Here is a 288,358-nt window from a genome sequence, read left to right as displayed (position 1 = left end):
CAGGGATGGAGGTGAGGGCTGAGGCCCTCCTATGGCCTCCGACACCACACCATCAGCCTGCCAGCAACCTCTCCTGCCTCACACATCCCTCCAGCCACACTGGCCAGCTCCTTACTGTTCCTTCAACTCCCATCTCAGGGATCTGCACTTGCTCTTCCCTCCATGTGGAGAGCTCTCACCCCCATGTTTGCATGTTTGCTGTTCTGTGTTCTTCCCATTTCTGCTCCTGTATCACCCATGTGGAGAGATGTCCTTGGCAGTGCCCACTGTCCCCCATTCCCCATTCCTCGACCTGGCTCTATTTTTCTCATGAGGCACCCAGGCTGGGCACAATGTACCTAACATACTCAGTGTGTGTGTGTGTATGTGTGTGTGTGTGTGTGTTTTCCGGCACACCCAGTGGGAACTGTACGAGGCCTGTGCTGTTCCCATCGTATATTTTCTGTGAACTTGGCCTGAGCTTTAAACCTCTGTCTGCCCATTAGAATAATTATTTTCACGTTCTTGCCTACAGGAGCCTGACAAAGCCCAGATATCAGTTTGGAAGACCCGGAGTCCTGGGAAGGACCCTGCACGGACACAATACCCAAGCGTGCTCCAGCTGGTCTCAGATCCCATGTGGGAAGCAGAGCTGGGCCATAGGGGATGGCTCTTCCAGGTGGGTTTCAGGGCCAGGGGAGAGGATGCTGTCCTAGGTTCGCAGGCCCAGACAGGTGCGGGGTGGCATCTCGGAACATCCAGCGCCGAGGGCTTTGGCACCACGCCCCAGAAGCAGGCCATAAAGCCAGCGTGCAGAAAGACACACAGGAAGGCACACCCCCTCAACGCTTCATCCCAGGCCAGGTCTCTATCTTGCCATCTGAGCCAGATCCTGGGAGGGCCTCATTATTTCTGTCTTTGTTTGTGTTCTGACAGAAATATTTCATGTGGGAAAATCACATTTTCTATTCCCCTCAGTTGAACTTTTATTTGTTGAACACCCAGCTTCTCAGGGCCTTTCCGACAGTCACAGTCGGTCCAGCAGTCTTTAGAAGGGGTGGGAGTGGCTGCCACGGGGGATCCTGGGTGAACTTCCACGTTATCAACCTCAGAAATTACTCCAGAGCTCAGTTTCGTGCTATTACAGTCGTTACCCACCCACAAAAAGACTTCTAGAAACCAAACTCAGAATTCAAAAATATCTCATTACACATTGTTTATGGACCATCTTTATATTCTCTAAGACAAAGACAAAGAAACAGTAATTTTAAATATAGTACAAGATTTGCGTTGATGTAGCTTTCAATTTGGACATCATTATGTGCAGATGTCTCGGTTTCATAACACGCTCCGTCGTTTCCCATGAGCACCGCAGACAGGCCAGGTTGGTGTTTGCAGACATGACCAAAAAATGCAACAAAACTGTCCCATCACCCCCGGGGGAGCAACGAGATGCTACGGATGCTCCTGGCATGGTCCAGCAGCACACATGCCCCTGATCTGAAACAGAGCGTAAGTCATACGTTGACACTTTCACGGTCATTACAGTTTGGTAAGTCAACCTACTTACACCCCATCTGCAAACAGAAACAGCACACAGAAATCCATACTCAGAAAATAAAGAGTGAAGATCCTTAAAGTGACACTGGGGTTCTTCAGATTCTGGCCTGAAATTGCTTTTGTGGCCACATCTCTAACCACTGTCTGTTGCATATCCCACCCTGAATCTTACCAGAATGATCACTGTTGTTCCAAACGTCTGCACGCAGCCTCTGCCTCCATCAGCACTGAGAGGTTCTTCTCCTACCACTGTCCCCCCTCAGAAATCCCACCCTTTCAAACAAACCCTAACCACTGTCCTCTCACTCATTGTTTTCCTGTGCTTCTATGTGAACTTGGGAATAAGATTATCATATTCACCACATTGACTTAAAAAGGCTTGCATGCTAAAACCCCAGCTAAGGGGCCAGCTTCCTGAAATTAGGTATGACGCCACAGCCAATTATTTTTAAATTAATTGTGCTTATTCTTTATCCTCATCCTGTGTGCTGCGTACCACGGATGTCACTAAAGGTTGGGAGGTAAGGCCGGGCTTCTGGCTTCAAGGAGCCTACATTCTAACATAGAAGGTACATGAGAAAAAAGTCTAAAGCTGTGATAAAGCCTGCAAGTGAGGCAGAAAAATAACCATCCTCCACCTTCCAACCATAGGGAACCCTGAGCTACTTAGGAATCTGAGATGAATTTTCCAGACTGAGGGCTGTGAGAAGGTTGCAGGTAGAGGAAATGTGCGCACAGATGTTGAAGCAAAAGCAAAGATTCTGGATCCAAGCAGTAGACTAAACGCGAACCACGCGATGGATGTAGGAGGCAGACTTGTGCCATGTTGGAAAGAACTTAGATCTTATCCTGAAGGAAGCTGAGGACTTTGTAGAGTTTTAAGTGGATTAAATGTTTCTGTGACAATGGCATAGACAGACATCCCTCAGGAGGTTTTGAAAGGATCCGAGAGAGAAGGAACCCATGCCTGAGCTGAAGGGGGGAAGCAAGATAAATGTACGGGAACATGCACAGGATGTTCAAATGGTCAGGCTCGGTGCTGGGCCCAGGAGGAATCATATACGAGCTGACCCAAAGCTCGAATGAAAGAGGGCGAGGGCTCTACTGCTAGAATGGCAGCACAAGGAGCTCCATGAGAAATAACTGGAACTGTTGAAAATTGTTTTAAAAATAACTATTCAAAATCTCTGGAAAAGTCCCCAAAGGCACAGAGCAAATGGCAAAAGACTTACTTAAGGACCCTGCTAGATCCCAGTAGAAACAGTAAGATTCCATGATATGTCAGCCACATGTTGCTCCCTGTGCTCAGCATCATGGGAATACCACTTTGAGTCAGGGCAGCAGGAAGGTGGGGGTCTCTCTTCCCAGCTCCCAGCCATGGGCTACAGACCCCGGGGAGGAGCAGCCAAGCTCACACAAACACGCAGAAGATGAGGAGATGGAGAAATATAAAGACATAATGCTGGAAAACTTCTAATATTTGTTGGAAAATACTCATCTAAGCATCTAAGAAGTTCAAGAAATGCAAAATATTATAAATGCAATACACAGAGAACTTCACCCAGCCACATTATGGCAAAATAGTTGAGAACCAAGACAAAATCAGAAAAAGAAAAATGAGTCATTATGTACAAGGGATGTCAAAAAAGTTAACTGACCTCTCATGAAAAACTATGAAGTCCAGAAGCCAATCAGATCATATATTCAAAGTGCTGAAGGAAAGAAAAAAATGTCAACAAAAAAATCTTATATCCAGAAAATTTATCTTTTGAAACTGAAGAAGAAATAAAAAATATTCCTTCATAGAGAAGCAAAAACTAAGAGAATTATTGCTAGCAAATCCACTTAACAAGCGTTCTTTAATCTGAATGGAAGTAACCTCTGATGGTAATTTGATACACACACACACACACACACACACACACCAGTAAGGGAACTTATGTAAATATAAAAGATAAGATAAATTCATATTTCTTTTTTCTTGTTCTCTTATATGATTTAAATTTCAATTGTGTAATTGGCATTCTTGGTCCTGCAGCACATTGTGATACATTGAACCATAAGCACAAAGGAGGTGGGTGAGAACAAAATTGTAAGAAGTAAGGAAATGACACCAAAGGGTAACTTGTATCCATCAGAGTAAATGAAAAGGATAAATGAATAAATAACAAGGTTAATGTACCTAAACTGTAAATATACTTTCTTCTCTGCTTCCAGCTTCCACAAAAGACGCCAAATTATATAAAGTGATAAATAATTATAACAACGTGTCATTGGGCTCACAATATATAAATGTCATATGTATGACAATGATAGCACAAGAGAGGAGAAAAGAAAATAGAGCTATATATGAATAACATTTTTATTTCTTCTTGGCGTTAAGTTAGTAAAAATCTGAAGGTGATTCTGTTAAGTTAAAATGTAGGTGGTCAGCTCCAGAGCAACCACTAAGAAAATATGTAGAAATGTACTGAAAAATCATCAGAGGAATTAAAATGTAAAAGAGAAAACTTTCACTTAATGCAAACAACAGTATTAAAGGAATAGAGTATCAACCACAAAAATCCATGAGATAGAAAACAAAACTAAAATAGTAGACTGAAATCCAAGTACATCAGCAGTAACATCAAATGTGATGGAATTAAACAATCCAATCAAAAGCAAGGATTGTCAAGCTGGGCAAGGAAAAGAAGACCCAACTATATGCTGTCTACAGGGGACACATTTCAATTTCAAAGATACAAAATGATTGAATTAAAAGAATAGAAAAAAGATAGATCATCCAAAAGTGACCTTCATAGTGCAAGGGTGGTTTACTAATATCGGACAAAATGGACTACAAAACAAACAGAAAGTTCCTGGAGGTAAAAGGGGACACGTTGTAGAGATAAGAGGCTTATTCCACCAGCATGGTGTGAAAATACCAGGGCATGTGCACCTATGGCAGACAACCCATTGGCTTGATGAAGATATCCACAGCCTAACCTCCACAGCTTGGAAATGCTGCAGCTGATGCAGCAAGGGGACTTTGCAAGAGTGACTTATTTAGCAAACTGAGGATAGAGATCCACCAGATTTTCCAGGTGGATCCAATGCAATCTCAAGGCTCTTCATAAGTAACAGGCAGGAGATGGAGGCATGGAGAGAGATTGGAAGGAGGCATGCCATTGGTAATGACATGGATGGAGCGAGAAGGTGCTATGCTAGGAACAAGTCAGAGAAAGACAAATACCATGTGATCTCACTCATCTGTGGAATTTAAGAAACAAAACAAATGAACATGGGGCTAAAAAGAAAGAGGCAAACCATGAAACAGACTCTTAAAAATACAGAACAAACTGAGGGTTGATAGAGGGAGGTGGATGAGGTGAGGGGCTAGATGGCTGACAGGCATTAAGGAGGCACTTGTAATGAGCACTGAGTGTTGTATGTAAGTGATGAATCACTGAATTCTACTCCTGGAACCAATATTGCAGTCTATGAACTAACCAGAAATTAAAAACTTGTAACAACAAAATAAAATAAAATAAAATTTAAAAAAGTGAGATTTGAAAGAGTAATATGTAGAAAAGTCTCTTCTGAAACAAAGAACCCACATCAACTATGTTAATTTTAAAGTTCTAGATAAATTTTATAGTTGAGAAGTTAAAAAAAAAAAGGGAGGGGGCATGCCTGTGGATTTGAGGATGCATGTTTGTCCCATAAGGCAAGTAGTACAGGTGGCTTCTAAAAACTAGGAAATGCAACAAACTGATTCTCCCCTTCAGTGTGCAGAAAACACCAGCTTGCCCACAACTTCATTTTAGGACTTATGATCTCAGTAACTGTAAGATAATAAGTTTGTATTGTTTTAAAGCACTGAGTCTGTGGTAATTGTTAGAGCAGCGACGAGGGACTAGTACAGACTTTGATACCAGGAGTGGGGCACTACTGTAAGAAATACTGGAAAATGACGATGTGGCTTTGAAGTTGGGAAGTGGGAAGAGGATGGAAAATTTTTGTGGAATATTATAGAAAAAGCCTACATTGCTTGTAGTAGTCTGTTTGTGGGAGGATGTTAAAGGCTCTGTTGCCAAGGGCTTGGGAGTGGGAAATGTGGTAGAGGAAATCCATATCACGCTATGGAATAACTAAAATCTCATTAACAGACCATGGTGGAGATTCCGACATTCAAAGCATGGCTTAAAAGGAAATGAGGAGCATGTTGTTGGAAACTGGAAGAAGGGAAGATCTTACAAGATAGGGCAGAAACCCGAGCTGACCTGAGTCCTACAGTCCCAGGGGAAGTGATCTTGTAGGTGATAGACTTGGCTATTTGCCTGAGGATATTTCCAAGAAAATTGCAGAAGGTATGGCCTGGTTTTCTCTTGTTGTCTATAGTAAATGTGTGCATGTGTGTGCGTGTGTGTGTGTGTGTAATAGATTTCTGTTAAGCAGAAAGGAACCAGGATTTAATGATTTGGGAAATGTTTATTTAGCCATCCAGATTGCAATAGATTCTAAAATTTAGAATTTCATTCTTAGGAAAGTGGGCTCTGAAAGGAAGTCCAGAATGTGTCAGGACAACGTTTTGCTGGTGCCTCAAAGGTTGAAGATGATGACTGTTTGATCTCACAGAGAGCTCTTTGAAGAGATGAAGCATGTGATTAACAGGTCCCCTTGGCCATTTCAGCAGGAACTGAAAATAGAAATGGGGTTATTCTGAAAAGTTCTGCCAAGGAGCCTCTGTAAAACAGTGCATCTCTGTGACATCCAAAGGAGGTTCATAAGGTTCTTGACGATGTTACACCTTTGAAAAAACTGCAGGCCTGGCCCGAAGAGAGCAGAGGGACGATGGCTGGGAGAAGGTGCTCTGACATGCAGCATTCCTGTCATGAACAGAGCCAACAAAAGCACATGGCTGCAGCCCAGGGTATGTGGACTCCGAGCACCAGGAAAGCAGCAAGTTGAATTCTCACCTTGGACCTCCAGAGGAAGTGCAGTCCTGCTGGCCCTCTAATTTCAAGACTTCTGACCTGCAAAGCTAAGATGGTAAACTCACATTGCTTTAAGGTGCTAAGGATATTTTAACGTGTCATAGAAACACGAGAGACTGATAAAGCACCTACAACATTGCTCCCAAATACCTGTAGCAAGACCTGACAAACCTGAAGGCAGAAATAGACAACTCAACAGGAAGAGCTGAAAACTTCAGTGCTTTGCTTTCAGTATGGACAGAACTACAAGGCAAAAGTTTATGGAGCAAACAGAAGCCTTGACTAACACTGAAAGCCAACCAGATCTGACATATGTCCACCAAACACCAACCCCCCAATAGCAGACAGCACATTGTCCCCACGGGACACACTCCATGGGAGACCACACGCTAGCCCAGAGGACGGGAGCCATGTAGGGATAGAGTGGGAAACATTGATTTGGGGCAGAGCTTCTAAGATCCTTTTCATTTCCTAAATGACAAGAGTGATCTGAGCATGTTTTCTTATAATATTTGAGTTTATCCCTGACTCTTGAATAGCTCCTAAGCAAGAAATATGAAAGCAGCATCTTTCATGATTCATAAAAGCCCCTTTCAATCCCATCTGAGTTCATGTTAATGAGGTGACTTTTGGAAAGCCCCTAACGATGGGGCTGGCCACCAGGGGCAGCAGCTGCATGATTATAGGGTTGGAGTTTTCGGTTTCGCCTCTGATCTCTGTAGAAGGGAGACGGCTGGATGTCCATTTATCACCAATGACCACTGATTTAATCAGGTGTGGCTGTGTAATAAAAACCTGAACCAAATGGGTTCAGAGGACTCTCACATTGATGAACACACAAAAAAGCTCCACATGGAAGGTCCATACTCCACCCCCCCACCTTGTTCTATCTATTCATCTGTATTCTTAGTAAAATCCTTAACTGCTAAATGTAAGTACATATTTCCCTGAGTTCTATGAGTTGTTCCAGAAAATTATCAAGCCCAAAGAAGCATCATGGGACCCTCAGATTATAGCCAGTCAGTTGTAAGTACAAGTGACAACCTGGGACTGGCAAAGCATGTCTTAATCAGGGCAGGTTTGTGGGACTGAGCCCCTAAACAGTGGGGTCTGTCAATTCCATGCAATTATTGTCAGAACTGAGTTAAATGGTAGGACACTTAGTTGGTGTCCCCCCAGAACTGAAGAATTGCTTAAGGTAAAAAAAAGAATTTGGTGTCAGAAGTGCTGATATAAGTAGAAACAGATTTTTTTCCTTTTAACAAGGCTCAATAAGATTAAAAGAATTGAAATCACACAAAGAATGGTCTCCAACAAAAATTAATTGTATTATAGATTAATAACAAGAAAATTTGGAAATGGACAAATATGTGGAAATTACATATTTTTATAGGGGGGTAAGGAGGGGCAGAAAGAGAGGGAGAGAGAGAATCCTCAAGCAGACTTCCTGCTGATTGTGGAGCTCGATCTCAAGACCCTGAGATCATGACCTGAGTCGAAATCAAGAGTCAGATGCTTAACTGAGGGAGCCACTCAGATGCCCCTAAAACACATGCCTAATTAAGCATTGGGTCAAATTAAAAAAATCATAAGGGAAATTTTAAAATAAATAAAAATGAAGATCCAGTATAATAAAAGTTACCAGAACCAACAAAAATTATACACACAGGGAAATTAGTATTCTCTATTAGAAAAGAAGGAAGATCTCAAATCAATAACCTAAGCTTTCACCATAAGATAGAGCAAAGTAGAGCAAACTAAACCTAAAACATGCAGAGAAAGAAAATGACAAAAACTAAGTTGGAAATAAATGAAATAGAGAATACAAAAATCAGTGAAACCAAGTTTGTTCTTTGAAGAAATCAATACAATCGATAAACCTGTAGTGAGACTGACCAAGAAAATAAAAAAGACTTAAATTGCTAAAATCATGAACAAAAGGGAAACATACAACCACCCTGTACAAACAAAAAGAGTAACAAGGGAATGCAAAGAATATGTGACACAAATCACACAATTTAGATGAAATGCCAAACACCTATAGTGAAATCAAACTACTAAAGTTTATCCAAGAAGAAATGGAAAACCTGCATAATCCTATTACCAGCAAAGAGATTAAATAAGTAATAATATGTTTTAAAATTACCCACAAAGAAAAACTCAGGCCCAGACAGCTTCCCTGCTGAATTCTAAAAAAAAAACATTTAAACAAAAATTAATACCAATTCTTCACAAACTTCCCCCAAATTAGAGGAAGAACATTACTTAAGGCCAATATTATCCTGATAGCAAAGCCAGACAAAGACATTATGGCAAAAGAAGACTTTGTAGCATCTCATATGAATATGGATCATGAGATGGCTACTAGGAAGCCACATCTGGCAACATATATGAAGAATGATATATGGCAACCAGGTGGAATCTATTCCAGGAATGCAAACTTTGCCCAGCATCCCCCCAAAAATTAACGTACTACATTATACCAATAGAACAAGAAGCAGAACCCACAGGATCACTTTGATAGATGCAGAAAAATCATTTGATTAAATCCAACATTATCATAATTTTAAAAACATACACACTAAAAAGCCTGGAGATAGAAGGACACATCTGTGGTCTCATGAAGGTCACCCAGATGTCCCACAGCTAAAGCACATGCACAGTGAAAGTCTGGGTGCTTCCCCCTATGACCAGGAGTGAGACAAGGGTACTGGTACCTCACTTGGACCCAGTGTGTATCTGGGGTTCCCGTGATTAATGTTTTTGTGGCTGCTCAGGCCTGTGAAGATGGGCGGGGCGGGGGGGGCGGCGGCGGGAAGCAGGGACAGAGACAAAAGCTAAACAATGCACAGCTTCATTTTGTAGTGATGGCAATGCTCTAAAGTTGATTGTGGTGGTGATGGCCACACAATTCTGCAAATTTACTAGAAAGCATTAAATCGTCCACCTTGGGGCACCTGGGTGGCTCAGTTGGTCGGTGAAGCATCTGTCTTCGGCTCAGGTTGTGATTTCGAGGTCCTAGGACTGGGGTCCACATTGGGCTCCCTGCACAGCAAGAAGTCTGCTCCTCCCTCCACCACTCCCCCTGCTTGTGCTCTCTCTCTCACTCTATCAAATAAATAAAATCTTTAAAAAAAATCATCCACCTCAAAAGGGTGAATTGCACATGTGAATTCTATTGCAGAAAAACTAAAAAGTCCCCATGAATCCTCATGTTTCAATGATAGCTGGCTAGAGCTAACTCATCTAATACTATTGCCATAAAAAGGATGTAGTCAGAGCACTCAAAGAAACAGATGGTGGGCCGCAGCACTGCTAATTGATTCCTGATGTGGCACGTTTCTCTCTTTTCCTCGCAGTTTTATCTGTACTTCCTGAGCTCATGTCCCACCTAGATTACTGCACCCAGTGTTGTCTTGGCATTATGTCCTGCATGTGGTAGCCATTCAGTAATACTTGTTGGACAGAGGGATGGAGCAGGACGGTGTCTGCAGTACCCGCACAGCAACCACGGGCCCTGCCCGAGAGCCGGCCGCTCTGTGTCTCTTATCTAGCACCACATGATCACCCACCTGCTCCTGTCTTTACTCACCTCCTCTGCCTGTCTGACTCTCATCTCGACCTTGCACGTCATTCCTCCTGTGTCCCCATCCCGTGGTCTCTGCTTGCTGCCTTCTGTGAGCCTCTCCCCTGTGCTGATGCTTTCTTGGCATCTCTCACCCAAACTACCCAACACAGATGGATGGCTCTACCCTCCCACCTGCACACTGAGCATCTGTCATCAGGGCATGTCGTGAGCCACTGGGTAGCAGTGGCGAAGCAGCTGTGGTCAGGTAGGGGTCAAGCAGGAAGCACACTGATGGGTTGATCAGAAAAGCCTAGAAAAGTGTTCCAGTCCCACTGGTGACTCTGAGACAGAAACCTTGTCTGCAGCTGGCAGAAATCCTGTTAATACATTCAGGACAGACATGGGATGGACTCTAGGAGAAACACCACACTCCACTTGGAAGCACCAGCATCCCTGTGGGGTTCGTGTGTTCCACTAGCAAAGTAAAACCTATAAGTCTGGAAGGAGCTGCCTTTAAACATTCTAAATGCACCAATTAGCTTCTATTCCCCTGTGTTCTTGCGTGGCTGGGCCCCATCAATGAGCAGACTGGAAGCAGGCAAACGTCACGGGTCTAGCCTCTTGTTATTCATATCTTAACTAGAAACAGAAACTACTAGAAATCTTATGAAACAGATTCAAGATTTCTAATTTTCCACATTATCAGGCCTAAGAAATTCAGAGAAGATTTGGATCACATCCAATATTTCGAATGGTTGTCTGGGCCAAATATTTTTTGATGTTCATCCCAAAGTTAATATGAAGAGAATGTACAAGATAGTATTATGATATCTGAGGTCAAATATCGATGCTTTAAAATATAGACAGATATTCATGTAAATCATGTCTTCGGGGTATAATTTATATTTGATTTATATTAATATGGTTGACCTTTGAGCAACGTAAGAGTTAGGGACTCCAACCCCATGCAGTCAAAAATCTGAGTTTAACCTCTGACTCCCCAAAACCTAATCACTGATGGCCTACTGGTGACCAGAAGCCACAACAATAACATCAACAGTCAATTAGCACACATGTTGTGGGTCACGTGTATTATATACCGTATTCTTGCAATGAAGTAAGTGAGGGAAAAGAAAATGTTAGAAGAAAGTCATTAGGAAGAGCCAGCACCTTTATAGTAGTTCACTGTATTTATGGGGAAAAAAACACCTACAAATGGACCTGCAGAGTTCAAAGCTATCTGACGGTCAAGTACTCATCCTATAATTTGTAGGTTGTTAACCTACTAACTTGTTAAGAACTATTTTGGTGGGTCACATGGTATTTGTTTTGTTTTCACTTTTGTTTTAATAGACCCGAATTTAAAAGTAATGGCCCAATAGTTCATTTTTGCTTCTGTTTCTTTTGCAAAGGATACAGTCAGCAAAACTAAAAGACAACCTACAGAATGGGAGAAGATATTTGCAAATGACGTATCAGATAAAGGGCTAGTTTCCAAGATCTATAAAGAACTTATTAAACTCAACACCAAAGAAACAAACAATCCAATCATGAAATGGGCAAAAGACATGAACAGAAATCTCACAGAGGAAGACATAGACATGGCTAACATGCACATGAGAAAATGCTCTGCATCACTGGCCATCAGGGAAATACAAATCAAAACCACAATGAAATACCACCTCACACCAGTGAGAATGGGGAAAATTAACAAGGCAGGAAACCACAACTGTTGAAGAGGATGTGGAGAAAAGGGAACCCTCCTGCACTGTTGGTGGGAATGTGAACTGGTGCAGCCACTCTGGAAAACTGTGTGGACGTTCCTAAAAGAGTTAAAAATAGACCTGCCCTACGACCCAGCAATTGCACTGTTGGGGATTTACTCCAAAGATTCAGATGCAATGAAACGCCGGGACACCTGCACCCCGATGTTTCTAGCAGCAATGTCCACGATAGCCAGACTGTGGACGGAGCCTCGGTGTCCATCGAAAGATGAATGGATAAAGAAGATGTGGTTTATGTATACAATGGAATATTACTCAGCCATTAGAAATGACAAATACCCACCATTTGCTTCAACGTGGTTGGAACTGGAGGGTATTATGCTGAGTGAAATAAGTCAGTCGGAGAAGGACAAACATTATATGTTCTCATTCATTTGGGGAATATAAATAATAGTGAAAAAGAATAGAAGGGAAGGAAGAAGAAATGTGTGGGAAATATCAGAAAGGGAGACAGAACATGAAGACTCCTAACTCTGGGAAACAAACTAGGGGTGGTGGAAGGGGAGGAGGGCGGGGGGTGGGGGTGACTGGGTGACGGGCACTGAGGGGGGCACTTGACGGGATGAGCACTGGGTGTTATTCTGTATGTTGGTAAATTGAACACCAATAAAAAATAAATTTATTAAGAAAATAAATAAAAGTAATGGACCAACATTGTGATCTGTGTTTAGAATAATGAAACTTTAAGAACCAAATTAGAAGAACATGTTGTATGAAATCTTTCTTAATTGTCCTCTCTAAATGTGAAGGTTGAATTTCACCTTCTTCCTGGAGTGTGGAGCTGAGCATTCTCCAGGATAAAGCACTGGGATTTCCTGGCCTGCCAGGCCTCACGAGGAATCTTCAGCTCCATCCTTTCTGAGGGGTCTCATGGGCCAGCATGGTGAAGAGTCCTGGTGCCTCTCGAGCTCCCCTGTGCCTGGGAATGCTAAAACCCAGATTCCCAGTAAGTTGTACGGAGCAGATGCTCTGACTCTGTGTCTTACAATTCCCAGGAAAGGACGTCGGGGCCCACTACACTTCAAATAGCAAGGTCCTAGATTAAAAGGTACTTTCTGATCTGGGTTTGGTCCTGATTCTGCAAAAGGACATCCAGTGGGGTTGTCAACTCCAGTTATGCCATCTTCAAGGAGAGGTGTTTTAGGGCTTTGTTTCATGGGAAAGCACATCCACACATAGCAAAGCTTGCTCAGGCCACAGGCCCCTACCCACCATTGGCCAGACACCAGGAGCTTTCCAGATCGTCTAGTCTCTCTGGAGTTTGTGTTACTAGAAAACTGAAAATTATTCCCAAAAAGACTGGCTCTCAAGATGATTCTCTAGAATCGTCATGACAGTGGTGTGTGATATGTTCCTCAGAAGCTCAGAGGTGGGGAAGAAGGCCCTATGTTGGCGAGTGGACAACACAGGCAGGCATGCAGCCAAGTGAGAACATACAAAGCATAAGAAAAATAGAGAGCAGAGAGCAGGCTTTTTGCCCATGATGAGCACTCCCTACGCTACCGCTTCCGGTGCGGTGGTATCCGCCTTCACCATGGAAACCGACAATGATTCTGGCACATTTCCCGTCACGAATGCTGTGAAGACCCATTGGTTTTGAACAACACGAAGGTTCCACAGAGTCCCATAGTTGTCTGATCAAACCTACCTGCCCACGTATCACAACACCTGCAACACGTTCTCAGAGCCCACATTAACCATTAATCCATTAACTGCTTGTCACCAGATGATGCCATCAACTACAGCGTTTGTTTTCTGGAGGAGTTCAGCTGGTCAGATCAGGAACGAGGCCAAAATTCTTTTTGGAATAGGATGAACAAACAAAGTCAGAAGTCAGTAGCTTTCAGCATAAAATGCTTTTTCCTACCCACATTGAAAAGAGTTCATCCCCTGTAGAAACTCAGAGGGTACCTGTCTTTTAGGACATGTGTTTGCTTCTGACTCTAGGACATTCTTCCTTTTCTTATTCCACATTAGGAGGACGATGGGAAAACCACCACACACACACATTCTCTGGGCTTTTGCCACATAAGTAAAAGTCGTTATCCTTATGAAAATGTAGTCAAACCAGTACAAAGAAGAAAGTGTTACCCACCATTGCTGGGAGCTGGTGAGCTCCACCCCAAATTCCACCGTGCAGCTGCCACCCACGTGGTCAAGGACACCGATGTCAACTTTCATGGATGTAAGCATCCCAAGGACCTGGTCTCTGAGCTCTGAAAGGGTGATGAGGGCAGCCTCAGAAGATGTCCACCCTGAACACCCATCCGTCACCGGGAAATTTGCCCAAGCTAGCAGTCATCTGAAGCCCCTCACTGCCTTTGACCCCCACATAGAAGATAAAGTATCTGAAGACACAGACAGACCTAGATGCAAGAAGATGGATCTGATCTTTTCCAGGACATGTCTCTCTCCCTCCAGCGTGTCTGGGGTCTGTGTGTTAGACGGTGCTGCCGTGACCATGAGGGATATGGGCATGGGGAGGGGTGCAGAGGCTGGATCAAGTTCAAGAAGCTGCTCCCACACCAGTGACCCTGGAAAGAGATGCAGGTCTGGGCATCAGCCTCTGGAAGGGAGAAGACCCTCCCCTGTGTAGCCGGAAGCATGGGCCGCATTAGAAGATGCTGGCATTGGCGGTGCCACATGGATGCTAGGGGGCCCTGCGCCCCTCATCACTGACCAGAAACTGTGACTTGGATGCAGACAATCCTCTGAGGGTCTTCTGGGCTGCACTTCCCCATGTGGTAGGGAGCTTGTCCAATTGGACCAAGTCTGGTGCCTCAAAGCTTCAGTGTTCGCCCATCCAACATACCCTGGTAATGTCTAATGCCATCATCTATCACCTTTTAAATTTTATTTCACTGTTTCCAGATTGCATATGTACAATTCGACTGCTGTCTTTTTCCTTTCACAAAGGGGTCACTAGTCCCTTTTGACCTCCAGCTGGAAAGGCCTCTTCCCTACCCATGAGGGGTGGCCACCTAGGCCATGTGGGGAGTCCTCTCTGCTTTGTGTTTGCACTTTTCACGGCCTGTGAGGGTTAGCTGTCTTGCAACCCAATAAGGACAAATTTCCCTGGAGGACAGGACCTGAGCTACAGTCGCCCCAGTTAGAAAAATCCGTTCCACAGCGAGCAGAGCCCAGTGTGGCCTGGCTTCTCATCCCAGTACACGATCCACGGATGCAGGTGTCTTGCCCGAGATACGCGGTCCCAGAAGTGGCTGGTCCCAGACTCAGAAACAAGCCTTCTCTGTTGTACCAATTACCTCCCCGCTGCAGAGGCCACGGCCTGAGCCAAGCAGATGCTGCACCCTGGAGGAGCCTCGCTCGGGCATCGGACCTCGGGAAGGGGCTTGCTTACATGAAGGTTCCCCAGGGCTCTGTCTCAGGCTCTTACTCTTTATGTCGGCCCTAGAAAACCTACCTTAAAACAGGAAACTGTGGGTTTTGTACTTTAAGAATTAAGATCGGGGGGGACCTGGGCTGCTTAGTCGGTAAAGCTTCTGCCTTCAGCTCAGGTCATGATCTCAGGGTCCTGGAATCAAGTCCCACGTTGGGCTCCATGTTCAGCAGGGGAGTCTGCTTCTCCTTCTCCCTCTGCCACTCCTTCTGCTTGTGCTCTCTCTCTCTCTCTCTCTCAAATAAATAAATAAATACATCTTAAAAAGAGGAAAAGAATTAAGATCAGTCTCCCAGCTGCTGCACCAAGGACATATTGGGGCTTGGAACCCTCGTGAAGCTACAACCGGCTCAACCCAGGCGTCTGCGGGTGGGTCAGAAGGCAGCAGTCTGCGTCTCCTGGGAACAGTGTTTGCAGCTGGAGATGTGCCTATTCAAATAGTTATTTTATAAATAAAAGCATGTCTAAGGGCAAACGAAATTGCGGTTGATATATTTAATCCATCTTTTGGAGAAGCTGCAGGTAGCACTTGGTCCCGGTGGAGCGGCCGGCAGCTGCTTCTCCTGAAATCATCAGGGCAGAGCTCAAGGCAGGCATTCCTCGAACCCAAGTCCGTGAACCAGTGAACTGCACAGGTGCAGAGCTCTGGGTCTGCTCCAGCCACTTGCAGATGAAGGAAGCCGCACGAACCTGAACCCTGTCCCATCAGGCACCTGCAAGACCCGCACAGGTGCAGCCTCACCGAGGCGAGGGGGCAGGAGGAGGGAAGCACCTCCACCACTGTCCTCTGCATAGTTTTGATTTGCTCCCATCCTCTTGTGTCCTAGGTTCTCAATCCTCCCAAACTTTTTTCTCAGATGTAAGACTCTCTATTCTTAAAATAACAACTTCTGAGTGTGTTAGGAAAGAGCTTCCCGAGAGGCACTTCCACCTGGCGTGGTGAGCCCAGCCCGTCACATCTCCGGCATCTCCAGCACACGCCCCCCGACCCTGGAGCATCTCCCCGATGGAGCCTCCCGCCTGCACACAAAGCACAACCCATGTGTTTCCAGGCCTCTGCGCCTGGCTCATCACCACCGTTCTGGAAGTCATATTCCAGACGTTCGGGGCTCCTCCTCCACGAACAGTGGTAACAAAAGGATCTGAATCTGATTTTCATCTTAGAAACCACATAATCCTAAGTAGATTAAAATCCAAAGGAAAAAAGAAAATTTCCCCTTCATGTTGGTAAATCATGTACCCAGTTTTCGGAAAGGGTGTGGAGACCATGTGTGAAAACGTTGCGTGTTAACCTACTGTGTCGTATCGGGTTCTTCCTCGCTGGATAATTTATTCTAACTAAATATCAAGGAGTATTAAATAATTTTTAAAGCGTAAACAAAGTATCAGAAGTCTTCAGGAGAAAAATAAGCCTGAGAAACATCTTGGTGGGTGTCAGGGGCGATGAAACCACGCAGACATCCCAAAGGACACGTCGGAGTGAGTCACATGCACACCCAGGCTGTGATCTCTCCCCACCGAGCACCACCCCAACCTTCGGCACCCACCCGTGATTGTTGGGTACATAACGTGCTTTCAGAATTTATGACAATACCATTTACCTGTGTCTGAGGCCAAACGTGTGAACAAGTTGAGCACAAGGCCAACCTCGCCTGTGCGCTGAGGGCTTGGGGAGCTTGGTTGTCAAGTTCAAGATGCTGTAGCCCCTGGTCTCAGCTCCTTCCCGAACACGGAGCCGGAGCTGGGAGCCCGGTGGCGGGAGTCCACAGGTCCACAGGTCCACAGGGGCCCGGGAGCTTCCCACGGTCTCAGCCTCCCAGCAAATGAGCCATTTACCTGTGGACACCGTGTGAACATCCTGCAGGCCCTGCGCTGAGCACCCCAGGAGCACATGGTCCCGCGTGCCCCGCCCCATCCGAGAAACCCCATGACACGTCCCTCCAGCAGAGGGATATTTCCCCTATTTCCAAATAAATTTGCCGGATGAGGCCGCTGGCCACCGGCCTGGCAGTGGTGCCTCTCATTACCGGCTGCCCATTTCCGGATGTGGCTTCCGCTCCACGCTGACTTGGCGTGGCCTCCGCGGGCCAGGGAAGAACTCAATCCGACTGCTGCCCCTGGGCTTTGACCTTTAAATATCCGAGGAAAATGCATAATAAGTTAACAAAAACCGCATGTCGCTTTCCCCCGAGTGGCAGGTCTTTCTCCTGCCAGGCTGCTGCCCATGTCCTAAAGGGATTTAAATTTAACTCGTGGCAGATCCCACGGACCCAAGAATTATGGAGTGCAAGGAAAGAAGACAGGTTTTTGTCTTGATCTTTCATTGCCAATTATTCCCCTAATATGTGTCTCAATAGCTGCCACGTCTCTTCTGAATTCTGATGATCAAGAGTAATGAACTTTGTCTTGCAAAATGTCTTTTCAGCTAGTGGATCGCACTAAATCTCGTGCAAACTTGGAAAACACCTTAAAAGGAAGAGCAGAGTAAGAAATCTTCCCTCTCGGTGTTCCTGGAATTGGGAACCTTGCAAAAGCACGTCTGTGTGTGTTCAGTTTGAACTGTGTTTAGTTAAAACATCATACTCTCACTGCGTGTTATGAGCTTTTGTAATTTTTCCCAAATGTGTCCTAGGTGTAAATTGTCTTTCCAGTCAAGTCAGAGTCATTGGGATCAGAGCCATGTCCTCTGAGACTGGGAAGTGTCTCCCAGCGCCAGCACCATGCCAGACAGACCTCCCCAGCGGCCCTCTCTCCAAAGCCGTCCCCTCGTCCGGCCACCACCCAGACCATTGGCTCCACAGACCACAGTGCCCTGGCGCTTGCCACCAAACCTGCTGTGAGTTTATTCTGCAGTGAGTCAGTCAACAAACTCTGGTCTTGAAATCATTATTACACTTTCTCGCGTGGTTCTTGGCCTACTTTCCTCTAGGAGCATTTATATTTTAATAGAGGACATTTATCTTTTTTATGATTGTGATTATGAAATATGTAGCCAAGTTTGAATAATGAAGAGATGTATGAAAATTTGAATTACATTTCGCCTCAGCCCCTAAGATCCCCATAAGTGCACCTGTGTGTGTTGCTTAGACATTCATAGAACAGGTGAATGTTTTGTCCACATGCTGCTCTGTCTTCCTCCTCTTGGTAACAGGGTCAAATTTGAAAGAGCTCCCAGCCAGGGCCCAGGGTCGGTCAGCTGGTCCTCTCCCCACCACTACTCTGCCGTCCACCAGGAATCAGGAAAAAGAGCATGATGGCATTGAAGCCGGACCAGGAAGCACAGATAAGGAAGGGAGGAAAGGCCCATGGCCACACTGAGGCCTGTGGGATGAAGAAGAGGCTGCTGCCCGCCCTCCTTCAGACTAGAGAAGGCCACCAGGTGAACTCAGGGCACTTGCTAGGCAGGGAGGCCAGGATTCAGTTTGACTGGAGGACCCTCAGGCCCAGAACTTTTCCCCTGGCCCTGGTTCTTCATAAAAGCAGCTCTGTGGAGACAGTTGTCTGGGGTCCAGTTTCGGACTCGAAGAACCGTGGGGAGCAGGGGTGGGCCCCAGGAGCACCAGCAAAGGCAGGGAGAGCAAGAGGGGGGGCCCAGCACCAGCTCCCCCACAGCAGTGATCAAACCCACCCTGGTGGTCATTCTCCTGAGACCAGCTGCTCATGGGAAAGCGCTTGGTAAGAAACAGACCAGTGTTAGAACATGAAGAAACCTCATGATCCCCAAACATCTGAATGTAATGTGAGTAAAGAATAGCTACAATTTAATTATAGATACTTTTATATATACAGGTATTGAGAGTCTGCATAATCTGGTATTCCACTTTTTAAATTAGTATAACACTTTCTGTATACTTGAAGTATGAAGAATATAAAATGCACAATAATCCACCACATAAATGCTTTGTCATTTATTTAGCCATTTCTCAATCTGTTGTTACAAAAGGTGACCGTAAACCTTTTGGCAATTCGCTGATTTGTGGGACAAAAATATTTGCCTTTTAACGTTTCTTGAAACAGAAAAGTACATTAATTCCTATTTCTATCAGCAATGTGTAAGATGGCCCATGTTACCGTGACCTTGTAAATTCCTGGAATGCTGGACTATAAACATATATTGTGTATATTTATAAATATAAATTTACATGCTTAGAGATATAGATAAGAGATAGATTAGATAGATAGATAGATAGATAGATAGATAGATAGATAGATAGATAGAAGATAGACGGTGGACAGTCACTCACTTTCTTCTACCTACTACAAACATGATATCTATTTTCTTCATTTTACTTTAATCCTATTTGAGTCTTTATATTCATTGTATGTTACCTGTAAACAGTACATGTTGGGTTTTGCTTTTTTATCCAATCTTGTCATCTCTGTCTTTTTATTGTGATATAGAGGCCATTTATTTATATTTAGAGTGATTACTGGGATGATTAGCTTTGAGTCTATTATTTTTGCCATTTATTTTTTATTTGTTCTATCTGAACTTTGTTCTCATTTCTGCCTTTTTATACGTTATTCTGGAATATTTCTAATATTCATTGTAATCTCTCTTTTTTGACATATTAAGTATATAAAACACTGTTTTGGATGGAGTCCATTTAATTTTATTTTTTCTCTTTGTTGCTTGTACTTTTGTGGGTTTTTTTTTTGTTTTTTTATTTTAATAAGTTTATTTTTTATTGGTGTTCAATTTGTCAACATACAGAATAACACCCAGTGCTCATCCCGTTAAGTGCCCACCTCAGTGCCCGCCACCCAGTCACTCTCACCCCCCGCCCACCTCCCCTTCCACCACCCCTAGTTCATTTCCAAGAGTTAGGAGTCTTTCATGTTCTGTCTCCCTTTCTGATATTTCCCACTTATTTTTTTCTCCTTTCCCCTTTATTCCCTTTCACTATTTTTTTATATTCCCCAAATGAATGAGACCATATAATGTTTGTCCTTTTGATGTCATATCTAAGAAAGTGTCTCATCCAAGGTTGTAGAGAGACACTCTAAGTTTTTTCTAAGTTTTCTTCTAATAATGAATATTATTATTGACTTTTTAACTATTAAGTCTTCTTAAATCTATTTTTAAAATGTTTTGTAGGGTTCAATGTGTAAGTCTTGCATTTTTTGCTTAAATTTAATGTTATTTTATATGTAATTTTTTAATTTCATACTTTTTATTGCTACTGTATACAAATATATACTTATCTTATATCCTAACCCTGATGAATTCATTTATAATTTTAATTCTTACACTTGGGTGTCTGATCAACTCTGAGTTAACTTCATATGTGATGTGATGAAGAGCTTAACTTTGTTCACATGTGGGGGTACTCAGTTGTGCCAGCACTATTAGTGAAAAAGATGATTTTTCCCCATTGAACAGTCTTGACACTGTTGTTGGAAATCCATTTACCATGATATATTAGTTTATTTTTGGACTTTTTACTCCATTCTGTTGATCTATATGTCTATGTTTTTGGAGTATCATACTGTCTTGATTCTTGTAGCTTTATTTTAAGTTTTGGAATCAGGAAGCAAAAGTACTCTAAATTTGTTCTTTTAAAATATTGTTTTACTTTTCTGGATCTCTTTAGTTTCAATATCAAATTTAGGATCAGCTTTGTTGACTTCTGTGAATAATTAAAAAGGGCAGTTAGAATTTTGATAGGTATTGCATTGAATCTATAGATCAATTTGGAGAATGCTTTCTTTTTTTAAGATCTTATATATTTATTCATGACAGGTAGAGGCAGAGACACAGGTAGAGGAGAAGCAGGCTTTCTGTGGGGAGCCTGGTTCTGGACTCGATTCCAGGACCCTGGGAAGATGACCTGAGCCAAAGGCAGACACTAAACCATTGAGCCATTCAGGCATCCTGAGTGTTATCTTCTTAAATATATTAAGTCTTTGAATTCGTGAATATGGATTGACTTTTTAATTATTAAGTCTTTTAAAATCTATTTTTAAAATGTTTTGTAGGGTTCAATGTGCAAGTCTTGCATTTTTTGCTTACATTTAATGTTATTTTAAATGTAATTTTTTAATTTCATATATTTTATTGCTAGTGTATACAAATACATATCTATCTTGTATTCTAACCCTGATGAACTCATTTATCAGCTCTAATAGTGTGTGTGTGTGTGCATTTGTGTGTAGGATTTGCTATATACAAGATTATGTCATCTACAAATAAAGATAGTTTTACTTTTTCTCTTCCAATCTTGATGCCTTTCCTCCCCCTGCCTAATTGCCCTGGCTACAATCTCTAACATGAGGTTGAATTGAAGTAGGAAGAGAGGACATCTTTGATTGTTTCTGGTCTAAGAGGGAAAGCACAATTTTTCAACATCGAGTGTGATATAAGCTGTGGGTTTTTTGTAGATGCCCTTTATCAGGCTGAGAAAATTTCTTTCTAGTCCTAGCTTGCTGAACGCTTTGTTGTGAAGAGGTATAACATTTCATTAAGTACTTTACTGCATGTGTTGAGATAATTATGTGATTTTATTCCTTTATCCTATTAATATTGTGTATTATATTAATTTACTTTCAGATTTTAAGCCAACTTTTGTGTTCCTGGGATAGTGGGCGTTTAACTCTTTTTCACATAATGCTGTGTTTGGTTTTCTAGTATTTTGCTAAGAGTTTCATATTTATAAGAGTTATTGGCCTGTAGATTTCCTTTTTTGTGTGGTACCTCTGTCTCATTTGGGTAATCCTGGTCTCATAGAAAGATATTTGTTTTATTTTTCAGTAGGATTTTATAAAATATTGACATTTATTCTTGCAAATAATTTTGTAGATCTCACCACTAGAGTCAGTTAGTCTTGGCTTTTCTTTGTGGGAGATTTTCTCTCCATGTGTCTTTATCTGTTAAATCAATCTCTTTACTTGCTATAGATCTATATAGATTTTTTATTACTTCTTGAGTAATTCTTGGTAATTTGTGTTTGCTCTAATTTTTATTATTTCCTTCTTGTTGCTTGCTTTGGGTTTAGTTAGCTCTTTTTTCCTAGGGTCTTAAAGTGGAATTTTAGGGGGCTCCTGGGTGGCTCAATGGGTTAAGTATCTGCCTTTGGCTCAGGTCATGATTTCAGGCTCCTGGGATCTAGCCACACATCGGGCTCTCTAATTAGTGGGGTGTCTGCTTCTTCCTCTCCCTCTGTGCTCATACTCTCTCTCTCAAGTAAATAAATAAATAAAAATCTTTTTTTCTTCTCTACATATTCATTGGTTGCTTTTGAGACTTTCTCTTTTTTTCAGCAATTTTGAGAATTTTGATTATTATGTGCATTTGTGTAGGGTTTTTTTTCTTTTTTTTTTTCTTTTTTTTTTTTTTTTGCTTGGGATTTGTTGAGCTTCTTGGATATGAAGGTGTATAGTTTTCATTAAGCTGGGAAAATTTCAGACATTATTCACTTAAATATTTATCTGTCTCCACTCTCTCTTCTCTTTTGATGACTGCAATTACATTTATGCTCTTGCACCTGAAGTGCTCTTGCACCTGAAGTTGGCCTACCATTCACGTATGCTTTTCCCATTCTTATTTTGTATTCTTTTTTCTCCCTCTGAAGTTTCTTTTGGGTAGTTTCTGTTTCTAAATCTTTAAGTTGAACTTCAAGTTCACTTCAGGGTTTTTTAAATTTCCATGTCTAATAAGCCATTAATTTGATCTCATGTGTTTTTCGCTGCAGATATTGCATTTACCAATTCTTAAATTTTCAATCCATTTATGATAAAATCTCCTCAATGAGATAAAAGACATCTATGAAAATCCTACAATCTAACATTATTTATTATTAGTCCTGTTAAGGAATCATTTATATACAGCAAAATGAACTCTTTGGTGTATCATTCTATGTTTTGGCAAATGGCAGGTGCTCCCTGTGGTATTACCACCACCACAATCAAGAATTTAACAGTTCTAGCCCCCCTTCCAGCACCAGAGCATTGTTAGCTAATACATTTCATGATATAAATGTATTATTTATAAATAATAAATGCAAAGGCCTATGTAACGTTGATTATTTATCAATGTAATGTACCATAGTAACAAAAGGAGTAAAATATATATGATTGTGTACTAAAAGGCATTTAACAAATTTCAGTATTCATAAATAATGTTTTTTAAATATCAGCAAACACACATTTGACATATAGGAAAGCAATCTCAGTCTGATTTAGAGAATCATCAGAAACCTACAGCTCTCATTATACATCTATCGTAACAAATACATTACATACACCATCCCTTGTAATTATGAAATACTGAATATTTCTCTTAAGATCAGGAAGACAAGGATGTCCTTTCTCATCATTTTTATTCAACATTATTCTGAAAATTCTTTCCATTGAAATAAGGCAGTGAAAAAAATAAAAGCATAGATACGAGAAAAGAAGAAGAAAAATTTTATTTGAAGAAGGTAACACATTTTACCTTGATTTATAGAAAAAAATCAATGAAACACCTATTAGAATAAGACAATCACTAGGAAGCAAGATAAAATTTTATTTTTGTATATTGACAGTGAAATGATTGAAATATAAAATAAATTAATTCCATTTGCAATAGCATAAAACATGAATAATTAAATGAATTTTATAAAATACATTATAAAATTCTATATGTTGAGAATTTAAAATATTATTAAAAGAAATTAGAAGAGAACTAGATATATGGTCAGTTATACCATGGCCATAGGTTTTTAGACTCAATTTTGTTAGAATCTCAATTGTCCATAATTGATTTAATGCAACTCAGTCAAACCCTAATAGAGTCTTTTATAGAAATTATTGAGCTGATTCTCAAATTTATTTAGAAATTTGAAGGAGATAAAATAGTCAAAACAAACTTTAAAAAGAACAATGTTGGAGGAGCCACACCAGGTGATTTCAGGACTTGCTACAAAGTTGCTGCATTTAAGACATTGACCACTGAAGTTGGTCACAGGAAAAAAGGACCTTGTCAATAATTGTGTTTGATAAATGTGGAAAAAATTTAACTGTAACCCCTTTCTTAGAACCTTAGAAACATGAATTCAAGATAAGTCATAAAAACTAAAACTATAAGTTTCCCAAAGAAAACAGAGAAATATATTTTCATCATCAAATTGGAAAGGTTCCTTATAGTAGACACAAAAAAGCGTAAGAGGAAGAGTTGATGGATTGGTCCTCATGAAAATAACCAAATACTTCTGTGCATTAAGTGACGTGCTTAAGAAAATAATAGGGCAAGTGACAGACTGGAAGAGAATATTCACAAGGCACAGATCTGACAAAGGTCTTATATTTAGAATATACAATGTGCTTTATTACAAATAAATAATAAAAAGGCAAATAATCCTATTAAAATGGGCAAGAGCGCTGGACACTTCTTAAAGGAAGATACAAAGATTGCTGATAAATACTTGGAAACACTATTAACCACCAGGGAAATTCCAACTAAAACCACAATGAGATCCTATTTCACTAACTTCAGAATGGCTAAAAGTTAAAGCTGACCATATCAAATGTTAGCAAGGTTGTGGGACAACCAGAATTCGTCTACATTGCTGACAGAGGTATGAAATGGTTGAACCACTTTGGAAAACTGACAGAAATCTTACCCTTATGTTTTTGCCTGAGTAAAATAAAGATAAACATCCATAAAAGAACTTGCACAATATTTTTTATAATAACCCAAACCAGAAACAACTCAAACTTCAGTGGAATGGAGGAGTAAGTTGTGGTATATTCACACAATGGAACATGACTCAGCAATTTAAAAAAATAAACGAATTCACACAACAACCTATTTGAATCTCTAAAACATTGGATTGGAAGAAAGCAGAGGTAGGAGTTCGTACTGGCTATTTCCATTTGTATGAAGTTCAGGAGCAAAGAAATGTCGTCTACAATGATGGAAAGCAGAAGAGAGAATGACCCCAGAGGAAAGGAATAGGGATTTCCTGGGATGACTGGAAGGGTCTAGATCTTCACTGGAGTGGTGATTACACAGGCATATAGGTTTATCGAGTCACAAGCTTTGTACTTCATATTATGCAGATTTTATCTTGAAGTATAAGCTGGAGAAACATAATTGCCAGGACATTTCCCAGTTAAATTGGAGAAGCAATGCCTTCAAGGATCGGAAAGAAAATGTGATGGAAGAACACTAGGTGAAGAAAGATGTCCTATTAGAAAGGAAGAACAAAGTTCAAGATTTTCCAGGATAGTTTGGGAAACTTATTTTGTAGGAAAAAATAATACTGCAGTGATTCATGGCTTCAGTTTTAGAAATTTAGACATTACTGCCATATTGAAGCATTACAAGAAGAATGACATTTTATTAGAGACAAAATGTCCACTGTATGCAACTGACCACAGGAGCAACCATGTAATGCTGCCTGTGGCTTGACTTTTGACTGTTTTGTTGAAATGAAGTGCACGTCACATCTTATGAACAAATCCTAAGGTGTAAGGTTTTCCCATCACTATGTCATGTAACAGAATTATCCTACATAATCATATGAGCCACTTTACACACTCCAAGATGGGTTTTATGGTGTCTACTGTCTGATATCTGTGCCCTACTAGTTTCTGCATCTTTTTTACCCAAAACAAGGGTCCCACCAATTACATGGGATAATTTAATCTTGCTGTGCATTTATTTCTAATTTGTGCCCACTTTGCACAGCATTTTATTATGATTTATTTCTATCCAGTACTGTATTGGTTCAGTCCCTCTAGAGTTTGGCCTCACATTATAATTGAATCCTATTCTTTACATTTTTAATGAATGGCTTCCATCCTTCAGGGGATAGGTTCAATCCTCAGCCCCAGCCATGACTTGAACTATTTATTATCCACATCCTTCTGTTTAGATCTTCTTTGATACCAATCCCTGACTTAACTGGACCTTGGATGTTTCCTTTTATTTTTTATTTTTATTTTTTTTTATTTTTTATTTTTTGGATGTTTCCTTTTAGATGGTGGATACAGGTCCTCTCATGTCCTCACTTCACTTCCACACATGTACTGCAACTAGTTGAAATTTCCACCTCTGTTTCTTCCCAGGTGTGATTTCCCCAGCTTCTTCATAAATCTGGAAAATTAATCCCTGGCCTCATTGGGTCTGAGGCTTACCTGAATTATAACCATGTCACCCACATCCCAGTAGGTGGCGCGAAGAAATGTAGGAGAGGGCGGGGGATGAGGGGGTGGGGGTCTGATTTCCCAGCCACTGTCAAAGCCATCCTCAGATTCATGTGTGGATATTCAATAAGTGATACAAATGCGATGTTTCTACCAGAGACCCTTGATGTCCACCTCAATCCTGCCTTGTCCCAAGTCTTCCCCACACCAATAATTGACACCACCATTCTTCTGATAACACAAGTCAAAACATTAAGTTGAATTCTTTAACACCCTGTTTTCTTGATAACCGCATATCTCGTAACCAACTCAGTGTGTTCTGTAGGCTCACGTACAAACTATGCACCCCATTTCACCCCTTCTCACATATCTGTTATCCTGCCAGGCTACCATCATCTTTGAGCTGGCCTATTCTGACACTTCCTGATGTCCCTGCTGCTCTGACCACCCACAGTCAGCTCCAGCACAGCAGCCACATGGTCTCCAGAGAGCATAAGCTAGGTAAACCATTGTCTCATTTTAAAGATTCAAGTGATTCCTTCCCACAATCTTACTTAAACCCAGCCTCTTCACTTTGGCCCCAGGTTGCTTCACTTACTGCATTTCCCACTAGGACAGCTTTGGCTCTGCCGTAGCCATGGTGGTCCCCTTCCTGAGACTCTGAAAAAGGTGTGCTGCACGTCTCCACCACCCACCCTTGGCTCCTGCTCTTCTCTCTGCTGGGAATACTACTTCCCCAGATCTATGAATTGATTATCATCCCTCTCACACACACGATTAGGGCATGAGCTCTTTGAAGATGTGCTTGCTATAATTGCTCTCTAAGCTCTTCATAGCTCAACACTAGGTACCTAATGCATGTTTGATCAATCAATATTGATTAATATTGCAATTAATATTACTTAACATTTGTCAAGGAGAATACAAAGAGTCTGCACACACATGGACTCACCAAAGTGACTCTGGGCTGGTCTTTGAAACAGTTGGCATATTCACTGTTGCTGGAGATAATGCCTTGGTGAGGAGAGCAATGGGTGTAAGCCAATGTGGAAACACTCACTTTCCACTCTAGCAGTGAATACAGAGCATTCCCAGGGAGCTGCAAGCATCCTGTGGGTGCTAATGGCAGTTCTTTATTTTTTACAGACAATTGGAAATGAGTAGCAGCTGAGATTGCAGTCAGGCACACTACAGCTTAATGGCTATGAGGGCTGGAAACTGGAAGGTAGGGGTGCTGTGAGCTGAGCAGGGGAGGGTAGGGCAGGACACTCTCAGAGGGATGAGAGGCTTGTAGACCAAATCTTCCAACAGGCTTGTAGACCAAATACAGGTTTGATGCTCACTTGCAGATAGGTAGGATTATTTTTTTAAATTTAATTCTGCTACCTTTAAAAATAGAGGGGAGTAGAAAGAAGGAAGGAAGGAAGGAAGGAAGGAAGGAAGGAAGGAAGGAAGGAAGAAATGAAGGGAAAGAGAAAAATAAAGGGATACTTAACTTTTGACAGAAGAAAAGAACTTATAAATAATAAGCAGACTTTGTTTAAATGAAATTTATAAATGGAACAAAACTTAGATTTTTGTCTTTGAAAAAATGTCTGAATTGGTAGTTACAAAAACAAACAAAATGATAAGTATTTGTCTGGAGAAACCCACACCTGTAACTTCATAAACATGAAATATGAAGTGCTACACAGAGTTGTTCTTTTTTACTGATATGATGTGGAATCCAATTCTCTTAACTGAATTATTAAGATGTATCTTATACAAAACTGCAATTATCAGATAGTATCAATTCCAAGACAATTTCCAACTTTGACATTATAAGGAGTCACTGAATAAATCTTATATATTTGGTCTAAGATAAAAAAATAATGTAGATATTTACATTATTTATTCACGGAATTTGTAAAGCTGCTTAATAATCTCTAATAACAAACTTTATCCTTACCTTTTTTATGTCAAGATAGTTAAATTTTGAATTTGGATTTAAATAGTTGCTATGAATTATCACTAAATGAGTCTGATGACCTCTGAGAGATTAGAAGGAAGAATTGCTTTCATTGAAGAGTAAAGATTCAACAGATGCTGGTTTTTAATCTGATTCTTTAGTGTGGGAGTGGTGCCACTGTTGAGAGTAGGCAGCCATTTGGGAGGACGAAGGCACCGAGGGCTTGGTGTGTAGGTAATAGAAATGCAGAGTGTGTGCAGAAGGGCAGCCTGGACAGATCCCACGGAAAGTCCCTTTGTCGTGGAAGACCTTGCATTCTAAGTTAGACGTTTAGACTTTTTCTGGTAGGTGAAGCTCTTCAGAAGGTCTTCCCCAGCCTCTTTTCACCTGCCTGATGGCTACAGGCAGGACAGGACACAGAGGCCCTGGAACTGGAGGGACCCATCAGGGGACAAGTCGAGATGCCAAGTCACTGCATTATGAAAAGCTACCAGCAGCATGGGAACGTCCTTCACTGAACTTCTAATATATGGTTATCAACTGTTTTTCTTTTACACTGAAATGTTATCATGGGAGCTGCCACCACCCAAGCCAGCTACTATGACAAGCTGTCACCTCGTGCTCACAAGGTGGCTGCTTCAGCACCAGGTTTATGTGACAACAGACAGAAATGGACCTGACACCTGAGCCTTTCCTCTCAGAGACATCAGGTCACGTCTCATGGACAAAACTGGTTATGTGGCCACTACAGGCTGCAAGACATACTTTCACCTGGACATGCTGTCCCCAAATACATTCAGGGTTCTGTGAGACCTGCACCATGTCTGTAAGAAGGTTCTTCCAACAGAGGAATCCCCCCAGGGTATCTGTTAACATGCTTTCCCTTGTGCTCTCCTTCGGTCACCCTCTGTTCCCATGAGAGAAACACTGTGCTTGAACCCCATGGTGCTTTGAAGTCTATATAGATCACTAACAAGAGCTATCTTCCCTGTCTTGCACAATAAAGTGACTATTTTATGTGTTTCTGCCTCCCTAACTAGAGGCAGACCAATGTGAGGCCAGGGACCACATCATTTTCTCTCTCCACCCAACAACCAGTAAGTCCCTAGTGAATGAACAATGAGGAAAGGACAGATGAATAACTGGGTGAACGAGGTAGACAGACAGGGAACACAGAGATGGGAAGACTCTCTGTCCCAGCTGCAGGAGGGGGTCGGGGAAAGATGATTAAATGTGTACCCTGTGTAGCTGTTTTGATAGTCATAACTATCGAGACAGCTGCAAGACTAAGCAGCGCAGCAGAAGGAGTGGGCTTCCAGGACAAAGGAGGTGAGACACCACCATCCCCTTCACTGCTATTCTCCTGTCAGGGCTTGGACTACCCTCTGCAGATGCCACATGACCCCACGTCTCAGAGCCCAGCCCTGGCCCAGAGATGTCTGTACTATAGAGCTCAGCTCTGGTTCAGGAACCTTTTAGGTCCCCCGGCCATCACCAGGATGGGCCCAGCAGGAAACTGTCATGCAGACATGGAGCTCTATCAAGAGAACCAGGAAATGAATCCACCATCCTCTATCGACCTGACTGACAAAGATGAGAAGAACATGAACTATACCAAAGGAAAGACAGGAACAAAGCCACACTCCTGGCTAGAGGGCCAGGTTGAGGAAGACTGTCTAGAAAGCTCCATCGGAGTTGCCATTATCCTAAGCCCAGAACCTCTGCCAAGTTGTCCAACATGGTGGCCACTCATCACGTGTGGCTATTTAAATTTAACTGCAGGAAATTTCAATAAAAGCTTCAGATCCTCATTAGACACATTTGAGATGCTCAGTACATCTGCATGTGGAACATCTCCATCACCCCAACATGGTCTACTGAGTGTCCTGCCTCAGAGCATCAAGAATCAGAGGTAGTGCTTTTCCAGAACGTGTGGCTAATGTCCTAGTCAAGATAGGGAGACTCTTGCTGGCTGTTAGATTCCAGGGAGACCCCCGGGAGTTTCCTAGTTCTTCCAATGGGACACTCCTGGAGAGTACCTAACCCTTCTCTGGTTGACTCCATGTACAATGAATCAGCTCTTGCTAAATGCTCGATGTGGGGACAGCCACAGAACACCAAAGATGGCTGATTCTCATGAGCTACAACCCCAGGTTTGTGTCATAAAACACTAAGCTTCTTTTCTTTTAAATCTGAATTTAACATTCAGTTGAGTCACAATACCTCATGTGGCAGATAATTTCACCTCCTCACTTTCAAGTAAAAACTGCCCAGTCATTGGACTGTGAGTCATTTCCACTTAAACTTAGCTGATTCAGAGGCTGGCTCTGGTGTTCCTCCCAGGGTGGTGTCTGAGTGCCAAAGGGGTTTGTGTGTCTTCTGTGTTTGCAATGGGAAGAAATGTCTGGTCTGCTGCTCTCAGGGATCTCCACTGTCTGGCCTTTGGTCATCAGCCTCCATTTCTGCCAAAGCTACAAAACGTCCATGGTGCCTCTGCAGGCATGGGCACTGGTCCACCCAGGTCACATGGACCCCTCTGCTGTCCAGCAGCCCAACTCTTTCTCCCACTCCCCAGTCCCTCTTTGAGGGCAGGGAAAGTTTGGGGCTGTGAGTCCCTGTAGTAGAATCTGCTCAATCCCCTGGCTAGACCCCCCCTTGTGGCCACTTCTGTTCTGTGGCCTCCACTCTAAGGGGACAGGGACATCTGTTCAAAGGTTTGTTTCTTGCTATCACTTCATCCAAGGACAGAAGGGCAGGTCCCCTCAACCTTAACATCTCTGTCCCCAGCTAACCAGCTCCTGTCACCCTCCTCCAAACAAGAACTCAACTATTTGGAGTGTTAGGGGGCAGGGCCATCACATGGGACTCACACTGGTCTGTACCTGTCCTCACCACAGTCCTCATTCTCCCTTTTGGGAAAATTTCCATGCAACCTGTGAGAGCAGACTCATCTGGCTCCTCTTCTGTCCCCTTGTCAGCTTTTAGGACATGCGTGATGCTCAGCTTTATTCCTGAATTAACAGCTTGAGCCCAAAATGCAGGGCTCTTGCAAATTAAAATTGTTCCTAAACAATCTATAAACGCCTGTGTTGGAGCTCAAAAGTAAGAATTGGAGTCTGGGTTTTACACTTGATCTAGCCAAAAGGTCAAGAAACAGTGGAGTCTGAGTTTTAGAGTCTATGTTGCCTTCACATGATGAGACCTTACCAGGGGACTGTCCCTGAAAACAAGCATGGGCCATGGGTGAGTGAGCCATATAAGGTCCCCTCTCATGGGCTTGAGGCTGTATTTTATCACTGACCTCATTGGAAGCATATTTGTAAGATAATACTTATTCTTATAATCACATAGAATAATTCTGGCCTGTGGATTAAACTGCAATTTTTGTAACTCTCCTACACCAGGAGAGTCTCTGATGGCTTCTATCCCTGTCTGGAAATTCTAATAGTTGAGTGATCTGCTCTGCTTTTCTTTGGGAATTTCCTCAATTTAGATAGAAGAAATGTTTCATTGGGATTCAAGACACAACATAATTATGATGCAAAGTGATCTAACAAAGCAAATTATTATCAACACTTTAATATGAGTTTCAAATTCAAAATTCAAAAATAGTATTATTTTGCATTCTACCTTATTTTCCATGCTTTTACCCATCATTTTCTCTATGGAGTATCTGTTTGACCCTAAAAAAGTACAGACAGATCAGCACTGAATGTGAGAACCAAAAATGGACAGGTTTGTATATATCTGTAGCTACAAAGATAAAAATCTTCTGTTTTCTTTCATAATAAATTGTTATCAAATTCATAATCAATGTCTATCAGATATATCAGGCTAGTTGTTTGGCCATATGTGTTTATAGGTTTGGAAGTTCAAGATACTAACATATAAAAAACCCATCTTAGTTTTATTTAACATGGACAGTGATTACAAGGCTCAGATGACTTCTCAGAATTTTAAAATGAATAATATAAGTAAAATGTGTGAAATGTACTTATGCTGAGTTAGAAAACCAAGTGCCAAGAGTCACATATGCCTCGTCCCACACTGTCATGTGTCCTGGAAGTGGTATTGGGGATAATTGTACATATATTGGTTCTGGGCTGTGAGAAGAGAGAAAAATAAGTAACATAAGCGTTCTTTAATAACTACCTGTCATAAATTTCACAGTTTCTAAAAGAAACATAGCAATGCATAAACATTTCAAAATAGGGCTTTTTGTGTTTATTTCCAGCGCGATGCAAAATGTCAAGCAGAGACCTCGTCATGCTCTGTCCTCTGTGGTAGAGAGAAGCTACGGTCCACTGCAGATCAGTCTCAGCAGTAATTCTTGCCCTTCTCAAAATAAAATGAAATAAAATAAAATAAAAAACGAAATCCTTAGGTTTTCATACCGAATGGTAATCACAAAGACCTTATTCAGATGTTCTCATTAGTAACACTTAAAAAGGAAAAATATAATGATAAAAACATTGAGTATTCCGGAGTACACCTAGTTGCAATTTTTATTATTAAAATACCATTAAAAATATTATAAGTGCATGAGTGAATAAAATAACCAAATGCTCTCACTCTCCGTACCAATGAACAAATATTTTCCAGGCTGATGTGATTAGGACATCCTTGAACTGCATTCCGATAACAAAAATCATTTTATCTCTCTTCTCAGCCTGTATTTAGCAGATCCCAAATTACCTGTTCTTTCTTCTTCAGATGAGAGTAAATCTTGGCTTTAGCTTGTTTTGTTTCCTTTGGACTCACATGTGTTAGAAGTCAAACCATGCTCTTCTCAAACACGAGCTGGGGTGACGAGGGGACCCACGTGGGTAGATCTGCAGATGCTCCTGCAGCTCAGCATCTACTGAACAGAGCCGCTGCCAAGTAGAGACACAGTCAAACTCCATTTTACTCATGTGTCAACCTGGAAGATTCTCATCCAATTTCTCTTTAAATTTCCCTGCACATTTAATCTTTAGAGTGCTTTTCTCTTTTGTGATAAGTTTTGGGAATTTGGAAACGAGTTTCTTTTTTAAAAGATTTTATTTATTTGAGAGAGATACAGAAAGAGAGAGAGAGAGAACGAGCAGGGGGAGAGGCGGAGGGGGAGGGAGAAGCAGACTCCCCATTGAGCAGGGAGCCTGATGCCGGACTTGATTCCAGGACCCTGAGATCATGACCTGAGCCAAAGGCAGATGTGCAAATGATGGAGCCACCCAGGTGCCCCAGAAACTGGTTTCAAAGGTATAAAGAATGTGTGTTAAGAAAAGGCCTCTGATTACAAGGGGAAGCTCATTTCATGCAGTCAATGGCTCTACTCTGGGGATTTGTGTAGATTCAGATAGATGCGGGACTACACTTCTAAGTCACTTGCAATTTCACCACCGCTATCTGTGGTTCCTAAGAAATGAGGTTGTTTGTCTGCAGGACACCCTGTGTGACCAGAGACTGGGGTGGGGACCCCTCGGACCCTGTGGATGATGTACAGGTTTTCCAGGTTGCCACGTATCAGGCCACATTGTCCTCCCAGGATGCTAATAGGAGAACCTCAACTGAGAAATGCCATTTTTATCGAGCAAATTGTAGAATGAAGCAGTTGATGTTATAATGACTTTTAAATAAGCTTCCAAGGTCCCCTGGCTCTCAGGAGTAGAACAGACAATTTCTTCAGCCACCCTGCTTGTATTTAATTACTCACCTTACAATGTTTTCATTTGTTGGTCATCACCACAGACGATGAGCCAGAGCGGATAAAAAAAGAAGCAACCAAGTCGTTTATTTGCCTCAAAATCAAACCAAATATTTGTTTGAGGTTCCAAATATTTAGATAACTTGCCCACTAATTTTTATTTTACTTCATGTTTTGCACATCCTTTTCCAGAGCCACAATGCCCCTCGCTCCACTTTATTTGTTGGTTTAAATGTCTTCTGCAAAGGGAAACAGTCACAGATGGACTTTTTAAAATGAGAACACTGTTGTTCATTTGTGCCGAGTGAAAACACTTTATTTTTCTCACCTTTTCAAATATTTTTCTTAAGCCTCATTTTTAGCATTATAAGTAGGATGTGTCTACACATTTCTTTTTTTTTTTTTAGTTTATCCTGTTTGTAGATCACTGAATTTTTGAATCTGTAAAATATTGTCTTACACCATATTTGAGGAGGTTTTACAAGGGCATAGTTTGACTTCCAGTATATGTAAATAATCCACTAATTCAAATAATTACTCTCTGAGCACCAGACCCTCTCCCCTTCATCTGGGCATGCCAGGATGTTGGGTATTATCCCATGGGGTCCTGTGGCTCTGCCACTGTCTTTTCTCTCTGTTAACTCACACTGGGTAGTCGCCATGGGCCTATCTTCAAATTCATAGACTTTCCATCTTCGGCATTCCACTCACAAGCCTATCCAGGGGATTGTTTTATCTCTTCTACTGTAGGTTTCTGTTCCAAAATTTCTATTTGGTTATTTTTTCATAGTTTCTCCTTCTTTATGGATCCCACACTTTCTATTCAGTATCTACCCTGATCTCAAGGAGTGTAGTTATGGCAGGTAGTTGCCTTAAAATCTTATATAATTTCAACATCTGGGTCATCTTGGGATCAGCCCCTTTCGATGGTCTTTTTCCTTGAGTATTGGTTATCATTTTGTGATTCTTTGTATGTTGAATAAATTTGGGTTTTATCCTGGGTATTTTTAAATATTATGTCATAAAATTCTGGCTTCTGTTGAAATCCTCTGGAAAATGTTAAATCCTGTGGGGTTTTGTTTTATTTTTTTTTAATTTTTTTCAAGACTTATTTAGTTATGATAGAGAGAGAGAAAGGCAGAGACACAGGAGGAGGAAGAAGCAGGCTCCATGCTGGGAGCCCCACGCGGGACTCGATCCCAGGACTCCAGGATCGTGCCCCGGGCCAAAGGCAGGCGCCAAACTGCTGAGCCACCCAGGGATCCCCTGGGGTTTTGTTTTAACAGGCAATCAGTCCTGTTAGGATGGGACCACCTCACTTTTATGGGCAGAATTCCAGTTTCACCACCTGACCACCGAGAGTGGAAGTGTCCCGAGCGCTGGCCTCTCAGGGGTTTGTCTAAGATGTGGGCTATGGTCTATGTCATGGTTCTGTGCTCAAAGTTCCGTACTTTACTGTAGTTTGTGACCCTTTTATGCACATATGTCATTTAGAGGCCAGCCTAGGATTTGTGTCTATTCAGACATGGACTTGAGAGTCTCCCTGGTCAGGCTGTGTCCTCTGACACTGCTCTCAACTCTCACAAACCTCAGGGTCTCCCTTTGGGGTGGGAGCTTCTGTGCTCAACCACTTGGTGCAATGGAGGCAAGAGAAGAAACAATAAGGAATGGGGTTTTCCCCAGTCTTAGACTACTGGGCCCTCTTACCCAGTTTAATGGGCCTGGCCAGAAAGATAGGTTTTGTCGTAGGGTATTGGGTTCTCACGTTGTCACTGCTGCAGGGACCTGGGGCTTGAGCTGCCACGGGACAGGGCAATTTCCTTCTAGATTCTCAACCTCTTAGTCTCTTGAGCACACCACTCCTGGTCTTTGACAGGTAGATGGTAAATCTTGAGATTTTGCTCTTTGTGTCTGCATATTGCTCAGAACTAGGGCAGCTTTCACGCAAAGCTGGGACATAGAAAAGGAAACTCAACTGGTAGGGCTTCTTAAATGTGATTTCTCTCCATAATATAACTGCTATCATGAACTCTTGGAGCCCTTAGGTAGTTGTTTTTGTATTTTTTTAAAAACAAAATTAACTGAGTAAAATGTGTACATCTTCCTGGCTTTATTCAACAATTCATGAATTGGGCAGCATTCCATCTACCAAATGGAAAGATGCTCTGAAGAGTGATACACAATGAACATCTTTTATAGGCAGAAGGAGGCAGGAAAAGGATATTTGTAGCAAAGAGTGGATTGACTCAGGCAAGGTCATCTTCCTACAGGGCTAGAAGGGCTCTATGGGGCAGATGACTTCACAGTGCTGACAAGGTGAGGCCAGATGGACATTCCAGCAAGGGCTGAAACTGCAGTTAGGTGGGGTGTTAAGTCTTGGTTTGCTGATGTGGCACTTAACACCAGTGGCTCGATTTGGAGCCTAAGGTTTCTTTTTTAACAGTTTTAATTAGTGGGGTTTTGTTTTTTGTGTTTTGTTATGTTTTGATAATTAGTAGGAGAGGCAAGCTACAGGGAGCTTGCTCCCTGGGCAACACAGCAAGTATTTTTTTTTCCTCATATTTTAAACTTCTCATACTATATATATTATATAGATTATGATCTATAGCTAGGCTGTGGGAAGACACAGGAGAAGGAAGGGAGGAAGGAAGGAGGGAGGGAAGGAAGGAAAAAGAAAGAAAATGGAAGAAAGAAAGAAAAAGAAAGCCAACAAGCTAATGAACAAGGAAATCAAGAAAGAGGGAGGAAGGAGGGAGGGGTGAGGGAAGAAAAGTGTTTGACACTTTGGTGGATAAAGGAGACCTGGTAGCATGTTCTCTCTCCTCTACCTGGAGTAAAAAGGAAGAGAGTATTGTCACCCTGAATGAGGAAGTAAAAGCAAGCAAAATCTGAGCTTCTTCCTCTTGTATACAAATACAGATAAAAAGAAAGCCCCCTTGCGCCTATGAATTGGATTCCAGGACGTGTGGTCAGGATATACTGTCCTGCACCCTGACCCTGCTCCCCACCTAAAGAGCCCAGGCGGCCTGAGGCCCCATGTCCCCTCAGATTTTCAGTTTGCTTATTCATGGGAGGTTGGTGACAGGCTCCAGCCTCCTATCTGACCATGTGGTCGGGGGAATCCATTAGATGCCCTCTGACCTGCCACATGGGATATAAAGAGATGCACATACAAGATGTATGAACGGACAACATACGTTACCATCCATGTGTCACCAAGGATACAAAACTTTGAAAAAGAGACTTTCACCTGTGCGGTGCCACCAAGGCAGGGCCTGGGCTTGCTCTGATCTGGGTTTCCTCTCGTGACAATTACTACATTGACTTAATATTAACAAAGGGTTGTATAGCTTGTCACCTGAGCCACGGGTGACGGTGACGGTGACGGGTGACGGGTCCTCAGCATGCATGAGGTGCTTCTCTTTTCAGCCAAGATGGGTTATTGTCTCTCATTCCCATTTACGTTTAAAAAGAAGTGACTTTGAGAAATGCTACTAACAAAGCAGGCTGCCATAGAAGATGCCTCACTGTGCTCCTGTGCAGACCACAGGGAGCTCTGAATCAGGGAGCTGAAGGCAGCTTAGCTGCAGTCAGAAATCCAAGGAGAAAAGGCAAGGCTGTATTTAGTAAGCATTACCCAAATAAACATTAAAAGAGGTGGTTTGCAAAAATCTTTGCAGAAGTGATAACATGAGTCAGTAAAAAACAAAGAGCCATGACAGCTTCTATTTTGTGGCACCTATCCGGCATGGGAACAACCCCTGGGCTTGGTGTTTGTGAGTATTTCCAGGAGGCCCAGGACCAGCCCCGTCCAGGGCAGAGGAACAGACCCTGAGAGCATAAAGACAAGAACAAAACCTGAGGACAGGATAGACTTAAAGATCACAGCACATGCCTCTAGCCAATCTATAGCTCTCCCGAAGCGTTTGCTGAACACAAGAGTGATGTGTTTGTTTGGTCTGCTAAACTTGTTCAGTGCAGCTATGTCCACATGACAAAAATCAATTGATTCCACGAAATTGATCATTTCTATGAAAAAAATTAAAATCATGTAGAACAAATTGCCAGGTTTATTTATAACTACTTCTGTAATAAGGTAACCTGGGGTATATTAAAAAGTTGAGTGTGTATTTATTAAAAATCAGTTCTAATAGGCAGCACCTATCCAGAAGTGATTATTCGCACTCTTCTGTTGGGGTTGGGGGAGACTCTTCTAGAAACGGGTGGAAGCAAAGGAAAGAAAATAAGAAGTGGTGAAAGGGATTATAGGGGAAAGGAAGGAAAATGAGTGGGAAAAATTAGAGAGGGTGAAAAAACATGAGAAACTCCTAACTCTGGGAAAAGAACAAGGGGTAGTGGAAGGGGAGGTGGACGGGGTGACGGGGTGACTGGGTGATGGGCATGGAGGAGGGCACTTAATGGGATGAGCGCTGGCTGTCATACTATATGTTGGCAAATCAAATTTCAATTAAAAAAAAAAAAGAAGAAGAAAAGAAATGATCTACGGGCTGCAGCTAAAAGCTCAGTAGGTTTTTTTGTGATGGGTTGTCCTATATTTTGATTTTCTGACCTTGAGGCATTTACAGGAGTTGGTTTTGGTTGGCTTCCACAGGCCCCCAGGGCATCAGAGACACCTCAGTCCTCTGTCCTCCTTGTTTAATTATGCTAACATTTCAACCTTTTTATTTGTTTGCTTTTACAAAGTGCTTTTGGTCTATGCAATGGACTTACAGATTCACTGTGAATGCGTTTTATACAGATGTTGCTCATAAAATTCACAGGGAAGAGTCAACTGTGGTCAGCCTTTTACCCCAGAAAATGTGTCATTAACAATGATGTGTTTCTAGATCATCTTGATTCTAAGAATATTAAATAAAATAAATGTTGTTGGAGGATATTGCTTAGGATAATTACCATTTTTATGAGAGGCCATGGCTTGATGTGGTTCACTTATCATCACAGAACCCTACACAGATAGACCTTTCCAGATTTTGATTTTACATTCTGACTTCTGTTTTTAAAAGAACTGCCTTTTTTTTTTTTTTTTTTTAAGTAGGCTCCAGGAACAGCATGGAGCCCAACATGGGGCTTGAACTCATGACCCTGAGATCAAGACCTCAGCTGAGATAAAAAATTAGATGCTTAACAACTGAGCTACCCAGGTGTCCCAAAAGATCGCTTTGAAAAAAGAAAAACTAATAGTGATGATTTTACTGGATCATCCAGGTTCTCTGCCTCATGGAACAAAATATCTTCCCTGTATAAATTTAGTTTCTAGGAAAAAAATACTGTTTTGTTTAATTTGACATTTTGAAAGTGAATTAAAATGTTCTTATTCTTAGAAGACAAAAAGTATTTTCATAATTGCATAGAAAACTCAGAAATGCTAAACTGCCTGGCGGGGGTGGGAGTGCATGTTTAATTCTGTTATCAGAAAGCACGTGGGGTGCCTGGGTGGCTCAGTCAGTTGAGCGTTCCACTCTTGGCTTTGGCTCAGGTTGTGATCTCAGAGTTGTGGGATCCAGCCCTGCTTTGGGCTCTGTGCTCAGTGAGGAGTCTGCTTGAAATTCTCTCTCCTCCTCTCCCTCCCTCCTCCTCTTCTCTTCCTTTTATTTTCTCTCTCTCTCTCTCAAATAAATAAATAAACTAACAAACAAACAAAATCTTTATTTTTTTTATTTATTTTTTTAATAAATTTCTTTCTTTATTTATGATAGTCACAGAGAGACAGAGAGAGAGAGGCAGAGACACAGGCAGAGGGAGAAGCAGGCTCCCTGCACCGGGAGCCCGATGTGGGATTCGATCCCGGGTCTCCAGGATCGCGCCCTGGGCCAAAGGCAGGCGCCAAACCGATGCGCCACCCAGGGATCCCCAAACAAAATCTTTAAAAAATAAAAAAGCACATGGAACCCTTCCTTTCAGTGGACTGCTCAGATTTATCATTAAATGATTCCTTTTTTTTTTTTTTGAAGATTTTATTTATTCATAAGAGACACAGAGAGAGAGAGAGAGAGGCAGAGACACAGGCAGAGGGAGAAGCAGGCTCCATGCAGGGAGCCTGACGCAGGACTTGATCCCAGGTCTCCAGGATCACGCCCTGGGCCAAAGGCAGGCGCTAAATGGCTGAGTGGGGTATCCCCATAATTCTTTATATTGTTGTACTGATTGCCATTCTGTGGGTTCTCTTGACATTGATAGGAATCTTAAAAAAATATCCATCCCATTAATTGAAATTACTCAAAGCAGCCCATTTAAAGAGTATGAAATTTGAGGGATCCCTGGGTGGCACAGCGGTTTGGCGCCTGCCTTTGGCCCAGGGCGCGATCCTGGAGACCCGGGATCGAATCCCACGTCGGGCTCTCGGTGCATGGAGCCTGCTTCTGTCTCTGCCTCTCTCTCTCTCTCTCTCTCTCTGTGACTATCATAAATAAATTTAAAAAAAAAATAAAAAATAAAGAGTATGAAATTTGAATTCAATCTCTAAGTAGTATCTATGTTTTTATAAAGCAGCCACTTGAAAATCTGAGAGAAAAAGCATATTATTTGATTCAGGGAAGAATGAAAAGTGAGCAATAAGACTAAAGGAAGGTGGGAAGATGAGAAAACTGTGGGAAGATGAGAAAAATTGTGGGAAGAGAAGAAAAATTACAATTCTTTTCAGATCATATAAAAATCTGTTTAACATCTGTCAAAATAATACCAGCAACACAAACATTTCTTTTTGAAAAGTAAAAGGATTATAGTTTATAACAGATGACAAAAATTAGATAGATTAACATTAAGAAATATAGAATTCTAATTTGATTTACTAGCATGAGAGGCACACTTTACTGCTCAGAAAACTTTCCAGGCCACAGGTGTGTCTTGGGAACAGAAGTAGGAGGGAATGATGGTGAGGACCCCTGAGACACCTCCTGTGAGGGTCACGGGCCATGCAGCCCATACGACACTGGACAGATAGTTGTAGGGGAAGAGGGAACTTGTGTTATCTCAAGACCTGCCATGTGCCGATCATGTTAACAGACATTTCCACAATTAATTTTCACACTGAATCTTTGAGACAAAATGAAATTCAGAGACATTGAGTAACAAGCCCCCTTTCATACTTGTTAATAAATGAGCCAAGGACGAAGAATCACAATGAATATCTCAAATTCAAATTTGCTGACTTGAACACGTACATGATATTTCAATTGTTCTGTGGCAAAATAAAGCAAAGGAATGCTAAATTTTCTCAGTGTAAAAAATTTATTATTGATACTTAGAATCTACCCTTTCTTCTTTTTGGATTATCTTTCCCCCTTCAAAGGAAATAATGATAATAGATTACATTTCTTTATAATATTTAAGTGGTAAATAAGTAAAAATATGAAATGGAAACCATGTGTTGGTCTTCAAATTTATTAGGCAACTCTGAGTGCATGAGATCTCAGCTTCAAGGAGGTGCTACTGTCGGCCACGTCTTGTACTTCTGATATGAGGTATTTCTAACTAAGTTCTATGTCAGTTGGCAACATGCTTTTTCGTTCAATCAGAATGCAAATGTGATAGTTATTACTATATTCTGTGTATTTAAAAAAACTATACATGCCTACTTTTGTAGTATGATAATTAAACTGCCACCCCAAAACTATACTCTTGGAATATGAAATAATCTTCAAAAGTCTCTAGAGAAAGAGTTCAAAAACGTGGCATTGCCTTAAAACCACAATCATATTTTGCAGGAAAATATTTTTAGCTACAAAAAAATAATTACAACTTTCTTCTACTTTCTTGGTAGAACCATCTTCTCCACTTATAAAAATGTCAAGCAACCACTGAAATTCCTAATCAGAAGATCAAGATACTAAATCCAGCTTTTTAAAAAATAAGATAACTGAATCATTCAAAAATGGATTTTTTTTTCTTTCCTAAAAGACCATTTTGATAACTTTCTGAATCAGGATATTATTAGCTTTATAATCCTGACTTTTCACCATATTCCTTTCAAGTATGAGAAAAGTGCAGTCTTTCTTCACCGTGACAAAGCCCCTTTCTCCAGTCCCACCAGCGCCAGGGCAGGAGGGGTGACCGCCTGGCCCTGGTCATGGGAGCGGTGGCCCAGGCGCAGGCCAGCGCGGTGATCCTGGTGGCGCGCAGGGGACTGCAGTTCCCAGGCTCCACAGAGACGGTGCAGGGCTGCGTGGCTCTCTCTGCTACACCAGCAGGAAAACTAGTAAAGGCCCAGAGAGGAGAGAATCAGAGAAGCCCAGTAAAAGGGAATTTTAGGGTGATGTACATGGGGACTTCCCCTTGGGAACACAGTCGGCGACACTAATTCCCGGTCGGTACCTGCAGGGATGGCACGGCCTGGAAGGTGCCTGGGCCACGGGCAGGGGTCCCTGAGGGACACAGAGAGGGTCCAGGGGTCTGCTCGGCCGGGGTGGGAGGCTTGTCCTGATCCTTGAAACTCGCCAATCGTGGAAACTCCCACCTGCGGCAAAGCCACTGAGGTTTCCAAGGATACTCTCGGGCAACGTCTTGGTTTAAAAATGGAAAAACGAATTTAAATGTTCATTTTTTCCCCCAAACTCACTCATTTCCATTCGGCCACATCAATTTTGCTTTTGGTCTTCTATGGAATGTAGGTTGAACTGGAAAATATTTGTGGTTAAGGCGAATATGATTTTATTGGAATCATCAACAAGCGGCTCATGGGGAATGCTTCGGAGCTGTAAACGTTTAGAGGCCTTACCTCCCGGAGGCTTCGTCCTTCCTCCTCTCCCACCTCAGGTCCAGAGCTGGGGCTCTCCTCCCCGGGGGGTGACTTCTCTCTTCCTTCCGACCAGGCTCTGCTGCTCTAGACCACGTCACTGGGCAGACCTACATGCTGGCCCAGAGGCCGTAGCTGGGCTGATCTCCTACACGCAGGTCATTCCGCGCCCGCATAGAACCGTGAGTCCTTCGTCCGCAGCAGGGGACCCCAGCGCTGCTGTGTCCAGGTGCGCCCATGCCGGGCACACCCTCAGGTACAGGTGAGCCTGCGGGGACTGGCCTGGAGATGCTCTGCGAGATGAGAGGAAGCAGGAGTGAGAAGAGGAGGAGAGAGAGCCAGTGAAGGCGGGGGCACCAGGTTCTAGGTTCAACTCTTTCCTGACATTTCGAAAACCTCACCCCACAAGGCCTGACATGGGGCTTTATTACTGGGTGCAAAGCAGGGGAGGGGCTGAGCCTGACCTGGAGGATGGGGGTGACCCTGTGATGGACGGGAAGGGCCCCACTTGCCTGCTGTCCTCACCAGCTTGGCTGCTAATGGGTCCGTTACCTCTTGTTGCTCGCTCTGTGTGCGGTGGGGACCAGCCCTCCCAGGGGAGCCCCCAGGCCGCACCCTGCCTGGCTCGTGGGATCTGACTCTGGGCTGACAATGGAAGCTGTTGGGAGGGGCAGATGCAGCAGGAGTCTGGGCGTGTTCTGGGGGAGTCGTGTCCCCAGAAGGCACGCCAGAGCACTAACCCCAGCAACTGTTTGATCTTATTTGGAAGTAGGATCTTTGCAGATGTGGCCAAGTTCAGATGGGCTCATATAGACCCTAATCCAACATGACTGGTGCCCCTGTAGAAGGAGGAGATTAGAACCCCATACACGGCCCGGCTAGCTGCCTTCAGCCCCCAAGAGCAGCAGGCCGCAGGAAGGAGCCTTCCCAGGGGCTCAGAAAGGGGCATGACCTATGACCTGTTGACTACAGCCAGACCTTTGGCCTCCTGAGCGAACGTGAGAAAAGAGATTTTGGTTGTTTCAGATGACGGGGTTGTGGTTTTTTGTTTCTGCAGCCCCAGGACACTGGCACAGAGGACCAGAAAGAGGGGGAAGGTGATCCTGTGTTTCTCCTCTCCACTCACCCATAGAGCATCGTTTCCATGCTCTACACTCTAAGTCATCCCGTTAATGCTGTCACGACTCTCAAGTACGGAAGTCATGGGTGTTTTGTTGTACATATATTCATTAAAAAAATTTTTTTTAAGATTTTATATATTTATTCATGAGAGACACAGAGAGAGAGAGAGAGAGGCACAGACACAGGCAAAGGGAGAAGCAGGCTCCATGCAGGGAGCCCGATGTGGGACTCGATCCCAGGACTCCGGGACTACGCCCTAAGCCAAAGGCAGATGCTCAACCGCTGAGCCACCCAGGCTTCCCTAAAAAAAAAAAAAAATTAACATGCATAAAACAGTGGGTGTTTTATTTTCTTATGTGATTGAATAAAATCTTCTAAGAGCATCCAGGAGGTAAAAATAAATTGTTCTTCTAACATCGCTGTTTGTAATGTGTCATGTAATGTTCAACTGAGGGATTTGAGCAAACAACTAGGCCTGTTTACTGAACCAGTAGTTATTTTCTCTCACCTGTGGGATAACGGTTCTGTGGGGTCAACAGGCCCCCACGGCCCCCACCCCGTGGAGCAGGGAGTGAGGATGTCCCAGTGGACACCCTCAGGCCTCAAGGATACACATGAACCGGATCATTAGGGAACTGTTCCCTCGTGATGTGAACACTACAGTCTACACAGGTGTTTCCCATTGTTCAGCATTTATTTTAAGTTGTAAAATGCAGATTTTTGTCTTCAATGCTCCTCTACTCTCGGTGGTTCAGCAGTGGGCGGTCTGGTCTCCAGCTCAGACAGAGATCGGTAGGCAAATGTTCTCTTACCTGCCTCTTCTTTAAACCTATAAAATAGGAACTGTGAAATCTGTCTTCCTCATCTCAAGAGACATGTGAAAAATAGATACGGCCAGTTCACCGTCTTCCTCAAGCACCTGACACCTTCTGACACCATAGCGGAGTCCAGGTTTCCTCAGCGAGGACCAAGCAGAGACGGGAGCCGGGGCGGAGGCTGGACCAGTGCCTGCCTGGGGTCCCGGCCCCGAGGCCCCCGATGGGAGCAGGTGATTCTTCCTGGAGAGGGGGGAGGCAGAATATCCCCTGGGGCTGGACGTGGGGGGCGGCCTGACACGTCCCCTGCCCCAATCCCGGTTCCCGATGTCCAGTGCCACGCCCGGGTGCCCTGTATCTTCCCAGGTGGTCTCTCGCCTCCTTTTGGAACACGGATTTGTTTGCTAGTCTTCTTTTTTTCATATATATATATATATATATATATATATATATATATATATGTTAGTTTTTGAGATCGTCGTCAGACATTTGTGGTAGATTTGGCCACTTCTAGACTCCCGTCGAGGCTTTCCAGGGTGGTGTGGTTCCAGCCTTCCTGGGTGGGTGGGCACTGTGACCCGCAGGGCCTGGATGGCGGCTGGCTCCCGCAGAGCCCTGGTCCCTGACCTGTTGTGTGTGTATTAGCTTCGGCCTGTTTTCCGCCTTTTCAGCACATCAGGGGGGAGTGGGTCCCCATGTCCCCAGTACATCTTTCTGACCATTTTCTGCGTTGCTCCAACGACAGAGTCAACTTGCAGAGCCTCAGAGGCTGTGATCATAAAGAGACACAGGGGACAGCAAGGAGAGGTCAGGAGTCAAACGTTAGCCGCTAATCACTCAGGCAGAGAATCTCCCAATAAGCAGGTAACTGAAAATCTCCAGAGTTTGCTGAGTGGCGTGATTGAGGCGCCCCGAGATGGTGGGGCCGGAGAGAGAGAGCCCTGAGTGCCTCCTGCCGCTCATGGTCAGTGCCCCAAGGACCGTCCCAGAGCCCCGAGCACAGAGACATGGGGACCCACTCCCCCCTGAGGACCCTCCAGGAGCCCCAAGCACAGAGACACTGGGTTCCTGTGCCCCCAAGGACCATCCCAGAGCCCTGAGCACAGGGACACGGGGGCCCACTCCCCCCTGAGGACCATCCCAGAGCCCCGAGCAGAGGAACACAGGATCCCTGCACCCCTGAGGACTGTCCCAGAGCCTTGAGCACAGGGACATGGGGTCCCTGCACCCCTGAGACCCTCCTAGAGCCCCGAGCACAGGGACGCGGGTTCCCATGTGGTGCCGACACATCCGTGTGGCCCAGTGACAAGGTTCCCTGGCCCAGGAGGACCCTACTGGTAGCACAACCCTGAAGATGACCATAGGTGACTATGCGTTCTAAGTGTCATCCCTAATTACAGCTTTCAGGAGCAACGGGAGCTGAAGCAGCAGTAACCGTGCGGGGGGAGAGAGCGCTCAGCTGGCGCTGTGGCTCAGCCCACCTGTCCTGGGAGTGCGGCGCCACTCCCGGCTCTACTCCCCACACAGCACCCGCTGCTCCTTACAGCCCCCCCCGGGTGAAACTTGATGCCTGCTTTGTTGGTGACAGAGACAGAGAGAGACAAAGAGACAGAGATAGAGAGAGAGACAGAGACAGAGAGATAGAGAGGCAGACAGAGAGACAGAGAGAGGGAAAGAACAAGGATATCATAGCAACCAGAGTTATCATCACCGCTGTGCGGGGTTGAATGGCCGTGCACCATGCTAGTCGAGCCTATGCCGTGGAGCACACGTGTTTGTAGAGTCCCACCAACTGTGTCTGGCACGCTGCTAATCTCCTGTCCCCTCTGAGGCATGAGAACCTAGTCTCCATCTCCCTCTTCCTCCCTGCCTCTGAGCCAGGACCGCATCAGGCACCCTTTGGGCACCGAGCACCCTCCCTCCCCAAGGAGACCTGTCCTCAGGGTGCAGCAGGTGACAACCCCACTGGGGCTGCTCACTGCGGCCCCCACCACCTGCACAGCAGCCTTCCCATAGCGTCCTGCGCACTGTCCTCCCCACCTGTTCTGACCAGTGCAAATCGCCCTGCCAGACCCCGGGTCGGCCTCCCTGTGGCCCCTTCTGAGCACATTTAGGGTGCGTGGCCTATTGTAGTGGAAGCCTGGTCCGGTGCCCAGCACAACTATTCTCAGGTCAAATGAGGACATGCCACTTTTAGGTATATCCAAGTCACTCATGTGTGTCCTGGGAAAAGTCAGCCTGCTTCCACATGACAGGGTGATGATGGAAAGACCCTTCTCCTCCCAAGCCTTCGTTTCTCCATGTGGAGCTAGCCCTCCTGACCTTCCCAAGGTCACCTGGAGCCCCACATGGGTTCAGGGTCGCCCGGTGAGTAAGGAGGGGCCGGGCATGGAATGTCTTGCTGGTGTTTCTCTCTCCACAAGCGGGAACAGCCCAACTTGAGAGGAAGGTGCTGTTCGGAAGGCAGATGCTTCCTGTGTCACTTTGAATGGAGCAGAGGCGGGAACCCGGCTCCTCGTTCACCACGTGCCGGGCTCCAGCCTCCTTGCGCCCCCCGCGGCCCCCCAGTCTCGAGCCTGGACCCCAGGTGTGCGGGGTCTCCGCGTCAGGCACAAGCCGCAGCCGCTTTATTGACTCTAAACAAAAGGAGAAATATTAAGGGGGAGGAGACAAACGCTGACCAAAATGGATGTGTTTGCTTTTTCCATTTCAATCACATTGGGTTGAGAAAGAGCAATTATGGAAAACAGCAGGGAAACGAGCTTTTCTTGTAACTGTTCCCACGATTCGCCGAAACGCGTCCACCCCACACAGGAACCGGCGCTCCCCGCGGAGGCACAGAAGCTGCTGGAATCCCGGGTGGTCTGGGCGCTAGCCTCGCGGCCCCCAGCACTCTGAGAGTGGCTGCATGTGTGGCTGGGACCAGGACAATTTGGGGTTTATGTAGTGTGGTTTAATTCACAAAAGAAAATCCCTTTAATCAGGCAACAGGAATGCCGTCCTGCGCTGTGTGTGCACCGAGGACCCACTCCGATGAGCCTGGCGGAGTCCGTGGAGGGCTGGGGACCCCTCCCTGGGCCCCTTCTACAGACACAGCTCCATGGTGGCCACCACCCGGCCACACCTTTGCTGCAGGCCCTCCGCTGGGTGGGCACAGGCTTCTTGCAGGAACCACACCTGTGCAGGGTCCTGGGCCCACACCGACCCGACGGGCAACACGGGCCAGTGCCCCTCATGTGGGGGTCCAGGCCGTGCCCTCACCCCTCCTGAGGCTCATGGATGCAAGCAGGGGAGTGCTCTTGACTCTTGCCTGCCTGGGGGCAGCGCCGTGAGGCCGGGGCACCATCTTCACGGGGAAACAGGATGTTTGAGGCCTGACGCGCACGAAGCACCTGGTGTGTGCAGGCCCGCCGTGGACAGGAGGTGATGACAGGTGCCTCCCGAGGGCTTTATTGAGGTTGCTGATGCCAATTTTAAAACACTCACGGGGAATGGAAGGTTCTCCTGGCGGTCAGGGCTCAGACGCTTCTGCATCCCCATGCTGTGGACACACTGGCTCTCCAGGGGCACACGCAACTGCTTTACATCACAGGCAATGCTGCCCTGGTGGTCTCGGGATAGAGGGCTCCCCAGACACACCTGAGGGCTAACTCCAGGCATCATGAGGTGGGAAACACACGGTCCCACAAAACTTTGTGTCAATCTTAGGATGAAAGTTATCTCTACAAATGTCTTTGATTGCCAGAATATAGGCAATGCCCCACCTTTCTGGTAAGAGCCTGGGGACACGGTGACAGTGTGACAATGATGAAACAGCAGAGGGAAGGAAGGACTGACCTCAGACCTTAAAGTTGCCGCGTGTACTGAGGCGCCGTCTCGGTAAAGAGATGGTGGGCGAAGGTCTGGTCTCTTCAGCAGCGGGAGGGTCCAGAGGTGTTCCACAGGAGAGGTTCCCGAGTGGGCCACGCTGCTTCCATGTTCTTTAATCCGTCAGAGACGGGTTTAGGAAAAGATACTGGACATCCACACTAATTTGGTTAAGAAGCAGAATTGGTAATAGAGGAGCACCCCCACTTCCCGCTCTTTCCTTCATTGGTCTTGGTGATTGGATTCACTTTCTTGCTGGGCTGCCGGGGCGAGGGGAGGGCAGGCCGCACCCTGGGCTTGTGCCAACCTCGGTGGGTGCTCAAGCAGCCGCTGCAGGATGCACGCATTCCCTCTGGGGGTGCTGAGGCGTCCGTGCTCTCAACTGGCTGACTGGGGGGATCTCTTTGGGTCAAAGCAGGGCCCCCATAGAGGAGACCCAATGGTCATGTCGGCTTCTGCTTCCAGGGCTCCAGGGCGCTCCTGGTATGTGGTCAGTCCGTGTGGAGCATCCACCAACAAGAGCATGTAACTGGAGGTGGCGGGGGGGTGGCTCTTTGCTGTGCTCTTGCTCCTTCACTGACTATTTGTTGATGGGACAGAGGCTGGTCCTGGACCTGAAAGCCCATCACACCCCAAGGGGTCTGGAGGAGGGCTGAACGAAGAAGTCTCCTCAAAGGTGTGCAGGGCTGCATGGCGGGCTCGGGGGCGTCCCTGACGGAGAAGCAGCCTGGAGCCATGTCACGGGGTGAGGTGCTAGCACGGGTCATACCAGGACCCCAGATCTTAGGGCCCTGGGCTAAACCCAGGGAGGCAGGGAGCTGGAGCCCCTGGGGACACCCATCAGCCCACTGGGCCCCCCAAATGCCATACTGTTTAGCTTCAACCAGAAAGGAGCTGCTGATGTCCTGCTACTTCTTGCGAGCTCTCTCCTCCTTTCCTCGAGGTTTGCAGCTTCCCCTCATCTTTGCCCCCCTGAAGCAGTAAAATACCAGTCCGGTGCTCTTCAAAGCTTGGTGTACAGGGTTGCTAAAAGGCTCCCATTTCTGGGGAATCTTTAAATATCATAATTTTGTGTTGGTGCTAATCTAAAGCCAATTATTTTTGCTAACTTTAAAGACAAAGATTTTTTTTTCTGCAGTGGAAATTCGCAGCTAAAAATATCTTACAAGTGAAATCAGATGGTATTTGTCTTTTTCTGGCTGACTTCTTTCACTCAACATCATATCCTCCAGTTCCATCCACGTCATTGCCAATGGCAGGATTTTCTTCCCTCCGATGGCTAATACTCCATTGTATACATGTAGACCACCTCGTCTTTACCTATGCATCCATCGATGGACACTTGGGCCATGTCCATAGCTGGGCTATTGTAGATAATGCTGCTATAAACATCGGGGTGCGTGTACCCCTTTGAATTAGTATTTTTGTTTTCTTTGAGCTAAGTGGTGAAGGGGAGTGGGAGACACAGGCTTCCAGTAATGGCGTGAACACATCACAGGATGAGAGGCCGCTCATGGGGAATACAGCCAAGGACAACATAGCAGTGCCTCTGGGGACGGGGACGGCACCCTTGGGGTGAGCACAGCATAAGCTCTGAAATTGTCCAGTTCCTCTGTTGTACACCTGAAAGTAATGTAACATCTTGTATCAATGATACTCAAATAAAAAATTTAAAAATATGTATATTAACATAGACTATACTTCAGCTTCTTATGTGTTCTCAGGGGTCCTTGGAACATTTTTCCATAAAAGGTCTATACTTGTTCTGAATTTTAAAAACTTTGTCTGCTCTATTCCCAGAGACCTCATCCTCCTGGTCACTGTTTGGCACTCAGTTGTTTCAGAACTGTGGGATTGAGGTGAGGGTCACCGAGACCTGGTCACCCGCCAAAGGCCATGCAGCTGTACCCACGGGCACTTGTTGACATGGGGAGGTGGTGGTCTGGGAGCTTCCCGGGGTCACCACACAGAACCCAACAAACTGGACAGCTTCACGCAATAGAAGTGTCCTCTTGCAACTCCAGATGCTCAAAGCCCCAAATCCAGGTATGGAGGATACATGTCCTCTCTGAAAGCTCCAGGTGAAGACCCTTGTTGGCATCTTTCTGTGTCTGGTGTGCGGGCAATGACAGCGTTTCCTTGGCTTGTGGACGGGTCACTCCAGGTGCATGACCACTGTCATGCTTCCAGCCATCTTCCTCCATGCAAGTCTGTGTCCATGTCCAAATGTCCACTGCTCATGGGGACTCAGTCATAGTGCATGAGAGCCTACCCTAATGACCTCGTCTTACCTTGGTCACCTGTACAAAGACGTCACCCTGATAGGTCACATCCTGATGTTCTGGGGGTCAGGACCCCAACATACGAACGGAGGTCAGAGTTCATCCAACAAGCAACAATACTGTTCTACTTTCATGATGAAGCACTGAGCTCAGAGTGTCTGTGCAAGCATGCACTCCTCACCGGAGCCAGAGAACCCAGGAACTCTCTCTGTCCACACCTCTCAGCAGAGCAGCAATGGTACTACTACTCCTCACGGGAGGGAGGAGAATAGATGCAGGTGTTTTCCTCTCTTCAGAAAACAAGTGAATGGCAAGGGAGCTCCCAGGTAGGTACTTCTCTGGAATCATTTTGTCCCTTTAGGAGGACTCATGTGACAAACGAGGCTGGGGTCAGACTCCACACACCAATGTGCAGCAGCTGGTGCTCATTTGCTCTTCAGTGATCATTGAAATCAGTGTAGAAGGATAAAGAGAGTCTGAGTTTTGGTCATGGAAACTGTAAGAGGCACATCTCACCAGGGACGCTCTCAGGGCCAGCTCTGCCAGATGCGTGGCATGTGCACTTGTAGGGTATCAGGTGGGAGGGGCTGGAGCAGCTTCAGGACGCATGCATGTCTGCTTTCCAGCACCCAGCATCTCTGTCTCACAAGACACATGTTCTCATGCATCCTTCTCCTCCTGAAGTTAACCCGTGAATGTTTCACGCTGACGGGAAACCACGAAGTGGATGGGCGCACTGAGACAGCTAGTGGGCATCATGTGTGAATTCACACATTAGTCTGCTTACAGAGGATGCAGCTCTGCCTCATGGAGCTCACAACTCTGCTATCTGTATTCCCGTAGATCCCCATCCTCTAAAGGCCTATGGCATCTATACCACATACACCCCGTGGAGCTCATGGCTCCACTATCTGTATTCCCATAGACCCTGGCTCCACCTCATGGCTCCACTGGCAGGCAGCGGTAAAGAATTCTGAATACATAGCCCTCAATTCCAAACAGGTAGACCTTTATCTGTGAAAACAACCAGCTCAGTGATCAAGTCAGTTCATTCACATTCCATCCTCCTTCTCAGAAAAGAAAATTTGCTTGCCCTATTTGATTTGCTGAGTCTCCAGCCCCAACCCCTATCTAGGGTGGAAATGGCCTCCAGGGAAGGGCAGGCAGAGGCTCATCACTTCTGCTGAGTTTCTGCTCCACCTGTGGAGCTCTCCAAAGACAAGAGCAACATGATAGGTAATGAGTGTCTCGGCAACATGTTTAGTCGCCATCACCAGAATCTCACCAACAAGGTGAGGACTCTCACCACCAAGAGAATATCATGCACAGGTGCACCAGTGGTGTTCACTGGGCTCTATGGAGTCTTCCTTCTGGACCTCACATGCCTTGTCACTGATCAGAACCAGGTTCTGTAAGAAGAAGCACCACGTGACATCGGATATGCAACATTCCTGCAGTAGTTCCAAGAAGATGCCCCCATCTTTCCATCTTGTTCTCATTTCTCATCCACCACTGGAGTGACCTCTTCACTGCCTCCTGCACCTGCCATGCAGCCACCCAGGGACCCTAGCACAGGTGTCCTTCTGCCCACACACTTGGGGACCATCTGCCTCTCTCTTTCCTCCCCTGCGGTGAGCCCCTGAGGGCAGGCCATGCACCTGTAAGAGTTCAGGTGTCTGGAAGGAACGCAGGTGATAGTTGAAAATGATTGTTCTCTTCTGGGAAGTTTCTCAATGACTTTTCATTCCTGAAGAACAACCCTACCCCAACAGCACATCTGTCACTGGTGACCACAATGTTGTGTCCTGTGAGGAGGACACTAGGTTAGGGTGTTACTGTTACCATCAGGGTGAATCAGGACAGACTTTCCCTCCCAGGAGGGCCTTCGAGATGGGGACTAGGGCATGACTGCAGCCTTACAGCATCGGGGCTTGGACGCCATAACCACGCACTGTGACCCATGTGGGTCAGAATGACAGGGATTTGTTCTCCCACAGATGTGGAGGCCAGGGACCCAGACAAAGTGCCTGAAACTCTGTGTAGATTTCCTCCTCACCTTTCTAGCCTGAAGGTGCAGGCGATCCTGGTGTCGCTCGGCTTGTGGATGCGTCATGTCATCTCTGTCCCACTTTCCGCACAGGACTTGTACCATGTGTGCACCTGTGCCCGGACTCTCCACTCATAAGGACGTGGTCTTGTTAGACCAGGGCCATCCTAACAGTTTCACCTGAATTCAAGCACACCTGCAAAAATCCTATTAGCAAAGAGGGTCCCATTGCCAGGCTCTGGGAGCTGGCCTCCCGTGTGCCCTTTGGGAAGACACTGTTTCACCCACAGCCATGCCCTGATGGTCTTGCCTTTGGTGAAGATTTCAGGCAACAGCCCTGTCACTGTTTTCTCAGAGATTCTGAAAACCAAAATGAAGCAAAGAAAACCCCCCTAGAAGAAAGTCCATATTTTTCTGTGAATTTTTACCTTAAAAAACTAAAGAATCAGGGGATCCCTGGGTGGCTCAGTGATTTAGCTCCTGCCTTTGGCCCAGGACATGATCCTAGGGTCCCGGGATCGGGTCCTGCATCGGGCTCCCCGCAGGGAGCTTGCTTCTTCCTCTGCCTGTGTCTCTGCCTCTTTCTCTCTCTCTCTGTGTCTCTCATGAATAAATAAATAAAATCTTTAACAACAAAAAAAACCCTAAGGAATCATATGAAGCAGCTAAAATATCAGTTTCAGCATCAATTCCTGTGAAGTGATGTCATGAGTCCAAACTTCTGCACAGGAACCTATTATTTCTGAACTTGGACGCCATAAAAATCTAGGATTCAAGGAAACGTCCATCGATCACACAAAGGTGTGTGAGACTTTGCCACGAAGGTCCTTGTTTTATGAAATAATAAATTATTCACAAGCTCAACAAGAGGAACAGGCCACTTCATGATGGGACCGCTACAGGCCAGACCGTGCTGCCCGCAGTGTAATATCGCCTGGGGAGTAAAAGAGTCTGAGAGTGTAGATACGGAATAATCCCAATTATATAAATATATGTATAAGAAGCCTGAAAGAAAATACATCCAAATGTTAACAGTAGTTCTCTCTCTGGGTGGCAGAAATAAAAGTTATTTAGATTTCTTCTATATACTCTGTTGTATTTTCTTAATTCTCTACAGTAAATAGGAATTATATTTATATAGAACAAAAAGGCAGGAAGCATTATTTCAAAATAAATACAGGTTATTTTCTGACAGCCACAAAAAAAGGGGAGCCAATCAGTACAATTTTGGCTTCTGATGGCTCTTCATAACAAGCCCATTGTGAGAGCGCCCGAGGATTGGAAGGCTTCAAATCTGAGCCGAGCAAGGCACGTTGAGAAAAATCAGTGAAAAAGAAAAAAGAGCTCTGGGGCCATCTTGAAACACTTACCTTTTATGTTTTAAATGTTACTTGAGCAAAATGAGTCTGCGGGGGTGTGAGTGACAATGATGCATTATGTGGCAGATGTGATAATGCACGTCAACTGATCCATTTCCCCTGACTGTGTGTACTTCAGAAATAAACATTTTAATGCCATGTTGCCATAGGACCTACCTGCCTCTGGATGCCGCAGGCCGCATGTGTGCTTCCCCGTGTGGGCACAGAAGGCAGAGTGGCCGAGGCGACGTCCCCACGCTCCTCCAGGACACAGGCCAGCTCCTCCGGCCACTCCCCCTGCAGCCCCGTGGTGGCTCCAGGCCCCTCTCCTGAGGTCACAGTGGCAGGTCCCGTCCACTCAACCCCAGAACCTGAGTCCTCAGCCCGGGTCCTTCCCTCTTCCTGGCACTGGGGGGACCAGAAGTCCCTGGTCCCACCCATAGAAGCCCCTGTCCCTCTGATCCTAAGGGCAGCGCCTGCCTGTCCCTAGTCCTGCTCTGTCAATGCAGAGCTTGGGTAAGGAAACCTGACCATCCCTTCGAGGGCCCTCCCCATGACCCCCCGTCTCTCCACAGTGACTGCTCCTGCCGTCCACCCGGGGCCTTCCCCAGTCAACATGGAACACATTTCAGTTCCCTCATTCATTGCAAACTAAAGCTCTCGCCTTAAAATACCAGCCAGGCCCTGCTCCCCTCCTGCCTCCCTTCCCCAGGAGAACTTAGGGTGAGGACTGCAGCCTCCGCTTCCCACAGTCCCATATCCACCTTCCACCACCTCATCTCCATCCTCACGGGGGCATTGAAGCAAGGGGCCCCTGTCAGTCCCCTCACCGCGCTACCTCAGGTCCTTACCAACTTCCCCCCCAGTGGGTTCTCCTTGGCTCCCCACTCCATGGGTCCTCTCCGGCTCTCCCCCATGGGTCCTCCCAGCTCCCCCCATGGGTCCTCCCAAGCCCCCCTGTGGGTCCTCTCTGGCTCCCCCCATGGATCCTCCCCAGCTTCCCCCATGTGTCCTCCCTGGCTCCCCCCAGTGGTTGCCCCCCCACACCCTCCTCTCCCACAGGTCCTTCCCAGGGCCTCCTGCCGCAGCTGATTCCAGCAGCTCAAACAAGTCCACTCACCCCCCGAGACCTGACACTGAATCAGGGTGACAGGATTTCCGGGAGCTGTCCTCAGTACACACCCTGAGTCCCTAGGCTGAAAGCTCTCCGCACCATGCCCAGCACACAGCAAGTGCTACCTAAGTGCTCACTGTCGATCACCGTCACCAGCACTCTGCACCCAGATCCTGGAGCAGAGCCTGACAGCCCTAGAGGTGCCCTGTCCTGCCGTCCACACCAAGCTCAGCAACAGAACCCCCGCAAGACTTCTCCATGGGGCAAGCCTGTGGGAGCAGCCCCCACGCTCCCCCCAGGGCTTCCATGTCCCCCAGAGTCCTGGGCTCCTTCCCTGAGCTGAGAGAGTCCTCCCCACACAATTCCCAAGCAGTTATGGTTGTACGCTGGGGCTGGGGCTGTGGGAGCTTGGATTCTGTGGAGCCACGGGCAGGGGCCCCATCCCTCCTGCACCCCATGTCCCTCCCACATATATGTACACGCAGCTGCTGTCCCCACCGTTGGCCCTGGGACCTGCTCCGCCCTCCACCCCAAGCGGCTCTCCTATGTCCACACACCTCAAGTCTTCCTAGAGTTCAGGTGCCAGCTGCAGAGTCACCTCATCACAGAGGCCTTTCCTGACCACCTGAAATATCCACCCCCAGACCCATTGTCCTCGGTCCCCTGTCAGCCTACTTCCTATCACAGCACCGACATTTGCAGACATAGATTCATTTTTTTATTTTTTATTTATTTTTATAAATTTATTTTGTATTGCTGTTCAATTTGCCAACATATAGAATTGTTATTGTGCCCCCCTCAGTGCCCGTCACCCAGTCACCCCCACCCCCCGCCCACCTCCCCTTCTACCTCCCCTAGTTCATTTCCCAGAGTTAGGAGTCTCTCATGTTCTGTTTCCCTTTCTGATATTTCCCACTTATTTTTTTCTCCTTTCCCCTTTATTCCCTTTCACTATTTTTTATATTCCCCAAATGAATGAGACCGTATAATGTTTGTCCTTCTCCGATTGACTTACTTCACTCAGCATAATACCCTCCAGTTCCATCCACGTGGAAGCAAATGGTGGGTGTTTGTCGTTTCTAATGGCTGAGTAATATTCCATTGTATACATAAACCACATCTTCTTTATCCATTCATCTTTCGATGATCACCGAGGCTCCTTCCACAGTTTGGCTATCGTGGCCATTGCTGCTAGAAACATCAGGGTGCAGGTGTCCTGCTGTTTCACTGTATCTGTATCTTTGGGGTAAATCCCCAGCAGTGCAATTGCTGGGTCATAGGGAAGGTCTATTTTTAACTCTTTGAGGAACCTCCACACAGTTTTCCAGAGTGGCTGCACCAGGTCACATTCCCACCAACAGTGCAAGAGGGTTCCCCTTTCTCCACATCCTCTCCAACATTTGTGGTTTGACATGGATTCATTTGTAAGCCCATGTAGTCCTTGTCCCTTTCCTCTGTAAGGTCAACTCCCCGAGGTCAGAGAGGTCCAGGGCCTGTGCTGCTCCTCTCCAGCTCCTAGAGGTAAGCTTGGGCCTCAGGAGTGGGAGATGCTTGGGGGGAAGGAGGGACTGGAGCTGGTGAGAAGAGGGGAAGGGGGTGGGGAGCAGGGAGAGAGGAGGAAGGGCAGCAGGGAGGGAGCAGGGAGGCAGGAGGGAGGGAAGGGAGCAGGGAGAGAGGCTGGAGGGAGGAGGGAGGGGTACAGGGAGGGAGCAGGGAGAGGAGCAAGGAGGAGGGAGAGAAGAAGGGAAGGGAGCAGGGAGGAAGGAGGGGGGAGGGAAGGAAGGGAGCAGGGAGAGAGGAGGGAGGGAGGAGGAAAGGGCGCCTGGAGGGAGCAGGGGTGACCAAACAGGAAGACTGAACAGCGGGGAAGTGGGGCTCCTGGAGGCGCTGCAGACCTCGCTGCTGGGAGAAGCCCGGCTCCTGAGGGCCTGTGGCCTGGGGGCTCCCTCCAGAATCTGGGGAGACAGCCCTGCTTGCACCCCAGGCTTTCCCCCGGGACTGACCTGTCTCAGCCTTTCCTTCTTGTAAATCCTTGGGGACAGATACAAATGTGTGGCTCCCATGATGACACATGAGCCGTCCCTCCCGTTGGCATGAATATTGGATGGTCTGGGGTGTTGAGAGGAGTCCATCAATGCCTGCGAAGGACCGCAGCCACGACGTCCCCCTCAGCCCCACAGAGGTGCTCCTTATGGCGCCTGGGGAGCCTCTTGCCCACAGGCTGTTGGGTCCTGTGACTGGTGGACCCAGGGGATGCTGGGGTCAGGATGATGGGGAGCCCTCTGGGCCCAGCCTATCACCTCACAACATGGAAACCTTCATATCCGATCCCTTTTAGGCTGTGAACACACCCCTCTGGAAAGGGCTGTAAATACCAGTACACAATCCAGTTCTTTTAAAAACACAAATGAGTAAATCTCTGCTGTTTTGCGTTTCAGACTTGTATTCAGGATTTTCTAGGAGAAAGATGGTTTTCTGAGACCTTGGGTCCCAGAGTTGGGGTTTGAGGGGCCAGGGGGCAGGGTCTCTTTCTTTGCAAGAAGCCTGGCTCTGGTCTTAATCTACCAAAATATAATTGCCATTCAAACAGGTTTGCTATGGCCCTTGGTTTTATTTTTTTTTTTTTAAGAATTCATTTATTTATTAATGAGAGACACACAGAGAGAGGCAGAGACACAGGCAGAGGGAGAAGCAGGCTCCACGCAGGGAGCCTGATTTGGGACTCGATCCCGGGGCCTTCAGGACCACGCCCTGGGCCGAAGGCAGGCACTTAACCCTGAGCCACCTGGGCGTCCCCTGCCCTTGGTTTCGGAAGTAGGACTCCTCGAGCTCCCACAGCATTTCACGTGCCCGCCCCGTCCAGGCAGACCCCTCGGGGCCACACTCGCCTGACACCCTGGGTGCCTTCACAGAACTCAGTTTGCAGCAGGGACGTCACGGCAGAGACGCCTGAGGAGCACTGGGGCTGAGCACTGTTAAGGTCGTGTTCCATTCTGGGATTTGATCATTTTGGAGTCTGTGCCTTAGATACTTAGCATCCAGGATTTATCGTTTTCCAATCACAAGTGTCCACTGTGTCCCTTCCTCACCAAGCAGCCACGAGGGGCAGCAACATCAGTGCTCTGGTCTCTGCAGCAAGGAGGGCTCAGCTGCAGGACCAACACACCTGGCACCCGACGTCCCCACAGACACGCTGAGAGGACGGTCACCCGGCCTAAACCTCCAGGGAAGAAATCCGTGTTTCCCTTCAAAGAAACTGCTGATAGAAAATGCAACACTCCAGGTGGTCTTTGAGACTAAAAGGTGTACTTATTACTTTATTTTATTTTATTTTATTTTTTTTCCTTTGATAGTTTTTTTAATAATAAATTTATTTTTTATTGGTGTTCAATTTGCCAACCTACAGAATAACACCCAGTGCTCATCCCGTCAAGTGCCCCGCTCAGTGCCCATCACCCATTCACCCCCACCCTCCGCCCTCCTCCCCTTCTACCACCCCTAGTTCATTTCCCAGAGTTAGGAGTCTTTATGTTCTGTCTCCCTTTCTGATATTTCCTACCCATTTCTTCTCATTTTATTGTTTTTTATTTGAGTTCAATTTACCACTTTTAATGAAATGAGCTTAGAAATGCAAATTGCAGCGAGCCTAGAAACTACGGCTCCTGGACTGACCGACGCCCTTCAACGATGATGAGCACAAACTTCTCCTCCTGACAGTGCGGTGTTTGAGCACGGAGGACCTGAGTGTGGCGCTGCGGGCGGCCAGCGGGCGGGGCTGGGGACCGGACCCTGCGCCCCCTCCAGCCTCGGCACCTCTGCGGAGAGGCCTGACTTCTTTCTTTAATGTCAAAGGGTTCCAGGGATGTTGGGCAAAGCTCGTATTCAGCCTCCGACCTCTGGAGCGTCTGATATATTCAGGTCACTGTTGTTTTGTACGAGCCCTCTTTTTTAAGGTTTATTTTTATTCAAAATTTAAAATTATTAGAAACAATTTAATTGCTAGATTTAATATCTCATCTGAGCGAGTTTACTGAATTTCAGAGCAGTCTTTTCCAGCTTTCCCCCACAGTTTAGCCTTAAAGCACATTTGGCGCCTCTGGAGAGACATGAATTTTTCCTAGACAAGGTTTTTATGGTTTCATTTTGTAACATTTAACTACATGTTTGATGAAGAAACCACAAAACCTCATGAACCTATATGCAATAATGTCAGATGGAATCCACTGATTCTGTTCTAGGCTTCAGCGCTGCCAGATGACTCCAGTCAAAACCTTGCCAATTAAGACAAGAGCTACACTGGAGGCCAAATGAAGGGTTTGGAGGCCGCGCCAGCCCGTGTGGGGGCCGTGTAGCCACGTCCCGCGGCCTGAGCCCCACTCCCTGCTGCCGTGATGCCCCTTCTAGGAAGGCAGCCCACCCGGGGTCGCAGGCTGCATCGTGAGATTACAGAGAATTATCTTTAATAAATGTTCCGGGAAGTACGAAACCCAGCAAGGAGGACTTGCAGACCCAGCCAGAGAGCCCGCCACACTGACGCTGTCCGCCTGGAGACTCGGGCCCATTCTCGGCTGGCCCAGCTCCCTTAGAGGGGACGACAGACGGAGGGGCAGGTGGGGGACACAAGCACCCTGACGCTACGTCAAGATAGCTGGGCAAATGCTTTCCAAATGCTATAGGCTCACTGAAAAGCTCACCTCTGATTATTAAATCTCAGTTTGGCCAATCCTGTGAGGAAATGCAACTTGGATCACAATCTGGTCTCCACATGCTTCAGCCAGAAGGGTTTTGTGTGCACATCGCCTTCAAATTCCCAGCTCGGGCTTGGTCCGAAAACAGTGACCACCAGGACACTTTGGCGTTGCTGCTTTTGGGTCTATTTTCCCAGAGTGAGAAAAATGGGTTTGGACACAGATTCCCCGAGTTAGTAAGTAAGTAGATGTTTACACCGTGTGGGATCAGGACAACGTGTTCTAGTCACGGAGGCAGGGATGTGGCCTAATTAGGGAGGAGAAGCTCAACGAGTCCTATGTTTAGGTTAGGAATTTCGTCTCCTTGATGCGCCCCCACCCCGCTGCACCCCTGAAGCCCGGGAAGACTTCCCAAAGATCTCACACTCTGGCGAGACTCACGCTCAAGCTTTTCCCAGTGAGTGTGGGTCTGTCAGCTGGCTCTTTCTCCCTTAACTCAGAAATGAGCTCTTTGCACCCTTGAAATCTTGTTTCCCAGAGTTCTGTGGAGACCCTCCTGCTGGTCCTTCCATTCCTGCTCCAACCTCAAGTGAGGGAGGGAGAACCAGCTAGAACGTTCCCTTGACGTTGAGTAAAAAAATAGGTCACATTATGCGCCTTTCTCCTTAGCAGGCTAGAGTCAACCGATCCAGGTTTCGGGGAGTCAGAAGCACCGTGAACTTGCACCATGGGCTGGCACAGACTCCCACACACGATCGGGATGTTACTGTCAAACCACATGCAAAATTTAACTCATGTGGGGACGCCTGGATGGCTTCGTTGGTGACGCATCTGCCTTAGACTCAGGTCATGATACCGGGTCATGGGATTGAGTCCTGTGTGGGCCTCTCTGCTCAGTGGGGAGCCTGCTTCTGCCTTTGCCTCTGCCCTTCCCCCTGCTTGTGCTCAGTATCTGGTCTGGGCACATTTCTGGTTCACAGAACCATCTTCTCACTGTGTCCTCATGAGGAGAAAAGGGTGAGGAAACTCTCTGGGGTCCTATTTATTAAGAGCCCTGATCCCACTCATGAAGGCCCTATCTCATGACCTAACCACCCCCAAGAAGCCCCAGCTCTTAATACCATCATGTTGGGGTTAAGGTTTCAACATGTGGATCAGGACCCACACCCCGTTTCTCTCACCTTGTCACATGCATGTTTTCCTGGGGCTACAACCCCCAATCCAGGCTTCACAGTGACCAGTCACTGCATACACTGGTCCATCCTGTCAGCTGTGGCCTTTATTCCAGACCCTGCCTCATCATGCCATGTCATCTGCTCTCCACATTTTTCTTTCTGGTTCAGAACTGATCGCATTTCATTTTCTCGGAATGCCATTTATGCTTATGGTCCCAAAATGATATGACAGCCTGGTCTTGCTGACCTTTGTTCATCATAAATACTGTTTTTAGAGCTCTTCCGATGGCCCTTCTGATGGCCTTCCATGGACCGCCATTTCTTTCTTTCTCATCACAGAAATAACAAATCATAGCTACAGCTCCAGAGGGGTGCACAATAAATAAACAGGGGACCCCACTGAGTTACATTGGATGCTCAGTTAAGAATGCATTCTGCGATGGCATAAAATCATGGCTGCAGTAAGTGTCCTCACCAAACTTATAGCTGGGATGTTTTGATATTTTAATTTTAAATACTGAAAGATGTAGAATCAAAAAGTACATGGAACGTGTGCTCTAATTTTTACAAGTCAACATTTTAATAGCCACCATCAGAAGACCTTACGGGTTTTAACAGTTAAACTATAGTGGCACTCTTGCAGGTTCTATGAGCTACTTAATGGATTAAATTTTTAATATGAAATTTTGAATTTTATTTATTAAAAATGTAACGTTGACATGAGCCTACAGAGCAATCTTGGTTTCCACTGCAGGTGCACATTTGAATGTGCATTTTCCTCAGCCAAATCGTTTTCCTCAGCCAAATCGCTACCATGTCCTTGCACTCCAGGCTGAGCAGCCAACGTTCCTCTTTTCCTCACAATCACCCAGACCATTCCAGCATTTAGTGATGGAGTCAAAGGGGTGACAAACAGAAAGGAAATTTCCAGAAAAGTGCATAGCACAAAATCTTTTTATTTAAATTATTTCCTTATTTTGCTAAAATTATGCCATCGAAATGATCTACAACGATACAGAGATGTGTCTTGCCCAAAGTCATCGCCAAGAGGTAAGTGGAGAACATAGCATGGCTTCATCAAACCCAGAAATTCGTTCTGGAAAGAGGCAAGGCCTGTGGAACAGTCCCATGATTTTGTGCCGTGTTCCTCTGGATCTCCTTCCATCATGTTTTGCAATGATTTGAAGACCAGCCTAGAAGAAATGTTTCACGCAAGAAGGGACAGTGTTGGAGTGTCTTCTTCACCTGTCTGCTCTGTTTCCCCATAGGCCGCTTTCTGGGGAGCAAATGGGATCCTGTCTCCGGAGAAGGCAAAAGGACAGCCCCCCCCCGACCCCACCCCTAGGCCCTTGTGCTCAGGCGTCCTCAGAGGTGCAATCCCGCTTCTACCTCAGGGGCTAAACATATTTTATTTCTGAAATCCTTGCCCTGGAGGGTGTGAGAGGGTCAAAATCTGTGTCCTTGCTCCTGGAACTCAAGCTGGAGGCGGTTCTCCTCCACCTGGGGCAGGACCCTGTGAGCTGGCGCCCTCGCTGAGCCTGCATCCTCCGCCGGCCTGCAGGACGGTTGCAGAAATGTGTGAGCTGCTGAGAGAAGGCTCACAGCTGGTCGGAAGGTGCCAAGGAGCACCCGAGTGAGCACGTGTGCATTCATGTCCCCTCTGCACGTGGGACAGCATTTAAATGACAAACCCAGAACTCCCTCTACCTCTACCAAGTTCCATGTGCACACGCAGCCGAAGCAGATGTGAAAATCACAAAGATCTAATAAAAGCCCTCGATGAAACCACTGCTTCGTGTCTCAGAAAATAAAACAGCAGCTTCTAATAGAAACGCTGTTTCCATACTAATCTGTCAGAAAATCCTCGCCTGCAGCGAGTGGTGGAGCGTAGGAATGTAGGAGCAAAAAGCCTCATAAATCACTTGAGACGTGCTCACTCTGGCTGCGTCCGTGGAGAGTGCTTCCAGGTTTGGGCTGGGAGGTCCAGGGGCCCAGGTCAGACTGGGCGAGGGGGAGGAGGGCCCGCCTTGGAGGGGGCGCGTGGAGTGCGGGCGGTCCCCTCGAGGGAGTGGGGCGGGGGAGCCAGGGCTCAGGGGTGCAGCGGGGTGCCCAAGAGGTGCTCCCACACGCTGACCACTCATCACAGGCCAGCTCGGCGCTGCGCTAGAACAGCACAGGCCTCCAGGTGCCCACTGCTCACCAAGGAGGACCCCTGACCTCATGGAGTGAGGTTCCAAGAACCAGTACACGAACTTTTCTGAGCGTCCTACCTGGGCATCTCCAGCCTTCACAGACCGGGCAGGAGGAAGGGATGTGGCCCAGGCCATTCGGTGGGACTGGAAGCGTATTTTGGGAGGAATAAGACCAGTGGGCTCAACTTCTCGTTGCCAGACATGCCACTCTGTATCCCCAGGTAGGCGACACAGTGGGTGTCCCTTGCTGGGTCACAGTGGGGGAGGTCACTATGGGCCTGGAGCACCTGCACCCAAAACAGTTGAGAATTTATAAAACAAGATGATGTGTTAGCCCTTTTTTTTTTAATTTATTTTTTATTGGTGTTCGATTTGCCAACATACAGAATAACACCCAGTGCTCATCCCGTCAAGTGCCCACCTCAGTGCCCGTCACCCAGTCACCCCCACCCCCCGCCCACCTCCCCTTCGTTGTTAGCTCTCAAGTCCCTGTTTGCCCCTCGAGTTCATCTTTGCTGAGGCTGCAGGACAAGTCGGGTGAGGGGCTAGGCTCCACTCTGTGGTCAAAGGCAGAGCTGCCCAAATACCATCTGTTCATCAAGTAGGAGGGTCTTCCCAGAGGAAGAAGGTAAAAACGTCACCAAGTCCCAAGCTCAGTGTCCCCGTGCTGGTCAGCTTCCTCATGACTGCAGAGGAATTGGCACTCACATGTGCTGGAGGGGACGTCGAGGTCTGCAAGTGCTGGGGAGCCAGCCCGGGCCCAGCAGTGCGAGGAAGAGCCAGGCCCCCTGCCCAAGCCAGAGCGCTCCCACCTACAGTTCCCGCCCGGGCAACGTGGGCCGCCGCCGTGACAGGTCATTAACTGGCCCTGAAAACCCCCAGGACCTCTGCCTGATGCTACGTCCTGTGTGCAGGCGGGTTAGTTGGTTAACAGGCTCCTTTTAAAAACTAATTATGGTCAGAAGAAAGTAGTCCCTTCCCTAGCTGCAGCTCGGAAAGCCGAGGCAGGCGACAGGTTGCGTCATTGACTGTACCAGGGGGCCCCGCAGCCCAAGGGCCTGGAAAGAAGGGAAACCAGGGCAGGCCCTCCCCGGCCCAGCCCACCGGCCTGGAAGGTCGGGGGCCCCTCCACCTGCCTGCAGCAGCAGGTAAATGTCCATTACTTACAGCTTCTTACACTTTTTTCATACAAAATACAGAGAATCACAGCCACTCTCCAGGCGCGTCAAGATGCTCAGGGCGTCGGACAATTAGCTGAGTGTCCGTCAGCGGCGCGGCTGCAGGCCTGGGAGGGGCGTCACTGTTCTGCGGCTTGGGGCAGGCGGGTGCCCTGAAGCAGACCCGTCAGAGAGTGGCGGGGCTTCCTTCAGGGTCCTCCGCAAAATAGCACTTGATGGAGGGAATCGGTCTCTCCCTGCGAAACCTGAAGACAGCAGCACACACACAAGGGCGGCTGACGTCTGGGAAAGACGTGCAGCGTGGCGCCCGCCGGGTGCGGCCTGCTCGCCAAAGCAGGAGTCGCTGACGTCCCAGCTGTCAGGTCTGCCCAGGGTCACCTCAGACTTAGCAAGACGGCTTCCCCTAAAGCAGAGCAGTCCAAGAGGCCTACCCAATGCTGCCCGGGACCCCGAGAGTCACAGTCACACAGTAACCCACTTCACACCCCACCTCACACCCCACTTCATGCCCTCACCTCATTCCCCCCTCATCCCCCCACTCATATCCCCACCTCACACCTCACCTCACCCCCCACCTCATGCCCTCACCTCATACCCCCACCTCACACCTCACCTCAGCCCCTATCTCATGCTCTCACCTCATACACCCACCTCATACCCCCACCTCATCCCTCACCTCACCTCACCCCCCACCTCATGCCCTCACCTCATACCCCCACCTCACACCTCACCTCACCCCCCACTTCATGCCCTCACCTCATACCCCCACCTCACACCTCACCTCACCCCCCACCTCATGCCCTCACCTCATACCCCCACCTCATACCCCACCTCACACCTCACCTCAAACCCCACCTCATACCCCCACTTCACACCTCACTTCAAATCCCACATCACACCTCACCTCATACCTCACTTCAAACCCCACTTCATACCCTCACCTCACAACCCCACCTCATGCCCCAACTCAGACCCTCAATTAAAACCCCACTTTATACTCCCGACTCACACCCCCACCTCACACCCCCACTTCACGCCCCCACTTCACACCCACCACACACTCCCAGCTCATGCTCACAGCCCATTTTTTGTCTCTTCTTTTTCCTGGGTGTGTGTGGAGAATGCCTGCTGTGAAACACTTATCAGCCCCTCTGCTTGTACCACACGTCATGACCAGCCTTAGAAATGGTTACTTTTGTGTATGCCATGTGGAAACCCCCATGTGCTCATGGGGCTCACAGTGTGAGCAGCGTTGTGTAACTCCGGACTTTTAGGAGAGAGTTGGTATTGATTTTAAACTAAAGATAATTGCCTTATCCTTTATTACCACACCATTTTAGAAGTAAAAATAATTATCTCAAACCAAAATTATTATTTATTTATTTTAAGATTTTATTTATTATTAATGAGAAACAGAGAGAGAGAGAGAGAGAGAGAGAGAGAGAGGCAGAGACACAGACAGAGGGAGAAGCAGGCTCCATGCAGGGGCCCGACATGGGACTCAATCCCGGGTCTCCAGGATCACACTGAAGGCAGCACTAAACCTCTGAGCCACCTGGGCTGCCCTATTTTATCCTATTTTTAAATGGCCATTTTCATTGTGGATAAAAGAGCACTAAATGACCCCCAACTGATTGGCACAAGACACATTCACCATAGGAGTGAGGGTAGATGAGTAGGTGTGGCCTGCTGCTTTATCATTCCCGGGGGAGTTTCCATCCACTTGCAGTGGTGTCCACTTAGGAGGGAAGACACCCCACTGTAGGCCGCATTGCGCCCTGTCTGGCCAACACTGCCTTAGCTGGTGTGACACAGCAGAGGTCTGAAAGGCCCTTGTTCATGGGCTCCCTCTTCTTCCGCTGCCAGGAGAATGCATGCATGTTACCTGCTGGAAGATGAGACGTGGAGCAGGGCCAGCTTGCTCTACTCATCCTCGTAGGAGACGCCTTCCATCATCACATAGCCAGACATCCCAGATGTGTGAGCAGGCCCGCTGAGGCCACTGGAGCCACCCCACCAACCACCCATACACATGAGCCATGTTCTCTTTGGCAGATGTCACCAACTTGTGGTTGGTGCCCAGCTTTCTAGGGCCAACACATGGCTTACTCAGTGGATTCTGCAGAGGCTTCACTGCCAATGGAAGCCCAGTGCACTTGACCATTTTTAAAGACAATTCTGCCTTTTAAAAAAAATACTGCATGAAATAGGTATTCCCACTTCCTCTCATTTCTTTTACAGGCAGCTTAAAAATGATCGATTAACTTGCCACCTGATTTTTCTTCTCTCCATAGTACAATATAATTTTTCTTACTTTTATTCTATTGACTTCAATTGAAATTACTTTTTTTTTTTTTTTTTTGCCTTTTTTCTATCTTTTTCTCCACTGTTGGCTGGCTGGTGCTATTATCTGTTTCACGTGCCCTTGCCTACTTCCTGGGAGTTCCCACTCTCCATAGTTTCCTTCTCGGAACTCTGTGACAGCCTCCAGCTCAACTGAACCCTACTGCCTGCATCCATTCACTCTGATCTGTATTCTCAGAAAGAAAAAGTAAATAAACCTCATGCCCTACTGGAGCCTGCCTCTTTAGTGAGGAAAATAACATTCACACTAACGTGTACGTTCATAACAAACAGCAATTACAGCAGGAAATCTGAAGAAAGCCTGGAAAGACAGCGGATCCCATGTGAACATTGGGCTGCACAGTGTCCTCTAATCAGCACTGAAGAATGTGGAATGATATAAGCGAGTTGCTCACACCCTGCAAACCCAAGAGTGATGCTCTGCAGTCTGCACTGCACATAACAAACCAGTGGGGGCAGAAAGCCAACAGCCCGCTCCACGTCTGTGACAGCGGTCCCAAACGTCAGCCTGGTTTGGTGATTTCAGATGGACAACATTTATATGTGAGAACAGAGAACAAAAACCTGAAAATAAGGAAGCAACCAGCATGAATGCTAATCTTCCATGTACCCACTTCATCAAAACCCCTTTGGTTCTAACATAATAATAAGAGTTTTGGTTTTAAAATTTTCTCTCTTTAGGAGAAGCGTCATGTAGGATTTTCCCAATGGTTATCAATGGTATGTGTTGACTAATGTTTACTTTGGGAAGGCGATGAATAGTTTAACTGATGCAAAATATATTTGAGAGAAAAAAATTCTTTCAAAAATCAAATGAAAGATTGGAAAGCCACATAGAGTCAGGGTCATACCCACCTAGGTTATCACTGCTACACCCACTTCACATCTCAGACCCGTATGTATGCACACACATTCACACCTACAGAGGTCAGAAGTCTCCTTGGGTATTTTTAAATATTCGTGTTTAGCAGTAAACATTCATTATCTCTTAACATTTCACAATTTGGGAAGTTACCAGTGTTTTTACAAGTCAAAAAATTAGCTTGTTCATTCAGCATTGACTTAAGAACAGTTAGCTGCTTCTAGTGCTCCTAGTGAGTATCTTTACCAGTCTGGGAAAGAAATATGATAATTTTCAATAGGAAATATCTTAACTTTCAAAGGTATGCCCTCCACCTTCACTCCCTAGACTCACCCTCTAAAAGTAAGTAAGGATGTCAGCATCTTCAGCCAAAATTTAACACAAGAATAAGTGACTTGATATAGAATTGAGTTTGAACTCAAGAGTTGCTGTCTCTTATCACATAAAAAAAATGTTCTGCAATCCAAGTAATTAACCCACCAGTCTACTAAAATATATATTACAGTTTTATTACTTCTCAGAATCAATTTTAAAAGGTGATACAATTCACACACGGTGGAGCAGGCTGTGACCTGCCATGCAGGAGGAGGCTGTGTGGGCACACCACTGGCCATCTATGCTATTTTCGTTGGATTAATAGCAGCACAATTATGGTCCAGAATGGAATTATTCAGGGGACACCCAAAATTCCATGTCTGACAAATCATGCAGGGATCAGACCTCAGCATTTATGTGTCTTCTTAGGTTGTGGGCTTGTCTTATTTACTCATCCAGTGATAAGACAGCTTTGATGAGTAATTGTAAGCAAAATAGTTACATCAAGTAATAGAATTAATTGAAAATATGAACTAGTTCCACTACTGAAGTTTATTAATTCCCAAAAATATTCCTTAAAAATCTCTTTTATGCTTTGAAACTTATTAAATGGAATTGCATCTTCAAAATGAAGATGAGAATCTATATACCAAGTACTAACCAGTAAGGGATGCATAGTGTTTTCAGGACGATAACTGTGTTTTAATCTCTCATAACCTGATAATGTGAATCAGCTATGCATTCTCTAAGGAAACTCACACCAAGATCAAGAAATAACTATGTCTGACATCTCAGAAATGAATTTAGAACAAGAACTGAGAGATCAGGTAAGTGGGTCTGCTGAGCTCCAAAACCTGTATCTTTGGAATTTGAAGGAAACATTGATTTCTCATTGCTGGAGAAGTAATGAAAACGTAATGGAAGAAAAAAAAAGAGATAATTTTCATGTTCCAAAAATAAAATGAAACATGTTTTGACTTAGGGAGTTAGAAACCCAATGAGTCATAGAGCATAGAAAAATCTATGAAAAGATGTTGTTAACATAAAATAGAGAAAGGAGATATAAAACCTTCAGAGCTGGGATGAGTTAGAGTTCAGGTTCTATTAATATCAGTACTTGAAGTCAGGCCTCCTTTGGCTCCTTAAATGATTCCCTCTGCCTTTTTGAAGGAATAATATGTTTCCAAATCACCTCGTGACCCAACCTGGCCTAGTGGTACCGGTAGAGCACCGTCTGCTCTGAGCATGAGCCACCAGGACTTATCTTTTCCAACCAGGAAAGTATCAGACGCAGAGCAGATTACCTGCCAGCTACCCACCACCTCTGCTTACTGGCCAAGGGAGAAGTACCTGGAGGTGTTGACCTTCCTTCTTCGAGAAGCTGTCAGGACTACATTTCCCTGTGTAAGTCCCTGCTTTGAGTAGCTTTCCAACACTGATGCCTGAGTCTTTTCTATCCAGATCATACTTGGTACCCCAACATCTCAGACCATTGTGGTTGATGCTCCTTGAAGCTACTTCCCTCTTTCTCGTCCCTCTGCCCACCTCTGGAGTACATGGCATGTGGCTTCATTCTCGTGGCCACCGCGGTGTGACCTTCCTATGCCTGCATTTTCAATCACCTTTCACTGAGGACAGACTTCTTGGATGTATACACACACACACACACACACACACACACCACCCTAGGGAAACAAATTATTCCTTCTATCCTTCTAAATTTATGTATATAAAGAATATACCCACAGAGGAAAAAAAAATGTGTGTTTTTAAGCCAAGTCATGAGGCAAGCATTTTCATTCAGCCACACGATTTGAAATAAAAGTTATAGCTGAAGTTGTACATTCAAAATGCACCGAGTGTGAGTACAGATCTGAGCTAAACCAAACTGATTTTCCCTGGCCACAGCCTGCTGTGGGTTAGGCACCATCGGGGCCAGATGGGCTCCAGAGGCAGATGCCTGGGTCAAATGTGCACAGCACATCCACTGGCGGGCAGGGATCCTGAACTGACCCGACCCCTGGACACATGCCTGGATGCAGGTCCCCTCTTGAACAACTATATTATGGTTTTCATGGATTCAAAGAAAATGTAGATGTTTCTGAGCCTCGAGACTTGATTTCCCTGTTGTAAGGCCTGAAGAATGACTTATCACATCTAGAGCTCCTAAAATTTTGCTAGAACCAACCTGGATATTACCCAGGTGATGGGCCAGGGATAAACTAGATTCATCAGGTACGTATGAATTTATCTGTAACTTAACTGGTTATTGGCAATACACTTCTGAAAAAGACAGGCCCTGCCCTACGGAATTTGTCTTCTGGGAGACACAAATCTATGAACAGTACATCCAAAGAGTACAAGAAACGCTCTCATCCGAATAGGCAAGAATGGGATGGCAACATTGAGGGGGAGATACAAGGTTTGCCGGGAGGCCCTCGAACCAGGAGAACAGAGAGACGTCTCCCCTCCAGGTTTGGGGAGACCGATACCAATTGTACATTCGGCCGAGCCTCAGAGCATTTTAATATTGGAGAATTAAATCGGTAGCTATTGGGCCCTTCACATGTGGGCCCTGTACTCACGCGATCCTGATGAGAAAGCAAGCATCTGGAGCACCCCGGAACAGGGACCGCAGGACAGGGCAGGACCCAGTAAGCCTCTAGGTAGTTTGTAAGTTGGTTGGACCCTTGATTTTATTGTTACCATGGTTGTTGTTTGGGGAAGATGAGCAGGAAGTGGAGAACAATGTGAATTAAGCACCGACTGTATGCAGAGTTTCAGGCAAATGACCCAAGGATGCTACCAGGCAGGCGTTTGCATCCCCGTGTTCGTGGGGAAGCTGAGAGAGGAAATGGCACAATGTCCACAGTCCACAGTGACCAAAGGTGGGCTGGGTTTGGGGTGCAAGGTGCAAGCCCTCCGTCATCCTGCTCTGCCTCTGCCTCACCTTGCCACCTGCTAACTGGGCTCATGGGCCAGAAGGGTTTTGGAAAGTAGTAGGAAGCGCTGAGGTGAAAGAGTCATTGGAATCATTCCTCACACATGAAGGGTCGGTTTGTTTTCTCTCTATTCTAGCAAATAGAAGCTTCGGAGGTTCGATGCAGTGAACACCAGTATACGTCAGTATTAAGTTCCGATGAAGCAGTGGAGATGTCCATGTCAGTGGTCCCTGAGCCACCAGCACCTGGGCTGATGGCGCTGTCACCGATGTCAGCACCAACGTGGCACCTGCACCATCTTCTCCAGCAGGTCTGTTGCCTCTGCTCCCCCTGCGTCAGTGTGTAATCTTCTGCAAACTGCTCCCTAGGCCCGATCAGGGTGATGGACACCCTGGCCAGTGCTGAGGGTGACCGTGCAGCCCACAGTGAGGGAGGCATGTGGCGCCTCACGGCACTCCTGTCTGCAGGCTCTGCATCGGGGCTCAGCATCACTGCGTTGCTGGATGGAATCAGGGACAAGAGGAGAGAAGCACAGAGACGGCCAATGCTCCCTTGTGGGAGACAGAGTACGGGACTCATACCCCTGCCCCCTCTCCCCACCACCCCTCAGACTGGGTCCTGCCCCCAGAGGAAGTGGCTACTGACTTTCCATCCAGAGGTGAAGGTGGCAGCTTCCGGGTGACGTCTCTAGGTCGCAGGATTGGGGCTGGAGGTGGACAGTCTCTTACCCACATGGACCCCAGGGATCGAATTGTCCCCCCCCACCATGTGGGGTTGGGTTCCTGCCCACGGACCTGCCTCGTCATCGTTGCCAATGTACAGTCCACCCTTGGGGTGCCAGTGCCTTGCGCCGCAGCACCCTCCCAGGCCCTCCCAGCGCTCCTGCCCTCTGCGTGTGTGCGACTTAGATCCTAATACACTCCCTGACCTAAATATACAGGGGTGCAATATTATGATGTAGCAACTTCTTCCAGTCACTCTTTATGAATTGTTTGTTTTTCCCTCCGTGGAGGATAGAATTAGAGTTCTCATTACAAACTGAAAATTGATGGCATTTTCATTTCTCATGTAACATGAATTTTAAAACACGGCCTTAAATTGTTTTCAGTAGCGACGAAAACGAAGAAGCAAAAGCCCAGCGTACTTTGTGCGGGTCCCAGCAATCCCTACCCCGGCTCCCGACGGTGGCTTGGTCGCCAGACAGCTGCCACTCTGACTTCTCACCTTCTCCAGCCCCCCTGGGAGGGCCTCCGCGCCAGCCGCCAACCAGGGCGGGAGCACCAGGCCGCGCCGCTCGCTCTCCAGGCCGGCGGGCTCCAGCATGTGGTTCTCATTTGCAGGCTGAGAAGCAGCAGTGTTCTCGTGTAGCTCCAAATAAAGGCCCTCTCCCTGAAAACCAAGGAGCACAGTGAGAGGTGATGTCCTCAGCATCTCTGACAGCCAAGAGCAGCACAAAAAGGTGCATTCATTCAGGCTCGGCCCTGACAGGATGTCCAAGCGGGCTGTCTGCTCAGAGCAGCTCGCGCCACCTGGACTCCCACCAGCGCCTGCCCAGGAGAACGTTAGCACCCGGAGCCTCCAGAGTCAGATAAATAAACGCTTAGTGAAAGTCAAGTGCATTCAAATTCCTGGGAAATCTTCAAGCCCTAATTAGGCCTAATATTCCCCAAGTTGCCAGCGCCTATGGAAACCCTAAACCTGTCTCCATCTAGTAGTGTGTTCACTCCAGGAGCCTGGGAGGACCGTGCCTACCGGGGGCATAGGAATCGCTTCCCTGGATTGAACGGTAAGAGGTGACCAGGACTTAGAATGAACTAGCCACCGACTGGATATTTGGTGCTTTTGCTGTTTTTTTTTGTTTTTGTTTTTTTTTTAAATAATTGCATTTGGGAACAGAAAAGAAACATAGTCTTCTTCGTGGGATTTGCTTTGTTTTCTTCATGTCAGTCTGCTGAGCAAACGCACAGGTGAAACCAGATTCAGCTGCTCTGGGCCCTGGTCTCAGCGGGGACAGAGGTGCAGGGGCACCAGAGACAGGCCTGGGGTTCCCTGTGGACGAGCACAGTGGGGGCCTGTTGGGATCGTCCCTGCCCCCGAGAGCCCCTGACCCATAGCCCTACCTGGCAGTAGCTGGTCAGAGTCCCCTCCTGGGGTGGTGGTTCCGTTTCCTGTCAGGTCAGGGCTCTGATCCTCGGGACAGAGGAGGATGACCCAGTCGGTCCATGGAACATCACTTTGTCCCTCACATGCTGAAGGCAGGTTTGGGGAGTGTGATGACCTCTCCCAAACAAAAGGCCCATGTGGATGAGGCCTGAATTCTGGAGTGTGGACTCAGTGTGGCCAGACCGCTGCAGCCACCCAGGAACTATCTGTTATCCAGTTTCCTCAGGGTGCTCCAGGCTGGCAGGGTGAGGTCACTTCACCCTGATGCCATCAGGAGCTCAGCAGATACCCAAGGCAGACCCCGCAGGTGTCTTCAGAAATCCACGGCCAGACTTCCACAATAGAAACCATCAGGCTTTGTTTCATAAAAAGGGGAAGACGCTCCTAGTAATCGGGTAACCATGATAGTAAACACATCCATACTTCTTATAATGTTCTCATCCCCGTAGCACTATGCCCATCGCACGGTGACAGGGCCCACATCATTGATGAGACCTGATGTCACAGGTTAAGTCCATTGCTCAAAGTCACACAAGTGGTGAGTGATGGATCTCAGGTTTCAACTAGATAGAAGTATTAAAAATAAGCCTAAGAAACTATGTCCAAAAATTACAACTCAATGCAGTTACCAACTAAATCACGTGATGTCTCTAAGCGTCATCACCATCACTGGTGAGTGTCTGCCTAGGTCAACAAGGTGAGTGGACTCCTTCAAGGGGAAGAAGCCAAGCTGTATTTTAGGAAATCTTGTCATCAAATAAACACCAATGTTTATTTGGAAAAAGAAACCACACTTACAGTAAAACTGGAAATGATACAGTGGGGGATGGAGCTCTACATGGCCAGTGGAGCTCAACCCCTACATTGCCAGGAGCCCCTAGGACGAGGTGAGAAGAGATTGCCTGGAACAACAGACAAACGACACCAATAGGCGTCACTGGAGCAAGTCCAAGGGGCTCAGATGAGGTGGCGGGGGAGTAAATGTCTTTCCGCAACTGAAAGATTGAGTAAGTCGTGATGCACCATATTTCAAAATACCATGCTGTTACTTTTATGATTTTTAAATTTTGAAATAGTCACAGACTCGCAGACACACAAGACACAGAGGGCTCCCATGTATCCTCTGCCCAGATCCCTCCAATGGTGATGTCCCCCCCAAGTCAAGAGCACTAGAAACACCAGGGTGTTTAAATCAGCACAATACATTAATCTAGACTACAGTCTTTACCCGAATTTTCTAGGATTTGCAGGTATTCTTTTGTGTGTGCATGTATTTGTGTGTAATTCTGTAACAGTTTGTCACCTGTCTGGATTCATATTAACCCCGCCAGATCAAAATACAAGACTTCTCCACAGCAACAAGGAACACAGCTCATCTTTAGATGGGTTGTGTCTATATTTCAAACCACACAGACATCAAGGAGAACAGGTCTGACCCCACGGAGAAGGGAGGCAGCTGGAGGAGATTCGTAGGACAAGGAGAGAGGGGGAATGGAAGGAAGAAAGTAGGTGGTTGAGGAAGATCTTCCACTTCTTCATGCACCTGATATTATCTAACCTAAGATAAATATGTTTTGTTTTGTTATGTAAAAAAATTAAAGTTTTGCTAATAAGAAAAAAGTAAATAAAAATCAAAGCACTTACGGAACGGAACAACTTCCACACAGAATTTCCAACACCGTGGGTGGAAGGGCGGCATCAGACCTACCCACCCTGGGAGAACACACAGCAGCTCCTCCTGGAAGCAGAGTTGCTCTGCATGGGCATTTTCAACAGAAAGTCATCGTAGGTACTGAATGTTGTCTCTACTGGAATGTTCCAGAAAGGCAACCGATCCCAGGAGGAGACAAAGGCCACAGAGTTTGTCCACAGCACTGACACCTGAGGGAAGCTGGACTGCTCTGCAGACCAGAGCGGGCGTGTCCTGGTCCCAGGATGAGAGCCCCTCCTGCCGTGCTACTCCTGGAGTTTGCACCCCATGGTGTTCCCAGCTCCCCGGAAGTCGACCATCATTTTTGAGTTGTGAAAGCTGGCGCCTATCCTGCAGTGTTGAGGGGTTGCATGTTTTGTCTGACTGCATGGAAGCAGGTTTTCTTGCCATTTTGTTAGTTTTCTGACTTAGCCACTTACTATATTTTTGTCCTTCCATTAGTTAAGTAGCTGTTTGTAGATTTGTTCACACACAGTTTTTAATTTAACCATAAATCTTGCCTAACTGTTCTTCAAGGTCCCAGAATACTCTTTCTCTTTCCAAACCTGACCGAGTACACTCTAGGAAGATCCCAAGCTAGAATCCACCTGAAGAAGACACTGACTGCCTCACATGTTCTCTTCACCCAGGCATGTGAGCCTATGATGATTGCATTGTGAGCACTGAGGAGATACAGGAGACGTGATTTCATTTTTCAGAGGGAGGCAAGACCAATAGGCCTTGTTCAAGATAAAGTGATTAGTGGCAGAAATGAGACTGGGTAAACTTCTCCATACTGTATCGTCCTCTGCAATATTTTCTGCATATGGGCTTCAGGCTAGTCACAGAGGTTCAGTGAAAACATGTAGAGAAGAAAAATATATTTTAAAAACATAATTTTGGGGGACCCACAGAATGAAACCATTTTATGAATAATAAAGAATTTTACAACAAAGATGAGTATTATTTATTACACTTCATACTAATAAATGCAACCTCTACAGTAGGTCTTTTTTTTAAATTTTTATTTATTTATGATAGTCACACAGAGAGAGAGAGAGAGAGAGAGGCAGAGACACAAGGCAGAGGGAGATGCAGGCTCCATGCACAGGGAGCCCGACGTGGGATTCGATCCCGGGTCTCCAGGATCACGCCCTGGGCCAAAGACAGGCGCTAAACCGCTGCGCCACCCAGGGATCCCTACAGTAGGTCTTAATGCACTTGTAATGAAGTTCATTTGAAATTCTATCCAAAATGTCCCCAACTTTATCACCATTAACTCATCTTTTTAGTTACCTTTTACTTCTCAGCACTAAACTCCATTCTTTACCCTTTACCCGTGTGTGTATATATACACTTTGGGGGTGGGGATAGGTTTCAGGTGGAGGAGAGGGGCTGGTAGTGAGGAGAGAAGTTACAAGGAAATGAGGGGCCATGGAGAGGAAACATGAAATGCTGGAGCCACTCCACTCCTGAGATAAGTATTCCGCTGTCGAATTCTCTGAGCACAGCCGGGTGCATTCCACACTGCACCTGGACCCTGTGAAATGCAATCTGGAAGGAAAAAAGATATTCCTTTCTGAGCCCGTCTGGAGATCAGCTCAGAGCCCTTGGGCTCAAGGACAACACCTGCCACAGGCCCTTCGCAGGACAACGGGAGTAGTGGGAAGGTGTTTGTCATCAACAGGTAAGTTCCTACGAGACGTGCAAAGGCAATGTGTTGACACGGCACATTTCAGCCCCAGCTCTCACTAACTGCGCTAGCCACACGTGACATCCACTAATACGGGGAAGGATGGGGTCTTTGGGAATTATGCCTCTTTCTGATTGTTTGAACATTCAGCATACAGACAAAAATTTAGGAAGTGTGCTGACTGAATCTAACTAACACAACTTCATTAATACCCAATCCATCAAAAACTTTCTCCTTCTTTTCTTTATTTCAAAGTTTTTACAAGTCTGCTCACTAATTCTATGAATTTATATGGAGCACAGAGTTCTTAAGAAATGAAGAAAAAGCAAAATAATGGACGGAAAATGCATGTGTGCATTAAAAGAACTTTTGAGGTAAGTGGGCTAAAGACTAATAAATGGGTTAATAAGTGTTAATGTCTATCCAATCACTCATTCTTTGGAAGTAATTTTTAATAAATAACTTTCAAATGAAATTTTAAAAATAAAATGTATTTATTGTGACCAACAACAACCAAATAAAAGGCAAACAGAAAATGTTCTCTCATTGTTTGAGAAGCCAACTATGTGCTCCTGCCTTGTGCCTTGAATAGGCCTTATTATTGTTTTAATCAGAATATCTAATATTAAGTTATTATAGTTATAATTTACTGGTGCAAATGGTTGACATTTTCCCCTTTAAGAAAGAGTTTAAGAAGAATATCTCTAAAATCAGAGACAAAAGTGGTTAATGGTACTTTAAAATCACCATATATCTATATCTATATCCTGATTTTCTTGTCTGGTTGCAAAGATGTCTTAGTCTTTTAAAAATATACAAGAAAAGAAAACTCTCCCCTTCTCCCCTCAAGTCAACTTCTGTGTTCCTGAAAGATTTTTATTTAAATAAACAAACAAACAAACAAAAAAACAGAAAATAACTCTACATCTACCCTTGGGTAAAGAGATGAATCCATCGTGTGGAAGGAAGGCCACATGCCTAGCGCCCACCAGGCAGGGAAGTTAGATGAGCTCTACGCCCGTGGTTGTGACTTTCAGATATTGCACCAGACAAGTTCCCAATATGACAGCATATAAAAATATAAGCAAGGGCCTAGCCTCACTCCCAACTGAGGACCCCCCCCCCAACATGCACCTGCCGGGTCCCCCCTCGGGGCTGTGGGACCCAAAGCTCCAGAAACCATGGGTCCAGCAAGGACAATGACCAGGGTGGGGACTCAGGAATGGCTGTCCATCTGAAGGGGAAGGCAGCAGGTCCACAGGGGGTGGCAGGTGTCCGGAGCTGTGTGCCCGGGTCACCAGAGCAAGCCGACACGGCTGAGCGCTCAGGAAGGTGGAGCCACCTGCAGACACAGCGGTCCTCGGACCACCGATGTGAGGCTGGGTCGCATGGTGAGGGGGACAGGGAGAGTGACACATGTTCATGATGACATCATGGTGGTCCATGTAAAATCTGATGACCTTTTGTTCATTCAGAAGTTACAGAAATAAAAGGAATGATCTGGAAAGGTTTTTAAAACCATGCATGTTTAAAATCCTCAAAGAGGTCTGATAGAAAGAGCAGGAGGTCATGAGGTAGGGAAAACACATTAGTGTCTAGTCGATGATAACTCACTCAAAAAAGTACATATTTGCCCCAAGGCAGGGGGATAATAATGTCACCATCTCAGGAAGGAGGCCTTCTGCCCACCCCAAATACCTTCCCTTGGAGGAGGTTACATGAAGGCCTTGTGACATTAAAGAAACTGAATCCAGTGCTTGGAAAGAAAGCAGTGAAGAAAGAATTTTAAATACACACACTTGAGCAAGAAGAAACCCCAGGAGGAGGGAAAGAGGTCACAGGAGGATGTGGTTCTGAGCAAAGGGGTCATTGACTCTTCCTGACAAAATAACATCGTGTTTATGTTCCAAGTGAGGCTGGAGTCTGAGGCATCACGTGCAGGCAAAGTGGGAGGCATCCAGAGGCTGATGGAACTGTGCTCAGACCCTTTTCTGGAAAGACGTGGAGATACTGAGAGTTCAATGCTTGGCATTTGCAAGGAAATTCAATGTCCTAAACACATTTAAGTAGCCGTCAATGGGATGTGAACACAACCTGTGAACAAAGGGATAAGCAGATGGTCCGGAGAAATGGGACCACCGTTCCAACACAAGCCAGGATGATGAGGAAAGGAAGAAAGAAAAGAATATATAAAATGCAAAATAAAATGATTTTTTAAAAATATTTTATTTATTTATTCATGAGAGACACAGAGAGAGAGAGGTAGAGAGAGAGACAGAGACAGAGACAGAGACAGAGACACAGGCAGAGGGAGAAGCAGGCTCCATGCAGGGAGCCCAACATGGGACTCGATCCCGGGGTCTCCAGGATCAGGTACTGGGTTGAACGTGGCGCTAAACCGCTGAGCCACCAGGGCTGCCCAATAAAATGATTTTTATTGCAGCAGTAGCCACAATAAAGGTGAGTGGAGCTGTCTTAACCTCACACAACACAGAAAAAATTTGAATGGAAAAATTGAATGAAACTTTTATGGAATTTGAATGTAAAGTTCCAGCTTCACACTGCTCGTGAGAAAGAGTATTGAGGTAAGGAAACACAAAATAATTTGAAACCAAGCAGAAGGAAAGTTACAACAAAACTCTGATACGACGACAATCTTTGATAAAGGAAAATACACAGCAAAAATACTGAGTGGATAAAGAGGGTTTTATAGATTGAATCGTGTCCCTCTCCAAAAACCAGTTATAGGGGATCAGGGCCCAACCTAATCATTTCCGTAAGAACTTTATTTTCAAATAGTGAAACACATACAAATAATAGTAAAAAAAAAAATCCACATTATGAGGTACTGGAGTTAGGATTTCAATATACAGTTTTTGGGGAGGGACACGATTCAACCTATAAAACCCTATCTACTCAGTGGCTGCACCAGAGCAGGGGTAGACAAAGCCTTGGGTGAAAGGCAAACAAGAAATAAGCTCCTTAAATGCACTGCTTGCTGGGCAAGTCCTCGGGGGACAAGAGGGAGGACCCTGTCTCCGCACACGATGCTGCCTGTGCCACCAGCCAGGGACCGCGGTTCAGGCGCTCCTGTCAGCAGCCCCAGCCACCCACCCCAGACACACTACTCGGGGAGTGTCCACATGGGCCAGGCCCACGCCCCACAGGGACGCCGGGGACGGCGGTGTGTCCGCTCCTGTGCTGGGTTCCTGGGACAGCAGACCCTGCTAACATCATTCCAAGGTCCCGGAAGAAAGGAAGAAGCAGGATCTGTTCTGGACTAGAGGAAAGCAAGGGGGTCAGTACGTGGACAGGAAGGAGAAGGGAGAGAGAGGACCTCCTGGAACCACCGCAGAAAATGAATGGGGCCCGTGGGTGACATATGGTCTGACTGGTGTGTGCGTGTCCTTGTCTCAGCAACGAGGAGCAAGGATGCAGGTGTGTGGGACAGCACATCTGCAGCCTTCACTCAGGTGTGTGTGTGCAAAAGTGTATGTGTTGTGGTGTATACATGTTGTATGTGTGCTTCTGTGGCATATAAACACGTGTGTGCACATGTTTGTGCATGCATGAACACACCCATGAGTGCATTGTGTGTGTGTGTTATGTGTGTGCACGTGTGTGTAGGGGGAGGGCAATGAGCCAGATAAGACAAACATGGAAAAAAGTTAACAACGGAAGAGTGGAGCTAAAGCGTCTGGAGGGCTCTGTGTGCTAGTCTCTCAACATCCCTGTTAGAAATTATTTCAAAATTGGGACGCCCGGTGGCTCAGTGGTTGAGCATCTGCCTTCGGCCCAGGGTGTGATCCTGGAGACCCGGGATCGAGTCCCACGTCGGGCTCCCTGCATGGAGCCTGCTTCTCCTGCTGCCTGTGTCTCTGCCTTTCTCTGCCTCTCTCTCTCTCTCTCTCTCTCTCTCTGTCTCTCATGAACAAATAAATAAAATCTTTAAAAAAAAGAAATTATTTCAAAATAAAAAGTAAAATGCAAAATAAACACCAAAGTCAAAAGGAGAAAGAGAAAAACTGGGGAAAAAAGTCTTGGCAGTAGTGAACCCGTTGGAAATGAACCTTAGCGCAGCCGTGTCACGTGCTGGGAAGCTGGACGATGCTCCTGTGTCAATCGTGGGTTGAAGAAAAGATAACACAGCGAATTACAACGTACTTGCTGCCGAGGGGTGGAGAAACCACGAGCTGTCAAGATCAGCGCAAAGCCAGCGTGCAGTTGCTCCAGGGAGACGCGTGGCTGCCAGGCCCGCCGCGCGAGAGGGTGGACACAGCCCGAATGAGCTCAGCGTCCGTCCCCGGGCGTCAGACGACGGCACCCACCGTCTGGTTTACACCTCACGGCGTCGCATTCCCGTCCCTGAACCACAGATGGAACAGGTGGCACCCAGGGCTTGCTGTCATGGGGTGCTCTGTGCCCGAGGCCTCAGCCTGGGTGCCGACCTCCCCGCCGCTGCGGGTGGCGCTTCCCTCTGGCGCAGAGAGGCTGGCGTCCCGGTTACCCGCTCTCCGGCATGCGGCCATTCACCAGCTTCATCCTCCGCTTTTGTTGCTTTTATATGGATGCTCTAAGGATCCCTGGGTGGCTCAGCGGTTTAGCGCCGCCTTCAGCCCAGGGCCTGATCCTGGAGACCAGGGATCGAGTCCCACATCAGGCTCCCTGCAGGGAGCCTGCCTGTGTCTCTGCCTCTCTCTCTCTCTCTGTCTCTCATGAATAAATAAATAAAATCTTTATAAAAATTAAAAAAATAAATGGATGCTCTGTTTGCACCAGTTTTCTGACTTCCTTATTTTCATTTCATTGTTCTAACCAGGTTTTGTGAGCTGTGAAGCAGTGTTATGTAGGATTGTCATCGATTGGGAAAAAATACCTGTGCCTTGACAGAGGAAGGGCACCCGCTAAAAGTCGGTAGGTCTCAGTGGGCTGCACTAGCATGTCAGGGTGATGGAGAGGCTGCCCCGTGACACCGCGTTCCGTGGCTGTCAGCACCGCTCATCACCGCCTCTACGGTGACTTCTGTGGCTGGAAATAGGGAAAGTGGCATGAACACAGTGGCCATGTGCACCAAGGCCACCCGACCCCCTCTGTCCTGAGCAGTCACATTGGCGCATGGATAAGGTTGGAGGCTCCCTACACATTGCAGTGTTTGCACAGCCCATGTGGAGCCAAGGAGAGGCGGCCACTACTCTTCTCCCGAACTGTGGTCCCCACACTTCAGACAGGTTGGAGTCAGTGAGTCCTTGAACACATTTGCTTCATCAGTGTCTCTCTGCCCTTTTGTCTTTACATGCAAGACGGTTTTAAAGGAAAGTATGACTCATATGTTTCTAATTCTCTTATTCTTACTGAAACTTATCTAATGTTGCTTTGTAATGGTTATCTGATGTCTGAAAGTTTTTGAACTTTTAACTGTTTTCCCAAAGTCAGGGCCTTATGTTCAGAAAAACAATCAGCTCAAAACCCTGCATATTTCAACTCTGAACTCACGAGGTTCGAAATGACGTTTGTGTGTGAGTGAATGTTTATTCTCCACAAATAGCTGAGAATTCCATCATCGGATTCGTTTCCTGTGTGGCCCCGAGGGTGAGGAGCAAGGAGATGGTGAGGGAGGCGGAGGCTGCCAGCGGTGCGTGAAGCTGTGCGTCCGAGTCCATGTGGGAGGCCCCCCTGGGCCGGGAGCAGCGGTGACCAGGGCCCAGGCAGGCAGGCAGACACGGGGACGACGCGCGGGGGCCTGGCGGTGCTCCAGCTGCATGTCCCCAGGACCCAGCCCTCGCAAGTGTTCACATCGTGTTCGAGGGACAGACACCGCACTGATTTTCCAGAAGCAAGAGGCTAGGGTCGAGGCAAGGCAGGCGGGCGTTATGAAGAATGAGGGGCTCTTCTCTCTGTCCTCACCAGGGCGGCCATGCTACTGACCCCCAAGTGCAAGGGAAAGAAACACACAGAAATTGCATGTACCTCCTTTTCGATTGCCCATAAACTGGGATCCCCTGGAGATAACTGGGCTGAGGAGCAAAAATCGAGGTGATAAATCACATGTATGAAGGTGCCTCTCAGACAGAAGTGCTTTTTCTATTCCTTTTTTATCTCTTTGGCCAAAAAGGGATTTTTTGCTCCCCATAAACTCTGGTGAGTTTATTTCTCTGATCCCCAAAAGGAGTTCCTGTTAGAGCTCTGGGGTTAGTCTCCACGGCAAACTCTGTCCTTGGTGGTGTGTAGTCTGAGCCGCCGAGGAGCTCCGGAAGCCTCTGCAGACGTGGGGATAGCAGCGTGGAGACCCGGCGCTCTGGGCTGCAGTGCCCAGATTCACCTGGATGCCGGGACTTGGGGTTCAGTCCTGGTTGTCCCAGTGGTTGACTTCATGACCTTCGACAAATAAAGCAAACTTATAAGCCCTGAATCTCCTTGTTTGAAAAATGCAAACAATAGTACTTACTGAGCCCTGCTTTACTATTGAATTTGATGGGAGTACCTGGAAAAGGGTTGTAGACCCGAGAAGTCTGCAAAGCCAAATTAGATGTTGTTTCTGTCATTGCATGTATCCTTCCCACCTCTTCCCGGATCCCCCCTGCCTGCCCACCAATGGCGTCTCATTGAACAAGAAGTGGGAGTTTGTGTCAGGTGGCCTGGGGTCCCCTGGGTGCCCCATCAGGGCTGTCACTGGCAACATATGGCACAATGTTTGTGCTTCAAAGACACTTTTCCATTTATCTCTCACAGATTCCTTGAAAGGTTCAAGGCAAGATGGCAACAGGTGCTTATCAACTGCTGGGACAGTGCAGAGCTGTAGGCAGAGACCCTTTGTGTGAGATGCCCATGCCCACCACTGTCGCTGAGCCAACTGCCACTCAGCAGCCAGGTCCACACCACAGGCACTCCCCTAGAGATATCCCGAACTCCAGGGACAAGACACCCATGCCTCTCCCCTAGCAGAGTCACAAGTGCAAAGCCCCCCCTCACACGCACACACACCAGGATGTGCTCTGCACCTCACTCGGAACCTGCATGGAGATTGCACAGGACCACAGATCAATGAAGTCGACCAGAAGGTTCAATCCAGACAGTCTCAGGGCCTGGCCATAATTTCTGAGAAGTAATGCAAACCTAAATAAAGCCCTGGAATTTGACATTTCAGATGCAGTTTAGCTTCCAAGTGACAATTAAAATTCTTCTAACATGAATCAGTGTGAGGAGCGGGAGGTAGTGCATAGCCTTGTCTCAGCAGCAGAGGCTTTCTCTCCATGACACACGGCACCTGTTGTCAGCCGGATGGAGTCATTAGTGTTGATAGAGTATTTATAAGGGTTTATTTCACGTGTCCCAAGGCCCCACCCACCATGAATTCTGGACACCATTCAGTGCCTTCAAAGAACCTTTGCAGACACACCCAAGTCAAAGTTGGAAAGATGGGGGCCACTGGGTGAGGTTCTCACTTTATGGGGAGCTCCTGTGTGTTGCCCTGAGCGGGCGCCGACCAACCTGTCCTGCACTAGATGCAGATGCAGTGCGTGGCCAGCCGGGGCTGCAGGGTCTGCTTTGGGAATGACATAGTGTTCATAACTAAAACAATCATTGAGAACACGCCAGCCTGGGGCCTGTGTGTTTCCAACAGTGACATTCACATGTGAGTCCTGGGAAGCATTTGTGATTGATGGTGCACGTTAGAGTCATTAAGTCCTTTTGTCTTGAATGTCTGTGTTCAGCTAGAAGGAAAGCTTTGAAGCATTATCCCTAACATGTTGACATCATGCCCAGAGTGGACACATGTATGACCGTGTGCAACCTGTGTAAAGTATTTCTGCACTCAGAGCAATTTCTCTCTGCAATAGCCTTAAAGGGGGTTTGGAGGAAGAAAGTGTACCCCGCCCCCCAATTCAGACTTGTTTCCTTGAGGAGCATGCTCCCTTCCTGTTTTGCTCCTGCACCATCTCTGCTGCATGGTTGCTGAGATGCTCCCACCCTCAGCCCCACTGTAGTCGATGAGCTCGTCAGAGCCAAAGAAGGCCGTGAAGCCAAAATGATGGAAGTACTCAGCCAGGAGCGGCCCGGAGAATCATCCCCGACTGTGAGTGTACCGAGCATCAGCCGAGAGACATCAGCTCTGAATTTCAGTGGACAATGTCCAGAAGCCACCTGGCCGAAAGGGACGCACTTGGATATGACTTCAGTGCCTTTAGGGTCAGAGAGGTGTGCAAATGGCGAGTTTGAACACCATAGCTAAGACCAAGTGCCCCACGGCCTCTGGGGCGCCGCAAACCCATCACCAGCCAACATCTACGCTGCTCTCAGGATGCAGCCGTCGTGAGAGCGTCCGTCCAGAGCTTCATTACAGGAGCCTTCAGGGAGGGCCCTCTTATGAGGAGTTCAAAATAATTGTGCAAGTGTGAAAGCCTACAAGCGAGCTTCAGACCCTGGGCATCTGGGTTTCGATAAGGGATATAGGTTATGGGCAGCGCCATCGGGGAGGCCACGAGTCCTCTCTGGGTCTCCGTTTCCTCACTGGATGTACAGAAATTTGCTGTCTTCTGTAGCTGTGACGTCTGTGGTCCTGGCACCAGTACTGGAGACGTCCATGTGGTAGGTGTGGTTAACAGGAAGAAGCTGAACGAGTTAAATATAGAAGACAAAGTGGGTTTATGTGACAATGCCAATCTTTCTGGGGCCTTTCATATGATGTCAGTGACGTTGATGTGATGTTTATCTATTTTTCAGACAACATTCACAGTTAAATCATTGGACTGTGATAAAGTAGACGGCCCTCCGTAATGTGGGTGGGCCTCATCCAATCAGTTGAAGGCCTAAGAGAAAAGCCTGAGCCGCCTGGAGGTGGAGGGTGCTCTGCCGGCAGATAGCCTGCAGACTCTCTGCTCTTGCCCTGGATCTGCGGCTCTCGAATGTGCACGCACACCCTCCGGGTCCCGTTTCTCTGGAGAACGTGAAAACAGTGAGCAGGAAGCAGATGAAAACCTTCACTAAAGGGATGATTGCTGTGGTTCTCGGCCCAGAGGTGGCATTGCCCACCGTGCTTACGTCGCCCACAGGCCCTGGAAACACTGGGGTCAGAGCCTGGGCCCCCAGCTCAGCTCTCAGAGGACGCATCCCATACAACAAGTTTCTCTGCTCCCCACACCTGTCAGGTGTCAGCACTTCTCAACCTTCCCCTCATGATGCCTGCGGGAACGTGCAAGCGCACAGATGGTGCTGTAAACGCTGTGGGAAAAAGGATCCTCACTGTTCTGTTCACTTTTATGCCCGGTTCTGAGTGCCCTGAGCAGCCCTGGTACACAGCAGATGCCCCATGTAATACCGCTGGTTGAAGAGACGTGTGGGGCGTCACCCCAGCCGCCTTCAACTGCAGAAACAAGGACGCAGGTGCAGGTGATGCACTTGAGGACTGATCCCCGTAACCAGGTGGCAATGTGGGGAACGTGGCAAAGGCAAGGGAGGGAGGCCATGGCGTGTGCATTCTGAGCAATCCTGGGAAGTGCTCCTCAAAATTGCTGCACTTTGTGTTAAGAAAACCAGGCATTTATCCACCCAATCCTGCCCTTGAGGGCTTCAGGGTTACTCCAGAAGCCTCAGGTCCTGCCTCCGGTAGGTGGGGACGGTCCCATGGCAGAGAAGTACAGACGACCTGCGCTTGTGGGTGGAGCTGTGCGTGCTTGCGGGAACCAGCCCTGCTTGGCGACCTCAGCACCGGACCAAGGGGTCCCGGGACCCAGGCAGCTGTCCGCGGCCACTTCCCACTGCTCCCTGAGAGCCCATCTGCAGATGTGTCCACGGAAACTCCCTTCTTGGAAACATGGAATAACATGACACAAGCATAGAGGAGTCCCATGCAGCAGGGCAGGGGTGGAATCAGATTTGGAGCCAGATGTGGAATTTTCCCCACCTGTAAGTGAAGGTCCAGGGACGAGGGACTCTGGTGACAGGACAGTTGCTGTGCACCCTTGACAGGGTCTGAGGCCCTGAATATTGCTCCTCTCTGCTCCAAGCTGACAGTGTCCGGGGCACAGAGGGTTTCATGGCTCATGGATAACAGATGCCCGTCTCCCCCCCTATTCCCATGGGGACCTCTGCAGTTATTCTGTCCTTGAAATTCTGAACACACTCTTTTTTTTTTTTTTTAAGATTTATTTATTTGTTCTAGAGACAGAGAAAGAAGGAGAGAGAACATGGGTAGGAGGGGCAGAGAGAAAAGGAGAGAAAGAATCTCAAACACAGTCCGAGCTGAGCACGGAGGCGGGATGGACGTGAGGCTCCATTCCACGACCCTGAGATCATGATCTGACTCTGAATCAAGAATCAGATGCTCAAACAATTGAGCCACCCAGGTGCCCCCTGAACACACTCTTGTGATGAATACAGAATTTGACTTTACCTAACAACCCATCACACTTAACCACATTTATCCCAACTCTAGCTCAAGTATATGGCAGATCCAAGACGTTCTTTATGGGTAAACCCCAGAAAAACAGAAGAACAGATACAATTACTAATACACCCTTTAACTCACTAATTCCTTCTATCCATTGAAAAGAAACAAATTGTGGGGCACCTGGGTGACTCAGTGGTGGAGCGTCTGCCTTTGGCTCAGGGCGTAATCCTGGAGACCCAGGATCGAATCCCACATTGGGCTCCCTGCAGGGAGCCTACTTCTCCCTCTGCCTGTATCTCTGCCCCCCCCCCCTCTGTATCTCATAAATAAATAAATAAAATCTTTAAAAAAATAAAAGAATTGTAACCTTGACCCTTGCCATCTGATGGGAATCCCATTTCTCAGCTGTGTAGCTTCTGTAGAAGAAAGCTGGTGAAAATCTGAATATTTAAGCTTAGCTTTGTTTTTTGGCTTTTTCTTTTTTTTTTTTTACAATTCTTGTGCTATCCCTCCAACTTGAACGTTTCGATAAAACCTCAAGACAATAGGGAAGCCATTATTATTAGTTCACCTCTGGATCTTTAGTGGCACATGAGGTTTTAGGAGAGCATTTAAACATAAAAATAGACTTAAGAAAAATACACATTAAGGCTCATGTGATAATTCAAGCCGTATGCTCCACGTTGTACATGTATGATTGATGTTAACCAAAAACAAAGTTACATTTAAAACAATTACAGCTGTCAATGAGCACTCATTCCACATTTGCATGTTTTAAGGAATTCCAGGGCACAGAAATATGGAACTCATTGTCTTTTAACCATTTTCTCTTGTGATCCCATAATACTGGGCAGCTTTTGATAGAACCCTCCGGAGTACAGCGCTTTGGGATGGCTCGTACTAGCCTCAGCCTGATGTTCAATTGGTTGCCGTTGGTTAGAGGTATTTTGGAAACCCAATGGTATTACATTGAAGGAAATTTCTTAGAATAATAAGAATGTGAAACCCTGAGCCTGATTACTGTCTCCAGAGGGGAGAAAAGGAACACACTGTTAGGAATCCATAATGAGATGATACTCTTGCGATCTTCCCGTTTTACTAGGGACAGACGGTTCCACTCAACTCGACCCCGCAGTGACGGACATCCCCCACGCCAGATGCCTGGCTACACGCAGCCTGCTACGTGGAGAGCTTCTCTGAAGGTGGACCTTGACCTGCAGTTTAAGGCTGAGCAGCAGGGGAGGCAGCCAGGCTTGTGATCCTGGCCATGGGGCCTGGGAACTGAGGACACAGAGATGATGTGCACGCGGGGCCTCAGCATGGCTCGTGGATGCCCTGGGAGCAGGTGCTCCTGTCTTCTTGGAAACCCGGTCATTCTCACACTCTCTGCTTCCACCCAAACCCCTCCCGTGTGGCGATGCCCCCGTCTGTACACACTTCCAGGAGACGAGACCAGGTGGGACGCGCAGTATTCCTCAGGTTCAGAAAAACAGTAAATATAGTGATGCAACAGGAGTTTCACCAAGAGGCACGTTTCACTTTATTAGAAAATATGGATAAGTGACAACCGTTCAAACATAGTCCAGGAACTGGAAACATAGGAGGGACCCATGGGAAACGGGGATAGGGCAAGGCTGAGGGAGTGGCTTACACAAGAAAAATTCTTTCTTTCAGAAGAATTTTCTAATTAAGCACAAAAATCTTTTTAATCTTTGATTCTATGGTAGTCGTAAGGCCTGTGGTTGAGTGAAATGATGCATCAGCGCCTGTTGCATGAAGCCCAGGCCGAGTCGGCAGGTGCACCTCAGTGGCTGAGCCGGGGCGGGATGTGGAGACGGGAGGTCTGGGGGCCACTGGGTGGTGGGGCTGGAGAGTTCGCGAGGTGCCCGGTCCTCCTCCAAGGGGGGTCGCTAGCTGACACGGAGTGGTGTGTCCTCCGTCCTCCCCAGGGAAGGAGAGATGGAGGCTGGGCTGGGGTGGCCCTGGGGTCGCGGGAGGGAGCAGCCCTGGGGGAAGCCCTGGGTCAGGTGCAGCGAAGGGCAGAGAGAGGGCAGCACGGCCACGGCTCCCCTGCAGGCCTGACAGCGACTGCGGCCTTGGGATCCTGCCCCCAGTGCCCACAACCGTGTCTGTCCCCTGCCCTCTGCCCAAGGAGCTGAGACAGGCTCTCAGTGACGCCACTTCCCCCGAGGACTTCCTGTCAGACACACTGCACCCGAGTTCAGGTTCAGCAGCCTGGCCTTGCCGTGTGAGCCACGGAAGCCACAGGCCCCACGCGCGGTCTCAGTGTCCCCACGGCCGGCCGCACTGCAAGTTCACTGTGGTCTGAGAGCATCCGAAAGGCAGGTGCGCAGCAGGTGTGGGTACTAGCGCTGGTTTCAATGGCAGCAGAGGAATGACTGGGGCAAGGTCACACAAGGTCACAGACGCAGACCATGTGGTGGGGTAATCCTGGAGACCCAGGATCGAGAGAGCGTCAGCTGCATGGTCACCGGACTGCTCTGAGGCCTCTGCAAAGCCTCCAATGGTCTCTCTGTCATAAAACTGTGTTATACAGAAACTTCTGCTTCCATTTTAAGATTTTTTTTTTTTTTAGCTGTAACACACCAGAATCTTTCAACAACCACCAAAAAAAAAAAAAAAAGAAAAGAAAAGAAGCGAACACTTGGCTATTTCCTTCACCATGAATGGGTTTGCTAAGTAAGTGAGTAAAATGTGTTCTATCAGCCAAATCTTCAAAGGATCTATTGTTACAGGGAATAAAATAAAAAAATATTATGGAATTAAGTTTTGTTTAAAGTCTTAATACGTAAAACTTAACAAAGAGAAATTCATCTCTGCTGTGGTTCAGATTTCCTCATTCTGCTGAAATCTGCTATTAATTTGGATATGTACGTTGGTTTCCCCTTTAATTTTTCATCGATGTTACCTAGCTGCATGTGCATGTCATGGGGACGAGGAGCTGGTCTGTGATGCAGATGCTACATCCCCACAAAGGTCAGTGAGGGTTGGATGGACAAGTGGATGAGAAAAAGTCTCCAGGAATGACGGACACTGGCTCTCTCCACATGGTCACCCTGCACTGTCTGCGCAGGACCCTCTTAGCTCCTCTGGCCTCTCCAACATTCTTGCCTGTCCCTCGTGTCCATCAGGGCTGCCAGTGCAAACACATTCACTGCCTCCTCCACCTGGTATTCACTTTCTCACAGAATTTGACCCAAAGTCACCTGCCCTCCTTGTTCACCTATAACTTCTCCGGTCCTGACAAAATCACAACCAAATGCTCCATATGGAGAACCTGTCATGGACTCAACTGTGTCCCTTCAAAACCTATAGTGGAGACCCTGACTGAATGCTTAGTGCAGGGGACGGATAGAGGACAGGATCAGAGGTGGAGGGGCCAGAAGGGTCAGTGGAGGGAAGGGATTTGCATGCACAAAGTGTGTCACCCACTAAAAGAAGAGGAAAGGGCACATCCTCTCCAGCGAACCCTGGGGAAAGAGGGAGAGATGCAGGCCCGGAGATCTGTGTGATGGGGGGACCGTGGGGGGACCGTGGGGGGACCGTGGGGGGACTGTGCCTGCAGCCCCAAGGTGAGAGCTGACCGGCTGCAGGTGTGCAGGGTGGGGGCTGGGAGCTGGGGAGCAGAGGGGAATGTGAAAAGAGTGGCTGGTGGCCCATAAAAGACGTGGAGTCACCCTGGAGTCAATGAAGAGGCATAGTCGGGACAGAGCGTTCAGTGTTATACAACGACGGGACGGATCGGCACAATTATAGTCGTTCCCCAGCCATGCTCTGCCACACGGGTGGAAACGTGGAAGACCCCGGTACCTGGCTTCATTCCAGGTGGAGTCCTGACGAAGGCAGAGCGCTGTCGAGGAGCCCAGGACATTCGCAAAGAGGCGATTCTAAGGACGAGGCATAGAGGGGGGACCGTTAAGACCACAGTGGCTGAGGATGGGGTGAATCTGTAGATAGGTTCAGGGCACAGCAGGAGCGTTTCCAGGAACCCTGGACGTGGGGTGCATGGATCAGGATGGAGATGGGCAAGAGCCGCCTCCGCTATGCCTCAGGGAGGACGGACTCACCGTGGAACCGGGGTGGCTGGAGAGTGAAAGTGGGAACCAGGCGCTGAAACAGTGGAGGGAGGTGGGAGCCCAGGATGATGCAGGCACCACGCTGGGGGAGATGGTGTGGGGGTAGCCTGACGTGGGGTCCTCGGGAGTGTTCCTGCAAGGAGGAGGGTGGCGGCGGGGGGGGGGGGGCAGCTGTAAGAAGCAGGGGCTGGAAACTGCTTATCTGTAACCCAAGAGACAGATATACATGTTCTCATTTTCCAGGGGGTTCTGAAGTCCAGGGAGGATAAATACTTTTCCAAGCTCACAGACCACTAGAGCATTCCATGGGGTCACACCCTGCGCTCCCCAGATCAACTGCCCACCTGCAGGAAGGACTGCCCACAATTTTTACCATTTTCTCTTTGAAAATGGAATTGATCCCTGATTGGTTTTCAGCACATGTGAATGTGACCTGTGCCACATCGCTGTGTGAGGAGTGTTTCTGAAGAAAATTCTGTAACTGCAAAGAAGAAAGACAGGCCAGGAGCACAGCCAATATCCTTGGTACACACCTGGGAACATTGGCCTTAAGCCCTAGAGTGGTGGTGCCCGGAGGAGGTGCCCAGAGCTCCTGGAACTGGGGTCCGCCTCCCGATCAGCAGGCGGGGGTCTGTCTTTGATTGATTGAAAATGCACCCAATTTATAATCAAATAAGAATACCTTGGGCTCGCTGCCAGAGGATATTAATCTACGGGGCTTTTCTGCACCCTAAAGGTAGCCATCTGGGATCGCTAAAAGCTCCTCCTTTCGAAGTTCTATTTACATGAATGGTTTTGCTTTTAATCCTCAATGTGCATTTCATCAACAAGATGGGATACAGCCCTGTGCCCCGGTCTCCAAAGAAGCCGGCTCTGCAAAACATGGGTATATTTAGCATTTAACGGAAAGATAAGTTCTCCTACCTTTTTTTTTTTTTTCAAGCATGAAAGACCAAAGAACATGAAAAATAGCATGCCCGCTGCAAATTTATCAAATGGCATTTCTGTGTCAGAGTAAGCATATGAAAAATACAAAAACCAAAGGAAAAAGTTGATGTTAACTAAGAAGATAATGAAAATAAATTTGTGGGGAAGAAAATATATGGATTTGATTATGAAGGAGTTATTTATTTGATGTGAGAACTGAAATACAGACAATTCTTTGGTAAATCTAACTGTTTGAAATGGTGACCTAATCATGACCTAATTTAATGACATAATTGGTGTTTGCTAAAAGTGTGATGTCTGCTGTTAGAAGTGTATCCTTACAGACACATTTGGCCTGGGGATTCTCAGACTTAAAGGAAGAATGGATTCATAACAGGTCTTCCACATAAGGAATCCTCAACAGCCCTTGTGAGTCTCTAGCAAATTTTAGCTGAGCCCCAGAAACACATTGCAAGCAATGGAGACAAAAAGAGCAACTTCTAGAAATGCAAAAAAGGGTAAAATTGTTCAAAATTTGGTGAAAGAATGATCAAAGCGACTGACAAATGTGGAGAGCTGTTGTGAGTTCGGAATGACACTGTGGGACGTGAATCTGTGACACCGCGGCATGCCCAACGTGAATGGTGGTGAGGCAGGAAGACTTCCCCTACCCGCTCTCGCAGGGCTGCGACATTAGCTCCTCACTGAGAAGCTTCCCCATCAATGTGTCCAATTTTCTGTTATCACTATTTTCCTTTCTCTGCAATATATTCTGATAATCATAATAAATGACAGGTTATTTATTTCTAAATATTTCACTCAATAGATATACTTTCCAGGCAAATATATTTGGAAAAATAAAAAATAACTACACTAAATGTAGACAGACAGGGATGAAGTGGAGGACATAGTCTTATATTTCCTACTTAAAATGTTCATGGAATAACGGGGTCATCTTCAACCATCCAAATAGTTTTCCAGAGCTTCTTTCATGTGATTAGTATGTGCTTTGAGGAATGGTGAATGTCTGAGTACAGGCTCTGGGTGGAGGACCTGATGCAATGTAAGTGGCATGTTCAGGAAGGGCTCCATCGAGGGGCTGCAGCCTTCCTGGTTTGCTCCAGTTAAGTGGTGGCATGCAAGAACTGCCGTCCACTGCAGGTCTGAATGCTGCGACTGGGATGTTCTGCTTCTATTTTATTCCTCTTTCCTCAACTGGAGGAGTTCAGCGGAAGGCTCAGCGAGTACGTAGCCCAGCGTCAGAACATCTGGAAATCACTGTCAGCAGCTTTTGTTTAGATGCAACGTTGGCGGGAGTCACTCTTGTTGTGCACATGGCCCTCCAGCTTACACCTGCCTGGCTCTGATCAGAGCAGGACCAACAGCTCAGCTCAGAAATGCTGTTTCCTTAATTTTTTTTTTTATTCAAGTTTAATAACATACAGTGTCATATTACTTTCAGGCGTACAATACAGTGGTTCAGCAATTCTGTATATGATGCTGTGCTTGTCACCATACACGTCCTCCTAGTCCCCTCAGTGCTATTTCTTTCACCATTAAAAGAAAAACCCACTACCAAACCAAATCCCAAACCCATCTTAAAACACATTAAATTATTTATGGTATCTTACTTTTTAGAAATGTGTTTCTTTTATTATAACAAGGCTCAGTTAATAAAATTACTAACCAAATTAGAAAGACCATTCTCTTCGATGAAAAAGTAAAAGACTCACCATATTTTAAGTAATAAAAACTGAGGTCTTCTATTATAACACTCAGAGAATCATGAATATGTGCCTTTAAACTAAAACAGTCAGCGTCTTACCCCAAGGCACACTTACAAGATCCTTAGAAGCAATAAAAAGCCACCTTTCCTCTTAACTACGGTAGCCACAGTTAATTGAAAAGGCGATATAAAAACAGGCTGGTGAGGAATATAAAAATTCCATCTTTTTCAACAAAGAAACAATATATTCAGAGCATAATTTCCACTTTAATTCAAGGAAACAAAATATTTGTCCTGAAGTTAAAAAATTAATAACACGATGTATAAAACCTTTCTGCTAGGAAACACACATGAATTGAATTAAGTTGTCAACTTTATCAGTACTTAACCTCCAGATGTCCAGAGAAAAGAAGGTATTTATTTCGCATAAAATATATAAGATGGAATAAAAATTATTATGAGTGTACCATTAAATATCAGAGGGTGGCTGTGGCAAACATCGCTGCCTGCCAGTAACTGCTTTCCCCTCGGCTTTCTCAACAGAACTCCTGCTTTGTCCCTGGCGGCAAATGTGCAGCTAAAGCTAAAGCTAGGGATGTAGATGACATGTGTCGGCAGCAATGACATTTATTGGAAGCCTATTGGCTGGGCTCAGGGAAGCTGTGAGGTATAAAATGTGCCACATTCAGTGGGCACAACCCTTTGCCTGTCCCCCCACCCTCTGTCGTGTCTGGTGGCCTGTGCAAAGACGTGGGAACCCTCAGGCAATATACAGGAGCAAGCCTCACTCTCAAATGGCATCAACCTGGCCTATGTGCAGTCTGTTGGCTCGTGATGGGAGGAAACTGGCTCATATGCTTGGCTTTCTAGTCCCTGTTTTTTATAAATAAAGTCAGTTCCCAAACAAAAATTCCCATATTTCCATCCTGAGGGAATTTCTTTCTGTAGGAATGACCTGGCCTTTTTACCCTGATATGGGTTGTTCAGGGTTTCAGATTCAAGTTTCCCTGTTCTTGATACTTTCCTAAGGGGGGAGACTCAGAATCACTTGGTACAGAAGCGTCCCAACATGTAAGTTTAAGTTCATAATGCCATCATTTAAATGCCTGTTTTATACCAAACAGGTCACATTGTCGGTAAATGGTGATGCCTTCAGTTTTGTTTTTCCAGCATGTCTGTGCTCCTACTCTGCACACTGACATGCATTCCCTCCTGTATCTGCTCAGTTGCACCACTGAACGTTGAGCATTGCTAACAAGAGGTTCAGGAGACACTTGTGTGTAAGACTGCAGTCCAGGTGGCAGGTCTTCCCTACCATAAATAAGGTTTCATTCCCACACCCTGCCTTGGCCTCCTGGTGGGCAGCATGCCTCTTCCTGCCCTGTGATTTGTTCTGAGCCATGTGATGGGCTCTGGCCAGTAGACATGAGCAGACAGGTCATAAACTAAGGCTTGAATGTGATTGTGCTCATTGGGCTTATTGGATGTGGCTTCATCCACAGCCATGCAGGAACATGCCCCTGATGGCCTACTGGGCCACAGAGAGTGAGGGAATGGGGCACACCTGCATCTAGTGTTAGGCACGAAGGAGTGTCAAGCTGAGCCCAGACTAGACTGCCAACCCCAGCCAACACAAAGCAATATGAACAAGAATAAACAAGGGCTGTTCTAAGCCATGAATCTTAGAGTGGCTTATTGACAGCATTTTAGTAAAAGAAGGCTAAAATAACTTTTTAGAATGAAGAAATAACAAAACTGGCTAAATATCTAATTAGTCAAAAAGGCTTTTTACAGTTTTGATCCATGTAGTATTATATGATTAGGGAGAAAACCATCATCATCACCATCCCTATCGTTGCCATCACCATCATCACTATCATCACCATCACCATCATCACCATCGTCATCAGCATCACCACCATTGTCACCACCATCACCATCATCACCATAAGGCCCTGACTTTAGCGCCACATGCATTCTTACTTTCTGGGGCAGCTTTGTTGCTTGCTTGATGTCTCTGTCCCCTTGGCAGTTCATGATTATGTCAGTCATTTCTGTGCACTGATTCAAAAAAAGCTGATGACTTTCGCCTTGATAACTTTAAAACATGCCAGATATAACATTTATGGGCATGATTTGTGAGTTGCTCAGTATACTTCTAAAAAATCCCTAACTTGGAGGTTTTTTTTTTTTTTTTTTTAAATTTTTATTTATTTATGGTAGTCACAGAGAGAGAGAGAGAGAGAGAAAGAGAGGCAGAGACACAGGCAGAGGGAGAAGCAGACTCCATGCACCAGGAGCCCGACGTGGGATTCGATCCCGGGTCTCCAGGATCGCGCCCTGGGCCAAAGGCAGGCGCTAAACCGCTGCGCCACCCAGGGATCCCGGAGGTTTTTGACAAGGATGCAGGAGACCCTTTTTAAACATGAGCAGAGTCGGGGAGGGAGGCATCTATCACTGAAAATGACCTCACTAGGTATGTAAAGGAAAAGAGATTTCTGTTTTAGATTTGAAATCTTCACACTTTGCAGCAGGAACCATCTGCTCCAGGGCATGCACCCCGGCTCACTACCTTCCATGCCCACCTGTACTCTCCTGCTCACCCCTCCTTATTGGAGCTCTTTCAGCAACTTGAACCCTTCACCCTCTCCTCCCTGCTCTAGAACCCTGTCCAGGGCCCACTCCATCTATGAGCATTTCCCAAGGGCTGGGTTTCCCTTCTCCATTCCCGGTATGGTCTTTCCTGCACGACTGACTTGCTAAGATTGAGCTTTACAAAGATCACTCTTTTCTGAGTAGAGAGAAAACTGTGCAAGAGTGAAAATCTTAGAGAAGGCAGTAGAGAATTCTAAAGGAAGCATGAGTGCTTAAAAAGCGACAGCAACATCCCAACTAAAACGTTTGGGAGCCCAGCCTGGGACGGGACATTGGGACTGGAAAGAAAAGGAGAGCTGGCCTCAGGTTTCTAGTTTGGGGCTTAGTGAACAGCAATAGCTTTAATCAAAATAAGAACCTTCTTTGTTCCTTCTGTAGCCTGCCACAGCATCTGGCAGCATGAGGTGTATTCGGCAGCCCTCGCTCAGGTCTTCACAAGTGAGTGACTGCTTCCCGTGATGGGGCCAAACACTATATCCTTTGTGCCAGGCCCCGAGCAGGGCACAGTCCCACTTGCACGATCTTCACCCGGAGGTGCATTCCGCCAACCTCCCTGTTTTATGGAGCAGGAAACTAAAGCACAAAAATTTTAAGTAACTTGTCCAAACTCACAGCGCTGGAGGGGCAGAGCCAGGATTCATTCACTGCAGCCCAGAACTGCTGCCTTTGCCTCCTCGACCGAGACAGCGTTAGGATTCAGCAATTAGAGATGGCTGTTTGCCGGAAAGAAAACAGTAAGCAGGGTTTTTGATAGCATATTTTATTTGAATCTAAGAAAAAAAATGATTAAATTCGAAGTTCAGAAATATAAAGGGTTATCCAATAAATTTAGGATCTTAACTGTTTCTTAAACAATGATGACACACACTTAAGCTGGTTCTGTGGCTCCCAAGTTTCGGGTTTTACTTCCGTACAGTTTAAATAAGTAAGAAGCCTCATAAAATATCTTCATGCAGACGCACAGAGATCATTTTACATGACGTGTGTTGGGGGATTTGGGGCCGTGAAGATTGTTTTTCCAACCAAAAGTTGGAGCTGAAATAGCATCGCAACTTGGCCCACACAGCCCTCGGACCGTCCTCCAAATGGCTCCATCGAGCCAGGGGACGCTTGCTGGGGGCCGCTGGTTGTAGCTGCGGGCTGGTCCTGCTGCTCACGCTGTGGACATTCAGCTCCTGACCCTGCTCTCTCAAGTGCCACTCGGGTGAATTTCCTGAGGCCACCAGGAAAGAAGGAAGCTGGGGACCTGCAGGCACTTGTTCAGCATCTAGCACATGGCTGATTTGTGCTGGCTGAGCCTTCTCTAAGGAGCACACCCCAAATTTGTTCAGGTGGTGATTTAACGTTGCAATAGGCCCCAGAGTGGCCCAGGGTGGGATGGCTAGTGGACACGTGTAAGAGAAGACGCAGGGCAGACAAGCGCTGGCGGGGTCACGCTCTGACTAAATCTACTTCTCTGAACGATGGGCCTGTTTACGCTGCTTCTGGACAGCAGGGGCAATCCTCTAGTATTTACTGCGTGATTAATCCAAGCCTCAGGCAAAGCTCAAACAGAAGCTTAAAAGGAAAAGCAGCACACCAAAGAGAGGTTGAAAAAATGGTCTTTTCTACCAGGGCGCTACCTGGAATGATCAGATTGCTTTAGTGGTTGCGTGACTCATCGCATGAACGGGATCTCTGCACAGCAAAACTAAACAAACTAACACAAAATTCCAAGAAGCAAACAAACCCATGCACTTGTTAGCTGTATGATGAGGACAGCAGCAGGTTGCAAACTTCTAGGGAAGCTTCCGGCGTAGATTCAAAAATGCTGTGGGCACAGCCGATCTCAAAGGAAGCGAACGTGGCTTGACTAGGAGTGAGTGCCCGGGGCGGGGAGGAAGGCACAGGGCGGGGACCGCGTGCCTGAGGCTAAGATTTCTACTATGTCAACATGTGTAGGATAAAGAAATTAAGCTCAAAGCCATTCAAAATACATCTCCACCAAGTACAGATTTCCAAGGTCAAAAGAGGACACATACATTGTATGTGATTAGTTTTCTGAAACCAGCCCTTCCATTTCACAGATTAAAGCAGTCTGTTTAAATATCTCATTTCTACAAAGTGAATTTACATTTAAAGTACAAAGTGCAAATACTATGTGTTTGTTTTTGTTTTTAATTGCTTTTTGGTGAGGGAGTCTCCCACATGTCTAGGAACCGCCTGGGATGTGTGAGCCACTATCCTTGCTTCCTTGGCTGAAAAAAAGAAACGGAGACATCATTAGGAAAAGCATCATTGGACATCCCTCCTCATCTGTGAAGACTAAGGCTTGCCTTCTAGGGATGACATAGTCGACCTGTTGATACAGGGCAAAACCAATATATTTCTTTTTAATGCAAAAAGAAAGAGTGCTGGTTTGATATTTTTGGGCGTAAGGATCAATAAAAATACAATGCAAACATTAAATTCCAAACACTTCCCTCCCTCTCAGTGATTAGGAATATCAGAAAGACCTACTGGCTGAGAAACTTAACATTTGCTTTAAATATCTCGATTCAGTACATTAAATGTTCCATGCAGTCTCTTGTCACCTTGGATGTTATACAAGATAATTTTAATAATCTAACTTATGCTTCAAGTTTAATAAAGGCATCATTGATTTTTAATTTTTCTTCTCATCCTTTCCATTTATAAGTTTATCTCCCCAGGAAGAAATGCAACTTGAAAAGTTTATTTGCTAATTACAGGAATTCTGCACCCTGGCTGCCAGTTGAAAGCAATTTGGGATGAAAAGGAAAAGCAATCTACCATCTTCTAGATCTAATTTTCCAAGGGTACCAATTGATCAAGGGTACCGATATGAATTGATCCATGTATCTGCTTCATCATTTAAAATAATTAAACTTAAATACTTAGAAGGCTTCTGGGCTGGTTTTCCTCCTCACGATAAAAATACTAGTAGGTAGTTGGAAGAGAAAGGAGCGTATCTCCTGCTTGGAGCTAATGGGAAGTTCTGTTTTGATTTGTTGTGGTTAAAGATAAGCCATCAGCGGATTCCTCGGTTCTGGAAGCGTGTCAGAACTGTTGCAGGAGGGGCGCCTGGGTGGCTCAGTGGTTGAGCGTCTGCCTTTGGCTCAGGTCATGATCCCTGGTCCTGGGATCGGGTCTTGCATCAGGGAGCCTGCTTGGTGGGGAGCCTGGTTCTCTATCCCCCTCTGCTGCTCCCCTGCTCCTGTGCTCTCTGTCTCTCACTTCTATCAAATAAATACATAAAATCTTAAAAAAAAAAAAAAAAAAAAAAAACCTGTTGGAGGAGACGGGGCTGACATCCTAGCCCACATCCACATCGATGTGGGGGCATGGAGGCCCACCAGGGACGTGAGATATTCAGAAAGCTCCACTCGCTGTCTGATCCAGTACTGGCTCCGGTATCATCCCAACTCCCCTTTATCCAACATTTCCTGTCTGGTTATTCACATAGTGAAAGATTTTGGTGCTCGGTCCTATTGTTTATTCTTCAAAGAAACATCTATGGCCTTCAGTCATTTTATCATGTGCAAGCCACAGCTGGCCTTGGCCGGGGACTTAATCCAAGGGTCACAGTTTACATCAATGGCTGGGAAGTCAGTCCCTATTCGAACACCATAAAAAGAGCTGGAGAAGCTGCTCTGGCTCCGTTTTCTGGGAAAGAGCCGAAGAGGGAGGCTCGCATCTTGAGCAGAGTTTACTCGCGGTCGAGAGCAGTGCATGTGTGGCAGTTGTCACTACTGCAGGCACCTGACCTGCGCTAACGGCTTTCAGGCCAGCCCTGTTCTAAAGCATAAGTGATTTGTGGTAGGACTTAAGAAGCTAAAACCCTAAACACTCGCTAAACAAAGAAAACCATATCACATGGCTTTCCTAATGAAATGGTTTCAAGTTACATTGAAGGTGTGCACTGGAGGTCTCCACTTAAAACCCACAACAAATGCAGGGCTTGCCTTAGGAAATGTCAACCGACATCAAACAGGGAAGACCAAATAAATTACAAATTGGCGAGTGGTCATAAGGAGGGAGGATTTTGCCTTGGCTTTGAGGGAGGGAGAAATGCATCCACACCTGTTGATCCTCTGGAAAATATTCTAGACTTTGGACAGGTGTGCATGGGGTGCTGGGGAAAGCCAGCACAATTATCTGCTTTAATTGCACCTGCAGAGACACAGGAGTCAGAAACACAGAAATATGTTTGTAAACACACACAGGCGGGGAAACTGAAAATCCCTTTTGGAGCAGAAGATAGTCTCATTAAGATCCCCAGATGAAAAGAGAACATTCACCTGAATGCCCAGAGGGTCTCCTGTCCCTGCAATCTCCTTAACAGATGGTAAGAAATAAATTGCAAGACCCTGGATAATTGTTTGTAAAAAAAAAAAAAAAAAAAAAAAAAAATTCCACAAAACAACCAGTTTTGAATTTTTTCTAAAAATATCAAAAACGATTGAAATTTCAAAAAGAAAAAAAAGACAAAATCTTTAAGTTGATGACTTCACAAGTTGATGATTTTGATAGAATTTTGAGGCTATTTTTAGCCTCATGGGGGTATCTGTATGTTATGTTGCCTCTCCTGGATGGTTTCCTTTTTGGGAAGGCACTTTCCAAATCTACAGGACCCTAAGCTGTCAATGCCTATGATTAAACCGGTAAATCATTAATGCTAAAATACAGACGATAATACTCACCTGTCTATTAGAGGCGCTTTCAGCATTAGCTCTAGGGGCTAAGGGGGGAAAGAAAAAAGACATTATTAAAAACCAAATACTCTTTAACTCATGAAAGTTTCAATATAATTTTTCAGGAAAAGATCAAAATCACTCTAAGAAAGTGATTTACAAGAGAAAACTTGCAAACTTATTTATAAGAGAAAATGGGAATAGAGAGAAAGCACAGGTTATCTGTGGTGGCTTATAAATTCATGATGTACACACTTCCTCAAATTACAGATGCTCTAGTCCAAACATAGAAAAATGTTTCTAAACATTTTTTACCAAAGCTTGCAAAGCACAGTGGACTCACCCGAGACCTTTCCGACCCTGTGAAACTCTCCCAGGGGGTGCGAGGGCCTAGGCAGTGTGGAACACCAGATCTTTGACATCTCCTGGGTGTTTCATATTTAAATCATGAGAAACTAACATGTCCAGCTCAAAATAAGTTTTCTAAATCCTTGAGGGAAATGGAAGGTGGAGGGAGATGACTGAGATGCATAGTGGTTGCCCTGTGGCCTCACGGTAGGAGGCTCAGACCCGGCCCCACGGTCACCTCCCACGTCCCTCGGGCACTCCTGGGGTCCAGCTCCTTAGCACCTGCCTTCCTCCCTGGCTCCTAGGATGACCGTCCACCTTCCCAGCTTCCCTCCTTCCTCCCCTCTGGCTCCTCCCACCCTCCCGGCCCACTGAGAGGGCCACCCCAGCAAGGAGCCACAGGCAGCAACACCACAGATAGAAATACGAGACCACCAGAGAGAAGAGGACTGTTTCATAGCCACCTGCCTGGTGTGGCGTTCAGGGACAGTCAGGAGTGTTCACATCATAGGTACAACTGCTACTGACTGCTCCGGGCGACCCAGGAGAGGACAATCTGTCCGTCAGGCAGTGTGCCTGGAAGGGACCCCGCTAGCATGGCAATTTGTTTGAAAGAGATAATTTGGTCAAAAATGAGTATTTCTTAATTGGCGAGTTTCTGTGTAACGGTCATTTTGGAGAATAACGGGGGAATGACACAATGTTCTGTGAATGTTTTTTTTTCTGAGTTATTTAGAAACATTTCCTTTCTTGGTTTTAGCATTTCTCAATAGTTCAGTTAATTCATTTTCTTTTCTACTTTTTTTTTTTTTTTTGCAATAGTGAAAATTTAGATCAAACCTTCCAATAACACATCCTTGGTTATATTCCAATACTTTACAGGCAAAATCTTGTGTAATATCGTAAAATAAGTGTGATTAGAAAGTACATGTATGTAGACCCCATCTTGTAGTGAAACGTCTTAGTACATGCACGCAGGTGGGTATCCACACAGAAATATTTCAGGGAAGGGTACAGGCTCGGGTCTGATTATGACGGAGAAAAATGGCATTCTATCTGGTTTTTATTTAATTTCTGAGTTTTCTTTTGTGTGTGTGTTTTCTTTTTAAGAATAAAACATACATTGCTAAGTGGTGAGTAAAGATGAAGGCAACAAGAGACACTGGTAACAGTTTGCATATTTAGAGAGTCCAAACTAACCCTCGCCTGAATATTTTTTTTTTTTTTTTTTTTTTACTTTTCAAAAGCAATTTCAAGGTACACAAGGCAGGAGCAAGGAATGAATTGGAAATGAAAATAATAGTAGGAAAGAAGTTAAATTCCTCCAGGGAAATAAGAGTTGCTAAAGCAACTAATTATGAATCCAAATCCCCGATGCTCATTTTTGACCAAATTGCCACGTTTACCAAATTTTTGCTGGTTTTCTTTTTTTTTTTTTTTTTTTTTTTTGTTGGAGGAGGTTCATCAGCCATCTCCTTGGTTGTTAACATGCTAACATGACTGTAAACTTCAGATACATCCGCCTGCACAGAGCTACCCAGGAATTAAGCCCAGCCCTGCAGCAGTTGGGGTTTCTGGTGAAGGGTGATGGTGTCAAGGGAGCCCATCATCGTTGCTGTGGCACTCACGCCCCTCCTCTGGGCACAGGTGGGGTGCGCTCCCGCCCTGTCCCTGCGTGAGTCCGGTGCATGCAGACGCCCAGATCGCGCTCAGGATGCTGCACCGCCTAGAGCATCAGCCCCCCTGGGAACAGGTGGGTCCCTCGGCCCCTGGCGCCCCCACCCTCCTGGTGAACGCACGCTTCCCAGACGGAGCTTGTGCTCCGCATTGCCCCACATCAGGGGCAGAGCCAGCCTCCGGCCTGAGCCGCATGGTAACGGCCTGCAGCCCGCGGGGACCCGTGGGGACCCTCCAGGACCCCTGGGGCGGGGGAGATGCACTTGGGGGCCGCTGGCCACTCAGCACGGCCGTGCAGGGGTGGGGGGCAGCCTGGACGCCTGCAGCAGCGCACTGTTCCCTGCGGGGCCAGAGCCCACACAATCTCCACATCCCAGGTCCACTCCACCTCGGCGACCCGGGAAGGCGCTGAGTCCCCCCCGCCAAGGTCAGGATCTGTATTCCCCCCATTGTCCATGACACCTCCTGGGTAACTGAGGAGGTCACCCTGCCAGGAAGGGGCCTGTACTGTCCCGCCTGAACTCAGTCACTGGGGAGCCTCTTGGATGCTTTGCCAGCAGGGGACTTGCTGACCAGATGAGCTGGTCCCCAGAGACAGCAAACAACTCACCTGGGATCACACTTCCAGTTCTAAAGAAGCCCATCCAGAGCCCCTGTGCGGCTCTCACTCTCTGGGCCATGAGCCCCCCACCCTCATCACCCAGGGTGGGTACCAGACAACCAGCACCCCACTCTCATCACTGCCAGGGCAGGTACTAGACAACCAGCACCTCGCCCTCATCACCTCAGAGCAGGTACCAGACAATCAGTCCCCCACCCCCATCACCCCAAGGCAGGTAGACAAACAGCCCCCCTCCAGCAGTGTGAATTTGCCCAGTTGAGGCTCTTCTCTGGGCCGTCACACAGCTACAGTGCCTGTCAGGCTGCCACTTTCCCCGGCCGAGCAGGGTTTACCCGCTGGCTTCTTAGACGCCCGAGGGCCTGAGGTAGGACAGCATCCCCAGGGCTGGCCAGGGCACCCACTGGGTCTCCCCCAACATCCTGATGGCTGCACCCAGACATCCCTCCCACAGAGACCTCTGCTAGGCTCCTCAGCCCAAGCGCTGCGCTGCCTCCCTGGTCCAAGGGCCACACTTGGCACACAGTCACAGCCCCGGTGCGCCCTCCCCCTGCCTGCCAACTGTGAGACTCTGAGCCTGGCTCCATTCCCACCTGCACCCTGCAGGGTGAGCCAAGAGGGCAGCCCCGCGTCTTCGCCACTGGCCTCTGCTCCAGATTCTTCCAGGATGGCATGAGGTGCAAGCGTCACACACCCTGCACTCAAGGCTTCCAAACAAAGCCTAGTTTTTCTAAGACTAACTTCTCACAGAGACATTAGCAGGGACACAGATCCAGCCTGGACTCTGTGGAGCAGGATGGTGGCGAGTGACCATTGTGAAAAGAGCTGGGGACATAGGGACAAAGGAGAGACGGGAGCCACTGCTTCGGAAGCCGCCCCGAGGCCATCTGCACAGTCAAGTGCAGACCTGGGAGGGTCTCGCGGAGCACGAAGAACTCACTCCCTATCCTCTACCCTCAAGCCTGGTTTCTCCTTCAGAGGTGTTACCGACATCGGTAGTAGGAGAACAGAATCATGAAACACTGGTGACGCCTCTGCAAAGCCTCCCAGCACGTGCGCTGTGCCAATGGAGAAACCGAGTCCACCACGTGCATGCAGCCAGCGGGCTCCGGCTACTGTAGGTCTGTCTCCACGGCAGTCGGTGTGGTCGGCCGGGCCACCTTCACAGGACGTGCTCGGCGGGTGAAACAGCTAACAGGGTGTTTTCAACTATCGACGTAGCTGGTCTGGGTAACAGGAATTATGCAACTGCCGATGAGCTGGCCCGCACGTGTGGCTGGAGTCCACACACAGGGGCATAGAGTGACTCCCAGTGGTTTCCAGATTGGCATCAAACACATTTGGAACGTCGCCACCAAGGCCGGAGCCAGAGGGCGCGTCTTCACACAACGCTCAGCTTCGCCCCAGTTGACCAGCCTCTCCCTCTGACGGGCTACGGCTGGTCTGTTATTATTTCTACAGACAAACGCCCTACAGGTAAGAGGCCCCCTCAGACGGAAAGGACAAGCTACGCTTAAAGAAGCCAACGGAGCAGGTGTCAAGACCTGACGCATCACAAAGCACAAAACAACGAGAAAGGCTCTTACTAGGGTGCTTCTTTGCGTTTGCTTTACCTTCTTCTTTCGTCACCCCGAGGCAGCCCATCAGCTCTTGCACGGAGATGGATTTGTCGTTATTCACGTCACAGTATTCGACAAACTTCTTCACGCACTTTTTGGGCTTTGATTTTTTCCGAAGGAATCTCTTGAAGGGCTTAATCTCCTTTTTGCCAATGTCCCCGCTGGAGTTCTTATCGAGTAGCTTGAAGTACCAGTGGACCACCCTCTCCTCGAGGGTGTGGCTGGGGTCGGGTTCTGAGAGCCTGCAAGAGCACACAGGTCATCAGGCGCGGCCGGCCTCCCCCCGGGCCTCGCCCGTCTACGGAGGGCGCGCCGTGCACCCCGACTCTCCTAGAAGGGGTGCCCCGCTCATCACGCCTACAGCGTGGGTGCCCAAGCCTGTGCGTTTCGCCATTCCGCAGAGCAATTTTTAAACATAATTTAGAGAAGGGAATTTAGCAAGAATACTTCACGCTGGTTTCAGAACTGCGGATGACACCATGAGTTTATGCGTGCATATGACACACTCGGTGTTGGCCAAGTCTTTAAGGACGGAAGCCCCCTTGTCCCAGGTTCTGGGCTCCAAGGAGCAGGCAGGTCACCTTGGGGCCCCAAGAGTCTCAACTCCTATAAGTGGGATTCACCAACAATCCCATTTTATACCACAGGGTAATGAAAGATGCAAGTAAAGATACACTTAAAGAGGTAACTAGACCTCTTCCCTTGGATTAAAACAAAGTTTGATATTTTAAGATACAAATCACTAAAAACTCTCCCAGAAGATCTGGCTTTGTGCCACACCTGTGAAAATGTCCCAGATGTCAGAGCGTGCCTTCTCCCTAAGGGGAAGAGGACAAATACAGGGCGCGAGCCCCTACAGGCCCTTTTGCTCCACTGGCTGCCACTGTCTAGACTCTACCGGCTTGGAGGAGCCCATGTTCCTGGGTGTGAAGGAAGTAACTTAGGAAAAATGCTCATGGGTATCAGGGCATTGGGATACTACTGAGTATTTCCAGACTTTCAGGGGAGCTCTTCACACACCAGTTCATTTACTGCCTTCAATTCTACTTTTTCAGCTTAGAGCACTCTTTCCAAGAATGTGTCAACTTGAAATATAGGTCTTTTTTTTCTTTTTTTGCTTTCTTAAGCTTAATTTACTGCCCGATTATAACATTTTCTATTAGCATTGCCTTTCTTTTTCATTTGTTGAATCTTACTCCTAAGGAAAGAGACAGAGAGGGGAGCCCATCAGCTGAGGAGACCAGAAAGCTTTAGATCATCCAGAAGAGGCGAGATTATCAGGGCTTTGCAGGCAGGAGTGGGGAGCAAGGCCAGTGCTCAAGGAGATAAACACAGAAAGATTCTCCTCCCTCTGAGAAGGAAGAGATAAATTGCTGTGAATTCTCAGGAGGGTCCAGTCCTGTGAAGTCAGGTCCAGGCAGTGCTGGGAGCTCCCTCACATCTGCAGGTAGCTACAGAAGAGCTTTGGGGAACCATAGGGGCTCACCCCGAAGCCCAAGCCCACGCATGCAGAACACCTGCCATGTGTCCAAGGGGATCGCGTCCAGAGTCTCAGGGTCCCCCTTTGAGCAGTGTCAGCGTAAATAATGCCACTGTACACTTGGGTCTTAAGTTGGTAAGCCTTATGTTATGTGGGTTTTTCTATAGTAAATACATAGGGTATTGAAAACTTGAAATCCAACATTTTAATTCCAAGTATTAAAATTTACTTGATAGGAACACCTGGCTGGATTGGTGGATGAAGGTCTGCCTTTGGCTCAGGTCCTAATCCTGGGGTCCTGGGATTGAGTCCCACATCGGGCTCTCTACAGGGAGCCTGCTTCTCCCTCTGCCTGTGTCTCTGCCTCTTTCTGTGTCTCTCATGAATAAGTAAATAAAATCTTTTTTAAAAATAAAGTCTACTCAATAGCTCTGAAATGCAAACCCAAGGCTCAAAGCCATCAGAACCAAAGGCCCTGCCTCCTGCCTCCTGCCTCCCGCCCACCCGCCTGCCACCACCTGGTGAGATGGCTGGGATCACTGGTTCTGGCTCTGCCCACTGTGACACGGCCCTCAGCGGCTTAATTGCATCACAGGGAAAACCCGCTAAACAAATCACCCCCAGACACATGGAGCAACTTGAAATTTTGGGAGAGGGCTCCTGCAGTGCTGAGAAGCTGACCTGCCCTGGAGACCTATCGGCTACACCGGCTTCCAGCTCTCAGGTTACTGGGGCTTATTCTCAGATCCTTGCTCCACGTTGATGTAACGTACCTGCCAGAGGAAGAGGGGTCGGAGACTGCGTGCACCATGTCGGTAGAGAGCGCGTCCAAGATGCTTGTCAGAAATTCATTCTTTTTGGCACCAGGACAACCTAAAGAAATAATGCACATACAATTTTTTTCATATTTCACAAAACCCACAGAGTAAAAGAGCTCTTTCTCTGTCATGGAAAGACAAGTTTAATATTTGGAAATTAGAATGCTGGGGTACCTTAATATTAATGAGCTCAGGTGAATGGTCATTAGCACACTGCAATACATATATTGATTTTGGATCACAATTTTTTTAAAGGATTTATTTATTTATTTATTTATTTATTTATTTATTTATTTGAGAGAGAGCATATGTGCATGTGCAGGCATGTGAGGGAGGGAGGGGCAAGTGGAGGGGGAGACAATCCTCAGACACACTCCCTACTGAGCACAGAGTCCAACCTCAATCTCACAACCTATGAGACCATGACCTAAGTCAAAATCAAGAGTTGGACACTTGGCCAATGGAGTCACCCGGGCGCCCCTTTTGGATCATGATTCTTGTAAATGACAGTATCTAACTTAGTAACTAAGTCACTACACGGGAAGAAGAGATTTGCAGCACTGATATCCGCGCAGCGATCTCCGGTTGGTGCTGCCACTGGTCGACCTTGCGTATGAAGTCCTGGCGCTCAGAAGCATCGGGAGGTGCCCTGAGGTCGCTCTGCTGGAGCAAGACGAGGCTGAGTCCAGAGACCACATGGGCTCAAGACTGACTGCGCTTATGGGGAACTCACCTTCTTACAACATCCTTTCCTGCAAGACACCCCCCGGCCAGCAGCCCCAGTTCCCACACACTCACACGGCTGGGAACGCCCTGGACTCCCCACACTATTCTCCATCCTGTTCCAGGATGACGAGGACAAGAAGGGGAGCAGCAGGGGCCTGTTTTCCAGACGCTGGGCATGGGTAGGGCGGAGGTGCTGTCAGGGCAGGCTGGCCATCCAGACAACGACATGCTATGCCGTCACACGCGCTCCGGTTTTCATAAATTTCCCCCTTGACAATTGAGTTTCTGGTATAATTGTGCAAGTACTTGCTAGTTGCTGATAGCAGGAGTCCATTCACGCCGGTCTCTACCGCATTACGTACACATATCAGAGAACAGAAGTGAGTCCCCATCGAGGAGAGGAAGATAACAGTGAGGCAACTGAAAGGGTAGGTTCTACTCTGGAGGGAAAATGCACACCATTGGGAGAATGTTCCTTTTGAATAAAAATAATGGTCTACTTAGCTATTCTCTCTGGGAGGTTGCAGGTGTGTCGCACATGATCTGGAACCCGGGAGAACCTCCTGCATCTGGCCAGAGGACCGCGGCCTCAGCGGAGGCTCTCAAGGGCAGCGAAGCTGTGAGTGATAGGACTGGTGGCTGCTAGACTGAATAGGACAACAGGCCGACCTGGCTCCCTGCCCCGGAGGGGTGGTCGGGAGCCCTGCTGCCCAGTAGAACCATCCAGCTCAGACAGGCACCAACGTGCAGGAGCGTCCTTGGGGTGGGGGGGGGGCGGGGAACAACCAACCGGCCCCAATGCCCCGGGTGCCTGCAGACCCCGATCCCTGGGATCCCCACCACTCATGAGCCTCAACACATCCGGGGAGGCACGTGTGAAGGTGAGGAAGACCGCGAGGTCTGGGAAGGCCTAGCATGTGGCTGACCTCAGCACAGAGCGGCTTTAAGAAAGGACGGTGCTTGTGTTGTGTGTGGAGGGCATGACCTCAGAGGGGACACAGCCAGCTGGTGTTTCTGCTGCTACCGTAATCACACACCCCCACACGGAGTAAAGCCGCACGCAGTTTCTAGTCAGAAATGACACCTATACTTTGGGAAACCAAGACTGCGGGCATGAGAAAGATTTAGGATTCTTTCATGCAAAAAAGAGTTAAAGCAAATGCTTACTTTACTTCTAAAACAAGAAATACTACATCAGTCCCGCTAAAGCCCTTTCTTGCTGTTACGTAACACAGACTGAATGGCATCCGTCTTCCTGCATGGGTATGGGCTCTACTTTGTAGTTCAGAGGTACTTTGGTCCAAAAAAGAACACTTTTCATTTTTATTTGCAAAGACATTGAACTTCGTTTTAAACAAAGAAAATAAAAACTGAGTTGTTCTCAGAAAGACAAAGCTGCCACACCTGCAAAGCTTCCTGGAGGCGAGCTCAGTCCCGCACTCCGAGGCCCAAGCGCCGGCTACACTTAGCAGGGTCTGCACACACCAGTCCGCCTGCGGGGGGCACGCTCAGGCCACACGTGGCACTCACCCCACGGATATTCGCTGAGACCCTAACAAACGTGCTGGGTCCATGGTAGCCATCGCAGCAGATGGAGTGGGCGTCCTGAGTCTGGCAGGACCTGGTAGGACCAGGCTCCTAACCTCCCTGGACTTGGGAGGCCGGGGAGTAAGCATGCGGGAATGGGGGTGCCGTGTCCCAATTATGGAGCAGGGGGTCCGCCGCCACGAGGGCTCGGCGAACACAGTCCCATGGTCCCTGAGAGTCCGTCGGCCTAGGGGCAGGGGAGGGGAGGCAGCGGGGGGAAGGGGCCCGGCCTCCACTTACTGTCCCCGTCCAGGCACCGTCGCCTTGTTCAGTGGCTACTTTTGAGAGGACACCCCTCTTGGAGCGGAGAGTCCTTGTCCTGGTCACCCTGGAATGCTGTTTGTCACTGCATGACATGGATCGATTGTAGCTCAAAGCCATTTCTCAGGAAAGAAGGCAAATGAAAATGTAAAACAAGACGAAATCAGAAGGAAAAAATTCAGAGCTCTTTGAGCAAATTCTCATTGCACGTAAAGTGACAGAAGCGCGAAATGGAAATGTGAAACGGACCAGGTCCTGCAGATGTACAAAAGCAGCGACAGGCCCGAGGCAGAGGGAGCGCGTCCCCAGGGTGCAGGGGGTGGGGTCCTCCTACGGGGAAGCAGGGACACAGGCTCCGTCTCTGTGCTGAGGGCCACTGGTCAGAGCCACACAGGCGGGGGCCGCGGTGGTGGTGAGGGCTTCTGGGGCCCGCAGACCCATGTGCACTCGGCCTCTGGGGCCTGGGGGGCCACATGCCAACAGGATGACCCCCAACAATGGATCCGGGGGCCCTGGCTCCGTGCTCACCTCCTTCTCCCCCTGCACAGCAGGCCCCAGGACAGCTCCACGGCCGCCCTGAAGCTGTTGCTGCTAAAACCACAGCCCGCAAGGCTCGACGATGGCGACACCGTCACTGTTTATGTCAGGACAGCTGTTGGCCGAGTGTGAAGCTGGCCCGGAGGCACAGTGCAGGGTGGCCCCACGAGGCGCGCAGGCGTGGTGTCCACGGGCAGACGGCTCGCAGCCACTTAGAGACGCGCTTGTAGGGAAAGAGGAAACCACACTGCCCTTCTCAAAGCTGCAAGCAGTCACTACACTAATTTATTTACAAATCTGTGGCGAAACAGAGCATGTGGCTTAGCCTGAAGATGCTCTGTTGATCCCATTTATCTGCAGAATCCAACTAAAATCGTTGGCACCCAATTGGGTTTCCGTGAAAACACTTGAGCGCTAATCCTGGTTTGGGACCGCAGTGCGTACGCTTCACTGTCCAGTGGCCACTGTCGTTGCTCTACAGCCGCTCACTCAGGCCGCGGACACGCTCAGTCAGCCGCCCGCGTGCACCCACCGCCTGGCTCTCAGGGGCGCCTGGTTAAGGTTGGCACACATTAAAGATCACTTGATTTGCTGCCTTTCAAAATGAGTGAGTTCCTCACTTCCTGTGAAATGTCCTTATTTTCAAAAACAGAAGCTTTTTGTCTGGAAATTACCATTTCTTCTCTTCCATTTCTCTTTCAAACAGAAATCGATGCATCTGCAGGACTTCTGCCCCAATCACATCCTAACACTGCTCTCTGAATCAACGCTAGTGGGAGTCCCTTCCTTGCTGGCACCTGCCACACCCGGATGGCCGCCGAGTGGGTAATGATGGCTGCTTCCCCAGACCTCCATCAAGAGGAAAGCATTATGTGGAGAAAACCCATATTTTCGGACCCATGTCAGCCAACACTGACCCATGGGTGTGGTCTGAGCCCTGCCCAACAGGTGATCACGTGGGTTCCTGGGTCAGCAAAGTGGGAAGGGCACCAGGCCTATCCACCGGGTCCTTCTTTCAGAGTAGGTGGCCTTGTGGGGTAACTGACTCACCCGCTCTCAGGCATCTACAGCAAATGCCTTCAAGTTTGAGCTGCCGGTTGTACGTTTGTTATTTCACATGTATAGGGCACAGACATAGGCAATCGTTTACAACAACAAGAAATAAAATCTCTTTGATATTCATTGCTTGAAACACAAAATCTGGCACAGAGAAGAAGGAAATGTGTAGAGCACCCAACCCACACTGCTGGTGAAGCAAGAGCATCGGAGACACGGAGAGAAGCACAGAGCGGAGAGGCTCTGGAGTCACGGCACTGCCGCCAAGTATGAATACTACGCCATTCCCACACACACCGGCCCTCCCCAGGGGCGGACGGAGCCAGAGCGTCTGCAACGGAGCAGAGGGCTGGAGAGCTCAGTAGGAGGGGAGCAGGACCCCAGTCTGCGGGGTGCTGGGGTGCTGAGTTTTCCCACAGGGAGAAACTCGGGGGGATTTGCAGGTAACACAGTCTGACTTATGGTCTCAGAGTGACCCATGGTCACCATGGTCCAGGGACAAGGTTACTGAGAGGGACGCCAGTGTGGACCGCCAAGGCCTCCAGGGATGACCTCAGAGGGAATCAAGGAGGACACAGCACTCCGGGGTTGGGGGGGGGGTGTGGGCGGGGAATGTCCCAGCTGGGATTAACTCGGGCCTCAACACAGCAAGTATGTAGAGAATGTCCTTTGCAAGACACGGGCCTCTGTTCACTCCTCAAAGCCCACCCTTGCAGAGGGACTCAGGCCTCAGCCATGGAAGGAAGAGAGGGTCCAGCCTGGCACTGGGGTCTGAGCCCTGCTTTGCGATGACACAGGCAAGGGCCCCCTGCCTTCGAGAAGCACATCCTTATTAACGCTTTTGTGAGGCTCACAGATTTCAGAGTCCATACTGGAGACCATCAGTGAGGGTCCACTCTCAGAAAAAAGCCTTTAGGAAAAAAAAAAACAGGAAATTTTCCAATCTTAAAAACAAAATCTTGATTTTTGTGTCCTGACTCTAGGGTTTCCATCTTTTCTGTATTTACATATTTTATATATTTATTTTCATATTTCCACATTTTCAACATTTTTTCATTATTCGAAACAGAGAAGTTCACAGGCTTGTGTCCATGCTCTGATTAGGTAACAGTAACACACGTCAGGAATCATGGTTGCATGGAAGCCAGTGCCTGTGGGACTCTGCAGTTACTCCCGTGAAGAAGCGCAGGGAGACACCATCCTTGCCACCAAAGGGCTGGCATGTGGAGGCCCTGGGTGTCCCTTGGCCTGTGACGTTCCAGAAATTCTTGCCCTTGATTTTAATTCTCTTTTGGTTAGGTCATCTGAGTCTACAAAGTGCACTAAGAATTTGGAATCGTTGATAAGTTCATTGTGAATATTTATCCTAAAGACAAGTGTTTATGTTTCCCGAGTCTTCCTACATTTCTTGAGGACAGCGCTATGTCATCACTCGCTCAGTAAGTAGCTATTAACCATATGTTCAGTGCAAAGGAGCTCATAAAACGAGGCATGGGCAAGCACACATGGAGGGTTCTTGATGGCCTGAGCAAGGAGACGCAAGTATTTCCACAGTCATTGCATATTCAGGGGATGGTCCTGCCGCCGGCTGTGGAACAAGAAGTGTCTGCGGACACATGTTGATGTTTCAATGGGGCATGATGTCCAGTAAATGTTTTTACAAAGCATTCGGATTATCATTATTGTCCTTTTGAGGCTTTCCTGATGCAAGGCACGCTATTTTCTCTCCCCAGCATCACTCAGGAGAACAAAACGACTGCTCTCAGTTGAATTTTCTCTTGAGCAAAAATTTGTTTATGTTGCCAAACTGACAACGTGTTTTAGGTGGAGTGTTTTTAAGACCACTAAGAATAACTAACCATCAAATGTTTACTCTCAGAGCATTGGAACCCCTGTGGACTTCAGGAAGCTGTTTGCACCCTCGTGTGCATGTGACCTGACATGGCGCCACGGCCTCCACTCCGCAGTTCCCTAAAACAGGAGGACAAAGCCTCAGGAGGAAACAGCACGTCTTTGTTCAAAGATAAGGCAACTGAGAAAGGGACGCTCGGAATCACCACGGAGTCAGCGCCCAGCCAGCGTGAAAGCCGACGACACACACCTGCTCACATGCACTCTGGAATCTGTGGCCAGGCCTGTGCGCGTCCACAGATCACTTTCATACCTTACCTTGTGCAAGAGCATCGCTTCCTGTTTTTGAATCTGATCTGTATTAATTCATTGCCACGCCCTCTGCCAATCGATCGCATACACAGGCTGCATTTGTGAGATTATTTCTGAAATATTTCTTGAGGCAACATTACCTGCCTATAGGAGCTAAGCCATGCTTGTGGCCAGAAATATAGTTGAGTTACAAAGGTCCTCAGGTCTACTAGTATGACTATAAACCTAGACGTAACAACAGTGGTTCCGAGCTTCCTCATGGCGCATGGCACCCTGACCGTGCACCTGTGACCCGTCCATCGTGATCAGACAAGATGCCCTCTGCGTGGAGACTGATGTGTCCTTCTGGTGCTACACAACCAGGGCCTGGAACAGGGTGACCCGGGGGTGGGGTGGGGCCGGGCCTTCTCTGCTCCCCGAGCAGGGCGCCATTCTGAGAGGCAGCTGTCCCCTGTCTGGCAGCCTGGCATCCTCCTGGTCCGAGGCTGGCAGGAAGAACAAGCAGCTCGCTCCAGCCCCGCGACAGGACCAAAGGTGCACCTAGTAGATGGTGGACCTGGACCTAGTAGATGGTCCAGGGACAAACAGACTCTGTCAGGTGTTCAGCCACATGCTCATCGCTGCTTTCTGTTTTTTTTTTTTTTTTTTTTTTTTAGCAGATGTCATTTAAGGAATGCTTTCCATTCAAATAGAGAAAACTTTCTTTCACACTGCCAGCATATTTCTTTTTACTTCCACTAGTTCGCTCTGCAATATTACCTCTTCCATAGCCATTGTGAGGAATTCCAGAAAGAACACAGGCTTGACAACAAGACAGACAGCCTATGTATTTTCAAACTGCAACCCCGTGCAAATCCATACTTTACCATCATAGAAAATAAGCTTTCAGTGTATGGTGTGCTCATAAGTTATATTTTATAGCACTGATGACCTTGATGGGGTTGCAAATGGGGTTATGTGTCACTAAACTCTTAATGTGACAAGCAAGCGTTGTCCTTGCAGCCTGTCATGCATGCTGACAGGTGACTCCTGCTGTCTCCTCATTGCTAATGAGCCTATGAGCAGGCCCCATGGAGTCGGCACCGTGATGGGCTCTGCGGCTGGGGCCCCAGGTCAGCATCCTCAGCATCCACAGACTCACTGGGCCTGGGAGCCTGCCCACTGTCTGGCTGGGTCAGACTCGGTCAGCAATGAGCACCCCCTGTGGAAGGAAGGGGACAGCAGGTCTTGCAGAAGCCGGGAGCCACCCGACAGCGACAGCAGCAGAACCGTGCTGACCCACCACAACCTGGAGGAAACAGGCCCAAGGGATATGCCAGGATGACCAATCACCCATCAGTGAGTCTCACCAAAACACAAACCAGAATCACCCAGGTTTTCAGTTCCCCAGATACAGGCGACAATGAGCCCCAAACACAGAAATGAAGTGAGGCCAGAAAGTTGAGGATGTGACAGGGCAAGTAAAGCCTTGTGCTGCTGCTCCAGGGGGACACGTTTCCCAGGAGCTGTGGCTGGCCCATTCGAGTTTGCAGGGACCCCCCCACCCAGGGATCCCATGGAGCAGGGGCCTGGCCACTCCGCCACCTCTGTGGTCTTACAATTAGGGGTGAGACGTTAAGACAAACATGGGGGATGAGAGGTAGAAGCGATACTCTGACCAGCTGAATCAGGAATCTGCCAGAATGTCTACCGATGACACCACAGACAATCTCCCAGTCCCCCTGCCGTCGGCGTCACAGTGTGATAGTGGCCCACATGCACGTGCCACCCATCCATGCCCTGAGCCTGCACTGATCAAACTCACCCACATGTCCTCAGCTGATGTCACAAGAGCCCTGAGGCCTGGGCAGTCTCCCTCGTTCCCTCTGAGCAGACCGGGCCTCAGAAGCAGTAGGCAGGGTGACATCCATCAGGCCAGGGCAGTGGAGGCCCCAAGCCCCTGCCCCAACTGCAGAGCCCATGGCTGTGACCACTATACCCTTCACACAGAATTCCTGTCTGTAACCTGTCCCTGTAACCCCCAAGTCTACACCTCAGAGCATCTGTACACAAACCCCTTAACCGAGGCCCTCCTCCTGGGACTCGCCCTCCCGTCATTTCTGAGTTGTGGGGTTTGCATCCAGAGATGAAGAAATGGATCAGACCCTCTGGGGCACATCTGATACGGTTGCTGAAGTTTTCACATATCAAAAGATTCCCTATATATGCATTCCTCAGTGTCCAAATGATTAGGTGACACAGCAAGTTCCCAAAGCCCGTTTCCCACAGAGAGCTGATGCACAAGGGAAAACTATCCAAAGAAGACAAATGACATCATCCTGACTTATGTTGTCCAAAGAGCAGTGGGAATTGGACTGGCCTGGTTGCTCATCAACACTCTCAGAATAAAGGAGAGAGAGTGAGCTCCTCGTGGTTTGGAGTGACCTCTGTTCCAAGGAGAAAGTGGAACTCAGTGGTCGGCTCCTCCAGGCTTTGCTCTGGGCCATTTCTTCCCATTTCCAGTGAAGATAAAATGGCCTCTCCTCAGGTGATAGAGGTCAGCGACTTGTCACTTGGGGTCAGGGTGTTAGGTGAGTGGACTAGAGTCAATGTCTAGCAAGAGGAACCCAGACCTTGCCTTTAGTGTTCTCATTTTCAAAAAAACCTTTGCGATGGCATGAATGAAGAAAGACACTGATGTGCTCCATATCAAACTTGGAAGTGCACAAAAATGAGGATGGTGGTAATGGGCCAGATAAGAGAATTTTCAAAATCAAGTTTCAAAACAATCATGGTGTCTGGACATTTAGCCGACACCAAAACGAAACATAACAAAGTTGAAGTCTTGCGGTTTGTGCAGGTGCAGGATGTACAATGTTTTACCCAACCGACGATAACGGATTTCAAATCCCTTGCCTTTTAAAATAAAAGGCAAACACCTACAGTCTTATCCACTAGCCAGCAGGGATGAGCCTTCACTTCAGCAAGGAATGAAGGACAAGGACAAGAAACGGGAGATCATCTCTATACTTGGTTTTTGGTTTTGTACTTTTAAAAACACTATTTCACAAATAAATTGTCAAAGCCAGAAGCCATTGACATCTGGCACATTTGCATCATGAAAAATCCATTCTACTGTATATGGCTACAAGTAGTTTTTAGAAATTGATCTGGTTAAGGGAGTACTGGCCATCGGGATGGAATATTAAGGTGAGATATTACTTCTTGAGGGCCTGAGCTAAGTCATTAACTATTAAACCAACTCAACCAACCATTAATCAACCAGGCACCACAAAGTCTCCTGTCATTTCAAGGATTTGGGTGAAGATGTTTTAAGATTCTGGAATGATTATTCTACTTCATATTTAGAAAGCATCCAGTCTGGAGACGCCAAGAAAGGAATGGGGTTCATTCATGATTGTCATGATTCACATTGATCTCTTAACACTGTGTTTGCGATCCAAAATCTATTTTGGTGGCGAGTTAGAGCGGCTCTGTTCTCCTGCTCTGCTGTCATCCTCTCCCACGCCCTAGCCATTATGAGCCTGGCTCAGGAGGCTATGGTCCCAGCACAGGATTTCTGGTAAAGGGCAGAATCTTTGAAGAAAGTCTACATATATGCTCCTCCCTTGGAACCACAATTAATTACTGCAACTAGAAATCCTATCTTCTTTAGAAAAAAAAACAAACAAACGTAATAGTATGACAGGATATGAAAACAGAAACCAGGAAACCATATCAATTTCTGTCTTCTTTGAATAAAAGCTCTTCCCAGACACATCCTTAGGTGTAGTAATTATGAGCCTATGTTTATACTTGTGCTTTGCTGCTCAAGGAGCTCACCCTCCTCCCCAAACATGGTGTATCTGCTGCTCTACTCTAGTTTTTCCCACTTTTTTAATAAAAATTTTATTTATTCATTCATGAGAGACAGAGAGGGGGGCGGGCAGAGACATAGGCAGAGGGAGAAGCAGGCTCCATGCAGGGAGTCAGACGCAGGGACTCGATCCTGAGACTCCAGGATCATGCCCTGGGCCGAAGGCGGGTGCCAAACCACTGAGCCACCCAGGGATCCTCTCTTTCCCACTTTTGATAAAGCAGCTTGAAGCTCCTTTTCTCTAGGAATGCTTACTGCCTACTTCCACTGACATTAACCCTCTTCTCCTCTAAATTCCTGTGTCAACAGCAGCCATCTACCCACTGGGACCAAGCTGGTGCCAAACACTTCATCAGGTGCTCCAGGGCTTTATGGGATGGTTTTGCTGGGACAGCTTTGTGTTGAGTTTAGAAAATAAAGGTATGTGTGTTTGGATTCTCTCTACCCTACGAATCTTTGACAAGGAGGAGCTATTGAAGGAAACAGCCTCAGGACATACACTCATGTCCCCGACATGCAGTGTATGCTGACACCTGACCAGTAGGACCCTGAACCATGAGGTTTCCATGCAGGCTAACCACAGGACTGGCTAGACACACAGCGCGTTGTGCTTCCCAAGTCCACCACCACCGAGTCACCTGCCAGTTTCAAGCACATGGGAATACGAGCTTCATGGGTCCATTTCATATCAGGCCACAGAACACGTGAAAACAACTCCTGGGCCTGGTTCATCCATGAACCCCTCTGCCCCATCCATGAGCCTGCACACACGTGTGGCTTCCCACCTCGCAGTGTGTCTGCTTGCCAAAAGGCCTAAGCAATGACCTCCACCTCCTGAGGACTCTCAGACTATGAGCTCATAGTCTCTAGGGCTATGGCATCCAGAGTGTTACACACCAAAGGTGATGTGCCCCAATAGGGGTCCCCTTTTATGGAAACTCTGGCTAAATGACTCATGTATCATAATCCCAACTGGATTAAAATTTCCCAGATAGCAAACATGGGTTTAATAAACTCCTCAGAAACCAGCACGCAGTGGGAGCCCAGGCACCCCAGATGAGCAGATGAGCCTGACACCACTGAAGACCCCATGCACAGAACCCTCTGACGAGCAGAGCCCCGCAGAGCCATGTTTCAGAAGGGGTGGAGGACATCTCCAGACCCCGCCCATCTCAGTTTTCATATGGGAGAAATGAGAAGGCAATGGAAACGTGCCAGAGAAGAGGGGTGCACTGCACCCTGACATCCAGGGTGTGGAGTATGAGTGAGGTCACAGGCTGCGTGCACAGCACCAGGGACCTGTGAGACAGAGTGTCTATTCGCAGAGAAGAAGGTGTGGACGCGGCTGCCTCCACCTCCGCAGGCCACAGCTGAGGGTGGGGACATTTGCAAGACTCACCCTGGGCCCTGGTGATCTGCACCTCATGATAGGCCTGCTTCCCACCCACATCCTCACTGCACTGGGGCCGGAAGCTGGTGCTCTGCTCCTCCCATCTGTCTCCATGGGACTCAGCTCCCTGGATGAAAACCCCAGTGGGCACGCCACATGGGAAAGTGCTGCCAGAGAGCCCGGTAAGAGAGCACAGAAGGTATTGACGACGGACAGACAGTGCCAGTCAGCGTGATCCCACTGAGCACTCGACTTACAGCCTGGTGATCTGACAGTGAACCTTCTGAAAACCCTACTAAATTAACAAACACAGTGAGGAAGTGAGGACTTACGGAAAGGAATATGGTGCGAGGATAATTTATGTTGGATCCACACCACTAGTTTCACATTTTCAGACTTACACTGTTTCTCTAAATTACACACTCAAGTCATTTCTTAATATTGAAGCTGTGTGTGTTTATTATCTCCCTACAGATTTTCCATAGGCTGGTCCCGTAGGCTCTTCTCAACAGATGGTGACAAACCGTTACTGACATGGAGAAGCAGAAATCCAGTTTCATTTTGGAACGAAATGCTTTCACTCAATGCTTCAATGTTTATTTATATTTGTTCAGGGTATATTAATTTAAGGCAGAACTATTTTCTCCAATCCAATATTTTTATTTGGGAGGTAGCCACAGAATGGCTAACTGTACTCCCTGGAGGGTAAATGGATTTTATTGTTCTGTTTCCAAGAACTTTCGGAGGCACTTTGTTTCCTCAATATAACAGTGACAGAGCTCGTGCATGCTCACCCCATGGTCAGGCGGGACACCTCTCAAGTGGCAGCTCATCACAGCCACACCTGCATGTGCGGTGGCCGCCTACTGGATGCCCACGGTGGCCCTCCCCTCGGACTAGGACCACAGCCCTCCAGCCAGAGCCCTGGGTGACCCCGTGCAGCGGCAGAGTGATGCATCAGCTTGGTGGAAATCCATGTCGACCTAACTCCTTGCCTAGATTTGATCACATTGAACAATGATCAGAATCAGCCAATTCTATACTTTGCAGTAAGAAACACACTTCCCTTCTCAACTCTGTGCCCACAGATTGTAATACAACCAACCACATCCAGGTGAAAACTGTCTTTCTTATGGCTTCATGGCAATCTCAACCTGTGCCCTTTACTCTCAAAATGTAATAAACTCAGCAGATGAAGGCTATAGCTTTTGAAAGGATGGTGTGGATGAAAAGTGGTTTGGAATGTGAGTGTTTATCTGCACGTGTTCACTGTGGACTCTGGGGGATGCGCAGCTTGCTAGAGTACATGCTCCCTATGGCAGGACAATCTGATTTCAAATGAATGAGAAGGAAATCAGCACAGAAGAAAAGTAAGAGTGAAGACAGTTGGTGGAACATAGAGTTGGGTAAAATACAGAAGGCACATCGGGTGTGGACAGAGCCGTGTGCCTGACTCCAGAGCCGACACAGAGAGGGAAGATCAACCAGAAGGAAATGCAGTACAAATCAGACCACAGGGAGAGAAGTGCCACTTGCTGATGTCAAAACAGGAGAGCAAGACCCTGTGGGCACCAAACAAGCTGTGTCGTGAGGCTGACCACATACTTGCCGATATCCTGACTGAGGACCACACTTCCAGAGGGTTCAATTTATAAGGGGTTCCCACTGAGCCTACAGCACAAGCCTGAAGATGTGCAACTCCCATCACTATAGCAGACTCGAGGGGTCTGCAGACACACCTCACTGCCTGCCCAACGCTCTTGTACAAATACAGCAAGAACCATGTACATTTCTCTCCTGCACATTTGCTCTGTTCTCTCAGATTTTGATAAATATTGAGCTCCTCCAGATGTTAGGGCCTGGAATGCATCTCTTCTCTGAAGTTAGTTAAATGAGGAACTGTTTGCTTTCAGAATCCCATCAATTAGGAGTCTAACCATAACATACAGTGGATAGAAGAATGTTTTCTACTTACAGAGGTGGCCGGCCAAGGTCCTCAGAAAGCTGCCTGGGGCCCACTCAAGCACACACAACCCGGGGCTGGTCAAGATCCGGAGTCTCTACGACCATATTTCAAGCTGAAAAGAGGCTGTGAGCAGGCATAGCCATGACAACAAGTAGTGAAGACACCGATTCTGAGTGGTGCCACTTCCTGGGGAACCATCCACAAAGGTTGTGAGACACACGTGCAGGTCACAGAACAGGGTCGTTTGCTAGGTAAGTTTACTAACTATACCCTATACTATAGGCTAATGTTTAGTTTTAGAATGACTGACCTGTAGTCCTCCTTCGTGGGTGATAATTAGGGAGTAGGGACCGTTGCCTTTTATGGACCTGATCAGTGCAGGCTGTTGTAGCATGTTGCAGCCAACAAAGACGAAACCCAAGTGGCCACAGGCACGTTTGTGCAAATGCTAAGGCCAAGTCCTATTAAATGTGTCTATTCTGATTCTTTAATAGAATGTATATAAAAATGCAGCTGTGTCCCAGACTTCCCCAAACTACCTCGAGTAATCTGAGCCGAGCCTGCAGAAATCTCTCACACGTGGCCAATTATTTCTGAAGAGGGAACAGCAGAGGCTAAATGAGAATTCTGATTTTCTAATGCTCCCTCGAGCCCCGAGCTTCAGTGGTCTCTACACCCGGGGTGGACATGGCCAGCCCGGCACCAGCCCCTGACACGGCCCAGAGCAAACATTGTCGAGCTGCTAGGAGCAAGGCAGGTCTGCGCTGGATTGACACCTACTGATCTCACTTAGGCTGGAGGGGATTTTTCCCTCTGGACCCTAGACTTCTTTTCCCAAGCAGCGTAAGGAATGCACCTCTTTAATGGGATGAGGCTTCATCTCCTGGACTCATACTTTGTCTCTGGTAGGGCTATTTGAATGATTTCTCCAATTACTAAAGCCACAGACTGTTGATTTTTACTGTTCTGAGCGAGGTAGCTCTTATCTTAACAAAGCCTGCAGACCATGAAAGCCAGATCGATGTCTTCACTCTAGTGTCCAAGAAGGTATATGACCGGCTATTAAACATGTAAACACAGAATTTACTTCCTCCCCAGAGAGCTCCTTGCCTCCTGCAGTGAGAAAACCCAGAGCTTGTCTGGCTGCCTTCTCTGCACCCATAGACTGGCCTCCCCGGCAGTGGAGCTACAATGGTCGAGCCACAGCTTGCCAAGGGAGGAGTCATACTCATCTGCCCCAGGGTCCAGGGTCATGGAGGGCTCAGCTCTCAGCCAGCCTTTGCTGTGTGTACACCCTCCACGCTCCAAGGGAATGGAAGCTTGCCAGGAGGTGGCACACGAAGCCAAGTGGCAGACTTAAGGCCAACTCCTTGTTTCTACATCTGAGCCTGTGCTATTTATTTTTGACAGGTAAAGAAGAAACAGCAGGAAAAATACAACCACAAAACCAAATGCTGTGATGAAACTAGAAGCCTGATATCACAGACGAGAGCATGAGTCTAGTTCCAGAGGCACCCTCACTGGCTGTGTGACTTTGTGCAAGTCATCTAACCTCTCTGGATCTAAAGGTCCTCACCTCAGAGCAGTGCCTGGACTGGCTGCTGTCCAGGCCAACACTCTGCTCTAGCATCCCATAATCTCTGCTGGGTGGAACCCAAATGGGCATAAGGGAAGTGAATCTCCTGGCCTATCACCCTCCAAGATCATCCTTCCAAAAGTGTGTTCATCATAAGCCAGAGCCAGGGCAAGATCCCAGCCCACCCAAGGATGTGTAGTATTCTTGGTGTCCTGGGAGTCCCAGGTGTCAAGACAAAGCAGAGAGGACTTTGAATTAATGGTGAGAAGACAAGGACTGCACACACAGCTCTACTCTTCATTGGCTCCCTTGACACAGGGTGACCACCTCACTTCTGTTGAGCTAGAGGTGAAGTGGCCAATCAGTGCTGTTGCTGTTTTTCTCTAGCAGCAAACCCTACACAGGAGCCCCAGGGAAGAAAAGTAGGGGGACATGGAGGAAGGTTCAAACCATTTATATTGATTTTATTAAATTGAGCCTCACTCAAATTGGATTTAGATGGTGATTATAGTGGTGATGGTGGTGGTGGTGGTAGTGATAATAGTGGTGGTGATGATGACAGCAATAATGATGGTAATGATGGTGATAGTGATGATGATGATGACGGTGATGATGGTAAGGTGATGTTGATTACTGCAATAATGATGGTGATGAGGTGATGGGGGGTTGGTGATAGCGATGGCAATGATGATGGTAATGATGGTGGTGGTGATGATGGTAGTGATGGTGATGGTGACAACTGTATTATAGTTTTATTTTGACTCCTTTAATCATAAATCACAGAAGACATTCAATATAGCCCACCTTATCATCCGTGCCATACTATAAAGAACTTAGTTCCAATAAGATTCATGGAAATACGTGTGTGTGTGTGACTCTCACTGGCTTGCACATAAGCTAGAGAGCTCACCATACCCCTGTGGTGAGGTCTCAGTAATACAGATTTGGGATATTTAATGTCATTACAGTCATCTACAATGCACAGATAAAGTGACCTTCTCTCATGGGCCCTCTTCTCAGCTGTAAAGACTGAGAGAATGAATACACATAAAGCTTCTGCACTGACGTCTCTGAATCCTCAATCAATATTCACAAGCACGAATGCTCTTGTGGCTTTTGGTGCTGTTGCTGTTTTGTCTTGGGCACCTCTGACTCCCCATCCACAACTCTGTCAGTGATTTTTTTTAATAAAAAATTAATTATACAAAAATCGTCCAGGATATAATCCAAATTCCATAATAGGACCTGATTTGAATCCTGCCAAACCTCCAGCCTGTTTTCTCCTTTTAGAGTATCACATGGTGACCTTGGTCTGCTTCATGAATCCAGCTTCTCTGGCTTCATATATTTAAGGAATTCTATAGGAATGCCCCAAATGGTAGAGCCAGCAGATAAAGGGCTCACTTAATCCATATTCATTTATGTAAAAATTGAGCTAACTCCCAACCAGATACATATGCTATGAAAATTAAAACCTTGTCTGTAGAGAAGGGCTTCTGAAAACATTGCTCTTCCCAGTGTTTACTAAGGCTGGCTGCCAGGACTCATTCTTGCCCAGAACCTGAGCAGTTCCTGCTTTCTGGGGTTGTCCTTGCTCAGAGGGGAGGGACATGCTCTCATGAGCCCCAGAATAACAGCTTCCACATCCTGAACTTCCTTCTTTATGGACCATGTGTCTTAGGTGCAAAACAATCTGCTTCTTCTGAAAAGCATTTTGTATGTCAGCTACTCCTTTGTGAAGGAAACTGTGTAGAGATGTTGACATCAGGAACAATGCCCTAAAGCAGAGAGGACTTTGAATTAATGGTGAGAAGACAAGGACTGCACACACAGCTCTACTCTTCATTGGCTTCCTTGACACAGGGTGACAGCCTCACTTCTGATGAGTTTTAGAGGTGAAGTGGCCAATCAAAAGTCATGCAGAAGTGGACTTTAGGGCTGGTGCATTCTGGGAAAATAGTATGTGCCAGTAGAATTGGTTCACTTGGCAATAGAAAGTGATGTCAACAAATGACATGCCATGACTAGGAAAAAAAGGGGGAGGGTCACAAGGAACTAAGATATCCACAGGTATCTATTCGTCTGATATCTGTTTTATTCCTTTCTTTGCTTCAAAAATAATTCCTCCATTAGAGAAGTTACAAAGACAAAATTGCTATTCCCTTGTATTTGAATAAACAAATATACCCCGTATAAGTAAAAAGTGATTATTATTTAATAGTACAAAGTGTTAAATAGAATATTGACCTCAACTGGACTCGTAAGAGCTTATCAAATGGTGCTACCAGAAGTGGTGTTTCACAGCAGATGATGTGTGTTTCTCAGATCAGAAATCTAGGACTTCCTGAATCTGAGGAACTTGTGACAACAGTGTCATTCTACGTCAGCCAGATTCTGAGACTTCCGACTCTGAGCAGAGACAGGTGCCCCAGATTCCCCCCCTGGAAACAAGCCATCATACATTCCAAATAAGCAACTTAGTCTAATAAACAAAAGCACAGAGAAAAAAATGGGTTGAGAACCCAATACTCTAAAGCTAATCTGCTGGAGATCACTCTCAGAAGATTCATCTCAGGGATTTCTGAAAGTTGCCTAATGACCAAGGGTCAGTCCATTTATCCTTTTCTGTCAGAGGGAGAACCATTGATCTTTCTGAAGAAATTGTTCTTGATTTGACAAGTCAGGAGAGAGCTAAGAATAAAATGAAATCATCCTATCAGGGAAAATATTCTAGAAGTTTCCATGGCCTGCTGTTATTCATTATAAACGAGGTTTTGAAAGTTTCCTACCATCGTTGGTCATCTGGGAGTGTCCCAGTAGCCCAACACAGAGCGTGTGTATTTGAGCGCTGTGGTCTCGGTTGGTCCACGGAAATTCTTAGAGAACTGAGTTATCCGGAAGAATGCGACTCAATTTCTACCGTCAGCCGTGCCATTTTCATTAGTTGGGTCTGCATTCTACAAGTAATAACCCTGTGCTCTGGCCAATGTCCAGCTTTGGTTGGTTTGTGCCTGTGTGCATTCCCTTTGGGTTTCTGGGAGAGAAGCAATTTTTCACCCTGACTCCCCAGCCCTGCTCGGCATCGGTGCTATGGCATGGCCCAGAGAGACCTGTGTCCAGCAGCACTGCCCGGGGCGTGAGAGGAGGATTCCTGATGTTGGCACAAAACCTGGAACAGGGCTTTTAAGAATGATGCCATGACATTTTCAGTCATTAAGAGGAAATTTTATCATGCACCAATCTCTGTTTCCTTGATTTTCCTAATTGCTTATCCTGTTGCAGTCTTAAGAGCATCAGTTCAGGGACTGCAATCCTGGCTCCCCGAGCACAGGGTCTAAGCATCCCTGCACCCCCAGCCTGCAGCACAGGGCCCTCTGCACCCATAGGCACACCACAAACATTCACTCACAAAGCTCGTGAAGAAGGGGCTTCGCAGTTATAATAAGAATATAAAACAGAGAAGGCACAGCGCAGTTGTGGTGTTCTGATGGGTTCTGGGCTTGGAAACGTGAGGACACGTGAGGACAGTAAGACTCGGGGACGGGCTGGGAAGGAGACAGCGGGTGGAAGGCCCTCTCGTGGCTTCCCTGGTGAAGAGGGATGAGCAGAGCACACGCAGCTCCTCATTCCAGGCCTGCACGCCCGGCACCCCGGGACCTGGCCTCGCCGAGCGTGCAGGCCATGTGAGAAGCAAGACCGACGGGAGGCACGACGACGGTGCACTTGGGAAGGGTGTGCGGGGAGCCAGGGCCGACGGCCAGCCGCTCCAGGGATGACAAGAGGTGCTGAACACGGCCAACCAAAGCTGCACCTGTCACAGGAGGCAGTCTCCGACCACGGCAGACGCCAAGTTGTACAACGGATGGGTTCCCGGGGAAAAACCTGACCGCACACCCCGGCCCCGAAGCACCTGGACCCTTTCAGAGCCACCGGGGTGGTGGGAGCCGTGCCATGTGCCACATGCCATGAAAATGGGCATGCAAGTGATCCCGTGTCCTGGTGGCGCTTCGATCTGGCCAGGGCACAGGCCAGATACATGCAGATGAGCCACGAGGGACGCCTACAGTAATAAAAGTGAGCTCTAGGCCACTTAACAGTGAATCAGTTATTTTCCAATGTACACCACACTTGGGAGGTTTTTAAAGTGGTGATTTGGGACCAAACTGCTTATCATAGAATAAGAGTTGTTTAACAACAGATTTAACTTACTGAATGGTGTTTGAGAACAGTCTGTCCTCCTCGGTTATTCAAACTGTCTGTGAACGCTTGCTTACACCATTAGTGAATCTGGCTGACGCCTTCTCATGATGACCAGGCATCTAACCTCATTCCCTCTCTCCTCTGCAGAACCACCACTTGCAAAGTAGCAGAGGCCAAACCGATCTGGATTGTACCATACGAGTATCTCAGACAGCACTCCCCTCCCGCCTGAGAGAGTTAAGATCAGATTTCTTCTCAAAGAACCGTAGATGCGGCAGTGCCGGGGGGGCCAGGCGTCTGCGCGAGCCCCCTGCACCAGGTGAGGCCAACACTGGGGGCTCCGCTGTTTGGCAAATGCCTGCATGTCTTGAAATGAAGATACGTATCATGCTCTTGCATTGGGAAGCAAGAAATCATCTTGGACTCTGCATTTTAGAAATTTAAAACTTAAAAAAAAAATTTAAAAAGCTAACCTATCTTTTTAACCATCAATGGGTGTGATTCTTCCTCCTAAATAGTTACATCCCAACCAACCAGGGGAGGGAAACCTGTCCATTTTCTTGGACGAGGAATACCTGAGTGGATTAACTGTATCGGATCCGAGATGGTGTTATCTCTGGTGGCGCGCACAGGTGTGAGAGCAGCCCCTTGCTACATCATTCGTAGGCTTTGAGACCCGTGTGCCTCTTTTCCTGGAGCAGAGGATTAGGTGAGACTCGAATATGGGCTCTCTGAGGGGAGGAGGGGGAAGGCGTGGGTTGGCCCCAATGGCCTCGCCTCCGGGATGTGCGTGCGTGCAGCTTCGGCTTCTTCTGGTAGCAAGGGGCCTGTGTCACCAGCAGCAGCGCTCGGCGGATCAGCCTCTTCCTCGCCCCCCCAGCAGCTGCCGGTGTGGACCGGGGATCCGAGCCCTGCGGGGAGGCCACTTGGAGCCCCAGCCAGGGAAGAAGGCCGCGCAGAGCCCCAGAGACTCAAGACAATGCACCGTGGAAGGGGAGGGGGCGCGTCCAAGCAGTTGTGAGGCTCTGGACAGGAGCAGACGTAGACGTGGCTTCAAATCAAGTTCTCATAAATGTCCACCTGGAAGCACATGAAAGACGTGGTCTCTCTGCCTTCCTGCAGTTTGTAAACTCCATTTTTATGCACAGATTTGCATGCGTAGACCTCTCCACTCGCTCCTGGGCGCAGCCTGGCGCCCAGGAAGCCCCTCCTCATGTTCTGTGGCTCAGCCAAGGAATAGCCTTAACACTCAGCTGTCGAAGTATTAATAAATGGAAAAAGTGCCCAACACCTCCCTGTATGTAACTTCAAATTTCCAGCTGACCTTTATGAGTCTTTCCTCTGCGTGCTAAGACCAAAAAAAAAAAAAAAAAAAAAAGAAGGCTTTGCTCCTTTAACTTGTCTTTATTTGTTCTTGTTTTATTGTGAATGAGTAATTCCCACAATTTTCCACCACGTCTCCTCCAGCTTCTCCTCGTCCTCTTAAAATGGAGAAAAAATATCAACTGAACTAAATAAATATCCTAATAAAAATCTCACAAAGAATTCAGCCAAGTGTAACACAATTAGGACCGTTTAGATCTTGCCTTGCACATGCCTCCTGCCACATCCAGCATCCCATCCGCTGTCCTCGTAAGCAACGGTACAAGCATCCTGCTTTTCACAAGTGTGCGACGCACCCCTTGGCTTTTAGGAAACACCTGCATGAGAAGCTGTTTTCAGGGGCACCTGGGTGGCTCCGTTGGTGAAGCATCTGCCTTTGGCTCGGGTCATGATCTCAGGGTCCTGGGATCAAGTCCCACACGGAGTTCTCTGCTCAGCAGAAGATCTGCTTCTCCCTCTCCCTTTGCCCCTGTGCTCTCTCTCACACTATCTCTGTCGAATAAAAAAAATAAAATCTTAAAAAAAAAAAAAAGCCATTTTTACTAATGGAAGGTGACCTGCAGAGGGCAAGGTGAGAGAAAGGAGACACCTGCCCTGGTGCCCAGTGTTGGCCTGCAGCAGGCTCGCTAGCCAGCAAGGAGGCAGCGCACACCCAGCACGAGCTCCTGCCCCAGAGGCTACTGCAGCATCTTCACGCTCCAGCCAGGCTGTGTCTGGGCGCCTCTGAGCTTTATCACACATATTTTGTGTGTCCGTTAGAAAACACGTCTAAGGTATCAATCAGAAAAGCCAAAGGCAGGTGAGGTTTTGGGTCTGGGAATGCTCAAAAATATTTCCACATAAATTAATAGTAATAGCTTCCTTATACCATTTGGATTAACAGATTTCACTGGGATGCTCTGCTCTCTGGTAGCAGGCAAAGCTGAACTATATAAAGTCCTCATTTGCCACATGTCCCCGTGTCCGTCGGCGCCTTGCGGGTAATTCCCTGAAACCCATCTGTGAGATGGAACCAGCATCTTGGGATGTCCCTGCAGATGCCATGTCCTGATGATTGCACGCTCTCGACCACCCAACCACCTTGTCCTGAAATTCCTGCCAAGGCTTTAGGATGGAAAATACATGTGTGATTTTAACTGAATTTTTACTCATTGTATCCTCTCCTAAACCCGGATCTAAGGGCCCATTTCTTCATCACACATCCTACAAAATGCAATTTCCTTTTAAAAGTTTAGTATTCCTATTCACCTACAAATTTAATTTCATATTTAATCATCAAGCTCACTGGTCAAAAAACAAAATAAAGAAGCTCAGGTCTCTCTCCCAAGCATTGCTACTCAGTCCCCTGCCACATCCAGAAATGCAAACCCAAATTTTGAGTGGAGTTGATGAGCATGAATCGTTCACAGTAATGCCAGCAGACAGCTCTTTAAGGCAAAACACCATGTTTCCAAGAACGTCTCTCACACACAGTGCTGGCATGCTCACTGCCCATCCCGGCCGGGCCTCTTAGCAGGCAGGTGGCGGGACGCCTGTCTGTGCAGCTGCTGAGCATGGATGGGGCTGGACAGATGAGCCACCATGGGCGCAAAGTGCATGTGGTGACCCTGAGTGAGCCATGGATGCAGGGGTAGAGAGCTTTCATCTAAAAGGAAAGCTTTGTTCCAGCTAAAACTTAGCAGACGCTTGTCTATGACTTTGGTATTTGATACAAAAATCATAGAAGTTGAAGTTTTTAATGGGTGAAATATTGACCTCTTATATCATCTTTGGAAGAGCCTTGAAGGCTGTGAGGCCCACTCTGGAAAAAGGGTAAATTGTGGAGTTCCCGGGGTCCTCAGTACCCGTACAGGTGCTAGGCTCACAGTCCAATTGCCTTTCTGGTCAATGGGGCGCAAGCACATGGCACTGCATTCATTTCAGGCGCATGGAACAGCAAGATCCCCTAGTCCTGCACGGCCCTCACGGCTCACCATGTAAGCGCGTCACCATCTGTCCTCTAAACTGTTACAGGTTTACTGCCGACACTCACTATGCTGTACTTCTCATCCCCGTCACTTATGTATTTGGTACTGGAAGTTGGTGCCTCTCCATCCTTTTATCTACTTTACCCACCCCCACTCACCTCTGCTCTGGTGACCAGACTCTTCTCTGCGCTCAAGTCTGCTTTTCTGTTGGTCTCTTCTTTTCTTTGTCTTGTTTCTTCAATTCCACATATGAGTGAAATCATATGGTATTTGTCATTCTCTATCTCTCTTATTTCACTCAGCATCATAAATATATAAAGAACTTATACAAGTCAACACCAGAGAAACAAATAATATGATTAAAAGTGGGCAAAGGACCTGAACAGACATTTTTCCAAAGAAGACATACAGACAGCCAACAGACACACGGAAAGATGCTCGAGTTTTGGCGAGGATGCAGAGAAAAGGGAACCCTTGTGTACTGCTAGTGGGAATGCAAATGGGTGCAGCCCCTCTGGAGAAGAGGGTGGAGGGTCCTCAAAAAGTTAACAGAACTAAGACCCAGCAATTGCACTACTAGGGATTTACTCAAACAAAATGAAAACACTCAAACACTAATTTGAAAAGATACCTGCACCCCTATTTTATTGCCACATTATCTACAATAGCCAAGACATGGAAGCAGCCTGTGTCCATCCACAGACAAATAGGTGAAGAAGAGGTATGTGTGCATGTGTGCACATGCGTGCACTCAAACACACACACACACACACACACACACACTGGAATATTACCCAACCATAAAAAGGATGATGTCTTGTCATTTGCAACAAGTGTAGATCTAGAGGGTCTAATTACCTTTTGAAAAATATCTTATGCTATGCTCAGGGCAAGGTAAGGACCATTTTATGCTACTTTAGAAAATCATAATTAAAAAAAATAGAGTAGGACTAAAATATTGCTTGAGGGATGTCTGGGGGCTCAGTGGTTGAGCATCTGCCTTAGGCTCAGGGCGTGATCCCAGAGGCCCAGGATCGAGTCCTTCATTGGGCTCCCTGCATGCAGCCTGCTTCTCCCTCTGCCTGTGTCTCTGCCTCTCTCTCTGTCTCTCATGAATGAATAAATAAATTTTTAAAAAATCTTTAAAAAAATATTACTCGAAAAATGCAGGCAGGGTGCTTTTAAGGTCTCTAATGGAATCCGAGATTCCATTATACCTGCAATCACTGGGGACTTTAAGAAAGGAGATTTTTGTCTCTGTAGACTTGAAAAGACCCTGTATTGTGGCTTCCCCTGCTCTTGGAGGTCTTTGAAGGGAGGGACCCCCATCGCTGGCAGGTGCTACACCTCTGTTCGCCTCTGCTTTACCTGCATCTCGTCCCTGCAGCCGGTGCAGGCATGACCTCTGGGGGTTTCAGGGGGCACGGGGTGGGTCTGTGCATCTCCTCATGCTCGCAGGAGCAAAAGGTATACCTTCTTCCCTTTACCGGGTGGCCAGGACTCAGGGGTCCAGCCAGAATAATGGATTCTATCCATCGGGCCATCCTCCCCCCACGTTACACCCCAGGTATCAGACACTCATACTGCACACCTTCCAATCAGCAAAACCACCTGCTGGGCTAATTCCACAATATCCCTCAGGACAGAGCAGCCAAGAGGCTTTGAGTATGAAAAGAAACATGGCCTAATGTCCTTCATTGACAAGCTCTTTTCAGCATGGGAGTGCCTCCTGCGAGCTCCATGCCAGATGGTGGGGCCCCGGACGGCTCGAGGCCACCTCTTGGAGGACATGAGGGTAAGCAACACCAGCACACAGTCCGTGTACCCCAGATGCCACGTGAACACATACCGTGAACCCTGTCCAGCAGACAGGAGCCCGGGACAGCCTCCCTAAGAAGCTGAGTCCTGGCGGCCACACAAGAATGGGGAGACCCCAAGGGAATGGAAAAACCTGCAGCTCGCCACTGCTCTCCCACAGAGGTGAGAGGCCTTGGGAGGCCTAGAGTCACGGGCAGAGGCTGGACCTCGGGGGGCCCGAGGGGAACACGGGTAGGCTGGACCCCAGGGGCCCAAGGGGCACATGGGCAGGCTGGAGCTTAGAAAGACCTGAGGGAGTCACGGGCAGGCTGGACCCCAGGAGGCCCAAGGCGGGCACGGGCAGGCTGGAGCTTACTAGGACAGAGTGAAACACAGCAAACTTATAGATGGGAAAGGTAGTGCTTCAATGTCTTTGTTCAAAATTCCTACCATCCTGGGAATTTACCTCTGTCAGGACACATGGCAGGTCTTGTAGGGAAACTCATGGAATCAAAAAGCCCAAATCATGACCCCATTCTCAAAGGGGACCTGTTGGGGGGATGCTGATGCCCCCCACAGTAAGACGCTGGCTGTCATCTCGTGAGGGCCGAGCAGTGTCCTAACCACCCCACGGAGGGCGGGCAAGGCATCTGACAGCCAACAAACCCTCCAAACCAGGGGGCCGCTCATGAGACAGGTATCAGCTTGGCTTGGAAAGTAAAGGGCCCTCCCTGGCCGGGACTGAGAAAGCCGCTGAAGATGAAAACTGTACCTTCTAAGAAGAAAACGCTTCGGCCTAAGTGTGGCTTGAGTGTGTGCCCACCGGGCTGCCTTCTCCTCCCCACCACCAACAGTCTCTGTCCTGGACTTGCTTCAAGACCTACTTGTTTCTTTCCTAATAAGGATAACTATCTTCAAAAAATCAAAATGATGAAGTGGTCATGAACGGTACCAAGCTATACCAATTATACGGTTTGCAAAAAGTGGCTTGTGTGCCTGGAGACTCTGGTTTTTATTTAAGGGATGGGAGAGGAGGGGCACCTCGGCAGGGACAGCCGAATAATCCTCCTCCTGCGGGGACTGAGGGGCAGACTCTCCAGCTGGGGTCGTGCCTCCTCACCACGTGTTCCCTGGCCCACCGGACCTCACCTCCGACAGCCCGACCAGCCCACAAGACGCCACTCGTGTTTCTCAACTGGATGAGCAGCCGCTCCCATGAACCGACGACCATTCCCGCCCTTACATCAAGAACTGGGTCTGGTATTTAATGTGTTGGGTCTACCATGTAAAGAGCCTCCCGGCAAGGACACCACCACCAGGAGGAAACAGGATTGTCTCCTGTCATAGCACCTTTTACTAACAAACCGAGAAGCTACTCTGGACGTTAATAAATGGACTGGATGTCACAATGCAAAACTCACAGAGCTTGACTTGGAAGTAATGCAGTTTTGTATTGTCCAAAAAGAAAACGTCAAGAGTGTTGGACCCTTAGCAAAAAATGGACTGTTTGACGTTCATGAGACAGATTAAGACCAGCTACAAACGGCAAACATCATGGAGGGCTCTCCACGCACCTGTTAGATTCATTACTTCCTGTGAAGAAAAATCTCATCCACCAGTGTTAAAGTCTGACTTCAGAGGGAAGAGACTCCAACAGATGATGGAGGGAGAGAACTCCCGTCTGGTCCAAGAACATCAGGGAGCAATTCGGCTTCGCACTGAGCTCCTTCTCAGGGTAAGACATCATGTATACAAACGGTGCTCAACTAGGAATTCGTGTGGTGCTTGTGGTTGCACCTACATGACCTCTCCTTCCCTCTCTCCCCATCCCAAGAGGTGGGAAGGAGAATGGTCCATGAAACACAGAGTACATCGACCACAGAATCACAAAAATCACATCTCCCATAGACCCCATGAGCCTGCATCAAAAGGACATCACAGGAGATCTGGAGCTGGGAGACAGCCCCTCTTGTGAACACCCCAGAAACACTGAAGGCGACGGGTAGAGGCTGCCTTCATCCTGCTCTTCCTCTTCCTCTGTCTTAGCTACTTTCATTCCCAGTGTTGCTGAACGATAGAGACGTGTCTGGGTGATACCCTAGTCATTTCTATCTTTGTTCATAAAGAGGAAAATGTCTTAGAATTTAAAACCCTCTTTATCAAGACTAATGCAAAAAGAGCAAGAGCCACACTTCTCCAAGCGGAATTTATCCGAACTTGGTGTAAGACCAAGATCAAACATGTGCTCTGAGCTAAGGACGTTAGAGAATGATTTTCACGGTCTCTGGGGCATTGGCTAAAAACACACACAATCTGGAGATATTTAAAAGAAAAAAAAAAAAAAAGAGAGAGAGAGAGAGGGAACCAAAATGAAATAGTGACTAGCTTTGAAGCATCTTACGGATGCCATCAAATTCACCCCATGATGTCAGAGCTCTGTCTCTAAACTCCTTGATCTCACGAGATGAACCAATTGTGGGAACCTTGCTGGCCGGGCCCCCACGCTCGATGCCGCCACTCTTAATCCCATGTAAATTCCTGGAGGGACGTGGGGTCCACCAGAGGCTTTAGGTTTAACTGTTGAAATAATCATTTTTGGTGTATCATAAACACTTATGTGCTTTTTTGATGAAAGACAACATCCATAAAATATTTTCTTATGAACGCACTTTTAATAATTATAAGATTAAACTCACTGCCTCTGTTTAATTTGGAATACTTCTTTGTAATTAAACTCACTTGATACAAAGACTGAGCTCATGTTTTGTTAAAACCTGGACTTCGGCTCCTTGAACTGTTGATTCAATCCAAAAGGAATGCCAGAAAATGACATTTGAATTACTGCTTTCTTTTAGGTAAAGGAATTAAAGGATCCTTTTGGTTTAGAAGATCTGATTTTAGGGGGCGTTGTTTGCTTCTCTGAAATGCTGGCTCTTAGGCTTGGCACCTCCAGGGTAGCGGCCACAGGTGCCACGACCCACGCGTGCCCTGAGCATGCTCCCTGGGGCTCCCGCGCGTGTGCTGAGCTCAGGGCCCTGGGAGGAGGCTCACTGGTCGACCGCCCGAAGGCCCTTGGCCACAGGGAACAGAGAGGGAGACGTTCTTTCTCATCCTAGACCTGCGAACAAGCTCGGAGCTGTGGTGGATGCGCTTCAAGCAATCCTTCCCTTCTACTCACCTTGGAGCTGGCGGCCCTTGTACAGATCCCTGGTTTTGGTTGGGTGAGCCCTGGCTGTGTTGTCACATTTCGGCTGTTCGTACCTACGAGGAGGGCAAGAAAGGGAAACAGGGTGACGCCTGGAAGAGGATGCCTTCTTCCGTTTATCAGGTGCTCCTGCAATGGTGCCCGCCCTCAGCCCGCAGTGTATCAGCTGCAGCGACCTCTTCAGACTTGTGACCTTTTATGACCTTTGTGACAATTTACTATGGTAAGCTTATTCTTCACGGTCAGTAGGAAGGGGCACCCCGCGTAAGGCTTTGCCCGTCCATCACTAGTGGCCACCGAGCACCACCACATCCTCGCCTCCAGGATCTGACGTGGCCCAGAGGAGGAAGGTGGGGGAGAGGAGGGCCAAGTGCCCCTGGGTAAGGGAGGCCAGTGGGTGTGGCCTGGAAAGATGTCTCAGAAGGAACCTCAGAAGTTTAGATTTACCTGTTACTGAAAGACCAACTAAATCTTATTCTGATTTATGAAGCTACAAAAGGTTGTCCCTGTGTTAAAGGAAGGAAAGAAGGAAGGAAGGAAGGAAGGAAGGAAGGAAGGAAGGAAGGAAGGAAGGAAGGAAGGAAGGAAGGAAGGATGGATGAAGGGAGGAAGGATGGAAGGAAGGTCCAAAGGATGGAAGGAAGGAAGGAAGGAAGGAAGGAAGGAAGGAAGGAAGGAAGGAGGGAGAAGAGAGAGGAAGGAAAGAAGGAAGAAGGAGGAAAGAAGGAGGAGGAAAGAAGGAAGGGAGGCAGGGAGGAAGGAAGGAAGAAGGGAGGGATGGAGGGAGGGAGGGAGGGAGAGAGGGAGGGAGGGAGGGAGGGAGGAGAAAGTGCTACATGCCGCCCCACATCAAGTGAACAGAAACCGTGGAGAAGTCTGACAGGTGTGTCCTGACATCCACGCACAAGGTGTGGGTGCTGTTCCCCCATGAGAGCTGACGGGACCCAGGGCACCTGTCCCTGACAGGCTTCGGATGCAGGCCGAGGGGAGCAGCTGGTGCGGGTACTCAGCGGCAATTCAGGAATGCCTGTGGTCTGGGCACTTGGTACCACAGACGGAGGGACCTGGATCCCGGGGAGAACCGCCCCCGCGCAGTGGGGACACTGCTGCCCCCAGCCCCTCACGTTGTCTGACAGCAGGGACAATGTGCACCAGAGGGAGGGGCGAGGTGGAACGTTCCGGACTGAAGGCCGGCTGGTTTCCAGAAGTGAACAAGGTTCTGTTGGCTCCTCGCATGGCATTGTACCCCCCCCTTCCCTCCTCACTTCCTAAGAGAGGGACGGGAACTCACATTTACTTCATAGGGATCATTTCCAATTCTTATTTTTCCTTACATTTTGTCTTCCTACCATAGGAAACAAGAGGACAAGAACTGTCTCCCCGAGGGACACACTGGAAGTGTCCTTCCCTGGTGGCCAGTCCCTGCACGGCCTACCTGGAGCAGCGGAGATGCAGCTGAGATGTCAAGCCCCCCCACCCTGAGTGGCCTCTTTGATGCCAGAGAACCTAACATGCACTCCCACAAACCTAACGCATCTTTCTGAAATGATGTTTTTGAAATTAGAGTCCCTCACACTCCGGCAAGTAGTTAAGCCATCACGTTCTCACCAGAAGGCATCAACTCATGTTCTTTTGAAACGTGGTGGGATTCAGTGCAGACAGCAGAGGAAGCAGAGTCACGGGCACATGAGCAGGGCTGCGGGGACCCACTCCCCAACCAGGGCGACCCTCTCCTGCCTGGGGCTGTGACAGGTAGATGGGAGCCCAACATTCACCAAGAGGAAATGTGTGATGCAGCCAGCTCACCGAGGGACCGCTCCTGTTCTCACCTACACGTGCTAACTTTGGAGAACCTTCACCACTGAGGTCTTCATCTCAGGCTCTGGGTCAGTGTCCCTGGGATTGGAAGAGGTTGGAACTTGTACCATGAAATGGGAGCTATGAAAGGACCAGCAGGTGTCCCAGCTCCTGATGGATGAGGACAGGACTCCCAGGGGAAACCCAAGAGCCGGGCCATTCCCGAGGACACCCCGTTTGCAGGAATATCAGAGCGGGTGGCTCAGGGAAGCCACGGGCTACTCCACTGGGTTAGACGCCGAACTGGTAACACGAACTCTGTGTGGAGCCACCCAAGGGCTAGGAGTCCATGCCCCGTCCTTCACGTGGGTGATAAGAGCGGGTCCTTTCTAACCCTCCCTGTGAATCTTTACCTTTGCAGAAACCTGGACACGAGTTACACTGGTCATTCTGGGTTTGTTCCAAATTTGATCTGGGGATGCCTTAAGAATCCCAGCACTATGCTGATATAAAAATGCATATTTAAATGACAGCATTCTGTCTCTAATTTTAAAGAATACTGGAGAATGCCTTACCTTGCAGAAATGGCCATCTCAAGAAATAGGATTAATAAAATAAAATAAAATTTAAAAAAATCCAATAAAAAAAATCCAAACTCAGTGTCAACATCGATCACATTCTTTTCAATAGTGTTGAACTTATTTGTATGAAAAGAAATGAATATCTCTTGACTGCCTGTGTGCCCATCAGTACCAGGCTTCCTGCCAGGGAGAAATGGGGTTTCGTGCTCACGTAGCCACATGCATCCCGGCCACCGAGAGAGACAGGCTCTGGCGTCAGGGGACCTGGGGAGCCCTAATGGGAGGTGAGAGCAGTTGGAAGTCTAATGGCAGATGGTGAACCTTCACCAGCCATCACGAACGTGAAAGGGAAATCGCTCCGTTCTGGGAGATAATGTAGCTGCCATCGGCCTGTTCCATGCTTGATCTGCTAGCCCACATCAGCTCTCGTCCTGCTAAACGGTAGCCGGGCTGGAACCTGCCCCTCTCCGACCGAATCCTACTTGACCATGCAGGTGCCTGGGCTCCAGCCCGAAGGGAATCTGCACACTGTGGCCAACATGTCAACTTTGACACAAAAAAGTGAGAGAATCAAGATGGACGTGTGCATCTGGTCCAACTGATGTTTCTACAGATGATCGTGCCAGCTAGCAGCTCCACGTTAGAAGGAAGCTGCCGTTGACCCTGGCAGGCAAACAGCATATGTTTGTCGTCCTCAGCACAGCCCACAGCAAAGTCTGTGTGTTTTAATGATCTTGCCTGGCACCAGGAGCAAAAGGGAACTGGCTTATAATGACAATGTGCTTTATATTTATGGCTTCTTTCTGTGTTGGATTTTTAAATTGTTCTTTCCCATCAGTGAATATAAATAGGATAATTGGGGGAAAAAACCTGAACCATCTCTCCAAATATAAAGCAAAACTATAAAGTATCTCCCTGGAAGAACTGCTTATCTCAGAAAATTATAAGAAAGTAGGAATAATGCAACAGAGGGTATTTAAACAGAGAACCAGTGTAGGTGTGGGCTGGTGAAGCTGGCCAGCAGCTTATCAGATATCCCTGAATGTTTCTAATTTTGACTGATTTCCCAATATCCATGCCTCCCAAAAGATCAATTTAAACCAATTCCATTTATCTTGCCAGTACTGGGTTTAGCCATGGTCATATGATCCAGTTCTGCCCAATAATCCACATATTGAATTTGCTAGGGGACTTGTAGGGAAGGTCATTTGGCTTCCGAAGACAGAGAGAGATGGGCTGTGTATTCTCTGAGCACTGTGGTGTCTGGATGAGATGCCTGGATCTCTGCAGCCATCCTGCGACCATGAGAAGAGTCTGCCCAAGGGCAAAGACAGCTGTGTCCCTGATGACATCACCAAACCACAGTATCAACTGAAATGAGCTTTCTTGTTCTCTGTAATTCTTACCCAAGGTAACATAGTCCCTTGTTTATGTGTACTTCTCAGATTTGCCACTATCAGAAGTGAAAAAGTTCCTAATCGATACACCCTACCTTTGAGCCAAAACAACGGTCTTCTGGCTCAGGGACCTCCCCTGTGTGGGGCAGCGCTCACTGCCTCTGTCTGGGCTGTGCTCCGACAGACGTCCATCAGCTTGCCCCCACCTGCATCCCCACCCGAGCATCTTCAGGACTCGACTCCAATGTCAGCTTTCTGCAGAATGCAAGTTGGGCCTCCCCAGCACTCCTTCTCCCTATTCTGGTTTGTTTTCCTCCACAGCACTTGTCGTTCACCAGCATAATTACTTACATTTGGCACATCTACTGATGTGCTTTGCCCATAGTCTGTTTCCTTCCATTGGAACATAAGCTCCAGGGAAGCATGGATTTTTGTCCATTTTGTTGCCTGTACATCTCCAACCCCCAGAACAGTGTGCACAACAGTGAGGGGACAGAGGTGGGGGCAGCCCTGTCCCAGGCCTGATTCCAAGAGATGGGAACCACAATGGCCCTTCCTCCATGAGCAGTAGGCCTGGCCTGAGCATGATAGTGTGGCTAACTCAAGGGAGGGAGGCCGCCTGAGGGTCTGTGGGGAAGGCTGTCCTTGCTGTCAGAAGGAAGCACCAGCTATGCTGAATGATGCTTCTAGAAACACTGTCAGGGATGAGTTACAGAGCCAGCCGGTAGGTCAGAGATGGCAGACCAGGGAGAAGCAAAACATGGCTTATTAAAGTATGTCCTCGAACTGCTGAGATAATCTGAACCTCCCTTTGCCTTTGAGGTGTGCAAGTTTTAAGTTTTGAGGCTGGCAGGATGTGAGGACTTCCCTTTTACTGCATTGGGAAGTGGTGCCACTTGCTCCTTCCTTGACATTCCCCAAGCAGGAAAGAAGCCCCTGAGGCATGAGACCTGCTCTGTTGGTCAACACTCTTTCCTCAATCCCTAGAATAATAAGGGATTGTCATCATTGGAAGGATGGATGGAAGGATGGATGGACAGACGGACAGACGGACAGATGGATGGATGGATGGATGGATGGATGGATGGAAGGAAGGGCAGATGGAAGGATGAACGTATGAATAGATGAAAGGATGCATGGGTGGAAGGATAGATGGATGGATGGAAGGATGGATGATGGATGGACAGATGGATGAATGGATGGACAGATGGACAGATGGATGGATAGATATAAGGACAGATGGATGGATGCATGCATGCATGCATGGATTGATGAATGGAAGGATGGATGGAAAGAAGGACAGACAGATGGACATAAGGATGGATGGATGAATGGATGGATAGACAGATGGCTGGGTGGATGGACAGATGAACAGATGGACAGAAGGGTGAATGGATGGACAGAAGGATGGATCGATCGATGGACAGACAGAGATGGAAGGATGGACGGATGAATGAATGGAAGGATGGACGGACAGATGGACAGATGGATGGATGAATAGATGGGACAAAATGCAGCAGTAGTCTAAGGGGTCTTCCTAACTGGGTTTAATCTAATACTGTTTCTTGAAATTCAAAGCTCTAAGAGTGAGTTATTCTCTCCTGTAGGCAGATTTCAGGAAGATGAGAACGTGATGCTCTTCTTCCTGGGGCTTGTGAAGACCGTGTAAAGTCTGGGCAGAAAGAAATCAGGACAGATGGGAAGGAAGAGGGGTTACTATGTTTCTTGTCTGGTTGTAATAAAAATGTATACAGGTTCTTTAGGGATAACATCATAAACATTGATCTCCTCATTTAAGGGCCAGTTTGAGGAGTTCTGGTTTTGACAGCATGGGGGTTTTTGTCAGCTAGTTTGAAGAAAGCATCTGCCAGCAACACCTGGAGGAGCAGCCGAGGGGCCAGCAGGGCAGGAACCAAGCTCCCTTCTGGGGAACAAATGCTCAACCTAAATACATAGTAAGCAAGGCAGGGTTTTAAAGGTAGAAATACTGCTTCCTAAGAAAGATTTCTTAGAAAACAATACTCCCTATACATACGTGCACAGGAACCTAAACACATTTCTCAAACCAAAATCTTAAAAAGATTTATGTTCTCTTCAAGCCGTGCAGAGCACCCTTGTGTGAAATGATCTCCATTAGCACCCCTGCAGACGCCGAGACTCCGTCTCTGGCCTGATTCCCTTGTCTGGACTCTACTCTGCGCCGTGCACAGCACAGAAGGCAGACCGACCCTCCACGGGGGCACGCCAGCCACCAAGGACCAGCTGTAATCCCACTGTGTCATTCCAATCTCAAAGCAGGGACCCTGAGGAGACTGGTTTTATTGAATGAGCCAGATGGGGGACCAGGTGTGGGTGGACTTCATGTTGACAAGACATTTATTCGCTGGTTACCTGGACTTCGCTGCCTGGAACCTACTGTTTAGAGGAGTGTTTCCTCCTCTAAAAGTCTCATGATCACCCTTGAAAAATTGGGGGAAATAATTTAGGAAGTGTCAAAATGCTCATGCATAGATGCTAGAGATGAAACCAGGGGTTAAATTTGATAACTTTTAAGAGATAATATTTTTGTACATTTGCAAATCATTTTTATATCAATCTATGAAAATTCAAGGATCAATTCATATAACAAAGTACTGCAAAGACATCTTCATGCACGTTTTATAAATTCCATGAGTGGTTCAGGTGTGATTATGTAACTGTGTGCTTTGCCCAAACTCACACAAAATAGGAGTGGATACATTTTTTGTATCTCAGACCTTGCACAGCGATTGTTGCTCTTGCCTCTAGCACACCATCTTTATTTTTACGCTGTAGAAAGCCAATTTTGGCGATTGGTTCTTTCAGCTTGTGAAATGCTTGGCTCCCTTTGCTGAAACCAGAAGCATAAGGAGGCTGCAGTTGATATGGGCACCTTCTGAGCGCCCACCATGCGGGGTTCAGAGCCAGTGGTCACGTGCCAGCCTGTATGAATCATGACAGGAGCAAACACTGCCTAAAGACATCAGCCTGCACCTCTCCTACAGGCACTCACACAGGCAGCTCCTGGTGGCCATCAGAGAGACAGTTTCCTCCAGCTTCCAACGGCCAGAACCTGCAGGGTGTAGGCATCCCGGCACGGGGACGTGAGCGTGTGGCCAGCACTGTCCAGCAGCACAGTGAGGTCTGAGGGCTGAGCCTCCACGTTAGTGGCACCCCCAGGGGTCCAGCCTTCCCCATCCCCTGCCCTGCACCTCCCTTGGCCCACAGGAGCAGCCTTACCTGGTGGACGTGCCAGGGATGGGACGTCCAGTGTCCACCAGGACGCACCAGCAGTAGCCAGTGGAGGGGTGGCACTGCACCGGTTTGTAGAGGCCTCCATGGGCACACTCGGGGATCACCACGTTGTCATTCTTGGGCTGCCTGGCCTCTTCCAGGGCTGACTGCTGCTCCTGGTCACACGAGGACACTAGAGGGAGGAAATATGGGAGGTGTGAGCATGCAGCACATAGGCAGTCACACGCAGAGGCCCTGAGGGTGTGACCAGAAAGCAGTGGGACATGTGGAAGGGAGGGCAGAGCGATAGGGAGAACGTCAGGGCTCGGTGGGCCCGAGCTACCCATGCAGTCACTCCTGTTAAACGCAGTCGGGACAACCACATCGGCCTCATCGGGGTTTCAGTCTCAGTGTGAGCACCGAAGCCATTGGTAAGCACCCTCAAGCATTCTTTGGCAATCAGTGCGAGACCTGGAATCATTTTCCACTTCTTTCAGTTTTGTCACCAACTTTTATTTAAGATGATGCTGAAGCGCGGGGAGTGACAGCCTATGTGCCTGGCTTGTTTCTGAGCACAGCGGGACCCCATCTCAGCAGATAGTGAGCCCAGGCCCCTGGGGCCGAAACAGCCACAAGGTGTGTATGTCGCCCCCAGTGACAGAGGAGAGGATGCCGTGAACTCTCGAAATGACAGTGGAGACACGTGGTGTTAACAGTGAGAGAGACACAATCTAACAGCATTAGCATCTAACACTTGTGTCACACAACAGCTGCTATTTAGAGCTTTCTACCTGCTAGAACTGCCCTCATTCATTTCATGGGTTTTCTCATTTAACCACTTGGTAGATAAGAAGACAGAGGAACACACTAGTTATGTGGGGAAGACCCCGCAGTTGGGAGGGGCTGACCCAGAACTCAGAAGCACACGGTCTGTTGCTCCACCAGCCTGCACCCCTGCCTCTGGGCAGATGGAAGTCTCACACCATCTGTGCAACAGTGATTTAAATAAGCCATCTGGAAAACGCTATGAAGGGTCCTCAAAAAGTTAAATATAGAGCTACCCTACAACCCAGGAATTGCACTTCTAGGTATTAACCCGAAGAACATGAAATCACTAATTCAAGGAGACTTGCACCCCGACGTTTACAGCAGCACTGTCTATAATAGCAAACTATGGAGACAGCCTAAGTGTCCATCGACGGATGAATGGATAAAGAAGATGTGGTCCATATATACAGTCGAATATTATTCAGCCATAAAAAAGAATGAAATCTTTTTGCTCCATTTGCAATGATGTGGATGGAAGTAGAGGGTATTATGCTAAATGAAATCAGTCAGAAAAAGACAAATATATGATCAAAGTCACGTGTGGAGTTTAAGAAACAAAACAAATGAGGAAAGGGAAAGACAAAAAGAGAGAGAGGCAAACCAAGAAACAGACTCTCAGCTACAGAGAACACACTGCTGGTCACCAGAGCAGAGTGGGAGGGGGTGGGGGAAACAGGTGATGGGGATGAAGGAGAGCACCTGTCGTGATGAGCAGTGGGTGATGTAGGAAGCGTTGAGTCACTATATTGTACACCTGGCACTGATACAACACCATATGTTAACCAACTGGAATTTAAATTAATATCTGGAGAAAAAAAAAGACAGGTCTGAAAGTAAGCCCGTCTCATGGCGTAATCACACTCCAGCATCACAACAAAGTGAGTCTTGTCTACTCAGTGGTCCTCAGATGACAATGAATTTGAGTTAAATAGAGTAAAACATGGAAAACACTTTATCCTTCACTACAAAGTCACACATAATTTAAAGTATACTCTAGAAATACTCAGCACAAATATTCCTCTTCTGGATCCTCCAGCCTAAATATACTTCAATGAACATTAACACTGACAAGTTAAATCTCCGTCCTCACGCATTTTAAAGAGGAGCCACAGAGACTGGAGCCTTTGTTCACGGTCACACCCTGAGCTGTCGTGCGGCATCTAGAAAGGACATTCTTTTGCTTTCACATTTCTCCTTAGAAAGCAAAAGAAAAAAAAATGCACCGAGCAAATATATTTGATATAAAAATCTCTATAGTACTTTTCTGCTTATAAAGTGATTTTCCATATTACAACATACAGGGATTTTATGACTGTAAATGTGACATCAAACAGGTGGAAACCACCGAGAAGCTGGGAAGAGCGTGCTCCCACGCCAGAATGCTGGAGGCAGAGCCGCACTGCTGCGGAGGACCCACACCTGCCTCACGCCCGCCACAAGGACAAAAGTTAGACATGCAAAGTGTGACACACAGACCATACAGGCCGTGTTTCATAAATGTTAGCTATTATTTCCACTATTTTCCCAATGCTAAAAGAATGCCTGGCATATAACAGACACTCATAAATTTCTTTTTAGATTAAACCACGGTTATGATATGAACAGAAAACTATCTAGATTCTAGCTTCTCTGGCCACTCCATCTACTGCATGAGGGTAACATCTATGGGATTTTGTGATTGGTCTCTTACTGACATTACCAGGTGCTATTAAATGTTTTTAAAACCACATGCAGGGACGCCTGAGTGGCTCAGTGGTTCCAGGAGTTCCAAGATTGAGTCCCACATCGGGCTCCCTGCACAGAGCCTGCTTCTCCCTCTGCCTATGTCTCTGCCTCTCTCTGTGTCTCTCATGAATAAATAAATAAAATCTTAAAAAAAAAAACAGCTGCCACGTGATTGCATTAGAATACTGTTAAAAAAATAAATAAAACCACATGCATCTCTGTAGATGTACTATAGAAATGCAGAAATGTACCTTTTTAGATCCTTCTCCATTTTCCTACTAGAAAAGTGCTTTCCCTACATGGCCTCCGAGGCTGAACACAGCTTCCTGAAACAGCAGATGAGAGAGGTAGAAGCTTAAGTAATCACCCTATCTGTCCAGATCATCACAGTAGGTGCCAAAATCATTTTCCTGGATAAGAGAGAGATGGAAGAAATTGGCCCTTGTGTGTACAGCACACCTCCCTCTCCTAGCAGGAGTGCTCTGGTCACGGTGCAGAAACACTGGTATAGGGAGCCATGCCAATGGCCAGTGGCCAGTGCACAGCCCGGTACAGGACAGCCGCTGCGCCCTGAGGCCAGGCTGCAGAGTCCTGAACTGGGTCTGGCCGTGCCCACTTGGGGGCTGTCTGCGTGGCATGTGAATGTTCAGGAGGCTGGTGTATGGTCTCTGGGGCTGTCCAGACCACAAGAACCCACTCCGGGAAGCTGGGGAGCAGCTGCCTGAGTTGCCCTCCACTCTGCGAGGCCTCCAAGTATTTCCAATAAATTCCCTGTGGCTTTACTTACCCAGAATTAGATTTTTTTTTTTGTCTGTAAGTTAAGAATTTTAAACAACAAAGTTCGGATCCTGGAACAGTCCGACATTAGGGCTGGCATTTGGTTTTGATTTCAGAAGTAACACTCTAATGATCCGTGCGTCCAACACACTCTGGTTGAAGAGCATCTCTGTGTCAGGCACTGATCCAGGTGCTGGCAAGACAGCCCATGCAGGCAGCCTCTAAATATTTAATTCATCTCTAATACACAAAAACAATTAACGGCTACTGCATTTCTTATAACACCACCACCTGATTCTTTTAAAATTTTTAATTTGTTCCTTTTAAGTCCTGTCTTATTCCATATACTCTAGATTTTGCTCAGCAAATACACAGACACATAAATAAAATCCAACTATGCATCACATGGTTTACATAGAGAAGCTTTCACTCTGACTCCAACTTGGAAATTGTCAAGAAGAAAATGACAGTGATTTGATTTCTTGCTGTGTTGTCCAGTAGGTCAGCAGAGATCATGAGAAGTCACCAAGGAAAACGGAGGTGAACCACATCTTTCAGAAACCTGCAGAGTAGTGAGCCCATGACCAGATGGACTTACATGCTCGGGGGAATCAGCCAATGCTGAGGACTGCTTTTCCAGCAGGCACCCCTGGAAAATGCACTGCTCAGTGAAACATCCATTTGGTTCCTTTTTGGAAATTTTATTAGTGAACAGAATTTATGGTGTGATTATCTGGGCACAAAATACTTTTCATGCTCCATCCAAGGACATACTGTATCTATAGAAATGGTTCTGGGAAATTCTTGAAATGTGCCTTTTGAGTATTTTATTTCATATTTTCCGATTCATTATAAGCAAAATAAGGTTGATTCAATCAACAATATCTTAAAATTTGCCAGGAATGTTATAAAATATAGAAGATATTATAGCTGGGTTAGAAGAAATTTTGTGCTTGTTTGTATAAACATCTTGGTTGGCTAGAAATATTAACTGAAACAATTTTATTTGGTAAATCTGGTTCCACGTGGGGAATTCAACCTTAGGGAAATGCAGCTCTATTTCCTGTTAGCGAGGGCCATCATGGAGGAAGAAGATCTTTAGACAAACTACGGGCAGCCTTCGGGAACAGAGGCTAAACAGAAGCATGATTTCCACATTGGAAAGTGCCACCCCCCCAACCAAGATAACCCCACCCCCAGGGAGCCTGACCACTGGTTCCACATCAGCTCATGCTGGGGCCACAAGAAGATGGCATAGTCACTCTTGTTCCATAAGGGACATTAAGCACTTGCAAGTAGAGGTAAATAGTGAGCAAAGCAACATAAGTCATATTTCAGCACAATTCTAGAAGCTTTCAATCACTGAGACACACAGAAAGGAACACAGGTCCAAAAAAGACAGGTCTTGAAGAAGGTTCAGAAACATGTCAATGAAGTCACACAAAGCATTAGAAAAGACACGGGGCAAAGGAGCTCTTCTGGAAGGAACAGAGCAATGAGGATGGAAACAAGGAAACTCAAAGGAGAGCCTGGTCTGAGGAATGGGGTGATCAGCTGAATGCCCTAAATGACATGGAGGTGGCAATGCTCATAACCAGCTGGATCCATCAGGTCACAGAGGCCACCAAAGCAGGAGTTTTAAAATAAGGACATTATCCGGAGTTAGACTGAATCCATTCCAAATAATGGCCATCAACGTAGAAAAATAAATTTTGGGATTCTGGAAAATAATTCAGCAAGAAAATAAAATAACACATATAAAACTCAAAGTATAATATCCAATTTAATACATTAGATGCAAATATTTCAGTTTTCTTTCCTATTCAGAACAGCTTTAACACTATAATTTTCACTTACGCTAAATGTTGAGGAGTTAATGTATGAAGGAGGACAGATTGAAAAAAGAAAAAAATGAATAGAAGGAGCTCTAATGTGAAATCACCGAAGGGGCCAAGGAAGGTATAATGCACCAGAAGTCACTGAATTTATCCAAGAGAAACTGCCCAAAGAACTCCTCATTTGGGAAATATGCCATGGGAAAAAGAAAAGTTGAGATGTTATTTAGAATTGATGATTGGGTTGAATAGACTTTTTTTTTTTTAATTAAAGAGGTGGGAAAAGAGCCTTAGTGATAAATGAGGGTCTTGTTCCTGCAGAATTAGAAAGTGAGTGGAGGCCTCCAGTGCAGTTGTGAAGGATGGGGACAGGATGGGACAGTAGATCTGAGTCCGTGTGGCATCACCAGGGAAAAGGTCAGGTTCTGCATTTGGAGTCAGGCTCCCAGCTTTTCTGGGTCCCTCTATCTCTCCTCTGACCAGCTTCAATAAAAACTGAATCCAATGTCCTCATTTCTGCCCATCCTGCCCACCTCCCAGGATGACTGTGACTGAACAGAGTCATACATATGGAGTGATAGGTTCTATAGGAACCTAAAGTAATACAACTATCGAGTGCCAGGTTTGCATTACCCACAAGAGATAGAGAAAAAAGATAAGAAAGACCACAACTTGTAGCCCAGAAGAAAATTTAGATCCATTCAATCCCACACACATAGATTTTTTTTAAGATCACATATTCAAGCATCAGAATGGGGAAATACTAGATATTTCTATAACTGGTGGATTTATCAACACCCACATTCACATTACATTATCCTACTCATTACCTGGTGCACCAAGCAATGATGCACAAAGAAGCCTCAAGTCACTGATAGGAGTAGAAACAGATGATAATATTTCTGCTACATGTTCTGTACTTTCTGTGAATGGTCGTAGAGGCACCTACTCAGCTCTCAACATTATACACACAATTAATTATGCTGCCTAATCCCAACATTCTCTACAGAAGAGTAGCCTGCCATTCAGTTTATCAAATCCATTCTCATCCAGGCCACTGGCTTTCAGCAATCTAGATGGTTCTGCTCTTGCCATGGCCTCACTGGTCACTTGCTGATACTCTGAGCCCATGTGATAATGTGTTAAATCTTCCACACAATTGCAATGATTGCATTGCATTTTCCTCCCTAGCTCACTCCTCTATAATTGGATAGCTCCGAGCAGCTGCATTTGTGCCCTCTCTGGCTCTACAAACTTGCCAGTGTGTGTGGCTCAGATATGTGATATCCTGGGCCACATACTCCATTCTGAGAAGACTCCTGAGAAGTAATTAGCAATTTGGAGATAGCCTCAATATTTTTCCATTAAAATATTAAGCTAGAAATATGTACAATCCCAATTTGTTTCCACAAATTTTAATCTCTATGATCATAACAACTCTGTACGTTTAGAAAACTTTATCTATAAATCCAGTTGGATACAAAAATTGGTTAATTTTAAAAATTATTTTATTTCCCAAACTAGCCGTAGATTTTGATGACTTATATAACATGTCTGACAACATGTTCAAATAATCTGACATCCAGAAGAAAGTTAGATTATAACAAATAGCTGCAGGACATTGATGAATGAACTTAAAGGAAAAAAATAAAACCTCCTAATTGATTATCTCATTAGCTGTATACCATTTGATTTTAGTATGATGATGGCCAAAGCATTTTGAAATCACATCCATTCTAAGAAAACAGCAAAAAAAGAGACCTTTGGGTTTGGCCACATTTCAAGAATATACAGGCTGCATATGTAAGTTCTTTTGGCTAGTTCACATTCAGTTTCACAATAATATTTATGGTTTCATTGTTCACTCTCCAACAGAATCCTGAGAAGCTCCTTAAAGAACTGAAATACTTGAAACTATGTCTTTGCCCATCCCCATGTCCACCACCACAGACACAGAATTCTGGCAAAGGAGCTCATCATGAGGTTCTAGTTACTTCTTCTTGACTCTGTTTGACTTCTTTTTGACTCCTTTTATCCATTCTTAGTTATCTGTACACTTTGTAAGGACTCTACTCCTGGTCCCAAATCCTCCACAAAAAGGTTGCTATAGTCTGTGCTGTCGGGGAGAGTGTCACCCAGCTAGCTGTTGGCTGGTTGGTTGGTTGTTGTTTTTTATTAAGGGACCCTGTGTCCTTTTATTCATATAATAATCTCCTCTTGGAGCATTTTGTTTTCCCAGTCATACCTTGTTATTAAAGAACTGAATAAAATTGCTATTTGATAGTAGCCAATATTTTTAGAGTCCTTCAGAAACTTTGCAGATATTGAAAGGGTGCCTATCCATTACCTTAATAGTTCTTGCTCACCGTATTCACATTAGCTCTTACCTATTTTATACAGATTCTATTTTCTACTTACTCTCATCTAATTTATTTCTATAAGTGAGCAGACAATTAAGCAAATTTAATATTCAAACTCAGCATTGTTACTTAAGTCTCTGGTAATCCTTCCAAAATTATGGCAGGCTGCATGATGTGAAATGGAGAAGATTATACAAGAAAAGGAGAAACACAGAGTCAAGACTCAGTTTAGTCTGGCCTTGCCTACCTCTTTAGGGAGGTCATGTAAATTGTAGGAATAATTTGCCAAGTGGTATCACACCAGTGCTACTCCTCATAAGATGGTAGAGGAGCTAATGGAATAATATATTAGTGTATTTAGAAAGAAGGTTAAGGGGCCCTACAAAATTGAAGGGACTATCTGGAATACTAGAAATTATACTCAGTAACTCTTTAAAATATTTAAATAACATTACACCCTAAGTGCAAATATTTTTAGTTATAAAAAAAAACTATTCCTTTTTAGGCAAAAAAGAATTTAGGTGTTCACTTTTATTAATGAACCACTTCATCAATTAAATGGCAAAACTTTCAGAAAACTGATATTAGAAGAAAACCTTCTATATCTGCAAAGATGCATATATTTTAAAAATCCAGAGCTAACATCAGATTGAATGATAAAAGACTGAACGCTTTCACTCTAAGACTGAAAATAGTCTGACTGCTTCTATTTGTCATTACACTGGGTATCCTAGGCAAGATATTAAAGGTAAGAAATAGAAACACATAAAGATTGGAAAGAAAAATGTAAAACTTTCTTTATCACATGTGATAGAATTATGCACATAAGATGAATTTAAAATATGTATAATGAGGGATGCCTGGGTGGCTCAGTGATTGAGCATCTGCCTTTGGCTCAGGGTGTGATCCTGGAGTCCTGGGATCAAGTCCCACATCAGGCTTCCTGCATGGAGCCTGTTTCTCCCCCTGCCTATGTCTCTGCCTCTCTCTCTCTCTCTCTCTCTCTCTCTCATGAATAAATAAAACCTTTAAAAAATATGTATAATGAGAAAAAAACTACTGGAATTAATCAATAAGTGAACATAGCAAAGTCTTAATATATAATGTCAATATACAAAAATCACCTGTAACTCTATATAGTGGCAATGAATAACTAGAAGATAAAATTTTTAAATGGAAAAAAATTTTAAATGGTATTCCCAATAACATTTAAACATGAAATAAATTTATGAAAAGATGTGCAAGACTGAAAAAGCATTGTTGAGGAAAGTGAAAGGAAGCCAACACATGTGGAAAGAGATATACCATGTTCATGAATCAGAAGACTCAGTAATGTTATAATGCTCATTCTTCAATTGTTCTGTGGTTCCAATTCCTATGAAAGTCCTAGGAAGCTCTTTTGTGGAAATTGGCATTTTTATTCTAAAATATATGTGGAAAAATCAAAAGACCTGAAATAGCCAAAGCACTCTTTCAAAAGAACAAACTTGGAGGACTAATATTATTATTTTTGAAAAGTCATTATAAAGCTGCCTACCCAGACAGTACATGATTGGAATAAGGATAGCTAAATAGATAATGGAAAAGATAAAGACTTCATAATTAGATCCCAAAATATACACTAAATTTATCTTTAGCAAGGCACCAAAGCAATTAAATAAAGAAAAGTCTTTTCAACAAATGATTCTAAAGCAACAGGCTATTTACATGCCTATTAAAAAAAAGCCTAAGTCACAACACACACATCATTTTTTTTTTTGAGATGATTTAGAGATCTAAACATAAAAGCAAAAAGAATTATAAAGCATCTAAAGAAAATAGTGAGACTGTCTCTATGATATCGGGTTAGACAGGATTTTTAGGGCAGATATAGAAAGCACTAAGCACAAAAGAAAATTGTGGTAAATTAGACTCCATTAAAACTTAAAACTTATAGTCACCAAAAGATACCATTAAAAAAGTTAAAGGGCAAGCTATAGACTGAGAAAATGTCTCTAATGCATACATCTGACAAAGATTCATGTTATATCAATGACTCCTACAAATCCATAAAAAAGACAAATAATTCCATTTAAATTGGGCAAATATTCAAACAAATACTTCAGAGTTAGAGATATATGACTAAACAATAAGCAGTGGGAAATTCTGCTCAGCATCACTAGTCATCAGGAAAATGTAAATTAAAACCACAGTGGCATAACACTGCATGCCCCTAGAGTGGCCCAAATTAAAAACACCAGACCAAATGCTGGGACTCTCACATGAGTGTAAAATGACAGGAATACTTTGGAAATCTACTCTTAGGTATTTATCTAACAGTAGTTAATAACACATCCATAAAATAGCATAAGAACATATATTGTAGCTTTATTTATAATAGCCCCAACCTGGGAACAACTGAAGTATGCATTAAGTGGAAAATGCACAATTTGTGTCATACGCATATAACATACAATTATACATATAAATGGATAATGCATATAACCAACAAAGATGAATCTCAAAACTATCATAATGAGCAAAAAAGACAGAAACAAGGGGGTAAAAGTGCATTATGCTATTTATACGAAACCTTAACCCAGGTTAAAGTAACATAGAATAATGGAATTCAAAACAGGAGTTGCCTCTAGGAAGGTGCTGACCCAGAAGGGCCTGAGGGAGCTTGCCCAGGTGATGGAGACCATCTTGGTCTTGATGGAGTGGAAGTTACATGGGCATTCCCACTTGTCAAAGCTCATCGTACAGAACACATCCCACTGGTCAGCACATCTTGTTAAATATAAATTTCTGCAATAAACAAATTTATACCAAATGAGTCTTTAAATGTTTTTAAAATAAGAGTAAAATATGAATTTAAGATATAAGAAAATATTGATCACAATTAAATTGGCAATACATTCTTATTTATTTTTTTGATCTGTCTTATGATGGAGACTGCCTCAAATCAGTGATGTACAAAACACCTGTGAAAGCCCATGGTCCATCCCCAGGAAGTGGTGATTATGAACATTTAGCCTTTTCCTTCTTTTTTCCAGTAGCACCTGGTGTCCCATTATCTACACATGCTACAAACAAAGAACTCTTACCACAAAATGTGGCATAAAGAACAGGAAATGGGAATCTACAGGCTGAGTGTGACTCTAGACCTGTAGTGTTAGCTTTGTCCTCAATAACTCTTGGGCTTCCAAGCACTGACTTAATTAGTTAAAGAGAGTTTCCATTAAAAGTGTAAATAAGACCAGCAGAAACTCTGTTTGGTCCAATGTCCAAAGGACCCTGATTAAACATCAGTGTGAATCTGCTCTGTAAGAGCTTCCAAGTTAGAAGCAGTTTTTCTGCCTGGTCGGATGTGTCATATAAACAACCCCTGCATTCACCCCTCCTCCTCCTCACTTTCCTGGTACAGTCCTCAGCGTCCTGCTTAAATGTCCTCTGCTGGCCTGAAATTTCATTATTATTGGCTGGCCTGACTCCCAAGTTTTCGTAGGCCTGCAGCACTGCTCTGACGTGCATGGACTAGAGCTTGTTTACCTCTGATGGCCTCTGCCAAGTCCCAATTACCACTGCAGCCACAGCCTGGGAGGCTGGAAATGCATTGTTTCCTCAGCCGATTCCCACACTCATCCCTGTGTCTCACCTCCTCCAGGGTCTCCCATTCAGGATAATTGCACATTGACTTCACGGATCAGTAGATGGCCTTGCTGGCCCATCCTTCCTCCCTCCCCATCAGCAGAGTTTCTGAAGCTTTTCCACACTGGCAGGGAGCCTTCCTTACTCTGTGATATTGGGCCCACACATGTGAACTGGCTCATGTGATGTCTGTAAGGCATCAAGCAAGCTGGGGCTTGACAGGTGCCTGCCTTTGGACCTGCTTTTCCTTGCTTCTGGTCTTGCTCCAAGAAGAACATTCCCATTTTCTCACTCATATAAGGGGTATGAGACACGTGGAGCAGAATCCAGACAAGATCAGCAGGTGCATAAGAAACAAATCCTCATAGTTGATTACCACAAACACTTTGAGGTTGTTACAAAGCAATCACTCTCTGATACAACAGTCATTCCAGTATAAGCTTCCAAAACCAGTATTTCTTATTTTTTTCCATCTCCTTATGGTATTTTCAAAATTCCCTCAAAAAATATTCCAAATTAAGATAACAAATATTTTACTCTAAGCATTTTGTCACATTCCCTTATTAGCTCATGACCCTTGCTTTTGATGTGCATACAGTTAATTGCATGCTCAGTGAGTAGACCTGTGCTCAGCAAACACAGTATAGGGGGCACTGAGCTATACATGAGGATGCATGGATGCAGAGGGAGGGTCCTTGGCAAGAAGTGGACATGTAGGATAGCAGGGCCCAGACTGGGAGACTGCTGAGCCAAGCTGAGGGATTTCCACAAGCATAGAAAACCTTATAAGAATTTTGAAGACTGTTATGATCATATTTGTGCTTTAATAACCCTGGTGTTAAGCTTTTAGATAGAGGACCAGCTTAAGACCCTTGCATTTCCTTACCTACAAGGGATAATGAGGTCTTAAAATAGGAGGCTTTGAGATACATACAAGGTGAAGTAATAAACACTGTAAATATTAGTAAGCACAAATAAAATACATAGATAATTTAGCACAAGTGTGATAAATGACTAAGTGCTCAATTAAAGGTATGTCTAAACCACTGTTCTTCAAAGGCCAAGGATACCCCTATTAACCTCCCACAGCACCTGGATAGACATGCACACTGATCCAGTCAGTACACTGGATCAATGGTGAGCCTCTCACCTTTGTTCTGTTGCTTTAAAAGATATATAAGTGCCACCAGGGCTCATCAACTGTAAGGGAGTCTCCGTCATACCAGATACACAACTATTTTGTGTGATTATATATTGTCTAACCTGTGGATACCCACGAGTTTCACTGCTACGTAAAGGCAGGTCTATGAAGTATTTTGAGGTTAGAGAGGACTTCACATATACAAGTATTTCAGAGATAAAATAATAAGCAGTTTGTTCATTAGAATCCCACTTATAAAAACCATGTGGATTTTGCACATGAGCAGAGCCTGGAGATTGGTAGTTGATAACATTTACTGGGTATGCACGACTACAAATTTTCGTGTATTAACTTCCTTGGTCACATGTTAATTCCATGAGGTGGGGCTATTATCATCACTTTACAAATTTAGTGATGGAATCAGAAGATAAATCATTTTCCCAATCTAGGTAACAAGGGACAGAGACAGGACTGGAGCCAAGCCGTCAGGACCCCAAAGTGCTCGTCTGGGGTGAGCTGAGTGATTTGCATTCCTGACAAGTTACCAGATAATGCTAAAACAGGCATATATTTTCATCTGTCACAGATGTCATCAAAGAGGTTTCCATGTTTTCTTAGAATTGAATCCCTGATTTTTAATCATATTGTCTTCATCAGTCATGGAATTTTTGTGGTTTTCTTTTTAATTATATAACACAGATGATTAAAGAAGGCAAGAAATAAAAAAATAAAATAAAAAGAAATGCACTCTTACAACTTGATTTTCTAGAAATGGCAGATTAGGCCAAGGGAGATCTTGAAAATTTTAGTACGAATGTAATATAATTATCCACAGGTCCACATTCAGGAAGATACCAAACAGGAGTCACAATGCTAAGGCTTTGCTCATGACCAGCACGTATTTGTGACCGCCATGCAATTTAATTCCAAAGGAAGGTTTTTAAGATTAGCTTTTAATCCAGGGTCATTGTCTTAATATTTACAGGCATTGCAGGCACAAAACTCATCTTCTGCATATTCTCCTATAATCCTGGTAATAACAGATCAAGCGATATGTATTCCCGTTGTGTACTTTACCAACAAAAAAAAGGGAAGTTCCAAAAAGGTTTATGGCTTACATAAGATGGCAAAGCTAGGAAAAGCTGAGCAGGAAACCATACTCAGGCTGTGACACATAAACTCATGCGCCCACCACGGCACCCCCCACCCCTCGCCACCCTCTCTAGAAACACCAACAGTAAACAGACAATATGGGAAGCCCACAGCCATAGTCGTGTTTCCAAAAAATAAAGATTTGGATGCAATTCATGGATCTAGTTTCTTTGGAAAGAAAATAGTGGCCACGAGTGTCCATTCTAATTATTTTCCCCATATTTATTTCCCATAGCAACAGATCCAGACTTAAGTAACTGTAGATCTAGAAATCATTCCCAGTTTGAAATATGAGGCATAGGCTCCTTAGAGAGGAGGAACAACAGCCCCATATGCCATGACAAGGAAGAGCCACCTTGGCCGGTTCTCAGAGCCCCTTGATGTTGAGCAGTCCTCAATCATACCACCTTCCCATCTGACCTCTATCTGTATCTTCCCTGTGTCCCTAGCATCCTTGGAGGGTTCATCCATAGTGAAGGTCAACTTCATTTCTATCAGTGACAATTGCACCAACATCACTCTGAAGTGGTCCTTTATCCCTTCCTTCGCTTTTCCTCCACATTGACCCTAACTCCCCACAATGCTCCCCAGATCTCATCCCCAATCTCCAGCTTCCCAGGGCTCTCCAGCTTCGAGCCCCCACAGAGCTGCCCCAGCCCTCCCACCATCACGGCATGGGCCTCAGCAACCCTCACCAAGCAGCTCCAGCAGGCATACACCCTCCTGGCCACTGCGAATGAACCCCTGAAGCCTTCCTCCACATTGAGCACAATACCCCTCACCTACTCTGTCCAGGACAATGTCCCCTCATCCATTTTCTCTGCTCATAGCACCTTTAGTAGCTAGTGAGGTGCAAAGGCTCAAACATGCTACAGAAATGTTACTTTTTTCCTTTAAATTATATAGAATTTGGAGACTGATTTTTTTTAAAGGTGAATAGACTGATTTTATATTTGGATCCCCTACATGAGAAATCATAATATTTTCCATTTTCCAGAAGTCTCACATTAAGACTTTTATCTGGCTTTATCTAACACAGCCCGTTACAAATAAAACTGATATTGCCACCCTAGTTAAAATACTCTGTGTCCATTCAAGCCAATATTCCAGAGTGGCCAAATTTCTCCAAACTAGGAGTGTCTGGGTGGCTCAGATGGTTAAGCATCTTCTTTCAGCTCATGTCATGATCTCAGTGCCTGGGATCAAGCTCCACATTGGGCTCCCTGCTAAGTGAGGAGTCTGCTTTTCCCTCTCCTTTTGCCCCACCCCCTGCTTGTGCTCTCACGCTCTCTCTCTCTCAAACAAATAAAATCTTTAAAAAAATTCCTCCAAGCTAGTTTTCTTTGTATGTAGATAAAGGAAAGAACAGTGGGTTTTAAGAAATAAGATGAGAAAAAGAAAAAATATATCATTTTGACACCACTGAGGGATGTTTAAGAATCACATCCCTATCCACAGTGCACAACTCAGGATACTGGACGTGTCAGGATTAGAACAGCACAAACCCTCTGTGTATTCTTAAGTTAACCTTTCGAAGTCTGTTGCTCATTAACAAAGTAAGAAAACCCTGCATCATCACTATGAGAGATAGATAAAACAAGGTATACACAAATCCTGCCATATAAAGAGCCTTATGGTCACCTACCCCTTTCTCCATTGGGTACAGGATAAACTATAGAAGGACACAGAACTAGACCAGCAGAACTGTGTTTTATTGTAGGTTGATAAGACTTCTACTTAATGATTTTTAACCCTCAGAGCCAGTGAGAAATGATATTCCAACAGCACTACCTACATCTAGTTCATTGTAACAGGTGTTTTTGCTGAGACTAAAATATGAAATGACATTAAAAGCAGATCTTTTAGGGACAGCAATTTGGAATTACCAAAAGTAACTCAATCCTGAGGTAGAATTCTTCTCTCTTCCTGGAAAACATTACACAGAAGTCTTTTGGTTCTTGGGGAAGCTGTCACTTCTGAAAACAGCCCAGGGAGCATTTGCCCTGAGCTGGGATGGTTGCTTCTGTACTAAAGGGGATGAAGGGGAGCACGTGGGCCTAGTTGCAAGGGAAAAATTCAGAGATAAACAAACTACATACAATTATAGCAGAAGGGGTCCTAGAATCATTTAGGTCTCCTGACAGATTCTACAGAATTTAAAGAAAATAAAGTCACATTTCTACTGCACTTGTCAGCACTGAAGCACTTCCCACTTATCCTATTCAGTTGTAACTGTGGAGGACTCCTGAGGGGTCACTACAAGCTGGCACTATCCTAACCACTTCCTGTGAGCTCATAGATACTCATGTCTAGCCATGGATACTCGTGGATACTCAAAGATACTCAAAAGATAATCATGAGTATTCATAGATATTAATGAAGATTCATACATAGTCATACAGATACTCATGAAAACTCATAGTCTTAGATACTCATAGATATTCATGAACACTCATACATAGTCATAGATACTCACAAATACTCATGAATACTCAAACACTGTCATAGATACTCATGAATGCTCATGCATAGTCATAGTCTCAGATACTCATGAACACTCATATACAGTCATAGATACTCAAAAACACTCATGAACACTCATACATAGTCATAGATACTCATAGGCATTCACGAATACTCATGCATAGTCTTAGGTACTCACAGATACTCATGAGCACTCATACATAGTCATAAATACACAAGGATACTCAGGTCAGAAGCTACCTTCATTCCATTTTACAGGCAAGGATATGAGGAACAGAGTGAGTCCATAACTTGCCCAGGCTCCCTCAGCTCCATTTGGGCACAGCTGGCACACAGATCAGGCCACACCACCCAGAGTACAGCCACCAGCAGCACCTGGTCATTTCCTTCAGTCCTAACCACCTACATGTATGATGAGCACTGAAATCACCCACAAGTCCCCTTCATGGACACAGGTGCAGGGACGTTCAATGGCTTCCTAAGGCCATGCAACAAGTAATGGTACAGAAGTCAAGTTGTTAATCCCAAGGCAATGCTACTTTCACTCTTGCAGGAGCCCAAAATGTAGAAAAAGATTGATCCAGTGGGGTCAGCTGTGGCCTCCCAGAAGCTGGCCTCCCAGTCCTGGGCTCAGTTCACAGGATAGGCAGTGACCAACTCCTTACATGGTGCACTACTCTGTCATCATGTCCATGACCTTATCCAGCCCTCTGTCCATGGCCTTGTTGCAGAGGTGCACCTGACCCTAAGCTAGATCTGAGCTCCATTCCTGCCATGGCAATGCAGCCAATGACCACTAGGGGCGGCTGACGGGCAAGGGAGAGCCAGGTGTAGGACAGTGACACCTCTGACCACACAAGCAACCACTGGCAACCTCAGGGAGGCCAGAACACATTTACTCTAAGGTGCTCTCTCTGAGATTGGTCCCAGTGAGAAATTCTGACATTCTCCAATCACTTTTTAATCACTGGACCCAAAACAGCCAATGCAATTGAAACCAGAACCATTATTTATAATTGGGGCAAGAGGGGAAAAAAAACAAATGCCATGAAGTTTAAGTGCCAACAAGCTCTTGAGGAGATGGAAGCAGAGGCTCTCAGATAGAATAAGACGTCCTAACTGGACTTTGGCCCCAAGATATATATTTTTTTTAAATATGGACAGATTTCAAAGGGCAAACAGCCATTTCAAAACAAGTATCTCCAAGGATACAGTGGCTTGAATCTCCTTTCCAGGGGTTCTCGGTTCTAGGAAACCTTCAGAAAGGGCCCATCATGCTCTGCAAATAAAGTGTATCCCCCTACTTGCTTTCATAGAAGCATCTAAATAGCCTGAATGTAGACGTTTGGGGCCGAGAAGCCAAGTGTTCTCATTAGTAGTGTGAGTTGTATACATATGGGTCAAAGATGGGCCTCAGGCCAATGATCCTGACCTCAAAATCCATCCTTTCACTTCTGTCCCAAGTCCTCAGGGGAACACCCCAGCCCTCCCCACCAGGAGGGACTCATACTGTCTGACCTCCCACTGTGCTTAGCTTAGCTCATCTGCTTGTTTCTCCGCCATCGTGACCTTACAGACTCGGGCTCCTCTGCTTGCTTGTGATGTGGCTATGTCTTCTCCCTACTTTAGAACAGTGGTTCTCAAAGTGTGGCCCCAGGACCCCCTGGGAGATCCATGAGGTCAGAATCGTTTCTGTAAAATATCAACATGTCCTTTGCTTTTTGATTCTCACCAGTGACTTGTGAGGATACCAGATAGAAATGTGTCCTTGGGTACTAAACACTCGTCAGCTTTTAATACTGATCATATGTATTCGTAAATAAATCCACATTAAGAAAAGCTCTTTGAGGTCCTCAATAACATTTAAGAATATAAAGGATTCTTACACCAGAAAATTTAAGTACTACTGAATTAGACCACAAATTTAAATTATTTGAGGATAAGACCCTTGTGCTCAGTGTGAGTCTGTGGACTCTTCTAATTATGGTGAATCTGTGTCATGTTTGGGGTGGGCCAGGCCTGTTCCACCTACCCATCTGGGTGCTCACCACAGCCATGTGTGTGGGGATCATCATCCCTGCTGGACAGTCAGAGCCTCAGCCTGACCAACACACAGGCCAAGTGAGGGGAGCACTAGCACCATGTCACCACCTCTGCACCTGCTGCCCCGCTGCTCTGAGGGTGGCACACAGCCCCCAGGCATCGAAGCTCTGGTTGTGTCTGATCCAGGAGAGCTGAGATCAGTGAAATCCATGCACTTGAGTGCAGACCCCAGACAGGACCATGACCTTACGAAGGGGACAGTCACACAGAGAGCAGTCATCCCAATGAAAGAGGCAAGGGAGTCCTGGGGGACACTCACTTGCGGAGAAAGAGCTGGATTGGCGAGCTGCGTCCCGAACCTGCCCCAGCCCGGAAGGCCGGCCCAACGCCCGGGCAGGTTTCCCTCGGCCGCAGGGATGGCCTCACGCTGCTCAGCATAGTTTATTTTTCAGTGTTTATGGCCGATTCAAATGGTTCTGCCTGCGTTTTGCTTTTCTCCCTGAAGCCAGACCCTCCGCTTGGCTCTGCCTTCTTCATGAAGACACCCGGCCTCTGATGGGCTTCTCCATCGTCTTCGTCAGGGCAACGAGGGGCACGTCTTCCCGTGTCCCCATAGTCCTCCTGCTGCTGTTGGGAGGGTCCCCATGTCCTGGCAGAGGCACCTCCGACCTCACCCGAGTGATGCGCAAAGTGTGTGCCTTCCAGCAGGACATTAACAGACGTGTTGGGCGAGACTTGGAACCCAGGAGGGAAAGATTATCATCAAAGGCGAATCGAAAACACACATCTGATGCTCGTTTTGTGACCTGATATCTACATTAATTCTCAGTCACAGAACAACTGTTTTTGGATGTGAGGCTGCAGAAATAGGGAGCTCGTGGACCACCCGTCCAGTCCTCGTGACAAGGGACCCTGCCAGGCTGGCCCCCACCCCGTCTCAGCTCGCCTCCCCCAGACGCTCACCCTCCTGCGGGGCCCGGGGACCGCACGCTCGCGGCTCTCCCTGACAAGGAGAGAGAACCTAAAAACACGTTTTGGCAGAAGTGTTCAAACAGAGCAGAGTCTAAATATTTAACTTTTGCAGATCACTGTGCACAGGAAACGGCAAGTCTGGCACAGAGTCACCTAATAAGGCAACATTTGCGCTAGTTTATGCAAAGGGCAGCCGCCGGCCTGCTGGCCGCCTTCACACACGCATTACACTCGGGGCGCCTAGTGTGATTTGGAAAGCAGAGCCCTCCTGGCGTCTGCAGCGAGAGAACACGGGGTGCGGCCTCACGGAGGTCAGGGAGGCCAGGACCCGGGGCTGGTGGTGAGAGGTCACCTGGCACAGGCACCGAGCCACCGGGCTGCCACACAGATGATTTCCCTGAGTGTGGTGCACCCAGTCTGAGGCACTCAGGAGCAAACCTGAGCTCCAAACATTCAGCTGGAACTTTCTGGAAAACATCTGTCCCCTTCATCCACCTGCACCCAAGGCTGTACCTTACTGGCTCAATGCTCCTCAGTGCTCCCACTTGAGTCCTGCTATTTGAGGCAACCTGAGTGCACAGGGCACGTGTCACCTCCTCACACCGAAGTCCTGTGGGTTCACATCTCAGTGTCCCCTCCCTGCGGCCCAAACGGTCCTGCTGAGACTCAGGCATGCGGTCACTTACCCAACCTCTGTTTCTCCCAACCCATGCCACCGTGATCCCAGTGACCGCCCCCAGCACTGCCTCCCCTGCATGGTGTGCCAGGTACCCCAGCCACCCCAAACTAGGTTTCTCAGCCACAGAGAGCCTGGTGATAGCTATGTCCTTCCTAGTAGGGTGTGGAGCCACCCACTCAAAGGTCAGCCCATGCAGTGGGGACACCAGCAACACCACTGAGCCTGCCCTATCCCTCTGGCCTGTGACTAGTTCAGGGCTGGACAGGTGACCCAAGATAGTCTGTTGAAAATAATTTCTAGGACTTGGACTTAAAAAACAAAATCAACTAGATTGCTAGAAGGATGGTTGAAAAAACCCTGGAGCCACCAGAGCCCACATGTGGAGAAGTGCTGCTGATAAGGAAGCTGGTGCAGAGATGGGGGGAGGGCAGGGTCCCCAGAGCAAGGATGAGCAGCAAATAGTCCCTTGATACATCGAATAGTTTAGTTGTGCTACAGGTGCTCACTGCTGGAGCGGTGTAGACAAACTCACTCTGTGCTGCCTCCCCAGCCTGGTCACACGAATTGCAGTCCCAGCACCAGCGACATGGATGTGCCCTGGGAACCTGGCAGGAACGGGGTCCCCCACCTCCCTCAGTGAACCAGAAACTGTCTTCTGACGTGATCCCAGGTGCTGCTCATGCACACCAACGTTCAAGCAGCTTGGCTCCGAGCACCTAGAGCAATAGCAACAGGTGGACACATTTAGTGAAAGAATAAATAGTCCAAAAGCTAAGTGGCACCTGGAGCATGGAAAACATGCGTCTCCTTTAGCCAGAGCTCCCGGGGTCCTCAGGAAGTGCATCCCAAGGACATGATCGCGGACATGCAGAAAAGTGATTAAGAAATGTGTTCCTAAAGAATAGTTAATAATACCAAAATATTAGCATCAGTATAAGAATTGGCTCTTAAGAAACTGATTCACTAAACTATGTCACATCAAACAGTGGTGTGAAATAAAGCCATTAAAATAATGCCGTGGAAAAGCATCTCCCAAATATTACTGTGCAAAACAATCGTCTGGAAAACTTTATAAAGCCTCAGATTCCTGGACCCAAAAGATGCAGATTCGTCCACCAGCCCAGAGGCCTGCATCTCTCCACTCACTGAGATGGGCCATGGACCCAACTGTAAGAAGTACCACAGCAGAACAACACATGGGGACACAGAAAATGCTCCCTGTCACCTGCAAAGTACATGCATGGTGCATGAGGACCAGGATGTTGTACCCTGCGGTTATCTCTGGACTGTGAACTTACAAATTATTTTGTTTAATTTTCCTTGTATGCTAATATTTCTTATTAAAAAATTTGAAAATTTTGTACTAAGCAAGAAATGTTTCCAACTGCTAGTGTAAACATAGGCCAGATGCTCCCGGGCAGACCCCACTTGCAGGTGAAGTGAAGAGCAGCCCATGTGGGGTCTGACAACAAAATGAGGTACTGCTTCATACCCTGAAATTTCCCTACCCCCCTCCCGCCATTCAGAGACCTACCTAAGTGGGGGGCAAACATCCCCACAAGCAAGATGCTCCTGGGAATGATGGAGGGCACGAAGGGGGAAAAGAAGAGAGATTTAAAAAAACAAAAACAAAAACAAAAAAAAGCCCTGCCAAAAATAAGTATATAAGGCAGAAATAAATGCAAGGAAGCATTAGAAATGTTCCCACAAAAAATAGCAGTGTTACATTTTCCACCTATGACAGAGTGTTTAAACTACTAAAATTATGTTATCTTCAATTGTCTCCTCACCTCAAATTTTCTTTTCAAATTCCTTCTGGAGTCACATGGAGCCTTTCTCCCAGGTTTGCAAATGTCCTCCATGTCCTCATGGGAACGAGGCCCATGGCAGGTGCCACCCATCTCACCCCACAGAACATATGTCAGCCTTGCTGTGTTCCCTTCAACATGGGGCACATTTCCAGAGGGCAGAAGCCTAGCCCATGGCCTGCTGAGGACTCTGGTAGGATAGGCTTCCTACTAACAAAGACCACAATTGAACACGCACAGCAACACTGTGAATTGTGGTGAGCAGGAGGCACCCTGGGACCCACTGGGACACCTGGGTCAAGATTCTTCAGGTTTTTAAGAAGACACCATGGCCAAGATCTTGCATCCTTATAGCATCCTCCAGTTCAGCATGTAACCTCTCCCGTCCTTGCTTCTGAGACCTTGCCTCTACTCACCATCAATCCCATTCCTGGCCAACTACTCACCCTGTCGCTGATTTCTGAACATTTGTATGTCTTGGCATTGCTGTAGAGGCCAGAGTAGATGCCACAAACACACCTAATGGAAGCGTGAAAAAGAAGCAAAGACAATGCAATGGAAGGACAGTCTTTTCAACAAAGATGTTAGAACAACTGGACATCCATGTGCAAAAAGTGGATCTAGACACACACCTTACACCCTTCACAAAGATTAACTCAAAATGGATCATAGATTCAAGTGTAAAGCTATAAAATTTCTGGGAGACAGCACAGAGAAAGTCTAGATGACCCTGGGTTTGGTGAAGACCCTTTGGATAAGACAGGTGTGAGCCATGAAGATAGATGACTAGTAGCTCGGACTAAATACAAACTGACAATATCTACTCCGCAAACAATACTGTCACCAGAATGAAAGGACAAGCCACAGAGAGAAAATATTTGCAAAACGTGTACCTGATGAAAGATTGTATCTAAAATATGTAAATAACACTTAAAAGTCAACAATAAGAAGACAACTTGAAAAAAAAAATGGGCAAGAGCCCTGAACAGGCACTCCATCAGAGAAGATACCCAGATGTTGAATAAGCACATGAAAAAGATATTTGTCCAAAGTGATTTATTGACAAGTGCTGCATCCCACAACCCCATTTCCTATGTAGCTTCATGGTAACAAGGTTATTTCAAAACCTCAAGCAATGGTTTTAGATATAATATTTCAGCAATCATGAGAACACATCATGATTGAAAAATGCTTAAAATTCTCAAAAAAATCTTGAGCTAATAAAAAACTCTCTTCCCAACCAAGCATTTTAGAGAAATTTTCCTTTCCTTTTTTTGTTTTTTTGTTTTGTTTTAAAAACTAACTACTAAAATGAAGAAAATATCCTTCCTCTTGAGGCAGAGTCACACAAAACATGAAAACAAACTTACTTCCAAGTTTCCAGACAAGAGAGAAAACACGCTTGCTGGCCAGGACGAACCTTGGAACCCTCGCTCCCCAAGTGGAGCTCAAACAATTGTGAGCAGCAAGAAGGCTGTTAGAGAGGCTCCTTCTCTTTGCGTCCATCAAGTACTACTTGTGCATGAAGACACTGACCTCCCCTCCTTGCTGTGTGTCACCAGCCTTCTTCCCAGTGTCTCTGCACCCTGCAGGTGCGCCTCCAACGGTCTCTCTCCACACTGGCCGTGTGGAGTGTTGATGGCAAAAGCTGGCAATTCCCTTCATGCCTTTGGCCTAACTAGAAATTTCAGTTCTGAAACTGAAATTAAATCCACAATTATTCCACCAATGTACAAAGTAAAGGCCAGTTACCTATTGCAAAGATTTGTGATAAAGTTTCAGATGCTGCATTTTATCCACAAGGGGTATTACTGAGAATCGCGCAGAAATTGTGTCTTCAACAGCTCACACAACAAGGGCAGGAGTGGGAGCACAAGAGCATTTGGAAAAAAGTCCCCACTGGCAGAAGTGGCCCAATGCCTTTTGTAGTTCCATAAAATATGTGACTTTTTTTTTCTTAGTTTATATGAACTGTACTTGGCTAGTTTTCACAAAAATGGGGAAGGGGTAATCATCAATTGAAAATAGCGATTTTATACGAAATATTTGTGGTGGCAAAAGCAAAAGGTAAATTTGGGAGAAATTCTCTCTCTTTTTTTTATGCTACATATATTTTATCACATTAAAGAAAAAAAAAGAATATTTCCCCTCCCAAACTTTCCCTCCCCCAAATTATAAGTCTATATACCATTGAATTTTTTTTCATATATAAAAATAGGTCTCTGGTTCATTCTAGATTTACTATGCAGAGTAAATGTCCTAAACGTGCAATCTTTAACTCAATAAATGGATCATTTTAGTTAAAAAAAATTAAGAAAAAAGGAAGAGGAAGTAAAGAGCATTGAAAACAGGACTGTAAACTGGACAACTGAAGCAAGACCCAGCCACAGCCATGACTGATGTCGGTGTTTTGCATTGTCCTTCTAGAAGGCAGATGTCCTTGGACAGGGAGGAAGCGGCCGAGTGCTGTCTGTGCAGCCTCAGCGGAACTGGCAGAGGAGTGCCGTGTGGGGAGCGTGGAGAGGGGCTAGGCTCGAGGTCACAGTGGCTAACGGGGCAAGAGGGACATTCTCGGGGGACACAGATGATGCCTATGTCTGAGAGGTCCCCTCCAAAAGAGACTGCTCCTCCTTCTCTTACTCTTAAATTTGCCCCAAACAAAAATTGTAGTGAAAGGCCACAAAAGCCATGTGAAGATGGGCTCCCACAGGGGACCCAGGCCAGGACAGAGGGCCAGTACTCGTGGGACCCTCTGGAGGAAATTCTCAATTTTGTCTTCATCTAAAATTTGAGAGCCTGGAATCAATGTCACTGTCGCGGAAGAGGAATCTTGTACCGAGGTGCACGAGGGGCTACCAGCGTGGCTTTTGTGAGAATTGCTCTTCTTTATCCACCACAAATTCATTCCTATTGTAAAGGAACTTCTTAATAGGAAGATACTAAATATCTACGGCGGCCACAGAAAGAAGGATGGAGAAGCGTGGCTGAGACAGGGACACGTTCCAGGGGTGGACTTACCTCCACGCTGAGCCTTTTTACTGATAGGTTTTGCTTTTCATGCAAAATGTCCAAATCCAAGTCTCACTAAGATCATTCTATTCTGTATGTGTTGGATTCAACTGTGTATCCCTCAAATTCATACGTTAAAGCCCCAACTGTTCCGCAATGTGACTATATTTATAGATAGGGTTTTTAATACAATCACCTTTCAAGGAGGTTTTGATTGAGTACAGGAAGCCATGAGGGTGGGGCCCTGCGGTGACCTGGCCAGCATCCTCACAGAAGAGGAAGGGACCCCAGGAATGTCATCCACAGAGGAGAAGCCACATGAGCTCAAGAGGGAAGGTGGCTGTCTGCACCCCAGGAGGAAAGCCTCGTGGAGAGCCCACTCTGCTGCACCTGGTGTCGGACTCCCAACCTCCAGGAAGGAGAGAAATAAATCCCTGGTGTTCAAGCCGCTGGTCTGTGGGGTTTTGTCATGACAGACCTACCAGATGAACACACCGTGTAAACATTCTATGGTTGAACAAGCCCAAGGAAACTCTCTCTACGAAGGTGAGCTGCACGAAGGCTGAGCATAGGGAAGTGTATTTACTGAGGGCAGGTTGACGATCAAATGTGGAAGAGCAGGTTAAATGTGAATTTAGGGTAAGTCTATACCATGCAGAATTTATGTTTTTTTTTTCTTTTATAACATTTCCTCTTATTCTTCCCTTATTCGGAGGTCCTGTTGATGTAACTCCTAACCAGATTCACTTGCTCTTTTTTTTTTTTAAAGATGAAGGGAGGGAATCATCCAGTGGGATTAACCTCTAGGTTCAGATTAATCTTACATAAATGGGAGATGTGAGAGCACACCGGTGCTCTGGTGAGACCTGCTGCTCCTATGAGACCCGCTGCCCTGCCATTTGGATGTGGGGCATCCACATGGAGCTCCAAAGGGGGCTGTAGCTTGCTCTCTTCACTGGACGGGGCTCAGCTTCCACAGCTGCTTGCATGCAGGACCAAAGCATGACCAATGAACGAAAGACAGGTGAAGTGGACTTCATCAAAAATAAAAGCCCTTGTGATTCAAAGGAGCCCACTGAGAAAATGAGTCACAAAACCATATAAAATATATGCAAATCATGTATCTGATAAGAAACTTAAATCCAGAATGCATAGAGAAGTCGAACAACTCAGATAAAGTGGCAAATGACCAAATTTTCAAAATGCCCACAGGATTTGAATACACGTTTCTCCAAGGAAGATATGCAAGTGGCCAACAGGCACATGTGAAGGGTGTACCATTAGTTATTGTGGAAATGTGAGCCAAAACTATAATAGTACAAGACATCATACATAGTCACACGGCTATAACTGTTTAAAAAAAATAGAAAGTAACAAGTGTTGAAGAGGACGAGGAGAAGCTGGAACCCTCGTGCGTTGCTGATGAAGGTCCAAACAGTGCACTTACTTTGGCAGTTCCCAAAAATGTTAAACACAGAGTCACCATGTGACCAAGCAATTCTACCCTTAGCAAGGTAAGAGAAGGGAAGACGATGTCCACACAACAAGTGTACACAAAAGTTCAGAGAACCATTGTTCATTTGCCACAAACTGGAAACAACCCAATGTCCATCAGCTGATGAAGGGATACATAATGTGGACCATCACACCATAGAACATTCCGGCATGAACAGGGATGCTGCAAAGACACCTGCTAGAGCACAGATGCCCCTCATAAACAGCAAGCTGAGTGAAAGAAGCCAGTCCCAAGAGACTACACTCTGCTTGGGGTACACAGAATGAATGACATCTGCAGGGACAGAGGTGGATTCGTGTCACCTGGGGCTAGCGGCTAGCAAAGGGGAACGGGGTTTGGGGTTTATTTGGAATGATGAAAATGTTCTAAATTAGATGGTGGTGATAGTTGCACAACTCATGGACCATACCAAAAGCTTCAAGTGTGTGAGCTTTACCAGACCCCACAGAGCTGCTGAAAGAAGCGCACGGCATGGAGCGTGGATGTGTGTGGGTGAGTGAGAAGGTACAGGAGGGTGGCCGGAGGTCCCAGATAGGCGTCTCGCCATATGAGGTGATGGGGGAGCCTGGACAGAGGAGGAGCTTGTATTTTTAAAGGTCAGTGTCAAGAAAGCAGCATGTGGACAAGACTCAAGTAGACAGGTGTTTGAGGAGGCACAGAGACCACAGAGTCCACTGTGGTGACCCAGGTGCCGTAAGCTCCTGGCTTGAGGAGAACAGCAGCTACTGCTGGACACGGTTCAGGTGCAGGATGCACAGGCTTGCCTGCCCACCTGGACATGAGACATCAAGGAGACTGTGCGTCCAGGGCAGCTTCGTGTTGTTTGGCCTTGGCCTGATATGCAGGTGCCTTCAAAACATTTAATGTTTTGTTTTGCATAAATGAGTAATCATGAGAAATTAAAATGTCCAAAACCTTGTTGATGATAGTTAACGTGTTTATAGTGAGAGTTAAATTTTAATGTTAAAAAAAAATCACCAGAGATTAAAGAGCAAACTTATCTTGATGAGAAGAGTGATGTATAGAATCGCTGAACCAGGTGCTGATCCATCTGAGCTAACGTAACCCTATGTGTTAACAACACTGGAATTAGAATTAAAAACTTAGTTAAAAAAAAACCTGAAAATCTGAAAAATCAAAATGCTGCTTACTATGTAGCTTTGGAAGCCTCACTCCAGTCATTCCAGAATTCCAATCCAGGATCAATAAACAAGATGCAAAGTTAATAAGTTTGTAAGCAGGTGATGTGAGACGGTGCTGCCCTCGGGAGCCAGAAGGGCTGATAGGTGGGACTTCATGCTGCCCTTCCCAAGGAGCGTGCATCGGACTGGGGAGACGGCCGTTTTTAGCAAAGGCATTCCCAAAAATGTTAAACACATAAATATTTATGTATATAGAACATGACTCCACCTCCACACATAGGCACACATATGCATGTGTGTGTACAGCTACGTGAATGCTACAAAATTAAAACCATGACCTCATCCATGACCAGGACCTAACGCATGTGGTGAGGTTATAATCGTATTTGCTTTCTTCCTAAAGATGATATCCCAAGCTCCGTGAGCACCTGCTCAACAGAGATCACCAGCTGTCCCAGCAACGCCGGGCAAAGCACCACAGCAGAGCGAGCAGCTACAGTCCCAGTGTCCCTTCAGGCAGGGTGGCCCTGTGACTGAGTCCCCTGCAACCTGGCTGGGGCTGAGGAGGGAGCAGTCACCTCCTCCAAGGGCCCTCCTCTCCTCAAACTGACACCATGTGAATGAGGAGCAAGACTTGTAGATAGAAGGTGCCTGGTCTCTGCAGGACCACCAGGTCAGCCCGTGCTCCCCAGGGCTCCTCACCTGAACACACAGCAGACTTCTGACATCCAGGTGCATTGCTTCCAGCACGCCTACCTTCCCACCTGATAAATCCAGGTGTGTAATTCAGAAACACACCCCTGGGGGTCAGCAGACCCAGTAAATGGAAGCATTAAGCCAGTCACCAGGATTCGTGGTGTAGGTGAATTTTTGCACTTTTTGTGTGCCTAAAAAGGGAAAAAAATGTCTCCTAGGCCTCAAGTGAGGACTGCCTGAAAATCATTCCTCCCGTCAGAGGTGCAACAAGACTGCCGTCAGGGGGCAAGGTAGTCAGTACAAAATGACACGTGTTTTACTCTTCCAGTTACTTAAGAACTTCCAGAAAATACAATCAAATCTTATTTGTTAGTACACAGAGCCTGCATATTACTTACATGTTCTGTGTTTTGATGCAGATATTTTATTTAATATGTAATATTAATATGATATCTTTTTTTAGATGACTTCTTGGTCTGCTTTTTCATTCAAAATATGGTTGCCAGATGCATTCTGGCTTTAATCACTAGTGGGATTTTCAAAAAATATTGTGAGACACATCCATGCTGGTATTTATCTGAGACACAAATGTAGGATGCAGGCATATTAAAGGAAAAGATAATAAAGATGAGCAAAGGTAAGAAAGTAGGTTGCATCAGTTAAAAACATAAAGATTTTTTTTTTTTTTTAGAGAAAAATAATGACTCAGCATGTGTTTGGTTGTACATGGACACTTGCACATGTACATATCACTCCCGGGGAGTGATTCAAATTCCTTAGCAAGTGGATTAACATTTCTTAAACTGGCCACAAAGTCACTCAGGTCATTGTAATTATAGTCATGCATCATGCTTGGATAAAAGTCATGCATCAATCAGCAGTTTATAAGGGTATCTCACCAATTTTATGAACTTTGTCCCATTTGGAAGGAAGACGTGCTGGTAGCTGGCAAAACCCTATAGGACTCACCCAACACAAATAATCGCCCACAGTGAGGGAGGGAGAAGCCGCCGACAAGATAAGAGGCACTCAGATGAGGGCAGCTGTGGACAGACTGCCCCCTCGGCTCTCCCTGTGGGCGGGCGAAGGCAGGAATTCTAATCTCGTTCAATGGAGTCATTTCCAAGAAGACCCTCCATTGTTCAGAGCCCAGTCGATTCTGATTTAGTCTTTAATCTAAGTGACGGGGAGACCATAGAAACAGGATCACAGCGATGTGTGTTCTGTTAGGTGTCTACTCCTGAGCATGAAAGGCAAGGAGAGACGTCTCCTTCAAGTTCATGCCTCAAACACATCAGTATCCAAGACAACCCATGCACTTCACTGCAACCGGCAAACCTTTTCTCGGGGTATCTGTTACGTGGCCTTAGGATTTCTAGCACCTGAATTCACAATGTGGTTCTCTAGAAACTTGAACACACACACACACACAGGAGCCTCAAGGAGCTTCCTCCTGCTATCTGTCAAGTCTGAGACTCACCTGAGGGGTGAACCCCTGGGGACTGGCTGACACGGCTGGCCCTAGCTGGCCGGCGGGGCTTTCACACCCACGGTCTGACTCCCACCTGGTCGGTCTCAGTGCTGTACTTGAGATTCTGATGTGCAGAGAGAGATGAGCTCAGGAGGGTCACGCCGAGGGAACCCCAAACCAACCCCAGCGACCTCCCATCCTCAGTCGTCACAGAGGCCATGGGAGGTTCTCGGGAGCAGCAGAGACGCTGATGGAGGAAAGGCCACCGCTAACTCACAGCCACCCATGAAGGGACTATCACACCCACAGCTGCTCTGTTTGCGGTGATCCCACACACAACGTGTGTACACGGCACGGGCCCCGCAGCTCCTCCACGGCACGTGGTGCACCAGCCTCTCCAGGAATCCCCTCCCCATCTGGTGTGTCCCTTTGCAATAGCCACATAAATGGTGAGAAGGTGCAGCTCGGCTTTCAGTCTCCAGAGTGGAGACGCAGACACCTCACACCCGGGGCCCGTCCAGGGGCCTGACTCCTGCTTCTTCCCGGTGCTCCCTCCCATCACGCCACTTCTGCGGCCAGCCCCTCCCCAGAGCCCAGGCCTGCACCTGGTCAGGAGCACAGCAGAGGCAGCACAGCCAGGCACCCTGGTCTGCTCTGAAGAACAGAGACAGCTTCCAGAGAATCAGACAAAGCCATTCCTTGGCGAGCCCACTGGCTTTGGAAACCCGACACCCCTGTCCTATCAGCAATGCTGCAGTAGGAAATCTGGGACCCCAGATCCTGGCTAAATTCAAGCCTCTGCCACTTAGAGATTTTGAAAATGTGCTTCCCCAGGAGACAAGAATTAGACTCTATTACCTATTAAAACACGTAGCACTTCGCCGGATGCATGATAAGCTTTCTGTAAATTACAGCAATGGTTCTATTTAATACCAGACCTCATCAGCTCAACGGTGAAGTAGATGCGCTTCTTTACGTGGTGAGAACAGAAGCATGGGTGAACACTGGGCCAGTGTGTGTTCTCAACCAGCTCGGGGGTCATGTGCTTGCGCTTGTGACTATTTCCTGTACTCACACAAATGTCGCCTCCCGACTCTTTAACCACAGTTTGGATACTGAAAGCTAAGAATTGCACATGATTGAAATGAAAACTCCTCTTCACCATTAGAAAAGTCGAATCAATTCAGTTATGCACACTTTTGGGTAGATGAATTTTTTTAAAAAAGATTGTATTTATTTATTCATGAGAGACACAGAGATAGAGGCAGAGACACAGGCAGAGGGAGAAGCAGGCTCCATCCAGGGAGCCTGATGCGGGACTCGATCCCAGGACTGTGCACGGGATCACGCCCTGAGCCAAAGGCAGGCACTTAACCACTGAGCCACCCAGGCGTCCCAATATTTTTTAAATACTATACTTCTACAGTCCACATTTAAAAGAAGGTACTGGATGTATTTTCATACTTTAAATCTCTGCAAATAACTAAGATTTTATCACTTAAGTATCTAGTGGGTATTCTCGATGTCATTGCAATCCTACATTTGAAAAACAGAATAAAAAGGAAACTGGGGTAACAAATACTTTAAAACTTAGGAACGAAGAAAGAAAACATAATGGGTATGACTTTTCCCGAGGGAGTGCAATTTACCATGATTTAAAGCAGAATCAAAAGATAATTATCTTCTGGCACTAATTTTAATATGTGCAATAAAACAGAAATTATCGGCTCTGAAGAAAGCAGAAGAATGTTTCCACCAAGGGGGTCCCATAAAACTGCGGAACATCCTGGGCATCACGGACATCCCCAGGATATAAAACAGAGCTGTTTTTAAGAGCTCAGGGAGGAAGAAACATTTTTCTCCTGAGCAGGAGGAGGACACGGCCCCACGTCTCCGCCAGCGCACATGCACAACTGGAAAAGACCAGTGAGACCAGAGGCTTCTCAGGGCCGGGCCAGCCTGGCCCCAGGCTGCTCTCCCTGGGATCCTCGAAGGGCCATCTCCTCCACCTGGCATTCGGCTGTCAGAAGAGCCACAGGCAGAGAGAGGAGACACACTGAGTTGCCAACTTCAGATGTAAAGCAGCCACAGGACGCCAACCCTCCCTCCGAGCTGCTGGGAGAACCTGCCGGCACCCCAACGGCCACCACCTACGGCCATGGCCACTCAGATCAACCCCCAGGGTTAGCGCCCTGGGTCAGCACCCCACCCTGCAGTCAGCAGGGGCGTCCCACAGGGGGCAAGCGGGGTGCTGTGACCCAGGCCAGGGAAAGCCGTGTGTGGCAGAGCGGGGAGCTCAGCCGTCCAGGATCCGCATGATGCTCAGGGCTCCAGGAGCTGGCTGCTCCCATGCTCAAGGCCATGGAGTCTCCCACAGACAGAGAAGTCACACGGCGCTCCTCAATCCACCAGCAGCCCCAGGTCGTTAAAGGCGGTGGCCGGAGAGGTCAGCGTGTGAGCCACAACACAGAGAAAACACTGCTTCCCTTCCCCCAGAGCAGGGCAGTGGGCACAGCCCTGATTCTGGACCCACACCCTCCAACAGACACCCCCTCAGGGCGTGACTCACCTGAGTCCTACGTGGCTCGCAGGTACCGTGTCTCACACTGGGGACAAGTCATGTCCACACGGGGGACAGGCTTCACTGGAACAGGGGCCCTGGCAAACAGCTGCAGGGTTCCCTCGGTCGTCCCCGACTGCCCCCCGCGCCCCTGCGCCCACCCTTGACATCTGGGACTCCCCGGATGAGCCCATTGAACTTTGGAGGGCAGCCTGCTTCACTAGGTGTCACTGATTTAAACGTTCATCTACAAAATGCCGTCTCAGGAATATCTAGCGCGTGGCCAGGCAGCTGGCCTCCACGTCGGTCAGATGAGGTCCTCCTGCATTCTCACAGAAGTTGCTGGGCCCGGGGGATTGGGAGGTTTGGGGCTGGGCTCTGTGGTCAGGCCCTGGTCACAGGGGCAGGCCCGGGGGTCACATGGAGGCAGCTGGTGGGGCCTCTATCGGCAGGAATTCTGTCCTGAGACGCTGGCATGATGGGCCCCCAGGGACCTCACCTCCTTGTGCGCCACAGAGGGGATCCGGGCAGTCGTGGCAGGGGAGTGCGAGCTTTCAGGCCCATGCATCCTCCTGGCAGCCCCCAGCTCAGGAACGCTGGACGGGACGACCCTGGTGGGTACAGAGCCCGGGCTGTTCCTGATGCATTTAACGGTTCCCGGCGCATGATTCTTTTCTCTTCACCTGGGAGAACCATTAGCCCCTTGGTCTCGCGTCCCCCTGGCCATGATTACAAGTCCCCTGGAGGCGGGACCGTCACCAAGGCAGGAGATGCCAGAGGTCTGAAGGCAGAGGCTTTGCAGGCAGTGCAGAGGGCAGGAGCTGGGCAGGAGGGCTGGCGCCGGGCCGAGCCTGTGTCATCGCGGTGCACACAGCTCCCTGCACCAAGACCCCTCTGCTTTCCTAGGGCCTCGGCATTTGCTTGGCTCCCACTGACCATGCAGAAAACACGTCCAGGGGAGACGCTGCTCAAGTCCAGCCAAGAGGCTGACTCAAGGCAGAGGTCCCGGTGGGCTGACACCAGAACCCAGCTGTGGGCCCTGATGACAGGACGCAGAAGAGAAGCAGGCATTATGGTCTCCCAGCTGACAGGACACCGTCGGGGTGACCGGCTGCACCCCAGCTCACAGCTACGGTGCAGGTGCAGACAGCTCGGCAGCCTGAGCACACAGAGCTCACCGGCCAGCAGAACCAGATTGCTCCAGGACAGCCTGTGCTCCGGGGTCCTCCGGGGTCCCGGCTCTTACTCTGATCCTCAGGGACAGGAGGGGGCGTCCTCTCTCCCCGAGGCTCAGTGAGTGCAACCTGCACCCCGGACTGGGGCCCCCAGACTCCCCCAGACCCTGCCCTCCTCCCAGAGGCTGACGGCTAGGGCCCAGCAGGATGCTGTCTGCCCTCTGCCATGTAGCTGCACATTCAGGGGGTCCTCCCCTCATCTCAGCTCCCAGACACTTTGCGTGACCATACTCTGGCATCTCTGGGCCCCTAACACTCCAGAAACATATGCCACTTCACTGCCTGTAGATGCCCTTGGCCCCCTGCGTGTCTTGCCAGCCTCACGTCCCCCTCACCCCTTTCTGCTTCACTGGGAAACTCTTGGTGCAGACCCGGGCATCATCAGGCCCGCAGCGATGCCTGGGTGGCTCCTGCTGGAAGAGGGACTCTCCAGAGCGATGTCAGGATCTACAGCACCCAGGGCAGAGGATACAACCCTCTTGGTTTTCAGTTAAAAACCACCTGCCACCCCTAAGCAGCCCCTCCTGGGGAGAGCATCCCCAGGTGACAGGCCTTCCTCGAGTCCAGGCCAGGACCCCAGCCCCACTGGCCTGTCCTGAGGGCCAAGCAGGATGGGCAGGAAGGCACATGAGGGGCTCCACACACGGCAAGTCAGGACATGCCGCTTCCCCGCTGCTGTCATTGCTGCTCACAGGACGGAAGGACCTGCCCGTGGCCTTCAGAGGATGTTTGCTGACTCTCCCCAAACCTCCAGTACGTCACATTCATTCCATCCGGGAGTCAGAAGGGCATCGCTCAGATGTCACGGAGCCAAATATGACATCAGGAGGAAGGTGGTCATGGTCGTTCACTCCTAGCTCAATCATAGCCACTGTCGGAGCTGATAGAGAGGAGCCTTTGATGGCACGCCACTTCTTCTTGGCATGAAAATCTTAATTATGTCGGTAAAAATATTTTCAGAAAAAGAGCTGAAGTAAATATCTAAAATTAACCCCGATATTAAAGCGAGAAAGACAGTCTATGCAGGCTGAAAGAGGATGGTGACAGTCACCCGTGTCCCCCAGACCATGTCTGTACTGAAAGGGGTCCCGTGTGTGCATGTGCGGCTCCCACAGCCAGGCTGCGGGCTGCTGAGGACAACCGGGCCTCATTACCCAGGCTGTTCCACTTTCCGCAGTCCGGGTGTCGGAGGCTAACAGGCAGGTCCGTGAATCTGCTCAGATGCAAAGGAAGTTTTGAATTATTGTTAAGAATTACAAGGATCCCAGACCCGCAACTCAACAAGACAGAAGAGCAATCATGAGTCAATCACGTGGTAAGATCAGGAGGTCTGGGAGGCAGAGGTGGCCCTGGGCGGGCAGCCCCGCGTGTCCCTAGAGGTGTGAGGATGGAGGGGACCAGAAGCACGGTGTCCAAGGCAAGTCAGAATCCTGAGGTGCAGCCATGGCCAGGATGGACCCCCTTGTCTCCCAGTCCATGCATCAGTACAGACCTGGGCTCACCTCAGCCTCATGGGGCTGTCATCCTCTCGTCACAGCTTGCAGATTACCAGAATGTTCCAAGTGAAGACATCAATGTCCACGTAACGTGGCTTCCTCTTAATGAACAGCATATTTAAGAACATACCTATCCATCTGTGCTGCCCTGAAGTCTGTTTCCTCGATTGTTGCGTGAAATGGGTTGAATGAGGTAGCCTCTGCGGCTTCCTCAGTTGTGAGATTCCATAATTCCACTAACGCCTCCCCACTGTGCAAGGAGATCCCAAAGCTCAGCTGCCCCATGAAACATGCTCCAAAAGCTGAAGAAATCAGAGCAATGACACAAGTCTCTCCATTTCCCTGAGATTCAGAATTCTGTTTTTCCTTTGCTTTGATTTGTAAAAGGAGGGACTGGGCTTTGGGCACCGACAGGCCCAGCTCAAAGCCGCATGATTTGCAGCATCCAAATCGCCCCAGTTACTCTCTTCCTGGAATTTCGATTCTGTCCTCATCCATGCCCCATATTGCAAACAACAGCATTCCCTAGTGTGAGAGCGTTCCTTGTTCAGAAGCCTTCTCTTTCTCCTTTTACATTCCACAAATGCATTTTACATAATTCAAAAACCATGTGTCACAAAACCTCCTCTCTGGTAAAATTTCAAGATCAACTTTTATATCTCGTTCAATAGAAATAAAACAACATAATAAATGATTTGGGAAAGTAGTTGACACTCTCAATTTTATATTGAGAGGGAAGATTAACTAATACATTCTTAATTAAAACAGAATTTTAGTTTTATTCATTAATGTATAAGGATTCACCTAACAGGAGCGATGCTCTTCTTGCTAAATGAATCACTAAGAGACTCTTACATTTATATTAATATTGAATTTCAATTAATAAAAGTGCAGCAGTCAAGCTGTACTTAATTCTCTTTTCTAGTTATTTATCTGTTTGCTTTATTGTTGTTGTTTGCTTCATTTATCTTGTTTCAGGGAAAAAGGTAATGTTACCTCAGAGAGCCAATGAAACGTAGGAGCACAACTCTTTACTAATTTAATAAGTACTTACTGAGTCCCTACAATGTGTGAATTATCATAGAAAGCAGTGCTATATTTTCCTTTGCAGGAATGGTTCCTGCAATGAACTCCTCACTGAATCCCCCCACACATCCTGACTGCAGGCACACGGCACACACATTACGCACGGCAGTCATTGTCTATGTATCTAGTAGCATCAGTAATCTTACATTATTTTAGCACAAACTCACAAGGCAAAACTAGAGGGACTTTTAATTGATAAAGAAACGTCAGAGCAAAAGAAAAATGCATTCCCAGTCTGGCCTCTTGCATTAAAGAACATGAAAAAGTAAGAAAAGACAGCAAATTTTTTTTAAAAATACAGAATAGTAAATCACAAATTATTTGTGCTTTGTTAAACAAATATGCCTATTTCTACAAAAGAAGATCATTAGTAAAAGGATCTTTTAAAAATAAAAATTAGGGGCACCTGAGTGGCTCAGTGAGTTAAGCATCTGACTCTTACTTTTGGCTCAGGTCATGCTCTCCAGGGTCCTGGGATGGAGCCCTGCATGTGGCTCCATGCTGGACGTGGAGTCTGCTTGAGATTCTCACTCCCTCTTTCTCTGTCCTGCCCTACTCACTCTTAAAATTTAAAAATTTAAACATTAAATTAAAATAATTAAAATCAAATACAAATTAAGCTCATTTTATATTTGAAATTTCAATGACAACAGTAGTTGTTATGCAAACCTTATGGTTGTTTGATGTTCCATTGTTACACATAATCAATTAAATATTATTCTAATACTGTAAAATACCAATTTGATCTTTCTTCAGATCCTCAAGAGAGAATTCAGTAATTTCCTGTTCCATGTCCATAAATCAACTGAATGTCGTTTTTGTGTTCTGCTCATTTAGGCTGATTTAAATCAAATCCTAGTATAGGGTGCGTTAGGTAAACTGGTGTTTCCTGAAAAGCATTTTCAGTCCCACTGAATGGTGGAAGCCATCCCTGTTGCTGTAGGTTACGTAGACTATCAGGTCACAGAAGGCCTGAAAATCTGGTAACAGTCCATAATGAGAGAAACACAGAAATGCACTTATTCTATGAGCTTACACGCAACTCCATCAAGACCTGAATTCATTTCCTCTGACAAGTCAAACTGCTTTATAGAAACATACACCTTTCCAAGGATATTGTTCAGAATAATTATACATGTTCCCCAAGTGAAGCTTAGGTCTGGCCCCATTGCTTCCCCCATGAGAAGCTTTCAAGGCCCACTGAAAACACCACGCTGAGTTCATTTCCCACATACTAATCATATGCTACACAGGCAGAGCTAATGAGGTAACTCTGGGAAATAGGGTGACAAGATTGAACAAAACTAACTCCCCATTTCTAAAGTTCATAAGAGAAGTGTGCACATTAATATCTTTATGCAAAAGGAAAACCTTTTTCCAGCCATTTCTGAGAAAAAAAATTTCAAATTCTATAAATATGTTTTAGATTTCCCTGCCATAAGTACACATGTATCCGATAGTCAGACCTCTAGATTTTTCACTTTCTCATCTCAGCCCGCTGAGAGCTGCAGCCAGGAAGGATGAGGGTCACGTCCTGGGCTGTAACAGTGTGAGCTGAGCATGAAGATATGAGGCTGGAGGCTGTGATGGGGATATCCCGGGCAGAAACCACACAAGAAGGACCCATTAGATCTGCTCCATCCCAACCCTCTGACTGTGCCTTCATGACTCCCTCCTCATGTTGGGTTGTGTATCTATGACCATTCCTACAACAAAGAGTCTGTCCTGGGGCTTCTAGGGGGCTGCAAAATAGCAGGACTCTGGGATTTCCTTCAGAAGTCCTTGATGGGGTATACATCAGGGCGCAGGTATGGGAAAGAACCAAACTATTCTTAGTATCCTGAACCTTTTGTCTTTTGGGTATGTTTGTTTGTTTGTTTGTTTGTTTGTTTGTTTGTTTTAGACATGGGCATTCAAACACATTTGAGAGGAATACATGTAACCACAGGTAGCAGAGCTGTGATTCTAAGACTGCTTTGTGAACCTTTATGATGTTTTCACCAGACGCCAATCACAGAACATTCTCAGTATTACTGAGTCTGTGGTCCCTCAGCAGCTGAATACTTTAAACCTGGAAGGACACATTCTTTCAGTAAGTATTCATTTGAAAAAATCATTTGAAAAGGCCAGAGGAAGCAAACATGCAATCAGCTAAGCACAAAGATCACAGAACGAGTCCCCTTTCACGAAACCAGCAAAAGTCGTGAACCCTATAGGAGGCAACCCTTCACCTCTCCAAATGTCAAAACAGTCAGCTTTAACATGTAAAAGGCTGTCAAACAGTCTTTTGTAGCAAAGGCAATTCACATAGTTTTGAGGATTTTGAACTAAATCAGCCAAGTGTTTGGACATCTCTGAAATTAGGTCAAAAACAAATACTTGTTATCAAGTACTTCTATTCTTATACCTGAAGCTAAAGTTTGCTTGACATTTTCAGAGAACCCTTTTAAAGAACTTAGAAAATTTAATAAAAACAGCAAAATCCCAACTACATTTTGGTAGTCAAGTCGCAAGAATTATTTGCATGATGCATCGAAAACTGAGGAAAAAGATGGACTACACATGCTTAACTTCCAGAAAACAAAACCACTTCCTACATCTACCAAAGCTCTCTTCACAAAGTAGTAACATTGAGCCCCTTTTTACCTGAATTCTTATTGGTTTTGTTCTGCCGACTTTTAACTTGTTCGGTCCAAAGCGTGGGGTAACGTGATGCAATATCTAATAAGCCAAAACAAAATCAGAATTATTTTTGATGCATCATGAAAGCACAGTCTCTCAACTCAAGATCTCAGTAGGCAGCCTGAAAGCCAAAAAGTCAGTGTGCTAAATAAATACATACTGCGCGTTTTTAAAGAAATCATTACAGTGATCAAGTATGTGAGATAAAAGGAAAGAATAATTATATTTTTTAAAGTTTAGCATATGCTTTTTTTCTTTCTTTCTTCAGTGTAGATAAAAGTTATATGGGTCCAGACACTCTCCACTTAAAGCAAGACAGACGCACACCCCCGTGCGGGAAGGATGAGTATTCATGTTAACACATGAGGTTTTGTTCAGGACAGATTCAGTACAAACTACAAGATGTAAGATATAATTTTGCATCAGACATTTCAGGAACACCTTCTTTTCGGCAATACCACTAAAGAAGCCACTGAGCACCAGCCCTGTCAGTCCCACAGCAGCCCAAGAGCACGGGAAAGGCTGCCTGGGCCTGAGCCGCCCTCCGCCACGACGGCCTGTGACCTCAGGCCAGTTATGTCAGCGGAGTGTCTGTGAAGGGGCATCTGAGGACCAGTGAGCTAACGACACTGGTAGCACCTAGCACGGTGCAGATGTGAGCTATTCCTACTACTGTTGTCTGCAACGCGCCATTTAACTCTATCTTTCCATCTTTGATTTACTTATCATGTGCATTCCTTACACTTTATCTTCAAACCTTCATTCCTTTTGACCTGAGAATCTGTGACACTTTGGCAAACACCTAAGACAATTCATTGAGGGCTAAGAATAGGCAATCCATCCTGGCCATGACTACAAAATTCAAAAACCCTCAGGAACATCTGCATGCATGTGACCTTCCAAGGCCTGTCTCATGTACCACGTTGTGATGACACATGACGTGAAAGACATGATCTCTGAACAAGGAACAGGACATACATGTTTATATCCTTTTAAAATAAATATTTTACGTTACCCAAATTATTACATTTCAACTCATAAATTTTTATCTGAAAAGAAAGACCTTGGGTTGTGCTACATGAAAGCACCATGGTGACATCCACATGCCTTGCTCAAAGCCATTAGCAAAGACAGCAGGAGCCCCATAATGTTGGAAGTGGTCAGACCCGACTTCCAGCAGTGAGACTGGCCAGCACTCCCAGGCCCATGACCGCCCCTGGTGCATGTCCACCACCCTTCCCCAGCCAGAGACCGTCCTATCCTAGGCTCACCTTCTTCGTCTCCTTGAGGTTGGGTCTCCAGCGCTGGAGCTGACGCATCATCTGAATTCAGAACGGAAAAGATTTGCAAGGAGACTACAATTATGAGAGTAAGTTCAGTAAGTGTGCATACAGGATGGAAGCTGAGGGCTTGCATATACCCCACACATCACCCAAAACCACCACCCCAGGGGCACCCATGAGTGGGGCCGGTCAGGGGCTCCCCTGAAACCACACAGGGCACCTGGTCAGCTGCCACTGGACAGTGTCGGCAGCCTGGAAACAGGGCCCCTGAGGGAAGTGCTGGGTGGGCTGCCAGTCCCTGGGAGTCAGAGCAGCTCAGGACAGGGGAGGAAGAGACAGAAATAATATAAGCCAGGGGACACAGCAGTGGGAAAGGGGACTCACATCAACAGAGTCAGCGAATTGGGGTGACCAAAGACAGAGACGGCTGGGGTGGACTGGGGGAAGCTGGATATGCTTGCTCTGCCCCCACCACCGTTTTCCCGAGTACAAGGCAGGGATCAAAGAATTGTACACTGAGTTGCTGCCCTATGCACCCCTGACCATCAGCCTCTCCATCACCCCTGCAGGAGCTGGGGTAAGGGCTCATGGAGGGACCAGAGTCCATGTCACAGAGCGGGGGAACGGTGTGCATTAGAGAACCGCTCTACATCATTTCTTTGAGGCAGATATTCCAGGGGATAGTCTTTATTAGTAGAAAAACAGACTGTGGGGTCCCCAGTAAAGCATAAGGTTCTAGAGGGTTCCGAGACATGGTAAATGAGCTGCTGGAAGTCTGCTCTGAGTAAGTGGGGCCCCTGCAGGGGAGCAGTCCAAGGCATTTGGCGGGGCCCTCAAGAGCCAGCCTGGTGCCTTTCACTCAAGCTTTCTCATGTGATTTTGTTATATAATAATTTCAGGATTAAAATACAATAAACAGTGGGAGAGATAAGGACTGGCCACAAGGCTTATCTGTGATTCATGACTTTCCCAGATGTCTGAGGAATAAAAATGAAGTTTCTCATAAATTCTTTCTGGGGGAAAACCGAAAAGCTTTTTTAAAAACCTTAACATGTAACAATCTTTGGGGAAAATAAAAAGCGTGCTCTCTGTCAGAACACTCAGAATGTCATGTTGCCTATTTGAGAAACCCAAGTTCTAACACTGAGAGTAACTGGAAACCCATCAAACATCTTGTAACCTCCTTCCAGAAACAAAACTTAAATGGGGGTCATATCTATAGTGCACTTAACATGTTTAGAAGTCCTTTGAAATGGCACCAATCAAGTACATTATTAGTGTTGTACATTTTTACTGAGGCCAAGGCAGGTGACCACTATGGGACCATCAGCTTATTCCCCAAATCAGTGGGTCCCAGCCAGCCTGAAAACTCAGCCCAGCTCACCCGCGGCAGGTGAGGCTCAGGGCACCATGGGAAGGACGATGGTGAGGGAGCTGCTGCAGGCCTCCCTCCAACCCCACCCCCAACTCCAACACCAGGGGCCCTTGTGTTTCCCCGCCCTCCCTCGCCATCAGCATGACCCACTCCACCACCACCCATGCTCTGGGTCCCTGTGTCGTTCTGTCTCAACGTAACAAATGCATCAGTGTCTACTGATATCAGACTTGAGAAAATGAATCAAACCGTGGAGAGCTGTGTGCTTTCTGTTTTTCCCTACAAGACTTTGCAAGGCCTCATTTTGATCCACAAGCCAGCTGTGTGGCTTAATTTCAGGTATTTTCTCTGTTGTGCGCATGTCTGTAGATCAAGAGCCTTCAGCAGAAGGAATATATTCCTGCCTTAATTTCTGTGCCCACATACCAATTCCCTAGGGATTTTTTTTTTTTTAACTTTTACAGCAGGTTGAGCATGTGCTACGAGGCCTTGCATCAGGAAACCACATCTGAAGCAGTATTTCCTTCGTCACCTCTACCCCTTGAGCATCTGATGGATGTTTGTCACATGAATATTGTCCCTTCTTCCTCTCTAGAAAATACTGACATGTCCCCCCTGGGACCTTACAGACCCAAATCCAAGCTGTTCATCTAACATTCTTTTGCAAATGTAAATGTTCTCTCTGGCCTGCATTCTGACTCTGCCTGCCACCATCTTTCCCCTAAAAAATGTGCTACTTTCCCCAATTATCAGGTTGTTCTGTCCTACATCATACCCATCCCTACACCCACACCCTTCCATGCTCACCCACCGCCTCTCCTTTCATGAGACTGCTCTACCCATGCTCCCACCAAACCCTCCTCGGGCACTGTCCTCACAGGCTGACACTGTCTCGTGTGCCAGGTGCATGTCACTTGTATTTATCTTCATAACACACAGGCACTCTACCACCTTCCCAGGGCAGAGACAGTCCCCACCATAACCTCAATACATGCTTAAAGAAATGGACTTGAGTGAAACTCAGGTCTACTTGGCTTTGTATCACTTTTCTTTATTATTGGGTCATATACTACAACTTACATCAGAAAAAAAAAAAAAAAAAGAGTTGCCTAAAATTTTGGTACTAAATCACTATCTTCATTTGTCTTGAAAATGACTTCGGGGGATCCCTGGGTGGCTCAGTGATTTGGCGCCTGCCTTTGGCCCAGGGCGCAATCCTGGAGTCCTGGGATCGAGTCCCGCATCGGGCTCCCGACATGGAGCCTGCTTCTCCCTCTGCCTGTGTGTCTCTGCCTCTGCCTCTCTCTCTCTCTCTTTCTGTGTCTATCATGAATAAATAAATAAATAAATCTAAAAAAAAAAAGGAAAATGACTTCTGACTTTAAAGGCCAATGTAGAAAAAAAATAGAAAAATAAATAAATAAAGGTCAACGTAGGATAAAGGCAGAACACACATCACTGGGTCTACAGGATGATGGCTGCGGGAAGCGCAAAGAGTAAAGGTGGGACTCATGAAAGGTCATGGTGGGCACACCATAGCCTGCGTAAGATGAACCAGGTGCTATGGAGTGGTTCCAAAAACAAATGACTAGCTGCTCTACCTCATTCATGTTGGCCCCAGTCCCAGAGGATGTGACTGTCCTAGGTGGGAAGCGTACCTTCCTCTTTCTCATGAGGAAGCACTGAGATGTCTTTCTCAGCTACTGAGAAAGCTAATGTCTTACATTCTGAGCTAAACGTAAATGACTCAATGACTGCCATGCTTCAGATCTATGTGTGGAACCCAACACCAATCTGGAGCCCTCCCCACAGGTACAGACTCCAGGAAGCACCTGCCAGCATCTACAGGTGGTCCCAGCACAAGTCATGCCGGAGAGGCCCTTAGGTGGGCATGTGGGGGTTATACACCCAGCACCTGCAGGTCCCTGGCAACCCTAAGGGGTGAATGCATGTGTGTTGAACGAATAAGTGACTAATTGTGTCAGCTCTCCCTAACATGGAGTCCACACTTAAATTTTAACTTCAGGCATGGATCAAATTAGCTGTTATATATTATCATCAGGGAAATTTAAGATAGTTACCTGTTTTTCCTGTGCCTTCTCGTTGGGGTAGCTTTTCATTTATGGAACCTAAAAGGGAAAATAAGGAATAAATTATTTGGGGCTCTCGAATGGTCATCAGTAGTTGTTATGCAAATATCAGGTTCCATTTGGATTAGTTTACAGTGCTTTTCTAGTTAAATTACTCAAGGCATCTGGGACCCTGAGGTGGCTTGTATCTGTAGACACAAGCCCTCAACTAGTAAACCAAGGTAGGTTCCCACTCGTGCTGCTAACTAGCTGGCCATGTACACGAGGACATATACTCTTCAGTGTGCAATATGTCATAGTTTCTTCACTCGAAAAGTGTCCTAATTCCTTTAACATGCATTGCCATGTTGAGGCAGCAGAATGAATTAGAGTTAAAAAGGAAACATTTTTTTAAAAAATAAAAAGTCATGCAACCAAAGATAAATAAAATCCTGGTTTCAGTTGGATTTTGCTCTATAGGAAAGAAAATTGAGGAGCTTTCTGTAGAAGAATGCAGGAAACAAGCTCAGGCTGTCGGAGTGATTCATGAGAGTGTCTATAATATTTATGTTACACTGAGAGGTTTGCATCACAGATGTGAGGTGTGGCTCTCTCTTCCCCATTAGCTCAAAACTCAACAGGCATAACTGTTTTTCTCACTTTATCACACCTACTCGGAAGAACAAAAACAGAAAATTCTGTTCAGCATGACTTCGGAGTTTACCTGCTGATTGTGTTCAGAATCGTCGATGCAGGATTCATCTAGAATTACCACAGTCTCACGCTGGCTTGCACTCCTCCGTGAAAACATCTCATGACACAGAACGTGAAACCCATTACTTGCTTGACAATTTGGAATGTGACTTTGAAATACAAACCATCATTTATGCTGAAGATATAAACTTTATGACATTTAATAATATTTTTCCTGTTTCTTAGAATATAGCAGCAATACAGTTGCACATGTACCAGCAGCTCATCACAGGAAAAGATGTCACAGGACAGAGAGTTAACACGACCATGCAGAGACTATTCATTTTATCGAAATATCGGCGGAAATCACATGAAGGGGATGGGTCCTCACACCCTTTGCCAAAACTAAGTGAGCAGGTTTACTTCGGGGAACAGAATGCACACACAATAGACATGCATCTAGCAGCGCCAACTTCAGGAAAGCTCAGAGGGTCCACAGTGGTTTCCAGCTCAGGTGGAAACACACCCCATCCTCCTGCCCTGAGTCTAAGAAACAAGTGGGCGACGTGCATTTGGAAATTTCACGTGCCAGTGAACAGAAAGGACCACGGTGAACCTAACTCTCCATGTGACATCAGAGGGGTGCTCCCTGAAGCTGGCCTCTGGCTCTTTCCCTGCTGCTGCTCCTGCCACTAGGGGAACGGCTTCTAGGCTTCAAAACCCAGGATTCTACTTCTGCTGAGAACCCCCTGGGGCATGAAAGGGACCCCACTGTGTAGCCTTCTCCTAAAGCTTTTGAGGCCCTACTTGGCCTGCTTCTCCCTTCATGCCTCTCTACACAAAACCAGATTTCTTAAAGAGCTTAAACGTCTTTAGTCATCAGCTTACTGTTATCATGTGTTTCTGCAATGAGTCAAAAAATGTTTTCTACTTGTGACTGGAAATGATAATATTTCAGTAATATTTCTCAATATGACTATTCAGATTCTAATATTCTAAGCTAAATGTAAATGTCATGCATAGTAATTCCACGCCCCACATGAGAGCCTCTTTGCTGGATTAAGGTAGTATTGTGACATCTAAGGATTGAGGACCACAAGCTGTGGATTTGCACTCTGAGAGGCTGGGGCCCCAGGGGCATCCGGGGAGCATCTCCCTGCAACCCCGGGTGCACTTTCTCCCAGAACAACCCCCTCTCGGCTTGCTCACTGGCCCCCCTGAATTCATTTGGCATTTACTCAAACCAGTCGATACAAAATTATCCCATCTTGTTCTTAAATAGTAAGACGTGATTTTAGAGCAGAGTCAGGTGTCCTTGGTAACCTGCTCCCTGATTCAAGTGTTGCGCAACAGAAGACCCAGAGACACTGTTTATTTCATCTTTCAACTGCCTCTGGACAAAAAGCCTCCCCCAGATCTCACTTCCTTCCCTGCAGTGTCCTGTCCCCGGGAAGTGGAAGAAGGCTGAACATCACTGTCCACACAGCAAAACCACTATGCCGACCAGAATCTGTGAATCCAAAACCAGAAGCAACTCTTACTTTTTTCCTACAGTTTTCTGGAGAAAAGCATTTGTTGAAGAATTCCCAAGAATTTGGGACAGGTGAGATTCTAAGATGTAGGTGCAGAAGAGGGCACCTGGGGGACAGTGAACAGCTCTGTGAGCCACGGGCTGGCCGGCTACACCTGCAAGACCTGATCACGGCTCATGGACATGAACACCGCTCCTCGGATTCCTTTTTCCAAGGACACAGGTGAATTCCCTCCATTGGTGAGATCTTATCCCATTTAAATGCTCTTTTAAAAGAGGTGGCAATTCGGGTATGCGTAACTGGTGGAGGAAACCACAGAAACACAATGCGGGGAGAACTATACCCACAGTTTAAGGGAGAATAGCATGAGCTGTAGTTCTGAGCACCTGGTTCAAGTCCAGCTGCATGCAGGGATACCAGCTTTTTGCTGGAACAGCCTGGACCAGCCTGGACAGAAGGTGCCATGTCCTGCTGAGAGCTGGAGGTCCCAGCCAGCTCCTTCCCCAGCGCCAACTGCACCCTGGTGTGTGAGGCCTGGGCAGAAGGGAGAGGGTTAAGGAGGTCACCCAGGGCAGGCAAGCACATGTCTAACATGCAGAGTGGATGGCCCCCACAGGGCCCAGTTAAACAAGCCACTGTAAGTTATCCATTTCTAGAAATCACATAGTTGAGTGCAGATTTACAAGATCGCATGGCTTTGTTTCAGAAAAAAGGAAAGAGTGAGAAAAAAAAAGACAGAAAAGGAATAGAAGGATTAGGGGCTCTGTTTCTCCTGTATTTTCTGGACATGTGTCTCTTTGCTGCAACTCTGAGTAACCCAGTAGACACTGTGCTCTCTGAAAGCAGAGGGCCAGAGAGCCTGCACCAGTGGTTTCACCCCTCCAAACCCTTCCTTCCCCACCATGGTACAAAACAGTGGGCTTTTCTCAGGAGCTGGCTGGTTGTTTCTGCCCCTCATTCCCAGCCAGCATCACCATGAATGATCTCGCAAATACCGCAAGGCAGAGCGGCTCAGCGGGGAAGACAGAAGCTGGGCTGGAGAACAAACTCACTACCTGCCAGCTCTGTGACCCTGTCAGGTGGCTTCATCTGCCCCAACCTCCATTCCCTCATCTGCAAAATGGGCAGTGTCAGGAGTATCTGCTCCCTGCCCGAATGACGACATGAGAGAAATCAACAGAAAAGAAGCACACAATGAACATTCACTTAAAATATCTCAGGTGTGAGATCCCTCAGTGATGGCTCAGTGGTTGAGCATCTGCCTTTGTCTCAGGTCATGATCCCGGGGTCCCAGGATTGAGTCCCACTCAGGGTCCCTGCATGAAGCCTGCTTCTCCCTCTGCCTGTGTCTCTGCCTCTCTCTCTCTCTCTCTCTCTCTCTTTGTGTCTCTCATGAATAAACAAAATCTTTAAAAAATATATTTTAAAAAATCTCAGGTGTTCTGTCACCTATCTGTTGCATATCCCACCTGTGGCCTCTGCCTTCACTCAGTATTTTATATGCAGAGGTGGAGACAAGGTCTGCACACAGCAGAAAGCAATGCTGTCTCCACTCAGAGCACATGGTCAGCCAGGGCCCCAATGAGCCTGAGTGATGTCAGCCTCTCTCCACGACCACTTCCACTCATTCATTTAACACATGCTCATTGTGTGCTAGACAAAGCACTAAAATGTTTCATTTACTTTGGGGAGATAAGCATAAAATGGAAATTAATGAAATAATTTATATTACATTTGTGCACGGCTAAGCTATAAGTTCTTACTGTGTGTTGGTCATTGTTCTAAGTACTTCACATGCATTAAGTCATTTAATGCTGACGACAACCCGAGAAAGTGCAACCATCATTATGCCCATTATACAGATGAGGAGACTGAGGTCTGGAAGGTGCCTAACAGGCCTCAGCTTGCTTAGCCAGCCAGTGGCAGGGCCAGGATCCATGTCTGCACTGTTAGCCTTTGGGGGAGCTGAGCAGACAGGCAGGCCCCTGAAGAAGATGGAAGGGTGAACAGGCCCCCCAGCTAGAGGGGATAGCAGCATGAGTTGAGAGCAAGGCTGGCAGTGCAGTGGGGCATGGCATGTCCAAAGGAATATTCTACGAGAGTGCCCTGCAAGCTCCTTCTCCCCATTATTCTGTGCACATTCTCAGTTTATGAGGACATACCTCCCCGGGTGGGGACTTTCCTATCATCTTGGCCTCTGCAGAGTCTAGTGTGGTGCCTGTGCATGGAAGAGCCTGAATCAGAGTCAGGATGCCGGAGCGTGACCTGGGAAGGCTGGCAAAGCCTCTCAGCATCAACAGCACCTCTGATCTCAGGTCCACTGACCCTCCTACCAGTGAACAGCCCAGCGGTGGGAGAACGAGGCCAGAAAGACTGAGCATAAGATGCAGGGGGTGCCAAGCCCAGGATGGAAGCTGATGTTGATGTCAAAGTGCTTGGAAACCCGCCAGTCCCGCACTGCTCTTCGGTCAAAGGTCAGGCCTACAGAGGGTGACAGGCATAGTCCTATGGTTGAGCCAACGTGCACAATGAGAGCTGCCTGCACTCAATTTTTAATAAATCAGTAGGGCACAACGCCTGCCTGTGTTACGTCCCGGGATTGTTGGGACACCCAACCAACCGCATGAACACCGGTGTCAAAGTTGAGAAACAGGAAAGTCCAGAGCACAACATGACCTTCCATAGATCATTCCATGACTTGCAAAACATTGTTGGGCAGCCACCACAATGGTGTGCTGCCCCACCCCTCCCACGTGGGACCTGATGCTGTGAATTACATGTGTTCTCTACTCTTGCCCTGTAAGACACACGCCAGCATCTAACCAGGCTTGCAGTCTTCCTTAGGGCAACACGGCAGCTTACCACCATGGTAGTGGCTCATCTGATTCAAAACCAATTAGATTATGATGCTTACTAGGTCTTAGTAGATGGTGCAGGAGCCTCATTAGTGAATCCCAAATCTTGCCTGTATGAAATACTAGATATTATGCACCTATTATATACAGACTATAACAGTAGGAAGGAACACCTCATACTAGCTAAGTGATGGTTTTCTATACACCATGGTTTTAATGACCATAGTTTCTGTTACATGTCTGAGGAATCCTGGCTTTAGGGTAATCACAGAGAGGGGCCCCTGGGTGGCTCAATCGGTTAAGCATCCGACTCTTGATTCTGGCTCAGGTCATGATCTCAGGGTCGTGAGATCGAGCCCCAGGTTGGGCTCTTCATGGGGTACGGAGCCTGCTTGAGATTCTCTCTCTCTTCCTCTGTCTCTGCCTCTGCCTCTGGCCCTCCCTCTATCCTGCTGTTTTGTGTGCACTTTCCCTGTTTCCCTTTTAAAAAAAAAAAAGAAAATTTCCATAGTCTGGAAATTGTATCAGGAAATTTACCTACTCTGTGTTGGCTGTTATCAAATCATTATTTTTCTCTCTTTAGGGATATAAAATGAATTTCCTCAAAACTTTGAAAATTGTCAAGAGTCCCTGACGATTTGTATTTTAGTCTAAAGCAAATGTCAGTGAGTGATGTCTACACTGCAGCCTAGCAGCCACAGTCACCCCTCTCTGGTTCTCACCCCAGGGGCCCACGGGTTCCGTCCTTGTGCACCTTCTACTCTTGTTAAAGCTGTCTGATCTAATTCCCTTGCCAGTGTGCACTGAAATGTTTTACTTTACTATCATTTTTCAGGAAGAGAATTGTTAAGCCAAGAGAAGGCATTTTTGGGGAAAAGACAGCTCCTTCTAATCTGTAGACTTTCTGGTTCACACAAAGCAACTCTGAATTTGCATTTCAATAATTTGTACAAAGAAATACTCCAGAGACTTGAGAAGCCAGCTGTGGCTGTGTTGTTGATTTCAATATTTGGAAATTCAGTTGTTCTGGATGTTTCTTTCAAATTCCTCCGCTGGGGACGCCTGGGCGGCTCAGTGGTTGAGCGTCTGCCTTTGGTTCAGGGTGTGATCCCAGGGTCCAGGGATCAAGTCCCACATCAGGCTCCCTGCAGCGAGCCTGCTTCTCCCTCTGCCTATGTTTCTGCCTCTCTCTTTCTGTCTCTTATGAATGAATAAATAAAATCTTTTTTTAAAAAATCCTCAGCTGTGCAAGTTCCTTCATTTAGTGCCAGGGAAATTCATGAGTGAAAAATGAATAAAACAGCTTCTGTCTATAAAGTGAAGATTTTCAGAAAGGATTAGGATGTTCAAGGACACATGAAGCCCCCCCCCCCCCCCTTTCAGGGAGAGGCCAGAACTGTGGGCATTGTGGACAAATACGAGGATCATGGTTAAGCTCATGTAGACACTGCATCGAGAAGCTCTCTGATCTCACCTGAAGGCCTCTATGGTTCAGGCATGGACCATCCCAAACCCAAAGGGAGAAGCTGCTCAGATAAGCAATCAGCCCCAGGAAAGAACCACTAACTCACTCATCCCTCTCAGCAGAAATGCAAAGCCTCTCATTGACACCAAAGGAGAGATAATACTTGATGTGATAAAACGCTCCGGGAAATGAGCAGGGCCGGAGAGCTGACTTTCTGCCCTGCACCACGAGAAGGCGCTGGAACACGGGGAATGGGGACGCCAGGTTGAACATGACCCCTGTCCTGCTCCGGAGAACTCCCCCCATGACCGACCCTGGTTTCAGAAAGGGGTGCGCTGGGCGGCACTCAAAGACCTTCAGTCATATAGTGGGATGTGTCCCCTCCTCTGCTCTGCATCCCCAGCTCTGTAGCTGACTTCAAACACATGCCTCAAGCTGAGCGACATACAAAGATTCCTGGGATATTGTAAGACGGAGAATTCTTGCATGTACGTTCAGCTTACAGCGTCTCGAAGTGCTTTGTACTCTTGCCAGGAATAAGCTCTTGGCCAAGGTGCGTCGTTACAGAAGGGAGATGAGATTAAAAACCCTGAAGCGATTTCCAAATAACAGCGAAGAGAGGAGCTACAAAAATCCTCCCTTGGAGAAAAGTCCTTTGTTTCTGAGTTCTACTCTGCCCCCAGCAATGTTAGTCTTCAAATCTTTAGAAGGAAGAAGAAAAGAAGAAATCCTTACAGAATAAATATAAATCAGAGGCGTGCAGATGGAGACACGTTGACCTGGCTCTTCCCCAGCGTAGAGGACAGCGGGGGGTGGGGGCAATGCTCGGTGGGCTCCCTGTCATTTCCTTCATCCCCTGAGCATCTCCCAAGCAGGAGAAGACCCCAAGCACAAACCCATCTGCAAACCCAGGGGTCTAAGTCAACAGGGCTCGGTGAGCATATAAATCTGCAAGCCATGAGCAAGAAACACCTGCTTTCAGGCAGGGCAAGGCCTGGAGTACATCTGGATGCAGCTCAAAGAGCAGCTTTTTGGTCCCAAATATTTCTCAAGGCCGTGTGCTGTCTGCCATCGACACACAGGCTCTCCCTAATCCAGGAAGGGAGAGTGCTCCCTCCATCCTGCAAGCACCCCTCCCATGCCCGCCTTGGAACAGGCCCAGCAAGGAGCAGGGACTCTCCAGAATAAATGGTGTGAACAAGACCATTTTGCCCCCTCTTTATGTCAGGCCAACGTGTTCCTCTTTTCTAGAACTGTCTCCCCGTCACCTGTCCACGTCCTCGGGCAGCGAGCTACCCCCCAAACCCCCCCACCCCGAGTGCCTGCAGCTCCCACTTGACTCACCCAGCCTGTGACGCGTGTGGCTGCAGAGCCCTCGACAGACCGTGTGTGCCCTGCCTGGCAAACGCTCCACAACAAACGAATTAGCAACAAACGATGGGTGGATTCCTTGGGAGAAAGGTAGCGTGGATGTTCTCTGTGAGCACTAGGTTCACGGGTCACGTACCCCATGATTTACTATAGCAGAATCTTATCAGTGCATTAGGGATCACCACATTCCATCATTCAGCCGTTGGGAAGTGGGGGTCAACAGGGGTGGGCAGGCAGGACCTGCCACCCCCAAAAGTGCCCCTGCACTTAACCTCTGCCTCTGCCAGCCTGAGCGCCACTCACTCAGGGGCCTGGCTAGGAAGACGAAGCCGACCACTCACTTGCTGCGAAAACCTGAGTGCAGCACACACCCCAAAGTAATCACCCTTGATTACCGCTGATGACAGCAGACGGTGGGTTACCAGAAGCCCCGTGGAGTCAGTGTGGTGGGTGGGGAGCAGCACGTGGCTCCCAGTCCTCTTGGCACCATGCCGAGGCCTGGAAAAATCTACCACGTGCTCACAGACCTCGAACCTGGAGCTCTAAGTAGTCTAAGTAAAGACTGCAAGGCCCGCGAATTTCCATTCTCGGATTTGGCAGAAAATGTGGGCTCTAGAGACAAAAGATACAGTTCTAAATCCCAGGTCTATCGCTTACGAGCACAGAAGCCCCGGGGTAGAGTCCTCACCTGCAAAGGGAAGGCGACACCACTTCTGATCAGGCCGCTGTGACGCCAGCACCTGCTGGGTCCCCGTGAGCGAGCACAGCTGCCGCCTCCACTCCCGGAACGCCACGGATGCCCAACACTAATGCTGGCCGTGCCCAAATCCTCACGTGCACCTCTTCCACCCCACCCTGCCCTCCAGCCCGGGTGCATCTTTTCTCACCCAGCCCCTCAGCTCCTACACATCCACCCCTTTCCCTGCACCAAAACCCTCGGGGGATGACATTGTAGATGCATGACTCTAGGGAGGATTTAAGTCTGTGTACTACTTTCTCCAATGATATTTGCATTTTGAACTTTTTTAAATCTCCTTAAATCTGTGGAATACTGCACTCACACGTAAAGAACATAGACATACAGCATGGTACACTGTCGTTAAAGATCCAGAGAAACAGCGTCCAGGGCAGAAGGAGTCACCACGTCCAGCCTGGTCTCTGATCAGGGGCCCCCTCCCCGCCTACAACCCCTGTCCTGATCCCACTGTAACCCCTGCCTCGGTGTCCTTGTGGCTTTCTACCCAAACACATTTCTGCAAGTGCAAGAGCTGAGTTTTGTCTGGTTTTGAATTTTGAATAGACTCCTGCGTTCTGCGCTCTGGTGCTTCCTCTCAGGACCCCGGGGGAGCCACGTGTGTGTAGAGACCGAGCGGGCCACGTGGCCCATCCAGTCAGGTACCACGGATGCGCATCCACTTCCCAGATCCGGTTGTTGTAACAAACGCTGCTCTGGATGTGTCGGAGCATGTCCCCTGCTGCAAACTGAGTGCACGTCTCCGGAGTCATTCACATCCCATTACCACACGCGGAGGGCAAGCTGATTCTGCCTCAATGGCACCAGCAGCCCAGAAAGTTCCATGCTTTCATGTCCTCACCAGCACATCGTACATCACTTTTTTTCTGCCGCTGGTCGGGCGGGTGTGTAAGGGAATCTCACTGTGATGTCATTTGCATTTCCCTGGTGCTAATGAGCCTGAACCCGTTCTCCTATGTTCACTGGTCATTAGGGTTTCCTTCCTGTGTAAAATGCTGCCTATTCAAGACTTTTGACCATTTTTCTGCTAGACTGTCTTATCTCACTTTCCTTATCAATTAATAGGAATCTGGGTATTTTTGTATTAATGGCTTATAATCCAGAATTATGAAATAAAGGATGCTCCCCCTTTTGAAGGTCCCTCTGGGAGAAGTGAGAACGTGGAGGATTTGGGGGCAGGGGCTCTTCTCCGAAATCGCAAACCTGTGGATACCTTCTTCACTCCCCTGTGGCCTCACGGCGCGTTTGCATGTGTTCATAATAAGCACACATACGCACATTCTAAGTGACAGCTCCTGTTTATGGCTCTGTTTTCAGCCTCCTGTCCTGGTTTTCACAGTTTTACAGTGTGTATTTATAGGGGAAGCTTGATGTGAACTCCAGGGCGAAAGATAACTGTTGAACCCTGAGACTAAGTCAATTTTAATAAACAGGATGAAAGCCACTCTCATCATTTACAGCGAGTAGATAACACACACCAGACACAATACACCCCAGCTGATGTACCAGTGAAGGGAGGAAGATGTACCTAAACAAGACCCTGGCTGTTTGCAGATGAAAAAGTGTGAACCCCTGTGGTGCGTGTCACCATCACCACCCCACGCAGCGAAGCCCTCTCGCCCTGCTTGGCTGCATTATGTATGAGGCTCTGTCAACAGCTAGGAAGAAGCTGAAGTGTATTATGCAAAGGTTTGCCATAAACTCTTCATGCATGCATGTGTGAGCGCATGTGTGGGACTGTGTGTGTGTGTGTGTGTGTGTGTGTGTGTGTGTGTGACTGAGCATTGGGAGTCTGTGTGTGCACCATGCACATGTATGGGAGCTCGACCGTCCCGAAACTCCCTGGGCTCAGACGTTCTCAACAACTCCCCACAATGCTGCAGCTTCTGAGCACAGGCATCTGCTCTCCCACACACACATTTGTGTGGAATCAAAGCATGACTGCAGCTGGGCGCCCATAGACCTTTCCCGAAGTACCCTGCAAGTGATGGAATGTACTGGTCATATCAGCAGGTATGAGGTGACCCTGGCCAGGCATCTTGAAGTCACAGCCCCTAAACTGAGGCCCAGAGGTGAAAGGGACACTCACTTGCAGAAAGCAAGTCTGAAAGGAGAGTAGGCCCCAACCTCACTGCAAGTCTGACCTGAAACACTGAGTTTCCCCACTGTTCCCACACAAGAAATACCAGAACCATCATGTGAATCAAACAACCCGCACGGCCAGTGTGAAAATGGAGCATTTCTATATGGTCCAGTTATAACTACTGGTACCTGGTTTAAGAAAAACGCGAAAATGGACAGTACAGTGGTTTGATTCCAAAAACAAAATACTAGTTGGAAAATGTAAGGAATTCAGCCAATTTTGTCCCAGTTTTTCAATAAAGATCATTCAGACGCAACTTAATTTTCTAACAGTATCATTAAAATCACAGAAACAGGTATCCTCCCTGCTTTTTCCTTCGTGAAAATAAGGCTCGACGCCGAGCGGTGCCCACACAGCTGGAATAAAACGCGTATGTGAAGGTATCTTCCAGGGTGAGGGACGCATGCAGAGGCAAATAGCATGTGTTAATTTTCCTCTTTCTCTCATTTATTCCATGAGTTCGTAAAAGAATTATTAGGTGCAAATGTTAGCTCACTAAAAATATTTGTCAGCAATTTTTAGCTCTTGGATAACAAGATAGTTTTTTTTTAAATAAATATGTTTTAATTTCACGTTATGCACACCCTGTGGCTTTTAAGTGATGACCAGTTGCTGGAAATATTAGGTTTCATGTTACTGTTAATTACAGATGTCATCATGCTGAAGCACTTAGGCATTCTGGCCTGTGCCTTGGCTCCTGGCGTAAACGTCTGAATCATGAACAGAATTCCTAATTATAAGATGTCTGACCTTAAAAAAAAAAAAAAAAAAAAGTCTAGAAGTAAATCCTAAGTGCAAATGTTTCAATATTTTACATGAAAAATCAGGAACACGCGTTGTGCTTCCCTGACCGTTGTCCTAAGTCCACTGTAGGAGCCTTGATGCAGAGACCATGAAGCCCCTTCACAGGTGGTCTGATCTGTCCCCCAGCCAATTAATCACAAGTCAAGCTGTAAAACAGTCTCCACCAAAAATGATCAGAATCATTTATATCATTTGGGGTAAAAGAGTAAAGGAAGATGGACTATTTCATAGGCTATACTCCTGACAGTATTTTCACTTTCGGTGGATCAAGCCCCCTTCTGAGTAATAAAAGAACACAAACTGTCTGGAAATGGACTTACAGGGAATGACCCTCTTTTTCTTTTCAAACATATACATATAAAACCATAACTTTTCTTTTTTTTTCCTTTTTTTTTTTTTTTGGCAGAGGAAACATGTGGTCATTTTCACCACTGACTCTAGTCCTTGGGGTCATTCCTAAAACACTAAGTCCCGAATCAAAGAACCTATCATAGTTCAGGCCAGAGTTTCCATTGGTAAAGGAGTCTTAAAAACATTTTTCTACTGTATTTTAGGCTTTGTCCAGAGACACAAACCCAATGCCTGTGATGCCTCACAACTACCTGCACTGGATTTCTTGTGCATTGTGAGCAGACACGGGTGGGTGACCAGAATGACAGTGGCCAGTTGTCAGTAGGCGGCCAGCCGGCCTGTTTGTGGACCTACCAGGGCACCGGGGCGTCTTGTGGGCCACGGCTGTGCCGCTGACTGGCCTCCCGTTGGGTGTGACGCACCAACAGTATCCGGTGTAGCTGTGACACTGCACCTGGAGGACAGCAGAACAGGGAGGTGAGCTTGACAGCACTGCTGGGCCACAAACCTCTCCCCTCACTGCATCATTCAGTGAGACACACGGGGTGGCCCCAGGCCCCGGGACTTTAGAGAGCACCCCCACGGCACTTGTGCTGCGTGCCAGTGCGCTGGCCACTCTGCTGTCCAGGATGTTCACCCGTCTGAGCTAGAGCCACGTCTCATGGCAAGGCAAGAGGCTGGGCCCCAGGGACTCCACAGGCATGCTCAGCGGCCCCTGCTGTGCTGCAGCAGAAGTAAGGAGAGGGGACCGCATCACTCCCTCCCCTTGGGGTCTCCTAGGGGAGTCTACCCAGCATTCCTCCACCCACCCAGGGTCTCCCCAGCATCCTTCCTGCCCCCACCAAGGTTTCCCTAGCATCCCTCACCCACCAGGATCTCCCTAGCACCCAACCCCCTCAGGGTCTCCCCGGCATCCTTCCTGCCCCCCAGTGTCTCCCTGGCATCTCTTCCTCCCAGGGTCTCCCCGGCACCCCTCCCTCCCAGGGTCTCCCTGGCATCCTTCCCTTCCAGGGTGTCTCTAGTATCCTTCCCTCCCAGGGTCTCCCCTGCATCCCTCCCTCCCAGGGTCTCCCCAGCATCTCTCCCTCCAGGGTGTCTCTACTATCCTTCCCTCCCAGGGTCTCCCCGGCATCCCTCTATCCCAGGGTCTCCTTAGTATCCCTCTGTCCCAGGCTCTCCCCAGCATCTCTCCCTCCCAGGGTCTCCCTGGCATCCCTCCCTCCCAGGGTCTCCCCTGCATCCCTCCCTCCCAGGGCCTCTCTAGTATCCTTCCCTCTCAGGGTCTCTCTGGCATCCCTCCCCTCCAGGGTCTCCCCAGCATCCCTCCTGCCCCTGGCCCCATCCACACCAACTGGCCAGAGAGGACCCTTCCTGCTGTGGCCACCTCCGCCCGCTTCTCCTGCCCTCCTCCCTCAGGCTCCCAAAGGCCGAGGGGTGATTGTTGTACACACACACACAATTCGGTCCTTATGGGAGGGCTCCCAGCAGATCCTACTTTGTTTCTCTGCTGAGGGCTAGGATGGTTAGCACCGCCACCCTCAGGACCGGGACCAAGGTGCACATGCGCGGGGCCCTCTCCCGGTGGAGCCCTGGCCCCCTCCCACAGCCCCCCACGCTGCTGCTCCGGCACAGAGGCCCCAGGGCACATGGTCACCTGGCTGTAGGTGCCGTCGTCGTTGCATTCTGGGATGAACACCTGCTGTAGCTCCTTCCGGGCCTGCTCCTGCGTGTACTTCCTCTCGGCCACACACCTGGATACGTCTGCAGGAGAGAGCAGAACAGAGGCGGCACTCACGCGACTGGGGGACACACGTGCTGGAGCCCCTGTGGCATGCAGGGTGCAGGCCGGAGGGCTCCCCGAGGAAGGTGGGCCTGTGCGGTAGGAAGAGCGGGGTGTGGTCTACATGGAGTGAGCAAGGCCAGGGCGGCTGGGAGAAGGCCGCTGGGCCATCCTGCCTCGAGGTGGATGTGCTCCCTGGAGAGTGAAGAAGCGCCTGCTGTGGTGCGGCAGCTGCACACGCGCTTGCTGTGGGCCTGGGTGTGTGAGTGCACCAGGTGAGGACACACCCAGGGGCCAGGTCCAGAAGTCCCGCTAGGGGCTGACCCAGTGCCCTCTGGCCTGCGCTGTTCCAGCCCAAAGCCGCAGGCCCAGGGGACCAGCCCCTTCTGAAGACCCCCTTGGCCAGGAGACCAGAGTGGCCCTTGTGTCTGTGTCACCCAGTCATAGGGTCTCAAAGCGATACTGAGGTCCTGCCCCTTCCACCTGCAAGCAGAAAATCTGACGATAAGTCAGATAAAAAATCAAATATCCTCAGCCCTCCATCCTCTCTGTCCTACACTTTCAGGCATTTGTGTTAACATCTCTATTACATAATTCAACAAAAAGGGCTCCGTTCCTACCGCTCCTTAGGGAGCTATCTCCTGGAACCAAACACATTCATAAAAAAGGAAGAGTCTACCCACATGTGAGTGCGTCCAATCTCTCTGCACATGAAGAGTTCAGGAACCCAGACCCTCAAACCAAACACGGAGATGTGTGTGTGCATGAGGGATGCACTGGCATGGGAGCGAGGCCCCTCTGCCATCCCCACAGCCTGCACCCACAGGCCTACAATGTCTGGGACCATGAGGTACATTTGGTGACGCCCGCTGTAGGCACCAGGCCTCCAGTGAAGGGCGCGGAGCTGTGAGCCCCTGGGGTCCCCTGTGTGTCCACCACGGGCCTCTCGCCCCAGAACGCCACCGCAAGTTTGTTTCCCTTCCTCGGGCCATCCTATGATGGAGCTCATTTGAGTTTTAAGACTTGAAAAGAATGGCTTTCCCAATTTTTCTAAAGTGTTTCCAGATTTAAATAACAAGTTGTCTAGATCTTAAAGGCCCTCTGGACTCAGAGAGATGCTTCTTCAAACGTGTCCCCTGGCCAGCGTCTTTAGATGGTGACTTGATTGCCTGGTAGTAGAAACGGCTGGCTGGCTATGACAGTGCCATCTGGGCACCCGCTCCAGGGCCCTGGGCCGTGGCCACAGCTCCAGCGGCGTCCGTGTGCTGAATATAGACCCTGCGTGGAACATCCTTGTCTCAGGCTTGCGTGGAGTCGTGGATGCAGGCCGCTCCGTGCATTAGGGGCTTGTACACTGCAGAAAATGGTCTTTCATCCGGGGCTCACATCCCGATCTACATTTTGGCCTGGCCAGCCAGCACTCAGCAACATGTGGTTTTAATGCAGTCTGTGTTTTAGCTGAGGACAAATCACTGCTTTGCTGGACTTCTGTCCTCATTTTTTTAGTATAACCTGTGGTTTGACTGTCTAAAAGGAAAAGTGATACGACCTCCAGCTTGCAAGGTCCCCACCAGCGTACAGATGGAATCACAAATCGTATCTAATATTTGAACCGTCATCGAACATGCCAGAAAGCATAAACTTTCCAAACAACTTGTGGACCTTATTCCTGGTTTGGATGCCTTCCTTCAAAGACTTTGCACTCACCGCCGCTCGGCTAGTCCTCTAACAGGCAGCCCTCACATCGGACACAAGATTAAATTCCAAGTTTTCATCTGGCACATTGCTGACCGTGTAGCCACAGGGAACGAGACAGCAACACGAATCTGCAGTCTGTGTCAGCCATCCCTCAAAAATAAAAGTGCTGTGTGCCTGCACCACCTGTAGATATTCTAAATCAGGCCCTTTTCCATGGAGAAGAGTCTGGACGGCAGCCCACCAGGTCAACTCTACTCAAACATGCAAAAACACCAGGAATTTCACCCAAAAGTAGTAACACCTCCTTTTGTTCTCTTTTTTTTTTTTCTTTTTTAATTTTTTATTTATTTATGATAGTCACAGAGAGAGAAAGAGAGAGAGGCAGAGACATAGGCAGAGGGAGAAGCAGGCTCCATGCACCGGGAGCCCGATGTGGGATTCGATCCCGGGTCTCCAGGATCACGCCCTGGGCCAAAGGCAGGCGCCAAACCGCTGCACCACCCAGGGATCCCCCTTTTGTTCTCTTTAGTTTGTTACTTGTTTTTGTTTTTTTTTTTAAGATTTATTTATTTATTTATTTATTTATTTATTTATTTATTTATTTACATATGATAGACAGAGAGAGAGAGGCAGAGACACAGGAGGAGGGAGAAGTAGGCTCCATGCCTGGAGCCCCACACAGGACTCGATCCCGGGACTCCAGGATGGCACCCTGAGCCAAAGGCAGGCGCTAAACCGCTGAGCCACCCAGGGATCCCCAAGTTCGTTACTTGTTTTACTACAGTCAGAACACTGCACGTGAGATCCACCTTTCTAACAAGTGGTTCACTACGGTGCCATGTCCCTGGTGATCCTGGGTAGGCGACACGTCCCCTGTGTCCTTAACTTTAAACCCTCGCATGGTAAGCGTATACACACTTGGGCTAAATCAAACGCCTCTCTTTACAGAAATCCAAGTAATAAGCTCAGCGAGATGAGAGGCGAGACTGAACGTTTTCTGGTTGGTGACTCGGTCTGATTTGAGCCTGGTGCTGTGTGATCTCTGAGGTCCAGACAGACCTCGCGGCGGCAGCTCGTGGCCCAGTGCAGGCCCAGCATGGACCAGGCTGGCCTCAGAACAGGGGAGCTGGATGAGCAGAGGCTACCAGACAAAGCAGGCACGCTCTCTTGGGGCGGTGGCCACAGAAATGCTGGCCCTACGAGTGACATGCCTTTTATTTGTATTGGCATCCAATGAAGGCAGACACTGTGTTTCAAAGGTTGTAATATTTTATCCACCCATAATTTTGAAGGCCAGACTCTGAGAAAAATTAAGGATTCTGTGCTGCAAAGCTCTTAGCATAAATAGAACATTCTTTTTCCCTCCTTAATATAGGTGGATGTGCTGTGATAAAAGACCGGCAGGAAGGGCAAGGCACCCCGTCCTCCCATCCAGCGCAGGTCAGCTAGGGCAGCCGTGTTGTAAGTCTTGGCCAGAGCACTCTAGGACTGGTGGGGAAAGAAACAGAGTATCCCTTTTAAACGAGTATTATCATTTTAAATGCAGAGAGATAGAAACAAATTATAACAGGAAAACCTTTAGTACATAATCGGGGTTGCCAAGTCATACAGGAAAAAAATTAGATACACTGCAAACTATTGCAAGAATATATTACTCAGTTTTGACAGCGTTTATACACGAAAAACTGATCACAACCATCTGCACGATCATGGATAACCACATGTATCAATGCATCAAAACAGACCATTGTGAAGCCATCACCAAGTCCCCTTTACCAATCTGAGTGCAACCTGCCCAGGACACACCGCCCGACACTATGCTGAGATCCTCCTGGTCTGCTGATGAATGTAGGCATTGCTAAGGCAGAGGGAGGATTTGTTTCCACAAAACATCCTAAAAAGTTCTGTCGAGGTACTGATGGCAGCTCGAACGTGAAAGCAATGGTGCTAGCTCTAGTCCTGTCTACTTCGGTCAGAAAAAAGGACATTTCTAACGTCGGACCTATTGGAATGCCATCAAAGAGCTAAGGTAAATGTGAGTTGCATAGGGCTTCTGCAAGAGACAAACACAGATATGATTGAAAGTCCTAGCACAGGGCAGCCCCAGTAGCTCGGCGATTTAGTGCCGCCTTTGGCCCAGGGCGTGATCCTGGAGACCCGGAATCGAGTCCCACGTCGGGCTCCCTGCTTGGAGCCTGCTTCTCCCTCTGCCTGTGTCTTTGCCTCTCTCTCTCTCTCTCTCTCTCTCTCTCTCTCTGTCTCTCGTGGATAAATAAAATCTTAAAAAAAAATCCTAGCACACCCCGTATGTCGTGCCTGCCTCGGATAGCCTGCTGTGGGCAGAAGGAAGTGTAGCTGAGGTGTGGCAGGTGCCGACAGGGACCCAGTCTAAAAACTGGACAGAGAGTCACACACACATACACACAGGCATGTGCACACAGAGACACACACATGTACACAGACACACTGGCACATATACACACACACAGACACACGAGCATATGCACATGCAGACACATACATGCACAGATACACTGGCATGTGTACACTCAGACACACAGCACACACACCTTCATATACATACACACATGTGCATGTGCACACATGACTCACAGATACACACATGCACACACCTACATATACATATGCACAACATACTCAGACACATACATGTGCAGGCACATACATGCACAGACACACACCCACATGCACATACACACATATGTGTACACACAGGTACATGCACAGATACACATGCACATATATACACACATGTGCATGGAGATATACATGCACAGATGCACACAGATATACACACATGCACACACACAAACACAGACACAGAGATATTCATGAGTGCGCGCACACACACACACACCTATATTCTACATAGACTACTTTTATGGGAAAATCTGTTTTATTGAAGAAAATAACAGCAGGCTATCAACTAATTTATAGTAACCGAACCACACTCTGATCCTGCTGTTTTCTATGTGTTCACAAAGCCTCCAGGCGAAGCTCCACATTGCCCTGGCTTCCCAAGGCAACGTCACCAGAAGCCTAAGGAAACAGCAGGCAAGGGAGTTTCTGAGCCTGTTTCATGACTCCCTGCATGTAAACCAAGGCTCGTTAGGAACAACTCTTAGTGTTCATCGGATCCCACTGCCCTGTCAGAGAGCCGAGAGGCTGGTGTGGACGTGTGGCCCCCGGCCAGTCGGTGAGAGAAACAGCAGGTGCGCCTGGGCCCAGCCCCCCCTCGCACGGGTCTGTGATTGTCGCCCGTGAGAGCAGGCCTCAGAGCACCAGGAAGCCTGCAGGTGCAGGTGCTGGCACCTCCCCTCCCTGACCCCGACCAGCAGCATGAGGGCTCTGACAGCCACGATCCCAGCATCCACATGGGGAACCAGCAGCGAGGAGAGGCCACACAATCCTCGCGCCCCACGTGAGGGGTCCGAGGCTGCAGGACAGTTACTCCTGTCAGGTTTACATCACATTTTCGATAAAATTAATGTAAAAATAGAGGACGTTCATGGCAACACCCAACCCAATACGGAGTGACATAGCCCTCTGGGCTTCACAGAAATCCCACCTGACAGCCTGGCTGGTTTCAGGGAGGACGAGCCCCGCTGAGGCTCACACACCACCACCGCCCAGCCCCCCCACCCGCCCCCCCACCGGCCTGGGATGCAGGTGCACAGAGCTAGGGCTGCCCTCCTGTCAGGGTTGTCAGACCACACCAGAACCCAATGTCACCAAGCAGCCCCCTGGTAGGCTGCCCTTGGATGGCATGTCTGCAGGGGAAGGTGCTGGGGCCACTGGAGTGCTCTCTCCTTCAAGGCTGGGGGCTCCGCTGTGTGTTCTTCATCGTCAGAGGGTCCCCCGTGCATATGCATCAGCCCCCACACGGCTGCTCCCACTGCCACCCACAAGCCCCACATGGCCACCCATCTCTGCAGAGCTGCGGGGAAGGTTCCAGGACAGATGGCAGTGGCATGAGGCCTCTGCAGGGGCCACACGGTCCTGGGGACACAGGGTTTTCCAGAACAGCAATAAGATAAAGGCTTTGTCACAGCACAATGACCAGGGACGGAAGGCCCTAGAAGCACATGTTCAGCCTTCTACGCCAGTAATAATTACTGCTTGTCCGGAGGAAGCCCTGTGTATGTGTCACTCGGGGTTCTCGATGGGAAAAAACAAGACTCTGAAACCTCAGCAAACACAGCAGTTATTATGAATGAGAACCATTCATCTGTCCCTGTTGTGAGGATGCAATCTGCCTCCACAGTGACACTGCGGAGGTCCCACACGTCCTGGCCCGAGTGCCGTGGGCTCGACAGGGGCGCTCGCTGGGGACTCGTTGAGGGTTCCCCGTGGGCTCGTGGACACTGCAGCCTCGCTCAGGCGGTCACGACAGAGGACCGCAAGATGCTGGCAGCAGACAAGAGTGGGGCAGGATCAGGAGCATTTTGTAACGATGTTTACCTAGAGGCCACACGAGGAGGTCCCCTTCCTCAGAAACTCCTCGTTCAGGATCCCTGGGTGGCTCAGCGGTTTGGCACCTGCCTTTGGCCCAGGGCGTGATCCTGGGGTCCTGGGATCTGAGTCCCGCATTAGGCTCCCAACGTGGAGTCTGCTTCTCCCTCTGTCTGTGTCTCTGCCTCTCTCTCTCTCTCTCTCTCTCTGTCTCTCGTCTCTCATGAATAAATGAATAAAATCTTAAAAAAAAAAAAAAAAAAGAAAGAAACTCCTCGTTCATGGGATTCCCCAAGACAGCTATCCCTGTGAGAGTTCCATTATCACTTTGTTTCTAGAAACCTCCACAGACTTCCATGCCTCCTGGCATTAGACTCTTCTTCTTCTTCCTTTTTTTGGGGGGGGCGGGGGTGGGTTTTTTTAATTCAATCTCGGAAATTTTGTTGAAAAGAAAGACAGCTCTAATTGTCTCAGATCAAAAGAAAAATATTAATATGTTTGCTAAGTTCTGAAAACACAAACTCCACAGATTTCTAAGAAAATATGAGAAACATCCATCAGCGTAAACCACTGCATTTCTACTCAAGGTCAACAGTTAGGTCATAACATCGAAATCATCAAACATTTTAACCCAACCTAATTAAATATGGACTAAAATATTTTAATTGTTGTTTTCAAACTAGTACATTTGAAACAGACAGGCCTATGGAACCCAGTCCCCAGTCCATGAAAATGCCCTCAAAATATGCAGTTTCCCATCTGTGGAATTGACCCTATGGTGCACTAGCCTATTTCAATGCTGGGAATGATTTAGAGAAAAAATCCGGATGGTTATTGGTATCACATGAAGTGGTGTAAAGGGACATTCGGTCTTGTGCACCCTCTGTCCCAGTCAGACAAGCAAGCTTTTGAGCTGGCTGTGTTTCGAATCTGCAATATCCATGCCCTTAGGTGATGGGGGTGGGGGGTAGCAGCATACTCGGCCCTGTGGCAGCAGGATTCCTGTCCCTGGGCCACATCTACCCTGGTGCTCACCTTACCTCCTCCCACTCACCAGGAACCACCTTCTCCCTGTCGGCACCCTGGACAGCTTGGGTGTTGCCTGCTGGACATCGAGGGCAGGGTTGGTAAGCGGAACTTCTACCAAGGCATCCAAATTTTTGTCAGATTGATGTGTTTGGAACAAGAACACACTAATTAGACACAGAACAGGAGGAGCAGTCCTTACACAGATGCCGCTTCTTTGATGCCAGGTTTCTATAAACCGTGATCAAACTGCTTCCATGCTGAGGCCCATTGCAAATCATTTTTTTAGAATTCCAGGATGGTGAACAGCCAGTGTTATATTAGTGTCAAGTGTACGATCTGATGATTCACCAATTCTACACATTACTCAGTGCTCATCGAGACAAGTGTGTTCCTTCATCCCCATCACCCGTCTTCCCCATCCCTCCATCTCCTATCCACTGGTGACCAGCAGTGTGTTCTGGAAAGTTAAGAGTCTACTTCTTGGTTTCTCCCTCTTCCTCCTTTTTTTTTTTCCTTTGCTCATTTGTCTTGTTTCTTAAATTCCACATATGAGTGAAATCATATAATTGTCTTTCTCTGACTTATTTGACTAAGCATAATACTCTCTAGGTCCTTCCCATCATTGTAAATGGCAGGATTTCATTCATTTTGATGGATGAGTAATATTCCATCGTATATACAGATCACATCTTCTTTATCCATTCATCAGTCGACGGACATCTGGGCTGCTTCCATAATTTGGCTATTGTGGATAGTGCTGCTATAAACATAGGGATGTGTGTATCCCTTTGAATTAGTGTGTTTTTGTATCCTTTGGGTAAATACCCAGTAGTGTAATTACTGGATCATAGGGTAGCTCTATTTTTAACTTCTTGAGGAATCTCCATAACATTTTCCACAGTGGCTGCACCAGTTTGCATTCCCACCATCAGTGCACGAGGGTTCCCCTTTCTCTGCATCCTCGCCAACACCTGTTGTTTCTTGGGTTGCTGATTTCAGCCATTATGACATCTCATCATGGTTTTGATTTCATTGTTGAGCATCATTTCACATGTCTGTTGGCCATCTAGATGTCTTCTTTGGAAAAAATGTCCGTTCATGTTTTCTGCCCATTTTTTATTGGACTATTGGGGGTTTTGGTGTTGAATTGTGTAAGTTCTTTATATATTTTGACTACTAACCCCTTATTAGATATGTCATTTGTATGAGAGACTCCTAACTCTGGGAAACGAACTAGGGGTGGTAGAAATGGAGGTGGGTGGGGGGTGGGGGTGACTGGGTGACAGGCACTGAGCGGGGCACTTGATGGGATGGATGAGCACTGGGTGTTATTCTATATGTTGGCAAATTGAACACTAATAAAAAATAAATTTAAAAGACAAACAAACAAACAAACTCAGATGCATGTCAGTCAGGACCTTCTACTGATGGACCTCAATCTAGGTTTTCTGCCGTAAGTAGCTTGCACTCTGACCCAAATAAACAGTCATTTTGACTAAAAAAAAAAAAAAAAAAAAAGATATTTCATTTGTAAATATCATCTCCCATTCAGTAGGTTGCCTTTTATTTTTATTGATTGTTTCTTTCCCTGTGCAAAAGATTTATTTTGATGAAATCCCAATAGTTTGTTTTTGTTTTTCTTGCCTCAGGAGACATATCCAGAAAAATGCAAATCATTATAACCCCCAGACAACTGTCTGGGCACAGCATCCTTACTAGTAAAATGTGTAAGAACTCCTGGAGTGGTCTGTATTGAAAAGCAAAGTGGAACAAAGCAGGAATGGTGGTTTCTGATGAGCAGGAGTGCTTGGGCTTAAAAATCGCTTCTCCAAAAACTATTTCATCACCAAGTACCTGGGCTAACTCAGTCTTTGTTGAAGGCAGAGTAAACAAATTTCTAGTGTTGGGGGCTGCCATTTGGGAGGCTTTGGAGGTCCTGTTTTCATGGCCCCAGATGGGGGAGCTGCCCTCTGAGCACTGGAGACCCTCGGTTTCACTTTGCCTCATGAGGTACAAGCTCTCTTGGTCACTGCAGGTCCCTGAAACCCACATGGGAGATTGTCGGAGGAGAGCTGGGTGGGGAGAGCACTAAGGTTCTGGAAAGTCTCCCACAGGCCATTTTGGAGAATGGAGGAGGCTGTCCACAGCCTTGATGATGGCATTATGAACTGAAGGTTCTTGCAGAGCCACTGAATGTCTAGGAACTAGAGGTCAATCAAAGGCAGGGAGAGGGCCTGGAGGTCACCAACAGTGATATCCTCCCATGCTCATCCAGGTTACTCTTCAGGGAACCATTCATAACAAGAAGCATTAGTTAGTTTACTAAGTGTCACTGCAGGCATCCCTCATTTCACTGTTTTTCCTCTTAGTGTGCTTCTCAGATATTGCAAATGAAGGTCTGTGGCAAACTAGCATCGAGTGTGTCTACTGGCGCCATGTTTCCAACAGCTTTTGCTCACTTCTATCTCTGAGCCAGAAATGTGATTCTTGCAATTTTTCAAACCTTTTCATCATAACTATATTTGTTTGGTGATCTGTGATCAGCGATTATAAATTACTGAAAGCTCAGGTGAGGGTAGCTTTGGTGGTAAGGAGCCCAACCCGCCATGTCTCAGGCACACCCACAGTGAATAACTTCAGAATCTATTGGGAAAAATCAGGCTGGTTCTAAGCAGTCATTCAACTTCAGAATCATACAGAATGAAGCTGCCTCAAGAGTATCAGTTGTTCACTTGAGTAAACAAAGATTTCATGTGTCTGTATCTCTATCAAGTGAATCTGAGGCTTTACACTCAAGTCTTCTCTGAAGAAATCAGAAACAGTATATGGTTTACTAAAACCTAATGGCCCCTGAGAAAACAAGTCCGAGGACAAAACATGATACAGAACTCTGGAAACTCAGGGGATGAGATTTGATAAATTATTTTCTTCTGTTTTCTACAAGTGGGAATGGATATATTTTTTAAGACTTTATTTATTTATTCATGAGAGACCCAGAGAGAGAGGCAGAGACACAGGCAGAGGAAGAAGCAATTTCCCTGCAGGGAGCCCGATGTGGGACTCGATCCCAGGACCCGAGGATCATGACCTGAGCCAAAGGCAGATGCTCAACCACTAAGCCACCCAGGTGCCCCAGAATGGATATTTAAGGAGAAAAAAAATTTTTTTTCACTTATAAAAATCTTTTTTTAAAGGTATGTTCTGCTCTCTTCCATCCCTCAAAGACAGACAGAGCAAGTCCTAGCTACAACCAAGACTCCAGCTTGCTACCTCTAAATGTGACACTTCAATATGCTTTTTATGGTGGATGACATATATAAGTATATATAATTCAATGAAATAATTTCAAATGCTGCCAATTTGAACTATCCTAAGGGAAGAGCATCGAACATCTTTAAAAGATGCCTCTGCTCCTGAGAGTCCCAGAAACTACTCTTCTTCTTTACACACCTGAAAAGAAAAAACATCACACACCAAAAGCCCTTGAGCTTTTACATGTAGCAAAGATGTAGATAAAATGCATGGCCTTACCCATCCACGGTTGACCGACAAGTGTCTGAAGAAATGATCACACCAGCTTACCTCTGCAATTTCCTCGATAAGCAATCTCTAGCTGAGGGTCCTTGCATTTGGCACGCTGGAACTCACAGCGAGACAAGAAGGTCCTGCCGTCGGACGCGCAGAGGGGCTTCTGAGAGGAGCCCCCACAATCCAGGCTGCAGTCCTTGTCTTTGTCTTGGTCAACTCGCAAAAACTTGGGGAAGAAAAAAAAAAGAAGCCAGACACATGTAAAAAGGCATTCTGCAGCGCAGCCAATGACAGAAGTCTGCCCGAGGCCACGGCCCATGGCAGGGGGGCTGCCAGGAACATCACAGGGACCCCTAAAAATCCCAGCTGGGGGCTGCCACGGTCTCTACAACCTTTCATCTCCAAACCAGCACCCGTGGCCGGATTCCCACATGCGACACTAAGTGGTGCAGGAAGCTGTTACACCTGCTGTGGGGTGCGCAGGAGTGCTGCGGGACTGGCACCAGCCTGAATGACATAGTTGGCCTTTTAATTTCTAAACTGGCTTCCCAGCCCCTCCTGCCCGATCCCTGTCTTGACCCAGCCTGGAAGTTGCCGCGGAGAGCCAGGAGTCCACGGGGTGGGTAATGGGAGGAAGGCACTGTAACTACCTGTATCCCAGCCACCGTGTCTTCCCCACTTGCTTGAACTAGATTACCATCTTCTGAATAAGTACCCAAGCCTCTGGGAACCCCTGGGAGCCCCTGGGTACCCCTGGGAGGCCACTGATTCCCACGACATGCCCAGCAGCACTGCACACATGCATACCTCACCCCCAGCATGAAGTGGACACACAGGCCAGGGGGCCTGTTCTCACCCCGTATGGCAGGTACGTGCAAGCACAGGACCACGAGGGAGCCCACGGAGATGCCCGTGCTCCCCCTGCCTGCTCCAGGGTCCCCGTCCTGGCCTCGGCCCCTCCCGATGCCCAGACCCCACCACGGAGCCAGCAGGGTCTTCCCAGGGCCCACCTGCCCCACACCTGCACTCGGTGGACAATCCCACTGCACACCGTCCAGCCTCACACCTGTGCAGCCCCCGTCATGTCGGGCGGGACAGCGAGCGTGAAGGTGGAGTCAGGAAGCACCCAGGGAGGCTCCGTACTCCGGGATAAACGGATCTCCATGGGCCTTTGCCTACTGGCGTATCCCCTGCCCCACGGACGTGTTTTCTCTGACCTATGGAGCATTAGCAATTCATTAGAGGAAAGGAAGGAAGGAAAAAGTAGGAAACAGAGCTGTGGTTATTCTTTTCAAAGATTTTATTTATTAGAGAGAGAGAGAACACGAGCAGGGGTAGCAGCAGCAGAGGGAGAAGCATACTTCTGGGCAGGGAGCCCAGTTGGGACTCGACCCCAGGACCCTGAGATCATGACCTGAGCCTAAGGCGGATGCTTCACCAACGGAGGCGCCCAGGCGCGGGAGAGCTGTCGTTATTTCTGAGCACCGCTCGGTGGAGGTTGGCCCTCTGACTACTGAGCGTGTATCTGAACAGGTTTACTTGTCATTGTGAGTCCCAGTAATATTTATGAGGTAGAGAACCTGTGTTCAGAACAGCTTGTTCCCTCTCGGAGTCCAAGCTGGGGAAGTAGGAACGGGGTTCAGATGCTGAGGGACCCTCATTCACTTTTTCCCTCATCAGTACAAGAAAAAAAAGAAATTCTCAAATTTAAGATACTCCATTCCTTAAAAGGTAGCATAACTCCCCCCATGAAGCTCTGGGGGGGTCTTTGCTGGCACTGTTTCCAGGGTGACCCAGGGCTGCCACTGAGACAGAGCACAAGGGAAGGAGGAAGGGCCCTAATCATGGTCCTGGGAGGGAAGGGCCGAGGGCACGGGCACCAGGAAGGTGTGATACGGACATCCCAGAACTCAGGGGGGCTGGGGAAGGTGGCTGAGTCCCTGATGTCTGGACAAAGGCTCAGGCCATGAGACAGGTGACAGCCCCAGAAGGCAACAGGGTCTTCCCTCAGCGGGGCCCAGGACATGGCAGGGACGCCCTGTTCTAACTTGCTCCAGCAGCATGCCCTAATGTTTCCTGAGAACAAGCTCTCTTGCTACAATGATGTGTGCTGCCTTTAGCCGAGAGGCAAGTGAAAACAGATCGTTGCTTTCTCGCGGTCGTGCAAAACTTTGTTCTTTTACTTAAAAAAGGGCCACACAAGCACGTAAGAACGTTTGATTGAATGTGTCTCTATGGAGTTTTAAGGCCTGGTTTTCTCACTTTGCCTCAAGTGTGTTTTAACTTTCCAGCCACAGAGGTGCAGGTCTGGGGGCTCCCCAGCTCCCGGGAGATGCCCACACTTCAGCACAGTGTACCTGAGGAGGTGCGTCCACCCACTGCAATGTCACTTCCAATCTTGCCCAGTTTTCCCCTTACCTCTTTCCTCCCAGAAAGCTCCGGGGAGTTTTGATAGACGTCCTCTCAGAACACATAGCTCAGCCCTACAGTGGAGCATCATGCAAGGGAGAGACAGAGACAGAGAGATAGAGACAGAGACAAACCAAAGACAGACAGAGACAGGAGACAGAGAGCCTGTGAAAGCAGGAGCCCACCTGAGGGAGTCAGGTGCTCAGGACCAGTCCCGCCCCATCAGCCACGCCCACCCATTTCAGCTCAAAGCTACAAGTCACCCAAATCCCACTAAGTGTGATGTGTATGAGGTGGTCCATTTGCATCTCCTGAAACCCTAAGTTAGGAAATGCAGATTACTTACGGTAAGACATTGTAATTATCATTTTCTCCAAAGAGACAGACAGATTCTACAACTTACAATAAAACAAAAAAAAGAAGGAAAGAAAGCCTAACATTCAGGCATTTGGAATTTGACCATAATTCTTGATAATTTAATGGTGTAGAACTAACAATGGAGCTTTTCTTTATCAGAAATAAGAGAACACACACTTTACTACGCACGTTTCTCCCCCTCCCCACTTTTAATGGCAGTTACATTCCAAGGAGACAGTGCACAGAGGAAAATGAGCTTTTACCCAGGCTATATTCTTTAACCAACAAAGGCCGTAAAAGGGAAATAAAACAGCCCTATTTTAAATAATTCACTGTTTGTTAAAAGGACTTGGTTGAGGGTCTTCAAACTAGTTAAGATAAAAGGTAATTTGTCAAATTTAGAAGGAAATCAGACATTGAGTGACATGAAGAAAGACCTCAGAGTTCCAGGGGTCCCCAGGTCTTTAATGTTAACAAAGCGGCACTGTTTGCCCAAGTGCAAGGACAGTGGCGGGAGGAAGCGGCAGAGGGTGCCCGAGCAGTGTCTGTCTGGACACCATGGAGTCCTGCATGGAAAATAGATAAGTCCAAGGCAAATGGATCACAAACACAGTCCACATTTTGCTTACTAAATCGAAGGTGTGAGCCAGAGGGAGAGTTAGAACAAAACCCAAACACTGAAGAAACGGGTTCAAACACTCTGTAAATATTCATGTGGATGGATTTTCCCACAGAGATGTTGATTTAAGACTTTTTTTTTAACTGTTTATGCTATGGGATAGCATTAAGAAATACATTGCTCTGCAGCTGTAAGATTCACAAAAGCAAGAACTTTTTAAATCAGAGGTCACTCAAAAGTGAGTATAGCTTCCAAGTATGTTTGCTTAATCTGTAGGCGAATCTCACCCTGGGGACTGGGGGTGCAGGGGCACAATAAGGGCATCGGCGAAGCGTGCACCCCCACTGGGGCATAAGACGGAGTAATTCTGAAAGCCAGTGAAGGACAGGTATGAGCGTGTTCACAAACACAAGTGTGTTCTAAGGCACAACATCTCCACTTCAAGCTCTGAGCTTCCTCAGATTCCAGGACAGAGTTCCCTGCCTTTTTAGTGAGTCCGAGACCCGAAATCCATGATGCCAATGTGGAGATCTTGTTGTCACATCTACAAGTACACTTATAGGGTAGAGTGAAGCCAGCTGGGTACTTGCTGCAGGGTGCTTCTCCCAGAGAGACTGCTGTCACACTCACTCATTCACGCGCTAGAGGCAATACAAACCGAGTCAGATCCAGCTTTAAATAAAATCATTAATTATTGAGCGACTGCTCTCTACCTCCTCTGGTCTAAAGAATGGTGGGATTCAAAAGAGGGCCTGCTCTTGTATAGCTTACAATTTTGGGGGCAGAAAATCTAGGACCACAGATGATCACCACCAGGTCATCTGGGACCATTCATGATCACCCCACCTTCTGGGACCACAGATAATCACCACCACATCATCTGAGACCACAGATGATCACCACCAGGTCATCTAAGACCACAGATGATCACCTCCAGGTCATCTAGGACCACAGATGATCAGTACCAAGTCATCTGGGACCTCAGATGATCGCCAGGTCATTTGGGACCACCCATGATACACACTATCTGGGACCACCCATGGTCACCAGGTCAGGAGGAAGTAGCAGGTTTTTCAAGGATCATGCAGGAAGAAAATGAAGGGTCAGCCCTCCTCTCACAGTCAATGCTGAAAGGATGCCTATGACAAGAGGACCTAACTGATGGGGGGCAACAGGTGTGAGATGGGATGATGCAGGGGCTGGTGCAAAGCCCCTGAGTACCAAACCCCAGGAGGATTGTCCACTTTGTGTGGGGATCCAAGACAGAGCTCTCAGGGCTGGAAAGCCTCCAGGACACAGTCTGGACAATTTTGATGAGACGCTCAGGTATACAGGTTCTGGATGCTTCTTATGGTCAGGAGTGACATGGAAACACACAGTCCAGACCCAATATGATGAAAGCAGGAGTATAGAAACTGCTACTTTTCTCTTTATTTATTTGCACTGCCTTCACCGTTGGCATGGACGGAAGACTTTCTATAACTGTTATTATAGACTCCTTGCTGGCTTTTGGCCCCGTGACCCATTGTTCCTGAAATTCTTCTAGCTCCTCTGTGGACATCTCCTTCTGCATGGTGAGGTTTCAGTTCCAGCCCACAACTGAGGATGGGCATGAGCTCTGCTGGACCGCCTGCTGTGCCCGTCTCTTCTGCTTTCCCCAAACATGTCCTATTTATTTGTTTTCCTCACCTGCTTCCACATCAACCCGATTTTCAATATTTATTTTCTTGTATTTTTGCTTCTTGTTAGCACTTTTTGGAGCCAAGCCAAGAAATCTCTTGGGTTATTAATTGTTCCAGATTCATGTTAATTTGACATTCAGTGAGAACTTGGTTATCATAAAATCTTTCTTAACAAAAAAAAAATCACACAGATGGTATTACCCTAACGCAAGAAGGAACTTTGGCACACACACACACACACACACACACACACACACACAAAACCACATTAGTCAACATTCGTCATTACTCCCAAATATCAGACTTGACTTGTCTGCACGTGGCAGATTTTGACTTTAATACCCTATAGAAGACTACGTGGAACTGAATTTCTAGTCTTAGGTGTCATACTCCTACCTGGGGGTCTCACAGGACTTTCAGTCATATAAAAGCATTTACAGAGGGTTCACTGGATCTTGGGCACTATTGCCATTAGTTTAAGCGACAGTTTCTCAGCCAGAATCCAGAATTCTCAGGAAGAATCAAGGAACATGCCAAATGATGTTTTTCTGGGACCACGGCCTCATGAAATAGTGCAAGGCTGGCACATAGGAGCCCATTATAGTGGACATGCAACCAACTGTTCGGAGCCAATGGGACCATCACCCTTACAGGCTAAAGAGGACACACATTCATCCACACGGCCTTGGCCACCCCACAGAGTGTCTGGTCTACAGTTGGTGCTCAGTAAATGCTTGTATAGCTAACTCTGTGGAAGTCACTACGGAATGATGAGGGCAGACAGCAGAGGAAAGAGAAGGTTGTGAGCACAGTGATTTGGGGACGCAGGAACAAGAGAGGGCCAAGGCCATGGGCAGACCATAGACTCAGGGAGGAAGGCACGCTTGGCGCGCCCTGCTGTGACCGCGTTGGAACAAGCAGCGTGCTCTCTGCACACCCGCCGTCTCTCCACCCCCTTCTGTGGCACACGCCTTGTTTGCCAGGCATTCCGGGCATCTCCGGACCGAGGCATGGAAAAGCTCGGACGGCAGCTCTGCCCTTGGGTGGCACCAAAGACAAACATTCTCCCTGGACAGCAATTCTCAGTGAACAGGATGAAACGCTTTATATGAGAAGTGTCTGAAAATAAGAATATAAGGGATTAATCCCTGGCTGGACTCCACTTCCTAAACACCGGGATCACCGCAGCTCTGTGTTGGCAGCACCGCCGTCCGCTGGGCAGCTGGCTCACCAAGCAGACCCCTGGCCTCCCCGCCACCCAGAGACTCTGATTCACAGGCCTGGGGCAGAAGGCAGGAATTCCGTGTCTAATAAACAGGGCGTGTGAACACGTGGGACCCCTGGCCCGGCATCATGCACCTCTGCTGACAGAGGTGCCCACCACCAGCTCTGCCGGCACCGGGCCAGGTGGCAGCAGCAGGTGCTGCCTGCGATGGCCAGGCCTCTGTGCTCCCAGAGGGGCTCTAAGTGATTTGTGACTTCCCCAGTGGCCCCACGTTTCCTGAGGCATCTAAGAGGCAGTGATTACTGCTGTTTCTCTGTGCGTCCTGGTTTTCCTTAGAAGACCAAATGCGTTTCGTTGATAAAATGACATTTTTCCAAGGCATTCAGCTGGAGTTTCTTTTTTGAGGCTCCTGCTCATTTCAAAGCACTTAGAACAAATTGCACTAAAATACATGTTAGAGAATACTTGAGTAACCTGGGAAGCAGGGGAAAGGCATCCAAACGCTGAGATACCAGACCATTTGCTCACTGGCCAGACCTCAGGGGACAGACCACTCCCGCTGCTGCAGCCATCACGAGGGGGGAGCGGGAACCAGGCGACGAGCCCTGCTGGAAACGACCTGCTCACGCTGTCATGAGAGATGACCGCTGTCACGAGAGATGACCGCAGCGCCCCAGAAGCTGGAGGAGCGGGGGGGCCAGGAAGCCTCACGGATGCTGACGGCCGTGTTTGCATTCTTTAAGTATTAGCAAATACCTCACATGAGGGTCAGGGACTCTGCTCTACGAATGAAGACAGAACAGGGCCCAGATCCGCATCCTTGTCTAAACTCCAGGGAGACCCACACGGTATCTGAAATGCCATCTGTGTTCCCTGCTGCACCGAATCCTCATACTTGCCCCTGTGTTCATGATCTCGCCCTTTCTCGGACAAGATGTGGGCCCAACAGGGATTCTGAAGGTAGGGATGCTTCCTGCTAGCAAGGGTCACAGGGCTGGAGACAGCCAAGGCTCTGGTTCCTGTAGAGTGTTCCTGACAAGTCTGTGCACGAAGCAGGTTCTAACAAGTATTTGCCATGTGAACAAGCCGGACAATGGGGTGTCCAGGGCAGCCCTCTTGTATGCCAAGCAGCAAGAATCCTGCTCCACTCACCACCGAGGGAGGTTCATGCTCAATGGGGGACAAGCAGAGGGGAATCCCTGGAGGACGAGAGGGCACAAGAGAAGACCTTCATCTCTCCATACTCATCTCCACCAACCAACACAACTATCACCCCCAGGGTGAAAGAAACTGGTACACACATCTGAGTCCCTTCTCTGTGAAGAAGAGAACCAAATGCCCTTTGCTCATGTGCCAGGGACCAAGTGCAGATGGAATGCTGTCAGGGCCTGGAGGCTAGGTGGGAAGCTCTCAAGAGCACAGATGAAGAGACCAAGGTCCTCAGAGGACACCATGCACAGGTACCTCCTATGACTGACAGAGAGTCTCAGAGGAGGTCACCCAACTAGTCTGTGACACCACTAGAACCAAACCAAGGACTCTGGACCCAGGCCCCTACTCTCCACCGCAGGCATGCATGGCAGGGTCCTTGACCCAAGGGTGCCAGGGCTGGGTCATCTTTCTCTAGGTCTTGATGCCAGGGCTAAAGTATTCACCTGAAACACAGGACCAATTTTCTTGGTCCTGGAGGATGCACAGAAGAGGGGCTGGAGGATTGGCCACAGAACGGACCTTCTGTCTACCTTCCCAACACCTTCTCCTCCTTTCATCTCCTGCCTGGAAGGGCATTCTGTGCTGGCTCATGTCTGGCATCATCAGATGGGGAACGTGGCTTATTGCCCTTCTCACCTTGGTTTACACATTAAAACAGATTCCTCACATTTTTTAACAGTCTTGGTTTATGTTACGAGATAGCCACGGCATGGGATCCTCCAAGGGAATTCTCTTCACAGTTCTTTGAAATGTAGCATCTGAAACCTCTAATGCAGTCATGCCACCACCCAAAATTATCATCATTATTGAAATGCATAAGTACAATCTCTGAGATAGGTGGAAACGGTTCTGGAAGCCCCATATTCGCTAAGTGCTGGCTGCTTCTGTGATCCATCATCTGACACCTCTTGCTAGGGCGTCTGTATCACCCTCCCCCAGGTGCTAACACAGGCAGAACTCGGTCTCTGCTCTAATCTGCACCCTTCATCCAACACCATCCCCAAACCACCTTCCCCAGGTGCTAACGCAGGCAGGACCAGCTCTGTGCTCTAATATGCACAGATGTGATGTCAATCCCTCATCTATCTCCCTAAAGTTCAATTTTTAGAATCGTTGCAAAAGCACAAATAAAAATAAATTCTGTGGCTCTATCAATAATGAAACAAATCCAAAATGCTGAGAAAAGAAGCTTCTTTTGAAAAAAAAATATGTCAAAATTCACAACCTTAATTACAGAGAAAGGAAATGCCTTACTTTCAGGGAAGAGAGATTTGTGCAGAGGGGATAGAGAGGTTTGTAGGGATGTCACCGGCATTTCAGTGTTGCAGCTAGAGAGCCAGAGCAGCCAGTGGTGTGGAGCGAGGGGCAGCCAGGTCGCTGCCCACCAGGTACCTTCTGTCTCCATGAGGCACTCGAAGCATCACATACACATCATCCCATCTTAGGGAGAAACTTAATGTCCTGAAGAGACACAGAACAATTTGGATTTTTCTAAGAAAAGTGTCGGGACTCTGGAAACAAGCCTCGCAGCGTCAACTGGAATTGGCACAGGCGGCCCCGGGTTAACACCAGACAGCGCTGCACATGTGAGGTCATGGATGAAGGGGACTGGCCATCGTGGGTCTCCCAGACTCTACCGCCTCCGGCCGGGGGACACACACCCCAGAGTCCCGAGGGTGGGGAGGAGGGTGTTCCCTGGTGTGCAGAGTCCCTAATTCCATGACTCATCTAGAGAATGAATCCCTGCCAGGAGGCGAGTCCACATCCACACACGGGCTCCCCACATCCTCGGACACACCCGGCTGATCAGCCTGGGAACTTGGGGGTTAGGAACCAATGCTCTGATTCAGCTGGGCCAGCTGACACGGCCGACTCCCAGAGACCTGGCAGCCCCAGGGGCCGGGGGCGAATCTGCAGCTGCACCCTGGTTGGCGCGGCTCCTGCTGGGGGCTGTGCTGGCTTTGGGGGGAAGAAGCACAGAACAGCACCATAGGGAGAGCTGCACCCTCAGATCATGTCTGCTCCAAGGGCCAGGGCTCCGTGCCCCAGAAAATCAGCCACATCCCAAGTCAGACGCACTGCAAAGTTCCAACATCCTTATCAAGTTGTTCCCATCTTCTTGGCAGTGATGATGAGTCCAGCAAATACTTCTAGTGAAGGTTCATTTATCCAAAAAAGATTTTGATGGGTTCTATCTCTGTAGAAAGATGCCAGGTGTTACATCCAGAAAAATAGGAGAGGGAGGAAGAGAAGACTCTTCTACCCCTGAAAGTTTTCTAATCAGGATGAAGACAGGATTGCCACAGGGCCCGCTCCACAGGTCCAGCTTCGAGCCCCAGATGCCACCATCACGTCAAGAGTAAATCCACTGGACTGCCTAAGAGGCAAAGCTACTCTGAACAGCATCTGGTATGACTATTTAACAATCCCACCAAGATCTGGACCAATGTGCTTGGAATCATGTCAAATCCAGAAAACAGGGAGGTTTATCATGGAAACAGAGACACACTGTAATTTAGGATTGATCCAGTAGCCTCAGAATCACAGCACTCTGAAGCCATGGTCGTTGAGCTGCGAAGCTCACAGAAGTGGCCGCGGCACGGAGTCCAGTTATGGTTTCTGAAGGGTGACTCCATTAGGCGTTCACGTCAAATAACCCTGGACGGCAAAAACTGGTGAGGAGCTCAATAACAAAGGCACTTAAAACTAGGACACATGGCCAATGGAATACAGGTTTTCTCAGCTGCCATTGAACTGGGGAGAGAAAACCAGGATTTATACACTTTTTTGAAAACAAAATATATCTGCATTGTCAACTTGCTCATCTAAAATTAAGTAACCAGGGGATCCTTGGGTGGCTCAGCGGTTTGGCGCCTGCCTTTGGTCCAGAGCGTGATCCTGGAGACCCAGGATCGAGTCCCACGTCGGGCTCCCTGCATGGAGCCTACTTCTCCCTCTGCCTGTGTCTCTGCCTCTCTCTCTCTCTCTCTCTCTCTCTCTCTCTGTGTGTGTCTTTCATGAATAAATAAATTTAAAAATCTTAAAAAAAATAAAATTAAATTAAGTAACCAGGGTGTAATTTACCTAAAATTTTGCCAACATACAGAATAACACCCAGTGCTCATCCCGTCAAGTGCCCCCCTCAGTGCCCATCACCCATTCACCCCCACCCCCCGCCCTCCTCCCCTTCCACCACCCCTAGTTCGTTTCCCAGAGTTAGGAGTCTTTATGTTCTGTCTCCCTTTCTGATATTTCCTACCCATTTCTTCTCCCTTCCCTTATATTCCCTTTCACTATTATTTATATTCCCCAGATGAATGAGACCATATAATGTTTGTCCTTTTCCAATTGACTTATTTCACTCATCATAAAACCCTCCAGGTCCATTCATGTTGAAGCAAATGGTGGGTATTTGTCATTTCTAATGGCTGAGTAATATTCCACTGTATACATAGACCACATCTTCTTTATCCATTCATCTTTCGATGGACACCGAGGCTCCTTCCACAGTTTGGCTATTGTGGACATTGCTGCTAGAAACATCGGGGTGCAGGTGTCCCGGCGATTCATTGCATCTGAATCTTTGGGGTAAATCCCCAACAGTGCAATTGCTGGGTTGTAGGGCAGGTCTATTTTTAACTCTTTGAGGAACCTCCACACAGTTTTCCAGAGTGGCTGCACCAGTTCACATTCCCACCAACAGTGTAAGAGAGTTCCCTTATTGAACACCAATAAAAAATAAATTTATTATTAAAAAAAATAAACCAGAGATGCAAGAAATAATGTAGGGGACTCTGTAAGTGGGAAGGAAAGACCAAAAGTGACAAAGACTAGAAAGGAATAGAGAAATATCTCCAGAAACAATGACAAAACAAGTAACAAAATGGCACTAAATTCGTATCTATCAAAAATCACTCTGAATGTAAATAAACTAAGAGCTCCAATCAAAAGACATAGGGTGTAGGAATGGAAAAAAAATAAAATAAAATGTTGATATTATTATACCAAACTAATATAATTTTCTGTGATGATACTATTGGGGAGCCAAATATTATCACAGTGGCATCCATCCTGAAGATATCTTCATACTTTGAATGTCATTTCCTGAAGCTGTCCTTGGCTCCGGAAGGTCGTCAGATATGTTAGAGTTGGGTACTGTTCATAAAACATTTGCCGCCACCACTGTGCAAAGCTACACAATATCTTGCAAAAAGTCATGGGATCTGGGTTTTTAACAAACTTCTGCCAAGAAAGATGAAGGCTGCAGCCAGCGTCCTTCACAGAGGTCACTTCCGAGCATCCAAATATTTTGGTTTTGTCTTTATTTCAATTTTCAAGGTTGTCCTTGGAAAGTACCTTCCCAACAGTTTATGAAAGACTCCAGAAAACGTGTCTGGTGAAACCGAATTTCCTCCTGTGGAAGCCTGTGTAACCCAGCAAGGCCCGGCATGCGGGGAGCGGAGACAGGCCCTCCCTGTGCAGGCAGCTGTGCTGGTGCCTGCGAGCCACGCGCGTGGAAGGCTATCCCGCGGGGGGAGACCAGTCCACCACGTGCGTGCACATCAATGTGTGGCCGACCTGTGGCCGTCCAGAACCGAGAGAGGAGCCTATCGAGCTAAAGTGACGCTGCTCTGTAATGATGTCCCCACCGGGGATCCCTGGGTGGCTCAGCAGTTTAGCACCGCCTTCAGCCCGGGCATGATCCTGGAGTCCTGGGATCAAGTCCCACATGAGGCTCTCTGCATGGAGCCTGTTCTCCCTCTGCCTGTGTCTGTCTGTTTATCTCTCTCTCTCATGAATAAATAAATAAAATCTTAAAAAAAAAAATGATGTCCCCACCATCTCCTGGTCCCTCGGGTGCTCACGCAGCCTCTCTGGCCTCACCATCTCCGCTCCGGCCTTGGATTGTCACTGAGGAGGGAACTTGCCAGCCTCCAGTGCCGCACATCAAGCAGCAGCAGCTGTGACAACCAGGCATCAGTGTGCGTACAGGTGGGCATGGGTGGACACAGGCAGGCGTAGGTGGACACGAGTGGTGCTTCCTTCTGGCCTCTGGGACGGTCTGGCTCTAAAACCCACCGGGACTGGGAGGGAAGTAGACGTAGGAAAAGATGAAAGCGTGAGCCAAACTCCACGCCTGTGTGCACAGCATATCTCCAAGAGGATGGGGTCCAGGCCACCAGGATCCCCCTGTGATGGCAAGCTAAACTTCCATTCTAGACACAGTGTGCATTTCCACTCGAGATACAGAGGGTGTTTTTTGTTTGTTTTGGGGTTTGTTTGTTTTTTTGCCTCCACAAGGAATCCCCCTTCAAATACAACCTGCCATTCTTCATGCACAAGTAAAAGATGGAGGAGACCTTATTCTGTTTAAATAAATTTATCGGTAATTCCAGAGGCAAATTTGATATTAAAATGAACTAAAATACAAAGAAATTAATTAAAGGAAATCAATAAATTAGAAGACTGGCTTCTGGAGTGAGGACAGGGCTCCCTGAAGAACAGGGGCCCTGGGATGAGCGTCTGGTCCTCCGACGGCCACTTTGTGATCGCCGCATACTCAAAAGCACCGAGATTTGCTCCAGAAAAGACCAAAGACACCGAACAACACAGCTCACCATCCTCAGGCTCGTAAACTTCCACGGTCCATGCCCACCGGTGTCAGTCCTGCTGATAAGGCCAGCAGGGCAGTAGCTCTCTGGAAACAGCCAAGTGAAATCCCAGTCCCGTAAACTCACCTGGCTGTTCTGTGTCCCTGTCCGGTAAGATGAGAACATCCCTGTGGCTCACAGGTGTGGACGTCTTAACTCCACTACCCAAACACTGTTTTGGTTTAAGATTTCATGAACTACTTCGTTAGTAGGAATAACAATTATCATTACCGTCCTGACTCCAGCAGATGTCGCACAGGAGGATTTCAGGCCTCCCTGACCCCACACCCTGGGGTCCTTCTTGCCCTTGACTGGCAAGCCTGTCCTCATGTGCTCGGGAAACTGTCTTGAATCCACAATCTCACAGACATAAAGTACGTGGTGAGTGTGTTGAGGTCAGCTCCCCATTCAGCCTCGTGTGTGTCTGGCTGTTGCTCATCCAGCCCGTCCAGCCTCAGCTGGACCCAGACCACCAGCACTGCCCTGCTCATAGACAGGATAGGGAGGGCCCAATAGGAGAAATACTTGTGGCGACCTAGGCTGACCCGCCATGACATCTAGCCGATGACCCAGAGGCATTGCCCGTTGTCAGGAGTGACCCCCCACCAAGTTACACAGGGTCACCCTCTAGGGGGGAAGCATATTCCCTGCCCTGTTTAAGTGACCCATAGACAGATTCAAGCAGATGCAAGTCCCACCGCAGTGTGAGCAGGGAGTGCAAATCCCAGAGCCCTCGGGCCTGGCTGCGTGGATGCGTGGCCACAGCAAAGGGCACTGAAGCAGGGGACACGGGGCCTCAGTTGGTTGAGAGCCCAACTCTTGGTTTCAGCTCAGGTCATAACCTCAGGGTGGGGAGGTCAAGGCTGGGCATGGAGTCTGCCCCCCTCCCTTCCTCTGCCCCTCCTTCCCCACTTATGTGATCCTCTCAAAAATAAATAAATAAAAACAAAACTGGGGCACGAGAGGATTTCTCAGGTCCCAGCAAGTTTTAAAATCTGAAACCTCTTTCCTCCAACCATGTGTGTCAGCATCTGCGATACTGGGGCAGGAGGAGAGCAGGAGCACCCCACCTCTAGCCCCTCTGCAGCCACCTCCTCCAGGCACACCACAGTTTGCACTGCTGTGCCCTCCAGAGGACGAGTTCCTCTTCCCTCCGGGATGGAACTGTGTGCAGAGCACCTGGCACAGCTGCCCTAGGAGCTGGGTCCCCCCATGGCCTCCTCCTAGAGGAGCATTCAGAAATCAGGCCTGCTCTCTCCACCTTACACGAGGCTGCAGGTCAGAAGGCGAGGCATGGGATCAGGTCGAGAGTGTTTTGCAGATGTTGTGGGCCGAGCTGTGCCCCACCCACCCACCCCCGGAAATATTCCGTCCTACTCCCTGGTACCTGCATATGCGGCCGTATCTGGAAATAGAGTCTTTGCTGACATGATCTAGTTCAGATCAGTCTACACTCGAGTAGGGTGACCTCATGTGCCATTGTGGGTGTCAGAGTCAGTTCTGTCCCCCCAAGTCTGCCTGTGACATCCTAGCTCCCACCCCTCAGAATGTCCCCGGGTTTGGAAATAGCTATTGCAGATGTAAGTAGTAAAGTTAAACTGAGTCATGCTGAAGGAAGATAAGCCTTGAATCCAATATGACTGCTGTCCTATAAAAAAGAGAGATCTGGACACAGACATGGACACAGGGAGAAGGCTGTGTGAGGACGAACAAGCGGGGTCACCAAAGATGCCAGAGCATGAACACCGGGAGCCGGACAGGGGTCTGGGGCCAACTCTTCCCCCACCCTGTACACCCCTGCCCTTGGACTTCTGGTTGTGGAACGGGGAGAGAAGAGATCGCTGCTGTCTAAGATCATTTGTTGTTGCGGCCCTAGGACCACATGGCATCCCTGGGACCATCATGGCATCTCTGGGACCACCAATAGCAGCCCCGGGACCATCGATAGCAGCTCCAGGAGGATTGTTAGCAGCCCTGGGATGATCCTTTGCAGCCCTGGGACCATTGTTAGCAGCCCTGGGACCATGTGGTGGTGCCAGGACACTAACAGACTGGCAATCTGATAACGAAGGAGTAAAATAATGGAACTGTGGTGTTGTCATCACAATAAAAAATGCCCCAGCCAAAATGATTGGAAAATCTTACTGCTTTACATATAAAAGATGCACAGAAAATTACCCCAAAAATACTCAAAATGGGAAAAAGAGCTATATCTATATATAGATTATGTACCACGTGTATGTATGTTCTTTGATCAAATGGCAGTTTTTAAATTCACGCTGTACTTAACCCTTTCGTAGATAATTACATTGCCAGGTGTCTGGGTCACCCAGTAAACACTAAAATGCCCTCCCTGGGCAGAATCAAGTTTCCCAAATCTTTTCTGCATATTGTATTTTTCTAAAATACATACGTTTGCGGGCCATGAGATGTCATGGGGCTGAATGTTATAAGCCGGAGGCCGGCCACCCGTGTTTGCCAGCAGCTCCTCTAAATGGCACCTGTGCCCTAAGCCCAGCAAGAACAGAGAGCCAGGAAGCAGGGTCCTGGAGAGGTGACCACCCAGCTCCTGCCGCCGGTGTGACGGAGCAGCCACCCCAGAAGGGCACACGCTGAGGAGAGGGGAAGCGGGAGGACCAACCTCACCTCTTCCCCGGTCCTGCTCGGGACCCCCCGGGAGAACATGACTCACAGGACAGGCACCTGTGACGGCTCCGTGAGGGAGAAATGGAAAAAGCAAGATGAAAAAATCAAGGCTGGAGAAAAAGGAAAATGGATTTTTTTTCAAATAAATGGAAAAATCAAGGCTCAAGGTCCATTCTGTGTGGCTGAAACAGGTGAGCAGTAATGTGGGGGAGGGTGGAGGGGAACAGGGCTGGGGAGCAGTGGGACGCGGTCACCGTGGAGTGGGGACGGCGTGTCCTGCGGCAGATGCTCGGGGGTTTGTTAGGGTGCGCTCCACCCCCACCAGCAGGTGCAGCCTGGGGGTCTCTGCAGGTGCCTCCCCGTGACACCCTCTCCTCTTCCCTGCCCCCGTGGCCGACTGTCGCCTTCTGTCCACTCACACGGGGCACAGAGATGAACGCATTAGGCCACTGAAACCCAAGGACAGCACAAGCCCACCCTGGCCTGCCCAAGCGGTGGTACAGCAGAGGTTGGGGGAGGGCCTGACCGCGCTGGGCCACGGCCCTGTGCACGGCCGACACGTAAGCACGGACGTCTGTGACTCTCCCAGGCTGAGGGCTCGCCCGGGACTTCTACTCCGTGATGAGAAGTTACAAGTTGTGCTTCTGGAGCACCGACTTGGAACCAGCAGTATTTTGCTAGACTCTGGAGGCCACGACGCCATCCGAGCAAAATGGGGAGTCAGGTGCTTGCAGATGCACCCCCGAGCCCTCCGTCACTGACTGATCGGTGACTCACCAGCGGCTCGGATGTCCCTGCGGCTCTGGGAATGGAAGTCATGGGAGCAGCTCCGACAGCCAATCGGGAGCAGCTTTGGCAAACACAAGTCACGCAGACCCCAAGCCACATGGACCCCACGCTCCTTGGCCCCCACACTCCAGGGCACTGCTCACCACCGCCCCTGGGAAGCAGCGGCAGCAGGCGGCACGATGCACCCCTTCCCTGGCCCAGCTAGCTTGTCCCGTTCGTGCACCTGTAGGGCTCCCCCACAGAGGGGGTGCGTGAGGGTCACAGGGCGAAGGGTGCAATGCTATTTTCAGAATCGCCCACTGGGACCTTATCTCTCTGTTCTGCCCTCGGATTTCTTCAGTGACTCTGCAGACGGAGCCCATTCCCTCGGCTGCATCCCTCGGGGGAGCACAAAGCCAGCCTCTGGGGCTGGACCTGCGCTGAACCCAGGCTGGACCGGGAGACCCCACTGCGAGACCGGGAGAAGGCGGGAGTTTAAGGGCAGCCCAGCCGTCCAGCAGGAACCGGGAGCACCGTCCCAAGTCTTGTCTTCATTCCCAGACGTTCCAGCTCATGGCAGCTTGGAATTACTCGGAAAATCACACACAATCTAGCACGTGGTACATTGGAATTTGATGAAGAGCTGTGGGAACCTAGAGGGAACCCCTTGGACTATATTATTAATACTCAGAATCTATTAGCGTTTTCTCCTCCTTGATTCCCTTTACTCCGTGGAGCAGAAGGGCCTCATAGATGTAGTTCACAAATACACCCTGACATACTGATGGATGATGGATGCACGTGATGCTCCCGACCGCCCTCGCGCTGTAAATCAGGTGCTGTATCTGGTTGCTGATCAGAGACAGAAGCCTTGTCTGTAAACGGGAACGATCCAAAACCAGACACCCACGGCCTTAGGTGCCCCAACTCCTCTGTGGGACCTCGGACAGACAGACAGATGCTGAGCACACCCTGCACCACTACCCTCTGCCCGCAGACAGCACTTGAATCTCCAAGGACAGGCGGAGCGCTGAGCAGAAAGCCGTCTGCCTCAGGTGAGGCCCGTTCCTGTGAACCTGCGCCAGGCCGGGCACACGGACCCTTGGGCCCTGGGTGTCATCTCCATCGGTTCCCTGGGCACACCTGCTCCTACCCCCACCCCTCCCACCTCTCCTGCCAACCCACCCATGCGGGCCTCCTCTGCGGGGAGGAGCCCCATTTCTCTGAAGGCTCAGCTGACTCTGGCTCCCCTGTAGCACGGCTCACCCACCCAACCACAGTCACCCTCCCTTTATCCAAATTCCTTCAACTATCATCGTCCTAACAGCCTCAGGACAGGGTCCAGACTGTTCTCTAGTTTCCAGGCCCTTTTGCCTTTGTTCCCAACAGGACGGAAGATCTCCAAAGCCTGGAGCTGTAGCTGACAACTCCATGCATCGCCCCTGACCTTGGGCAGCAAGCCTGCCCCGCGTCCCTGACCTCAGGCGGCAAGCCCGCCTTGCGCCCCTGACCTTGGGCTATAAGTCACCCCCCTGCATCACCCACTGCCCTTCCCCACACGTGCACGTCGTGTCCAAAACCTGGGAGGAACGCAATGCATTCATGTGAGGAGACCAAGAATTTGAGAAGTTAACCCAGGTGCAGAGCTAGCACGTGAACCTCACTCTTCCTGATTCCCACATCTCCCATCTCCGTGGGTCTCTAAAACAAGAATGGTCTGACCTAAGTCTGCATCACGAGTGTCTGCTCAATACAAAGCCATCTAATCTGAAATTACTGCCAAATCTATCTTACGTTCTTCATTTATTTTTTAAAAATTTATTTAGAAGTGTACCTCAATCCTTAGTCCTAGGACTAAAAACTAGTTCTCTTTCTTTTCTTTTCTTTTTTAAAGATTTATTTATTTATTCTTATTTATCCTCTGCCCACACAGAGAGAGGCAGAGACACAGGCAAAGGCAGGAGCAGGCTCCTTGTGGGGAGCCCAATGCAGGACTCGATCCCAGGACCCCAGGATTACGCCCTGAGCCAAAGGCAGATGCTCAACCACTGAGCCACCCAGGCGTCCCTAGAAACTAGTTTTCTATGCACTTAGCAGTGCGGTATCATTGAAAAGTGAAGTGAACCAGTAACATGTCCCAATAACTGAAACCGTGGTCTAACCTCTGAGCCACTTCCACACGTCCAGGCCCAAATGTTGGAAAATGTGAAATGCTCAGAAGGCCGAGGAGATGCTTAGCTGGTAACTCAGTCAACTGTTCCACGTTTTCTAACTCCAACAGCAGCAGCTCTGCTGAGCTGGTCACTGTGCTTTATTTATGGCGCACGTGAATGACACCCCTGGAGTGGCTCAGTGTTCAGCGTGAGCGGCTGTGCCCCGCGCTCTTGGCTGCAGAGCTCTCACGGACATTGTACGTGCACCTGGAGTTTGGCTGGATGGATAAATTTAGGAATCCTCAGATCGCAGCTGGTGTTAAAGACTTGGACATGGTAGCGTTACCCAGAGAGGGTGTGCCGAGGGCAAAGGGGCCAGGACCAGGCAGCAGACACAGGAGGACAGAGCGGGCTCAGCACAGGACAGGGTGCCCGGACAGGAGGGCCAGTCAGCGTGGGGGCAAACTCCAGGAGAGGCCGGCGGCTGCAGAGCCCAGGGGAGACTTCCATGGGAGGAAGCCGAGGCCTCACTAAACGTACCCCCATGACATGGGGTCCAGGTGGGCTAGCCTCGCTGCCCCCCCGCCCCCCGCACACACAGCACATGTTCAGGAGCTGGCTGTGCACCTACAACCAGGCAGGAAGGCCGGCCACCCTCTCCCCTTCCCCAGCCGTCCCCACGCTGGGAGGGGCTCAGCGCTGAAGGTGACCCGGTGCCCAGTCTGACCGTGCGTGCAATGGTCCTGTTGTGTCAGAGCAGAGGTGCAGAGGGGCTCACCCAGACGCATGCTCACACCCAGACACAGACTCACACCCAGACACAGGCTCACATCCACACCCAGACACACTCTCACACCCAGACACAGGCTCACACCCAGACACAGGCTCACATCCACACCCAGACACACTCTCACACCCAAACACACGCTCACACCCAGACACAGACTCACATCCATACCCAGAAATATTCTCACACCCAGATACACGCTCACATCCACAGACTCACATCCACACCAGACACACACTCACACTCACACCCAAATATGCTCATACACACACACACACACTCACACCCAGACACATGCTTATACCTACATAAAGACACATGCTCATACCCACTCAGATCAGACACATGCTCACATACACACACACTCATACCCAGACAGACTCCCAGACACAGGCTCACATCCGCATCCAGACACACTCTCACACGCAGACACACACACCCACAGACTCACACCCAGACACATGCTCACACCCAGACACATGCTCACACCCACACTCACGCATGCTCATGCCCACACACATGCTCACACACACACACATTCACATCCATACTCAGACACATGCTCAGACCCAGACACACACTCACACCCAAATACATGTTCATACAGACTCTGACAGGTGCTCACCCACAAACACACATGCTCACACTCACACATATCTCCACATGAGAGGAGGGAGAAAGTTGGTGGTGAGGGCACCTAGACTCACTGAGGGGAAGCCCAGGTGACACGTCTGGGCAGTGGGTAGAGGACAGGAAGCCCTACGGTGTCCATGCGGAGTGGCACCTGGCAGCACACCTGTCCTGCTGGCCCTGTAGGCCTTTGACTATGGAACGCACCCTTTCATGCTGTTTGGCACCATGGAACCCAGGTGAGATGGCGAAGGCCTGCAGAGATGGCCACCTCCCCGCCCACATCCCCCCAGGGGGGCCGCGGTGGCCCTGGCCGTCCTGCACCCCTTTCCACAGCACCAGAGCCTTAGTCACACAGAGGTGTGCAGACCAGACTGGACACTGGACACACCAGAGGACACAGGATCTGTCGTCTTGGGCGACATGATCACGTGCCCATGTGCGTGAGCCATGACCTGCTCCAGGTGTCTGCCAGGCCCCTGGGGCCCCGGAAGGACAGAGAGGACAGGGCGGGCCAGCAGTGGGGGAGGGGGACACGGCGCTCCAACATGCCACACGTATTCCAGCCCCGCGTTTTCCCAGCAAGACGTGGGAAGTCCCCCGTCTGCCCTCCAGCTTTCACTAAAACATGAAACACACAGAAGAAGATTTCGTTCCTAAGAAACCATCTTCCCGCAGCGTGGCCTCACCCCTGCCTTGGAGGGAAAGAGCCTGCGTTTCCATCCGTCTGCATGAAGGACGATACCCAAAACCTAATCTGACAGAAGGCTTAATCATACGGTTACTGGCAAATCACGACGCCACACACAACAGCAATCTGCTATCTTAGGAACATGGAAAGTTTCATCGAAATAAATGTGGGACAGAACTGCCTTCAGCGGCCACTCCCAGAACTCAAGATGGCGCCTCTCGCCCAACCCGCCATCCGCGCCTGCAAGAAAGCATTTGCATGGACAGAAATCTCAGTATTAACATAAACTTAGATAGAGCAGGGTGTGTACATAAGAAGCTCTTAGCATCTCACATTTATACTTCTTCCTTTTTTTTTTTTTTTTTTAATGTTTTGGTAAAAGTTATCCTGGAAGTGCCTCTAAAGGCCGTGGAGAGAGTCCAGGCTTCTTGCTAATCTTCAGTGTCTTGGGATTTGTGGCCTTAGATGCATTTAATATGACTTCATTGAAAAACAGAATGTCAGAGAAATACTTTGTGGAATCGGAATCCTGGAAGAGAAATATTTCTCCAAAATTTATTTTTAAGATTTTATTTATTTATTCATGACAGACACACTGAGAGAGAGAGACAGAGAGAGAGAGAGAGGCAGAGACACAGGCAGAGTGAGAAGCAGGCTCCATGCAGGGAGCCCGACGTGGGACTCGATCCCGGGTCTCTAGGATCACGCCCCAGGCTGAAGGCGGCACTAAACCGCTGGGCCACTGGGGCTGCCCCTATTTCTCCAAATTTTGATTATACTTGTTCAACATAGAACAAACTAATGTCACAGGTGGCCAAGTTTAAAGATTGTTAAAAAAAAAAAAAACAATAAACTATCTGTGGGGCAAAGCAGCTCCACTGGCAGGTCTTTTTCGCAGAAGGGAACAGATCAGATGCCCTACAAGGAAAGAGTGGGAGCCTTATTTCTGAAGGACATCCTATGGAGAAACTAACATGGAGTTGTAAGGATCCCTAGGAGATTTGCCAAGAAAAGAGCGTGTTCTGGGTCCAGCTGATAAATCCTGCTTCAGGGGACCCCGAATGGATGCAGATCTGCATCTTTCTGCACATGAGGTGGTTCTGATGGTCTCAGCCCTTGCCCATGCTCTGGAGAATCCTGTGTGAGATCCTACACATGGTCACGGGGCCAGTTTTGAGGAAATGAATGTATGTAAAATTTCATGCATCTTTTCTATGAGTACATCGAGCTTAGAAGACATCATCATGTCAGTTAGCCCTCCAGCGCAGAGACCAGGAAAAAGATGCACGCACAATTTCCTTGAATGGTCTGGAAATTTCCATTCAGTTTTCTTGAAAGGATGAGAAAGCCTTTGCAATGAGACTGCAGAGCAGGAATCTTGGCAGTGCTCTTGATAGGCTAGATGCGCTTTGTCTTCCTAACTGTCATCTCGCAGACCAGCTATGTTGGGAGGGAGCCTAATGCTCTGCTTATTTTTACTACAAAGCCATGTGATTGGGGTTCTGGTGCAGGCAGAATTTGCACAGTGCTCTGAACGGCTAACATTTGTTGACTTCAGGGCAATGTTCACAAACTGAAGGATTCAGAAAATCGCTTCTGTCTCCAAACCCTGACCCTTGGAGTTCTACAGCGGCCCTGGGCTCTGCCAGCCTAGGCTTCGTGTTTAGGAAAACCAGCACTCATCCGTTCACAAAACACACTCAATCGCCCCCAGAGAAGCCCACTGGCTGTAGGTTTTGCCAACATTTTCCTCACTGGGGAACGCACTGCTCACTCAGGAGTTTCCAGAGAAATGGAGATTTCAAAAGTCACTACTGAAATCACTTCCCTCTGAGGCTCCTACGAGGATCAGAGATGGCCCCCTGGAAGATGTGGCCCTCACCCTAGGGTAAAGCCCTGCTTGCAATCAGGGGCCACGGAAGACCCCATCCCCAGAGGGGCAGCGCTGCCCTGGCCCACCTCTGACCCTGGTCCCCAAAGAACACAGGCACAAGACAGCTGCCCTGAGAGACAGCTTGGGACCCTGCGCTGCCTGGGTTCCCAGAACACGAGCTTGCAGGACCTCATTGTGAAGGTCGGTTACACCAGGGCTCCAGCTTCCTGCAGGACCATGGGAGACTGCTCAACTAGGGGCACCTGGGTGCCTCAGTGGCTGAGCGTCTGCCTTCAGCTCAGGTCGTGATCCTGGGGTCCTGGGTCCGAGTCCCACATTAATCTCCCTGCATGGAGCCTGCTTCTCCCTCTGCCTATGTCTCTGCCTCTCTCTGTCTCTCATGAATCAATAAATAAAATCTTTAAAAAAAAAAAAAAAAGACTGCCCAACTAGCTCAGCTCCTCACACAGCCCTTCAGAATGTACACCACAAGCTGCAGAAGAGAGCTTCGTGCTTATGGAACCCCGTGGCCAACACCCACACTCAGGGCAGCTGCAAGGTGGCACCCTATCTGTGCAGTGGAGCAAAGGTGGGAGTGGTTCTAGGTCTCCAGAGGGCATCTGTGTGTCCTGAAAGGAGGGCCTTGAAAATCACTACCCGGACCAACCAACACTTGCTTGTGAACCCGTGCGTGGAGCAGCACCGCAGGGCAGGGAGGCCCACAGCACGCACTCCTCACCTGCTCTAATCACCGTGGGAAAGGAAAGCCTACAGGCTTGCATCCAAGGGTCTAGACACCAACCCAGGCCAACATCCTAGCGTTTGGTCTCCAGCTTCTGACTTTGTTCAGTGTTGGTACTGATGGAAGGAGCTCGTGCTACTGGAGCCAAGTAATAGCAGAGCTGCACACCTGAGAGCTTCCTGGAGTTGCCTTTAAGGGCTGCTATTAATGAAGCGCATCTGTTGTGTTAGCAAACAACACTATCATTGCTCCCTCAGAGTATAGACGAGTCTGCAACTCTTTGCTCGGATTTCATTACATGCACAGTAAATCTTTTCACATAACAGGTATTACACAGAATTTAAGAAAAGTCTGAAAAAGAATCATCCACAGCAGGCCTGTCCAAAGGAAAATATCCTTGATTGACAGGGACAGCGTCTTAATAAACTCAGCAAGACACCGAAAGTAAAGTACAATTTCCACAGCTTTGTTGATACATGTTCCACATACTATAAAGTTCATATGGACAAGAAACAGTTTGCCTTTCGGTCCGATGGCATGGAATCGGGGGTTGATGCAGATTGGGCTACACGGCCCCCAAGGTGTAGCAGGAACTGCAGGGCCCCAGAGACACGACCCTGGTGCTCAGTGACCTACCCGTCGTGCTGGGACCTCGAGCAATTGGCTGAGACAAACCCTAGCCAGAGCCCCCCTTCCTAGGAGGGTGGTGGGGAGCAGCCCAGGACCCCAGCCCGGCCGCCCCGCTTGCCTCTGCCCGGGGCCACCCCAGCATCTGCAGGGAGGCCACACCAGGAGGACGACTTGGCGGTGGCCAGCCTCCCCGCCCACTTCCGTCCCACACCCAGCCCTGGCTCACGCACACATACACACCCTGCAGGTGCGCCCTGCATCCAGCGGGGTTCGGACAATTCCTCCTCTGGGGCCAATACTATGAGAACTATGCTTTCTTCCTGAGACTTCTGGAAACTGCCTCCAATGGAAGTTCCTTCCTCGCCTACAGACCTTGCCGGCAGTCCAGCGACCCTCCGACCGTGCACAGCCCAGCCCACGGCCTTCCAGAAGCTCCGTGAGGACACCCAGGGCCTCTGAGGTTGCTCTCTCATGACCGAGAAGTCAAGAGCAAAGGCTGTTCTATGTATAACCAGGAACTTAACATATAAAACACGACGTTAAAAACACACAAAATAACAGCTTGGAGGATTGCCGACTAGGTGTTGCCCAGTAAAGATCACAAAAACCAACACAGAAATCCACTTTTTATTAAAAAAAGAACAGAAAGAAAGTGTTGAAGCTTTGATGAGAAGCAGCAGATTAAACAAAGCCGCAGGACCCATGAAGGCTGCCAGGCTCCTCTCTGTGGCGGACGGGGGCCAGCGCTGCTGCACGCCGTGTGGTTGGGGGCTATGCCCCAGGAATAAATGGCCCACCCCTGGGGCAAGGCTTTCCTGGGTGGGAGGGGCTGTTCTGCAGTGCCTGGGCTTCTGCCGGCCTGTGACCCCCACCTGTGACCCCCACCTGTGACCCCTGCCCATGACCTCTGCCTGTGACCTCTGCCTGTGACCCCCATGTAATCTCTGCCTGTGACACCCACCTATGATTCCCCCATGACTCCCCCTGTGACCCTCACCTGTAACCCCCCGTGACTCCCTCATGACCCCCACTTGTGACCCTCGCCCGTGATCCCCACCTGTGACCCCCTCCCATGACCTCTGCCTGTGACCCACCTGTGACCCCCTATGACCCCTGCCTGTGACTCCCCATGACTCCCCACTGTGACCCCTTCCTGTGACCCCCCTATAACCACCACCTGTGACTCCCTGTGACCCCTGCCTGTGACTCCCTGCCCGTGACCCCCCTATGACCCCTGCCTGTGACCCCCAAGGGGCTGGAGCATCTTGCTGGCAGGAGACTCGCCAGGTGCTCCTGTCCACACTCCTGCAGGCAGATTCCCCTCCCCAACACCTAGCACTTTCTATCCCTCTACCCAGTGGTTCCTTGAATGCAATATTGCCCCACGGATACCTGTTTCTGCAACAGCAGAAGAAAGCTGACTAGGAAAGTCCTGAGGGAAATCGGGAAACTTTGAAAACATCACCACTTACAAGTTCAATATGAACATGTAATGTCCATGACACCTGACACCATCAAGCTTATCTATGTACGGTTTGTGGGACTGTCATCAACGCTGGCTTCTGACCCTCAGGTGCACAGGGTGTGTGAAGAAACCATGGCATGAACCAACCCAACACTCAGGGAAGCGGGGAGACCTGGGCCCGTCGCTTGCTCATGATGCCCACGCGGTTCTGGTTCTCCTCCTGGGGGACCTCGTCAACTCCTCCCCAGGGAACACAATGCACCCAGAAGTGGCCTGGACAAGACGCCCCTCCAGCAGCCTCTGGCCGTCAGACAGTACTGCCAGCTACCCCTGCAGACACTGTCACCATAGGGCCAGCCCCAGAGCCGTCACCAGCATGGACCCGGGTTCAAGTCCCAGGGATACACTGTGTCATGATGCAGAACCTGGCCCGGCTCCATTCTGGCCAGCCTCTCTCCACGGAAAACCCTCCCTGCAGAGGTACCTGCCCCTGTGACCACTGCACCTCAGCAAGGCCCAGGGCCCCACCGGACCTGCTCTGATGTCCCCGAGATCACTTGACCAGCGTTGGGATGGAAGTGCTTTCTCGGCTACTTGCTGCCTGCACAGGTTACTACCCAGAAATACCGTCCTCATCCTTCGGCCCGTCCCAGACACCACTGCAGTTCACAGATGGCCTCCCCTGCACGAGCCGCGTTCCCTCCCCCTTCACATCCCTTCAAGTGTCCACATGCATTAAATGAAAAAGTCAAAGCTAGCAGATTTTAGTAACCTCTCAAACCACTCAAAATAAGTGTTTTCCCCTTTATATATTGAGAGAACAACCTTCACGTTTGTTAGAACACAGTGTAGGCAACAGGTGCCACCTGAAATGGCTTCATTAAAACTTACTAGCTGTGAACTGCCTCAAGCTCTGATTTCTTTTTTTTTTTTTTTAATTTTTATTTATTTATGATAGTCACAGAGAGAGAGAGATAGAGAGGCAGAGACATAGGCAGAGGGAGAAGCAGGCTCCATGTACCGGGAGCCTGACGAGGGATTCGATCCTGGGTCTCCAGGATCGCGCCCTGGGCCAAAGGCAGGCGCCAAACCGCTGCGCCACCCAGGGATCCCAAGCTCTGATTTCTTTATGACTAATGTTTCTGTTTACTAAAATGAGATTATCCTTAAGGTAAATACAGAGGAGAAAGATATATTACTTTATGTTACGCAGGTAATCCTCATGCTGCATTTTATGATTCTCCGTTTTTCGAGTGTGGGTCAGAAGCGTGTTTTAGGAACAGAGCGCCAGACAACTGGGTGGCGAGGGAGGGAGTGTGCCGTGAGAGCCACCCCACTGTCCCGCAGGGCCGGACCCCAACAGGATCCTCAGACATGGGGACCTCCGGGATGCCTGGGTGGCTCAGCAGTTGGGCACCTGCCTTTGGTTCAGGGCATGATCCCCTGTCCTGGGATCAAGTCCCACATCGGGCTCCTTGTGGGGAGCCTGCTTCTCCCTTTTCCTATGTCTCTGCCTCTCTCTCTCTCTCTGGGTCTCTAATGAATAAATAAATAAAACCTTGAAAAAAAAAGACGTGGAGACCTCCAAATTAGACATCTGCTTGGTGTACCTTAGATCACCACCAACATGGCCAAAGGTCATTTGAATCTTGGAAACTGTAGGAAGAGAAGTTTCTCTCACTACCCAGTCACCCACTTCACCCTCTTCCCAGGAACACACCCTCCTTTCAGTCTCACCAGCACACAGATTGGCGGGCAATGCCCGTGAGGTCAGCTCATTTCTCAAGCTGATGCGCCTGTCCCCCAAGCCTCTCCCTCCAACCTCTAAGTCCACCATCCCCTCCCCTTCCCTAAGCATCTCTGCATCAATGCCGTCTCCAAGTCCATTGGTGTCCAATGCCATCTCCAAGTCCATGTGATTCCACATCAGTCACCAGAATCCCCCTTTGGAAAGCATGACATGAGAGCCTCACGCATGTCTGACTAGGAGAGGTCAGGGAGGACAGGTGACCCCAGCCAGAGAGAGCTCAGAGGAGCCCGGAATCCTCAGGGCAGAGGCCGCCCAGGAGGGGCCCTGGAACAGGGGAGGCTGCACGCCAGCCTGGGAAGGACCACCCAGTCTGCAGACACGGGGCCGCTCTAACCCAGCTGCATCCTCCACCCTGCTGCAAATGTGAAATTTCCCCAAGGTCAGTCTGTCAGCGCTTGGCCTGAACTGCACAATATGGGAACAGCCTTCATTATACTTGATGAAGTGGGATCGCAGAGTTACCCATGAAGTGGCCTCAAGTGATGGACTCTGCTGACCCCAGTTACCAGGCAACCAAAAGTGTCAGAAGTTATGGGAGGAGAGAGGAAAGGGCGTCGGTGCAGAAGGGCACAGCCCCAGACCACTTGGTTGACCCAGACAAGAGCCACCGCCAAAGATTCTCATTAAGTTAGTGATTTCACTCCCAAGGAGCTGACATGCCATCTCCATGCCAAGAAACTCCAGCCCCGACCTCGAACACCGGGCATTAAGAAAGAGTTCCCCCAACAACACTAGTCGGACAGGAGCAGCACAGACCAGCTGGTGGACAGCAGTGTTTGCAGCCAGCTGCGTCATTCCCCACTGGGCGCACCTTCGCTGGCTGAGTGACCAGGTCCAGTTGTGAGGACTGCACGTCTGCATGTGCTCCTCCTTGTTCAACGTGCTAGTAGAGATTTTAGTTCACATCCACGATGCTTTGAACTACACCAAAATTCCACACCGGGCTCAATAAATATCCAAAGGAAAACCACCATGGGAGGCCAATGAAAAGCCACTGGTAGCATAAACCTTCCTCCGTCTGCTTCAAGAGAAAGGATGAACCCCTAAGAGGTTGTCCTGCACATCACCATTGGAGGTAGCCTCTGCAAAATCACCCAAAACGTTTACAAGGGATGCACTTGAAATTCACAGTATGCCCAACACCACACGGGAATGAGGTTAGATTCTCATGGCCTTTCAGTGAAAATACCACGTGTCAGCATGGGCACCTCGCAGACAGGGTTAGGGCCAAGGCCCTTCCTGAGCTCACCCCATGCATGGATCATCTCTCACCCTCACACAACCAGCGTTGAAGGCAGAGAAGAGCCACAGCGGCCTTCACGTCGTTTTGCATCCCTAATTTTAAAAATAGGTCCTGCTGTCTATTAACACGTCTCCACCGAAATAAGTCCCTCCTGATAATGAATGCAATACGCCATGAAGGTTCGGGAGCTCAAATCACTTTTGCTACAATTTGGCATTAGGTTTCACCATAAAGATTAAGCCACCAAAGGGAGTGGCAGGGAGTTGGTGGGGCGGAGCCCACGCACCTGTGCCATACACCTGGCTGCCCAGGGGCCCCGATTCGGGCTGGCAAGGAACCTCCAGCCCCTTCTAGTAACGTCCAGGCCGGTGAGATGACTCATTCTCTCCCTCGTCTACCCCACCCCTCAACGCTACCAAGTAAAGAGATGAAAAATTCTCATCACTAAAGTGTTTTCCAAAATGACGTGGGGAGGTCTTGAAGGGGACACAGCAAAACAGAGTAGAGGTGTCGAGTGGCACGTGTGGGTCAGCAGTGCGGTTACTTACAACGTCTGTTACATCACTACGTTGCTTCTAGACTTTCTCCAAAGCTCCTAAGGAGGACACCCCATCACGTCCTCCTAAAGAACGTCTCAGAGGACGGGGTTTCGGAGCACCTATCTTATTTGAGGCATCCTCCGGCCGCGGGCAGTCACATGAGCACAGCTAAAGTCCAAGGCAGACCAAGTGCCCCTGGAAAATATTTTCACACATCAGCCTGTCAAGGTGAACTCCACCTAAATACACTGCATTTACACCACCTCAGTAGGGAAGGCTTCCACGGGGCCCCACGGAGCTCAGACTGCAGCAAGACAAACCTGCACCCAGGAAGCCTCTGGAAGCCAACACCACCACTCGGAGGATGCACGTGATGCACAGACGAGATGGGTAGAGCACGGAGAGAAACGTCTGGCCACAGCCCCACGGGGACTGTCCCCACCACCACAACCTGGGCTACCAGATGGGAACAGCCCCCCACCCCTGACGCCGCTGCAGACCCAGAGCCTCCTGCAGGGGCCCATGGACACGGTGGGTGTGGATGGTCACCCTGTAGCGTATGTGTGGAGAGTTCTTGACACTTCCCGCCTGGCCGCCCTCGGCTGAGCCCCTGCCCCTACCCCCGATTCTTCGTCCATGAACCCGGTGGACTCTGGCCTCGACAGCTCTGAGTCTGCGGAATGCTTTGTGGTCAACACGGCTCTAAGACCCTCGTCTGCCAACCTGCTTCCCAGCTAACCCACCGCACCAGAGACTCGCCCTGGCCCATGACTGTTAGCTGTGTGACCCGGGGCACAGGACTTAATCCATCTGTGCCCAAGTCCTCCCACAAAGTGGAACAGTTAGTGCACCCACCACAAGGAACAGGGGAATTAATGCCCGGAATACAGCCAGCATCCCGTGAACTCATATTCATCAGCACAGCAAGGGGTGTGGGGGGCCACTTTGCAACTTCCTTTGAATTAAACTGCAACCTTACGCTGGTTTCCAAGATATAATTAATAAATTAGCTTTTTAATTATTATAAAATGAGAGTAATAAAAACAATGCTCTTAACTGAACGCCCCCAGCTTTCCTGCAGCCTCCATGAGGAGTCGGCATCAGACCAACCCGAGGGTCAGGAAGGCTTCCTGGAGGAAGAGCTGCTGTTTGTAGAAAGTGAGGAGGCCAAAGCAAGCACACAACAAAATGCAGGGTGTCCTGCGGGCGCAGCAGAGGGGCTGGGGCAGAGCAAGCACTCAGCAGGCCAGGCCAGAAGCAGCTAAGCTAGAGACGGGGGCACACGGAGGGGGTGACCTAGCCCAGGAGGCCCATCTCCCCTCGAAGAGCCGGCCTCTATGCCAGGCAGTGGAGGAAGCACATGGTGACGGAAGAGGATGCTCCCACCTTGCGGCACAGAGCACGGAGACTCCGTAGCTGGCCGCCCACCACGAGCAGCGCCAGGACCAGACGGAGTCCCCCTGCCCGCCACTGGGCCCTCTGCTGGCCATCTCTAGGGGCCCAGGGATTTTGTCCTTGTGGGGTCCCTCCAGTACAAGTCCAGGAGGACCGTGTGGTGCCAAGTCCCACACCAGAGCCTGTTTCGTCATGGGGCCCCACGTCCACGTTTTTGGCTGGTGTAAAAGATCGGCTACATGTCGTGTCGTGCCCTGAACATCTGCAAAGACTGCAAACATGAGGTGAGTTAGCCACAAAACGGCTGAAGATCGAGAGGAAATGGAGCAGGAATGTCCCCATTAGACTATTTAGAATGTTCCTAAACAGCAGGAAAGTGAGAGAAGAAGCACTTTTGGAAAAACCAGAGCTGTCCCTCTGGTGGGTCCGCTGTCCTCTGTCCTGCTGGGATCATCCTGAGTCACAGGCCGTGGCTCCTCGGCCCCCAGGCAGCAGCCGTGTGCAGCACCAGGCTGGCCTCAGGCTTCGGCAGCGCTCACAGAGGAGGAAGCATGTCACCTCACAGAGGAGGAAGCATGTCACCTCAGCTGCTGTGGGCGCCCTGAGGCCGTTGTGTCAACCACAGAGACTCTGGCTTGCTGCATATCCACGAGCAACGCCTCCAGGTCACTATACAACCACAGGGCACCTGTGCACAGCCCACAGGGGTGAAGTGCCTGTCGCTCAGTGAGTCCTGCACGAGGGCCACCTGGGACTGCACCCATGGTCACCTAGCACGCACCCAACAAGGAGTCACTTCTGGGTGAGAGGGGCAGTGAGGCAGTGGCCACATGGGGACCCGCGGTTGCCCTGAAGCTTGGCTCTGGTTTATACCTTATAAAGGGTGTGGAATGTGTTACCTGGGGTCACACTGTGTTCTTGTTCAGAGTTCACACCTGTACCCCACCTGAATGCTCATGTGAGACTCCAGACACACAGGTGTCGCCAAGGTCACAGGACAGAGCAAGATGAGCCCGGTAGCCAGCAAAAAGTCTCAGGGAGATTGCACACATCAGGCAGGGCCTGGCTCTTCCTAATTTTGTGTTTGCCAGATGGAAAAACCTGAGCATGACCAGAAAATAACCACCTCACCTTCACCTGTGTGCACCTGTTCCTGGTCAGTTCCTGAAAATTCTTGCTGCCTGACTTTATCTTCATTACCAGACTCACATCTCTGGTGAAGCCTGGCTCATGGACCTTCCTCCATGGTGGGCCACGCACCTCCCCTCCACGCACGTCCCCGCCCTCCCTTTGCTCCTTGTGGACACGCTCTCTGCTTGTCACCTAAAGGAGCAGCCCATGAAGACCCTAGCACCCTGCTAAAAAACAAACAAACAAAAAAACAGATTTCTCTCCAAACCACCTGGAACTGGAGAGCATTTTAAAAATCTAGCAGAGAATTCACAAGTAAAGGACACTTCTACTCAGAAATAGAGGCTTTGTCTCCAGGATTGAAAAAAAGAAAAGAAAAGAAAAAAAGAAAAAAGCCCACCTCCGAAAGTCACTGTCATCACCACGTAGCACCAAGAAACATGTCCTGGAGCAACTCCCACTAAGGACCGTGAGGATCCTCATCCCCAGAAAGAGGGGCGACATGGAGGGACCCACAGTCTGTTTGGCTTTGCTGCAAACCCAGCCAGGACACTCGACCCAGATCCAGGTCAGCACCAGGGAAAGACCATTGCCTGGGATTGCCCACCCATGGGCTCTGTGCAGAGTCACATCCCCTCCACACCCCACCCCCCCACCTCCCCACACCCCAACCGTGCTCCACCCACTACCCCCACTGTCTCGTCACACCCTTCCCATCCCTCCTCCCTCCACGCCCTGCCCACTCCTCCATCTCCTCACGCCCCTCCCATGCCCCACCCACTCCCCCTCTACCTCCCAGGCCCCTGCCCACACCCCACCCTAGGCCCCACCCCCACACACACACATGCAATCTACTCCCTAGTCACAAGCCTTCAAACATCAGCCCTCACATGATGAAGCCAGAAGGGAGACCGAGTCCTTTCTGGCACGGCCCACATACCTACGTGCAGGTCCCACCCCACTGTCCTCCAGGGTCGTGCAACACAGGGACCAGCACCCCCAGGGGCCTGGCCAGGGCCCTGCCAACCCTTCGCAGTTTGGAAAGTCACGCACAGCTTCTGCAGACATTTGGGGGACCCAGAGCGCACCCCCTCGCACCCCTGCACACCACCAACGTGCAACATGGCAAGCAACTGTACCCCAGAGCGCCCGCCCCTGTGAGGTCAGGATGGCCTTTGGGGTCTGTTAACAACTCTTTCCTCGTGGTGTTGGGGTCCCCACAACTAACCCCACAACCCCAGGGACACCGGCCACCCTGCTTCTGAGTGAGGATGCAATCTGTGTTCTCCGTCTGCCTTCTGTTACGTCCACAAGGTGAGGGAGTCTCAGATAATCTTCAGGAAGTGAGACTCATGGAGGAAAGGAGCAGCACTGGCACCAACTTTCCGAGGAAAGACCACAAGGAGAGAGGAGCAGCCTGCCCCCAGCAGTGGAGAGGCCCTGCACAGCTCCCCCTCCCACAGCCCCCATGCCCCAGCCTGCATAGGGCACACCCCAGCCACGACCTTCCTGCCTCCCCTGAGACTCTGCTCGGAGGAAACAGCGGCTAGGATAAGGGCAGCAGGTGGAAACTGCTAGTCTGTTAGGGACTCTGCACACTGTAGAGTCACTGAAGCCCACTGCCCGGCCTAGGGTCAGGGTGAAGCAGCACGGTGCAGTCTCACCCCAACAGACACAGCTGGAGAGCCAGAACCAGGGGCGCTGTGCCCAGCATCATGGGCTGCACCCCTGCCTGTCTGCAACTCCTGTAGCACCATGGCTGCACCCCTGCCCTCAGCATCACAGCTCCCTGCACCCCTGCCTGTCTGCACCCCCTGCAGCACCATCTGCATCCCTGCCCCCAGCATCATAGCTCCCTTTACTCCTGCTCTGCCTGCACCCCACAGCACAACAGCTACATCCCTGCCCCCAGCACCCCCCGCAGCACACAGCTTGCACCCCTGCCTCCATATCACAACTCCCCGCATCCCTGCTCTGACACCCTGGAAGTGTCCCCTCAGCTGTCCAGCCCACCCTCTCAGAACACCGCCTGCTCTTGCCTTGACCCCTGTGCCCTGAGGGGGCCCCTCATGAGGCCTCCTCCCTGTCCAGCTGCCTCTCCATATGGTACCTTCCCCACCTCTGGCTGCCACCCAGACACTCAGGACCCAGGGGAGCCACCTCCCAGGCAGCATTTCTGACAGCTGTGACCCCTCCCCACAGCCCCAGCCCACTGGCCACGGCTCCAGCAGAGGCTCAAGCTGCACGACACACAACTGTCTCGCCTGCTGGACAGTGACCTGTCTGCATGATTGTGTTGAGCCAGGAACAGGCACCCAGGGGAGACTTCCTGTCTGTCACATGCCCCTGGCCCCTCAAGCACATCCAGACTATGCTATGTTACAACGGTATTTACATACCTCACTGGGCGGCCTTACTTCTCCTTCCACAGAACATGCCTAAGAGGATCCCACCAGCACACGGACAGGGTGCCAGCTGCAGCACGCATCGGTCACATGTGCCTCCCATCCTCGGCACAGCTGGGCGCCTGCCTCCCCACCTGCAGAGCCAAGGTCAAACCAGCTCTGCCTCACTCGCCCTGGGGACACCCAGCCAGCAGGGATGCCAGGGCTAAGAGCCTGGATCTCACAGCCGTAAACTTAGAGAGGGAAATTATAAATTCTCAATGAAACTGGGAAACCCAGAAAGGAAAGAAGAGGTGAAAAAAAAAATAGCAATTTTTTTTTTTTTTTTAAAAAACAAAACCTGCTTAGAATTTGGCTGACTTGGGTTCTGGGTTAGGTCAGGATTCTTCTCAGATATTGCAGCTCACGGAGCCCGATGACCTACAGACTTTTCCATCCTCCCTGTAGGGAACAGGGGACCTCCTCCCTGGTGCTGGAAGGAGGTAACCGAGCCCAAGGGGCCAGGCTGGTGGGGCCACAGCTCGGGGCAGGGAGTGTAGAGAGAATGGCTGCATCTCCATGCATGGTGGGCAGACCCCAGGGCAGAGAGGGACAGAAATACAGAGACAGAGAGATAGAAAGTAAGAGACCAAGACACCAAAAGCATTAGAGACCGAGGGAGACGAGAGACAGCAGAGATTAACGTTTAACTCTACCTTTGCTTTGCGAATTGAATTATTTTGCCATTTTTTTGCTAAATGTGGGGGTTAGATAAGAAGAGCAAGGATGAGATTTCGGGGGGAAGGGCTGACGTGCCAAGTTGCCCCAGAAGGAAGGAGGGATGCAGGGGTTGCATGGGTGCTGGCCCATCCCTGGAGGCATCCTCCCTGCCCAACCGCCCCTCCTGAGGCAGGGATCACACACACGGTGCAGGAGGGAGGCCTGCTGGGAAAGGTCCTCGGCTGAGCGTGACCACTGGCTGACCTGGGGCTGGCCCCGGGCTCCAGGAGGCTGTTCACCCCCCTCCCCTGTCCCAGGATGTGGGCTCCACCTGCCCCCAGTGTGCTCCACCTGCCCCGAGGACACGGCCTCAAGATGGAGATGTGGTGTGAGCCCAGGAGGACTGCATCTGATTGAGCGTCTTACAAACGTTTCCGATCTGGCAGGAGGGCAGAGATCTATGCTTCCTGCCATCACCCAGGACGAGCCTCCCTTGCCACCTGCCCCACTGGAGGGGCTCGTCCCTGCTGGTCCCCCCTGCACCCTATGTGTAGGGTCGCTGTGGGATCTCACCCCTGATTCTGCAGGACAGGGGCTGCCCCATCTGAGCATCCCACACCTGCTCCAGCTGCAGTGTGTGGGTGCACAGCCTTCTGAGGGACACAGACCAGATGCCAGGGCCCCTCATCACCCAGGCCACAGCCCAGGACCCCTGGAGCCCAGGGGCAGCCCCCTCCGACCCAGCAGCAAGTGGTAGGGCTACCGGCTACTGGCTCCCCACAGGGATGAGGATGCAGGCTCCCTGCAGCCTATAAACAAGCCCCAGCTCTGACGAGGTCCAGGCAGGTGAAGGGACACCCCGGGACAGCAGGCGTGACCATCCTCCTGATGGCCCCCAGAAACAGTCCATGGGCCACTGCAGCCACAGCAGGAGAGCAGAAAGGAAGGAGCCTGACATGGGCCCGTAACATCTTCTCTGAACTTCCTTGAGAGTTTTGGGAACAAAGTAATGTGAGTGGTTTCCAAGCCTGGTGCCGGTGAGGGGTCAGTGGGAGTCCAGGGGGACGGGGCTCCCCTAGGGCCTCATGGAGGGGGGGGCTCGATGTGCTGCACATCTGATCTTGCAGGGGAAGAGCCATCGTAAACTCGGCATGTTTGAGAACCTCCGCCCTGGAGCACATCGTCCACCATGCGGACTTGGCAGGAAGGTAAAATCCGCTCACTGAGCCAGCGGGTCCTGCAGCGGCGGCAGCCAGGGCCAGTCCACTCCGCTCCGGGGCCTCTCCGAGCCACTCCTGCACCCCAACATCACAGTGCTCCTGCCCGCTAGCTGAGTACCCGCCTGGCATTTCACACGCTCGTCCCAGACTTGCAGGGCTGCTGCCAGACACATTGGAGAAAATGTGTCCCTGTGTCCTAATTCCCGGATTGAGCATCGCTGCATCAGGACTCAAAGCTTCAAAACTGGAGAGTTGAATGCGGTGCCTGAACACAAAGCAGCAGCAGCCCGTGGGGTCCTTTCGCTGTCGAGGTGGCCGAGGCTTTGCCGGTGGTCGGACCCCAAAGCCCACCCAGGAGCCCCCCCAGAGCCAGAGCCAGAGCCAGGCTGCTCTTGGGCTCCCTCCTGTGGCGGATGCTGGGCCGTGGACCTGCAGCCTGCACACCAGCAGGGCCGAGAGGGGCTGGGACGCCAGGGGTGCCACAGACCGGATCCGGATCCGTGGCTCCACCTGGATTATATCTCTGAATGAAAAGAATTATCCATCTGCGGCAACTCCCTCCAAAAGATAAATCTTTTAAGAATGAAGAACTGATTATCACGAGTGCATATCTGCAGATCCAGCAAAGCTACAACTTAGCCAACGTGTATATTCAGGTCAGAGCTGTTACTCACTTTCCTTACCCTGCGGCGTCTGCAGAAATCTAAAATATATACACCCACGACATATATATAGCTTCTTGGCAGGGATGTCTCGGGGACAAATGAGATACGATCGTAAGAGCACAGAAAGCTGGCTCTCTCTGTTTTAAGAGAGAAAGATTCAGAGTGTCAAAACAATTTATTATATCACACAGAACTCCTAATCCCGTGTCCCAGAGGCAATCATCCCGATGCTTAGAAGAACACTCCACGTTTCCAGGAGATACCCCATGCACAAGGTGCGAGAATAGGGTGTGGAACACCGGGTCTGTTGGCAGCTGGTTGAATGACCTCGTTCACAAAGTGTCAATTATGGGATTAGCACAAGCTCTTCGGAGTAAGGTTTACAGGAACAAGTACTTGAGAGCCCCACGTGGTGTTTTACTGATTTTAAGTCATCGATTCCAGGGGTCGGGAGGTGGGGAATGGGAATCTCCCGGGGCTTTTTCCCTAGAACAGTGAATCAATGCAGCAAATGAACATGAGCCCTGTGTCTCACCTCCTAGCCTGTCCCTCAGGTGTATGGGGGTCAATAGCCCTCTTGCAGGATGACAGAGGAGTGTGCAACAAATTTGCATGAGCCAGAGGGGTAGTCCCAATCTGGGATAAGGGAGATCAGGATGTAAGTCCAGTTTTAATTGGAATAACTTATTCCACTTACAAATGGTGGGCGGGAAGCAACGACAGGGGACACTGGCTTAACAGAATCTCAAATTTAGAAAGTTACATAGAAAAGTGAGCCGAACACCCACAAGCACCCACCATGAGTGCCTCTTTCAAGTTATGCTTTGCTGCTGAATGACCAACTGCTTCTGCGATCTTGTATCTAGACTGACAGCAACATTCCTAAATGGATACTGATCAACTGGAGCTCAAAAGGGAGCTGTTTAGAAGGGCCCTGGGAGCCTCAGGCCCTAAGGACCCGTAGAAGGGAAAAGAACAGACCCAGAGAAAGGCTCAGCGGATGCCTCAGGCACGTGGACAACTCCCTTTATCTTCAGATAATCTTCAGGTACTGTCAGATATCTGGCTGGAGAGAGAGCCCAGGCCAGAGAAGCAAGGGGTCCCGGCAGGAGGAAGGCATCGTGCCTCCAGAAGACCTAGTCATCTCCTCTAACACCTACATGAGTGGCCCATGGAAAAGGGGTGATGTAAATTCTTGTTGATTTGGCCACAGATGAATTTTTAAAGATTGCATGATTGATTCTCAGACTGCATTAAAACCAAACTCCTCCCAGAGTTCCTATAGGTCCAAGAGAATCCCGCTGATGACAAATTGTGTTCCCCGATGAATAGCATGAGAGCAGGGCACCATGATGTTTGTATTATCCCTCTTCTCAATGTTTACAACTTTATGTGTGTCTGTTTCCCAAAGATGAAAGACTCTCTGGCCATGATGTCCTAACACTCAGTTGGCTCTACAGGAGACAGGGGCCTCTTCCTTTTTTCTTCTCCTCTTGCCTCCTACAGATGGCATGTCCTCGGGCGGCAGCCATGCCTGGTACCTGGCCCAGGGGAAGGCGTGGGGGGTTGAGCCATGCCCCGTGTAGAGCTCGGTCTGGACAGCTGTGCTGCTGGCCTGGTTTGGCTCAGGCGTCTCGCAGGGAAGAATGTAACAGTTTATTCGAGCACTTAACATGATGGATCTCTGAGCAGAAAGTAGGATGGGAAGGCATGACATACATTTTTACCCTGTCCCAAAGGTAATGGCAAATCACAGAAGAGTGTCTGCCCCAGTGGGGGATGAGCTATCTGGAGCCCTACCCCAGTTGGCCGGGAACACCCACAGAATCATTTAGGGGACCGTCTCAACACTGCCAGCCACATAGAATGGCAGGACACTGACTTCTTGTTTCCAAAGATCAATTTTTTAAACTAATTTTAAATATACTTTTAAAAAAATGTGTGATTCCACACACCTAGGTCCTCTGTGGAATGAATCAAAACACCACCAAAAACAAACGACACACTAAATGCTGCTCTGAAACCTTCATTCAAATCTCACAAGTCATTTTTAAAGTTACAGGCATTCATGGAATTTATCATCTTTTGTAATTTCCATTTCACGTTTCCAAGTGGTTGGCTCCTCTCCATGAGGCGACGGGACCCTATGAAGGCTTTACTCTGATTGGTGTCTAATGCGTGGAGGTAAAGCTGCGAGGGTGCCTCTGTGATCATTTTGGTATTTGTGTTATGGGACAGCTGGGGGCAGCGTAGGAGAATGCAAGTCTGTGACAGGTGTGTGGGAAGAGGCTACCCATGTGCAAGGAGCTGACCAGAGACAGCGGCCAGATACCTGAAGAGAGGGCAGGTCTCCCTTCAGTTCTTCTCAAGACAGTTCCAAAAAAGTAGTGAGAAAAGAGCAGAGAGAGAGGTAATGGCACCAGATGGAAAAGGATGGGGCCTGCAATTAGATCTGGGCTGTGGGGCCACAGCGCCCAAGCACTCACAGTCCTGGCACAACCACAGGGAGTCTTGGGGAGAGGCACCGGCCAGACCCCAGAGGTAAGTGAGGTCATGACAAACTGAGCCACACTGAAGCTGAGGGGGTTCCCTCAGAAATTAGAACCCTCGGTTGGCCCACTCAGCGATGCACTTCCCATCACCCCTCAGCGTGTGTGTACACTTTTCTCAGCCACTGTTCGCTGAGGCACAAAAACACAGCCCCCTCTGAAGAAAGGGATCCACTGCTTGCTGGTCTGAAAGCCCTCACTGTCGGGGGCAGACACAAGAGCCAAAAAACCTCCTCCTCAGGCTCCATGGGGCACTGTGCCCTCCCCACCACCCAGAGCGGACTGGGGGCTGAGCCCCCCCAGGACATCAGCCTTCACTGGGAGTGTCCACGAGAGCCCCCTTCACAGCATAGCCTTGACATCATCCTGGAGTGCCCTGGTCTGGTCCAGGGAGAAGTCTGTCATTGGGTCTGCCTGTTGAGGGCTGGGAGGGGATGGAGCAAGCTGCGGGAAGTCACACAGGCCCCCCCTAATCCTAGGAAGGAAGTCGGCCATCTAGGACACAGCATCTCATAGGTAGGACGGATGCCTTTGTTTCCAGCACCTGGATTCCTGATCAGAGTATAAGACAGATGCACAGAACCCCGCTCGGGCAAGGGTGGCCTGGGTGCTACGGCACTGTTTTGCCGACAAACCGAAGAACTTGTTCTTTAAGAAGTGACTGAAGTCTAACAAATTTGAGAACATTCAGCATGGAATGGGCCTCATGGCCTGGGCCACACTAAAGTGTTCTGAACCCGTGATCAAACACACCACAGATTATTGTGTTTACCTAAAACTCTTCATGCTTTCTGAAACTTCATTATTATCGGGAGAGACGTTGCCAGCAACCTCAAACCTTAAAAGTTGGCTTACCCGCCCTCCCCGTAAAAAAAAAAAAAAAAAAAAAAAAAAAAAAAAAATCTGGCCGAGACGTTGGGGCTTGCTAATGGATGGGTCAGTAACAGGATGCTGGGGATACAGTGACAGCGGTGGCCCACCCCCTACGGCACGCCCACCGCCAGGGCAGAACAAGGAGAGGGGACACACCAGTGCTCCCAGGGGGGCAGGGGGGCAGAAGCTCAGAGGCCGCTGCTCGCACACAAACAACGGCCGCATTAATGCTGGGTGTCTTGGTGATGGAAGCATAGGGGATCCGCTGTGATTTGGGCAGAAGGAGAAGACAGAGAGACCACCAGGGAAAAGAAAGCAAAACAAGGGAAAACACGTCCCGAAGGAAGGAAGAATTTACTTACTGTACGGACATTTCACCTTGTCTTAACCAGCTTCATGGGTTACAGGCCGCATTATGTCATACACAATAAAATCTGCACATAATTGTGGTTTTAGTAGTCATTCTGAGACGGCCCTCATGTCAAGACTTCTAATTAAATTTAGCCAGATATTACAGTACCCAATCTTTCATTTATAATTTCTTTTTTTTTTAATTCTGACAATATAAATGCATTAACATTTTGCTTGGCTCCAATTTTTTGTGTGTGCTTTATTATGAATATTTGCTCTCTGATTTTCAGCCTGAGATGACCAAACCACATAAGACAGTCTCTTATTAATACTTCCAGAATAATTTCTTCTCAGTCCATATGAAATGACGATTTTATTTTCTCAATTCTTGCCTCTCACGGGCTTCAGTTAAAGATATTCAACGTACTGAGTGTTATTCAAACTCTAAGCTCAAGTATTAATATTATTATATTAATAATATATATTAATATATAATATATTATTAATATAATAACTCAAGTATTAATAGTGGGATCCCACCCCATTACAGACACCATCGATTGGCAAAATGAAAAGGGACCGTTCTAGTTTTCTATAAATGAGCTCAGAATGTTATTTCTTGTTGTTTCTTTTTTAATTTCAAAATCCCACTAGAAATCCATTATTTTCAGTCCATGTCTGGTATTTGGAGAATGCCATAATTTTAATTAAAAAATACATAGGTGTTGGGACACCTGGGTGGCTCAGCAGTTGGGTGCCTACCTTCGGCTCAGGTTGTGATCCCAGGATCTGGGATCGAGTCTCGAATCGGGCTACCTGCAAGGAGCCCGCTCCTCCCTCTGCCTATGTCTCTGCCTCTCTCTGTGTGTCTCTCATGAATAAATAAATAAATCTTAAAAAAAAAAATACATAGGTGTTACCTTGCTCTGTATCCCAGCATTTTGCTAATCCTTTTTTTTTTTTTTTTTTTTTTTTTTTTTTAGCATTCTGCTAATCCTAATAACAGCTCCAATCCTAAAATCCTGGAGGGTCATGAAGGCTTATTTTGATCCCAAATTACCTAGAAATCTGCTCTGTTCTGAGCCCTTGTCACATGCCCATTTACTGCCCAATTTACTGCCTTCAGTCGCTTATAGTTTTATTTACGGTCTTGATTCCAAATCAAAGTTAAAGCGGCCCTCCAGATGTTGGGGTTCAGTCACCGTGTACGACTAGGTTGGACACTGTCCATTGTGTTTACTGTCTTCCTCCCCAACCACCTCTGGCCGGCCTTCTGCTGACGGCCTTCCCGGAGCATCACATGTGCTCACGGCATTTGTGGTGGGAGAAGAAACACCCAGAATCACTGCCTATAACATCTGACCCTGAGGGAGCACAGCACCAAAACCATGTGGTGCACATTTCACCCCCCGACGGCCCAGAGATGCAGGAGCATTTTGGTGCCCATGTTCCAGTAACAGTGATACCAGCCCCTCTCACAGGCGTGTTAATGAGGAAATATTTTAAAATTTATGTATGAGCAAACACTGTCTTTCCGTTTCCCTCCTTTTCTTCCAAAGCAAAAGAACTCACAGAGGGGCAGAAAACAGCCGTTTGGACTCCGTTCCTACACGTCCCCCCCCATACACCAGTGAGTCCTGAGCACGCTCCCTCCCCAGTGTGGAGGTGGGAGGGAAAGACTCTGGGGAATCACCAAGTCCCTGAAGGGGACACTGACCTTAGTGCAGGAACACCCATCCCTCAAAGCAAGGAAAACAAATTCAGGTTGAATTTGGAAACGGCTAGGCCAGCTCAGCGTCCAGGGGCAGTTCCCTTGGCTCTCGAACGTGGTGCCACAGAACCTGTGTGGATGGCTGGTTGTGAGCGTTACGGGAACAGCACACACGAAGTGCCCCAAGCAGAGTGTGTAGCGCTGAGAGACAGCCCGTGCTCACAACCAAGTCCTGGATGCGAACCGAAGGCAGCGGCATCCACTGGTCACAAGAAAAGGCAGGATGTCTGCATGCTGAGGATGGACAAAATACCATTCAGTCAGTTCTAAGAGGAATCCGTGGGCTCCACCCCAAATACCGTGGGAAGGGGATCAGGGAACATCGTTCTTCACTGGCCCTGAAGAAAACATTCAGGTGCAGGTTTACTGCCAGCGTGCCAAACCCACACAACTACACCTGTGACAAAGTAAAAGCATGGTGATCACAGCTGTTGCACCCTTTAGAGAATAGAATTAAGTGTACCCAGATGGCTTCTCCTACAAATTATTCCAGTCTCGCCATTCACGGAAATAAAAAGAGGGGTTCCTGGGTGACTCAGTTGGTAAAGTGTCAGAGTCAGCTTGAGATTCTTTCCCCCTCCCCCTCTCTCCCCCATGCCCCTCCCCCTGCTGTCTCAAATAATAAATATTTTTTTTAATTTTTTTTTTTAAAAAAGAAGTAAAAAGAAAAAAAGCCAAGCACTCCCACAAAAAAAAAAGACATGATCTGGCCTTTGAATGTCTCTACTTCTTAAAGGAAGAAATAGATGTGGACCCCATTAAGGAGGATCAAACGCACTTAACAACACCATCTGTTGATTAGCAATAACCCCGAAGTCTGATTGATGACCATGCAAAGCCAAGAAAAAGTCATAAGGAAAACACAAAGGGCCTTGTGGTGCCATTTCTAAAGAATGGCTCTGGTTGGAAAAAAAGAAAAAAAAAAAGATAATTATCAAGCAAAGCAGATTCTCTTAGTCTTGAACACAAAGTAGTAGCGGTGATCAAACCCAGGGACACTCTGACAGCACTGCCCCCAGACAAAGAGCATTTGGTGTCAGGGGCGAGGAAGGCAGGTGTCATTCTGGGAAGCCAGGCGTGACAGGCTTCTGACCCACAGAGGTGGAGGAATATCCGTGTTTCTAGGGGAGAACAGAAAATGGGATAGAAGGAGGCAGAGAGAAATCTGCGTCCAGCCCTGCACGACCTACCTCAGCTAAGCACATGGACACACCAACAGCAAAGCGGCGTGCTCTAAGCCTCTGTGAAAGGTGACAGCACCATGAAACCAATCCCCTCACACCTGAGGGACACAGCAATGTAGCTGGTGATTATAGGATTTAAAACTACCTCATAGAGACCAATGGCAAGGGTGCCATCAAAAATAACATTAATTGGAGAACTAACACATACCAGGCATATTAAAAGCCTGATCTGTGATCCTTACAGCGTGCTAAGCAGATATGCCCACTTCACCGATCAGGAACCTGGAGATTAAGAAAGTTAAGTAATGCAGCTAGAGTCGATCACACATCCAGAGTCGCCACTTCCAGGCTCCCGTGGGCTGATGCTGCCTCTCTGATTTATTAAAGATCAGATGTAATTCTCAGAGAAGAAACAAAAGATCCCCAAATACTAAGAAGTGATCTGAAGAGAGATGATCACCGCAGAAGATCCAGCACATCTAACATTCCCTCGTGACCCCTCAGCCAACTTGTTGAATTCCCAGATTGTGGGAAGACTATGCCAAAATATTTTAGGGCTTTCAAATTTTCTTCTGGATGCAAAAGCATCATGATTGCATTTGCAAATGTAGATTTAAGGCAAGGGTCTTCTGGGAGAGTGCAGTGAGGGGCTCTGCTCTGCACTGGAATCCCCGGGGGCAGCCAGGAAAGCCACAGAGCCTCCATCCCAAGCAAAGGAAGGACAAGAGTTCCAGAGTAAATGTTAAACAGAAGAGTGGTGGGGAGGGAAGAGATGAGAACCTGCAGGGATCTAATCACTGAGCATCTCACTTCTGCTTTTCCAGGGAGGAACCAACAGACCCAGGTGCCCCCGGAGCGCAGGCACACGGGAGTCTACCTTTCACACCTTCAGAACACCCATGGCAAGGATGAAAAAGCTGTCACGACAGCTCTGGGAGAAAATGCCAGTGTCGTATTTCCAGAATCCGTCTGTTGCTCTGTGGCCTTCAATGCTCAGCGGGCGGGAGGAGTCTGTTGTATGGATGCGCGTGTACCTGTGCACAGGTACTAGGAGCACGGACGCACAGAAATACACACGGGAAGTAGCGTCTGATGGCCCCTCTGGGGGAGAAAAGTTCTGTAGGACAGCTGAGCCTGTGCAAACCTCGGTAGAGCTTCCAGGGAGCGGTTTCTAATCTACAAGTCATTTGCAAGACACAAGGCAGGGACCCAAGGACGGCTCCAGAAGAATTTTAGGTATGAACAGTGAACTCACTAACTTCTTTCCCCCTCATACTGCTTGGGGGAAAAAAAATAAGGCTCACAGGACTGCTTCAAATTTGCTGAAAAGCAGAACCGGACCACAGCTCCTTTCAAACGTTAGGTATTCTCGATACAATAAACCCCTTCAGGACCAGTCCCACCACTTAAAGGCATCTCTCCACCAGAGGTGTTCTCTCTACCTTCGTGTTTTCTCAAGCACTTGTTCAAAAACACATTTAAGTGGAATGTTTTCGTTTCTGCAGATTGCATTAATTATGGGTTTGCAAACACTGCAAGCCCACGAGGTCTGCCCCAACTGGGGGCTGCAGACACCCGGCCCAGGCCGGCGGCCGGTGGCTTGGCTCGCGCCCTGCACATAGCTCCAGGCTTGGCCCCGCGCGCCGCCGGCCCCGGGGCTGTTGCAGAGAAGTTTCAGCTAAGAAAGAAAAACACGCAGCGGTCAACCACGGTGACCCACGCGCTCGGGCGCGCGCTTGCCTGCGCGCAGCACCGGGACCAGGAGGGGACCCGGGAGAGGGGGCCGCAGGGCACGGAGACGCCTCGACTGCTGCCTGCTGGCACGAGGGAAATAGTGTGTAATGCCATCTGCTTCCCCCCGGGCTCACTTGGGGAGGGTCCCTGGGACCCGCAGGCGAACCAAAGGGGGCTCTCGGGAGCAGCGCACGGGGCTAGCGGCTTCTCCACCCGGGGGCGCAGGTCCGCGCTGTGCCCACGGAGGTCGGGGTGATGGAGGGACGCGAGGCCGAGCGCGCTCCAGGCCGCAGGGACAGCAGCCGGTGGGCGACCGTGTCCCCAGCCTGCTGTCCGCGCCGCCGCCGGCCCTTCCCACCCGTCCGCCGGAGGCGCAGGACCCCGAGAGCACCCCCACGCGGAGGCGAGACCCCAGGAGCCCACGCAGCCGCCTGGGGACGCGCCCGGGCCCCACCTGCCGCGACCCCGTTGGCGGTCCCCGAGGGTCACCTGCTTCCCGCGCTCGGGCGCGCGCAGGCCGAGGACGGGCAGGCGGGGGCGGGGGCCGGGGCGGGGGCCGGGGCCGGGGGCCAGGTCCCCGCGGGACTCACCGTGAGCGCCGAGAACTTCTGCGCGGGCGCGGGCGGCAGCAGCCCGGCGAGCAGGGGCAGCCAGCAGAGCTGCGGGAGCAGCATGGTGACGCGCGCCCGCGGCGGCCCGAGCCGGGTGCTCCGCGGCGGTCCTCGCCCCGCGCTCCAGCAGCCGCCCTCTCACCCGGCGGCCCTCGGCCCTCCGCTGCGGAGCCGCTCCGCCGGCTGCTGTCAAGTAACTGCAGGACTTCCCGGATCCTCCCCCTGCGCGCGCTCCCTCCCTCCCCTCGCCAGCCCCACCCCCGCGCCGCCGCCGCCGCCGCCGCCGCCGCCGCCGCCGCGCCCCGCTCGGCTCCGCTCGGCCGGGGGCGCCCCGGGCGCGGGTCTGCGGAGCGGGAGGTGGAGAGGGGCCCTGGGGCCGCGCCGCCCAGCAGAGCTGCGCGCGCACACGCATGCACACGCATGCACACGCATGCACACACACGCACATGCACACACGCGCGCGCGCGCCCCAGGAGGGTCCCAGGCACCACCACAAGATGCGCTGCGCCCTCCTGGTGTCCCAGGGCACCGACCCCCTGGGCGCAGGACCTGCCCTGTGGTTCACCCACGGCTCTCACACCTGGGTCAGCCCCCAGGGTTGTCCTCGACCTGCAGGTTCCGTGGCTGCCGCATCCAGGCCAGAATGTCGCCTCTCAAATTTGCTGATTGATTAGCTGGCTTTCCAGCAAAAGAAGCGTACCAGCACCACAAGGGCCAGAAAATTCACAGGGGGCTGCGTGCCTCTGCCCCCCCCCTCTTTTTTTTTTTTTTTTTTTTTTTTTTTAGCAGAACAATGCACTTAGGGGCGAGTTGTGAACTAGAGATACTGGGTCGGCCCGCAGTGACACGGGTCAAGTCTGGCGGGAATGTGGCTGCTTCTAGAGCAGCTCTGTCAAGGCGTTCAGGTGTTTACGCCGGGAGCACAGTGGTTGTAGGGGGTGCAAACTTCTTGGTGGGGACTGGTTGGAAACCAAGAGAATTTTGCACACCCAGACTCTGGATAGTATCCATCGCAGACGACATTGCTGAAATAGTTTAGCCTTGGCTTACAACTTTACAGGGAGAAAAAAAAAAAAACTAATTCTGGCTCACACAGAAAACCAAAGAGTGAGGATTTTCAAGAACAATGCCTCAATTGACTTGTCGGGGGACTGGGAAAAAGAACAAAACAGAAAATACAAATCTGATTTTTAATCAGATGTTTAATCTGAAGCTTTGGCTATAAGGGGTGGGGATGAGTCTCAGGGCTGCATCAGCAAGTCCGGTGCCTGGTTCCTGGGACGAAAGCCGTATTATTCCAACCACAGGGTCCCGAACTGTGGAGAGAGAGGTCTTCCCACTTCCAGCAGGAAAGTGATGGACACAGACAGGGTCAGGAAAGAAATGGATCTTCCTGAAAGCCACTACGAAGTCTCCTTCAGATTCCACAGCCCTGAGAATCTGCTGAGTACTTAAACACATTCCTCCTGGCTCGAGGGCTCAGAAGGAAATTATAATAAGGCTCTTGGGGCCTGAGAAACAGGTGAGCAAAGCAGCTGCAAATGATTACATAAATATGGAATGCCATTAGGAAACGTTAATAAAAATTAAGGTAAAAATAAAGAAGTAAATACCGCATACCGCGAATTGTAAGACCATCCAAAGAAGAACATTTACATTCAGAGCTGACACGAATCCTTTAAAAAGCACTTCCTACTAAAAATTTCGTTTTTACTTTCTACTTTACTTAGAGGATGGCCAATAGCTGAAATATTTATGTGATATTGTGCACTTTTCAGTAGAACTCAGAAGCCTGGACACATGTCCATTCATTCACCCTCATTGCCTTCAAGGACAACAGAGAAGGAGACTTAATGATCCCCATTTTACCTATGAGAAATATAAGCAAAGAGGTCAAACACCTTAGCCAAATCTCATAAGCAACAAAATCAGGACCAGATCTGGATGCCAGAGCTTGCAGTACTGGCAATTCCACTTCCCTTCCTTTGGAGGCGTGGGGGTACAATGGGAGCAGAAAGAAAACTTGGCTCTCAAAGCCTTTTATTCAAGAAAGATGTGTCAGCATGTCTGTCACACATCACCTGCAGGTCCTCCGGGAATTCCAGAAAGATAAATGCAATGGGTTTGTCTAAGTCTCTGACAGATGAGGCAGGGTTGGATCGTTCGCAGACTCCCTAACAACTGGACAAGCCCATGGGCGCTGGATGCCAGAGTCACTTTCTTAGAGATACTCGTGGTGGAGTCTGGAGACATAGTTTCCATTTTTATGGAGAAAAAACCAACATGTTTATTTAAAACACCAGGTCATAGTTATGTCTGTTTGTCACTCTCAGGTCTCTATGAAGTTATTACTGGCATGAATACAGATAATCGCCCCATTCGTTGGGACACAGATCGAAGTATTTCAAAATTACAACAGGATATAATCAAGTCAGTATTTTCCAAAAAGCTCCTATAGGACAGACAAGTCTGTAGAAGAAGTTTCCTTCTCTTGGAAATGGAAAATTTTCTGAAGTAATAAGAGATCATTCTAAAACAGCCCTATGGATCCAGAATTTAAACTCCTGTCACTGATCAAAGTTAAAGCAAAGAAGAGCAAAGAAAGAGAAGAGAAAGAAAGGAAACGAAAGACAGAGTATTCCAGTCATGCTTAGGTTTCTAACCCACTTAGGCCATTAGCAAAACCCTTTCTCGGGCACACCAGCTTACTTTGTTTATTTCTTTTACTATATAAACACTGCAGGAGGACTTTATTCTTATGATTTAATTTAATTACTATTTCTGGATAATTTGTGTTTGGCCAGAACACTTTCTGTCCGCTCCTTTCCACCTGCATATGCAAATATAGGACATTTAACTAAATGTCCTATTTCCAGAGCTTACCTCAACATCACTGTCAGCTGCCTCAGAGTGCACACTCCAGGCCACCAGCAGCCTCCACTCACTTTATTAACACTTCTCCCAGATTCTACTTAACCCTAGCAAGAAGAATCTTCCTGGTTCACTCAGCTTCCCTTAAGGAGATTCTGAGGACTTTTGCCCTGCCCTCACCATGTAGCCCCTCGCCTCAGTCCTGGGGTTTTCATCCATCCCCCAACCCCAGAAACCTGTGTGTCGAAAAAGAGTTGCAGAGAGACCAAGCTGCCTGGTCAGGTAGATGGACAGTGCTGGGTCAGCTGGCCTTCGCCGTGATGGCAAGACAAGGTGAACAGCAGCTGGGGTCACAATGTGAGTGTTCTCTCCCTATTTTTATACATTTAAGTAACAGATCATTTGGATTGATCTTTGTTCTCAATAAAATCATGTAGACAAGTTTATCCTTCCTTCTCAAGATGCCTTATAACAAGTGTTTCGACAACACTTTTCAGGCACTTTACGGAAATTTTAAACAAATTGAAATATATTGAAAAAAAAAGAAATATATTGGCTGTTTTATACACATTATCTAATTGACTCTTACAGAAACCCTGCGAAGTGATTATTTTCCAGATGGTAATAATAAGGCCCAAGGAGACTACAGGACCTGCCCAGGTTTGCATGACTAGTAAGAGGTAGGAGCAGAACTCAGCCTACGCCCAGGTCTCAGGATTCTTCTCCCCATCAGTTGACACTCCCGTGTGCACTGCTGTGTGCATGGATGCACCGTTGGTGGCTTGAACTGTTTTGCACGTTAAGATCCACCACCAAACAAGTAATAAAAGAACTTTAAGGTTGTTCTTGATTTATAGGTAATACTGCAACCCCACTAGAGTATTTTCCAAAAGTAAGATTTAATATTTCCAAAGAAATACAAATTTGCTACAAAGCCAAACGCAAAATTACTACTTTACAGTGAGAACATTCCCTCTAAAGTTGACAGGAGTTGCCTGAGCCGTTCTAAAAGGATGTATTGCTGCTGCCAGAGATCTACTCAATCTAACCAACCAATCTACCATCAGGTCCCAACACGCCGCTACCACCAGCAGAAACAGCACAGGCTTATTGAAATATATTTGTTTCCATAATATCCAGAAGCTGTTTTTGCCATTCACGAAACTACATTTATTAGTATATGAAACTTACAGAATATATCAGTTACAGAGCTAAAAATCATGGTAATCTTAAAAGGCCATCACCATCAAGATTGATGAAGGTGCAAAGTGTGAGTGTGGAGAGGCCTAGAGCCAGTTAATGGCTCCAGATGACCGAAACTGCCTTTGGGTTCTTCCTCCTTATTAACCACAGTCTAGGAGTCCCTTCCTCCTGTCTTCACATGAGAACTGCCTTTAGGGGGAAAAAAAGTTTTTAAATGGCAACAGAAATACAGCTTGCCAGGAACACTCTGCGGCGTGTGGACCACACAGATTTGAGTTATACCCACAGAAAGCCGTGTAAGAAGATACCCCAATAAAGAAACCTTTCAATTACCTTCAGCACCCACTCCCCCTTCCCCGGCCCAGCACACACGCCAGGGGTGGCATCCCACTATTCCCTGTGTGCTCCCTCAGCTTTAAGTAGAATATTAAAATGCATCTTCCCAAACTTAGTAGAAGGGAGGAAATAACAATAATTAGAGCAGAAATAAAGGAAATAGATACTAAAAAGACAATAGAAATGATCAATGAAACTGCTGGTTCTTTAAAAAGATAAACCAAATGGGCAGATCTTTAGCTAGACTCATCGAGAAAAAAAAAAAAGAGAGAGAGAGGGCTCAAATAAATAACGTGAAAGAGGAAACCTTACATCTCTGCCTCGGAAATACAAAGGATCGGAAGAGAATGTTATGAACAATTTTATGCCAACAAACTGGGAAACCTAGAAAAAATAGATGAAGTTCTAGAAACATATAAACTATCAAAACTGAATCATGAGGAGACAGAGAATCTGAAGAGGCGGATTAATCCTCCCAACAAACCAAAGTCCAGGACTAGACGGCTCTACTGGTGACTTCCACCAAATGTTCAAAGAAGAATGGTTACAAATCCTTCTCAAACTCTCCAAAAACTAGAAGAAGAGGGATCTTTTCCAAACTAATTTTATGAGACCAGCATTACCTTGATACCAAAACCAGACAAGGGCACTGGAAAAGAGAATTACAGGCCAATATCCCTGAGGAACATAGACACAAAAATCTTCAACAAAATATTAGCAAACTGAATTCAACATTACATTAAAGGGATCACACACCATGATCAAGTGGGATTTATTCCAGGCACGCAACGATGGTTCAACATCCACCCATTGATCAACGTGATCTACCATGTTAACAAAATAAAAGATGAAGATCAACTCAACAGATGCACAGAAAGCATTTGACAAAATCCAATATCCATTTATGATAAGAACTCTCAACAAAGCAAGTATAGAGGGAATGTATCTTAACGAAATAAATGCTGTACGTGGCATGGCCACAGCCACATCATACTCAATGATGATGAACTGAAGCCTTCCCTCTAAGATTGGGAGCAAGACAAGGATGCCCATTCTCATCATTTTTATCCAACATGGTACTAGAAGTCCTAGCCAGAGCAATTAAGCAAGAGAAAGAAATAAGAGGCATCCAAATTGGAAATATATAAATAAATCTTCACTATTTGCAGATTACATGTATTATCTTTAGAAAACCCTAAAAACTCCAAAAACCTATTAAAAGTGACAAATGAATTCAATGAAGTTGCAGGATGCAAGATCAACATACAGTAATTTGGAACACTGGTCAGCATAAAAGTGTGGTTGAAGCTTTTAGCCAAAAAAAAAAACAAAAACAAAAAACAAAAAACAAGAAAGAAAAGAAAAAGAAAGAAAGAAAGAAAGAAAGAAAGAAAGAAAGAAAGAAAGAAAGAAAGAAAGAAAGAAAGGAAGAAAGAAAGGAAGAAAGGAAAAGAAAAAAACCTCAAATTACTATTTTTTTTTAATTATTTAGTGACCAGAGTCATCAGAGGCACTTTTCAGCTCTTTATTTTTAGGATTTTTGGTCATTTTAAGAATTTGTCAGGTTATTTATGCATCTTTGGCATTTTTTTACATCTCTAATTTATCTCCACCTGTAAAATATTAGAATACAGAAAATGCCATCATTGGAAAAATGCCAGTACTTTTTCTGCCACCATGAAAGGAAGCAAGTGTTCTGAGAAAGTTATGACACTGCCTCACAAGTGGTGTAGAGTCTGTGCCCTGGGAGATGCCACAACGTGGGGCCAAGAGTACATGTTCTGCTGCATCTCTCAGTGTGGTTTGTACTTTGGTTTATTATTCTTGCTCAAAGTAAGATCATATCCACAGAGCAAAAGAAAAAGAAAGAAAAGAAAAATTCAGACAACACCCAGAGTTCTCCAATTAGTGACCGTGGTTGGGATGCACATATTTTCTCCAACTTTCTCCAGAAAGAGTAGTGGAGTTTTTTTTTTTGTTTTGTTTTTGTTTTTTGTTTTTTTTCGTAGTGGAGTTTTTAAAACCATAAATCCATAAGGAGAGAGAGAACAGAAGAGGTGCCCACGTGCAGGGAAGTTACAGAAGCTAGAAAGCAGACGTGCAGGTGGACAATGACTTAGAAGTCATAAAACTGTCAGACCCATGTCAGACCGTCAGATGGATGCAGCCCCAGGAAGGCCCCTGTCCCTCTCCTACCGAGCGGAGAGAGCAGGGATGCCGGGCCTCGGGACTGCTGGACACCTGCGACCGTCCAGGGCAGGGCCCAGGGGTGCGTGTGCAGGTGGGGGGCAGGTCTGTGTAACAGACACTGGAGAAGCTCTGTTCCCCCACCCTGCTCGCTCCCTGAAGGACTGCGGGCCCGGGGCGGTGGAGGGAACCCTCTCCTTGGACACGCGGAGCCCAACGCCAGCCCAAGGAGCTGCCACCTGCGCAGAGACCAGCTCGTCGGGGCGGAATTCTGATACACCCCTCTGAGGAATCTCCACATCCAACAAGCAAGAACCGGATGTTTTTGGTTCTTTTCAAAGCAACTTCAAATAGGAAAAAGTAAATAAACAATCTCTGGTGTGGCAGGGATGGAAACGTGGTACAATGGCTGAAGATAAAGGTGAAGAGAACAAAGCAAAACCACACAGACTAGAAAAACGGGGAAGAAAACCAGGGGAGATCAGAGCCCCACACAGAGAGAACACAGCCTCCCCCAGGAAAGGGCCTTGGGAAGGGGAGAGGAAGCCGTCCGGGAAGACCACCCTGCCCTCGCCCACCCGCCCTGACCTGCGCAGATGCCCAGCCTGACCTTGACGACCCTGACCCACAGAAGCAGGGGCAAGAACAGCCGCGGACAGGGCCACCTGGGACAGGACTGGGGGTCTGGCCCCGGCTCCCTGACCAGTTCCCAGATGGACACTGACCCTCGATCCCAAGGTCCAACAGAGGGGCCAGGTGCTAAGAAACCTGCTTCCTTGCCCGCCACCTGGAGGGGAGCCAGTGTGGCCACCGGGCTGGAGAGCAAGCCGGGTCTCCTGTCACAGTCGTCCTGAGGGACAGCTCCCAAGGACAGGCCAGCCTCTGGGAAGGAGGTTTCCTGGGACCACCCCCCACCAAGATCTGGGGAAAGACAGGAGCCCTGAGGCCAAGAGCTAAAACACCCACAGGGAAAGGAGACGTTTATCCACAAGAGCAGGGGTCAGGGTGGTCTCAGCCCTCCCAGTGCAGTAGAGGTGGGGCACAGGAGAGCTGCACACATACATGCCAGCACACAAGTGTGCACACACACTATGCACATGTGTGTATACATACACAAGTATACATGTACATAGTCACATCCACATGTACATGCAGGTGTGTACAAATGAACACAGACACATGTGTGTACATGTATATACACTTAGGTGTACACATGCATATTGTATGCATGTGTACACATAATATGTGCACGCATACATGTTTGCACGTGTGTGGAATACACACAAACACATGCAGGTGAACAAGGCACTTATGTGCATGTACATACACATGTGTATACACACATGCACACGTGCATGCGGGCACATGCATACTTTCCAAATCCTTTTCAACTCAATCATCTGAGAAAGTCATGTGGCTAGCATGCAGCTCGATCCCAGCGTGGCGGTCCCTCTGCGTCTGCCCAGGGGCTACCCCTTCCTCCCCCGTCGAAGATGCCACCTGCACAGAACCCAGGGAAGCAAACATAAGAGGGATGTGTCTTGCTGGTCACAAGTTTCAGGGAAGAAACAGAATTTTAAATAATTTTGCACAGAATTAGGGGCCCAATAGCACCGGCTCAGAGCAGAGATGGGTGACACAGGTGACAGAGATTGAAATTCCCAGGCAGTTGGTCCTCAGCAGGGACGAGGGAAGGAGAGGAACATGGAGGCCCCAAGATTGGTGGTCACCGACGGGCCCAATGTGCGACGGCATGCCCCGTGTCCTCCCAGAACCCTGCTGCCAGGAAGCTGCCCTTGGGCCTTCGTAAGGTCTGACGCTTCCTCCTTCTCTAGCCCCTCATCCTTCCCAGACCAGACCCCTTCCTACAGCCTGAGGGCACGGCCTGTCCTCAGAGGATGGTTCATGTTTGTGAACAACATCTTCCTGCCCCCAGATGCAGCTGCCCCCCCCCGAGGGCTGCGAAGGTCCCCCCAGAGCACAGCAGTCCCCCTGGAGGGCCGCGAGGGTGTCCTTAGAGCACAACCACCACCACCCCCACACCCCAAGGGCTGCAAGGGAGCCTCCGGAGCACAGCTGCCCCACTGGAGGGCCACGAGGGTGCCGAGGGTCGTCCTGCGCAGCCACCCAGGCCTGCGCTGTGGTGTGGCCCTGGTCCCACCAGGGTGCCCTGCTGGCAGTGGCTCAGCTCCCAGGCCCTGGAAGGCAGGGCAGCAGCCAGGCCGCAGGGAGCTGCAGGGGCAAAGGATCTATGTCCGAGATAAGTCCGAAGGAAAATCTCTCCGTAGCCTGGCACCCATCTGGAGTTGAAACTTGCCCCCAGGGCTTGGGTTTCTGGCCCTCGAGTTCTCGTCTGCACCCAGCTCGCAGGGATGGCCCCGTGCTGCTGTCCAGTGCGCTCACAGCTGGCGCGCCTCCACTCCTCAGCCGGCGCTGTCTCCCGGGAAAGGGGCTTTGCCCCCCAGGCCAAAGACCACACTGTTTGTTGTTGAGTTGTCTGGGCACTCGTCGAACTCGAGACCTGGCTGGGTTTCCCCAGAATTTGGCTCCTAGAACACGTCTGACTAACGTGTCTGCTATGCCGATTCCTTGAGCTGGTCCCATGAGTCTCCCGGCGTGGACGGAGCACCGGCCCCCTGGGACAGCACATCCTGTGACCTCCTCCCACCTGCTCCGGGGTCAGACGGCGTCATGGTGAGTGTGACCCTGCCGCCCAGGTTCCCCCCTGTGCTGTGACATCCCCCAGGGATGCCGATGCCGGGCACACATGCTCTCCTGGGAGGGCGACTGAGTTAGACCCTGAGCACTGGGAGGTAGATGTCTCCGAGCTCAAGGTACATAGAATCACAGAGGATGTGGGGCTTCAGCCGCCTCTTGAAGGACGGGTAGGATTGTCTCTAGAGGAGACAGGAGCTGGAGGCTGTCCAGCAGCAGGAAGACAGCTCCTGCAGACGCGGCCTGGACGTCGCGCCGTGAGAAGACGACGCGTACAAGCAGGATGCAGGTGCTTGTGCAGAGGCAGTGGCTGGTACGGTGGCATGTGTCAGCTCAGACCCCACTGCGGCAAGCCTCCTACTCTAGGGGAAACTGGTTTTAAGACATGCAACAGGCAGTGGCTGTGGTAGTCAGGGTTCTCCAGGGAACAGACTGATCGATCCATCTAGAGAGAGGTAGATTGTGGGGACATGGCTCCCGTGGGCGGGTGCATCTGAAATCTGCAGGGCAGGCTGGTGGCTGCAGCCCCAGGGAGAATAGAGGCCTCCTTCAGGAGAGTCCCTTCCTGCTCGGGGAACCCCAGACTGGGGCCTTCCAGTAATTGGACAAGGCCCACCACACTATGGAAGGTCTTCTGCTTCAGAGTCAGTTGATTTAAATGCCAATCTCCTCTGGAAACAGCTTCCCAGCAACATTGAGAGGGTCGTTTGACCAAACACCGGATCGCCTGGCCAAAGGGACTGGTACAGTAGGCCAGCTCGGTCACTGTGTTCCTGAGGCGGGAATACGTGTTCCTGAGGCGGGAATACGTCCGCCCCAGCATGCAGAGCAGAGGCACGGCAGCGGGGCTCTGCACGGGGGGGCCTCTGGCGCCAGGCTGGGTCCCTGCTTCCGCGGGAAGACAAGGCCCAGAAGATACAGTCGGGACAAGCTGCAGAGGGCAGCTCACTTTGGGAATTGTCCGCATCCTTTGCCGTGTCCTCTCCTGACGTGTCCTGCTCATCAGGAGCTCGGAGAAGGGAGGACAGAGAGAAAACGGACTTCGAGAAGGCGGCACCACGGCAATCCTCTCTGCGTGTCCAGCGATGCACCTGACCGGATGAGAATGATGGGACTTAAAGGAGGTCGTCGTGAATCTCAGCACCTGCCCTCCGTCATGCCTGCGTCCCTTTGTGACACGTACGTGAGCTTGGCTGTCGTAGCAAAGCACAGTGACTCTCAGTACTGGAGTGTGTGGGTTTAAGTGTGCAAAAATCAAGGCCATGAAGCTGAGCTGTGTCACCTAAGGACACATTTAGGGAAAAACAAGGTAATGCTAACCAGAGGCATCGGAGCCATGGCCATTCCCGGGGGAGGGAGGAGTGAGACAGGAGGTGGCTCTCGGGCTGGAACGTCGTGTTTCTTCACTTCCCTCCAGGCTTTGGGCTCCTGGCCCCAGGAAAGCCCTGGGCATTGTCTGAGAGCCTCTCCTGTAGGTGAGCTCCGGGACTGAGGACCATTCACCGCAGGCATGAGGCTTTTAGGTCCAAGTGCTACAGCGGAGACAGTTTCAGAGAGGCACACGTTGTACGGATGACATTCCTAAAGACTTTCAGTCATTTATTTCCATTCGCCAACTGAAGTTTTGTCTATATTTGAGGTTTTTCTTTTGAAACGTACAGTGAGCAGGATTCATCACAGACATTCATCACATAATAAAATGAAGCAGACCCCAAAAGTATCTACAGACCACATACCTGACAAATGAAAGGGCTTGTAACCAGAATACACAACTTGCAAAACTCAACGGTTAAAAAAAAAAACAATTAAAAATGGGCAAAACAGGGATGCCCGGGTAGCTCAGCGGTTGGGCTTTTGCCTTTGACCCAGGGCGTGATCCCAGAGTCCTGGGATCGAGTCCCACATCGGGCTCCCTGCATGAAGCCTGCTTCTCCCTCTGCCTATGTCTCTGCCTCTGTGTGTCTTTCATGGATAAAAAATAAAATCTTAAAAAAAATGGTCAAAACACATGCATAGACATTTCACTAAAGAAAATACACAATTGCAAATAAGCACATGGGGATATGTCCAGCATCATTACCACGGGGAGATGTCACCTAACCCCAGGGCAGTCATCAGGGAAGCATCAGGAAGGGTAAAAGTCCACGGTGGCAGTGACAAGGGCTGGACAGGAGCTGGACCCCTGGGTGAGCTGGGTCACACACCCCACAGTGTGACCAGGGCAGCCGGGACCTGCTCATCTCCCCACCCAGGCTGTGCAGGGCAAAGGGACCACACCTGAAATTCCTGCCTCCTGAGAGTCTTGAATGATCCTTTCATCAGCTTCGACTCAGCACCATGTCCTCCCAGATGCTCCGTGGTTCCCACAGTTCAGTGCATGGAACCCAAGCTCCCTCCCCACACTGTTTTCTGATTTTTTCCTTCTGGGGCTCCCTGCTAGCACCCCGTTTGGCTGCACCAGGTAACTTGTTCTGCCCCAATGTGTCTCAGACATCAGTATCTCTGCACCAGCGTCCATGCTGCACCCTCTGCCCTGTGCCTGTGCCCTGTCCCTCCACCTGTCATCCCGCAGGTGCCCGCAGCCATGGAGAGAGCCTGGGACATCAGCACAGGACTTGAACCCATGGGGAAGAGCCTCATATCCACTGCTTACCCACTGTGCCTCTTTCATGCTCGTCCTGGGTATGTTATCTATTTGAAAATAGAAATAGGGGCACCTGGGTGGCTCAGTGGTTGAGCACCTGCCTTTGGCTCAGGTCTTGATCCCGGGGGTCCTGGGATCAAGTCCCACGTCAGGCTCCCTGCAAGGAAAAAAATCTTTATTTTTTTAAGATTTTATTTATTTATTCATTTTTTTATAATAAATTTATTTTTTATTGGTGTTCAATTTGCCAACATACAGAATAACACCCAGTGCTCATCCCGTCAAGTGCCCCCCTCAGTGCCTGTCACCCAGTCACCCCCACCCCCTGCCCTCCTCCCCTTCCATCACCCCCAGTTCGTTTCCCAGAGTTAGGAGTCTTTACGTTCTGTCTCCCTTTCTGATATTTTCCACACATTTCTTCTCCCTTCCCTTCTATTCCCTTTCACTATTATTTATATTCCCCAAATGAATGAGAACATATAATGTTTGTCCTTCTCCGACTGACTTACTTCACTCAGCATAATACCCTCCAGTTCCATCCACGTTGAAGCAAATGGTGGGTATTTGTCATTTCTAATGGCTGAGGAATATTCCATTGTATTCATAAACCACATCTTCTTTATCCATTCATCTTTCGATGGACACCGAGGCTCCTTCCATAGTTTGGCTATTGTGGACATTGCTGCTAGAAACATCGGGGTGCAGGTGTCCCGGCGTTTCATTGCGTCTATATCTTTGGGGTAAATCCCCAACAGTGCAATTGCAGACAACAAAAAGACAATAAAGGCATTCAAATTGGCAAAGAAGAAGTCAAACTCTTCCTCTTCACCGATGACATGATAATCTACATAGAAAACCCAAAAGCCTCCACCCCAAGATTGCTAGAACTCATACAGCAATTCGGCAGTGTGGCAGGATACAAAATCAATGCCCAGAAATCAATGGCATTTCTATACACTAACAATGAGACTGAAGAAAGAGAAATTAAGGAGTCAATACCATTTGCAATTGCACCCAAAAGCATAAGATACCTAGGAATAAACCTAACCAAAGAGGTAAAGGATCTATACCCTAAAACCTATAGAACACTTCTGAAAGAAATTGAGGAAGACACAAAGAGATGGAAAAATATTCCATGCTCATGGATTGGCAGAATTAATATTGTGAAAATGTCAATGTTACCCAGGGCAATTTACACGTTTAGTGCAATCCCTATCAAAATACCATGGACTTTCTTCAGAGAGTTGGAACAAATTATTTTAAGATTTGTGTGGAATCAGAAAAGACCCCGAACAGCCAGGGGAATTTTAAAAAAGAAAACCATATCTGGGGGCATCACAATACCAGATTTCAGGTTGTATTACAAAGCTGTGGTCATCAAGACAGTGTGGTACTGGCACAAAAACAGACACATAGATCAGTGGAACAGAATAGAGAATCCAGAAGTGGACCCTGAACTTTATGGTCAACTAATATTCGATAAAGGAGGAAAGACTATCCATTGGAAGAAAGACAGTCTCTTCTATTTATTTATTCATGACAGACACAGAGAGAGAGAGGCAGAGACACAGGCAGAGGGAGAAGCAGGCTCCACACAGGGACCCCGACGCAGGACTCGATCCCGGGACTCTGGGCCAAAGGCAGGCGCTAAACCGCTGAGCCACCCAGGAATCTCCCATAAAATCTTTAAAAAATAATAATAATAATAATCTTACATCTGACTGTGATGCAGTGGTGAGTGACTTTCCTTCCAATGTTTCCTGAGGGCTGAAGACTCACCTCACCTTCAGGGAGGTGTCGTGTGCTCTCTGGTCGTCCCTCCCGCCCTGCTTCCCCCAGCCCTGCAAGCCTAGACCCTAAAGATGCAAGGCCCCACCTGCCCAGGCACAGCCCGCACCAGTGCTGTCCGTGTGCGTATTCGGAAAGCCTCAGGTTCAGGCGCGATCCTATCCAGTGGACCCCCGGTGTGGGCTGAGGACTGCAGGAGGTGACAGTGTTCTCAGTCTGATGGCAGCTCCAGCCTAAGTTATGAAATCAGGGTTTTCCATTTCCCCGATGGTCACGTGAGAAACGTGTGCTGCTTTTCATATCACACTGGCTCCTGTTAAGGACGTGTGTCCCCAGAGCTCATGCTCTGAAGTCCGGCTCTGCCGGGTGACGTGATGGTGGTAGGAGGGGGGCCTGTGGGAAGTGTTGAGGCTCCGTGGATGGGATCACTCCCTTGGGAGGCCCCAGAGGGCCCCTGGGTCCCTTCCCCTATGTGCAGGGACAGGAGGAGATGCCGTCTGTGAGCCCAGAAGTGAGTTCTCACCAGACACGGACTCTGTGGGCACCTTGGCCTTGGACTCTGGCCTCGAAGCCTGAGAAACGAATGTCTGCTGATGGGAGGTGTGTCCGCCAGCAGCCAGCACGGATGAAGCCAGCCTCCCTTCCTGAGGGGTAACGGTCCTGCCCGATGACCCTGGGGGGCGACGGCCTCTTCCTGTCCTAGGTCTGGTACTTCTGGTTGCTCATTCCCCACCCTGCACTGTCCCCAGACCTTGGGGGACAGGAATCCACGCGTGTCCACTCGGCCACAGGGCCGCCATCAGCGCCCGCTTCTTCCCACTTGCGTCTCCTTAACCACATCGGTCTCGCACACGCAGCGGAGCAAACGCCCCGAGTTACTCTCCAGCCACAGGTCTCTGTTTACAATGTCCTGCTGCATCCTGGGCCTCGAGAACAGCCCACTTGGTGGCTTGGATGCCGAGGAGCTGCGTAGCTCAGAGGCCGAGGGCTATGTTCTCAGGGATTTTCGGGGGGCTCCTTGTCTAACACCAGGCAGGGGCTGTCACCTCTAACACAGGCCGCAGCAGAGCTCCCAGTGACTGAGGCCGGCAGCCCCTTCCCCGCGAACCTGGCTTGTGGCCGAGACCCCGTGCATCTGTGGCCACCGGGCCACCCACGCCTTCCCTTCCCCCCGGGCTCGTGTCTCACCCCCGCCTACGGACGCGCGCCCAGGCCCCTCAAGTGCCCTCCTGGGCTATAGACGACAGAAGACTTCAGAGGATGTTTCCTCCCTCCTGAAACCTTAGCCGTCTCGTCAGAGTGGGAGCACGGGCCCGTGAGGACCAGCACTTTCCCCGGGCTCGCACAGCACGTCCAGGGGAGGTGGAAACCGGGTCTGCGCAGCCAGATGTGAAAGGCACTTCTGTTTGAGCCCCGTGGAGCCACATTCAGAGGAAGGCCCGGGGAAGGCATCTCCTAGCTGGCTCAGCCACGCGGCGAGCGCCAGGTGCGTAATTCTACCTTTCATCAACAAATGAAAATTCTTGGCTCGTTTTACACCAATTTTGCTTCTTCTCTGGCCCACCTGGGACGTGTACAGCTTTTGACATGTCTTGAAGAAAGTTTGCTTTGCAAAATTGATGGTAGTTTAGGAGGAGAAACTTGGGATTCGTGAGAGCTCGCGGTGTGCCCGGAGCTCCCGGGTCCGTCCACACAGCTGAACCCATCAGAGGAAGCCACAGAGCACCTCCCCCCGCCCCCCCCCCCCGGCCATGCCAGGCCTGCTGTCTATGCCACGGCGGCCTCTACGTGAACACCAGGGTTCTAGAACGCTCCGGCGCCAGCCTTTGATTCTGCACCACGTGGAGGCGCAGCACGGTGCCCCCGGCGGCCTGAATCTCTCAGGGAGGCCTCAAGGAATTTTGCTCGGCATCTTTGGCAAACCCCAGTCTCCCTGTTTTCACAGTGCCTTTCAAAAATAAATGTTGACTTATCCCTTGGCATTGGGTAACATCTCCCTTTCTCTAAAGATAGGTAGATAAGCCATGTCTGGGTGTGTGCAAGAGAGAAAGAAGCAAAATGGGAAAATCGACTTAAATACCAGAACCATGTTTTCTCACGTCCCATTCACGTCCGCACTGGGTTGTTATTTTTGCTGAGTTACTTGGTGTGATGACACAGGGTCATGAGAGAGGGTCCCGCGCACGCGTGGGGACGTGCGCTGTGCCCGCGGCCTCCCAGCCAGGTGCCGGCGGCCTCCCAGCCAGGTGCGCTGCTGGACCCCCCACCCCCACCCCCCAAGGCGGGCCCAGCGACACCTGTGTGCCCACCGCAGCCTGCTCAGACCCTGCGCTCATTGGAAGCGAGGCAGCGTCCTCCGGGGGGACCGTGCGTGGGTGTCAGCCGGTTGCCAGCAACATGAGAAATCGGGGCAAGCCATCCCAGCCTGGCTCTAGAGCTATCCCTTTCATCTGAGGCGAGGAAGCTCCGTGGGAACTCAGGCATTGCTTCAAGCCAACTTTTAAAATATCTGATAAATATCTAATGAAGAGTTCATGTGCCAGAGAAACATTAGCATTTTCATTATAACGATGCATTTCTGCTTCGCTAGGAGCTTGCAGGGCGATTCCAAACCCGGGCTCTGACACGTGCTGCCGAGGTGCCTGGTGGTCTGCCAGAAACTGCTCCGGGGCCAGGAACCGGTCCAAACGCCGGGAGGGCGTCGGGGTCAGACGCTCAGTAAGCACAGGGAGGAGGGCAAGGGGCAGGAGGGGAGAGGCGGGCGTGGGGGCTCGAGGACTGGACAGGCCTGCAGCGTGTGTGGGGAGCCACACGGCCACGGGGCGGCCACCGCCAGCCCTCGCCCCTCCGCCCCGGGGCTGACGACGGCGAGAGCCCCCCTCAGCCTCAGAGGGTCAGGCCAGAGCGGCGGGCCAGTGGGGAGGCCCCCGTGAAGGGCAGGCGCACGGTGCAGTGGCTTGATGCAGGTTCGATGCTTGTGTGCGACCAGGTCACTGGAGACTCGGTTTCTCCTCATATAATAAGGGTGCCTGTGCCTAGCTGGAGGGTCGTGGTGAGGATGGGGTGTGATCCCCAGAATCTCGGGCTCAGTAAAGCCTCGCTTCCCTGATGAGTGTGCATGTCCCACCAGCGCTGGGCCCCTTCCCTTCAGGGAGGTGGCATCGGGCTGTGGCTCTCCCCTCCCGCCCCCCGTAGCTGTGCCCTCACGGAACAGCTGGGGGCCACCACTCGGAGAACCAGATGCGGGGCTGACCTGCACACACCGAAGAGCCGAACCCCGGGAAAGGACAGCGAGCATGGCCAAGGCGGGGAGCACAGCTGGACTTTCCCCGTCTGGGTACCGCTCATCCCGTGGACAGCAGCAGGGCCGCCCAGCGCTAGGACTTCCTGTTCTCTTTTTGGGGACACACACCATAGTGCACGCGTGGCTCTCTGGGCCTGACCCTCGGAGCCCTCGACGCAGCCCTGCTGCTCCCTCTGCCCTCCTGGGCGGAGCAAGCCGGAGTCCCTCACGCCGCTGTCATAGTGCTGGGCCTTCCGATGGCCGGGAGCCACCAGGCACCCCTCCTGTGCTCTGCAGCAGCCCGAGCCCGCGCCAGCAGGGGTCCGTGTGAGATCGCACACGCCCTGTGCCTGCAGTGTCCCCTCACCTACATCGGCCGAGTCCATTAGTTCATCTGGCGTCCTGCGTGTCCCAGCTCTGGGGGAGGGACGCAGAGATACCAAGTCTGCGTGATGAAGTGCAGAACTCCTGTGGACACAGGAGAACACGTTCACGTGACAATGTGTCATCAGCTGCATAGAGAGACCCACATACACTGGGGAGTGGGGGACACGAGGGGATTCGGCCGAGAGGGGAGGCTGGGAAGGAGCTGGGTCCCGAGCTGGGTCTTCCAGCGACAGACACAAGCTGGCAGGGCCCGGAGTAGAGTGCAGGGTGTGCCAAGGTCAACATAGCCCCGGCAGGCGGGTCCGCGGACCTGCTCCTCCCCGCACACAGAATGGAGCACTGTGCTTCGCTGCCTTTGCTCACAGACCCTCGTTATAATCCTATATTCAGTGACTCAGAACTCTCCGAGAACGTCTTGGCTGAAGCTAGTTAGTCTTGTTTTTTTTCCCCCAAAGAGGTGATTTTGTGTGAACGTTGCAGATGGAACAAAATTGTGTTTTATTTTTGAGTCATGAGAGAGAGTGGTTCAGAAAAGGCGTCTTTGCTTCTCCGACGTCATTTCTAAGTGGTAGAGCCAAGTTGTGTAGGTTCCGTGCGCTCCCGAGGCCGGGCAGGGCCACTCGGGGCGGCAGGCCCAGCGTCCGTCCGCATGTCCCCCGAAGGGTGGCGGGCTCAGCACGCCCAGGCCCCAAACACGGAGGAGGGTCCTCAGATGCCCAAGCCTTTCTGAGTTCACCAGGTGAAGATGGCTTGTGAGAGAAACGCAAGGGCTGCACTGGGCATCACCCGGTCTTGCTCATCAGTCCCTCCCCAGGAGCCGCGGCCTCTGTGGTATCCTCTGAGGGTTTCTACAGGCTGGCAGGGAATGTGGCATCCCTTTCTCCCTGGCAGGCACTGGTGGGACACCAGCGAATGTGACCCCCATAAGGAGACAGCAACATCTGGGACAGAGTCCCCTGTACGCCCGATGGCAGGACGATGCAGAGGAGGAGAGCGTAGGCAGGACCCCCATAGACCCAGAGACCCCAGAAGGGGGGGCAGTGTGGACGGCCTGCAGGGCTGGCTCCAGCCTGAGTGGCGGCAGGACCCAGGTCTGGGGACCTCACTCAGGACCAAGATGTAGAGCTTGAGCAAAAGGCCCCCCTGGGAGCTCCTCTCTTGACAAACCCTTGTGCACTTTTACAGAGGGGTGCCAATGACATGCACATCAATACAGGATTGCACACTTAAAAATGGTTGAAGTAGTGGATTTTATGTTGTGGGGGGGTTTCTAATCATAATTAAAAGGGAAAAAAATGAAAAAAGAGAAAACAAAAGGAAACAGAAGACACCAGGCCTCAGAAGAGCCACAGCTGTCCCTACAATCAGGAAAGGGAAGTGAGGCCTATATGGCTTCAGATCTGGGCTGGAGAATGACTTCTCACCTGGAACCACATCCCAGCAGAATGTGCAACCACTGTAAAGGTACAACGGCCCTATTAGTTGTGTGAGATCCCCAAACGGTTAAATTCCATGTGTCATTTCACAGGTCACCCTCCACTCAGACTAGGGAGCAGTCAGGAAGGAGGAGACAGGGCTCAGGTGTGAACAGGGGAGTGGAGGGGAGGGGAAGGGAGGACTGGGGGAGGAAAGGGGGAAAGGAGAAGAGAAGAGGAACAAGGGGAGGGGAAGGAGAGGGGAGGAGGGCCATCCTTGGGGGCGTCCTGGGGCCAGAGCCCCCACTCACAGCGCATCCTCTGCTCAAGTCCCCGGAGGAGGCTGGGCCGCACCACTTGCTAACTCACCAGCAAAGATGAAGACATCGGTTCAGCCTAATGCCCTTGTCATGGACCACGCTGTGTCCCCTAAATGCTCTGTCCCCAAGGTGACTGCAGATGGGGCCCCTAGGGAGGTGGGAAGGTGAAGTGAGGTGGTGAGGGGGGATTCTGATGCTGCTGCATGGGCTGTGTCCTTCTAAGGGGGAGAACACCAGAGCCCTCTCTCCACACACGGCACCCACTGAGGCACTGAGGCATAAGCATCTGCGGGTGGAGGGGGAATGGGGGCGGAGAGCTGTCAACAGACACCCACCTGCAGGCCTGGGACACAATACCTCCCGCAGTTGAAGCCCCGGCCAGCGGAGAGGGGTGGGCCGTGAGCTGAGTCGCAGAAACCACAGACGAGCTCACCTGTCTGAGCACATTTCTGCCAGGGTGTCCAGTACGTGGCTCAGGGTCGAGCGTGGAAGATGCCCTGCGTGTTCCAGATTCATAAATGCCCTGACCACGACCGCTCTAGCAAAGCTTCACCTGCGCTCCCGGAGCCCGGGACTCCAGCAGGACCCAGACCCGCCTCCGAGGCCAAGGTGCCAGGACCCGGCCCCGCTCCCCGTGGGGCCGGGGCTCCCTCCCCTTATGGGAACCAGCCTTCACTTCCCTGCATCTCCGAACAAAGACGGGGAAATAAGGAGACCTGTGCTTGTGAAGAGGAGAGGCTGCCTCGGGAATCCCTGGTCCGAGAAGACGCCCTGCCCTGTTCCTGCCAAGCCCAGGGAAGCGCTGACCTCATCTCCGTGTCAGAAAGCATTTTAAGACAGACGTTCACAAGGAGCAGGTCCTCTCTCTGTCACACACATGAAGACAGAAATAACTGAGATAGAGAAACGCCGTCGGAGATACGACAAGCACCTCCCGGTCTGACCCGCGCCCAGACGCTGCCCAGACGCTGCCCAGAGTCCTGGGAGTCCCGGGAGCACCTCCTCAGCCGGACGGGAGGAAGGTCAGAGCCTGGGAGTCAGGGGCTCGTGGGCTTCCCACCCCCCCCACCCCCACGACTGTGTGTCAGGCTGCGGCGGGGCCCGCAGGGACAGAGGGACGTGACTCCTTGCTCCCGCCTGCCAACCAACAGAACCACACTGCGCAACGAGCATATTGTTAGCTTTTCTTATAAATATTTGAGTTAAATCTTTACTAAATTGCATATGATTCATTCCATAATTATGGCTCAAGGTCCTTGTGAATCGTTTAGTGTTTAATACTTTCAGGATCTAAGAGAACGTTCAGGTACAATCAGGAGCATCTTTAAAATAGAGAAACCACCCCAGCCTCCGAATCACTACTCTCTCGCCGGGTGGGACAGATGATTCTCCTTGCACAGTGTGCAACCAGCCCTCCTCCATGTGCTGCCCATTGCCTCCTCTCATTGCACAACACAGAGTCCCTCTGGAGTCCTCCCAGGACTACTGTCCTCCCCCTGCTGCCTTTGCCCCAGGACTGCTGTCCTCCCATTGCTGTCCTCCTCCCAGGACTACTGTCCTCCTCCTGTTGTCCTCACCTCAAGACTACTGTCCTCCCCTACTGTCCTACCCCAGGATTACTGTCCTCCTCCAGGGCTGCTGTCCTCCCCTTGCTGTCCTCCCCCAGGACTACTGTCCTTTTCTGCTGTCCTCTCAGGACTACTATCCTCCTCCCAGGACAACTGTCCTCCCCCTGCTGTCCTCCTCCCAGGACTACTGCCCTCCCGTTGCTATCCCACCCCCACCCCGCTGTCTTCCCCCTGGATTACTAACCTCTCCCTGCACCTCACCTGGTATCACCTTTATTACAAAGCCTAACAAGAACTGTTAGTGGATCGTGTGTTTTTCTCCCATTTCAGACCTCGATGCTCAGGGACCCTGTAGATGAGCCGGTCACTACAAGTCCCCTCAGCGATGCAAGGTACACAGGCCTTGGGAGGGACACTGGCCTCAGTGTCATTCTTTGAGAAAGCCCCTGAAGGGTAGATGCTGGCAATGTGCCCACTCCTGCTCCAGAAAGTTGTCCCCAGGTGGCTGTAGTCCCATTGGGCTCTCCCTCCGCCCCCTTGTGGGGTGAGGAATTAGTGGGCACACAATGCTGGACTCCACACCCAGCCCTCGGAACACCCAACCCCCATCATCACCAACAGTGGACTGCGGCCGCCACTGTCACGAGCCCTTTACATGCATCAAAATTCATTTCATTCTCAAAAAAGAATCACTCAGGGGCACCTGGGTGGCTCAGTGGTTGAGCATTTGCCTTCAACTCCGGTCATGATCCCAGGGTCCCGGGTTTGAGTCCCACACCGGGCTCTCTGCAGGGTGCCTGCTTCTCCCTCTGCCTGTGTCTCTGCCCCTCTCTCTGTGTTTCTCATGAATAAATAAATAAAATATTTTTTAAAAAAAGAATCACTATGAATGAATTGTGTGTTTCTTGTTTTGTGGGTGACCCCAGGCTTGCCTAATTCACAGAGAGATTCGAACCCAGGCCTTCTGGCGACACACGTCACAGGCTTGACCACCTCGGTGAAGCTCCCCCCAGGGTCACGTAAGAAACCCAAGGCCCACCGAGGCTGTTCCAGCAGCTTCAGCCGCGCAGGTCAGGAGGGCGTGCAGGAAGGGCCGAGGCCGGGCTCTGGGAGGAGCACAGGGTTCCTCACTGCTGCTGAGTGCAGGAGGGGACACGTCGGTGAGCAGCCGCTGACCTGGCCGCGGAGGTGGACGCCGGCCAACGGCTTCTCTCCGAGGCGGGGATGTCGGGCAGGCCGTCCTCTGAGGGTCTGAAGAAGCCTCCCTTTCATGGAGCGTCCGCAGGCCTGTCAGGCTCCATAAACACTCGCTCCTGAGGGCTTTGGAACCCACGTCTGAGGAAACATGTGGGTGACCGTCCTGGGAGCGGCAGGCAGGGCCACCCCTCCTTCCCAAGCATAAACACGGCCTCACTCCGGGGCGATGTGGGGCAGCTCCTGCTAAGTAGTCAGCCACAAATTTGTTTTCTTTGAAGGAAATAAAAAACAATCTTTCTATTGTATAAAACTGAAAATATATCGCTTAATTCTCGTCGGATCCTCCCCACACAGGCCTCATCTTTTAGGGAGTGAGGTGAGGGCACGTCCTTCCTCCAAAGGATCCAGGGAAGCTCGGAGCGGTCCTGGGCATCCGAGATCCTGGGCCGTCCCCCTGGGGCCTGCTCCCCGAGCCCCATAGGTGATTCTCCAGACCCTGAGGTAGGTCCCCTGCCCGCTCACCGCTCCCTGGCCATTCTGGGCCTCACGGTTGTCCCGGTACCATCCTGAGTTCTCTCTGAAACTGAAAAGCAGCCACACTGTCAGAGCTTTTACACGTAGTAGGTCTTCCCAAGGTTTCCTGGGTCACAGGAATAGGTTACAGGACACAGAAGACGAATGTCGTGTTAGCCTTGTTTTTTTGAAGCTCTGATTTTATAAACGATGAAAGCACTTACAAAAGCCATAATGCACATATGCAGGAAGGAGATTTCGGGGAGAGCCAAGTGGGCACCAAACAGAAAGCAAGCGTCGTGCCCTCACCGCCCGACTGGGTCCAGTCCCTTCTGTTTCTGACTTTGGGTTCTTCTACCCTTGCAAGTAATACTTAGATATCACTAATACGCAGATACCAGTAGTTTTTGTCTAGTTTTTTTAGGGATGATATGTCAACACATTTTATTTTTATTTTTAATTTATTTATGATGGTCACAGAGAGAGAGAGAGAGAGAGAGGCAGAGACACAGGCAGAGGGAGAAGCAGGCTCCATCCACCGGGAGCCCGACGTGGGATTCGATCCCGGGTCTCCAGGATCGCACCCTGGGCCAAAGGCAGGCGCTAAACCGCTGCGCCCCCCAGGGATCCCTGTCAACACATTTTAAAGACCAGATTATTTGGATGTATACCTTGAACATTTCCCTCCTAACATGAACCCATCACCCGGCTCCCACCCTCATCGGTAAGCATGCCTCACGGTCCTTCACAGGTCTTTTCAGAGTTTCTTTATGCATAAATAGGCAAAGACACAGGTGGGTTCCTATTTTCAGCCTTTTTTTATATGAAAAATACTGTAGTGTATATGCTATTCAAGACCTTGCTTTTTTACTACACAATTGGCCTTACAGAACTATCCATATGGGTGCCTGGAAACATCCCTCCTGGTTTACAATTCTGTAGCATGCCTGCCTGGGCGGTACAGGGACTTACCCGGCCAGCCCCACACTCCTGGAGTCTGGGTTCCTGCAGATGCTTTCTGCACATCAGAGCACCTGCTGTAGGATAAATTCCACAAGGTGGAATTATGGGGTAGAGGCTATGGACATGCATCTATAGCTTTGCTGGATGGTGGTCTAAATGCCCTCTGAAGGGAATGAATGCATCTGTTTATTGGCATATCCACTTGACCCAGCTGTCTGCTGACTTAGGAAAGTTAAGGAATTTAACACAATACATTGAACCCCCATTTCGTCTTAGTCATCACTTACCAGTTTTTGATCATTTCTATGTCTGATACTCTGAATGTAGACTCTATCAATGGATTCCCCACCTTTAAATCTGAGGGAATAGGCTGACCTGGACTCCCTCCCTTCCCTCCCTTCTTGCCTTTCAGCACCTGTCATCATTCTTTCTTCTGTGTGGTCAAGTTGTAATCCTGATATCCTTTTATGACATAATGATTCTAAACATTAAAAAACAGAAGTCTTCTGTATTTTATCCAACTTATTCACTGTAGGATCAAGCAGATTGACTCAAGTAACTAGACAGTTAACAGGTAAATGTTTCTGCCATCAAGTCTAAATGGGCAATCCTTCCTCACATTCCTACTATGGCACAAAATCATGTTGAGCTGTATCTTGTTTTATGCACTTGCCTATTTGCTCAACAAGTATTAATTGAGCCTTTTTTGATGAGCCAGAACTGGGCATTCTGGAAGCAGCAGACAAAACACCCCCTTGGTGCTTGTACATCAGTCAGGATACACAGACCACACATAGCAGTCAAGTGGAGGGAAAAGCAGAAGAAGGAGTAAGAAATCACCAGAGGCAAGAGCATTGCTTGTTGAGCAGGCAGCCAAGAAGGTCTCACCTAAAATGTGGCACCTAAGCAAAGACTTGAAGATGACGGTGAAGGAAAGAGCCACTTGGACCTCAGGGCAAAGAGCTTTCCAGCCCCTGGGTCCAATGGCAAAGAGGCTGATCAGGAGTCTTCCTGCCTGCTGATGGAGTTGAGGTGGCCACTGCGGCTAGAATGGACGCTGAAGAGGGGCAATGAGAGGAGACATGTAACCCATGGCCAGGATGCAGATCACTCAAGCTTTTATAGGTCATGCTAAGGCTTTTGGGTTTTATTTTTTAGTGCTGAGAGTCCCTGAAGTGTTTTGACCAGCGGACTAACATTACCTGATTTATGTTTTTAGAGATCATTCTGTTTTCTGAGTAGATAACAAAGTTGGCCCATGGAAGGCAAGTGGCATGGGCATGGAACATGGGTGAAGGTGAGAGAAGGAGGAGCCACAATGTTCCAAACAAATAGATCGTGGCTCCAGTGGATGTGGCAGTGAGGGTGTGAGGATTAGGTGGAGCCTGGATATACTCGAAAGGCAGAGCCAAGAGCAAATCCTAGCTGTTGGAATGTGGAATATACAAGCAAGGAATCATGGATAACAGATGTTTGACCTAAAGAACTGAAAGGGCGGAGCCATCCACTGGATGGAGTGGCCCACTGACAACGGAGCTGTGCTCTGATGATGGAGCTTTTCACTGATGATACAGTTGTGCATGGATGATGGGGCTGCCCATGGACAATGGAGCTGCTCATGGATGATGGAGCTGCCCATGGACGATGGAGCTGCCCAAGGATGATGGGTCTTCCCACGGATGATGGAGCTGTCCATGGATGGTGGATCTTCCCAAGGATGATGAAGCCGTCCATGGACGATGGAGCTGTCCCCTAATAACATGGGTTAGCCCATGGGAGGAGCAGCATTTGTGGTGAAGGGGATCATGGGTTGAACTTATTAGACATTCAGGGAGAAATGTTGAGCAATCAGTTGAATACATGAATGTGTAATTCAGAGCTGAGTGAGGTCTGGGTTAGAAATACAAATTTGGGAGTTTTCACATCCAGTGATATTTAAAGCCAAGAGGCTGGTTGAGGTCACTGTAATGTTTTATTTTATGAGTAAATTTGACTGGGTCCCAGGGAGCCCAGATATTTGGTCTAACATTCTGAGTGTGTCTGTGAGAACGTTCTGGATGACAGTAACCTCTGAATTGGTACACTGATTGGTAACATGGACTTTCCTCCTAACATAGGTGGGCCCCATCCAATCTGTTGAATGACTGAATAAAACAAAAAGGTGGACACTGCCTCAAGGAAGAGAGAAGTCCACCTACCTGGCTGCCTTGAGCTGGGACAGTAGTCTTTTCCTGCCTTCACACTCAACCGAAACCATCAGCTCTCCTGGGCCTGCAACTTGCCACTGCAGATCCTGGGACTTTCAGCCTCTACCATCACATGGCCTTTATCTCTCTCTCTCTCTCCATCTCTCTCTCTCTCTCTCTTTCTCTCTCTCTTCCTTCCTTCCTTCCTTCCTTCCTTCCTTCCTTCCTTCCTTCCTTCCTTCCTTCCTTCCTTCCTTCCTTCTTCCTTGAGTTTCCTATTTATACCTGACAGAAATCCAGGGAACACATGGGACGGGGAAGAAAGAACATAAAGTGAGTCAGGCTGAATTCATGGATGTGAGCTCACCGAGCAGAGACTCTGCAATTAATGCTGCAGTTCGGGGAGCTGGAAAGGACTCTAACAGCTTGAGTGGTTCGTTGGCTAACACAGGAACCAAAAGGTAGAGTAAATGAATTAGAAATGCCACACCTTGGTTTAATCTAGAGAAAAGGATTCGAAGGCCCGAGGCGGCGTGTTTTTCCCTTCTCTCTGGAAATGCAGATTACGGCATTCCACAGAAAGTTTGCAGTCTGTTCCTTGGTCAAAGTATAAAACTAAGTATTCGCTGTTTTGAGTAGGCGAATCAGCAGTTACTCATTTCCTGCAACATCTTGAACGCATTGTGGGAGGATGGATGGATTCCCTCTGTTCCCCAGCTGACACTCCTGACCTCAATCAGTCACCTGGAAAATGCACTTTACTGATCATAAGAGACGTAAGTTGAGAAAATAAAGATAGATTAATTTATCCATTTCTGCCCTTGGAAAAACCCATGAGGCTCATAGCAGTTTGAAGACGAATCTGTGTCAGCATAACGAGAACACACTTGTTTGTCACTTGCAAAATGGTCGCATTTATTGGCGGTTATGGTAAGAATACTTTTGTGCCAATACATATTTTGTTGCCCAGGCTACTGACATCAGGCAAATGCCCCAAAAACGCTTTGCCAGGAGATGTGCATGGAGAGTTATGCGGAGGGTGTCATCCACAGTGGTATCTCCGCGCCCCTGGCATCGACACCAAGCACTGAGACGCCCTGGCGGGGCTTGAGCTCACTCGATCCGAAATTCCATCTACTCAGAGATTCAGCCTTCAGAGAATTAGTTATCAGCTTCAAAAACGTCTTTTGTTTGCTCTGACTAAATCGCTTGCGCGTCTCAGGGTTTTTATTTAACAGGAAATATGCAGCGCCTGACCTCAACGGGACTGGATAAAAAACCATTTGGAGATTTTCCCACGCCGACGCTCTGCAAACTCTATTTGAAGGACCTTCAAGCGTGCCATTTACGAAAGAATGTCTATTTACCTTTTCTGGCTCGTCACACACCTCTGTTGTTCAATATACCCACCTCGCTATGGTGACACATGTGTCCCCTCCAATCTGTTTATCCTTATATGTGAGTCCTAGCCCGTGATTAGACTTTTACGTCCATGACTGTACGGTCTGGGAATAATTACATTGTCAAGAATTTCTTACGCAGACATCCCCTGAGGAGAACACGGAGAGTCCAGTTTTTGGACATTAAATTAAAAGGGTTGCTCTGAGTTCGTTTCTGCTTGCAGCTTGGTCAGGCATCTGGGACTAAGGGTTGGGTTTTTGCGGCAGGAAACCAGTCGCGTGGCCTCAGCAACTCTGTGCTGAAACCCACGTGCCAGCTCTGAGCGGCTGAGTTTCAAGAAAACAGTTAATCTTCCTGGTGTTCAGACAGAATGAAACACTTTAAGTCCATTATCTAATTAAGAGCTTATAACAATTGTAGGAGTTAGAGTGTCACTTGTCGCTTCAAAGGAGGACACAGAGGATTCGAGGGTGTCTGGGTTGAACTCTGACCACCCCCAGCAAGACGCATTGGAGTCCTGACCCTTGTATACCCTTCCAAGTGTGACCTTACTTGGAGGTAGGGCCTTTACAAGGTGACCAGGTCACAGTGAGGCCCTGTCCAACACGACGGGTGTGCTCGCACAAAGGGGAGCATTAGACGTAAACACGAACAGAGCACCACGTGGAGAGAGGAGGGATAGGCTGTAAGCCGAGCTCCAAGGATGGGAGCCTGGACACCCCTCCCTGAGCCTGCCGGGACCTCGGCCCTGCCCACATGCAGGTCACAGACCTGCACCCTCCACTAAAGTGAGGGGCTGCATTTCCCTTGTCCACTCTGAGGTGTTTGGTGACCTTTGGCCAAGCAGACTCATCCAAGAGGTCAGCTGCCCGAGGTCAGCTGCCCAAGGTCACATGCTGTTGGGAGCCAGAGTAGGATTTAGATATGATGGCTCAAGCATGCTCACTCTGCCTGGCCACCTTCCTGGGACGATGACGTTGACTGCTGGCTCTCTCCTGCATCCTTCTGCCCAGGCCTCAGGTGGCCCGGTGGCCCCCGCTGCTCTGAGGGTGCCCCCACCTGCCGACTGCAAGGGCTGCTGGCGTCTGGGGAGCGCACCGTCCCGGCCCATACTGGGCCTTCTGGCTGGCCCAAGGACATCCCGGGCTTGACTCTGGTTCTGGAGTTCACCAGCACACACACTGACACATCTGCCTCCTCTCCATAAGGGGGCCGGGAGAGGGGAGGGGGCCTCTGGGGCCTGCCCACACAGCTGGAGGGGCTGTGACCTGTGACTGCCTCAGTTGTCCCAGGTTAGAGCTGCAGGGATGCTTGCCCTCCCTCCACACTGCAGTTCTTGACAGCAGAGCCACGGCCCCATGACCAGAACGTGTTTGTTGGACAATATGACAGGGGGTCAGGAGTAAGGAATTGAGAGGAAGAGAAACACCCTCATGATTACAAAATGAGGCTTCAGCTCACGAGGGTGGAGGGAATGAAAGGAGAGATACCCGCCCTGAGAGTTTGGGTCAAACTTTGTCAATCAGTGCACAGGGCTTTGAGGACGTCAGATGCCGGCCACTGGAGAGAAAGAAGAGGAAAATCTGGAGGTGAACAGGAGGGGAAATCCTCGCCTGTGTCCAGGTCTTGGGCCATAATTCCACCTGCTACCTGTGGAGCAGATGAGGAAACAACCCGTGGGGCAGCCAGGCTGGGTAACAAAGCTCCTTAAATACGGAGTGTCCTCTCTCCTCGTCTGGGGGTCGGAGGTACCTCAGATGGCTCCTTCTATGCAGGGGACCCAGGGTCTGTCCTAGGGTCCAGCTTCTGCTGTTTGCAGGTCATGCTCCACCGGTGGAGCATCACCCCCGCACACCTTCCCTGTCCCTCCACCTCACGCGAGCCTTCCCAGGTGGTTGTCTCTGAGACTCTTCCCCTCATAAGACGCTCTACCCTTCTAGCTCTTGCCTAGTGGTATTAAAATGGCCCTTTTCCCAGTCAGGCCATGGTCGCAGGGGCTGTGGGCTAGGACTTCAACACATACATTCGGGGGACATCTACTTCTTGCCAAGGCAGGTGGATTTCGTGCTCAGTGGGTGAGGCCACCCTGCGCCCTGGGAAGTTTGAGGTCTGGGCAGTGAAAGGGCCCCAAGCCACCTGCTGGAAGATGGTCATTATATGGACCTGAAAGGAGAGGTCATGTGGCAGAGAAACAGGAGCAGAGACAACTGGGGTGTCCACATGGACCACGGGAGCTTCTCCGAAGAACCCATTCAGACCTGAGACCACCAGGACAGAGGAACTGACAAGTTCAGGGCAGCCGCTGGTAGGTCCTGGTTTGGCTGCAGAGCGATGCCGAGCGAGGCCGCGGTTTAAGTGAACGTACCATCCCAGGCTCTATTCCTGCAGAAGACGAGGTGTGGGGACCAAGGGCATGAGCCACCGACACCACAGCTCAGAGCATCAGGGCCTTTCCAGGCCAGCTTCCTATAAATGTAGGGTCTTGAACATAAAAGGACCTCAAAACCTGCCTAGTGTATCTGCCACCTAAGGAGGGGTCACCCGCAGCGTCTGCAACAGCCGCTGGATAGTCTGGTAACGGGGGCCATGCAGGGTGTGGACAGAGCCATAGCTGGGTGCTCCTACCATGGGTCCGACTCTGCTGGCCCGTGTGCCCCAGGGCCCCGTGTGTCCCCAGTCCCGCAGACTGCCAGCCTGGGGCTGCCCTGGGGTCTCTAGCAGGACCGTGCTCGGACCCTCATCCTCCAAGCATGTTGCTACTCAGCCTGCTCCTGCTAAGATGCTGCCTTCCCGACGTGATCACACCAGCCCCGCTGCTGCCCGGTCCAAATCTCCGGTGAGCGAGGCCAGCGCCATGGGAAAGAGAAAGAGGTCCTCAGTTTAGGAGGAAGAACGGAGAGCTCGGGCACCGGTGGGAAGCAGGGGATGAGGGGCGCGTGGCCAAGGTGAGCCCAGAGCGGGGGCTCCGGACCAGAGGCACCACCGCCCACCCCCAGCGCCTGTGCAGAACCACCTGCAGGACCCAGTGGTCCCCGCCCCTGACACTGCGGGGAGGCGGCTGCCTTCAGGGTAGACGGGGTTTGGCCCTGCCTTCCCGGCTGCCTTCTGAGACCATTTGAACAGCTCCATTTACATGACAAGATTTGAGCGGGAGGTCAACCCAAGTACAGTGAGGGGTAAGGACACGTGCCCAGGAAGGTAAGGGGCAAGGTCTCCAGGGGAGGGGCAGGGGGTCTGTGGGTGGGGCAGGTAAGAGGCAGGGGGTGTGGGTGGGGGGCAGGTGGGAGGCAGGGGGTCTGTGGGTGGGGGACAGGTGAGGGACATGGGGTCTGTGGGTGGGGCAGGTAAGAGGTGGGGGGTCTGTGGGTGGGGGACAGGTTAGGGGCAGGGGGCCTGTGGGTGGGGACATGGGGTCTGTGGGTGGGGGACATGGGGTCTGTGGGTGGGGCAGGTGAGAGGTGGGGGGTCTGTGGATGAGGGACAGGCGGGGCCTGTTGGTCACCAGGCCCTGAGAACTGTCATTGATTCTCCCCTCATTCATTCTAACCACTTGCCTCCCGTGGATGGCACTGGGCATGAGTGTGGTGGGTGGAGATCTAAGGGGATGCTGGGCCAGGCCTCTGCGTGCACCAGGACAGAACCTGCAAACAGCATGAATGTCACCCCTGTGATCAGGTCTCTAATCGGGTGACTGGGCCAAAAGGAATCATGTTCTGGGTGGGCCTGAGCTCATCAGACTGGCTCAGGTCCTCAAGGATATTTGGGAGCCTGACACTTTCTCACCTCCTCGGGCGCAGAGGCGCCCCTGACACAAGCACCGTCTAAGGCAGCAGCTCTTAACCTTGACGGATTCTGGCCACCCCAGAGACCTGCTTACAGAGGGCATTTCTGTGTCCCCCACCCACAGACCCTGGGAGTGGGTGGGGAGTGGGCGGGGGGCTGAGACCCACTCTGACAAAACCCCAGGGGGCTGGAGGGAGGGGATGCGGGACCACCCTCTGGGGAGCCTCCATGGTTGAGGCCCCGTGACCCAATAGGGGGCTGCCTCACCCTCCGAGATCAGCTCCTTTCTGCTGCAAATTTGTACTGGTTTTTAAAAACTAACATCTGAACAATAATATTACAAACCAGGATCATTCAAAGAAAAGTGTTCAATCTGCTCCAAAACTAAAAATCTAATTTCCCCGGGAAACCGATGACAGCCTCGCCCATGAGATGAAGTGCATCTGGCGGAGGCCGGTGCGTGCCACGGGCTAGGGTGGCGGGAGGGCTGCTCGGGGCTCCACGGACGGTGGCGGGTCGCTGCCCCAGAGCCGCGCGCGGACAATGCGGTGCGGACCTGCGGAGAACAGGCATCTCACGCCGACCGCCAGCTCGTGTCCCACTCTGATCAGAGGCGGTGTGAATTCTGGTTTTACTCAGTGCACTCGACGCCTCCGCATGCACTTCCTGCGCACTCAGCCCTTAAATGTTGAAAACGGCAGATCTGATGGAAGCCTCGCATCTGATTCTGATTTATTTGTGTTTTTACCCCTTGAAATGCTCAAGCTCTTTAAGGTCAGTGAGGGCGTTTAATGGCCTTTTAATTCTTCTGTCTCAAAAGCAAAAGCTTGTGCTTGCCTGTATGAACAAACACAGAACGGCAAAAAAGTCCAAGTTTGGCCGTAAACCAAGAGTCTGTGATGACCAAGGAGATGACAAATGTGGCAAGCGTGTTGCGGTTCCAATTTCCTATCCACGCCCGTGGGTGCAGGACATGCAGAGTCCTGGCTGCTCACCTTGCTGAGAGCCACCAGGCTTCCCTGACGTGCAGAGCTCACCACAGACACTCACACACTCACACATACATACAGGTCACGCACACTCATGTGTTTGCACAGGTACATGCACACATTCACATGCACTTGCTCACACACATGCTCACACACTCATGCACACACAAGTTGCACACATGTACACATTCACACATGCTCATATAGAAGCTCACACTCATACAGGGCTCATGCACACTCACATGCTCACACAAGTGCACACACATTCACATGCACACATGTTCACACATGCACAGGGCCCATGTACACTCACATGTTCACATAGGCATACACATTCACATGTACATGCTCACACATGTACACACATGCTCACATTCAAACATGGGTTCGGGCACACTCACATGTTCACACAAGTATGCACTCATATGTTCATGTGTGCACAAGTCTTGTGTACACTCATGTGTTCACACGTGTGCACACAGACACATGCACACACTCACAGCCACACACTCACATGTTCAGAAAGGTGCATGCACATACACATACTTGCATGCACACACACACCCAGGCACACAAGCATGCTCACACACGCACTCAATGCACATGCTCTTATGTGCACACACTGGTGCACACTCCCACAGGCACACCCAGGCACATGCACACAGAAAACATGCTAAATTCGTTTTTAGAGCTAACCGGGTGGCCACTCTGTCCGGTTTGCTCCCCGCTCATCTGGAAGCTCAGTTCAGGGAAGCTGAGGACGAGGCAGCTTCCCTTCACCCTCCGTGGATTAACAAGACCTCCGCTCTGTTCTGAAGCCCCTGCACCTGCTGCTCTCACAGGACCCCAGGGGAGGGCTGACAGAGGGACCGAGAAGCAGGGGTGGAGAGGGTGTACGGTCAGCAGGTCTTCCCCAGAGCAGCAAGGAGACGCGGGGACATTGCTACCTCCTGACGCATCGCCAGACA

General features: G+C 48.5%; 1 protein-coding gene across 3 annotated transcripts; it reads right to left on the bottom strand.

The window, feature by feature from the left end:
- Nucleotides 1-97,186: 97,186 nt before the first annotated feature.
- Nucleotides 97,187-255,801, bottom strand: SMOC2 (SPARC related modular calcium binding 2). Of its 3 annotated transcripts, none has more exons than XM_072831208.1 (13): nt 255,621-255,801; nt 209,976-210,147; nt 199,068-199,174; nt 197,768-197,867; nt 185,458-185,505; nt 181,990-182,040; nt 180,683-180,757; nt 142,398-142,584; nt 135,338-135,420; nt 107,650-107,749; nt 105,391-105,638; nt 101,143-101,180; nt 97,187-98,679 (listed from the first exon to the last, which is right to left on the bottom strand). In XM_072831208.1, the coding sequence occupies exons 1-13, from the start codon at nt 255,702-255,704 to the stop codon at nt 98,662-98,664; spliced, it is 1,311 nt and encodes a 436-aa protein (XP_072687309.1). In that variant the 5' UTR covers nt 255,705-255,801; the 3' UTR covers nt 97,187-98,661. The 3 variants fall into 3 exon arrangements, with proteins under 3 accessions (XP_072687309.1, XP_072687290.1, XP_072687298.1); XM_072831189.1 differs by having other exon boundaries at nt 105,364-105,638; nt 181,990-182,073; nt 255,621-255,781; XM_072831197.1 differs by having other exon boundaries at nt 105,364-105,638; nt 255,621-255,780.
- Between the last annotated feature and the right edge of the window lie 32,557 nt (nt 255,802-288,358).

The sequence above is a fragment of the Canis lupus genome, chromosome 1, assembly GCF_048164855.1.
Source record: "Canis lupus baileyi chromosome 1, mCanLup2.hap1, whole genome shotgun sequence".
Classification (NCBI taxonomy): domain Eukaryota; kingdom Metazoa; phylum Chordata; class Mammalia; order Carnivora; family Canidae; genus Canis; species Canis lupus.
This window is presented reverse-complemented; position numbering and strand designations above follow the sequence as displayed.

What these genes read in the sequence shown, in the direction of transcription:
- SMOC2 (XM_072831189.1), bottom strand. Translation starts at nt 255,704, where the DNA reads ATGCTGCTCCCGCAGCTCTGCTGGCTGCCCCTGCTCGCCGGGCTGCTG. An exon ending in ACGACGGCACCTACAGCCAG is followed by an intron (nt 197,868 to 199,067) that starts GTGACCATGTGC and finishes GCTGTCCTCCAG; the next exon opens with GTGCAGTGTCACAGCTACAC. An exon ending in ATCCCTGGCACGTCCACCAG is followed by an intron (nt 135,421 to 142,397) that starts GTAAGGCTGCTC and finishes CCCTCCTCGTAG; the next exon opens with GTACGAACAGCCGAAATGTG.